Below are 288358 nucleotides of genomic sequence, written 5' to 3' on the forward strand. Positions count from 1 at the left end.
ACCATGTGGTGAAACACCAGTGATGGAAAATAAAAGAGAGATCCAGTCCCCACACCACAGACTTGGTTAATGACTCAATAATATGGCTTTCCTCTTCTCATTTCACACATCTGAGCACTCCGCCCACAGATACTGACTGAAATAGCTGCCATCTAATGGTCCCGAGAAAACAAACAACACGTTGCATGCTGTTGTCTTCTGAGAGTAATTTCTTCTCAAACTGCAAGCAGCCAATAAAACCTGAACTCCGCTCCTGCAACACAGGAGGGTCCATTGATACAAAATAAAGTAATGTATTTATCATTTCAAACGAATATTTGAGCATCAGCGCACAGTGGAGAGGAATAAAGATGTCAATTAATGCTTAATGTTCATGCATATAATCACAAAGTCTGTTCATGCTGCTGCTTTGAATAGTCTCTTTATAAGCCATATAAAGGAAGTATTTATTGCAAGCTTGTTGAGTATTGGAGTTTACCATAATACTGTGTCCATACATTCAAAACCTCATTTAGTTTTCTCCTACTAATGGCGATGCAGAGAAATCAATCAGCTCCAGCTCCAAATACCAAAACCTGATAACAGCTGTGAAGCAGCCACGACTGTCACGCTTGAAGCCAGTTATGTGTGAAATTGTGTTATGAAAAATAATCCATTATTTTAATCTGTTTGGAGTAGCAGATTGGCAGGATTCATCACAGCGTCAGATGTCAAAGATGTTTGTGGTAAACATCCGCCATACAATGACCTCAAAACAAGTAGAAGAAATGACTGAAGCCACTTTTATTTACATTGTGTCAGTTATTTCAGCATGACATGGCTGAGCCTGGACCAAAACATTACCTTTTTGTTGTGTAATGCATATTTCCAACCAAACAACCAATCATTTCTTGCATAAATAAAATATCTGCTGGTGCTGTTTTCCCAGATGATTCCCTGGGGATGTCAGTGGCGGTGTGTCAGTCGTTCCATCACTTTGGTCCAGACTAAAATAATCCAACAGCTGTACACGTTCATGATTCCCATGTGATGAATCCTAATGATTTTGTTGATCCCTTGACTTTCCTTCTCTGTCACGCTAAACTATCTAGGCTACGTGGCAGGCAGTACAACTACAGAGCTCCTACACTCTGATTTTCAGTGGATTTAAAGTGCAAACCTTCCTGTTGAGTCCCATTTCAGACAGAATGAACACCACGATGTGACCACCAACCGAATGTATCTGCAGCTGAAGTGTGAGCAGATGGAAACTTGAGGCCCTGCCTTACATTAAGCATCTGGCTCAATGCTTTTAGGCGGTTGTTGCCGACAAATGGTCCTTTTTGATTGATGCACACAGGATATTTTTGCATTGTCCTGCCATGGCAAAGAACTCCAATTCAAATAAAAAAAAAAATCCATTTATTTTTGATACAAATAGTGAAACTCAGAGTGATTTAAAGTTGAAGCTAAAAAAAAAAAAAAGACCTTTCACTTGCTGTATGCTCAGTGTGAATAATAACTGCCGACGAGCTGCTCCGTAAGAGGCTCAGAACTGTGTCTGCTCCACTATTTGCTCTCTTCTACAACTCAAGCTTCAAACAACCAAGTTTATAGTTGGCTGCTGTGGAGCAGGTGAAGCAGGAAATAACAATGTAAAAGACCAACCACTCTGTCATGTAATCACCTTTTCAAGAGTGTCATGGCTACCATGTGAGCAAACCATAGCTTATTTACAAATCCACCATACACAGAACAACATTAACATTTAGTTTATGGTGTGTTGATGTGCACCCAGGGGGAGGATGTGGTGGATGAATGGATTGGGGTTTGAGTCATGTGTGAAACCATGTCAACTTTGACCTTTGATATAATTATACTTCACTGACTTATTCTCTGGGTCTATGGACATATTAATATAAAAAAAAATTAGAAAAAAAAGAATTGTGTCTGACATCTAAGTATTAAAACCTTTTCTCTTCCAGGTCTCAGGAGGATGAACATCTCGATTTAAATAGCCACGCTCTCCATTTCCCCTTGGGTGCAAATAGCATCTGCCTTTTATTTTATGTGTTGCATTTGTGGCCACCTGATTACTGGGAGTCAAATGTGTGTTGCGCAATTCTGTTAATCTATTAAAGAACTACAATAAATGTACGGGATATACTAACAGCTTAGTTAAGTAATGCCAGTTTCAATCTATATGATAAAAGGAAATACACGTTGACGTACACATTCTTCCTTCAGGGGAAACAAATGAGTCACTGCAGCATCAGGAACACTTTTAAAGGCATTTATTGATGAAATACACACTTAGGTTTTGACAAAAGCTTCTGTAGTTTTGTACGTAAGAAATTTCAGCCCCATTCTAGACCCAAAACTCCTTGAATTAAATGTGGCAATGGAAACCAGTTCAATACATGTGCAATAAATAACAATCATACAAAAAGGAGGCAAGGAATAGGACACCTGAATAAGTGCCTTTGTTAACCTGAAAATAATAATAATAAAAAAAAAAAAACAAAGTCTGAGAAAATTGTCACAGAAAAAAAAGGGAGGAAAGAAAAGAGAGAGAGACAAGACTAAAATAGAATCCAGTCGTTTAGTTTTTCGGGTGCATTAGTGTATGGTCTGAGATTTCCTGGTCACCCTCAGGACCAGAAGGCATTTAGTGACCTGAGGAACTGACTGGAAAAAAAGAAAAACAGTAAAAAATTAAATATTGGAGTTCTACACTGAAACCTGGAGCCATCTGAGAACCGTATATTGCACATCTTCCTTGCAAATACAATAACCACATTGCCAGATTCACACAATTTCGTTTTTTTTTTGTTGTTGTTCTGCGCTTGACCAAAAAAAAAAAAAAAAAAAAAAAGACACCTATGTGTTTTTTATACACAAACAGAGCATTGCGTGGACATTAACACATTTAGAATAATGCAAAATAGGGAGTTCAATTCATAATTTAAGCCATTTTATGCACGAGTTCAGTATAGGTTTCACAAAAAAAAAAAAAGAGAAATACAAATCTGTGAGCAAAAAGGAGAGCAAATCTCTTTTCAAAAATTCATTAATCAAAAAAAACTACTGCAGAAGTCACTTCAGCATAAATAAATAATAATAAAAAAAACTGGACAGACTTATTGATGACATCTGCTATGGCTCATGGGGGCATACTGCTGGGTGTCTGGTAGCTTTTGACCGATTTCCCAATTTGTTTGGGAATTACTAAAACCAGCAGTCTCAATCTAGCACTCGCACACAGAAGTCAACAGGAGTCGTTTTCAACTACTGCACCTTTTTGGAATAAAGGCTTTGTGAACGATCTCTGAAAGCAACAGCCTCGATCCTGAAGTGGTAAAACAATCCATAATTTAACCAGTCATTTGCTCTTCAAACCGCACCGCCCATGGCGACGTGATTCAGTGCACCTTTTAGAGCTGATATCAGATGCAGCAGTGCAGTGTCACCCTGCTTAGACAATATCTATATATATTTTTGGAGTGTGTTTTAGCTCACGTAACCATCGGAGTGACCCTCGAGGTCTCCCTCTCCATCACACACACACAAAGCCTGCCTGTGAGATTGCTGAGCTTTCCAGAGGACTCAGAAATGAGGGAGAAAGAGTGAGCTGGGCCACAAAGAAAGCTATCACACTTATTGGACACTTATTACAGAGGAGTGGGCATAACGGAGCCATTTTAAGTTGCCAGGAATGATTCCACTGCCAACAAGTTTGAAATGAATGTTGTTGCCTTTTTTTAAAGAAGAAGCGCCTGCGCACAAAGTGTCCCACATAAATTGTTTACACCTCTTCACATCACGGTGGTGAGGTACACTACAATCTGCTGGTACTGACAGTGAATGTGAGGCTGCAAAACCAACTCGAATCGAAATTTCACGCAGCTAACCCGCAGATCCTTGCAGGAGATAACAACACGTGGGCTCACAGGTGTTCAAGGTCAAAGCGGAGAAGATGAAGCTCCGACAGGCCGCGGCCGCCCCTCCATGCCGGAGACCTTTCAGAGCCGATAGCGACCTTTATCTGCAGCAAGGCAGACTCAAGCCTCCTGTAAGCCTCTTAGCTTGGCTGTCAAGCATAGCGGCACTGATGTCTCAATGCTGGTGCCGATAAAAAGTGTGAACATCGATCCATTCTGGTGTACGGCAGGTGGATTATGCAGCTAGCAGTATTCATACACAGACACAGAGAGGGTCAAATTTCTCAAGAGTTCAAGAGAACTTTGGGAACGGTAAAACAAAAATCCACTTTTTTTTTTTTTTTTTTTTCCCAATGTTATGGATCTTCTGCACTTACAGAGCCAACTATCTGTCAGAGATTGAGGCAAGTCTCAATTTGACTCCAAGGAGGCGCAAAGATCTAGTCAGAGAAGCCAATAATAAGTGTGAGGTTCTCTTTGAGGCAGGAAATTGCAGCTGGCACACCCCATTTCTCACCAGATTTCTTTTATTTTTCACAGCGCCAGCTCGTCACAGTCTGACTTATTTAAATTCCCTCTTTGCTTTCCAGAGTAAGTCTAAGCAAGTGGGTAAACCAAACCCAACAAATCAATGAAAAAAAAAAACCTTCTTTATCTGCACAGCAAGACAGCTTTGACAAGAGAAGACACCCGAGGACTTGAGCACATATATGTACAGTGGTGAGATGTGTGAAAAGAGGCGACAGGAGAACTTCAGTTTTTTTTTTTTGTTTGTTTTTGTCTTTGAATCTTTCTTGAAGTCTGAATTTTGAACCAAGGACTAGTTAGCACCATAGAGAGCACCAGCGGCAAAGACAGAATTTCTGACCATCACTGTGGCAAAGATCCCAAAGGTTCTCTGTCCGTCACACAGATCACAAGGTTTGTGGAGCAACACAGGGAAAAATACACAAGGACGAGGTGAGAGGCTTTGTTCACACTGCAGCCTTTTGTGTTGAAATCCAATCTCAAACCAGATTCATATGCATTTGTGTCTACTGTATGATTTAACAAGGGAAAAAAAACAAACCTACAGGCTGTAGTGCAAGTAAAACACAAGCTGTAGTGATTAAAATGAGCATATTTGTTCCATCAGACGTGCGTTAGACAATGACTAAAAAAGCACAGCTTTAACACCTCCTTTGACACCGCACTAAAGATTATTGAGGTCGAGAACTGAAATAACAGATTCACAAAAAAAAAACAAAAAAACAATGTTTTCCTCTTCACAACAAGAGGGAAAAATCTCATGTGAGGAGAAAACAGTAGCACAAAATGGTGCAGCGTGAATGCAACCACAAAACATAAAATGGGGCTGGGTTGGGGGGTGTGTGTGTGGGGGGGGATAAACTCACAGATGTAACCCGTGTTTTAATGAGTCCTTTCAAACAGTTCAAAGCATGTATGAGTGATAAAAAAAACTGTTCTGTTTGTAGTCATCATTGTAGTAGCACCTTTTTTTTTTTCTTTTTTTTTTTTAGGGGGGTTAACAGCTTAATCACCTGAGGAAAAAGCTTATGCACATTTAAGATTTTATCATTAACAGACTGAATGCTTGCAGGAGAGCCATGAGGTGATTTTAAAACACTTTCAAACACGGCGAGCAAAGGTCAAAGACTGAAGTTACAGAGAGCTGTGTGGCAATATAGCATCATTCAGGAGAGCTGATACCAGGGTCGACCTCAGAGTGCCTTTAACAACTGGACCACATTTACTGAACACTGGACTTAATTCTATGAAATAATGTGTGTATAAACTTTTAAAACACCAAGTCTGCACTTACAAAGACATAATAGCGCACATGATTACATTATTTCGGTGGAGATTTCCAAAAAGTTCTAACACTGACAAGCTGGTAAGGATCATTGTTTTTGGTTTTTAATATTTTCAAGAGTGGTTCGGCTTATTTTTTTTTTACTTTTTAATTTTCTTACCTGGAAAAAAAGCACCAGTTTCTGATTTTGTTTTTTTTGTTCTACCCATCTGAAAGTTGTTAGCTGCTGCAAGAGTGCAATAACTGTTTTTACGAAATGCCACAAAAATAAAGAGACAAATGGAGAGGAAACAACATAATTGAAAAATAATTTGCAAAAACTGAGAGTTTATGCTGTAAATTGTGTTTTCATTATCAGGTTTTCACCTACACCTGCAAGCAGGTTTACCAGACACCTTAGACCCTGGTGCAAAAAACCAAAAACAATGAACACTTTACATAAGTGACTGGATTAAGGGCCTTGAAACATAAAGGTTACCGTAAGAAGTGAACTGAGATGACAATTAAGACTGCAGGAGGAGTTTTGGTTGAGCTGGTTAGTCCTACAGGCCTGTAGGCTAGAAAAATGTACATTAAATACACACGTCATAGGTCCTTGTGTGGCAGGGTTCCTATACATTTTTCCATTTTCAAATCTTATCCAATATTATCCAGATCTTAAGATTTTAAAGATTACAGCAGATGCACAACAGTGGATGAGCTAACTGAGTTTGCTTTCAGATTACTACACAAAACTTCAAATACCACAATTCTGGGAATGATCAGAGGATTTCCAAAGTTTGTATCTCAAACATTCAGACATATCAAAACAGTTTTCAAATTCATAGATTTTTCCAGACTTTTGCTGCCCAGCGATGAATAGGAACCCTGCATGCGAACGTACAGACAAACAGCTTGTTGTGGGCAGATGCAATGCAAAGGGTAAATCATTGTCATTTTAATTACTGACGAGACAGGTCAGTGAGGTAATACTACTTGAGGTCTGACATGGTGTTTAGGGATCCAGTTGTGGTAACGTTGAAGACAGCTTACCAGTTTGCTATGAATGTTGTGAATAAGACGTTTTTTGTTGCTTAACAGAACATTAGTTTCTTGTGTCACACAGTTAAGAACAGCATGTTCCTGAGGAACAGTCCTCCTCAAGATTAGAAACATACATTTATAAGCACCAAATGACCAAAACAGTGGTCATTTTATTCAGAATTTCATTATCAAAATGTTCAAAAAACCTCAGTCCCTGTGCGAAACCTGAATTTGCGAGTTCTTTCTCAGAGAGACTCGTAAATTTTTGTGTCTTGTGAAGTTAGCAATGTTGACCACTGGCTATCCTGCAAAGAAATCCAAGTTGTATACTGATTTTGTGAGAAAAGCATCATCTGCTTTTCTTACACACTGTGCAACTTTGCACATTTGTAACTCCAGCTGGCAGTGAGAAGTAACTGAAAAATACCCCATAAACACAACAATGTGACATCAGTGATCTGCACTCATGCTTATCAAACCAGCCCCTTTGCGGTGCTTCATACCAAGGACGTCCAGCTCTGAAGGGAAAGCTTGCAGTTTACCTGATGGTTTTGCTCTTAAATTACAAATGTCAATATTAAACTCCAGAATTTAAGTTGGACAAATGGCATAACACACTCTACTCTGTTGCAGCCCTGCTTTGTTATTGAGGCTGTTAAGACGAGCGAGACTGGTGTTCATTTTAAAGTTACAAATATCCTTCCTATTGCCACTTTTAGGGTGTTTTTGCAGTGAAATTTCAAAACGTAGCAGATGGAAATGCATGTTACCAACAACATCTGCTGCTAGCAGCTCAACCCAAAAGCTGTAAACATGTGGCTTAGGGGGTGGGTGTATCGGTATTTGTCCTGTCTGGTGCTGCAGAAAAACAGGGATGGATATTGTGGATTGCATGGTGTGAAACTAAAAATGAACAAGTTCTCTGCCCAAATATTGCATTTTTATGTCTTTTGTGTAGCATTATTAAGACAGAACTGGTTGATAAGGATATCTGGGGAATAAAAAGAGATATCGATAGCTGTATTCCATAGAAGGCAGGTGAGATGAGGAGCATGGGGATGGAGGGGGATAGTTTGAAGCTTTCTTATCTGCCCTAAAGTCTTGTAATGCTATGAGAGCAATGTAACATACTTAGACCCCACATACACACAAATGGCAGAGGATTTGATATATTTGTTTTGTGTCTTTCTCAGACAACATAAAGATGCATTTATATATTTTGATACTGATAATGAAACTGTCTTTAAAAATCCTAATTTATCACCTCCGGACACTTATCGCCCAAAATATAGATAGCACCTCTGGGAGCCACTCTTTTTTTTAACAGTCTAAAGTCTCTCTTACTCTCTTCAATCTCTCTGTAATGACATTTTATGTACAATATTGGTATATAGAACATAAATTACTACACAAAACATTTTAGCCTATTCACAATTGACAATCATCAAGAACCCAATAGCAAATTAGACGAAGCCAACAAAATGAAAATAAAAAAAGATTCAGAGACAATTTACTTGATAAACGGCTTAAAATTGATGTCTGTTGTATAACTTTTTCCATAAACTTTCTGTGCTCCCAAGATGTGTCGAGTGTATTGTGAAAAGAAAAAAAAAAACAAACCTTTTATTATATAAAAAAACTTCTTCCTCTTCTCTCAGTCATTGTCTCAGGAGGATGAAATCTGCATGAAGCTCAAAAGGACGATCACGTGATTCCCGACATCTTGTTTGCGTGTAAACAGAGCACCAGTAGTGTCTTGGTTCCATGTGTCTCTTCTGTACAAAAGTATAAATATATGCTTTCTCTCCATTTTTTTTTTCTTTTTGTTCACATATCTAGGATGTAGCGGACAAAAAAATGGTTGTTTTAGTTCCTAAAAACACACCAGTGTTGCAGTATCTGTGCTGGAGGTTGCCAGTTTCCTGTTGTATCCCCCCCCACCCTCCCCATAGATCCTTTTGCTGGCTTGTGTTGACTATTACCATCGGGTGTTTGCTTGGTGTTGGTTGATCGTCTTTGCATAAATAAAAAGGTTTCGGCACAGTCCGCGGCCACTGGGCCAAAAACAAAAAAGTAAGGAAGGAAAAAAAAACAACCTTTGAGTCCGTTTTAGCTACAGCAGATCCATCTTGGGTCTGTAATGGAGCAGGAGGGGGGATTTCTGCAGGGAGAAACAAAGCACAACCTCAGTATGAGTTTTTGTGAAACCCCTTGGTGACAAAACCACCAATCGCCAAACCCCTCCTCCACACGGCAATTAGCTTTATCAGCAAAACCTAAGCACACTGTGGCCTATTGAATTTTAGACCGCTGCAAGAAATACTGGACAGGGCGCTAGCAAGACACACTATTTCGTATCCAAAGAGTTTGGAGGTCTTGTCAGTTTTTCACCTCACCAAAATCCAAAATATGTGCCAAAAAATTGTAAGGACTGAAGGGAAGGTATGGGGGTGGGTGGGCTTGATGAATGGTTGGCTCATTAGGATGTCAACCAATAAATAATGCACTTTCATTGAATTCAATCTGGAGTGAAGTCTGAATCTCTGATTTTTTTTGAAGTCTGAACATATTTGAGATGCCTTTATGTGGCAATATAACTTAAGTTTCAGAGTTAATAGAAAACGATCACCGCATTAAGTCATAATATCATAATATCTGTCTTTTTGAATTGAGTTACCTTAAATCTCCATCTTGTCACAACAACAAATTTCAAAGTGTGGTCCTTTCCCAAGATTTCCTCGTTGCATAAAATGTCCAGCTGTAAAAAGACAACAAAAGGGCAAATCACTTAACAATTTCTGACCTTCGAGTGTTTGTACTTTTCCAACATGCAGGACATAAATCTCTCATTTCCATATGGAGAGGTCAATAACATGACTGAAGTGTGACCCATACTTCGTCGGAGGCCTCTGCAGTTGGACTTTCAGGCTGCGTCTGAGCAGTGTGATGCAGAAATAAAACTGCTGCCCCTCTGCTCTCATTTTTCAGTCTGTGATCACATTGCTTGGAGAGGAGGCTGGGGGGAGCGTATTTTGACATGGAGTGGCCCATGGCTCCTGTACAGCAGCAGGGCATTTTGGGAAAACACAAGTTCAATACTAAACACGAGGCTGGCTCTCCAAATCTACCGCTCCTCCTGTGAAGTCAGCATTGACATTCTGCTGAGCAGCGCCTCGCATCTGCATCTGCCAGTCAATACTGAGGGAGGGAGGGAGGGAGGGAAATGAGCACTGCCACAGCGTCACCCACTGGCTCTGATTGGAAGAACGCTCTGATGGATAAACACCAGCCAGCCTTTATCAGCACAGACAGCAGTGGAAACTGTCCAGGTCTGTGATAAGAAAGATACCAAAAATAACCCAGAGGAAAGGCTGGAGAGCCATGATTACATCTTGAAAGTCAATGAGGATTTCTGTGTCAAAATAAAGGAAATTTGAAGGGAAAAAAAAAAGAACATCCCCGATCCTCTCTGATTTCCTTTTACACATCAAAAAGCTTTACATCACAGCGTTGTGTTGGTTTAAATCCTAACAAAATACTAAAATACACCTGCTGCAGAAGGTGTTTTTTTTAAGCCAAAATACAAAAATGATGTCAATATTGGCTGGTTTTCTTTTGTCGGCTGTGATTTGACCTTTGGGTTTTTGACCGTTTGTAGCAAGAAACAAGCTTTTTTGTTTATGTCGACTTGGGCTCTGAAAAACTGGCATTTTCACTGTAGTTCCCAAACTCGGGTTCAGGATCAATCCAAAGCTCTTACAAGGTGAGGCGTCATGAGATGATTAATAAGAAAAGGAGGAAAAAAACAGTATAAAGAAAAATAATCATTCTAAGAAGAGAACATCAGTCTTTGTAGCTGTCCAGTGAAAACCATGCATCTACAAATAAGAGTAGGAAGAAAATTGTTCTGCGTGTTAAATTTAGGAATCTTTATGGGCTTTAAATAGTGTAGATTATAATTTCTGATAATATCTGAATTTGTTTTTTTAATCCAAACAGTCACTTTGGAAGATAAACTTAAGCTTTTTAAATTTGGGCGTCTCTTCTATTCTTTTCTTCGTGCGTTCAGTTCCAGCAGAGACATTTAGATGGGTGACAGGACCACAACGGTGGGTTTACAAACACGAGGAATGAGTAAATGGCGCACTGTTCTCTGACAAAGTGAAGTGTTGTAAAGCTCTGCGCTTGGCTCGCCACTGAAAACGGAATTGCCTCGAACAACAGCTTTTGATAGTCAATAGAAAGGACAACAATGGCGGGTGGGGAGAGAGGCTGCCTCACCAAAGTTGTGCTATGGAGGCCGACGATATGATGAAGCCTACCCACTCATCTCTGTGACAGCAAATATAAAAAAAGAGACGGGGAGTAAAAAAAAATATAAGACACAAAGGCGTCTGTGGTGATTATTCGCGGCGTTCTAAAAATCCATCTGTCAAATTAGCGCCCACCCGTCCCCCTGCTGTTCAGAATGAGGCGGAAAAGACAATAAATAGAAAAATTACAATTATTAATTAAATTAAATTAAGGGCTCGTTTCCTGCGGAACACAACACACACAAAGGCCTTGTGTGAGTCAGTGCAGAAAGGTAAAATAAACGGACCTTTATGTACTTTCTTGTCATTAACTAAACTTTCTGATGAACATTGCCCACACCGCCCAGCTGGTGCTCCAATAAAAAAAGATTTGCTTCCAAATTGCTACAAATCCTCTTTGGGAAAAAAAAACAAAAACATGCAGTTATTTTTGCAAGGCTTTAAAAAGCACAGATTATATCTAAATTGTTTGTTAAGCACAGGAGTTAATATGAGAGAGAACAGTAATGTATAGGCGCAAAATGCTGAAAAATTCATTTTTGGACCAAAACTCTTTGGATTAAAAAACCACTTTTTTCACTCACACGACTCTCATCTTGTCCCATCACTCAGTCAGGATCCTTTTGATAGAATAATTCATGAACTGAAGTGATTCTCTAAAATGTAAACGCTTTTATGTGTCTTGTATTTCTGGACCTTTTGTGAAGAGGACTAATGTAAAACTTCAAAATGCTCCGTGCAGCTTGACCTTTCAGGTGTGACCTGCAGGTAGAATCTAGCTTTGAACAATACAATTATTTGACTTGTGCCAAATGTTTGTTTAAAGGTCAATAAACCAGCATAAAGCTGGAAAAAATGTAAACATTGAGGTTGTTTGTGTGATATTTGTAGTTGTAAACCTTGTAAACAACTACATTTGAGTATGTGACCAATCTCAGGTGCTTTCTGGGCTGGTGGAGGGTGTTAATATCCGTACCTCATTAAATGATGTCAAGTTAAGCTTTTTGGCGATGAACTTCTTCAGATGGAGGACTGTGGCCTGCGCTGAACAGCGGATCCACTTGCGCTTCAGACCTCGAAGCTTGCTGCTGTTGCACTCCAAGCAGATGCTGACCTGGTAGAGGAAACGCAAAACATGAAAACATCGCTTGAACACTTTTCTGACTGCGATCCAACATTTTCAAAAAGTACACATGTAGCGATACGAACAGCATGGCAGTAGGAATGGTGATGAAAAGTGAAATGCCACAATAATGGGCAAAACGATACGTCTGTGGCCCCCGGGGGATGAATCTTTGTGACTCTGGGGATTAACTGACATTGGATTTAGTGCCAACAGTTCAAAATAGTACCCAGCACTTCAGTCTGCTAATGCTAATATAGTCTGCTAACATGCTGAACACCAGCATGTCAATATGCTATTGTGTACATGTCAAGTGAACCATGTTAGTTAGCATGTTAAAAGGCTAACAGACCGGTCATATCAAATATTGATTAATATGACGACTGAGGTTGATTAATTACAGCCTAGAGAAATCATTTCAGTCTATTATCAAAATTCAATGTTTTGAACATTTTTAGTATAACCTGGAACTTTGACAGTCAACTTTAACATTATAGCGCTGTGTGTGTGCTAAAATGGGCCACATGAGGATTAATTCTCTTGCTTTAGTTGACAAAAACAACATTTCCTCCAGAGCAACCATCAAGCCAAACTTTGAGCCTCCGTAGTATTTGATGATCTATGTATCGCAGTCGTCGCTCCGTTTTTCATCCATTCAACTATTTCATCTTCTGCTGTGTTATGAAAATTGCTGCCTCACACACACACACCACCGGCTCTCGGTCGACTTCTAGACTTGTTCGATATCAAAAAGAGGGGGGAAAAAGCAGGAGCAGTGCTGCTGTTTTTGAAATCATTTTCTGAGCTTGCAGCTAACCACGCGGGATGCCAAGTATATAGAGACAGATAGATAGATCTTTCAGGAAAACAGACTTTAGGATTGTAAAAAGGACAATGTTATGATAGCTGGTTAATTCAGCCCGGCACTGGGTGCTGATTTTTAAATTCTGCTTTAACTGCACGCCCCACTGAACCAGTGTTGCCTGTGTGTGTTTTTCTTATTGGCTTCATGCAGCGGAGAGAGTCGCTGCCATCGGCCTGTGCGATTGAGGTGTCCCCGGAGGTGACACGGTACGTGGATCTGGCAGTTGATGGTTGCAGGAGTCAGAATGCATTACTGCCACTGAGCTCCTGCCCCCACGTATCACAAGACAGAAGAGGAGGACAGAAGTCTTGTATTTCCTCATCTGTGGGCCTCCTGCCTCTTCTCTTCTATCTCTCTCTTTTGAGACAGGAAAAACTAACATCACCTGTTATCTGCTTAAACTTGAAAATCATCCCCGTTTCAAATAAACATTGGCGGCATCTCAGTGCACCCCCCGCCCTTCCATAAGCAAAGTGCAGCACCGTAATATTTCTGCTTTCCAGTGGCACTGGCAATGAGGGAGGCTCATAATGTGGAATAGAAGCCTTGGTGGACTCCACGTCGGCTCGACAGCCATCTGCGAGGCAGTTTCATTACATTGCAGTGCATTAGTGGCGTCGCTATGGAGCCAAAGAATCCTGCTACAGATATAAACACTCGGAGACGTCACTGATGCAATAGTGGGGCATATGAAGAAAAGATCATATGTGCCTTTTAGGTGTCACGCAGAGAAAAAGCTTTAACGCTATCTTACGGACTCATTACTGAGTCTTGAGAGCTTGCAGAGGTCTGAGGCAATATGTCTACTGCTATTGTTTTGTTTTGTTTTGTTTTTCACGTCTGTGTGTGGTTGTGTGTAAAAAGCTTAAATCTCTGTGTGAGTACCGAGTTTGAATTGCTGATAAATCTTTTGAGAACCCAAGGCTCGATTAATAATTCAGAGCAAAGCTGCATTCTCCAATTTCTCCAAAGTAGTCTCTTTAAGCCTGGAATGGCTGTAGTTTATTAAATTTACACAATCTTCTCTCACCCCACAAAGATCGTTTCAAAATTTGATAAGACCCTGAAGGTGACTCATACTTTAGCTGCAAAGCATGAAACAGTGGCGTTTCAGCGTTAATATTTTTAGATGTAGAGGTATTTCTCTGTTTAATTGTGGCTCCTTTTTTCTTTTATTGTTTTCTTTTTTGGTGTGTCACTGCTTTTATTAGCTTTTGCTGGCACTGCCTCACGCCCCAAGGTTACGCTCTGAAAGGTCGCCCAGCAGACAGCAGGGAAGTGTCCTGGAAGTCGGCCATGCGTGCCGGTTCGCCTGCCGGTTCTTACATCTAAGTGGCTTCTACATCTTCAGTGACATCATGGTGGGGGGCCAGGCAGCTTCCTGGGACAATTTTGTCCCTTATCTTCATCCTTCTTGATGGCAGTCCCTGCTACCATTCCTCTGGAGTTCTTTCTCTTCTCTTTGCTTTTGTTCAAATTTATCACACGTGCTTTTAAGCCACTTGAGATGTACCATCTTGTTTTGCATTTTCCAATCTTCTCTCTACTCACACCACTTTTCTAATGCAGTTCATCTTTCCTTATGGCATTCTGTGCTCTCTACAATCTTCACTGATTGCTACATTCTGGGAAATAAAAGACCTTTGAAGTACCTCTAAAACAGGTTTTGTTGTTGATGAAATCCTTTATAGGGATATATGTAATGATACGTTACGGTGAACGATAGAGCACTATCTCAAGGTACATGTATTGTTGTATCACCCCACCCCCAACCTGCATGAGTGTGGAGAGTACACAGTAAAATGTGTGCCCTCTGCGGTCATAAAATCTATGGATTTATGAATCTTCAGGTAATCTGCACACAGAATGAAATGTAAAAGACTCCCTGGAGAAGGTTTACATCTGAGGTTCTGTAAACCAATAGCACAAACATCTTATTCTTGCACAGAATGAGCTAATGAGAGAACTTTAAAACGTATCCTTTTTATCTTCCGTCTAGATGAGGATGAGGAGGAGCACCACTCTTGTATGTGTGTTTGAATGTATCTGGCTGGTAAGTGGCGTCCGGTGCCTGATGATGCTGCATTTCACTGTGACACTTGTGGATGTTAATAATTAATCGTTTGACCGTTAACCGACAATAAGAATTTTGACCAGTTAATACCCTTGTTAAAAAATAGTAATGTTGATTATATGAGTGCTGGTTAAAAAAATACGAACAATATATAGCAGCACAAATACAGTATTATTTAACATGAGTTAAATTAACACGAGATAGTGGCCACAATGTGGGATCTGTGCCCTTCTCTTGGGAAAAATCCTACCGACTATTTCACCGTGTACGATGCAGTGGTAGATAGGACCACTGACCTGCTGCGACCGCCATGGACACATAGGACTTGAGGTGGATAATAAGCTTGTAAAACAGGTGGAGAGCCACAACGCAAAAACTGTTGCCCCGGTAACATCACAGGTGAGGAGCTCCTACTTTTAATACATCAGCAAGTGTATCATACATGTAAAAACAGAAACACTTGTTGTGTTGGTCATTTTTAATGGGTCACTGAAATGTATCCATTCTAAATAGTACATTTTAATCTTGTCGGTTAAAGTCTCCCTTTGTATCACAAAGAGACCTACTTTACTTCATCATCCTTTCATTTCAGCCATCTCCTTTCTGTCTGCTCTGACGAGACTGACCCTCTGAATGCTCACCACTTACTCCTAACTCACACGACTCCACCCCACCCGCATTTATTCCAAAGACTTTAATTCTATTTTTTTTTTTTATTCCACCTCATCAACCCGCATTGTGGCTTTCTTTTTTTGTAAACCAGCAGGGCTTTTTTTCTCTCTCGATCCTGCAAATCTGTCATTTTCATCAGTCATCTTGTATTCCTCTGCTCTTTCCCTCCCTCCTCCTCTCGGTGACATTTGACACAACTGCATTCAGCTCACACAGACTACCGTATTAGCTATTCTAAACGCATTCTGCACCGCTGCTGAATATCCAAAGGGCAAGATCTTCACCCTCATCGGGGCGGCCTGCCTTGAGCTGGATTTGAGACGACCGGCTTGTTTTTAAAATCTGCCTGTTGGGTTTTTCTCCTCTTAAAAACAGCTAAAATGGCACCAAACCAATTTTCTCCAGCCTGAGCACCGTTGCAGGGAAGACGCTTTGTGTTTCTGATAGCGTCTGCCCGGCACAACAATGACTCCGCTCTCTCTACATTATTAATACAATTTGCAGGGCTTGAGCGTGTGCCAGAATACAAATGAAATCAAGGAAAGACAGTTTCCTTTTTAAATGCACTGAGTGGATGGCAGTGGTGTGGCAATGTGGTGTCTGTCACTAAGTGGATCTATACAAATCAAACAGCTGCAACACCAAATACAAAAGAACGCAGTAATTGTAAAACAGCCTGGTAACTCACATGGGAGCCACTTTTATAAAAAGGCAATAATTGATGTGCTTTTAAGGCAACTGTACCCACAATTATCACCAACAGAATTTTTTCCCCTTGGTGCTATTGTTCCTGAAAGACTGCTTTGTAACCCCTAATTATTTCATCCAATTTGCTTTTTGTAATCGCTCCTAAAAGACAAACCAATGAGTACTGCCTCTAAAATGTCCTTGTTTGTTATAAAACTAGTTTATTGTTAATGGTCCGTTCACCTAAATTACATAAAAAAAACAAAAAAAAAACATGATCTGTTACCTATACCATTAAAAAAAAATAACAATGGGATTTTGTGGTACTATCCACAGAAAATGGACATCTAAGAAATTCAGTTTCCAGACAAAATAAAACAGTCTGTCACTCTGAATAATCCTCATGCCATTTTTATTCTAATTTTGGCAAAATTTAAGCCAGGTTCAATTTATTTGACAGACAACCCTTTTCTGCTAAAGTCAAGTACATCAGGGCCACTGCTGTGTCACAAAAGGCAGCAGATTTTCAGACATCTTGAAACGTGAGCAAGCGAGAATCAAAACTATCCTTATGGACACTAAGAGCATGCGTTTCTTTTTCTAATTTAGGTGAACTAAACCTTCAAATGAGTGAAAGGAGCTGTTATTTCAAGAGCCCCCAGAGAGAGGCGATGACACGCATAAATTGCTTGGTCATTAGTAAGTGAGGGCTCACCTGCTCGTCGCTACGATGATAGTCGTTGTCCTCTTCTGGTTTCTCCTCTCCTGCCTCCTTGTTGGCCGTGTCCTCTGACTTTGCGTCGCCTGTGAAGAAAACCAAAGGGAAGAAGAGCATTGAGCTGCCATGTTGTGAATTCTGAATAAAAATGTATATTTGTTCCTCAGAGCAGATCACAGAAACACAAACAAACGTGGTAAAAGCAAAAAAAAAAAAAAACTGCTCACAAATATTTCTTTGGAGTATTATTCATGGACACTTCACTGTCTCAAACTGCATCTACTTGTTTTCTGTTTTTGCTGCGGTCAATCCAGCGGTTGTTTCTCTTATCAAGCTCACTGACTTAAGTGGCTTGAGCTTAATTGACGCCCATGGTAGCTCCGCTGAAAACAGAACTTGTCGGACGCGGGGGAAACAGACATGTTTGTCTCTGCAGAATTTAAACAGCCTGTGCTTGCTGGAGCATAAAAGCACCTCCTGCAGAGGTCCATTTATAAGGCAATTACATGTCAGGGGGTGTCAAAGCATCCTTTATACCACTTATCCTCTGCCTGGGCACGTCTCTAGTACAGGGCAACTTCTAACCAGACAAAAAAAAAAAAAAAAAAAATGCAGTCTTTCGCCGTTCTGATTGGACCACATGAGGGCTGGAATCAGCTCCACTTTAACGGAGTTCGCCTGGTTTTGCCATTTGTCCCTTTTTCAGGGAAATGGAAGCAGATATTGGGAGGATATACGAGAAATTAGACCAATCTCTGGTGAACACACGGTAAAATGGGAAGAAAGCGATTCTTCACACTCGGCGGCACTGAGGGTAATGTGTTCAGAGTGGTGTAAGAAAGGTAAGGTACCGTTTAATAATACATCACTAAGCTAGAATGATACAGTACAACTCAACTCCACTGCGCCACGTGACTTTATGTGAAAAGCTTAAGGGGGAAATGTGGAAAAAAATTGTTGGAGGGGCTATGATTGAAAAGAAAACAGGGTTATATTTTATAAAAGTCAATTTACGTTATGTGTTTTATGATTGGAAAACACCTTTTATATATTCCCTCCAAAGAGTTATACAGTAAGAGTGGAAGAACAGACTGTAGCAGGAAAAAAAAAATCTTAAAAAAATGGAAGGATACATATCTACAGAGCTGTCAATCAACTGACAGAATGTAAACAGCACCAGACAGAAAAAACCATAAACCCAGTCCACCAAACTGGTTGATGAAACTGACTGCAGGACCAAACTAAATATAAATCTGATTTGCTTACAGGGCTTAAAATATGAACATGTGCAGAATGTTTTGTCCACCAACACTGCAAAACCCAAATACATTCAATGAAAACAGAAATGTAGTACATCTTCATATTTGAAAAGCTGGAGGCTGAGAATATTTGGCATTTTTGCTTCAAAAATTTGTGATTTATTATATTATCAAAGTGGTTGTAGATTATTTCTCTGTTACTTAAACTAAAAAACAGACCATATTTTCCACATGATCTAAATGTCCTCATCATGCCAAGTACACGGAGCCGAAATGTATGACTGTACATGCCGACAAACAAGAGTGAACACAGACACCTAATGTAGCGCAGTTTCCTAACTGCATCTGCATCTCCATGCTGGACTCTTTCTGACCCGCAATCGATTTATAGTTTAAGCTCTAGATACATCGATGTGCTGAAAAAAACTCAAATTAAAACTCCACCAAAAAGTTTGTGACCTGCAGTGCTCCCTCACTACAGAAACTTCCTTCCTTAGCCCAGTTTCTTGTGCGCACATGAAAACATTGGAAGATCAACACCTTACCGACCTTTAGAACCTGTATGAAGCAGCTGCTACACGCTTGTCCAGGACAAGCATGGTTATGTATTCCTTTATTGCTGGCTGTGCCCTGTCGTACTATTGAATTCACAGATATGAAACTTTGTTATCCAAGTCAAAATTGTTGCAACGATAAGCATCGCTTTTCTGCAGCCTTTTAAAAACAAAGAAAATCAGTCTATTCTCCCTTGATAACGTGTGTGCATGTGGGCAGTTCACTTCAGCCGAGACTGGAGATGGGATTGCATTCACCCCTCTCTGACCATTTTCGGTTCAGGTTAACTGTCACCAATTCCACTGAGCATTACCGGGAAAGGTCTGAGCTTGCTCTCTCTTGTTTCGGTGGTGGTTGTCTCCAGAGTCGGCCTCACTGATTGCTTATCAAGAGGGGCTTGCTCTTATTGTTGTGTCTCACCTTCAAACAACCCTGCAGCATCTCGGTGGCTCTAAACCGACACGAAGACCCTGTTTGTTTGTGAGATAATGGGACAATGGCTTGGGTCTGGAGATTTTGAAAACCGAGCAGTCCCTCTCTTCCACAGTTTCTTTCTGTCTCGCTCGCTCACCCTTTTGGGATCTCTCGCATACAAGATCAAATCACAACGGCAAGTACAATGACAATATCAAGTGAGGCTACAGCAGGATGAGTGGGAGTAAACCAGCCAGGGGATTTATTTTGCCATGAAAGAGAAAAGTGCACTCAACAGACTCATCGTGGCACCGTGTCCCTCCATTTTCTTGTGTTATGTGCTCAGGAAATCAGGCAATTAATGGAGATGATTTTGTTGTGTGCCGGTGGAAAGCAAGTTTTTGTTCTGCCCCTGTCAAGTAGTGACTGCAAGCAAACTCACTGTCCATGTACTTAAAAGCGAAGTGAGTAGAGCATAGATTCATGTGTGATGTTACGACTCGCAGCTAAAATATATCAACAATGCCTTAAAAATTATTCAACCAGCTCCCAAAGCATCACACACTTCTTGGTTATTGATTCTTATATTTACAGTGTTGCTGCTAAGCTACAATGAAGGTCTTGGTATTTCTCTGCAAGCTGCATAGACGAACACCAGTAAATTTATTGGATTCAACGTTACCAACATTAACATTTCTGGTCCTGAATTCAGCTCTGAGGAAATAGGAAGCACTGCTGTGTCCTGTGTCATTAGCAGTGTGCCAGGAGTAGATTTATTTAACTCGGCTGGTTAGAGGGGGCCCAGGAGAAAGTTTCTATTTCTGAGGGATTCTGGATAAATGAGGCTTTAATTAAGTGTAATGTGGTTCAGCTCGACTGGCGGGGGTAACATTAACAGAGTGCCCACTGTCGTCCGCAGTTAGTGTGGTGTGATCTCTGCTTTATTGTGTTAGCTTTGGTTCGCCGGTGCTAAATAAGCGCTGGGGAGGAGGAGCGTCTGTTTTCTCAGACTGGAGAGTGAGAGTGGAAGTAAACAAGCAAGATTCTGGCTGTGTATTTCACTGCAAAAAGTTTCTTTAAACCCCTGCGGTGATGCTGGATAGACTCATTCTCACTATGGCCGGATGGTTCTGTACTTGTGAAGTGAAACTTTTCGGCTCTTAAGACAACAAGGTCAGTTGGTTTTGATCGATTGTAAGAGACAGCAGACCTCTACAGGTCACCTGCTGGGGATTTAGACTATATTTGTGTTCAATCACGTCTATTGGGGACGTGCATCTTTATCACTGAGGTAGATGTGATACACATCTCAATGTGGCAGCTACCAATCTGATACAATAAAAAGATCGATATCAAGATCTACCAATGTGATTCACCCCTACTGCAATGCAGTGATTCATGAAGGAATACGACGCTACTCGAATCAGTATAGTACAGAGTCTGATTCTATTTCTCTGGTTCTTCATAAGAAAACAGCAAACCATCAATTAAGTAACTGCAAGCATCACATTTATGTGGTTACTTTTTGGCATCTAAAAAAGACTTGGCCCTTTCACAAGCACTTTATTACAAGCACCTTTTCACAAGTGCCTTGTAGAGCAAAACATGCAAAAAGGAAGTAAATTCAAATGTGAAAACAATTAACTGCAACTACCAGTTTTCTGATGAGACTCAATGGCACAAACGTGTTTAAAGCTCCAACTAGCCCCAGTCTCCAGTCAACATAACAGAAACAGGGATGTATTCATGTTGTATTGTGCCTAACATGAGCGCATCATAACATATCAGGTATGGAATCAATTTGCAGATGCTCTGGGCTCAAAAAAGATTAAACTTTACTTATCGGTGTCAGTCTTTAAGCTATGGACATGCAGACAGATACAGGTATGGACACACACACACACCGAGCTTCAGACTTACACCTGACGGAGATAATAAATCATATTTTATCTATTCAAAGACGCTAGAAACAGTGCATTAAGACTTAATTCCAAATTGTATCCCATATACACATTTTTTTGTTTTTAATTCTGGTTGTTATATGTTATTATTAGTAGTAGTGGTATTATTTGTATCATTATTATTATTATTATTATCATTATCATTATTATTACTTTTGTGTTTGAAGTTTATTCTTATTCTTTTGGAGCTGTGTGTAACAAAAAGCAATTTCCCCCTGGGGATTATTAAAGTAATTCTGATTCTGATTCTGAAAATAACTTCATGAACTTGCGAAGCAAATCAGTGAATCTTACCATCCCCGAGCTCTGTGTTGGAAAACATGCAGTACAGCATCAACTGGATATCAAACATTCTTATTCCCTGAAATTACGAAGAGGAACTTTCTACTAAAACTACCTGACATTACACTTGAGAAAATCAGAACTTATCTACAGTGATAAGACCAACCAAATCCAGTGGTGTCGAAGTGAATGGGATGTCATGTTTCTGTGTTTTTATAGCATTATAACCCTAATAGTGTATTACTGTATTTATACTGTACGTAAAGGCAAACAACGGTAATGTGACATTCAGCCTAGCACGTCACTTAGCTTCTGGTGTGAGAAGCTGGAAGGAGGAATCCAACCCACAGGCCAGCTTTGAGGTGGACCAGACAATTGACTAATTAGCTCAACTGCTTTCGAGTGCGACGGCAGTTTTCACACTTCAAAAGACACACAGACCTCAACAGGTTTTCTTGTGTGTCAAAAGTCAAAACATATTTTTATCACTACCTAAGGCTAGAGGCCTCATCTTTGTTTGTGTTTTAACACACTGAACGGAAATGATGCTGAAACGGAATCGAGGAGTTTCTGGGTTTCTATTTCTGTTGGCATCTGTGCAAATGATCCTGAAAATGTGTTTGTGTATTAACATACATGTGTGTTTGTCTGTGTGCTGTAGCTAAACCTGTCTTCAAGCGACAAGGCACAGGAAGCCACAGAGCACTTCCACTTCTATTTGAGCCTTAATTACCAAAATCAGAGAGGGGGATTAAGGGAGCGATTAGGCCTGCCAGCATGACTGCCCTCTGGGCACACATTTACACCAGCGCTTGGAAGCAAGCTGGTATGGAAAAGCCGTCGTGCACAACAAGCAGGCCAGGGACCCCGATTGGATAAATTGCCTTCTTCCCTACTGCTTAATGGCTTCCACTGTTAGATGTGGTTGTGCTTCTAATGGCACTCATTACTAGTTGGGGGCTTCATTCCTTATTTAGTACAATGAGAAGAGCAAGACTACTTTTTCTTGAAATAAATTTTAGAAGTTTTCTGAGAGCACATTTACAGTGCTACAGTGTCCAAAATGTTTCCCCTGGCACAGTTTAGCCTGCTTTAATCGTGCTGAGCTCCACCACATCATGAATACAGGCATTTCATAGCCTACGGCCTCCCAGCAGTGGACCACCACGCTGACCAACACTATTGTGGCCCTGCTTGATGGAAGGGCTAGCTGGGGCATTCCTGCAAAAGTCTGTTCATCCTGTGGGTTTTTTGGCCTTTAGTTGCTACGTACTGTTGTTCAGTTACAGATGTACAAACTCCAACAAAGAAAAACAATAACTCGAACATTTTGGACATAAATAATCCTACTCTGCTGTTCCCGACCACAGACGTTCGAAAAACACCAGCAGAAATGATTTGTGGTCAATTTTGCTGTAGGTTCCCCTTATGAACTTTTGATGCTTGATAAAAGCTTACTTGAGGTCTCTCCATCTGACATGACACAACTTTCAGGCCAAAAACAAACATAAATGTATGGTGCGTATACATCAGCTTGTGTGCTACGATGTGCTACCATGTGGGTTTATCTCAGGCAGTTTTTTTTTTTAAATGTTCCCCCACTTGGACAGTGTACTCTGTTTTTTATTGGTCTATTTGATCACCTCAGCCAAGTTTGACCCCTGCTGCCATTGGGAGGACCTTCAACACATAACTCAAAGCCCATAATGAAGGTAAACAACACCTTTCGGCATGCTGTGCTCCCCCCATGTCATGTCTGTGCCACCTTGAGGTCATGTTGAACAGCTGATCAAGCTACTAAGGCCACCAGGGGTAGTTCTTGGATTCACATAGGGGCTGCTCTCTTTAGAATAAGACTGTGGATAATGTGCCTGGTTGGAATACATTTTAAAAAAAAAGGATGCAATGTACACCATTACAGTGACTAGTGAGCTCCTCTTTGGCCTGATGTGAGAATTCATCCATGATAGATTTGTGACAAAAAGACAAAATCTGCAGTGGAGGGGGAAACGTACCGTTTCGCTGATCTAGATGAGTCTTCATGTTGCAAAGCTCTCCTTTAATGTCTCCAGGCACCTCCATCCCCAGCTTCTGATAGAACTCCCTCTGCTTCTTTATCTCCGCTGCGTACAAAGGAGGAACAAGACAGAAAATTAAGAGAGGGCAGTGTCTTTTTCTCAAGGTCACTGCTGTAACTGGGCCTTTAAAATTCAAGTGTGCGTGTGTGTGTGTGTGTGTGTGTGTGTGTGTGCCTGCTTCATTAGCTCTTGCAATGACAGCAGGAATATTCTATCAAAAAGTATTTGCTTCCCAGCGATGCCAAGTCAACTTGTACACATACACAGTCAGTGACACCAGATATCAGCAGGGACATTACAGGGGAATGAAGATTGATTGGAGTTTTAAGGTTATTGGTTGGATCTCTTGTGGTTTGAATCATAAAGAAAGATGAAACATGACACTTACCCTCTTGAAGTCCCGGTACCAATTTGTAGACAATGTCTTGCATTGTTCTGTCATGGCTAAAAAAAGAAGAAGATATTGGTTAGCTGCCTTATTAATTGATGAGAATTAACATTATGGGCCATCAGCATATGAATTTAAGAGGCGCTATGATCTGGTGCTATATTCCTATGGATTTAAAACAGCTTTTATCATAATCCACAGCAGTGATTCCCATTTGGGGCTCACAGGATTAATCTTAAGGGCCCTCAGATCATTAACAGGATATGAAAGCAGGAAAAAAACATATCTGCAATGGAATATTGTGATTATTTTCCTTTATTTTTTTTGCAGATAAGGATCACATATTTAGGCCTCCAAATGCAGCACTTTGAGAGCGAATAATCACTCTTTGGCTGGAGTGGCCGCAAATAGGCAGAACTTTTGTTATGGGCAAAAGGCTACAAAGGCTGGGAAACACTGATCTGTAGTACAGCTAACAGTTAAACTCCAATTTGATGGAAAGCTGAAAATCTCAAACTGGCAAAAAAATAGAGAATTGTAATGTGTTATAGCAGGCTGGAAAATGCAAATGACACCTGCTTTCAGAGGCCGGAGTGCAGCATATGCTCTGTCAGTCAGAGTGTGAAATAGCCTTTCACTGTTGGGCAGAGCAGGTGACACAGGTGCGCAGTGTGGGCTCAGGTCTGCCATCGCCATGCTAGTGCATTTTGACAAGCAGCGATGGCAGCCAGCAAACGGACACAACATGTTAGTTTGTTGCAGTGTTATGAAGGGGGAAAAAAAAAAAAAAAACCTCGAAAAATGTGGCATGTTTGTCTCCCCAGCTGTCCACTGGGAGAGCCACTGTATCCGGGGCCGAAATTGGCTGCCCGATGCTGAGGCTCACTCCAAAGAGCAGCAACACACTGGCCCCTGCTGGACAGAGCTGGTAGTAGATTGAAATCTTGGGGTCTCTCTCTTAATTAAAGAATTTGGTCTAGACCTGCTCTTTATGAAAAGCGTCTTGAGATAATGTTTGTTAAGAATTGGCTCTATATATATATTAAAGTTGATTGATTGATAGATTCTCACAGGCAACTTTGGCTGACCTTTATTCTGTTAATCTAGACTAGGGAGATGAAGATATTCTTCCAAACATTTTTTTCCTTATTTGGGGTTTTGATGAGTTGGTGGGTGTGAGGGCCATTTAATTCACATCACTTTATGTTCATCAACTCATTTGCCCTCGTGTCTGTAAGGAAACAATCTGTTTCTCCACTCATTTTCCTCTAACATCTCACCTGTATGTATCACACAAGTATATAAAACACTGGAATGTATATTCTAATTGGATTATGTATTCACCCAGCTGTGGTGCATCACTGCAGCAGAAACCCATCCGACTGGAAGTAACGAATTATAGCTTGTTTATGTTAAAGTGTGGCCGTGACAGTTTACGTGTCTGAGTTTAAAGGATCCAGAAAATACCACTTTTAGTGAAGCATCAGAATTTGGAAAAAAAAATGAAACCATGTAAACCCAAAATAAAACTACATTATATCACAAAAACCATACAAAACCACGAGTCATTAGTTTCAGAGAGATTGTCTATTAAGATATTTTCGCTTGTACGATGCGATCACAATTTGTTTTAATCTAATTGATTAACCACTTATCTGTCTTTCATCAACTGTACACCAACTATTACACAGTCTTGTGCACGGGCTGTTCGTTGCAGGCGTTTCGGAGTATCAATAAGGACGATTTTACGATGGTTTTAGTATCACAACCAGACAGTAATTTCATGTAAGTGGAAAAAAATTGATTAAAACCGTCGAGGAAAGCCACACTCGACAGTACAAGAGGCAGAATTAGTTCTGCTGTGCTAATTCTCTTTGAGGAGACTTCTGAGTCAGATTTTTGAGTTCAATCTTAAACGTCAACTTTGATCAGTCTTCTTGATGAGCAGATGGGGGTTTATCTGTCATCTGTTGGGCGTTTTGCCTTCAAATCACTTGTGATGTTTTCCATCAACTCCAATTTCCTGCAAACAATGAAGCAAAAAAAAAAAAACAGCCGTGCGAAGAGCTAATGTGTTTGAAATTGAGCATTTCCTGTGAAACAATGAGTCTGCACAGCACAGTTTAGACGGTAATGACTAAATTGCTGGTACACATTAAGTTTGTGTGTCGCATTAATCAGACGTTAATGCATGAGTGCTCAGAGGGGGGAACGAACAACAAAATCCCTCAGCGAGGAGGATTTAGTCTGGCAGAGTGAACTTCCCAAAACAATACGAAGCAGACTTAACCTCTTCAAATTAACCTGACAAGAAAATACACTCATTCCTCTCAGCCTTTGATGTTTACTGTCAATGTAAGTGGTCAATTATTTCAAAGGGAATGAGCAATTCAGATGTCATTTTTAAAGAAAAACTCTTAAAAATATTTCCCGGTCATGCTTCCTGAGGTCCACTATGTTTTAGATATGCAAAGTAAAAAGAATCCAAGTATCTACTGTTTCCCTTTTAAAGACAAAGTATAATAAAACCTACATTTTCCAATTTCTATTCCAGCATCCCTGTGGAAATACTGCTGTTATCTTACGTAATACATGTAAGCAATACACTGAATTTCACATATTTTGTATGTACTTTTATACCAAATTCTCACTTTTTTCTCCATGTAAAACTTTAAGATATATCTAATATCTCATGTTGATTTCCAGGCTGCGTACGTACAGTTATCAGGGCAAACCTCAAACCAAACCAAACTTCACTGTCGTGGGTCATAGCAGCTCGTAAAGTCATGCCGTAATAGGAGGTGTGCGGCTGGACTTGGAAACATTGTTTTTCGTTTTTCTGCCTTGTCCTGCTCCTCCCGCTGTAATGACGAGGAGGAGGGAGGTGTGCAGGGAGGCAGACAGTCTTCTACAGCTCCATATCTCACTGCATCCGATACCTGGGAGACGTGTTTGCTTGCACTCAGAAGTACGGCCGCTATTGAAGCTAAAGATGCTCTGACTGCTGCCTCACTGGAACTCTTTGCTGTGTTCGGGGTGTAAAATGTAAGCAAGCTCATGTATGACTCTCTTCACCACATTTAAGGGGAACTCCACAATTCCACCTCTGTTTACAGGTCTCGGGTAATACTACTGCATATGTAGGGGGAAAAGCTGTTTGAAGCCTTGAGTGTCTACAGAGGGAGCTGCGTGGTATCACTTCAGCCTGGTGATGAATCTATTTCAAGATTACAAAGAAATTAATCAGTAAAATAACATTGTTTAAGCTAATATAAAAATCTTCAAACTCTCTGGCATCCATAAGACAATCCATTTAATAGTACTTTTATTGTATTCATCCATCTAATGAAGAACTGTATATATCATTCATTGCTCTGTATGTACATACAGGTTTTCTTAAAAGCTAATCTAGGAGACAGAATTGAAAATGAGTTTAGGTTCTAAAATTATGTTGCATTAATTTTTTCATTGAACCTTGGTGTGTTCATGCATCTATCCCTATGTGAATACACTGACATACAGACCACGATCAGCAGTGTTTGGGGGCTTTTCCCCTGCAGAAGAGCTGAAATAAAATTGAAAAAGGCCAGCAGCACTTTGCTGCGTGGTAGTTTATTCTTTACTGGGAGTGCAGTGCTGATGCCCCTGGAGGCAGCGAGCAGGTCCCTGCACACTGATGGAGCACTGCCAAAGCATCTGTGTTTGAGTGTGTGTGTGTGTGTGTGTGTGTGTGTGCGTGTGCGTGTGCGTGTGCGTGTGTAGGGTCTGCGGTGGTTCCCTCACTCACCCGATATACTGCAGTGGATGGCTCTGATGAATAACAATCCTACACGTGGGGCACGTGTTGTTTTCCTCCAGATATTTCACTAGGCAGCTTCTACAGACTGGAGACACACACAAACACACACACAGGGGAGATGAGATTACTCTCCAAGCTACAGGTTTACAAATGAAGCCATAGACCAACGATTATACAGCTTATTCAGTGTGTTCTGTAACACACTGTAAACAGAAGGGTCGCCATGCAACTACAAACAATTATCCTTTTACTCATCAATTAACAACCTATGTCAATTCTTTTTCCTATTGATGAATGAATTATTTCACCTTTGAATACACAGAAAAATAGTTAAAACTACCCATCAGGTGACATGTTCAATATGGCTGCTTTGTCTGACCAACAGTCCACACCCCGGGGTGCTTCACTTAAAATGATGTAAAATAGAGAGAAGCAGCAGATCCCCATATTTATATTTGTCAAACCACAAACTGAGCAGTTAAAGGGTGAACAAGGCAATTCTGCATTAAAACACTCCCACACTGATACAAAAACCCTTCCTGACTATTTGAAGCACTGCTTTATGACTTTTGATGACTCGTGTAACATTAAACTGATGTTTTAAAATAAATAACTTGACCTTGTCACCTGTGAAACCTCTCATGTGCATGATACAGGACGAATTTAAAGAATCGGCACACGAGCCGCCATCAAATGCATCTCCACCCTCCACCAGTTTTTATTACGGTCTCGGCTTTATTGCAGTGAGCTCAGGCTGTCAGAACAGCTGCAATGGTGATGTGATGTGAATCTCTTTGTCTCAGCTCTCCAGTGGTGGAGCCTCTTCTTTCAAAGTGAGAGGGAGAATCAAAGCGTTTGGACCAGACTCTGATGTGTACAGTGGGCAGAACAGCTCCTATCTGCGGTAGAAGGGCTCCCTCTAGGGGACACACAAGCTATTACACTGTCTGGGCTCATCTTCAGATCTACTGCAAGTTCATTGTTCATTCTTGGTGCTGCATGCTTTTGTTACCATTTAGGTATTGAGCTCAGTATCGTGTTCAGAGAAAATTAGAATTGTGTTATGCTGCAAACATCAGCAGGGAGGAAAAGTTAGGTTGTTTGGTTTTTGAGCATCTAAAAAGATGCAGTAAAGCTGCCAACTCAGAATCTGGAGTGAAGCCTGGTCTGGAAGGTTTCTCCTAAATAAATAAAAACCACTTTCACTTCGATCAGTTTCAGGCCACCCAGAGAGTGCCAAACTCCTGTTTGATTGGATTATCCTCGCCGACCCACATGCTCTATACGGGGAATGAGTTCGATTAAACAGCCTCGAACACAGTGGGGAAGGGGGGGTGTCTTCTAACTCAAAATCCACTGACCATTTTCATTATTTTGCAGCACTGGACGATCACGATTTCACACAATACTGTTAACTGAGCCCTCTAACAACTTGCCCAGGACTCATGACAGCATTCAAGGAAACTTAAGGTTGCAGTTGAGGTTATCAGGCCGAAGCCTAATTATAAGCACATTAGCAGGCTGTTAAACACAAGCTATTGTACATATGATGCAGAGAGCTTCACAATGAAGCTTCTTGCAGCTGCTCAACATCGTCCAGCACAACCAGACTGAGCATGTGATGACTACAGATCACAGGAAGTGTCTGTCTAGATGTGTGAGGGATCCAAGAGGAAGCTCAGCTCTTTGACTTGTTCCCCAACAGTAATGAAAAGTGGCAGAAGGCTACAGCAGTAAAAAAAAAAAAACCCATCAACTGTTTATCAAACTTTACTGTGTAAATGTCGCTATCTGACTTTTGAGCCATGTGAAATCATTGCTCAAGTACTTTGGCTTCAACTAGGAAACAATGTGAGAATTCAATCCAAAAGTTATCCTGACTGTACTTTATGTTAAGTTGCACATTTTGTAAATATATTTATATGTTAAGCAATAGCAGTTTATTTAGCAATAGTAGTTTATATTTATATGTTTTTATATTTTATTCTATCCTCTTCTTTTTTTACTCTTTGGCATTCAGTGTGGATGGCAAAGTAAGATTTTCATTGTACAGGGAAACCAGTTTCTGCACTGTACACTTGACAATAAACGCTTTGAATCTTTGAATCTTATCCATGCTTTTATCGCATCACACCTAATTTCGAAGTTTCTTCCTTCCTCCAAACAGCCTCGCTTTTTCTTTGCTTTTTCTTGCTGTTTATTTTACATTTTTGGTTCATTTCCTTGTGTTGTGTCCATCTTTAAAATGCTACAAAAATAGTAGCAACGTTTACTTTACTTTATTTAAAGACGATTGAACATCAGTAGACAGAAAATAATTAAAACGGGCCGCAATTACTTTCTCATTCTTCAAAATGCATTAACAAATTGGCAACCGATTCAATTTTCTAGACTCATTAAAACACCTTTGATTGTTAATATTCATATTCCACATAATGTTAATTATTTAACAATAGGCCCATGTGGTCTTTAAAAGGCATTGGCTTTTTATAACTGCCACAATAAGCGCAGACTAAAATTTCCTGCATCAAAACCTGTTCAAAATGTCATACAGCTACCACAACCATCTGTTGAAGTTAAACATGTCAGTTTTAAAGTTTGTTTACTTTCTAAAGTGTTGAGCAGAGTGGATAATAAATACCAGACATGCACTCTGTGTCCACTTTACTACCCAAAGTCAGCTGGGATTGGCTCCTTCTCCCCTGCGACCCTGACAGATAAGTGGTATAGATAACAGATGGATGGATTTCCATTCAGATTAAGATTATTAGCTAGCAGTACCAGTTAGTCATAGTATTACTAGGTAAAATCAGCTTTACCTTTACCAGCTACAACTTTAAATGTATCGACATATTAATACATCAATGACTACATTACACTGATGTGTTGTTCAAAAATGGGGAATTCTGCATAATGGGTACATTTACTTTTGGTATTTTGATGCAAATAGGACAGACACTTATGAGAAAATGCTGTCTACGCCAGTGTCAATACAAACTGAACATTACAGAAATCAGAGTAGACTTTTAGCAGAGCAGTTGTATCAGATTGTATTGGACTGAACGGGTGTGTTCAATAAAAGCACCCGCTGGGTACATTTCAGATTTATTGTCATTCTCCAGCACAGTGTCGCATAATGACGTGCAAGCTATACTCCCACTTGTTGCATAAGAAAATAACTCATTATGGTGGAGGTTAAGTTAAGGAGACTGAAAAGCTGCACTGCAGTGTGGTGGTACCACAGTGATTACATGTAACCTGCTGGTAGTGTAGCTACAGTCTTAGATGGAAAAAAAATATATATAAAAAACTTTCTTTGATTTAAATAATTTTAGGAAAGTAAAAATGAACGTTTTAAGAGCTTTAGGTATCAAAATACAAATCAAACTCAATTTCATCTCATCTTAACGCGGCTCATTGGAACTATTAAAGCGTGTATTGTCTTAGAATCAGATTAAAACCAACTAAAATTTGTCTATTTTCCATTAATCTTACTGAATCTTAATTCAAGAAATTTTATTCTCAAGATGAACTGTGTGTGTTTCTGAAACTACATGAAAATAACCGTTACAGGTAATTATTCTAGTTAACTTTGTTGAGACTAAGCTCATACATAAACATACAGAAAAGTGACTTGATTACACTGGATGAATCATAACTGAAAGTCAACAAAAAGGACCAAACTTCACTGAGAAAGAGAGTTTTTGCATGACAAAAACATCTCATAAATAAAATCTTTACCCTGTTGGGGATATTTGTGCAACATTTAACAGATTTTATTAAATTCATTTGGCTGAACACGAGCATAAAGACAAACTGAAAAGGTATTTGAGGATGTTACTGAGGGTGATCTCCAGGGACTAATTATGTGCATTTCAACTTTCTTCTGAAGTGTATTTTCTCTAATTAAAGAAATACTTCATAAAAATACCTAATCCAACCAGCATTTAAGCTTGGGAAGTTTTCTGTAGAGTTGTAGCCCAGGTTTTGACCAAACAGCATAATGATTGTAAAAGAAGATACAAGCAGACGGTATTATCCTACCTTATTGCATACACCCTGCGAATGATGTACCGCTGTGTGAATGAGAGATGACATTTTGTCACCTTCTCATGAGAGCTAATAAATGTGTAGATTACCTGGTGGAGACAAGAATCTCATTTTCTGTGATCCTCTGAGTCTTTGTGTGTGTGTGTGTGTGTGTGTGTGTGTGTATGTTCACTTGAGGTTTAAGGCACTGACATCCAATTTTTTTTAACCAACAGTTGTATAAATCAAATGAGTGGTTCGTTTACGGGTGCTGTATATAAATAAAAATGAAGGGAAACATCAGCCTGACCAAAAGATGGATCGGGCACTTCATAGTGTTAAGTGCGACAGACCACACAGACTGGAGGCAGTGCTGTGGGGCAGAGCTGCATGGATCACAGAGGCACCACTCTACCTCCAGGATTCTTCCCATCAGAGATAAATCCTGAAGGTAACACCTTTAGCGACAAGAAAAAACGCTTGGAGACAAACAGCCGGTGTGTCAAACAAACAAGAGAAACTGGTGAGACAACACGCACGCAGAGAGCTGGCAACGAGAATGAAAAACACGACTGAGAGATGAGCAGCAGGAAGAGAGTTTGTTTGTGAGGAGGGACCTACAGGTGTGTAAGCACTCTGTGACAGTGGTGGCGTCGATCAGGTAGCCCTCACACAGACGACATGTGATGTGGGCATTGATGTGACACAGCTTTATCTTCCTCGTCAGCATGTCGGGGTTCTGCAGAAGAAAAAGAAAAGAAAATATTAGTAAGGGTCGAAGCTTGAAGCTAAAGTTTAAATTAAACTCACACAACCTGATTTAACAATATCCAGCAGTGACTCTGTTTTTATGATTTTAGGTCACACTCAGTCATTATGGGAATCCTTTCTTTCATCAAAAAAATATTTACCATGGATGCCCATTTCAAGCAGAAATACTATTCCATAGTCCCTGAACTTTTGAAAGATTATTCAAATAAAATATTTTTAAAACAAAACAACAGTCGCTTAAACTATTCTTTTTTTTATTTCTATAAATTAACCACTATTGGAATATTCAAAAATCACATCCCATCCCAGGTGTTTACACATTAAAGCATGAATACAACAATGTGAGTAATGTGTGAGTAATTTCTTAATTTAACATTAACTAATCCTACGTTCAGTCTGTTGTACTTGAACTGGGAGATGAGTTGCTTCATCAACAGGTTTTAGCTAACCTGTCCTACTAGTCTGTGGGCAACACTATGTGCCACTTTCTGCCCACTCATTGAGAACTGCTCTACAATTACGGTAACATCATAAAAAAACGTGTTTGCAAAGCATCACAGCTGTACAAATAAAGGATGTTGTAAGTATTTTAAAAACACAGAGTGGCAAAGAAATCAGATCACAACATGTGGGCAGGAGGGGTATAAAAGAAGACGTGCCAGCGTGCATCATCTGCAGGAGAGAAAAGTAGCACATTCTGCCAGGCTGATATCTGTACCACCTCAATGCAACGCTACAATTCCAGGTTTCTCCTTCGTAGCCGCTGCTATTGTGTGCATTACGTCTGTTTGATGTGTTACATTAGAGTGAGTGAGTCACTGATTGATAAGTAAGTTCCATATTTTTTTTGACTAATCATACAATCGCATTTAGGTAAGGTGTGGGCTAAACAAAACACACAGATTCAGAATTGCTTTCCAAAAGAAGATACGAGATAAATCCTCAATTATACGGAGTTCAATCAAATCACACAGCAGTACTAATACAATTCCTCCAAGGATAAGCCGGTTTTATGGAGGTACTTCAGCACTAATACCACTGAAAAAAAGCCACTGCCAGTACAACACAGCCAGTGATATAGACATTATCTCAACAAGAAACACTATGCTGGATATTACTGAGGCATTTTATGTCAGCTAGTTGTGCTCTAATGTTTTCTATTCCTGTTCTTATTGTACCTAAATATCTAGTTAGCCATCATTCCTGCTTTCCTGGCATTCACAGCTACTCTATAGCTTTCATTTTCATCTTCTGGTTGTGCAGCATTTTTGAAGTGAAACATATCGGAGCCTATTGCAGCGCTACATGTCTGTTTGATGTTTCTATTCTACAGTAACACTGCTGGTCTTGTATAAAGAGGCGTTTTCAGGTGTGTGTTCAAGATAACATTTAGTCAATAAGACACAAAAGTGATTTCAATCGTCCTGCCTGAGCTTACTGCTGCAAAGTGAGGACAGTGAACTAAGATCGGCTGTGCTGCACATCAGTCAACACAAACCTGCACGATCACAGTCAGACAAGCAGAGCGAACAGGCAGCAACGGGGAGCTCAGCTGGTGATTCGTGCTTTAAAAGATGTACACGCGAACAATGCTGAAAGCGGTGACTTGCTATGAAGAAGTTAAGTGTGTTGAGTAACTGAATGACTAACTGCGGTTTCACTCACTAAGTAACATCATCAACAAGTCACTGGGACTCCTCGCTGTCGTCACACAGCAGAAATGGTTTCTTCGTGTCCTTATTTAAACGCTACCACTGTGCTTTTGTTTCACTAATGATATACTCCCATATTTACTACAGTTCCCACAAGCAGCTGCCAAAAAGTGACCCCCAGTTCTCTGCTGTTTTCAAACTCAACGCACCAACCAGAATATGTATGCTTATATTCCATATATTAGGCCTGTTATGGTATGGATTTTTTTTCTTACTGTGTGAAACAGCAACGTATCCTCACATAACCACTCCCAATTGGTCAGAAATTACTGGTGTGACATAAGGAGGAGTGCCTTTTTAATCCATAATTTCCCAAATCCAAATGTATTTTTGTATTATACAGTAGTGTAATAGTGCTCCGGACAGCCCCACTAAAACTGTAGCAGCATTCTGAAAAAAGATCTTATTTCTCTAAGCTGCTGCATCTGCCGCATACACTCTCTCCTCACTGGGAACAATTGCAAAAAAGACACTGGCAATCAGAAAAAAAAACACTGTAAGGGACACTTATGCTAATAAAAACATGTACAAATAACAGAGGACTGCAAACGAAGCTGATTATTAGCAAAAGTTCATGACGGCATGTGGGTTGCAAATGAACATGGGTAAGTAATAAAACAGGCTCAAATAAGTCATAATTATTCTTCAAACTGCAAATGCTTTAGGGAAAATCACTGCTATAATAATTAGTCTTAAGCCTGATTTAGTTTTTTAAAGTGCAACATAAAAAAGGGAACATATATATGAATTATATTATAGTTAAATCTGTATTAATATATTGCGGTGGTGAAGGTAATGAGCTCAACCCTGCAGCAGGCATCACATGACCGCAGTATTATGGTAATGCAGTTATCATCACAGCCCTGTATTTGATACCTTTAATTAGACTCAGATGCATCCAGACATTCGTCAAACACACGCACACACACACACCACCAACTGAAAAATGACAAGCTAAAACTACCTAAAAGCTTACAGTTTAGTTTTAGTGACTGGCTTTAAAATCTGCCAATGACCTCTGTTCAGCTGAGTCGATAAAAATACAAAAACACATGCACGTATCTAGTTCACATTTACAGTTCACACACACTGTGTGCTGTAGCTTCAAGGGCTAAAAGGAGAGTTTTCGCCCTGGGCTTTGCCTCTCAGGCAGCATACAAGGCGCCATCCCTGTCTGAGGATGCAGCATGATATGCAGACACTGCTCTGAGTTAATAAAAGACATGCTGTGTTTTTTTGGTTTACAGCTGACAACGTGTCATTTTAACAGAGCTGAAGATTAACCAGAGCTCAGGCAAAATAAGACAGCATAGGCAGATGGAAGAACTGTCTCTCTCTGTGTTATCTTTTTTGGGGCTTGTTGTTTAAGATGCTGAATCTTAATCAACATCTCCCAGAGACGGTGTAACAACGCACACCTTCCCAACACTTAACTGTCACAGAACCAATTAGCAACAATGAGAAAAACATAAAACCATATCTTCAATAAAAACTTTTGAACTTTCTAATTGCGCTAAAAAGTGAAAGATATAAAATAAGCGCAACCACTGCATGCATCTTTAAAAAAAACAAAAAAACATCCTAATGTAATATCACATCATGTGATTTTATCCAAACCGAAAAAAAAAAAAAAAAACATGACTGAAGATGTGCCCTAAGTTCTTATGTACGTAAATGTAATGTTAATAGATGTTTGGTAAAATGTATTATGGCTCTCATAATCACAACCAACTTGTTGTGGACGGGCTAACTGAGGTGGATCATATAGACAGTATCTGTTCATCACAAGCTGGGATAACTGATACCCTCCGGAGAGACACCCTGAGGAGAAAGCCCACCTGTCTGACTTGGGGAAAACCCAGAGGAGAGCTCATTTTTACATATTAATAGGATATGCACTGTCTTGTGCGGTCACTGACTCATCGGGCTGCTTAACCAACAGCAGACAGTTGCAGCCAAATGATCAGATGTGAAATTACGCCCAGCTGCCGCTCTGATAATAGCTGGTTGTGCCTGGTGAGTGAGACGCAGAGACGGATTACATCGATTTTTTTTTTTTTTTAGAGGCTCCAACCTGTTCTGAAATCCTCACTGAGTGATAGAATGGCAAATGTTTCCGGACAATGAGATCGATATGAAGATAAAGACACTGGACAAACAGAGAATTCGGAGATAATCATTGTCTTTGTATGTGGACAAGAGGCTCCGGTTTTTAATTGTCAGCCTTTCATACTGATGATGTTGCATTTTTGACTTTTTAAGAGGATTTCATAAACCCAACTGGCAGAGTTTGAGCTGAAACAATAAGTAAACTTATCAAGTAGTCGACCTATATATGAGCCAAATTAGTTTTTTCACTTATCAACTCTGTATATTGTATAATGCCTGGTGTCATATTTCCACTGCACGGTCAAGACTACGAACACAACAGTGAACAACAGTGTGGTTCTTACCCCTAATACCGCCATGCGTCGACTGTGGATGGTGCAGCGGCCACGTCTCTTCCTGCAGTTGTGCGGCCGACGGTGTTAACTCCTCATCATGGAGAGCCTCTCATTGGAGCCTATAACAGAGAGAGAAAGAACAAATCTGTCAGGACGATTCATTCTGCAACTGCACTGTTGTCACAATCACAAAATTGGCTCGGCAATATCCAAAAATACTATTCTTTGAAACTAAAGAACACTACCTATAACCAGCTCGACTTTAAAGGAATAGTTCAACAGTTTGGGAAATACGCTTATCCGCTTTCTTGCCCAGAGTTAGATGAGAAAAATCAATGCCTCTTTCATGTCTGTCTGTTATATAAGAAACCTCCACGGGTTAACTTAGCTTAGCATTAAGATTGAAAACAAGGTTGAAACAGTCATCCTGGCTCTGTACAAAACCTGCACCTCCAAATCTCACCAGTTAACATGGTAAATCTGATTTATTTTATTATTACAAGAACCAAAGTGTATAAAAGCTCAATTTGCTGTTTATTGCCTTTGGACAGTGCCAGTCCTACTACCCCCCCCCCCCCCCCTTCCCACTCCATTTTCCATGTCTACCACACAAACAGGAGGTGGCACCAGTCCTCTGATATGACACTCGGCAAGAAAGTGAACAAGCATATTTCCAAATCTGTCGCTCTATTCCATGAATCAAAAACTCTAAATTTGGTTTGGTTTCACTGAGCTACCATAGAAAACAAAACTACCTACAGAGAGTGAAACCGTAATGGAAACTCCGGGGATTAAATATTTCACCATACCACCCACGCTGATCGACAAGCCAAATACCACAGCTTGGCAACAAATAAAAAGAGGAGGATCTCATGTGTTTAATGCTGTACAGTGTTCCTAAAAGTTGTGGTCGTCCTCCACAGAGGGCAACAGATTTCCATCCTCCAGCCTGGCAGCAGTGACTAGTCCTGCCATCATTTTATGTGATTCATTGCTTAATTGTAGGAGTCCGACCACTCCAGTCACGATGGTCGAGGGAATGCCAGGCGAACACCTACCACTTGTTTCATCCTCCTCCAAACATACAGTTTAAAATGAAAAAAAAAAAGCAGCCTTTAAAGTCTCTGGTGACCACACCAGGTCTGCCAGCTCGCCTCTGTCTGCTCATCAGACCGTGAAATTAGCCCAGTTAGTCGACAGAGATGAAATGTGGCGGGGGCTGCTGAGGACACACACTGTACTGCTGCCTATTAGAGGGCCGTCACGCGCTGATGAGCTTCACACAGATGTTATCGTCACATGACGCCAGCGACTCCTCAGTGATGTAATGTTTTATTTGTGCGTTGTGGGGTTGAGCTGAGGTCATGTTCACACCAAGCAATATTTGAAGCAAACTCAGCGAGTGTTTCCGCCGTTCGTCTGTAAGTACTATCAACATGCAACATATTATGGGTTGTGGGCATAAGAAGACAGATGTTGGCATCTGCTTTCCTGCACTTACTCATGCTTGAAAAGCTCAACGTGTCAACAAGTACCAAGGGCAGATGGCAAATCAACATGAGGTAGAATACTTCATGAAATGAGCAAAGAAGCACATGTTGACGTAGAGGAATTAAACTAGCGAGACAGTATCAGAATTTTTCAAAACGAGTTTCCTTATAAAGTGAACACAAAGTATACGGACGACCAAACATGACACCCATAAGATTATTAAATGTGTCATGGGCATGTACATGCTGCTGGAACAGCCGCCACTCATGTGCTTTCAGGCTTTCACACCAGATTTTAAAACCTGGCTGCAGGGATGGGGTTGAGGCCAAAGACCAAACTGGGTAAAAACATTTCTTTATGGGCCAAAAACAAACTGTTGATGCAAAGTTGGAAGAACACTATTGTTGAATACTTCATATCATGTATGCTAAGTGGGCTGCAAATACTGATTATTTTATTAATTAAAATCATTTAATCATTGTTTTGTCAATAAAATGTCATAGTTTTAAATATTCTAATTATAAAATCGAACAACCAAGGGTGACTCCAAAACCTAAAGACACTCAGTTTACCATCATATATTCCAAAAGAAAGTCATCAAATATTCACATTTAAGAAGCTAAAACTAAAAAATATTTCGCATTTTTTCTTAGAAATATCAAAAATAATATACAATTATGAAAGTGGTTAGCAATTTTCTGTTGTTCGACCTCTCGATTAATAGACTAAATACTGCAGTTCAGAAACTTAAAAAGCACGGGGATGTCCACATACTTTTGGCCATGCAGAGTGCCTTGAGTCCACATGTGGATTTTGTTTGCAAGCTCTGAGTCACATTATGACTCTAAATAAACCAAATATAACAATCAACTTTCAAGGAATTTTGAGTGTGTCACATCTGTGTTCAATATTTCCCCATATTTTCTCCTAGTTACAGAACTACTAACAGTTGGTTATTTGGACTGTGTCAAAATAAAATAACGTCAGACATTCAAACTGCAGATCTTTGCCTTTGTACAGATATCTGTTCTGTAACCACAGCTGGATGATGAGAGGGTTGACACTGGAGGGTCATAAAGTATATATGAAAGATGAAGCAAACCAGCCTCTGTACTGAAGCTGCTGCATTCAGGGTCATCTGAGGACACAAGTTATATGAACGCAAGAAAAGTACATTAAACAGGCAGCCCATATTGACCGCAATGCATGGCCCGCTTTCCCCATCATGCAGACGCCGATCTTTCTTAACAGTCAGGTATAAAGGAAGGATAGTCAAGTGGTTAAGATGCATATCATTTAACTGTGACGTAGGAGGCTCAGCTCTGGCCAGGGATCTTCGCTGCATGTCACAATCCCAGTTCCTGTCTGCCTCAACGGTCAACAGTCCAAGGAAGGCAAAAGTGCTGTAATATAGCAGAGAGTAAAATCTTTAATGTTGTGTGACTGTGGGGAGTGGGAAAACTCCATCCTATAGCTCGCAGAGTATATAACCACACAAGTATTATTTGTTTCTTCATTTTGTGAGGGAGGAGGAGGCAATAACTTCTGTTGTCTTTCATATCCACATGTGAATAGGTTCCTCTGACTCTGTGACTGCTCAGCAATCAGAAGCTTATTTGCACTCTATATTTAAAGCCATGCATGATTCCCGCGAATCTATCGTCAAGAGTCATACAAAACACCAGCTGAGATTAAGAAGCAGGGTTACAGATGTGTATTGTTGCTGCCTGGCTCGTTTACCTACTGTCCACCTGATCATGGTCAAGTCTATAAACACTGTTAGCTCATAGTAAAATTTAACGAGGGTTGTGTGATTTGCCAGGTCGCAAACAAATGTGAAATTAAACCCCTGTACTGTGTTTATTGCCCTGTCGCACTTCTGCTTTCGGTTCCTTGTTAAATGACTGCACATAAATTTAAGCAGAATGCCAGACAGGCATCGTGGCGGCAGCAGCAGCAGCAGTGTGGAGACATTTTAGCACAAACAGCCAGCCAACGACACACTTTATTGTTTAAATCCTGATTGAGACCAGAGCTCATCTGATGCTGAAATCTGTTCTTCGATAGAGACGTGAGTACAATGTAAACAATTTGAACAGAGATCAGGAGATCAGTCAGCCTAATGTAGAACTGCAACTAACAATTGTCATTGTCCTACTGACAATCCTAACCCAGAGAATATTCAAGTTACAATCAATAGACTACGGGAGGGCAAAAGAAACCAGCAATTACTCACATTTGAGAGTCTGCAACCAGAAAATTTTGGCTTTTTTGCTTTAAAAATGACTCAAAATAAAACAATTGAATGTTAAAATAGTTAACGGACTAGTTGTTGCAGCTCTAAGAAAATAATATCCCAAATCAAAATCAGATCTATTTCTATTAAGAGCTCTATTTATTGAGGGTCTGATTAAGCTAATGGTGACTCATGGCCTTTTTGTGCTGCTGCAGTGATTCACAATGAGACTGTGGGTTCGTCATCACGCTTCCTCCCACTGAAACCTGTCAAGCAGCAACTGCTGGCCACAAACCCACTGAGAAACTCTCCATTCACACCAACGGCACATTCAGAAACCAGCCCTTCTAGTTTTCTCAATCATGCCCCACGACCTGCAGCAACAATAACCCCAAGTGTCACATCCTTGTGTGTTGGATCCTGTGTATGGTTCATATTTTGGCTGATTAAAGCAACAGATATTTTATGTGTTATGTCAGAAACCAAACCTTTAGAAAATTAAGCTTGAAAACTTAATACATTTCAATAACAAACTAGTAATAAACATATCTGGGGGTACTAGATGATTCAGTAACAGGAAAAAGTTTGTCTCATTTTCACTTTTATTCTTGTCAAACAGTGGATACTTTCATGTCTCTGGACCTCTAAAAACACTTATATATACACAATAGATAATAAGACAAGTATAGATAGCACTAAATCCCTATGCAGTTTAACTCAATTGCAGCAACAACATAATGAATTTCTGAGCACTAGCATTTAAATATATTGATGATACATTTGAACTTTTGTATGTTTTCAGCCATTGCAGGTTTCTACCACACCCTCATATGTACTTTTATATTTCTTTCATGTGGTTTTTATTTATCTATGTGAAATAAACTTAATAAACTAATTTTCCCACTAAGGTCGCAGCAAACCCACTTATGATCAGGGGGTCGCAAGTAGACATGGCTTCATTTTAAAGGTTCAGATGTGAAATAACTTAACAACTAAACCCAAAGCCAAACCAAACGAAAAGAAAATTAGACGTTGTGATACACACCTTTATTCTTGTTTTTCATTTTCTTTTTATACACTCAAATGAGTTTCATAGCATAAAAATATAAATCCTCAATGTGGTTGTCTGTTTCAGGTCTTTAGTTTTACGCTACAGCATTTTTAAATTGAACTGCCCGCTGTACCTCCTGAGCCAGAGCCTTTCAACAAGGCATTTTTTGATACTCTCTAGTATTGAAGCAATTCCTGTCAGTGCAATAACACAGCAAAGTCCCGTAATGAGCCCCATCAATTTAACATGACAATGCCAAGGTCAAAGAAAACTGTGCCTGGAATCCATTCCTTAATGTAGTTGTTTGTAATGCTGGTGGACGGAAAGTTGTTGCACTAGTCACTCTAGATAAAAGGATCAGCTAAATGCCCTCAATGTAAAACATTTTGAGGGTTTGGGTGTCCCTGCATGCCAATCTTAAAGAAGAGCAGCCTGTCTAACAGCTGCCTATTAGATGGGCTGATTTAACAGCACAGGTGATAGATGAGGATTTCAGTGGTCTAACTGTCTCAGGGTAAGAGGTCATTTGCCCTGTTTGATCCCTGAGAACTGCAAGCTGTGCATATCAAGTGACATTTCACAGTAGTAAGGTCTTCTTTACAGTCGGCAAAGCACAATTTCAGACCTCATCGTACATTTTGTGCTGTCATTTTACCTGCCAACGTTAATGTCAAAACTGCTTTATAGGTAAGCCTAAACAGGTACTATGAAACAAATTCTTTCAGGTTCTTTCATTCAAGCTTCATTCAGCGCAGAAAAAGCTCTCCATCTTTCAGCCAAAGCTGTGATGCAATGACCGCCCATGATAGCGAATTTTAACAGTTTTTTCTGCTATGTGTGAAGCCATTTTACTGTCAAGAACAAGAAGTCCCTATAGCAATGTTTAAAAAGCCTAATTAAGATAACTACAAACAGTGCACAGCACTTCAGTGCTGGATAGATATGATTGCAGCCACAGTTTAAAACAATCAGAGGCGCCCAAAAGCAACAGCCTAAGCCATCAAATACAAGTCCAGAATCCTTGAAATCAGGAACGGAAACTCATTTTTTGTCAGTGGGCCAGACACACTACTTAAGACGAAAACAGACAGCACATGTTCAGTATCAGAATCAATTTTTAGGATGGTGAAGCTGTTCCAAATGTTTGTGCCACAGAGGTTGATAGATACAGCAACAGATTAAGTAGAGGTGATTAAGTGATGGACAGTTAAAAATAAGTAGTTAACTTTCACAGCCGTGGCAGTAAACACAGCTTTGGAGACGTGATTTGGCTATTAAAAATAGTTACTGCCAGTAAAAACCTTTATAGCATTTATAAAAAATAACTATATCAAATTGTATTGAATTAGTTTTGAATTACAAACAACTGGATAACTTCAAATCTATCAATTTCATTTTTTCACTGGATTGTGGATGGTTGTAGAGCGATGGATATAAACCTCAAGAAACAGAAGAGTAGGCTAACCTGCAGAAGGTGATAAAAGGTTAAAAGAAAATCGTCATTAAGGTTACACAGCACTTATGCGGTTCTCTCGTGATCTGCGCTGATCTTCTCGGACCCACTCGGGTATTACACATAAAGATAAACAGACCTAGGACCAGCAGTAGGATGTAATCCAACCTGGATCGAATTGACCATAATCAAACATGGACATCAATACATGTTCCAGGTCCAGATCCAAAGTTTTGGGTAGACCCGTTAAGACCTCTACATGTTTAAACCAAAAACGTAATCAAATCATGACCTTAAAATCCATAAAGTTAAACCGAATCAACCAAATTGTGACGGCCCTACTTCTAACAAGTTTGTTGTAGTCTGAGGTTTACGTCTTTTAATGGTGATACCCAGACAATACAGTCTGGTATTGTGACAAGACAGTACTACTGCCACACAGCTTCCAGTGCATTAATTAACTTTGAGCCACTAATATAATGTAAGCCACGACTTAACCAGCGCAGACACACAGACACAAGTCCTCTGCATACATCAAAGTCCGGAGATTAACAGCATTTGCAGTCAATCATGTGCTGAACAACTGTCCCGGTAGCTGATAAGTATACACAGAGGCAGACACATTCACATACTCAGAGGGAAACACACACTCTCACACACACTCTGGCATCACAAAGAGCCCCTGTTGGCCTGCCTGTGGGTATTGGAGTGTTTGGCCTCAGTATAAATTGGCTGCCAGCTGGAGCGACGGACACTGAAGGCCTGCATCAGTGGACGGAGCCAGGAGGAGAGGCCTCGTCTTGTTGTGCAAGCTTTGGCTTCCCTTCAAAAACACACGCGCACAAACACACATTCACTCACTCCGAGACTACACACACACACACACTTCCACACCGACACAGAAAGTACACAAAAACTTAAACGTGGTCTTGCCCAACTGTAAGTATTCACACACCCGTCCACCGTCACACACACATTTATTGTCTCCTCTTAATTCTGTTTGATGGCCCTCAATCCTCCAGCCAGGATTTGGTGCCTGGGGAAATCAGGCAGACAATAGACGCAATCCAAAGAGAAGCAGACTGCAGCAGGCCAGGAGGCTGCACACTCTGCCAAGAAGCAGGAACACTTGAATAATTGAGCTTTGTGTTTAGGTTGTGAAGGCCAGGAGTAAAGTTTGTGAAGCTGAGGTGTAATACATCTCAGAGGTCAGACACAAACACACACATGACAGAACCTAAATCTGAATCCCATGTCAAAATTATCATTCATCTTAAATGGCTTAGGTTTGTAATTATACAGAATAAACTTAATAGTAGATTGGCAGTCTTAAAGGAGGACATATGGCAACCAATTTTTTTATGTACTGTATGATACCAAACTGGCAGCAAGGGTAAGATATTCTCTCTTTCTTCACTTCAAGCTAAGAGTGTTTCAGAGTGAGCAGTGAGGAGGACGACGTGGTACATCGAGTACTTCTTCATGTTTCCCAGAGGCAAGAGAAGCATAGACGCTGGTGAGATAAAAAAAAAAAAAAAAAAACTAAACCACCAGACAAAAACTTGTTCATGAAAAGTTAGTCTACCTTGCACGCTCACTCACTCAGCCGGCCGTCATCGATTGGAGTCAAACCTTTGAGGCAAAAATCTATTTCGTAGGGAAAACAAAAGAAAGCGGCTGGAGCCCACCATCCACGCACAGTTTTCTAAGTCACCTGCCAAAAGCGGAGCCATCCTGAAAATGTGGAAGGATCTTGAACCCTGCATCTCTTCCTGGAGTTACTATTTATCTAAAGTGACAAGAGATAAAACTATTCAAAAAGAAAATTAAGCTAATCGGATAATCAACTAACTTGATTGTACACTTTCAAAATCAATTGGATTTGAGACAAGACACGTAACCTGTTATGAACATCGGTAAAGGGTAAATAGCTATTCAAAGCAGTTCACATCAGGTCTTGAACTAGTGGAACTAATTTGGAATCTATACACTTTGTGGTTTGATAATAACTAAAAATACAGTTAATAAATCTACAGGTGTTGCACATGACTCAGATGCTCCTCCTGAGAGTGTGTGAGAAAGTAACGGCACCACAATCAGGACAACTGAACAATCATTCAACTTGACCTTTCTTCCTTTAAAGTTTAAACACCATAATTGAGAAATGAAGGAATTAGGCCCACAGGAGGTAATCAGCAGGGTCATGGTGAAAATGAAAGTTAGCAGTGGTCTGGTCCGCCCAGCTGATCTTTATTTTTAGCCTTGGAGGCTAATGGAGCAGTGCTACCGTTGGCATCTGTCATTAAAGTCCGGTCGGGTAACAACTGAGGATTTTACTGGATAAAATCTTATACGGAATTTCCCAGAAAATCTCCTAGTGACAAAAATTGCTTCATTCAGTCCAAATAAAACCAAACCGGGTTAAGCCTCTACATCTGACTGGTCCGGCAAAGCTGGGAACCGACCTGACCCTACCTTAAGAGAAGGTGCTGCAACCACTAGCACTCTACAAACAACTTTAGCACTGTTGTGCCCAGTGAATTTACGTCTGATAAGGCTAGAAGTCTGACATTTGTTCTTCCTAATCGGTCCCTCTTTACGACCAAAGGTTAAGTTACTCTGGAGTGATCAGAGGTGACTGCATTAAACTCAGACGAGGAGCCTTGAAACCACAGTTGATAACTTGCATTGACACCATTTTTTTATTTTTGTCAAATGCACTGGACAGGGAGACGCCACAAGGGTTTGATATGCTATCTTCATACTTTACAGAAATTCAAACAAACATTTGATGACTCTTCTTTATCATCATCACAAGCTATCTGTTCATGTTACACAACCAATGTCACACCAATGATGCATCTGCTTTCAACTATTCTGTTTGTAACTATCCATGAAGGCCAGACTGATCTTGTTATTGACTGTAGGACCTGATGCCCTCTGATGAGAGAGCAGGCAAAAACGATTGCCACGCAGAATGTGGAGCTCCTGTTTACTTACTTGCAGGACCTTAAATGTTTTCCACAAATTCAATAAAGCGTGAGATTAGGCGGTCGGAAAAAACCTGTTTAAGCAAAATCAGCATGCTTATCTCCGAGTTAAAACAAGTTATTGTGCTGCTTGAAGTAGGATAAAGCCATTTACAAAAGATTTACAAGGAGCTGTGTGTCCTGCCCATGTGTGGAGATAAAACAATACAACCAACTGTGTGGACCAGTGGCGGTATTTATTGTGAAAATCAGTTTTAGTCATGTGCTGCCCAAGATTGGATGAGCGAAAATTATCCTATAGGGGAAACTGGATAATTACAGCAGTAACACTGTCTGGGTTAGTGGTTTCTTTCTGTTACTAGCTCCATGGATAGAAGACAGCACTCATTCTAAAAGGGTTAGGGATTCCCATTGGAGCCACTGGTACAAAAACACATACTCTCATGACGCTGTAAGAAGCTTTGGATAAATGTTTCCATTAAAAGGCAAATGCTATTAGTATCACCAAATGGGCTTGTTATCCAGCTTCTTTTGAGTTATTAAACCCAGGCACCATTATGGAGCATGCAGGGGCCCTTGTGGGCAGATGGAGACAAAAACACAGCCTTGATATAAAGGGAAGATATCAAAGAGCAGTGTCTGAAATAAACTTTTTGATGGGAAAAAAAAAAAATCTAGCCAGGTATAATGAGGTATTATGTTAAATACAAACTTTAAGAAATAAACCAGGGCAAAATCTTAAGCAAAGTTATTTAACTATATTGATCAACAGTCTATGAATTCAAGGATAAAACAAGTCTATACGCCTTGACTTAAGAGTCTATTGTGTGTGTGTGTGTGTGTGGTAACCAGCAGAGGACTGAAGCAGAGTAGCCGTGAATGACACCAAAACGCAGCAGAGACTCTGCGTATTTTTTTTATTTTTTATTACATGACTATTTTGGTACAGACACGAGGAAGAATAGCCGTCCGAGATTTACTCACCAGACAGAAAATCTACCCGCATTTGGCGCTTGGCGGGTGTTAATGTCGGACCCTGTCAAAGAGTAAACAGTTTTAATGCCCAGAGGCTCAGGACACCCCAGAAGCAGGACGACAGAAGAGATAAGCTTCAAGTGAGGAACAGAGGCTAAGGAGAAATCTGTTGAAATATGCTGAGTCCTCTCAATTCCTCTCTATCCCCATCTGCTAAAATAATACTTTGAGTCCTGATAATTACACTTTCTAGTATCAGATCATTCAAATGAGCTCAATTACGCAATTCATTTTCAATTAATCATTTCAATTAAACCCTGTTAGGTTGGCGTTTCAGTAAGGTTTGTTTTAATTATGCAAGTTGGTTTTGTTCAAGTTCCACTAATCGCTGGTTTTAAATGAACAATGGGTCAAGTGTGTTATGTGTAAGGCGTCGCTTGTATTGAGGGACTGACAGGGAATTATCACTCGGCTCTGCTTAGCGAAACATTTTCAGTTAAGTCTCACTGCCTTCATCGATGTCTTTTCAGAACCACACAGCAAACAGACAAAGTTAGCAATTAACTGGTGTACACAGCAGACAATCTGGCAGCTAAAGAACCCAAAGGTTTCGGCTCCACTTGTAACTGTAACAAAAAAAAGTAACCTTTAGTTGTAATTTCAGTGACATTTCTTCCCGTTAAAGCTGCATTGTTTTCCCATGACTTTCCTATAGTTTGCCAACCTGCACATGACTCCTCTTCAGTCTACTCTAAACAAACAAGTATAATCAGAGGAAACATAATACGAATCACATCCTAAGGGACTGGGTTGGTTTACTCTTGGGAAAGATGTACAACAACGCTGCGTGTTTACACAGAAAATGCAACAGCTCCTGCAAACCTGCTACAGGCCAGAACGACATTGTTTTAGTGACAGAAGAGCGACTCATTTCTGATATGAATACACAAGAAGTGTTGGGCTGAAATCTCATGTTAGGTTTCATCTCTGGTACAATCTGGGTGACAGCAGGGCCCTTGATCAACCACACCTGTTAGCTGAAGTGATTCTTAACTGTAAATACCGACGACCTCTCCTGTAATATTGCTAAAGATAAATAGTGTGGCTCAGTTGGCATATTAGCAAACCACCAGACGGTACTGACACTAAAAGACACTTTTAATTCTGATAAGTCATTAAATACAAGTACTGAGCACGGCTGGCTGCTGCTCTCAGAGTGAAGGAAAACAAGATTACAAGCAAAGCAGCTGTAAAAGTTGAAATTAATCATAGAAATACTGTATTGGCGAGGGGGACTTAAAATCTTCTTTCTCAATTGTCAAATAATTGAATGAGGATGTCAAAAAAAGTTATTTTTCCTGAAATACAAGAGGATAACAAGTCAGTGTAGACCTCCAGAATATTTGGTATTACAGACATAAAGCCAGCCAGTGTACGTCAGATGCATCATGGTAAGATTATTAGGAGTTTCCTGTGTTACAGCTCAGTATTCATCTGGGCATGGCAGATGGCTGATAGCAGTAACTAAAAAGCAGTTTGAAAAACATCAATGAACCGTGTCAGCCACATCACTGACCTCCAGTCAGCCGTTTGTGATGAGTGGATCAAACGAAGACCGAACGCGCCTGTTGTTTCTTCATAGAAACGTCAAACACTTTATTTCTTCTTTTAAGTCACAGCAGTGATCCCGGCTTTTGGTGTAACAGTGTAATCTTGGCTACATGTTGTCGAGATGCAAAGCAGCTCTTCTCTATCCCAGATAATCATCCTCGGGACCACCAGCAGCCGGCCAAATGGTGCTTTATTTTGGCTGTGGCTGGTGCATTAGCCACGTGTAGTTCACCAGTCACATTGGAGGGTAACCAACTGGCCTCTTGTCTGTCCTAAAAACCCTCTTGACTGGTGAAATATTTTGGCAGGTGAATCCACCCGAATGCAGGTGAATGGACCAGCCACTTCAAAAAGGTAAGCAAACATTTCAAGCCCTGACAGCTGCATGGAAGTAGGCTATGTATACATTTCAAGTAATGTAGCCTACTTCTGTAAGCATTGCTATGAAGAAGAAATGCGCATACTGTGACTACAAATGTTTTGTGTCTTTCCGGCACGCATTTGCTAAAAAGAGACATATTCATAATTCTAAAATGGTAAAACAATCTCAAGTTACAAATAATGTGTGAAAACACATTTACACGTCTTATACATAATGAAATAAGGATTTTAAAAAGTTCTGGTTAAGAAAGAATTACAGACACATTAAGACACCAGTTCCATTATATAGTACATTGTATGGCTTTGACCTTTACACTAAGATTGCTTGTAATGTAGGAAGCTGAGCAAATGAAGCTTATTGCAGTAGCTCTACCTGACCTTTCCTGCTGTGCCTGTCCCAGGCAAGTTATTGTGAACTGAGAAGAAACCCCATAACGGCATCCACGCACACGCCCGTCAAGTTAGGGAGTTTTCACGGAGCCTTGGGGGCTCACAATGAGCGGTTTCAAAACGTACAACATTTTTGATTTCATCAAGAAAAAATAAGATGCTGTTGTAGTTGGAGCCCCAAGGAGACGAGTCTGAGGTGGAAGAGTTATCCAGTGAGAGAGCAATGGGGAAACTGAAGGGCATGGAAGGAGTGAGGCAGTGCACTAGTGGGCAGTACATCATGTCACAGTCTGGGACTAGAAATGTCTTGCAGGACTTCCTGCAGCATGTTTTAGTGGACCCGCCCTTCCTGGAGTGAAATAAAGAAGATAAAAGATAGAATTGTGATAGAAGTGTGTGATTTTTATGAAAAATAATACTATGCTCATTAAGGCTCAGGGAAAAGAGGCATTGGTGTTATATTACACAACAAAGGCTCCACATTAAATTGATGAAACTGATAATAAAGAGATGAGACGCTAAAGAGTCTGTCAGATCCAGCCGGTGACTGACGGATCAGTCAAAGCAGCACGTGAAACAAATAGCCAATATGCGAGGAAAAATCTTACCGCGGCACTGCTTATCAGACACCAGGCTGAAGTCTGATTATCACCAGCTGGATACGTTTTACCCAGTAGAGATCAGCCCACTGGGCCAGGTCAGGACTATACTGCAAGTGTACTGTCAAAGTGTATTTAAGTCAGGTAAGAACGTGCAAACTGCAGGAAGACTGACTCCTCACCCTGACTCGCAGATTGCAGTCAGACAATGGCACCACTTGAGACAACAAAAAACTGTTTTGTTGTTTTTGAAAATAGCTGCAAAGATTTGGATGCAAAATGTAGCTCATCACAGCAGTTGCATTAAGCCAGACAATATTAGCGGGGTGCCTCTAAACCATACATGTCAAACTCAAGGCCTGCGATACAATTATATACGGCCCGCGAGATAATTTCATGTGACTATTAAGAATGGCCCGTCGGTAAACAGCACTCCCACCTCTAATACTACAAATCCCACAATGCCCACTGAACAGCTGTTGCGCAAGTCAGGACCCGTGCAGCAGCCCCTCCTCCCGCAGGTATAATGACACACCGATCAGCGGATCAATGCATTGATCAGCGCTGTTATAGCAACACTTAAGCTAGCCCCCCCCAAAATAAATGACTAAACGAAAAGTGGACTTTGAAAACAGAGACTTTCAAAGCAGGTGGGGGGCAGAGTTCTACCTGTTTGTCTGTCGGAGGTGAACCTGTGTGTCTTGTTTGTGGAGCTGATGTGGCTATAATTAAAGAATATAGATATAAGACGACATTATGAGACAAAACATCAGGATAGTACAAAAAAAGAGAAAAATTATTTAAAATTCTATTTATTTTATTGAGGAAAAGTTGTTTGTTTTAAAGTTTGGCTGTTTAAATTTATATTTCTGGATAAAATATATATTATATTATTATATTATATACTATAATAAAAGAGTCACTTTTAGACTCTTCACTAAATGTTGAGCCCGTTTGGCCTGCGACTTAGACCGTGTTTTAAATGTTGGCCCTTTCTTTGATTGAGTTTGACACCCCTGCTTTAAACTGTCACTTGTTACAGCCTCACAAACACACTCCCTTAAATTGACTGTCAGCCACAAGTTTGATTTTTACAGTGTGTTCTCTCTCTGTGTCCTGAGGGTCTGAGCTGCCCTCCTCCCCACCATGCTCATAATAATCTGCATAAAAGCATGATTAGGACTGAAACAAGCATTTGTCGGGTGGAGGGAAATCAAAGGATGAGCTTTTATCAGAGAAGAGAGTCTGGATGTAGTTTCAACCAAAAGCAAAGGCCGTAACGTTGTGACGTAAAAAGCTGACTATCATGACGAAATGTCATGAGTTAAACTATTATACTGTAACACCAAGTGTGACTTTTCACGACTGCTTACAGTGAATTAAACAACACCCACATTAGTTTCAGGTTAATTTGTTGCCAAGTGATTAGCATTAAGTGTAGGAATGTAAAGACACTTGTTGTATGCGTAATTATATTTGCTTCTATCATAATTCCCAAGGCTGTGATTTTATTGTGAAAACTGTGGTACATATTTTGTCTAATTAGCCTACATGTTCGGCTCTGGTTAAAGTGACACAATTTCAATGTTGAAGGCTTATGTTCTGTAATTACCGACCAAACGTTACCTCCCAAAAGACTTAAGTGTCAGAATGCACTTAACTTAGCCTGCCTGTCCAAAGGTCCCTGTCAGAAATGTCACTTCTTTAATGAACTGCTCACAGTGTGCAGGCGTCCACTGTGTGTCGCGTATCCTGACAAAGCCTTAGTGATACACTGTACTTTAAACTCTTATTTACCCAAGGAGGGTTTGCTGAGCATGTATTTTCTTTCAACATCACTCTGCTTTATATTCTTTAGTGACACCCAGTAAAACCACACTCACCCACTACTTACATCTAAGCAGCTCCACTGGTGAGACTGGGAGTTTTGTAATTGGCTTAGGAGGCACATGAACAATAGCATATACTCAGAGGTACCTTTCCCTCAACTTCCAAAATCAGATGTAACTCGCCTACATAACTGTTTGGCCCAGCACACTAAACTGGTGTTACGCCACTAAACACCGACATTGTTGTGTTACACGTCATGTCTGTTTTGCTCCTGGGAAAGCCGTTAAGCTACCTAAAAATAAAAAATCACACACTAGGGCGGCAATTTGCCGACACTGATTCAGTGTAAAAAGGTAGCATTGGCTCAAAGGCTAGTCTTCTTCACGAGAATACTGCGTGATCTCTATGTCAACAGGGCTAATTACTTTGCTGTTGATCATTTCAGCTTTAAAATAAATTGCTTTCCATTTTGTACTGCAAAGTAATGCATTCGACTTCCCTCCAAAGTCCAACACAGTGGATCTAAAACTCAGCAAATACTGGCTAAACTACTGACCGACAAGTTTTTGGGCGAAATGTTTCTATAATTGGTAGTAAAACTGAAATAAAATCTGTATACAACAACTGGAATTGGTGTATGAAACGGGTTCTCACTTCAACACAACAGAACATGAAAGTGTGACTTTCTGGAGAAGGTGTTTAAAGACACAACACAGAGAAAGCCTCACTTCCTGTGCGCCGGAGAGAAAAATACACAAAGCATTCAAACATGAAATTGTACAAGCTCGAGATAATAACTAAAAGATTAAAAACAAATGTATTAAAACACTGCGGCTTATTACAAATCCTAACAGTGGAATATTGATGTTGCTATCTCTGGCCTTTTATCGTCCATTTCTGAAATCTAAAACTCTCGTCTGGCTTAACACATGCTGTGCAGAGAAAAATCCTCAAGTCAAAGTGGCCCTCTTCTGAAGCTCTTGGCCTACTGACCTCCATGATAATGATACCAGAGACCACGAGGGGGAAGAGAGGATTCTGGGGGAGGGGAAAGGCCCTGGACACCACCGCCCTACACAGTGAGATTAGCTCTGCCAGGAGAGGTCATTGGAGGTCACGTCACTTTAAATGGTAAGGAGGGAGAGGAGGACGTGGAGAAATGAGGACAAGATGGAGGGTAAACCTTGCTGGGTAATGTGCCAGCAAAATATTTCAACCCATCTAGATGTACAGATGTGAAATGTCTATGATTTACCAATTACTCATTTGGTCTATAAAATGTCAGAAAATTGTGACACAATTAAACTCAAATAATCTTCTTTTTGCTTAATTTGTCAGTGTAATATATTCCTGAACAAAACATATTTAATTTACAACAATACACAACAGGAAAAAAAAGCAATAAAACATGACAGAAACACTAATGATGATCAGCTGTCAGCTCATTTTCAGCTTGATCAAGTTATCTATTAATCAGCTTATCATTTCAACACTAAACCTCTCCACTGCGTAACTGCTGTAAGATAATAGATCCTCATTGGCAGACTATGTTAGACAGGAGAACATTTATACTTTCGCAAGCCGTCAACCAAACTATTAATTATTTTTTTTAGATTAAACAAATGGCCAATTTCCATTTCTCAGAGTAAACATATTCAAAACATTTAGCCTGTGGCGGAGAAGAGACTTGCTACAACAAGTAGGATGCAATGAGCCATTACGTGGGTATGCTGGTTAACAGGCTCGCAGCAGTGTGGTGCTGTCTCGCTTTTCCCCATTGTAACCACAAACTGTGGGCTCCAGGCCGCAGGCAACGACAGGGTGAGTCCCACACAGACCCAGAGATGACAGTTATTACCCATTTACTGTACGAGCTGGGCTGAAGTACAAGGCAAGCAAGTAATTAATTCCTCATTTGGCCCACCGATGTTCATTTACAAAAGCTTTCTGGGCTCATTAAACTGACAGAGATGCTAAATAGTGCTGTCACTTGTGCGTCGCTCTGTTACAGATTCTCAGGAGGAGTTAGTGCAGACCTTCGCTGACCCTTGACCACGTTTTATCAAACAGCTGACAGACCACTAAATAAAAGCTGACCTGTTATATTGTCGGTTTGGTTCTTTTAAGAGGGCTTCGACCCAAAACGTCACGGTAAAATAAGAGAGGACCGAGTGAAAATGTGTAAACGCTGCCATTCAGAGAGGAGGTAAAATAACCAGCTCCTAACAAATCTTCAGTCTCAAATTTAGTGTTATACATCTGCGTCTACCTCTTTCTCAAGTCTTTTTTCAAGACACTGAGAAGAAACAAAGCACTCTCTGAATAATTCAACTGAAAGTTGAGTGGGCAGCAGCCCTCTAGTAATTAGTGTTAAAATAATATCTAAAAAGCACAATATTTGACTGCTGTGTCTTACCATTATATCTACACTGAGAAGGCAGACAATGCTAAAAATGTAAAAACAAAAGGAAATTCAGTTTCAAGTTTTGTCTTTTTGTGTGTTAAACAACTTGTCACACCACTAACAAGACAAAAGCACATATTAAAGATTTAGGTAATTATCTTTTTTTCCTGGAGGCACAAAGATACGTTGAGGCATAAATGGCTGCAATAATATTCACAGCCTAGAAAGTCATATATTTCAATTTTGGTGACTTCCTGCTTTACAGGCTTGGCGGTTAAACTGCAGCACTGGAAGCTGGAGCTGGTGGAGGACGAGCTATGGGTGAAATAGTGGCTAAATATAAGAGAACTGGCCTAGAAACAAATGTAGGAGAAATATGACAGAGAATGTTTCAAAGGCATTAAGGGACATTCAGCAACACCCTGCTTGATTTTGACCATAGCGCTACCAACAACTCCAAAACGTGTGAGGGCTAACCTGAACACACAGCTTTTCAAAAGCTTTCAACAATAACAAACTACTAGCCGTGAATACAACTATGATATCAATGATATCGATATGGTGCAACAGGAATGAGTCCTAAACCCTGGAAATAGATTTTTGCACATCAGGCTCCCTCATCTCTAAGTCGATGTGTGTTTTGAATGAGTTTTTGGTTAGATGCCTGATAAAATACTTCAGTAAATACCCCACTCTTGAAGCTGTTACTTGAAAAAGTCAGTGGTAGCAAGTGGCTAAATGAGAACACAGAGGTTGTTGGGGACCTTCCCTCGAACATGGTAAATCAGCCACTTTTGTATTGACACTTTGCTCTTGTAAACTATTCTAACTGAAACTATCCAAATTGTAGATTTATCATTTTAGAATATTTTACATTTGCATTCTTTTCAAAACTGTAGTGTAGCGTAGTTGTAGTGAAGTTGGAGTCGTGTGCCTGGGGTGTAGGCAACTGCGATCATGCTTCAAAAGCCATAGCTCTGGTGTTCTTTTGTGAAGACTATCTTGCTGAACAAAACGTGTAAGTATTACAAACCTTTGCTTTCCACAGATGTTATTTTCTGCACTAATCCTAAATCCAATCCAGGCCAACTTCCAGGTTGACCCACAAAAATATGCAGCACTTTATATAAAAATCAAACACGTTTACAGGAGGATGAAGCTCATTACAATATTAGTTACCGGTCTAGACCAGTACACAAAGTCAACATGTGCAAGTTGCACTGTTGAGATAGAGAAGTCACAGTTTTAGAAAAACACTCAGCAGCAACTTCAGACCTGCAGCGTGGCTGCCAGGGTGAAGGTCACATCCACCAAAAGCCCAAAGACGAAACCCTGAAAAAGCAGCTATCAGCATCCATATGCTCAACATCCACCCTCTTCACCCTCAAGCTCAAAATGCACAATTGAGCACTATGAGTGACTTTACAAATTAGTTTAAACACCAACCTATGTGTTCATGTCATCAAGAAAAACCTTGTTCTCCTTGTATCTGTACATATTCTCCTCATGTCTGCTGTGACATTGTAAATTTCCCCGTCGTGGGACTAATAAAGGAATATCTTATCTTATCATATAAAGACACCTCAAGAGTAAAGCAGACAAGACATCAAGCATGAAAAGAGAAAGTAGCCTCTGGTGTATGTCAGCTGGTGTTTTTAATGTCAACACAAAGGCAAGTCGAACCATTTCAATTCACACAACCTGCTGACGACCCGCTCCTTAAGATGTTGACATAAAAAAAAAAGAAAAAGATACGATCGGTGAAAGCAGAAGCGAGGCCATGAATCTTATCTGGAGCGTCTGACCAGCCACCTGACAGATGGATATCCATCTTCTCTGATAAAATGCCTGTTGTTGTGTCCTCTGGTCCTAATGCTGCTTCAAATAATTCTCTGTGGAGATGTTTCATTCCAATGCCAAAAAAAGTCTGATTCAAACATTTATCTTCCCATTTTCTTCAGAGGTTTGGACGCCTGTGCTAAAATCAGGCTATATTTGGTAGGGATGGGTCATGATTTTTGAATATTTGTTCATCGTTTTGTTTTAATAAGTATATTTTCCTTCATTTTTAATCACCATCTAGTAGTATACCCGTCAGGAGCAGTAGTCTGATACGGGGATGCAGCCAGGTCTGTATAAAGATGTTGGCACAAACTGTCTCTGATTTTTCGTTGCTTAGGCTGCCCGAGTCCCACGCCATCCAGTCAATCTTCGCGACTGAACATTAGCTAGAAGCAGCCTTAGGTATTAGCTGGGTGAGCTTAGCTCGTGTCCTGGCTCTCCCTCCTCTCCCCCCCAGAGCGATCGCCCTCCCGCTGTGACGTTCGGTCCGGGTGGACGTAAGATGCTGCTGGCAGCTATCAAATAAGCATCTGCTATAATCCCCCACGCTTATGTCCATCATGTAATTCTACCACAATTCTGCCATTTGTTTCAGCAAATAAATTTAAAAAAAAAATTGGCTGATAATAAAAACAACAATGGAGCAAAGTTTGAAGTGCACATATCTGATATTTGGGAGAAAGGGGGAGAGATTTTTTTCCGACATCAAAGTTGCATGTCACAGTTGTTTGAACGGCATTTCGATGCCTATATTTACATGAGAAGCACGTCTCAACAACACATTGAAATGTACTCTCTCTTCATCTTATCAAGTCATTTCTGTCCAAGAAACCTTGTTTAAGTGCCGAAAGAATATTTTAACAGAAATAGAAATCGAATAGAATGCGAGTTAAGAATTTCAGAAATTAATATCCGAGTCTATAAAAGAAAGAATAAGGCAGGCTGCTGTACCAAACCAAGGAAAAGTTAGTGTTTTAAGAAAACCCTCCCCAACATCCCTAAGAAAGAGCCAAACATGCTCCAAACAACAGTTCAATGCCCTAATCACATAAAATCATCATCCAAAAAAAAAATAATGAATCTTTCGAATACGAAAATGTTTTTTATTTTAAAAGTTTAACCACTGGACATGATCATGTCCATTGTTCAGGTTTCACACATCACATCGCTCCTCTGTAAGCTGCATATCTGACCACAGCTGACTTCCAAACTGGTTGAGATGTCACAAAATCATCACACAGGTACACCACCAGCGATGCAGCTCTGTCTTTTACACCACACAAATATTCCTGGTTTGGTCAAGTACAGACAACCAAATGTTTTTACCTATCAGTGAGTTCTATCTAAATCTAAGAGGATATAGATTACACTGGACTGGTCTGTGCATCACCAATTTGGCTTCTTAAAGTTACTGAACACTAATATGATTTACCCATCAGAAGTGGACACTGTGTTGAGGGGGAGAAAGTGAAACCGGTGCTGAGGATTTGAACAGCATGATTTGGAGACAAGGGATTCTCCAGTTGCACAGTAGCTCATTTAGGAAGCTGGCTGAGATAATTTCCTGTCCAAGAAAAAGACAAATGCATCTTCAGGCACTTAAGCCACTATTGAATTTTTTCATTATCAAGCAGTCCTAGCCCTAAAGAGGCCATATCCTGCTTGCCTGTCCTGCAGGGCCGGCCGTTTTATCCGACTGCCCAGTGGGACTATTAACATTGTTTAAACAGCGCGTGGACGCATGTTTGGGGTAATGGGTCAAAATAAATGTCTTGTTGAAGAATTTGTAGTGATTATACACTGGGAATCTTGCCAAAGCATAAAAAAAAAAAAAAAAAAAAAGGCTCATTTTATGTTACGCAATTTCACGTCAGTGGCCGGCTGTCCAGAAAAGCTGTGGGTAATTTGGGGTTTTCCTTGCAAAGTTAGAAGTACCTGACGTGAAAGTCAATGCTTGGAGGGTATGTGTGGTTTAATGCAACACCCATATCATATGGTACAGGCCAAGCACATTCAGCTGGCCGAACAGCATCATTCAACTCAGTAAGGTCCATCAGCGGGCTTTGAAAGGAGCCCACTAGGAATCAGCTACGTAAGACTTTACATAAAAATACAACCGTTTTACCCGATTAGACCAGAAAGTGTGGCTGTGGTGGAGAAGAGCATCCTCTCACTTCTGATTAAAGTTCATAGTTCAATAGATTTAGGATTCTGATGTTGCTAGTACATTTTTCCCAAAAGGAAGCAAAAAAAAAGTTAAAACAGTGAGTGAAAACTCCATCCAGGAAAAGCTGGACTCGCCAGTGATGGATCTCCATCCTCTGATGGTATAAAGCATCTGATGGTATAAAGCATCAGAGGGTGTCTCGGCTGTTGATAAAACACAAGCCGGGTGCAGTTTAGTAGCAGCGTGTTACAGGATTTGAAGCCACTGAAGCTCACAACAGCAGAGAAAACGCTTGCACAGTGTGTGCACTTTGAAAATCACAAATTAATTTATCAGCAGGCAACATGCGAGCCAAGTAGTTTCAACAATCACCCTGTTGTTCAGGTTATGGAGGTTCATTTTTTTTTTTTTTTTAGTTAACTGATGAAGACGAAGCCTATGGCCGCTTTGACGTCAGTATAAAGTAAATGTCCTGGTTTGAACCAAGATGACTGGCAGTCTTGAGTTTCCCTGCACTAAAAGTTTGCAGTTTACAGTGCATGCATTGATTTGGTGATCTGGATGCCTGCACAACATTTGGGCTAAATATAGGTGAAAAGCCATAGACACTGATGCGGCATGTCACAGTGGTTTCACACTGACTGTATTTAGATGTGAAACAGGTCACAACTACACTTTGTAATGTACTCTGTTTACTCTCCGGCTTATAAAGTCATTTCTGTCGAACATAGTTAACCACAAAAAGTTCTTTCCAATAGAAATTATTGTGGTTTCAGAATTTTTAATAATAACTGTGTATAAAACAGAAATAAGGCAGGTCACTGCACCAGGACGAGAGAAAATAAGTGTGTGAATGTAGAAAGTAATGCTTTTAGGTTCCAAAACATGTTGAAAGATAAAGGAAAATGCTTGATTGATGATGTCTGTCTGAGATGTTTCTTCAATGACACAGTTCTATTGCCTCATTAAAATAATAATAAAATAAAAAAAATTTGAAACTCACATCCACCCCTCTCCCTCACAGAATCTCCTTTTCAAAGTTTAACCACTGGAGACGAGATGTTTCACTACACTATCAAGTCCATTATCAGAGTCTGTGCGCTTCCGGTTGAACACATCACATCATTCCCGTGAAGGCTGCGGATCAGACAACTACTGACTGCCACACTGGTTCAGATGTCACAAAGTCCCGCTCGTACCTACACGTGTCAAACTGGGGTTTAATGTGGCCACAGAGAAACCCTGCGGCTCGAAGATGGATGTGAGAAAAGCCTTTTAGTGTCCAAGTGAGGGGGGACCTGAAGGACGTAATGACAGATAGAAATGACTTGACGAGACGGATTTTTTACAGCCTATCCCATAAGATGTGGCGGAGACGGTGTTTAAGTATAGACAGCCGAAAAAAGAAAAAAAAAAAACTTTCAACCAAATGCTGCCCACACACCTACATCCTTTCACCTGCCAATCACCCAAACCATGCTTCCTGTGTTGCACAGTCCCCCTGAAAGAAAAAGTTGAGGAAACCTCACAATCTAAAGCCTGATCTCTCCCCATCCTGTCCATCACAGAGATGCATATTACCCACTGTGTGATGGGGATATTTTAAGCCTCATTTTGCCCCCCCCCACCTCTCCCCAAAAAACAAAAAACTGCACAGACTTGTTGGCTGCTCTCTGCATGCCTCCCCCCTCTCTACAATGTCACACAGGGCTTGCTGCAGCAGCAGTCTGGCGAGGGGCGACATCCACCCTGAAGAAAAAAAATGCACCAACTTTCTGTCTTGATTTAATCCAAACCTCATGCAGATATGCAGATCCTCCACACACTCACTCACTCACACACACACTCACACTCACACACACACAGAACTTTAGACAGCATGAGGAAGAGGTTAGCCTAATGGTGGACCATGAGATTTTTTTTTTTTCAAGAACATTCCAGCTCAATGGGAAAGAAGAATTGGTGTTTGGCTGAGAGGAACAACAGCATTTAAACATGACGAGACAGGCAGAGAGGCGGCTGCCAGAGCCTCCTCTCCGGCACGGCTAGCCGTGTGCATCCCGGCTAGCATGAAAGCCGCCTTCACAATGCACGTTTCCCCTTAAAAACCCCATCCCCGGTGTGCAACTGCAGGGCCCGGCGCCGCCATACACCACCACATAGACACATAAAACAACACGTATAGCATGCCCCGTAGCACCAAGCGGAAAGAGACATGCGAAAAATGAGGAGGAGGGGGCACAAACCGGGACCGTAAACCGGCCACGGAGCCGCCGAGGACGGAGCACAAAGGGAACAAGTCTAGTTAGACGAACTAACCTGTTTGGGAGCTGCACGGTCCGCTGGATATTGGGTTGAATCCGAGTTAAATCCACTATCAGTAAAACAAAGAGGCGAAAATGACCGAGCGGCCGCGGAACAGGCCGAAACAGCACTCTTGGAGCAGTGTTGCGCATGCGCAGAGCTCGGCCGGAGGTGGAGGAGGAGGAGGTGGTGGTGGTGGTGGTGGTGGGGGAGTTGGAGGTGGTGGGGGAGAGGGGGGGTGGTATGAGTGAGTGCAACTCAGTTTTAAAATTGATCCGGTGAGTGTGTCATTCATTATTAATTTCGAAGAAGTATCCGGACTCGATGGCTCATGTTTACACTGTGTGTGTAACACAAATAAAGCGCGTGCAACACAAATAAAATGTTAATGTAGCCCAATAAAGCTACTAAACATTTCAGTTCCCCTTTCGAAACAAATAAATAAATGAAGCATTATTAATTTTATAAACCCTAGGCTATATGACAATGAGAATAAGTTCACGAGAATGTTCGGGGAAGAAAATCCTACAGGTACATTATTGTGATTTTATTATGATGCAACACATTTAATCAGTGAACAAATAAAGAATTAGGAAAGTTGTGTCAACATGAGCATCAGTATCATATGTATTATGTATATTTCACTCTGGACCAAGATCAGATATTATGATATGTGTTGAATATTGAATGAGCTTTCAATCTCAACTGTTAAGAAAAGGTGTCCTCAGCCTGCTAAAGAAGACCATGTGATTCAATCAAAAGGTCCAGAAGTGCTATGAAATGCTAGTGGAGCTTATAGATTATTCAGCTAAGTAAAGATAAGAAAAAGTTCATCCATATTTTTTAATGTGCCAAATATGGTCTTCATACGTAGTAAAAAAAATAGAACCAACATACTGAAATACAATGAAAATAGAATAAATGTACCTGTTGAATTCAAAAAAGTTGATTTAAAATCATAAATCTTTAAACCTCCCCTGCGCCAACAGTGTGATTTCTGGATCTCTCCAGATTTATGGCCAGAAATGCTATATTTAGCACAAGAATTAAGCTTTAAGATGATTAAGTTTAAAGCTGAAAATAGTTTGGGTTAAGATTAGCAATGCTGGGTTGAGGTAAAGATTCTGTGTGTTCGTGATAAAGGCAACAGTGTGGGCAGGATCCCAATGCTGAGCAATTGTCTTAAAAAAAAATATGGCAAACTGCATGATGCTGAAACAGGAAAGAAAAAAAAAAGTTACCAAAATCTCTGTTTTTAGACGAACCACAGGCCAACATGTGCTGACCTTCAGAGCTTTTAAACGTTACCGTCTGTGATTCAACCATGTATTGCAGCCGCGGTTTCGTGCAGGATGTGCAGTAATTCAATTTAAATTAATTTAATAAAATCTGAGTCACTTCCAAGAGCCGGTGACCTTTGTGTAAAGAGGCTACAAGTCATTTTTAGTTAGGTGTGACTTTTTAGTGCAGTGATTTAAAATTAGGGTCTAAGTGCCTTTTTTTCGAGTACTGAATCATCCAGTAAAGGGCCTCCAAAGGGGGATGTGTCATAGCTGCTACACATTAGTCATCGCAGCTTCATTTAAAACCACCTCTCATTCAATGTATCAAATATTAATACCAAAGATAGATCTTTCTATACTTATCTTTCTATGCTATTTGGGATATTGTTCATAAAAATATTCAAAAAGTTCAGGAACGATATATTAACCCATTTGAGCGATAAATATTGGTGAAATGAATGAACTGTAGCCTATGTTTGTGCCAGTAATGGACTGTAACTGAGTACTGTATTGTTAGTATGAATTTGAGGTACTTGAGGTTTTTTTTTCTCTTTTTAACTTTACTGCATTTGTCTGAGATCTTTTAGTTACTTTACAAATAAAGATTTTTGCATGAAGATGTTATAAAATGATGCTTTACTGTAAATTAAACTACTCACCAAATAGTTGATTAGCAGAAAGTTAACTGGCAAATGATAATCTTCAAAGGTCATTTTTCATGTAAAAACATGTCATGGTTCCAGCTGATTTGCTGTTTTCTTTTCCTTTTAATCATTTTAATGTGCTTTTAAGCGTTTTGAGGTTTGAACTGTTTGAACTGAAGCATTGTGGAGGAGTCACTTTGGGCTCTGGGTCATTCTGATGGTATTTATGGCTATTTTCATTTTTTTTTTCCAAACCCAACAGTCAATTGATTCATGGAGAAAATAATCATTAGCTGCAGTCGAATACAAAACAGTTAAAAATGACCTCCACCTCAACCAGCCACAGCAGCAAAATCCTGCTCTTACACTGATGTATGCGGAATAATAATCTAATGAAATAACATATAACAGTCGCAGGTAACATCTTTCTGCATGGAGTACTTTTACATGCTTTACTTTCAGTGCAGACTCACAGCCAGAAGGTTCAGGGTTCAAATCCGCTGACCGACAGGTTTGAACCTTGAACGTCTCTGTGTGGAGTTTGCATGTTCTCCCTGTGTTTTCTCCAGGTACTCCTGCTTCCTCCCGCAGTCCAAAGACATGCAGGTTAGGCTAACTGGTGTCTCTAAATTGCCAGTAGGCATGAGTGGTTGTCTGTCATTATGTGTCGGCCCCGTGATTGGCTGGCGACCAGAGTCAGCTGGGATTGGCTCCAGTCCCCCCCCCCCCGCGACCCTTAAGGATAAGCACAATGGATGGATGGATGAATACTTTCAGTACATTTTCCTGATTATATTACATACTTTTATTAAGTAGAGGAATATTACTCGTAACAGAATAGTTTTACAGTGTAGTATTAGTACTTTTACTTTAGTAAAGGATATGAATACTGAAAACAGCGTTTATTAAGTGTTACTTCTTTTCTGAAACATAGAACTCACTTGTCTCTTTCAAACTAGTCAAAATACTTCTTGACCCAGACGATATAAATATCAGTGCACTTTTTAATCACTTGTACAGATAATGTATAGATTACAGTGCTCATGCTGAGGTGTGAACAGTTTGCTGTGTTCATGTTGAATCCGTCATGTTATGAATTGGATGATTTCATGCTGTGTTAAGTCTTTTTTATGAACTTATTAACATATTTCCTCATTATTATTGCTGCTGTTGTTGGACAGTGTGTAGCTTTTGCTCCTGTTGATCAGTCCGGAGACTTCTGGGGCTCTCTTAAAATTATCAGAGAGTTCATACCAACATTTATAGGAAGATTTCTGGCTGGTGCTTATTTCAATCATATGAATAAGAGCAAAGTCACTTTATTCTTAGCTGCCTTCAAGACCTAAACTGTAAGCTTACTAGCTCAGACAAAAAACAACAACAACTCTAATAGACTGATTAACGTTACCTACATGGTAAATTGTTTGCAATATACAGGAGACAAAATAAAAGAACGTAGACCCATTTTTAAACATTTTGGTAAACCAACATGGAGTCATGATTCATTTGTGGCTTTTGCACTCAGAATCACTTTCCTTTCAAATGATCTATCCTCAGAAATAAAAGCATGAAGACAAGGGAGTAGGAGACTGTCACAAAGGGTTAAAGAGAGGGAGGAGTGTGTTGTGCTGTTCTGCCCAGTGCAGTCAGAGAGGCTGAGGAAGTGAAGATCTCTCACTCTGTCCTCATTGCTAGTTACAAGAAAAGAAAAATCCCAGCAGGAGATCTCATATACACAGGAAGAGTTAGGAATTAGTTTTGATCATAATATATGAATTAACAAATATACAGGGTTGCAGATAACTTATGGGAGTCCACTCTCTGTGGCATATTCATAAATGTATATCAAACATTACTGTGTGTAATTTTAACTGACAGTGATTTATGATCCCACAGTCACCACATCTGGCTCTATTTGGAATATAATGCTGTTTTAAAAAGTGTTTTAATGTACTATTTTATCTTAATTAATTGTAGCACATGACACATGACCTTAACGTGAGATATACCAGAAACTGCTCACAGTCTTGTGGCATCATTGGTGGACTAAATCTGTCCGACAGGCTAGAACCAAAAACATAAGAGGACACCAGCTGCAGGCAGTGGGGCTCCAGCACGCTCAAAGTTGTAGCATGTAGGGAAGCTTTTGCATCACATTCCTCCACTGGAAAGGCACTGCATTCATTGTGTTTTCTCCATTTTAAGGTCACCCTAACCTAACCCTAACCCACCCTGGAAGCGCACTCCAGAGGGCACTTTAGTGTTTTTACTCCTCTGGAAGGGTATCCTAGAGGGCACTTTAATAACCTTTCTCTACTTGAAGGGCACACCAAGGAGCACTTTATTATGCTTTCTCCACTGGAAGGGTACTTTAGAGGGCACCTGATCATATTTTCTCCACTGGAAAAGCACTTTAAAGGGCACTTAATCATGTTTTCTCCATTGGAAGAGCGCTTTAAAGGGCACTTGATCATGTTTTCTTCGCTGCACGGGCACACTAGAGGACACTTTATTGAATGTTTGAAATCCAGAGTGGCACCCAGAATGGCACTTTATGGTGTTTTTGCCACTGGAAGGGCACCCCGGAGGTGCTTTGCAGCACGTTTCCCACCACTGTCTGGCACTGACGGAAAAGCCAGCGAGACATTGTTTATTTAAACACCGGAATTTCATTCTCCAATTAAATTTTTGCAGTTTGACTTTGACTGAAAACAGCTTATGTATGCTATTTATTGTGCTGTTTTGTTGGAGGTTGCCTTTGATATAGTGTTCATAAGGTTGCCGTGGTGAGTTGTAAAAGACTCACCCAGGGCCGTTGTTTTCAGGATCGAGTGGTTCATCTCGGTTGTAGAAGATCTTTGATGGCTGTACAGTAGACCTGAATCATGCGCTGCTGTTTGCTGACTTCCCCTCTTCTTCCAGCGGAGAACGAACCTACCAGCGTCCATTTATGACACAAAATTACTTTTTAACCAATCACAGGGCAACACAATGGACTTACAGCTCGTATTTTGACGGACTTACACCGGGTTTTTTTTGACTCCGTGACGGGGAATATAAACTTTGCAATGCGTCGTATGTTTGTAGAGTGCTAGCTAACGTTAGCTTAAGTAGCTGACCCGATAAACCTGTCAGATATTACTGAATTTAATGGAGGATGGAGGTGAAGACTCTGCGGAGGTCCAGACTGTGTCCTCTGCTGTCTCCAGAGGACCAAACCCAGAGCTGAAGAAGCTGCTGTTTTTTAAAGTTTACAAGAGGAGGTGGTTTGTCCTGCTGGTGCTGTGTCTGCTGAACTGCTCCAACGCTACGGTGAGTCAGAGCTAAGTGTGTGTGCTCAACTCACCTGACACTTTATAACAAAGTGAAACATAAAAATGAAACACTCAATTCTAGTATTACTAAAAGTTGTAATGCCACATAGGAAAAAATACTCTATTACATTCAAAATCCTCCTCAAGCAAAAGTACATTAGTATTAGCATTAAAATATAGTAGAGAAGTGTTCACTATGCATAATGGATCACTTTAGTATATTATACTGTCCATACTTATTGATGCTTTAATGTGTAAGCATGGCTAATGTTGCAGCAGGTAAAGTGGATGCACTGCGCTGCCAGGTAGGATTTAAAATATCCATTGTTCTTGCCTTTGATTTATGTAACTCATTATTTTAACCATCTAGAAGTTGCAGGAAATGTTTTGTAATATTACAGGATATCGTTAGTCTCAAATAATTGTCCATGAATGTGCTTAGAAGTCAGGAAAAAAAAGATGTTGCAGAATGGAATCATCACATTCTTGTCTGTACATGCAGTGATACACTCAAACAGGAACTGATTGTAGTTTTTTTCAATGGTGCCAATTTGCCTAAATGTGAAGCAGGTTTGATGAGCTTCTGTGGGATCTTGCTCTCCTGATGACTTTCATTTTATCTGTTGTCATATTGATTCCCAAATAGGTAGTAAGCCGGTACATTTGAAATTACCACTAAAATGAATTACTACAAAGAGAAACCATTGCAATGTTATAGACTGTTTGTTCATAATGTTGCGTTGGTGTCCACATGCACCCATTTCTGGACAGGGTATCAGAAAATGTTGTTTTTTTTAGTGCACGTTGTGTCATCAATATTCAAATAATGGAGTCATCATTATTTCTTAATGCACTAACCAGTGATGCCACATTTTACACAAAATCGTAGCTGCAACTTTTAATATTTCCTTCATTGGCGGCTTGTTGTTCTCATAGATATCCGAACTTCTCTGACCTTCACTAGCGTTAAATGGCACATGTGGTCATGAGCAGTAGATGTCATGTGGTGCTCCTTTATGTTAGCTGGAACTTGATATAAATCCCTGGGGATGTTATCTTTGTAAAGCAGAGTGTGCCTGGAGGCAAGTGTGCCCGTCTCATTCTTGCAACCTGAGCCCCTCCCTCGCCTATTTCCAGCTCCCATGAGACACGTCCTCTCTATGGGAGCCATTGTTTTCATGGGGCTGGTGTTCCCACTCACAAAAGGTGCTCAGCTGGCGTAGAGTCATTCATGATGTTGCAAATAGCGGCTGATGAGCCAGTCAGACATCAATCGGTCTGACATTAGCAGGGTGTGATTGTTGTCTTGTAAATTGATTTTGGATGAATTTGCTGTAGGATGAAACCATGCTAATATTGTAAAATGTTAATGTTCAACCACAGAAAGCATCAATGACAAATGGGAAGATTTCTGAAATGCTGAACATGAAAGAACAGATCTTTCATTTGAAAGAAATAAAAATGAAATTCCAATTAATCAACTTCTCAGCAGGGTTTGGCACTGAACATCAGTACTTTTTGTGTACCAACCAAACTGAGTTAAAGGGATAGTTTGATTATTTGAAGTGGGGTTGAATTAAGTACTTATCCATAGTTAGTGTATTACTTACAGTTGATGGTGGTCAATACATCCCCAGTTTGGAGGAGCAGACAGGAGTACCCACATGGACTCTAAGCGATGCACTGCTGTGTACAGGGTCAGAAGAAGAACGTATATAAGCCACCCAGAAAAGGCCCACCCAAAAAGATCAATATTGGTTTAAGTGTACACCATATCTTGAATATTTTCACTGCTTTACATACCCTTGTCTGATGCTGAACTGTAGCCGTTATATCGCTCTGCTCTCTTCAAAGCTGCCGGACTTCATTGACAAAAACACAGAACAAAGGAGCTGCTGGAGTGCCACTGACTCTTATCATTTTGTTTATTTGTGTGACTGGTGATTTTAGCAGTTAGTTTGGATCCAAACTAATGTCTTAGTGGTAGTCCAGTGACCACTGTGTTCTGCAAGGTAAAGTTACTGATTTTGTCAATGGGGTCTGGTGGCTTTGAAGAGAGCAGAGAGCAATGCAGCTGCTTCAGCTCCCAGATGAAAAGGCCTGTGTGACGGCAATGTAATGCTCTATTCTCAATATACTGTTTGCTTAAAATGAGGTTGATTTTTTTGTTTTTTAAAGGGCCTTTTTTAAGTGTCTTTAATACAGTTTTCTGTGCGGGCACTCCCATCTTCTTCTCCAAACTCAAGGTATGCTGACCGCAGTCTACTATAGGTAATACACTAACTATGGTTGAATACCTTGTATAAGCCCCACTTCAAAATATCTGAACAAAAGGGATATTTATACAATTTGATATTTGCAAGAAGGTTTCACTGTAGACAGTGATACAGTCTGAACTTTACAGGCTAAACAAACATCGCATGCTTTGTTAATCTGAATTGAAGTTATAGTTATAACAGTTATAGTTATTAGCAGCTAGCAGGTGTCAGCATCTGCATGAATCACTGTAGTTTCAATATAGTATGAAACAGCCATTGTGGAAACTAGGCATGCGGTGGTATTTGCATGAAACTGTATTGTGAAGTTGCAAGTCAGGTTTTGTCAGATGCAGACGAGACAGTCAACCCTATCCTCTGCAAACAGACCAGGTCTCTTAGACAAGAAAAGCGGGAATGTGTGAAAATGTTAAATTCCTGCCTCATGAGCATTTCACCCATAGGGGACAAGACTGGCGTTGTGTGTGCAAATCAGCTGACCAGCGTACTAGAAGTCAGCTCGACTGCATAAATTAGGTTTTCTCCGTTGTTCACAAAACAGAGAATTGTTCTGGTGCTGCCTTTGTGGTCTCAGTTCTCTGAACAAGTGAATGAGATTTCCCTTTTTAAATACTGGGTTAATTTAAGCACGGATTATTTATTTAAGCACCGGTTACATATTTCAGTGTTCCCGACCATTTTATAAGATTTATGGTCGTGGTGTTGTAACCTGGATGTTGGTTCACTATTTTTACATTCTCAAAACAAATCTGATTACATGGAAAAATCACATTATGGCAGCAATTTGGAGAATATGTGTCCATGTACTGCAGTAACCTGGTTACCATATACACATTCAGTGATGAGACTTTTTTATAGGCTATAGTCTTTTTCTTGGATGGATCTTCTCACTGTCTCTGCAACCACTGTTTGACCGGTAGCATGAAAATGTCCTATTCTACCGTCGTCAGCAGAACGGCATGAATGTTAAGGGGGGGTCATATGAGAGCAGAACAATAGAAACCATATCTTTCTCACGTGAGCCGAGCATGTTCCTCCTTCATAAAGCTATCCGTCATCACACCACATGACTACAAGATACTTGAGGAAATCTGGATCGGTTTAGTAGGACTGATCACTAATAAGATAAAATTAGACAAACTGGTGTTGAGATGTTTTGACAGTTGTGACTAAGAGTTCATCCAGAGATTGAACAGTGATATTTTACACTGCAAAATTACACTTAATATACATTTTCACACATTACACATATCGGTACTATATAAAGCACCAAAAGGAAATAGATTTTGAATTCCTGAAATTAGGATAACCTAGATTAAGCTTCCTGCAGGTGACAATGTAACATTTGCATATTTAGGGAGAATATAGAAATGCATCTGTGTGTTACATATCTAAAGCCACATTCCCAAACATTAAAGAATGTATTGTTTTTTAAACCCGGGCCCAATTTTTACATTAGGGCACAGGTTTAAAAATACCAGAGTTGTCCGTTATCCTAGATGTATTTATCATAGAAAATTGGTATGCTATATTCATGTTTCAGTCTGGAATGATCCATTCCTCAAGTTAAATGACCATTTTGAATATTCTTTTCTCACGACTGAAGATTAACTTTAGCTTTCTTCCACAAATTAGTATCAGTGATCATATTATAAGAGCAGGTAATACTTATTTTCAAGAGATACAGACCTCATTATTAAATAAATCTCTTCATGTGTCCTCCCAGATATGGCTGACCTTTGCACCAGTAGCGGATCAGTCTGCCAAGTACCTAATGGTCAGTCTGGAGGAAATCAACTGGTTGTCACTGGTCTTCATGGTGGTGGCCATACCGCTCAGCTTTGGGACCACATGGATGCTGGACACCCTCGGGCTACGGATCACGGTACAAGCCTCACTCTGAAAACTGGGGCGTCACAAGGGACTATTGTGTAATTTGTATTATGGGCTACAACTGTTTTGCTACAAGCATTTTGATACAGTATAATGGAAAGTACATTTACCAGGTGTCATTAGTTGGTACCCTACTGTTCCTTTTGTTTAGCTTTTTACTGTCTTTATTGACAGTTTCAGTATGAGCCAATTCAAACAGTGGGGTGTGGAGTTTGTTTGCTACGACATAAAACAGTAACAAAGCAGCAAATGATTTTAGATGTGTGGAGCTTGGAAACATGTCAGGGGGAGAAGACCAATAGTCGAAAGGATTACATGTGTTTGCCGTAAGACTTCAGATGGATGCAGAGAGATAAACAAACTGGAAATGGAAACAAAATCGAAGGACCAAAAGACATCTAAGTCTGGACGACTGAACAAGATATGATGAAGATGAAACAGATAGATACTTTATTCTCTGGGGAAATTCACATGTCACAGCAGCAGTACATGTCCAAACCACACGGTACAAAGTATAGTGCAAATGTCAAACGCTGGTACTAATTAAGTCCAGTTAGTGAGTCCATTAAGACCTCAGCACCCTCCCTGTCCACACTGTGGTAAAGCGAGGACTACTTGCCACCCACTAATGAGTCTTTGGCTGAAGATGCTTCTTTTCTCAACCAGCATGCAGTGGAGGGGGCACAGGATGCTGTTCAGGAAGCTAACTAACCTGGACAGCATCCTCCTCTCCGTCACTGCCTCCAGAGAGGCCAGCACAACTGAGCCGACCCTTTCTGATTAGCTTGTTGAGCTTGTTAGTGTCTCTTGCCCTCACGCTCTGGCCTCAGCACACAGCAGCACCCAGTGTAGATAGAGCAGTGTTTCTGCCAGTTGCATTTTGCTGCCATGGAAAAAAAAAAGAAAAAAGAAATGAAAATGTCCAATGAAGAAACATCCAATCCAACGCGTTTGGTAACTCGCCCAGGAAGCCAGATGAAGTTACCTACCTGTTTTTTTTGTTTGTTTTTTTTTCACATTTTTTGCTTTACTGGATTGTGACAGTAGAGTGGCAGGAAACAGGGGAGAGAGAAAGAGGGTGACATGTAGCAAAGGAAACACACTGATTGTTCGACAGGAAACGGGAGGAGTGAAGATTACCTCTTAAATCTGTTACAGTATTTTGATCATTCATCCTCCAATTTGCCTTTGCAGCTGATTGTGGGATCCTGGCTGAACATGTTAGGAGCCCTTCTGCGCTTCTGCGTGGTAACGCCATTCAGGGGTTTTACGATGCTGTACCCTATAGTGATAGTGGGTCAGACCCTTGGCGCCCTGGCTCAGCCCCTCATCATCTTCACCCCCACCAAGCTGGCAGCTCTCTGGTTCCCAGACCACCAGCGTGCCACAGCTAACATGATTGCCTCTATGTGTGAGTGATTTACTGTTTATTATTACTGAGGACTGGATGCTAATAAGCTATAAAGCTTTCACAGCTCCATTACAGCAGTTGCCAATGCAAGCAGGCGGTCTTAAGGACTTTCCTCTGGGTATTAATCATAAAAAAAGAAAGTTACACATCAGCCAAAACAAATATATATTAATTATGTATTTTAAAATCTAAATCTAAACCCTGTTGTCGCAGCTTTAATGAGTAATACTCATAAAAATGTCGCTTGAACAAAATGTATGAATATTTCAATTTAGAGGATTAGAGCAAGATATATATATTCTTTTTAAATAACATACAGCTTTAAACCAACAGGAACATATTTGATGATTCCATTTGTAGATGAGCAGACCAATTAACACCCATATCATTTTGGACCAGCTGTCGGCCAAATGCCAGAAAATTTTGATCTTCGCTGCTACTTTCTCAAATCTGTCAGCCATATTAGTGGGTAACAAACTACTTATAATATCTTGCTGATTTTTGATTTTTGTTAAGTGGCAACTGAAGATGGAGGAATAAGAACTTCTCGTACTTTTTGTGGCATTATCATCTCTAGAGGTCATTTCCTCTTATAAAACAACACATTTGTGAAATTATGACAGCAAATTGGTAAAAGTGATCAAAATTTCAGTAGAAATACACCCAGCAACATGTAGACATACGGACTTTGTCAAAAAGAAAAAAGGTAATGTGTTTAAAATATTTTATCATTACTATTATATATTATTCAGCCCTTGTAAAGAAACAGTTTGGTTAATGCTTTTCACCTTACATTTCCATTTTTCTATAAAATTGGCCAATAAAAATCATTTATTTACATATTTTTTTACTTTACTTTTATATTTAACATGTTTTTTTATGCTCTGTGTAACAATACTAAGTATTGGGTCAGCTTCAACACGTGCTGTAAAACACTTATATTCTTGCATGTCAGCGAAGTGTTACGCGTGCAAAGCGAAGCCAGAGGTAAATAAGCAGTGTAGAGCAAATTGTTTTAATTGTAATTTTTATGTGTAAGAACAAGAGGAACATGAGCTGTTTTTTTTTTTTTTTTGAAGATAGTTTTCATATATTTCATGTTGTCACCAATATTTGAAGGTAAAAACTGGGTCGACTTTATCGGGGAACAGAAAGTGTAGTAAGACTGCCCAGACTCTTAACATAGATCAGAAACCAGAACAACCCTCAATAACACTTCTCTTTTCTCTCTTCAGCCAATCCCCTGGGCATCCTCCTTGCTAACATCATCTCTCCCATGATGGCTCAAACATCTGCACAAATCCCAGCCCTGGTGAGCTGAACTGAGAAAACGTCTTCAGATCCACTGCTGAGGTTTCAGTTTTAGTGTTCTGGTACTGATCAGTAGCTGCATGAACATTTCCAACATTAAAGGGCCCAGTTGTGCCTCAGGATTGTGACCTCAAAAGGCTGAACGTTTGGACCATGGTCAAAAGCAATTCCCTGCCTCATGTAGGAGTCAAGCAGTTTACTGTGGCTAATTATAGGTCAGTGAGCAACAGAATGTCTATCAAATGTATATGAAAGGGGGAGGGGAGGCAGGCTCAGTACCATAGATCAAAAAAATCTGTTAAAGGACCAGTACGTAAGATTCAGTGACATCTATTCTAAATGAACACCCCTCAGCTCACCCCTATCTTTCTAAGTGTTTAGAAAGCCACAGTGGTTGAAGGATTCATGCTCCTTTGCAGTTGTCACAACTTGAAATGGTATCCCTCTTCTTTCTTCTTTTTTTGTCTTCCAACTGCTGCATCTTGTACCTCCATATTCAAGCTTCCACATCAGTGTAAAAATGTGAAAAGCCCCTTTTTGTCCGTGCTGGGCTACTGTAAGAATATGATGATACAACATGGTGGACTCACTTCCTGTATAGATATGAAGGTCTCATTTTAAGGTAAAGAAAACACGACTTTCACTCTCAGGTGATTATACACCACTGAAAACACAGATATGAATACAACACTCCATTTGTGCTAATAGATCCCTGTAAATCCCTCACACTGAAGCTTTAAAGATCCACCAATCATCATTGTTTGTATTATTTCTTTCAACTCATCATTTTGAATTTGTTGGACATTCACTGTGTGGTTCAGTCTCAGCCACAGCCGAGGCTTCCTGCTGTTTCACTGTGTCCAGCATCAAATGGTAGACTGGCAAGGTTACTAAAAACAGGAAGACTAGGACAACACTTCACTTAGACTTTTTATATTGCCACGTGGATAATTTAGGCAACACGTTGTCCAAAATGTTTTCCTTTTTTAGTCAGCATATTAAGGATCCAGCATGACCGTTATTTAAGTGCTTTAGTAACTAGCTGGTGAAGACTTACCTACACTTTATTTAGTCCACGGATTGAATCTTACCGTAGTGGCGCCGTAGTGGCATATAAAGCCCCTTTTCTCCCCCATGTTTCCTGTCATTGTCTGCTCTGAACTGTCCAGTGAGAGCAAAAATGTCACAAAATCTAAAACAAAAAAAAAAAAAACCCAAAAAACCCAGTTGACCTAGAATTAGAGGATTTCCACAGGGCATTGTGGGATGGCAGCTGCTAATACAGAAATCTGTAGCAGCTGAACTCTGTGTGCGCGTCTCTGCCCACCTCACCTGCTAACGATGACAAATGATCCCTGATTTAAGGTGTTAGCATCCATTTATCATCGTACTATGTGTGGTTGTTCCCCCCTCTAGCTGCTTGCCTATGCAGTCCCGTCATGCATCATCTGCTTCCTAGCAACAGTAGGGATACGAAGCAGTGCACCCCCCACGCCGCCGTCAGCCAGCGCCGAGGCCTCCGGCTCCGAGCCGTTCGTGCAAGGGCTCAAACTGGTAAGGACACAGGCAGGTGGAGAAGACAAGTATGCAGGAAGACGGCAGCAGTTAGATTATAATTTTAGAACACAGATTCTATGAATTTGGAGTCCTTCACGCAGGACTCAGGGGCAAACTTTTTAATCTAAACACTGAGGCAGAGAGAAGCATTACATCCCCCTCTGTAACCTAATTAACTTTGTTGTTAACATTATTGTGAGCTGAACACAGAACAGAACACACAGACAGGAACATCGATCTCCTTCGTCAATTGATTTGAAAAGTCAGTGGTTTCAGCTGGTTTAATTGTGAGCATCTGTTGGTCATAACTCTGTTGTGAAATCACTAGAGTTATTTAGGGACACTAACCCCATTTACTGGTCCAGGGAAAACACGTATGCTCCTTTCCAGCAACATTTCCAGCAGCAGAGGAGCGGCTTCGAGTTAATGAGGGAGGGGAGAGTGCTTCATGTACTTTTCCTGCTTTGATACTGTCACGCTCATATGCGACGGCTGCGAAGTCAATGTAATAACACCCTCATAGCCCATTAATTTAAAGAATAATTCTGTATTGCTCATTTTATGTTCCCTGTGCCCGACCTTATTCTCCCATGAGGTCTCTTTTACGAATCCTCTTGTCCGTTTCCTCTGTAGTTACTGAAGAACAAAGCTTACCTCGTTCTGCTGCTGTGCTTCGGTTCGGGCATGGCTGTTTTCACCTGCTTCTCCACGCTGCTGGAGCAGATCCTGTGTGTGCAGGGATACACCAATGTAAGTACGCCAGAGATTAAGTCACCATATTGATTTCCATGGGGAACGGTTAGGTATTAGTTGGACCAGTTAGTATCAAATGAGCAACAAAGATCTTACATTTGATAATAAATGTTAGAGATCTTACAGACTAAAAGCATTATGCAAATAACTGATTGAACAAAATGAAAAAAAAAAAAAAGAATCCCGGTCTTTTATGCACTGGATGCAGATGCTGAATAAACTTGTCATTGCTGCAGGACTTCGCCGGCATTTGTGGCGCTCTCTTCATCGTATTCGGCATTGTGGGCGCAGGTGCTCTGGGTCTCTACGTCGACAAGACCAAAAAGTTCATCGAAGCCACAAAGATCAACATCAGCTTCGCGGCTCTCGCCTGCATTGCCTTCTCAGTGGTGAGAGCAAAAGACAGGAATAGTTTTTAACCTCACCACCATTTTGTATTTTTATTTTAGCGGAGAGCGGACACTCTGCACCCACTACGGTGAGTGATTTGTTCAGCTTCCGAAGGCTGACGGAGAACAAGAGGTGAAAAGGCTCTGGCAGGATGTGACAGTTTGAGAAAGTTCATTAACTAATTTATTCTGTGCATGTGTTTCTAAAGTAAACTTCTAAAATATGAGCCGTCATTCAGGTAGATTTCAGCTGTAGATACTGTTGTAGATCTCTTTTCCTTGGCACAAGTTTATTTTGTTTAGCATTTGACAAAAGTTGATGGGTGACCAGACAAAACACTTGTAGGATGGCTCTTCTTCATCAGTGTAAAAAGTGAAGGAAAAAACAGTAGAAATAAAATCATTATCAGGGTAACCAGAGAAGGGATACTGTCTTTGTTTTTCCCTCCATCGTGCAAAACTGCATTTAATGTTCTCGTGTACAACAAGGAAACACATTTCTAAAAAATAATGATTTCCTTCTAATAAAATGTCTTACTGTGGTGGTGCTCCATTGGACTCAAGAGCAAACATGCAACGACTCAACCCTCGATCCAAATGTAATAATATAATCTCAGACATATATTTACATGTTTACTGGTATGTAGAAGTTATTGGTTAGGGAAGGTATACAGAGACTGTCAACACGCTAAGAGGTTTTTCCTGTCCTGTTGATATTCTTACATTTAGCTTTTGTGCTCTCTGCTCTCCTCCTCTCAGGTGTCTCTGATGCGGCAGCAGAAAGCGGCCATCGCCGCCGTCTGCTCTCTTTTTGGCTTTTTCGGCTTCTCCATCTACCCGGTAGCCATGGAGCTGTCTGTGGAGTGTACCTATCCGGTCGGAGAAGCCACATCGGCCGGACTCATCTTTGTATCGGGGTACTACTGAGCACCACATACACACAGCGCACAGTTTGGGAGTGAATAGACTCAAAGTGTGAGACTTGACAATCTGGAAGGATCAGATTAGTTCTACCCAGATGTTGCTGCTGAAACAAAAGAAAATTGTTAAATGATGTCCTTTGTCAGTCAGCACAGCTCATAATGATGATGATGATGATAATAATAATAATGATAATATATTTCATACATACGTGCCTTTTAAAACACTTGAGGACAGTAAAAACAAACAGCAGTTATAGTTTATACAGCAAACAAGTATAAAATCGTCATCAGTGCAAAAGAAGAAACAGAGTATGATTGAATATGTTTTATAGAACAAAGTAAAATGAAAAATGGATAGAAAATGCAAATGAGCTGCTGATTATGCACCACAAACTAAATAAAACCTGTGTTTGTGCTGCAGTAAGTATTTTTACAATTTTATAGAATTTATGTTTGTTTCACCTGTTTTTTTGTTTTGTGTTGAAGAAGTAAAAAAATCAATGGACCTTGTACTTTGTGTCAGTTCCTGGACTTCTCCATTTCTGTACGTGTCGGTCAAAACAACGTTCTTGTGATCTTTTCCAGGCAGGTTCAGTCTGCTCTCTACATAATCTTCCTCCAGGCTCTAACCAAACGGCTCGCGGACTCTTCTCTGTCAACCTGCGGGAGTGCAGTGCTGAGCTGGAGGGGTAAGTCACATGACGTCGCACCACCACGAGCCGCCAACAAAGTTAGTGGGAATCAAACGTGACTCACTGATCGAGGGCTGCGCGTGCAGTTTACCGACGTCAGCTCAAAGTCGTACGTTCATCTGTCCACGTCTCGTTTCCCCTCAGTGCCCATGCTGGTGATGGCAGGACTGTTCACCGTGTTCACGTGCTGCTTCGTGATCTTCTTCCACACACGGTACAGACGACTGGAGGCTGAGGTGGAGGCTACTTACGGGACCAAACAGAACAACGGCTCGACGGCCACTGAGCCCGCTCCGTGTGTGGAGACGTGAACCTGCTGAGAGAGAGACTTAAGGATGTGATCACACCTACAGCTTGTTTTCTTAACCTCAGTGTCAAAGGGTAAATGTGACATTCCTGTTCCCACTGAGTCTTTTCTACAATATTGGGGTCCTTTTTTTGTTACAAAGTTACAAAAGCAGTTTGTACATTAACTCTGTTGCTAACAAACAGCATCATTCCATAACTAAAATATATATGTAGTTGTAATGCACTGACAGATTGTGTACTGTAATGTAAAACAGTAGTTTGTAGGAGGGAAATATGGTTTCTAGTGACTCAGACAAAAGACCAGCCGGTTCTTCAAATCTCGGAATGGGAAAACGTTCTCTGAATGGATCGAAAAACTGTCTTCATTCCCGTACTCATCATGTGCGTTAGAATGTTCTTCTTTGATGAAAATGAAGATGAGCCAAATACAGACGCTGAAACAGGAGTTTGTGGGTCTACATTCCTCCATTACTTGTGCTTCAGTGTTTTCTTGCAGGATTTCTTTCAACAGTCACCAAAGAAAAAAAAAACCCAAATTACGGTGAAACACAGCAGTGGAACAACACAGCAGGTCTCGATGCTGCATTGCTTTAATGTCTGTTTCCTGCAGCTGTTCAGAGAGCTGTTCACTGTGGACTTGACTCTCAGGGACTAACAGCTAAACCTGATGCCGACTGTTGAGGTTTTAAACTCCCAGAAACATTTTCTCTTTCATCAGACTCCACTGGAGCTGGAAATGCAAAGGCAGAGAGCAGTTAACGACTTAATGTGAAGTTCAAAGTAGTTTGGTTTTATACATTTCTTTCTTCAATTTATATGTTAAAACAAATGTCAGCAAGTCAGACGTGGTCCTGACCAAATACACAGTAACATCTTTGTAGGGTGCAAAAACCACTAACAAAGTCTGAATATGAATTAACTGTAGTCACTGAGAACTACGTTAATTGCTTTCAGACCCCGACTACCTGGAACAACTATTCACTGTGTCACTAATATTATTGTACCACTGATCATGTTGAAGTGCCTGCTTGCTGTTACCCTTAATAACAGCATCTAACGTCTTCTTAATTACCTTAAATTTGAAAAAATGCTTCCGTTTTGACGACTGCAGACGTTGTAAAACAGGTTTGAAGGCTGTTGAAGCCTTATAGAAACAGATAGTTGTGAGTTTTGTGCAATAAATTCTACTTCTTTCACTAGTAAAGTAAAAAACAAAACAATAATTAGTTTGTTTTTTCCAAAGAGGTATTTTGCTTAAGATTTGGAGATCTTGAGTGAAGGTGGATGACGTGTCTAACCAGTGTTTTTAGATTTTATCATCTGAATGACGCACACATCTGTAAATAAAAGCACTATATCATCTGTGGGGCTCTGCAGTTGGAATATGAAAGATTTGATTCTCTCACTTGAGTGTGTTTCTGAAGGCCAACACTGCAGTAGTGATCGTTTCTTTAACGTTTTCTATTTGAATGCCTTAAAATGTCATTAAACTGTTAATAAGTATTCTGTTTGTGTTGTGTCTGATTCTGCTCAGGAAAAGTGTTAAAGGATAGTGGAATTGGACTGAAAAACCTTTCAAGGACGACCTTTTCTCAGCATATATGAACTAATGGGGAACTTAAAACGTGAATGATTGCTCTTTTTCAGCAGTTAGTGCAGCCGTTTAACCATTAAATTTAATGCCACGATCCCGGCAGTGTCTCCTGTCGTCATCAAGCAAATAGGGAAAAGAACTAAAACATGCAGGCGGTGGGCGACAGGGCACGGGAAAGCATTTTTAAAGGGCATTTTCAACGTTTTTCAGCAAATTCAAGCACTTTTCAACATGCATTTTTAAGGTTTTCCAGCACCTTTTAATCGTGGTAAATGAAATAAACTCAAATAATTTAGCCAGACTTATTTCTTTATCTATAAAAGCAAACTATTGAGTCAGATAGTGACAGTGAAGCACTTCCATCACTGTTTTTCCATCACTGGTACCAACTCTGCATCATGTCCATCTCACCTGCTCAGGATGAGTTACAAAGAGCACGAACAGGCGCTCAGGGAATGAAGGAGGCGCCACTGTTCTCGTTACAAGTCAGTTAATTGTGACGCTGTTATCTGAAAGCGGAATAGTTGCAAAATGTTGCTTTTAGTGAAGCATCTACATAACAACCACCTTTTCTTAATTATCTCGATTCCTCCATGTGTGCACTTTTAAGATGATCACAATAAGAAACTGGGGAGAAAACATTTGAGTGCCAGGTAGCGCCTGAGGTGGAGAAAATGACAAGACACAAACGAGCAGGCGGATAAAGAGAGTTTTAATTCTTTCCCAATTCCACATAAAACAAATATAAAAAAGTAGAGCGCTCTCTCGATTCAGAAACAATCAGAACCGACCTGAAATCCCCTCTCCGATCATCATTTCTCCAGCTCTGTCTGGACTCCGACAGTGCGTACAGTTTTAAAAAGACCCATTCATAAGAACACGAGCAGGAGGTAAAAATAAACAAAATTTAAAACAAAAGCAAAAGAAAGAAAAAAAAAAAAAAGGAAACACTACAGCAAATTAATGACAAGAGGATTTGTCAAACAGACTCGTGTTTGAATTCCTATTTTCAAAGACGTCCTCAAAACTAACACTTTGAATGGCACCAAACACACGACAGATAAATTAAAAAAAAAAAAAAATTATGCGGAGATTCTTGATGCAAGAGCTGGTAGTTTCTAATGTGTAGGTTTAGCACAGGTACTGTGTGAACACAAGTACACATTTCATTTCATCCAATTAGATTTGTGTGTGTGTGTGTGTGTCTGTGTGTGTTAGTGCGTCTCAGAGCTGGAGGGCACAGAACTGCTGGTAGACGGCCAGGATGTGGTGGTCGAGTTCTGCGGTGAACAGCAGGTTCTCCAGGGTTCCCATATACTGCTGGATGGTCACATGGTGCTGCACAGCGAGGAAACACTTTAGGTTAATCATTTTGGTTTTAAATCATTGTTGTGGTCACATTCCTGCATTGTGAGGACAGTGTGCCTGATCCCCACGACTTCAAAGGAGTCATTTGAGAGTTAAGACTTGGTTTTAAGGTTATGGGTTAAAATTGTGTGTGTGTGTGTGTGTGTGTGAATGTTTTACCATGAGGAAGACCTGCTGCAGCCGCTCGATGCAGTTTTTGTACCAGGGCGTGCTGATGTCGACGCTGCCCGTCTCACAGCGAACCAAATGCTCCGTCAGCAACATGATGAAACGCTGCGGGACAGAAGATGTAAAGTCAAAGCTGCACACACAGATGTGATGTTTTCATCTGCCGCCATTTTCCCTAAACGCCATTCACATTAAACTCAGAGTAACAGAGTTTGTACTGAGTAAAATGTAAGCACTTTGAAGACTGTCATGGTGCCTAAACTAAAGCCCGGAAGCCTTTATTATCACATCTAAATTGTTACTAATAATGCAATTGCAAAAAGTAAAGTTAACAGAATTCCTTACTACCCACAGAAATCAACGTGTATTATCACACAACCAAACATGTTGACGGGACCGTTTCATCTCAAACATGAAGATGTTTGGTTTACATGAGCGATTGTGTCGATGAAGCGTTCATATTATTCATAACCTTGAAAACTTTAAAGACTTCGTATGAACCCTGGAGTAAAGACCTACTTTACAAATGTTACTACTACGCTGCTGCATCTCTTCTGAAACTGCCTTGTTCGTTGACACTTTGGTGACAGCTGAGGGACTCAAAAATCACAGTGTACTTGTGAAAGGTTTAATCATTCCCCGCCGTGTGGGCCTTCGGTACCTGGAAGATGACGAGGAAGAGGTTCTTCTGTTCGCTCTGAGCCGACTCCACCTTCTCCTGTAGCCTCTCGATCTGCTCCTCTAGCTGGCCCTCCTCGTCCTCGCTGTTCTTGTCCATCTCTTCATCATCGCCGCTGTCCTTCTGCTGGTGGAAAAACGTGCACAAACATCGACGCCTCCTACTTTAGCCAATGGAATTCATTTCAAGGTTCTATGGGGCGATTTCGACAACTGACTGTTATGACCGCGATTGCCGACATTACCCTCTTATGCTGCTGTTTCTCCAGTTTGTCCTTGGCCTCCTCCAGCTCCTTCTGGATCTTCTGGACATGCTTGTTCATCTTTCGGATGGTCGAGTGCAGGATCTCCCAAATGAAAAGTCTAGATGAGGCAGAGAGAAAACATTGTAGTCCAGATGCGGCACAGAAAAACTAATAAAGAAACTAGACCATCAATTTCTAATGACAAAGCCGTCATTTTCCTCCTGTCCCATCACGTTAAAGGAGTTGACTTCTCACCTGGTGAACTCATGAGCCATGTCCTGAGAGAAGAGCCAGTTAGCGACGGCAGCGCAGTCCACGATCTGCGTCCGAATCATTTTATCCACCAACACTGCCAGCATCTACAACGCAGGAGAGAGAGAGAGAGAGCAGCAGCGTTAACCAGACTTTCAACCGGAACTCAGTTATTCCGCATGAATGACATGATGACGGTCAGTGAATGACAAACGTTTTACAAGTTTGAACCTCTTCCCGATTAAGTGCGTGAGGTTTTTTCGTGGTTTTGTGTTGTAATGTGTTGTTTGTACCTGTGGGTGATTCCTCCACACATCATAAACCACCTTGAGGATGTGCAGCTTCCCCTCGTCGGTGTCTGTCAGACACTTCAAGATTTCATGGAACCTGGAGGAATTGAATGCAGGTGAGGCGAGCTGGTCTCCGTCCACTCAATACAAAATGTGACTGTGGTTGTGTTCTTATTGTTTATGTATATAAGTGCTGCGTCCTGTTGGGGAACTTGGGTTTTTCATCAGTTTTTAAGATATTTCATTCATTCTAAAATGTTTAACGAGATTAGATTAAAATAATCTCATTGTATTATGATGATGATGATACCCAATTTTCGCTGCAATCCTCTGTCAGTTTGTACTTATCGAAACCTCTTCTTCCATTTTTAAACGTTTAAATGCAAATTACATTATCCTTCATAATTTCACCGTATTGCGATTTAAATCATAACTTCATCACACTGCTTTGTTGAATACTTGACTCTGATTGGCCTGTATAGCAGGTCTTTGCTATCTATAACAAGCTGTTGCTATGAATGCAGCCGAAGAAAATTTGTAAATCAACAAAATCGTTTTTTAATCTATATTTTAGATCAAATTATCGATTTCTTAAGTAAGAAGCTGTGTAATAAGCAGGATAATGTACAGCGAGTGCTGGTCGTTATTGCGAAATGAACCCCTTCAGCATGTTTCAAGACCTGCATCACCCTGTCAGGGTGGGTTTTGCAATCATGACTGGCTCACTGTGCGTTACGCCTTACATATTATATGTGCACATGCCACATGCCAATTTCAGTTTTAGTTTCTTTTATGTTAGAGAGGAAGTGGTGAGTTTTCATGGTGTGTAGACTTACTTGCCGAGGGCACTGAAGGAGTGGCTGAAGGACTTGGCTGCCAGGTGGAGCAAAGTCTGCAGGAACACGTCGATCTTCAGAGGGTTGAAGCTCTCTCCCTCGTCTGGAAGGAGAGGACGAGAAGGGAATGCAAAGGAGTGAAAGAGGAAGTAAAAAGAGTGCATGCTGTGCCATTCTAGCTGACATGATGTTTGGGTTAGATGAACTGTCAACTGTTGTGTAATCCCCTGGAACAGTGACAGTGATGCCTCCAACACCGTTTAATATTGAAAATGTTTTTGAAGAGAGATGACTACTAATGTCATCACTTCTCCTTCCCTCATCTTTTGCCTCCCTTCATACGTCGTGTAAACTTAAATGTTTTGTATTATGTCAGGGAATAAAAATGGCTCCTGTTATCAGAGTCAGTGAAGCGATTGTGTGCTTTTCCATGAACAAGCGATTTGTTTCCATCTCAGAAAGCACAGTTACAGAAAAAAAACAATAAAGAAAGAAAAATGAAGCCATATAAATGAGGAAACAAACCATCATCGTCTTCTTGGTTGGGGTTGGGCACTTCTTTGAGGATGGTCAGGATCTCCTCGTTGGATGCTCGATTCTTGATGGCGTTTCTGACGGTGACAGATACTGCGTAACCTGGTAACGAAGCTGTAAGGCAGGACAGACAGCTTGTTGTTAGGTACTGACATCTAAACAGGACTGCCAGTCTTCCATCGGCCTTTTTATGTAGAATACAACTAAAAATATACAGTAGTCCCTCGCTATAACGCGGTTCACCTTTCGCGGCCTTTTTAGTGCAACTTTGCATGCTTTTTTTTTTTTTTTACAGTGTATGAACGCTGTTAGAAGGTTTTTCTCATGTAACATGATTCTGTAGGAACTTGTGTGATACATGGTATATATGTTACTCTCAAGTCAGCATACTACTCTTCCAACTCCGCTTTGTCTGGACAACTGGTTGTTCTAAGGAAAGATCAAGTCCATCTTGGGACATGCTCTCATGTATCTGAAACCAGATATAGTTTGTAGAATCCTATATATGTGGTAGCTTTACTCTGTATTCCTTAGTCTCATCTATGCCACCTACATAAACTTCTTGAATGAATCTGGGACTCCTCTCTTCATTGCTACAACCACAGAAAAGCATCCCTACAAACGCGCATTGTGTTCTGCGTCCTGATTGGCTAAGGGACTGTAGACCAATGTCAATCAATCTCCTCCGTGCCGTGTCTCTGTACAGTACAGAATGTGTTCGGCTTGCCAAATTTACATAAATGTTCAATCGCTAGCAGTGTGACTTTTAAGTGCTGCCTGTTTGCAAGACAAACAAACAAGTCAAACAAGAGATAAATGTGAGAAAATGTTAATGCCTGTCTGAGAAAAGTGTATAAACTGTATGGTGAGGGGTTTTACAGCCTTAAAATATATATAATAATTGTAAAAAATAAAGCTGACTACTACGCGGATTTCGCCTATTGTGGGTTGTTTTTAGAACGTAACCCCCGCAATTAACGAGGGACCACTGTACTCAACTGTTCCCATGGGGAAATTAGTCTTGATAATGAAGACGTGATAGTCAAAAAAAAAAAAAAAACATCATATAAACAAAGAAGCATATTGTCACCACTCACAGATTACACATTTTGCACATACTACACAACACCATGAGGCTATTGCACAACCTCTGCAGCTTCAAGCCACATCATTTAAAATGTAGGCACAAACGGCTTAGCAGAGTTTACACTGGGGTGCTCTGTACTGTCTGCCAGAGGGCAACAGCTCATACTCAGCGTGGAGAATGTGAGGTGGGTCAGACAGTGTTCGCTGTGCCTGCCTGAGATGAGACTGCTAACTGACTAGAGGGCCTGGTGTTCATTCCTCCATACCGCCTTCATGACAGTCTGTACCAGACGAGCAGGCTTAGATTTTCACTGCACCGTGCTGACATCCCACACCTGACTGTGCTCTCTAACAGAATCCTCTGATCCATCCCATGTGTAAAAAGCATTATCTCTGCTGTAAATGAGAACACAAACTTTCAGCATGGGCCTTCCAGCTGAAGGAAAGTGACCACTAAGATACTGGGAGGAGCAGAACTGATGGACTGGCTTCATCGCGTATGGCCACTGGACAATGATTCGTTCACTTCATTGACTTTTTGCAGATGATCATTAGTGATGAAGTGCTTTCCACCCGTGTTCATACTGGTTTTAACTTTCGCAGAGTCCAACAGCTCCACTTAGAGTCCACTTAGATAAAGTTCTGCTCTCTAAGCTGCCTGTGTCGCTTCCTAGTATCCCTCAACATTTAGTTTAGTTCCTTTTTCAAACCAGCTCCATCTTGATCCCTGAAGGCATTTATTCCCGGCTGATGCAGTATTCTGATAATTCTGCTTATTCTCTAACAATAAAGATTCTAAATGGTCTGTGTGAAATGTGCTGCAGTTCACAGACTGACATTAAGAAATGCAAACTCTCTCCTGTCCGAGGTTCAGCAGATTATACTACAGCTGTGGAGGAGTGTGCGTTTTAAGTGTGCTTACAAGCGCTCTCGTCTTCGTATTTGTAAACAAAGATGGGTTCGACTGGGATGAGCGCCGAGAAGGTCGGAGGAACGAGGTCCACAATCCGCTGATGGTACGAAAGTCTGCAGGGAAACGAGCAAACAGACAACTTAAGTTCAAGGAGACACTTTGCAGATTAAAAGACATTCTTTTTATCTTTTCCCCTGATCCCCACTGCCACATTACTGTGGTTACATTGCTCCTGAACTCACTTGAACTTAGTAATACGAGCGAGAGGGAACCCTCAAATTTAAAGCATTTGAACTTATAGAAAAACTTGTTGATAAAGCTTTAGTACCTCATGCACTTTTCCAGAACCTCTTTCACAAACTTGGGCTTGGGCTTCTCTAGATCCACGGCCAAGCAGTCAGACCTTTACAGAGAACAAGTGAACATTATTGCAAACCGTGCACCTTTTTGCCAATTTAAAAACGATAAACGGCTGCCGTAAAAGCTCTCTGTCCACCACGGAATCACTCACCAGTCATCCCAGCTCCATCGAAATTGGAAGTTGCTCAAATGGTGAGAAAACCAGTTGATTAGTCTGGGATTGGAAAGAAATGGCATGGCTGTGTTAAATCGCAGACAAGAAGTCCTTCCGTGAAGTTCTTTGCGGATCCGGTGCGTGTAAATGTGCGGTTCACTTACCTGTCTATGCAGGTGGTGTTCATGGTGTCCAGTCTCATGTACAGCATCTCTGTGGCCTGGGCCAACTAACACACAGGTGTTAAAGGCAAAAGTCTATTTTGAAGTGGAGTCACCTTCCTCCTGAGAACTTTAAAACTCCTAATTATAACATTAATATGATTTTTTTGGTCATTTTAAGCCTGTATTAGATGATGGTACACATTGGGCAAAGTGAGAACATGTTTAACCCCCATGTGTTGAGCACTTCAGCAAACATAAATAAATAAATATAATCCTGCGCTAAATACCACTGTATGCATTTTGTATGCGTTGCCCACTCTTTCACCAATACTGTTTCAAGCTCTGCGGTGTGTAGTGTCTTTACGCGGCAGCTTGGGCCACTTAACTCAAACACATCAACATTATGCCATGAATCCTCGAAAACAGGTTCTGCAGGCAGTTCACATTCCCGGGGTGGTTGGAAAACTGTGTTGACCTGAAACTACCGTGACACAAACCAACAAGGATACAACTTGCGGCAATGATCCTGGCTGCAGTTTGCAGAGTTCAATGAGCAGCGTCGTGTACGTGACGTCGATGTGAGGCGGAATGGGCAGCTGGAAAAGTTCTCCAAAGATCACCTGAAAAAGAAAAATACCGCATATCAAATACTTTGAACAAACTTTTAATTTTTCTCTTATTTCTCAAAATTAAATTACTTATTTCTAAAACTCATACCTCAACGATGTGATAGTTGAGTGGGATCTTATTCTTCCCTGGATAGCTAAGTAACTGGGCAGCACTAGAAGGTAAAAAAAAAAAAAAAAGAATTTTTTTTTGAAGAAATGATATTTTTCCAATTCCAGTTATTTTCAACATGGACATTGAGACATGCCAACAACTGAAACATGCGTGTTACCCACCATGTTTTCCTCTCTTTCCAGTGAGTCCTGATGATGCAGTGAAGGTTTTCTTCTATGACAAATCTCTCCACAGAATGGCTGCCGGGCATAACAGGACCCTAAAGGGTAAAGAAGACGAGAGTTTGTGGACTTTAAAGGGCTTGAAATTTGGTTTAATTCTTTTTTATTGAGTACTTTAGCAAATCACTGATATACTGCTGTGTGTCTTTCAAAGCCAGGCTGTAAAGTACCTCTGGGGCATCGGTGTAGTCAAACATACGGAAGACGACGCGGGGCATGGGGTACTGGGCGTCGGGCATGTGGCCCGGTGGAGTGAAAGGGGGCAGGTTGTGTTGTAGGGCCTCGCACAGCACGCTGTCGAAGGCGATGTACGGACGAAGGATGTGGCGCTCCTGCCAGCGGTCTTTCTTCAGCTTCTGAATCTGGGCCCAAAGGCAGTCCAGGTACTGAGTAAACAACAGGGAGAGAGGGAGTGAAGTTTTAACAGTGCCTGCAGGAACTGACACACATGCTAGAAAGGTAGAGGTAGAGCTAGAGCTAGAACGATCACAGCTGCCTTAGTCTCGCTTTGCTTGTCGGCATCGAATTATACGTGAATACAAACGGCTGTATTTTTCAGTCATTGCCTTAATACCTCAAGGTAACGTCTATAAACGGCAAGGTCTGAGCAGGTGATGAAGAACATATTCATAAATTGTTGTACTGTCTTTCATTTTAATATGAAGGCACCACCAGGAAATTCAGGTTGGTTAGAAGACAGACTCACAGACAGGATGCTGACTTAACAACAAAATTATGACTTCAATTTAAACGTTAAATGAGCGTTTGCCTCATCTGGCGGACAATGAACTAGAAGACAAGCGGGGAGCTCTATATGCATGCGACACAGAGGAAAGTTAAACATTATTCAGTTGATTTTTTACTATCCACACTATAAAGATAAAAGCAAAGTGATCTTGGGACTTGACTTCACAACAATATCATGGTGATGTGATTCACAACAGTTATTTTTCAAACAATAATGGGAGGGATGTTCTCTCCATCTGTATCTCACCTCCTCTTGTGGGTGGGGCTTCTCTGCTGTCCACACCTGCAGCATGGGCACGTGTGTCTTTCCTCGCCCCCTAGAAATTACAGAAAAGAATCGGTATAAAAAAAGGGGTGATTCAGGCACCGAACAAATAACAATAAAGTTTGCAAAAAAAAAAAACATTAAATAATAAAGATAAACAGCGATAAGAGCTGAGATGTAAGAGCAAGAAAATAGGGTGGACATCTTACTTGAGGTAGCCTTCAATTTGGCTGAGAAGTCGGTCCATCTCGACATCCTTCTTTTCGTACAGCTCCTTGCCGACCCAGGGCAGACAGGCCAGCACCACGTACACGAACCAGTCCGACCGCACCTGAGGACAAAAACAAGACCACTTACAAAATCACAGTCGGCTCTTTTCAACCTCAACGTTAACCAGGATAGCAGCCAAAACCTAGAATAAATCACGGTGCTTCCCGTAATTATTTTCACCCAAATTTAAAAAAGGTGACTGGTGTTTCAGTTAAGAATTGTCATGCGTGTTTGCTTTTGACACTCAACTCAAAACTGAACTAAACTTTGTTAGCTATTTATTTTTTTCACTCCACCTCAACCTTCTGCCCACCTGTGGTACATCTTCCTCTTGAGTGACACTGACAAAGTTTTCGAACATGGCCACCATTGAAGGAGCAGCAATCACATGGCAGTTGACCAAGTCAGAGAGAAAGCGCACCTACAAAAAGAACGTGACGTTAAAAACAAATAAACAATGATGCTTCCATTGTTTTAGGTGTGTGTGAACATTTTGCTTACCAAATAAACAGCTTCGTGGTACAAGTTGTTTTTCAATGTCTCCTTGAGTTGTCTGATCATGGCCTCCACAAACTCGCCGCCAAAGTTGTAGTTCCTGGCGTTCAGGAGGCCAACTAAGGTCGTATACACGGTCAGCTTCTCAGGTAGGAGGCGGGCGCTGTCAACGGAAAACAACTCTGTCTTAAATCTACCTCCAACACAGCGATCATTTGACCAGTGAAAGGGTGACGACTGGTATGAACGTACACAGAACATAAAATGCGCAGGATTTTGTTTTTGTAGTTTGGAAGGTCAGCCTCCAGCACGCCTGCGAGGCCCTCCAAGTTGCTCTCCAGGGAGGATGTGCTCTGTAAAGAAAAATGAAGCACTTTAGCTTGAGCATTTGTCAGCAAACTAATTCAGCTGCCATGTTGCAAGCAGTTTCTATAAAGCAGTGAAGCTACAGGTGGTTTCCAGTTTCAAATACTTTGGTATTGTCTTAGACTCCAATCTCTGCATAACATTTTTTTTTAACATTCAAAGATACCTTGACCTACCTGAAGTTGCTAAGATTGATTTCCATGCTATGATTATCTCATTAAACACACTGTTTCACTTGGTCTCTTACCACTGATACAGTAATAAAGCCTGTATAATCTGCATATTATCAAGCTCTTCCTAGATATGGTCTCCTTTGCTGGAGTAGTGCCTCCCTTATTTACCAGATTCATGTTTTTATCCTAGTATAAATTGAATTGTCTGTATATATGCTAAGCATAAGGGACAACAACTTGCTTTATATTGTGCAACCCTGAAATGTAAGACACATGAATGACCTTGATTACAGTAAGAGCTTCCCAGATTTGGACTGTCCTTCCATTAGATATACGATACAGCAACTTGTATTGTCCCTTTAATATTAAAACCTGGTTAAAAAGCAACTAGACTTGCCATTACACCCAGTCACTGCATGCTGTCCTTGTCTGCCCTTATTTGCTTAGCAGATTGGATTTGTCAAATGTCGTCCCTCCTGGTTTGTACCTCTGTCTTCTCTAATGTAATGTGTTTTTAACTTGTCTGATTGTCTTACTGAGCATGATTCGGCCTTACTCTAAGTGCTTTATAGCGTTCAGCTGCCTCATGTTTTATTGTTTCTTAATGGCTAATTTATCATCTAGCAAAAGGAACTACTACTACTAGGCCTATAGAGGTAAAGCAGTATGTTTTGTGGCAGATGAGACAGAGCAGAACACCGTTGATGTAAATACATTGCCAGAGTTGACTCTTTACCTTCTCTCCCACACGACATATCAGTGACTCCAGGCGGTCTTCAATTTCAATGGGCTCTGATGTTCTTCTCCTTTTGTGGGCCTGACCTCCTGAGGGGTAAATGGGGTGAGAAAATAATCAAAGTGAGGGGGATGAGAAACATTTCCTGAGAGAATAACTCAAGGGCTGCCACGATGGGAAAATCCACCTTAGGACAGAATTAAATGTGAATTATTTATGACAGAATGAATACAGCCCATTTCGAATCTGTGATTTTGAACAGGGGAGCTTCACCTAATTTACATATGAAGAGCATACTGATGACTAAAAAGTATGTCATTAAGGTTATCTATCAACTCTGTATAGCTAACAAGCAGATGCTGCTAAGATCTCATCTCAAGGATGTCTTGGCCTGTAATACACTGATTTTGGGGCATTATTATCTCTTGTGAATCAAATTCTTTTTGAAGTGCAACACTAAATTGCTGGATCCCTTAAAATTGAACAGCAGAGTCAGTTATTTGTTATGTTACTGATTTGTGTAAATAGACCATATATGCTGACAATTTTTTTTTTACATCATTCTATATTGTTTTAGGAACATTTCACTTTTCAACATTGTTATTTATTTCGTGTAGCATTCTATAATTTTTTTATTGTTCTTTTTTGTTGCTTGTATTATCTCAACTCATATTCCCTTATTTGTCTTATTTTAGACATAGAAACAGGACATTGTGATAGCAGTCACAATGATAGCCATACTATATGAACTGACACACAGTTTGAATGTAATGTATGATAGCATATTTACAATCCATGAAATCAGTCATTATAAGGACTCCAATAGTAGGTAACGTTACTGAGGCTGATTATTTTAAAGTAGCACAACGTAGCTAAACAATGTTTTAGGGCGGATTATCCCTTTAACTGCTAATCAATATGTAGACGTTTAATCAATCATCAGTGCGTGTTCCAAAAGCTACTCTCACTGAAATATTTGCATTATTTACATCACTTAGTTAACGCCCACATTATCGACTAGCTAGCGGTTAGTTGTCGTTAGCTAAGCTGGTTAACGGTAGCTAACAGAGTAGCTAACGTTACCGGTTAATTCTTCCACTACTATCAGAGTTTGCTCAATCATCGTGCTTTGAAGCCACGAGCGCATATTAGAGGTTTTGCACTTTTTAAGATAATGATGCCAAGACTAAAACCTGGCTTCGTAACACAACGTATCGGCCAGCATGCGTGAACGCACCAAAGATTAACGTTAACCAGAAAACACGCTAACGTTAGCTAGCCACTACTCGTTAGCCCAACGTCTGAAAATCACGTTATGTACACTTACCGTCGTTCTCGTCGCTGTGTCGTCGCCTTGACATTTTTCACACACTAAGGATGTAAGATAAGTCGACGAAGAAATGAATATGAAACAAAAACAAGTGGGCTAAACAAGCTTCTAGATCTTTCAGCCTGGCCGCTGCTGCCTGGTGCAGAAAAATAATAGCGGTCTGATTCAAGTGAGGCACATCCGGGGCAGGCAGGGATCAACCGGAAGGTGCACCGTCCTTTTTTGTCCGATCGTCACCGCTGGTTTCTCTGCCACACGTTTGGTGATTGTTGGATATATTAAATGTATAAATTGGTATGTTTAAGGCGTTATATTTAATGTTTGGCAAGGCTGGGTCAACATTGAATGCTCTCACGATGCATTATTCCTATATATTGACACCAAAAAGCAAAGTAGCTCCTTCTTAAGTCTTGTAACTTAGCTAAAATTGTTTTCGAGCTAACTAATTTGAGAATAGTTTTTTAAAAAAAGCTCTTGAAAATCATGGCAGCCGATGACACACCGTGCTCGGAGTTCATGGACTGGGAACTTGACACTTCGACATCTAACGAACTGAAACAGGAGAAACAACTTTCTGCCTCACAAAGAAGGTATTACAGCTTCTGCAGGAGGAAGGTGAGTGATAACACAAACACTGAACACCTTGCTGTGTCCGTCTGTGTGTGCACGTACATAACACAAAGTCTTGAGGAATAAATCTAAACTTCATGTACACGAGTCAATAAAAGCTCAAGTCAAACGCACTGTAATTCTGCTGTCATCTAAAAATGATCCGTTTCTGTCCAAATCACTTTTGAGTCTATAAATTATATAATATTATATTCTTTGTAAACATATTGATCAATAAATTGCACACATAGCAATCAGCATATATAGCAGCTATATTAGCTTATTCTTATACTGTATGCCATCTAGCAAATGTATCAGTAGTCTGCTGAAGATATGTTTGAAGTAATCTATAAACAGTGTTTACTTTATTTTTCAACTTTAAAATGTCCTTCTTAGTATGTGCCTTATCTTTTAAAAGGAAAATCTAAGGGATCTTACCAAACATGTAAATGGATTATATGTGCTAATATCTTGTCATTTTCAAAAAAAAACTCAGATATCAATATTCTACTGTCAAAAAATCAATAGAAGTCTTGCTATTTTACAAACTGTACGGACTTGTATTGTACCCTATAGTTTAAATCTAAGATCAGTGGTTCCCAACATGAGTCAGGACCCATCAAGGGGTCACAAGATAAATCTAAGGGGTTCTAAGATGATACTGGAGTAATAAACAAGAAAAATAAATTGAGTTTCTCCAAATTCTGTTCATTTTTCAGATGTTTCCCAAATTTTTGCTTCCCCTCCTTTGAATTATTATATTGTTTTATCTCTGCCGTCCTGATAAAATAAGGTAAAGTAAGCAATCTGAGATGTTCAGTCCCTCCTCTTCCTCTCCACAGTCATTTGCTGCCTTTGTGGCGTCCAAGAGGGACGGCAGTCAGGAGGAAGGAGGCACGTCTTGGTGCTGCTGTGGCCAGACCTTCAAGGAACACTCTGCCATTCACAAACATGTAGCCAGGACTCATGAGGCTGAAATACAGAGGCACACACAGGCCACATATGAGCGTTTGTTAAACCAGCTGGTAGAAGAACCCGAAATGCAGCAGCCGAACATGCGTGAGGCCGAGGCGATCGACATTTCTGCATGGATACCTGAAACTTGTCACATCTCTGAGGAGAAACTTCAAAAGTACTGGTCAAATTTTGATTCTAAGTATCTTTTGTACAGTTTTTAAGTCCAGCTTAAAATTGTATTAACATTTGTGAAAATAGTGATTTTCATTTTTGAATTCTTAAATAGATAATCATGTCTCAATGTGATTCTTCTTTTTAGGGGTCCAGGCGAGGTTCTCCTCTACTACCACTACTGTCAGGTGGAGAATCCACATGCCATCTGTGCTTGGCAGAAAGCTTTGTGTGAAAAGCTCCACTTAACTGGCAAGGTGAATACATTCTGTTATCCCGCCTCCAACTGGGAGACTGCTGAATGTTTTTTATTTTATTTCAGATTATGACTTTTCTTTTTACAATAATAGAATCATGTTTCAAAGAACATTTAATTCAATTTCACAGTCCCCTTAGAATATATCCTGGTCTTTTTCTTCAGGTGAGGGTGGCGACTGAAGGGATAAATGGAACAGTTGGCGGCACCAAAATGTCCACTGACATTTACATTGACGCAATGTGTTCGCACCCTCTCTTCAGGATGGACAAGGAGGATTTTAAGGTCAGACACACATGTTCGTTTTGTTCATTTTATGTTTGTTATGTTTCTACATGGAGTCCTGCTTGAATATGCACTGTGGGATGCTTTTTGAGAAATAATTGGCATTAGATAATCGTATTAAAATAAATAAGACTTATTTTTATTAGTGGCAAGTGTATGCAATTGAAGTGTGTGTGTGTGTGTGTGTGTGTGCTCAGACAAGTGATGGCGGCGCTGAATGCTTTTCAGACCTGAGGGTCGGCGTTTATAAGGAAATCGTCCCAATGGGAGTGGATCCTGATGTTATTTCTTACCAACTGGCAGGTATAGTTTGTATATACTACAACAATACTATTGTATTACTACAAAAAGTACTACCACCAATAATATTGCATATAACTCACAACATTAATTAATATATAACATAACATTCATTTTTCATATACTGAGCGTACATTGGTAGAATGGTGTTTTTATGTTGTTACTGCTTGGAATATGTTTTGCTTTTAATATCACAATTAAAGTTCTTCTTATCCTGCCTCAGGAGTTCATTTGGAGCCGGAGGAGTTTCATAAAGAGGTGGAGGCTCTTTTGGCTAAAGGGGATTTGTGCAATGACACCATTCTCCTGGACTGCCGCAATTTTTATGAGAGTAAAATTGTAAGTAACATATTTAAATGTCCTCGAGCAAGATGTCGAATTAATTTTGTTTTTGCTAACTTTGAAGAAATGCAGGAAAAAGGACAATGTCCACACAATTATCATAATTAAACAGGACAAAAGCCAGTTGTTCAATGTTTGAGTGTAATTCTTAACCGTGATTATTTCCCCCCCCCCAGGGGCAGTTTACTTGTTGCCTGGCCCCAAATATCCGTAAGTTCAGTTACTTCCCGGACTACGTTGACCAAAACCTTGAACTGTTCAGGGATAAGAGGGTGTTGATGTACTGCACAGGAGGGATCCGCTGTGAGCGTGGCTCTGCCTACCTCCGCTCAAAAGTAAGTTGACTTGGATGTGAGCTAAAGAATCTGACTTGGATTATTTTTAAATGTGAAACAGCTCATGGAACTGGCTTGTCATGCAGTAACTCACATTTTGCAGGCAGCTGATTCTCCACAAGTTTACTTTTGGAGAAAGTGTGAAAGTGAAAACAAGAAACTGTTTACTGACATTGTCTGCTCATTACCTCTGGACAACTGTTGTTTAAAGCAAATAGTTAAAATCCAACAGTATTCTTGAAAACTTCTTAAAATAGTCAGCACCAAAGACAGATAGTTTGCAACCCACATTAGAAATTCTTGTTCACCGCCCTGTTTTTAGGATGTGTGTAAAGAGGTTTACCAGCTGAAAGGTGGAATCCACAAGTATCTGGAGCTTTTCCCAGAGGGCTTCTATCGAGGGAAACTTTTTGTATTTGATGAACGCTACGCCATCTCCTCCAATAGTGACGTCATCTCAGGTGAGTGTGTGCAGAGAGGCCTGTATCAGCATGTGAAATAATCTCAAGATGTTAACACTATCAGGAAACATTAATAAACACTAACATTTGGTCATTGTCTAATATTAGTTATGTCATGCTTGAATAGTTGTGTGTCTCTGTTCAGACTGCAGGTACTGCAGCTGTCCGTGGGACCGGTACGAGCTCTGTTCCACCCCGTTCTGCTATCAGCTGGTTTTGTCCTGTTCCAGCTGCAGACAGGACGGCCACACCGCATGCTGCCCCGCCTGCCAAACCAAAGGACAGGCTCAGAGCGAGGCATCCGCCGCTGTTACACATTACAAAGAGGAGTGCGAGTGCACTGGTGCACGTCCCAGAATCCCTCAGGATGTATAGTGATAGAGAGGGTACGATTGGACATTGGTGTTTGCAGCCATATGAAAAAATTATTTTTTTTACATGAATGTTTGGAATGGAGTCAGATTTACTGTATCTAAGAGGTGCTCTGAAGACAGAGTTGTCAATGAATCTGACATGAGATGATAAAACTGTTTATTAATCTTTTATTGAGAAAATGCAAAATCCACTTTTATTACATGATTTTTGTGAAATGTTTTGAAACGGTAATAATGAAAGCTCAATCTTTTTGGGTCTATGTATGTGTGAAGATTGGATTTTGTCTCTTTTGTGTGTTGGCAGTTATTTTGACTGAAAAACAACAAAGTGTTGCTACAAATACACCAAAAACATGTAGAATTTACATCAGTTCTCTAAAACATGCAATCTATTGCCAAAGCAGGTTACTGAAACTGCATGCGTTGCAGAAAATGTTTAAAACCACAAGCAGGAAGACATCTGTGTCCCTTAAACGGGATGACACGTTTCAGATATATCTGAATATAGACAAGTATCAAGTAAGATCAGTTACAGAGTTACATCTTCATTTCAGCATGAGAGATTTTAATCCCTGAGCATTTATGAAATACAGGTACGGTTGCATCATATTAATTCTGTTTTACATTATTTTTCAGTTTTCCATATAAAATAGTTATAATTGTGGTAGTGCTATTTAAAATAAAGCATTGATGTTTCATCTGAAAAAAAGAATTAGGTTAAATTTACATATAACAAGCACAGAAATGGGCTACATAAATAGGAAAGATATAAAGAACTGTTTACAAGGAAATAAAATAAGACAAGGAAATTCAAGAGATATATGCGTTACTGTGCCGCAGGCCATGTACATTATTTGTGCATTTTACAAATGTCTTTGCAAATCCACGTGTGCAGAAGTAATGAGGTCTGTGTGGTATTATGACATGTTGAGAGAGAGATTTTCTTTGCTATGAAATAGCACAATTGGTAAATATAATGAAATTCTAAACACTGGCATAGAAAGTCCACAAGAGGGAGTGATGGCACTGCAGCCAGGAGTCAGTTAAGATCCTCAGCATCCCAACTGGAAGCTTCAGCTTTCAGCCGAGCGGACCTGGCCAGGCTGCCCGGGTCTTCACCGACCAGCAGCAGCAGCAGCCTCCCCGCCGTATTTCTGGGCTTAAACCAGGCTTTGGGACAGTGCAGCTCATGTGTGTTTACCCACCCGTGTATCTGTGGGCATAAGGACGGGAGGACCGAGCGATGTCTACGCCGGGTTTCACAAACCTGAACAGCTCCGCCAGCTACAGCCAGAGCTCGACGCCGAACGGCGGAGCTGCGCCCCCCTATCAGAACGGTAAAGCAGGCCGGATGATGCCATTAGCCGACTGGCTAGCGTTAGCATGCTAATGTATTTCACATAGATGCATATAGCCGTTTGACGCTTTTTTATTTTATTTTTTTGGTAAAACTGTTTTCCTGTATATTGTAACAACCACGTTAAGAGTAAATTGGGGTGACGTTTGAATTTGTCAAAAACGGTGAGGGTTTCAGCTAAAGCTAATCAGCTGCTAACACCAGCTAACTAAACAGCTAAGCTAGGTAGGTATTGAAACTCTATGGAGATAGCGGCTAACATATTGCTATTAAGCTACAGTGAAACGCCAGCTAAGTGCTAGCAAGATAATAGCTGTGACAGATTGCGCATCATCATTTCATAATGTCCGCTTTAGACTGAAGCTCTGATAAACAACCAATCGATTACATTTAAAGAGGAAATAATTTTATTCATGGCTGTTGCTGTGCTGTCAGGGTTGTATATTCGATTGAGAGCTCACTGGGTATTAACCTTCATTGCTAAGGTAACAGCTGCTGATGAAGCCTGTTGACAGTTAATTAGAACCTTTTGATCATTGTGAGCTGTAGAATAACATTGAACATGTACTTTACCACCCCCTTTCTCTTTTCAGGTCCAGCACAGACATACCAATCTATCTATCAACCTACAGGCTGCTATGGAGCCCCACCTCACCAACAGAGCCATCCCACCATCCCTGCCCACTCCAGTCCTGCCCCCAACAAAGCACCCATTACGAACAGTGCCCATAGTGCTAGCTACTACCAGAGCAACCATCAGCAACAACAACAACAGCAGCAGCAGCAGCACATCCACCTCCCTCAGCATCATGTAGCACCCTCCTCATACACTGCTCACTCCGGCTCTGCCCCTCTTTCTCAGCCATATGCCACCCTCCCCTCTTCAGGACCACCTCCATCAAATGCCCAGTACAACCAGCAGCAGCATCCACCGTATGCCACTCCAGGATCCTACTATGGACAGCAGACGTACCACACTCCCCCAGCACAGCACTCACGGCGGCAGCAGCAGCCCAGTTTGGTGCCTGCCCCAGCGGGAGCTCCACTCTACCCGATTGTTTCGTATCCGTCTGCGCCAGGAAGTAGCCAGTACGGCACCCTGAGTTCTTCCCAGAGCACCCCCACGCCGCTAGTCATGCCCACCCAGATGAGTGCACCCCTACATCAGTACAACACCTCTCAGCCTGCCCCCACAACAGCAGTGCAGCCGGGGTACAGTGGGGCTCCTCCTAGTCAGCAAGCGCCAACAGTAAATGGTCAAGGAAGCACAGGTATGTGTGAATGGTTGACTTATGCTGAGCAGTTGCTTGCTAGAAAATGAAGTGAAAGTTCTTTATATTTCATGAAAGTTTCTGCCAGAATATAATTTAGATTTGGTGTAGTAGACGCGTGCACGTGTACTAGCTGCACTGGTCCATATCAGCTTTTTGTGGGTGTGTTGTTCAGATGTGGGTGAAGTTATGCAGCTTTCAAAGTAACTTTAGAACGAAAGTGTCACAGTCTTACTTATCATTAGTAGGCATGACTAAAAGGTGTAAACTGTTTTGTACCTGCATTAGTACAAAGACAAAATACATATTTGTGAAATTCACTAAAACATGCTGCTACACAAATAAACCCAAAAATAATCATTCAGCATTCCAAAAAAGTTAGTAATAGAGTTTATAGCACTGCCAGCAGCTAAAAGTCTGCCTCTACTGTTATGGTGTTTTTAGTTTTTGTGCATCTTGAGTGTCAGTCTGTTGGAAATACCACACATCACCAATTCTACCTTTTTTATTCTTTGTGTTTTGTTCTTTGCTGGCACCCAAACCTCAGTGCACCAACACTATGACCAAAGCCATCAGGCTTCTCTGAGCTATGACTCCTACGGTGGGGTTGCTTACAGCAGTAGTGACGCAGACCGGCCGCCCTCAGGAACCCCCTCCACCTCAGTCCATTCCTCTCCGGGCCGCCACCAAGGTAACAATGAGATTGTAATATGTACATAACATATAAGATTTTTTGTTGCACGCTAAAAAAAAGATTCGGTATTGTTATTGCTCTTTAATGCTGCTGGTAGTAATGAACTGCATCAGGTTAGATTAGAGTGAACGTTTAACAGAGGAATGTTAGCGCTGGGCCTCATGTATGTTTGCTCCTCGATGTGTAAAGTTAGCAGTTGACAAAATGCCATTGTGCAGTCAACCCTCTAGATGAATGTACATTGCAGTTGTTTAAAAACAATTATTTAAATGTAGTTGAAGTTCACCGTGGCGAATTTTGTCACAAAGTTTAGACCAAAAGCCTTTGTTACAATTGAAAGGTCAACATGACATCGGTTTCTTGTTTTTTTGTTTTCACTGCAATGGTGCATTAGTTTAAAAGTTTTTTTTGGTTGGAATTTGTGTTGAAGTGAAAACGTTTTTCTTTGGGTTTTGAACTTGAAAAATGACAGCTCTTGGTTTTGCTGTGCTCTGGTACCTGGTTTTTGTCTTTTCTGGTGCTATGAGGTTATGCTCAGATGTACAGTTTGAATACTTGAAATCTGCACATACACTGCAAGTGCATGTGAATGGTGCTCATATTCACAGCTGCACTTTAGAAAGGCACCACATGTAATGTGTTGCATACGCAAATACACACTTTCAAATGTGCAGGTGTGAGCACTTAAACAAATTTGAGGGTTTCAGTTTTGAACTTAGACTTATGTTCCAGGTGCTTGTATATTTTGGCTGTGATCTGCAAATTTTTCCATTGTCAGCTTAGTAGGCTAAGACCAAAGGACTTCTGCACCTGCTGCACCTGCATTCAATCATAATTTGGGTTGCAAAACCCAGTTGACTTTGAGGCATTGCATATTTTCTCACTATGACAAAAGAAAATAGATCTTAAAATGTTATGCTTATTGGGCCTTTATTTTTCACAAAATGTGTGTCTAAATCAGTTTACTCAGTCTCAGTGATGCTTCTCTTTTTGTTGTTGTATTTCAAGTGGTTAAATTAAGTGGTCAGGTTGTTTTAATCGGGGTAAAAACTATATTGTAACACTGAACACAGTGATTACATTAACGTGAGCTGTTACTTAGTTGTGAAATAGAGATAGATTTCCGTAGTGTTTGTAACTTTGCAAGGTTGTGGGGTAAAAACGTTTGAAGCCTGTTGGGCGATCCGCAGGCTGGAGGCAACTGAGGGAAATAAAGTCCTAAAGCCATTAACATATCTGCAGCTTCTCTGTATCAGTGTGACGCACCAACAGATATTTGATGACTTCTTAACACCTAATTGTGTGTGCATGTAAAATTGTAAGTTTTTAGTTGTCTCTCTTGGGCCTTTTTTCTTGTTGGCCTCTGAAATGTTACTTGTTTCAATGTAGACTTGGGTTCATGTAAAACAGCACATTATGCAATACACATGGTTGCAAAATTCAAAATATATTGGCCTATTGAAATTTGCTGGAGGGTCTTTAACTCTTATGCATGATAACAAAGATTATTAAATAAAGCAAAGATCTTCAGTATCGGTCTTTACAGATAGTTTGCCTAATAGAATGGGGAAACCACCAGCTACTTTTATCAATGAATGGAAGAAGGTAGTTCATTGCTTCACCACACACACTTGCACACACTACGAAGAATGAAGTTTACAGCCTGACCGCCGCTGCCCCGTCTGCCGACCACCCAGTCTTACAGTTTTCTTATGTACCTTTCCCACCCCCCCTTCCAACAGGCATGCAGTATGGATATGTTGCTAATAGTGGAGCTAGCTCTGCCTCTGCCGCCACCTCAGGCCCAGCCGCAGCCCCCTCGTCATCCAGCTCTGATGATGATGAGGAGGAGGAGGAGGAGGAGGAGGAGGAGGATGAGGAAGCAGGTCTGCTTTAGCTTTTACCTCCTCACAACCCCTTTTGTATCAACACTCTCTCCATCCCCATAAACTCTCCCCTTGTCCGCGTAAACTCATTCAGCTCTGTCCCAAACCTTCCCATGCCCTTAAACCTTAAACCTTAAACCATCATGTTTACCATCGGTGCGTTTCTTTCCCCTATCCATGCAACGTCCTCTTCTCTGTCTGTGCTCCACCTACCAAGACGCTTAATCAGTTTGCATCATTCGTACCTTCCCCTTTCTAATGGGCTAATCGGCTATTTCTCTCTCTTTCCTGCTGCCTCCTCGACAGCCTTCCAAAGTTCACTTAATGGTCACCATCTTCCCCCCCCTCACAGTCATCAGTACTGGCACTGAATCATCTTTTAAATCTGTGTGTACTTTGCTCTGTTGCTCCATAACTGACATGAAATTTTGTCTCTCAGAAGGGCGACAGGTAAGTGCGTTAGCATTTCGGTTCATCTGTGAAAATCTTTTGCCAGGTTGTGCTTGTTTTCATTGTCATGCAGTGGAGGGAGTTGCCTTTCATGCTTGAATGCGGTCCACCTCTCTCTCACTCAGTAGTCTTTTGGATATGATTATCCGTCTGTAGTGCACCTCCAATTATCAGCAGTCGTCCAACTGTGGTTGCTGCCGGGGGGAAAAGTCAATAAGTTGTGGTCTCACTTCTGATCGACTTGCAGCTCAAACATCAAAGGTAGTAATGGTTGTCATGGTCTTGGATATGTGGTGAAACTTAATTGTTATAAGGTGTCTAGTGCTGAAATAAATTAACAATTATGAAAAATGATTGATAGTCTGAGACATTTTATCAATGCTTGATCATAGCTTTTAAAAAGTGAGGATTTTGCTGCTCTTCTAGGTTTTCAAATGATTGGAAATGTAATATTTTGTGGTTTTTGACTGCTGATTTTGTCTGGCTGACAAATGGAAGGTTCTGGAAAATTCTGTTGAAAGTTATTCTCTATTATATTTAATAGACTAAAAAGAATTACTTGTTTCATTAAGAAAGTAATGAAGAGAATGACCCTCAGAGGAGTGGTGACTGCTCAGTGGCCATCAGATCAGACTGTGGTTGTACTGGGCAGCCCTCAGGTGTGAATGAGTGTAATCAGGGTGCTGAAGAACAGCTTTTGCTCAGTGACATTTCCCTGAATGAAATAAATGGTAAAATCACTAATGAAAATAATCATTAGGTGCAACCCTAAAAGTGAAAAATATGTTGAGTTTACTTCATTATGTACAAGTTACATTATACTTTGCATACGATCAATAAAACGTAATTATTTGATCGGATTAAGAGAGAGATTTGAGTAGTCTGTGTGAGGGAAAAGTATGTGGACCTTTATAATGGTGTAATTTTCTGTGCTGGAACGGTCTCATGCGTGTTTTGGACCACTCAGGTGTTCTGCGGATGACTGTCCCTCAGGAGCTATGTCATCAGCCAGAGGTTAACAAGTTTTTAAATATAGCCACTCCCCTGTCAGCAGGCCCAGGCTCTCTGGATGTGTTTGCTGACTTGCCTGCTCCCCATGAGAGAGAGAACTGGAGGTCTACACAGTTAGCACTCACTTACACATCTCCTTATAAAAAGAGAGGCTTGTTTTAGCTTTCAGCTTTTACCCTCGTGATCTCTCCAGTTCTCCTTGCTCCATCTCACAGGTTGTCTGCTACAACAAAGTACCAGTTGTTGATTTCTGGATGTCACGCTAACAACAGAATCTGAACATATCACTTTATGGCAAATGTATTCAAAATGACATCTTGTGTTACACCACTACGTATTACCTCAGACAGACCTCTTCAAACGTGGAAAACAAAACTTTTAATCATTATTGTTTTTTTTTTTTTATCACATTTTGGCTTGAGTAATTTATATGGACTCCAGAATTTTGTAAAATAAGAATTCAATGTGATCAAATTATTTGTAAATTGTCGGCCAGTCCTAATGGGCAAAATTTCCCACTCTGGATCAATTTGTTAACACAATAAAAGTTCACTAAAAATGAAGAAGAAATCCTAATGGTAACAAAATATACAGTTGCACCTAAAATCTATTATTTATTGCAAATTAGTTATATCTGCAAAATTTACAAACTTTCAGCTGTGTTCAATGAACAACTTGGACAAGAACAATTGAAACCGCTCAACAAACAACAAAATGCCACTTTTAATGTTTACTGCAGTCTCCGAATGATTCAACCCCTCAATAGAATCACTCATTTTCAAATCAGATGTTGTCTCAAGCACAGCTGATGCAACTAACCAAGGGCCTCATTAGTTTCATCATGTGTGCTTGAGATAGAACACATCAAATACCCAGACTGTATAAGGCAAGAGAACCGTGCAAAAAGTAAGTTGACTCCAATATGCTCAAAACCATATAAATAAGTTACAGTTATACATTTGGCATTCTGTTCTGTGGAGCAATTAAACAAAATTGGAACTTTTCGGGTCTATGAATCAGCGGTACGTCTGGAGGAGGAAGAGTGAGGCATACGCTGAAAAGTACACCCTGCCTTCAGTGAAGCATGACGGTGGCTCGGTGTTCCTCTGGGGCTGCTTTGCTTCTTCTCGCGCTGGAAACCTGCAGCGTTTGGAGGGCAAGATGGATTCAATCAAGTATCAGGAAATCCAGGAGAAAACATCATGCCGTCTATGAGGAAGCTGAGGCTTGGGCATCATTGGACCTTCCAACGGGACAATTTCAAGTGTTCTTGTTTAAGTTGGTTAATGAACACAGCTGAAAGTTTGTACATTTTGCCAAAACACCTAATTTGCAATGGGGGTGGAATCATTTTAGGTGCAACTGTACATAGGTTACATAAATCACCACTTAATCTTTATTACAAATATGTATTTTAGGGCTGCTGATCTTTTCGTGTATAAAATGTCCAAGGCAATGTCTTTCTAACCCTAAAGAGATTCAGGTTACATTGATGGCATTATTTCTGGTAACAAAGAGTCCTAATAAATAATTATCTCTTTCTTCTCATTGAAGTGACATACAGTATTTTGCTTGCTTTGTCTTGTGTCTTATTCTTCAAATGAACTTGTTGCCTTGGCAGTGCTGCTCAGCGAGTCTGAGCTGATTGTTCGAGCACATGTTGCATCTTTTAACACATACTGTAGATGTGTGGTCCTGTGGAATATATCCCTCCTTGCTGCTTTTGTCCATGTTCACACTGATTGTAAATAATCACCTCTCACCCATGAGTAGGAGATACAGGGGGGAAGCTGTCGGCCACAGTAGGAGTGGAGCATTAATTATCAGTAACTGGGTGGGAACACCCTGGGGGTAAGCAAAGTGGTTTTGTCACTACAGACCAACACTTGAGGGTTTGAAGAAAAGGGAAATGATGGGAAGACTATGCTGAATAAGTGTGCTGCCAGGCAACACTTACTAAGAGCAGTTTTGTTTTACTCTTCAATCCCCTGGCTATCATCTGCTAGAAGCTGACAGAGCAGGGGACAAGAGGAAGAAGAGGAGGAGTTGTTAGAAAATCTTGGAGGAGGAAGAAGGCGGCTAAGCTGTTCCTGGTGTCCTCTTCCTCCACAGCAGATAATCCAGTAGTCTGCTGGTCCGATTTAGTCGGAGATAATTGGATCCCGTCCCGTCCAATGAGCTCTCTGCCAGAGGCCTGTTGTGTTGTGGTTTTCCGCTGTTGATCCCTCCTTTTGGCCCACATGGATTAGTGGGTTCAAATATTCTACATGAGAGGGAAAAACTATAATGTAATGGACAATAATGAAATACATCTGCAAGATTATTTATTTAATTTTTTTATTTGATGGCATTCAGTAGAGAAACGAGACAGGAAGTTAGACTACAAAGTGAGAGTAGGAGGACATTTTAAGCAAGGATGTTGCTGTCACACGGTGTGCATCTTGCAACAAATTGGTCACCATGATGCCCCATCTTCACCCACTGATACAGCTTGTCCATTACTTAGATCTCATGTCTCTGTGGGTTGTTAATCAATCTGGGAAATCAACAGCTAAAGGTTAAAAAAAAAAAAAAAAAAAAAAATACTGGAGCAGTTTTAGGGAAAGGAGTAAAAAAAGTGACTTCACTGTCTCACAGTAATGGTACCATGTGTTTTGCCTACATGTAGTGACACTCATCAGCATGTATTGTGTGCATCTTTAATCTTTAACATCTTTAACAAACATGTTGAAGGCATTTCCTTCTTCATAAGATAAAGCTGGTTTTTGAAAATTGTGTTAAGGCCTGCATTGTTTACATTAGCTAGATGCCGTCTTCTCCTTGTTTTGCTGGCTAATTATTACACTTGTATTTGGCATTTTTAGAGCCCCGATTCGAGAAAATGTAATGAAGTGCATTAGAGAGCATAGAAGGGGGAGAAAGACAGAGGAAATTGAATTGATAGAGATGCTGATAACGACTGTCCCTCTGTGCCGACTAATTGTAATCTTTTTTCGTACTTGTCCTGTTTCCTCCATTTTTTTTTTTTTTGTCCATTCTCACTGGAGCATGCTCTCCACTAAACATACATATGCCAGCTTGTTCAACACTCAAGTGCGTCCTTTCATCATGCTCTCTTTTATGGATTCACTCTACTTCATCTCTCTCTCTTTGTCCGAAGCCTGAGGGAGTCCAAACTCAGCACTCTTCATGGCCAAACCAAAAAAAAAAGCTACTTTTCGTTCCCTTGTAATGTTTCGTCTTTTGTTCTTTCACGCTTTTCCTCCTCTTCTTTCATTTGATCTTTTTTACCTTCCTCCCTCATGCTCACTGACTTTCATTTACAGTTGTTGTCCTTCATTCCTTGCCCTCGCTCTTTTTTATATTCTAAATTTATCTTGCTAGGCGATATTATCTGTTTTGCTCTTGTGTTTTGCTTTTTTAGTTGCACTGCATTTGTTTTGGTTTCTATCCCAATGCGTCCTTTTTTAACTATTTTATTCCTTACTCTGAGTCGCCTCAACCGGCCTTTTTATTTCAGTTTTTAATTTCTCCCGTGTTCTCTTTCTCTCTGCCTCTCTCAGGTGGTGACACTTCCTCTTCCTCTACCGGCAGTGCCTCTCCAGTGCCCAACAGCTATGAATCTCTTGAAGGGGGCAACTATCCAAGTATGTTTTGATCACAAAAATACTGTTTGTCAAAATGATAGGCATCCACAGAAATCTATCACATTACTGCTGCTCTTGTTGAGACGGCACAGTCATCACATTTGGTAAAATTACATGCAGTATCTAGAGGGTAAATGATGAGCAATATTTCTGAAAATCGGTATCATGTTACATTTTTGGGCAGCCACAATCAATACATCCCAACATCACGCCATTTCTCAAGTGTTTGTTAAACATCTCTTTGGGAGATACAAAGCAGAGGTAGAAGATGAGAGGGCGATGGAAAGTTGAGACAGCAAAACAATGAAAAAATAAACAATTAATAAAATAATCATATATTTTTCAGCAGAAAAATGAAAACCTGTTCAACAAGTACAAAAGATTTGGGAGATGTAATATTTTTCTGAATATGATGAGATGCACTTTTTAAATTATGTAAAAGCCTGTGATGAAATTGGGCCAAGCACACCACTCCCAAATAAGTATCATATTTCTAAAATGCACTATGCTGCTCCACGGATTTGCACTTTTGTAATCATGTTAAAACATTGGAAACTGCTTGTCCTCCAAACATCCATCACATTTCTTTAATGCTGAACTCTCCCTTTCCCAGATTCCATGCCGCCCTCCAACGATATGACCAACCAGGCCGTGCCCTATGGTAACTACGGTTACCCCAGCATGCAGCCAGCCTATCGGCAGGGGCCGCCCTCCCACAATGACTCTTCCCCCTCTCATGACCCGTATGGCCAGTCAAGCTACCAGCAGTACTCCCAGGTGAGGCTACGGCTTGAATAGAGTAGATACTTAGAAGTGTTTTAGTTGCTTTTTGTCATTGTCTCAACACTGATTTTGTCATTGCAGCGTGGCTATAAGTTCAGCTCCGGTAATTTCTCCACCTGTAGCAGCTGTAGTGTTCTTGCTACTCTTTAGCCCTGATTTATCACTAGCATAAAAACTTTGTTGTGTGTCCCTATGTCTTCTGCAGCCATTCCCAAACCTGTCCCAGCTGTCGGCAGCCCTGGGGGGGCTGAGTGGTGTACCAGAGCTGGAGGTTGAGGCCCTGAGGCCAGTCAACCTGCTGCAGGAGAGGAACCTACTGCCCCCCAGGCCCCTTGAAGCCCCCGAACCCAACCTCAGCCCCGACCTCAAGAAGGTCAACTGTAGTCCACAGTAAGTAAAGTCGGGGGAATTAAGTATTGGGATGTATTCCACTGTTTTACCACCAGCTTATGTACCAAAGTAACTAATGGGTATGTAGATAAAATTACAGAATTTATTTGTATTAGAATTACTAAGTTGTTATACACATTGTTTAAAATTGTATTTGCTATTCGAAAGAAATCTTTTGAGTGATCTCTGCATACTCTGAAACTCGCACTCTGTCATTGTTTAACCTGTGGATGTGTGATCTAATGGACTGTCTCTCTCCACTTGTTACTCTGCTGATCAGGACATTCAGGTGTACCCTGTCCAGCATCCCTCAGACCCAGGCTTTACTCAACAAGGCCAGGCTCCCCCTGGGCCTCCTGCTCCACCCATTCAGAGACTTACAGGTATGATCTGATGTCTAAATCCCCCCAAAAGTCAGTAAACAGTGGAATATCCAGACACAAACTTTCTTTGTGTCCTGTCCCATGGAAGGGTTTTCTGCACATACAAGTTCACAACAGAGGATCACGTGATTAACTTAAAATACTATTAATTCACCATCTGAAGACTGGAGGAAGAGTAAATTTTGTATACATTATGTTAAACCTAGTCCACTCATAACATATTGAACCAGTTATGAGTGTGTTGTGGACAGTTCTCTGCAGCTGCAGTGAAAGCAGGACAGGCAGGAGGAGGAGAGCCATGATGAGGTGCAAGAAGATAGGTAAGTGTATTTATAGAGGTGCTAGCTGAGGTGATGTCAGAAGGAATGAACTGACAGAGAACAGGGATGTGCTGATACCACGTGAGAAACAAGTAGGAAGTTAACAGCAGCCAAATGGTTGTAAAAGTTTGTAAGTGGCTGGAAACCTTGTGCACCCAAGCTGGTAGGTGCAGTTTGGATTTTCTTTTCTGCTATAACAGTGTTGTAGGCTGGAAAACATTGTGAGAAGGTTGAGTATATTTTAAGTCCATTTACAAGAGACTCACTGAATGAAATATGATTTTGCCTTGATTTATATTCACACAGTAAAACAGATTCACAGCCTTGAAACTGCCAAGTGCATCCGCAGCCTCCCATGGACAGTTGACTCTTTCAACAGTTCCATAGTAGATGACTGTAACGCCATGGATGCAGGCTTTACACTCACCATGTGCTTCACACCACACCGCTCGCCAGTGTCGCACCACACGACTCTGTGCTTTTGATAATCTGTATCTGAGTCATAAAACAGACATTCGCTTTCCTCCACAGTTCCACCAGTCGCTTCCAAATCCTGGCAACTCTGATGGCTTGTTTTCAATAATGATTTGGTTCCAAAACGAATATGGTTTGTGTACTACTTTTTTATTTGTGTACTGAGTAAATGGTTTTTTAATTTTTTTTATTCCACGACTGCTGGTGGCTGGAAATGTGCAGCAAAAATAAGTATAAGTATAAAATGTATTGCAATGTTTGGCAAACTGGTAAAGTAAAGGGATAAAATAACTCAGTATGCAACAGTATGCGGCATAGCTATCGGGTGTACTGAAGAAAAAGAGACGGAGGAGTGGGTCAAACAAAGACTATAGTTCCAAATATTCGTTCAAGCACATTCCCTCACAAACTGAAACAAAGCTTCTCTTCAGTCGTCCGCTGAAGCTTGAATAGAAGAATGTCCTGAAAAGGTCACGACTGAGACTAAACTTGAAAAGAGGCATGAAATGTAAAATGTTCGGCTCACGACAAACATACTTTCTCTCCATTTTTCTCTCCCCTTTTTACCTTCCTGTCTCTGCAGCAGCTACCAGTGATCACATCGAACACGATTGTGCGCTGTCGCTCCTGTCGCACCTACATTAATCCATTTGTCACCTTCCTGGACCAGCGCAGGTGGAAGTGCAACCTCTGTTATCGCGTCAATGACGGTACGAGTCCAGTCATGAGTTATTCTAGGTCAGAAAGTAATGTTATTGATTTCCTTTGTCTTCTCCTGTCCTGTTTTTTGTGTCCAGTCTTAAGATTATTGTATATTTTATCAGTTTGTGTTCCACATGTGACATCGGCTCTTTTTTCTTTCTTGTCCAGTTCCAGATGAGTTCATGTACAACCCAGTCACCAGGTCGTATGGTGAGCCTCACAAGAGACCAGAGGTCCAAAACGCCACTGTGGAGTTCATTGCTTCCTCAGACTACATGGTAAGCTGACTCTGCTGTCCCTAAAACCTTTGGCTGTGACTGTGGAGTTGTGAATGCTCGTGTAATGTGATTGTTTGTTCACTAGAGGGCAGTCCCACCGTGGTGCTTCAACATTTGGAGAGACAAGTGTTCCTATGAAGTTTAGTTTAATAGACAAAATTACATACATACAAGGTGACCCTTGGCTGGAAAAAAATTAAAATGGTCTCAAATTAGCACTTTCTGTCAGTTGTTTCAAGACCATAGCAACATGTGTTTGTTCTATTTCTTGTGTGTTCAGTTGCGACCCCCCCAGCCGGCGGCCTACCTGTTTGTTCTCGATGTGTCCCACAATGCTGTGGAAGCAGGCTACCTTAAGTACTTCTGTGACTCGCTACTGGAGAACCTGGATAAGTAAGTGACAATTGACAATCAATACTGTAAATTGACTGTTATCCATCTCAAATGAGCTTTTTTAGTTTTTATTTAGTTTTCATTAGTAGAATTTCTTTGTAAAACAGATCAAGGAGAAGATGAGAAGATCTTCAGTTTCCTGAAGATTTCCCACCTAAACCAATTCTGACAGAAGATTGTTATGTGCTTTCAGGTTGCCCGGAGATACTCGCACCAGGGTGGGCTTCCTCACCTTCGACAACACCATCCACTTCTACAACCTCCAGGAGGGCCTGTCTCAGCCGCAGATGCTGGTGGTGTCGGACATCGATGGTACGTCTGCTCACTGATCCCATACTCAGGATAGGAACCCTTGTTTTTAACCAGAAACAGTAGATGGCAGCAGTGTCCTAAGTTAACTTTTAAACCTGCCAACTGCTAATCAAAGAAAAGAAGAGGTTTTTTTTTTTTTTTTTTAAATGTATCAAGGAATAAACAAAATGTATAGGACCAGAAAAGTAGTCAAGGCGTTTGAAAGCTCCTCAGTTTTTCCTCTATTCACAGAAATAGAAAAATTAAAATGTGAAAAGCAATGAAGGGTCTAAACATTTCAGTACTGGAAAAAAAGGGGAAAATATTTAGGATTTTTCACTGAAATATGAACCCCTACATTTCCAATTACATTTTATGTACATATTGGGATGCAGCATGTTAATGTAAAGCGTGCTCAGTCGTTATGTTTATGTCTGGACAGAGAGGCCAATTTGGATTGATTGGATTATTTTTTTCTTATAATTATTGCTGACCGACTCTCAGAAAGGATGTTTTATAAATCATCTACTGATTTCTTCAAGTTTTAAACCATGGCTCTAATTTAATGCAAGTCACTAAATCCGTTTTTCCTTTTTGTTTTTCCAGATGTCTTTATACCGTCACATGACAGTCTAATGGTGAACCTAAAGGAAAGCAAGGAGGTACACCTTGTTTTGTGAACATAAATATCTGCAGCAACACTTTTGTGCACTACCCCTGTAAAGAAACCCATTTAGCCAGCTTTGCTTACTTTTTTACACTGAACCAAACAACGCCCAGTGTCTGATTTAAGATGCCGTGCTTTCTTTCTGGAAGCTAAAGAGAAGTATAACACAACAGCATCGGCGTCCACTGGCGTCCATTCCTGCTGGTTCACCCTTTTTACACAGGGGCTGGTTAGACTCTGTTACTACTGCTGCTGCTGGCTCAGAGCTGGAACAACAATGACCCATTACGTCGTCGTGCATTTATTGGAGACAGCTTGGGAGAATAACGATACACCATCCCGGCCTTGAAAAGGCTGTGTAGAAGGGGCTAGTAGTTCATCAGTCCTGTCTCGCTCTTGAAATTTCATCACTCCCTCCTTGCGCTCCCCCTCCAGCTGGTGAAGGACCTGCTGACGTCGCTGCCGGCCATGTTCAGCCAGAGCAGGGAGACCCACAGCGCCCTCGGCCCGGCATTACAAGCCGCCTTCAAGCTCATGTCGCCCACCGGGGGACGTGTCACAGTGTTTCAGACACAGCTGCCGACTTTGGGTGCCGGTGCGCTGCAGTCGAGGGAAGACCCCAACCAGCGCTCGAGCACTAAGGTATGAATGAGCGGGTGGACATTTTACAGTTTTGTGACTTTCTCGACAAATATGTGTTTCATTTTTGACATAAGGACGTTTAAGTCAAACGTCATACAAGTAAGTTGGAGTTTCTGTGCTTCGTTCTATTTGTCTTTGTTAACGAAGTTTTTAAATTTCTATCTTTTAGTATTTTAACAGCGGAATTTTTCGATTCGAACGTGGCAGATGGTGGTGCTGCGTTCTCTGTGATTCATGCAGGCTAAACTAAACCATATGATAGATGAGATTCAGTTTTGACGTTGTGGCTGGTGATAAAAATGAGTTGTGGGCAGAAAATAAATATAGCGCAGCAATGAGAATGCCAGAACAATAATCATAAATCCACACGACAGGAGGTGTGGAAATGTCCAATATATTTCATGTTTTAGTTTAGAGAGATCATCCACAGACGATGCTGTGCTAAAATCTGTGTTGTTGTCGTCCCAGAGCTGTGATTTATTGATCTTCATCATCTATATTCTGTTTTGGATCTGAATAAACCGCCAAGTTACAGGAATGGTGTCCAAAAATCTTGAGCAAAATCAATTAAGAACAAATGTGGTTTCTCGCTCACTGATTTTCTGTTCTTGGACTTCTGTCCTTTCATGAGGACTTTTGGCTGAAAAAAAACATGGAAATTAAGACCGATATACTCTTGACAGATCCAGCAATGAACAAATCACACTTCTCTTCAGCTGACTTACATACACTCAGTCTGAATACTTTCCATAATACACGTAATTTACTGGACATTTAAATCATCGATACAAAAATGGCATGACAGTAGCTAACAGCACTGGAGGTTTTGAGGAAAGTAAAACTTCCTCAACCTCTACAGAGCAGAACAGACAACATAGAGGATTTCTTTTTGTAATAAGTCTGTGTCTTTCCAGGGAGTTCAGCACCTCGGCCCAGCTACAGACTTCTATAAGAAACTCGCACTGGACTGCTCAGGACAACAAGTTGGGGTGGATCTTTTCCTGCTCAGCTCCCAGTATGCTGATCTTGCATCACTATGTAAGAACAAACAACATTTCGACCTCATTTTCCATCTCTTTAGCCACAAAGGGCCAATTATTTTGGGGGAAATATCTCAACAGCTTCTGGATGTTTAATGGGTCAAACTTATATTTGTGCTAAAAGCTAATGATGGCTGATTCAGCCTCAGGTGTACTATAAACGAACACTTGACTCAAAATCTTATGTTTACCACACTGTGGGCTTGAAAGATGGATCTAGAAAGTTGGCAGCTTGCTCCTTCACACTGCACGGCAGCTGCAGTCAGATTCATGTCACCGCAGTAACAATAGACGCCCAGAATTATGGCACAAAAAGCGTTAAACATCTTTTCAAACTGCTCCTGCAGCATTATCGTCTTATCCCTTGTTGATCCCCTTCGTCAGTAGTTATGAGTCTTAATTGCAATGCATTGTAACTGCTGTTAATCCAGGCTTACTGCAGCAGCTGTCCTCAGGGGGGAGCAAGTTAGAAACTTTTAAGAGCCACCTTTGAAACCTACAGGAAGATACTCAGACAACAGATTTGCATTCAGAATTTCTTTGACCCTAATGATAACATTAAAATGCTAACATTTATTTGGAATTTTATTTTTCTGGGAGCATGAAAGAAAAGGGAAGTTCTCATCACTCTATTAATAATAAGTTGAATTGTGAATGAATACTGTTCCTCTTCCTCCCGTTCTTCAGCATGTATATCCAAGTATTCAGCAGGCAGCATCTTTTACTACCCCTCCTTCCATCACATCCACAACTCGGCTCAGCTGGAGAAGTTCCAGAAAGACCTGGAGCGCTACCTCACCAGGAAGATCGGCTTTGAAGCGGTCATGAGAATACGATGCACCAAAGGTAACTGGGCCACTGGAGCCTGACACACACAGAGTCTCTGTTTTCAGTAGAGAAAAGCACTGTTGTAGTGGACACAAGGCCAAAGCGTCTGTTTCATTTGCTAACATTATCTTCATCCCTGTACTCATTCTCTATATGCCCTCAGGTTTATCCATCCATACGTTCCACGGTAACTTCTTTGTGCGCTCCACCGACCTGCTGTCCCTGGCCAATGTGAACCCAGACTCTGCCTTTGCTGTTCAGATGTCAATTGAAGACTCTCTGGCAGACTCTTCTCTGGCCTGCTTCCAGGCCGCTCTGCTCTACACCTCCAGTAAAGGTACACAAACTCTCACACACCTTAATCATAGTGAGGAAGTCTGTGTGGGTCAGTGAGCACAAGTACACCGTTCACCACTAAATACCGGCACAGTACTTTTTTATTTCTAGGCTGAGTCCTGGTTTGAACATGTGCAGGTGAGCTGTTGCTGTGAAGCAGTATCGCTGAAAAAGTGTGCACTCCTTTTATTTTATTTTTGAGATAAGATGGATCACTTTACCATCTCTCCTCAAACCTAGAACATGAGGTGTGCTGGCATTTCAGATAAAGAGAAAAATAAATTACATAAACAATTTTAAAGAAAAGAAGGCTGTTTCTGGCAAATATACATTTTCAGCATCTCCTATATTTCCTGAAATGTATGTTGCTGAAGCCTCATGGAGAAGGTGATTCTTTCCATTACAAAGATTTCATAAATAATATCATGCCAGGCTTCTATAGATGGGGCGGCTAAATAAAGCTTATAGAGATATTTGTATATTTACACATGCCCTACAACTAAGCAGATATTACTGATACTATTTAATTATTTTTGTCTTTGACTATTCATCCATATATTCCTGTAGGGAAAAGGCGGATCCGGGTCCATACTCTGTGTCTGCCTGTGGTAAACCAGCTGAGTGATGTGTATGCCGGAGCTGATGTTCAGGCCATCACGTGTTTGCTAGCTAACATGGGTGAGTCTGTACCATAAACCCTCAGCTGTCACAACCTTTTTAAACACATTTTATGTACTTTTTGTGCAACACTACAGTTTTTACTGTGAAACACTTCCATGTCTCAAATTTTTCCATTGTCATATTTCAGCCATCGACCGGTCGATAACGTCCAGCCTGTCGGATGCTCGTGATGCCCTGGTGAATTCAGTGGTGGATTTGGCGAGCGCCTACAAGAGCAACGTGTCGAGCCTGCAGCAGTCCGGCCTCGTCCTCCCTGCTGCCGTGCGCCTCTTCCCCGTTTACATCCACGCTCTGCTCAAACAGGTGTGGCCGCTCGACTAAAACACCCACAGAGCCTCACAGACCAGATTGTCTCATACCTGGATAGGCATGAGGTCTCACAGGCAAACACACACATCATTCCATAGTAACATCCAATAATCCACCCCTGCACTGATGTTACACATCTTAAAATATGAACTTCTTACATCACCACTACTCCTCCCTCTACTCACACACACTATTAAAAGCCTACTTGTTCAATGACTGTATTCATCCACCCAGGACTTGTTCATTCATACATCCAGGGTGTATCCACTTTCAGCCACACTCTTACGCCATCTGAGACAAATACCCCTATAGATCTGGTGCGTTAGTTTAGTTTACACTCTAAACATTTAAAACACAGTTTCCACTTCTAAAATGCTGTGTTAGGATTCACGTGAAATTACAGATGTGTAAACTGTTGAGTCATCACCACCTGTTACTGTTTGTCTCTGATGTATGTTTGAATCATCCAAAGGCCTAGAAGACCAGATCAGAGGCGGTAAATTAGTTATAACCTGCTGTGTGCAGCTACGCAACTGACAGAAAACTGTGTTGTAGCAGCTTGAAGCATGAAGTGACTGTGACAGGAAATAGCAAAATGAAAATAAAATTAGTATAAATTGACTCACACATTAATAAAAATGTTTATTTCTTTCCAGAAAGCCTTGCGGACAGGCACGAGCACGCGGCTGGACGAGCGGGTCTTTGCCATGTGCGAGTTTAAGACGCAGCCGCTGCAGCAGCTGATGCGACTGGTTCATCCTGACCTGTACAGGCTGGACAACATGTCTGACCAGGTAGGACACGGAAAAGACAAAGCCAACTCGTCACCCAGATATGATTTAGCTCAGAATGAAGTCAACTAGTGTGGGAGTGAAAAACTTGCTGAGCGGACAATGGGCTGTTTGGTGACGTCACTTTTTAAGCTACTTAGATAATTAGTCAGGATTTATTACTGAAATGAATTGGAAAACTATTTTTAAATAATACATTGGATAAATTTGCTATATCTTAGACCTCAGTGGCTGTGAGATTATACATTGACTAAAGAGCTCACTGTGCACTGACTGCATTTGTGTACAAAGTGACTTTAGTCCTTTTTTATATGTTAATAAAGCCAAAATAAATGGAACAAACTTGACTGTCTAATCCTAAACTAATCCATTGCACTATTTGTCACTCCTGCAGGGAGCGCTCCATCTAAACGACACAGTGGTTCCTCAACCTCATCTGCTCCACCTGTCTGCTGAGAGGCTGAGCAGAGATGGAGCTTTCCTCATGGACTGTGGCTACGTGAGCTTTCACTATCATTTATTCATAACACAGTCGACACGGACGTGGTTCCTCAAGGGTTTTCCTCTTCAGACATGATCTTTATATGATATGAAGCTGTCTTGTTTGCTTTAACAAGTGTAGATAGTTGTAAATCTCTAACTCAACTGAAATTCCTCCAACATTCCATATAACTTGTAATCCGTGCAAAATATTAGGTTATGAACAGCGTTTAACTCGTAATTTTCTGAGATTGACTTTTATTGCTGCTTATTTAATCATGGATATATTGCAGAGAAATTCTTAAGATTTAAAACAAAGCTTTCGGGGGCTTTAATCTGTGTCAGGGAGAAAAGCTTAGATGCTCTCTGCTGACGCTGCTCTTTGTTTCTATCTGCCCAGGTTTTTTATCTGTGGATCGGCAAGTGCTGCAACGAGATGTTCATCCGAGATGTTCTGGGCTGCCCCAACAACGCTTCAATACCCCCCAACATGGTCAGTAGCTGTCATTTCAAAATGAGATGTCCATCATTTGAAAAGTAAGATGAAAGTCAATTCAGGAGGAGATCTCACCCACATCCAACGTATTAAGAAATGAAATGAAAAGAAAATAACCATGAGCAGGGGAATGATGGTATTGTTTTACATCTTGAGCTGATACACACCACCACCCAGTTGCCAAGGGAATGATTCACTGCAGCATTGTACATACTTCACAATAAAAAGCACCACGTTTCTCTCAGTGCTGTTTAAAAAGAACGATGCATGCAGCAAAACAAATTTGCTGGTGTAGCTTTTTAACAAACCGTGCAGCTACCCAGAAAGCTCTGTCATTACCACACAGTGGGCGTGATGGTAACACCCAGAACAAACCACTGTCAGCACTTGTTTACGCTGCTTATTGTATCTTTCTAGAAAGGGGTCATTGCATCCCAGAGCCACCTACAAACTGCATGTCGCAAACCACAGGCGTATTTTCTGTTTACTGCAATTGTGAATCCCAGATGACTGTGAATCTGTGTGCATTATCTGTCCCCTGTTGTCTGAAACGAGCATCAGTGAAAACAATGTTGTTGATGTTTTGGTTCTCCACTTTTTCGATCCATGAATCCCAGAGTCACATTCCTGAGCTGGAGACGACTCTGTCTGAGAGAGTGCGAGCATTCCTCGACTGGCTGCAGGACAACAGAGCATTCAGCTCCCTGATACACATCGTCAAGTAAGCACTGCCTCACAACTGGATTAACAGCTGACTTTTCCCCAACACTCAGGGCGTCCAATAGCAGTCCTCTTAAAATGATACAGATACCAAGAGTACTTCACTCGCTACTTTTTCTTCATGTTTGGTGGGGTGTTTTATCGCGTTACTCATATTCCCAATTTTGACCCAGATAATCCTTCCACAGTGCATGCATTTATTTTCATTTGACTCCACACGTGTGTAATATAGTCACGTTTTGAACATTTTGGGATGCTGAGCTGCCAAATCTGTCACCTACAATCTCACATACACCGCGCTCAACTTCAGCATCACAGAATGCATGCGTTGTAACCTCTGCAGTATTGGGCCAATCACATGTCCCATTCAGTCGAAGAGCATCTGCCGTGATGGATGCGAGCAAAACAAAACATACAGATAGAGATTTTTATTTTATTTTTCCTAGATCTGAGTACAGAATAGATCTGGACAAGTTTCAATACGGTTTGGTACTGGGTTGTTTACATCCTAGTGACTTGTCACATCTTCTAGCATCTAGATGCTGGATTTTTGAAAGACTGAGAGGGGCATAAAAAGGCTGTTTCTTCCTCTTTTTTTTTCTTTAACGTTTTGACAGTTGTCAATAAGTTTCACTTCCTCTACCACCAATGTTACCAGATGCCAAAAATTAGGAGGGTCCAACGTTAGGAGACACAGTAGTGCGAAACTCTGAGACTGAAGTTCAGTAGAAAGGAGCACAAGTTGGTATTCATTGCCTTTTTATTTCCTCTGCTGCTGTAAACGCTGTGTGGTGATCACTGAAATGTTTCCTCTGAGTAAAAGGCTGAGATATGGATGAGGAAATATGAGATACCTTCAGGTTTTTATGTATTTTTGTTTCTTTTTAGAGCACTGAAGTAGCCACACAATGCCCACTTTGTTCTGTGCTCCACCCAAAAGGAATGTAAAACCAAAATGTTTTTTGAGGTTACAATGCCAAGCTACCAGCCTATTGAGGTCACAGGTCATGTCAGCCTGTATTGCTTTCTGGGGCAGGAAGGCTTTAGGCTTCAGGTTTTAGGCTACGACTGAAATGATCAGCCAATTGTAATCTTTCCTGAGAAATAAACATTGTTTGGGTCCAGCTTCTCAAATTTGAGTGAATTTGAAGACGGTGGTATGTTTTTCTATTTTAAAATATCTGTTTCATAAGTGTAAACCATTAATCAAAAACAGATTAATCTCTTCTTTGTGGGGGTGGTGACAGGAAATGAGAGAGAGGGATGACATGCAACGAAGTTTATAGTTTGTGTCTTAATCAGCAGACCACCAAGAATCCCCCAGCAGCTTAATCTGAGACTAATGATTAGTTGCAGTCGTACTTCACTGCCCAATTCACGTCAGTGGTAACTCACAAGGGTCTTTCGAAGAAGGATGATTTGGATTATTTGAAGAAAGAGTGCATGAGGTACTTGTCCATAGTCCCTCTATTACTTACAGTAGATGGTAGTTGGCAGGCCTCCAGTTTGGGAGAAGGTGTCCCTGTACAGACACTAAGCAATGTCTGACTTAACAGAATCAACATCAGTGTAAATGTATGGTAAATTTAGAATATTTAAACCACTATACATTGATTGCCCTCTAGATGGGGAACCAAAGCTATTCTCTCTTTCTCCTCGTTTGCTTCAAAGCCACCAGACTCCAATTTTAAAATCTGTAATTTTACCTTTGCTGCGCCACCACTGCCTCGATCGATGGACCAACACATTAGTTTGGATCCGAACTAGCCATTGGAAACACCAAAGTCACACAGTAGCACAAGAAAACACAAGAAATCGATCAGACTCATCCCCGTGTTCTGTGAGGTGAAGTTACTGTTTTTGTGAATGGAGTCTGGTGGCTTTGAAGCAGCTGAAGCGAAAGAGAGAACAGTTCCTCAGCTCTTTGACGGGATGACAGTATTCTAAACACACGCTTAAACTGGATAAGTACCTCATCCAACCACACTTCAAATAATCAGAACTATCCCGTAGATTATCTATTTGGCTTCCTCAAAAACGTTCTCACATTTCCAGTGAGGGAGCAGCTCTCGATGGGCACGGCACAGAAACAGGGTGTAGCCAGTTTCATCCTTCTGCCAGCAGAAAGATATTTCCAGTGTAAACACATAGTAAGTAGTGAGGTCACTGATTGACAGCAATGGTAAAGGCTTCCACAGAGAACGCATTGTTTCTGTTTCCTCTCTCTCTTCCTCTGTGGCACCGCATTGTTGCTCAACCACATGTTTACACCACAGTGTTATTGTGGAGGATGGCTGATGTCAGGGCAAATGGACTGAGTGGCTGCTGAACGGATGCTTTCATCACTGCCAGATGACAAATACAAGACGGTCTTACCAAAAGTAGATGCAGTTACAGTGAACAGTAAACTATACTTTTGTGTTCATAATTCAATAACATGTAAAAACTCCATGTGCCTCATTGTTGGTTGATTGTAGTACGTACATTTGTTTTAGGAATATACCCCATATTGGGTTCTATGAATGAAAGTAGAGCCACACTTAACAATTATCTTAATGTCAATTAATCAACGGATTACTTTTTAATTGATCATGTTGCCAGTATAATGTCAGAAAAAAAGTAAAAAGAAGCCCTTTATGATCTCCAAATTAAATGTCTTGTTTTGTTGGATGAACCAAAAGATATTCAGATTACAGTCATATACAAAAAGCATCAAATCCTCACAACCAGCTAATGTTTGTCATTTTTGCTTGATAAATAAACGATTAAGATCTTATTAAGATGGTGTCCCATTAATTTTCTTTTGATCAACTGTGTACAGGTGAATAAAATGGAGTTAAAAGACTTTAAAAAAAACAGCACACTTAAAAATGTTGGAAATTCAGGCAACTTGTTAACAGAAGTTTGTTTTCTTTTAAAACAACAATCAAACAATACCCAGCTGTAACAACCTAACCTTCTTTGTCGTCTCTTTTTTTTCCCCTGCAGGGACGATGCTTCGGCTAAAGCTACTTTCTTCCAGCACCTGGTGGAGGACCGGTCTGAGTCTGCTTCTTCCTACTACGAATTCCTGCAGCACGTCCAGCAGCAAATGTCCAAGTAGGCTCGCGTCAAACAGAGAGAAACTTTGGCCACTACAATCCTTCAGAGCGAGAAAAGGATTTCGGCCTTGTAGAGTGAAAACTAGCGTTAGCCAATGATGGACACCCATCGCTCCTTCAGACCAGTTTTAGTGAGGTGGGTTATCTCCCGTTCCTCCAAAGCAGTCTTATTAAACAAATCCACCCTGGAAGCTCGTTGGTCAGCTGGGATTTGACCATCAGAAGAAGGAGGATAGGGAAAGTTCTAGAAAATGATAAAGAATTACAGAAGTGAATAAATGAAGAAGGGGGGTTTGCTCTATGAAATATTGAAAGTGCTCCTCCAGCGTCTCCTCGCTGCCTCTTAACCACTGTCAGACCCCCGTTTTAGCCTCTCGTCAAAACCCGTCGCTCCTGAGGAAAGAAGGGGAAGGTCGAGCCAAGAAGATGCCACTTCAACACGTTTTAGTTCGATTTGTCTTTCGTGAGCCTCACATGTAGCTAGTGCTGTCTTTTTTTTTTCTTTTTTTTTTTTACATAATTTATTCCTCTCCTCACTCCCTCGGTTTTCTTTTAAGACCATTTTGAATACACTGGAGAACACAAACAAGCATTCCTTCTGATGTTTTTCGGCATGCGCTTTGAAATACAAAACGCATGTCACGGTTTTGTTTGCTGCTAGTCTGAGGACAGACAACAACTGTCTGTGTAACAGGAATATAATTCGACAGTGGTTGGATGTTGAAACACCCCCCCCCCCCCTCCTCCCCCCATGTTGGCTCCCTCTTCTCCCCTCCGCCGTGTTAACTCACTCATTTGTTAAAGTCAAACATCATGCACCCCTCCCCCGGCCCCCGTCCCACCACCACACTGTCAACAATCTTCTTCTCCCATGTTTTATCTTCTTTTCCAGGCACTAACTGAGGTTGCTATCCACTTTGTAACTATTGAAAAGAATCTTTTATGTGCGATAATTTATGAACCAGCTTATTAAATAAAAAACAAAAACAACTGTTTCATGTGATGGTGACATCTTTGAAAACAACCAGAATTCAATATAATTCTCTTTAAACATACCAGCATGTGCTTTAAAGCAGTCAGCCCCCACAACCAAACATTTACTGACATCTTGCTCCTTTTCTCTGAAACGGGGGCCGATGTAATGTCGCTCACTGTTCTCAGACGTCATGCCACTTCTCAGAACCTTGAGTAATTGATCTCATGTTTCGACACGTTGTCTCCAGTGCCCGTCTCAGTGGATCTTTTAAGATATATCGCTGATGTCAACAAACTCTAATTGTATCCATCCATAGCAACTTAAATCAGTGTAGGATTACCCTTCTCACACGTAATAATCACAGAATATCTCTTAAAAAATATCGGTGATCTTTTGAATTTCCTCGTCCACCCAACACATAGTGACTGCAGGAGGAACAGAATCTCGTATTTTGAAGAAAACGCTATAATTGGTGCAAAAACCAATTTTTTTGTTCTCGGGATTTTCCAGTAGTCTATTCGCTGAACATTGGCAAATGATTGATGGCTGAATTGTTTATAATGTTTGAAAGGAATATATTTAGTATTTCTGAGAACATTTTTTATTTTACAGTACAATACTAATATTTAAGATACTGTTAGAAATAGTGAAGAGTCTCAAATAGTTTCCCTTTAGTTTACATGCCATAATGTCTTGTATTCTTAAATTATTTCCAGGTTTACGTAAAAATAATGGGGTCCAATCAATGTGGTCTCAGACTTTTGGTCCCCACTGCAGATGTTTGATATTCAATATCTTTATATTTGACTCTTTTCATGCCATTAAGTTCATTCTTTTTAATTTACTCCCAACTTTTTATTCTTGGATGGGCACAAACACTAAAATACCCATGAGATACTGAAGGTGTGTTTCCGACCAAACGCAAAGAAAATGTTTCCTTTTACCTGTCTTTTTTTTCTTTGAAGACCTACTTTGTCAATGCAAAGATGCAAGAAGACGTGAAATTGCAGCGCGAATGACACGAATCGGGTGAATTGGCATCGCTCAAGTTGAAAATGTTCAATTTGAGTGAAAAATTCACTTGTCAGAGAGCTCCAGTACAGCTTCAGTGAATGTATCCGTAACGTTGAATCACACACAGTAGCTCAGCCAGAGTGTGTTGACACTCGGAGCTCTATGATACCACCTGACGCGCTACAGAGAGCAGACAGAGGAGGAGAGAAGTCAGTGGGAAAGTTGGACTACCTGATAATTCTGAAAAAGTGTCTGTTCCTTGATTCTAGCTTTCAGTGTTTTTGTGAAGCAAGTTAGCGTAAGCACTAGCTCTGGTTCTCCCGTCATTGTGTTTACTCACATCAGTAACGCGAATAAACAAAAGTGATCTGGTGATCAAACTCGAGTGACTAATGAGGGGGAGAATATTCGCTTCACGTTTGGTGGGATCACACTTTTAAAGTTTTATATTGACATTTAACCATTGTGCTAAAGCCCCCTAGTGGTGGCTGACGGTTAAACAGGAAGCAGTTAGATAAAAAGTTAGTTGATGAATTCCTAATCGCAAACACTGTTGTGTGATTAATGAAACAGGACTTGTAAATCTTTCTCATGCTCTTCCAGACATGTTTGCTGTGTTTCTCCCCTCTTGCCCTCCAGTAGTTTCCAGACTTCACAGACCTTCAGAGGAACCCTGTCTGAGAATTGTTTTCTTTAACTGAGTTGAGCTGCTTTAGAAAGAGCTGTAAAATACTCTGAAACTAATTGTCTGTAGTAAACACACAAACAGCGAGTGAACTGTTCTCTGCTCCATTTGCAAACATATCTGGCTCCCATATGGTCTGACTGCTGCTGTTCTCATGGAAAACTGCAGCCTGGACCTCAAATGTTTTATCTGGTCATGCTCTCGGTGCCAGACAGACAGCAGGCATGAGGTTGTACGTTCTCTGTTTTCATTTTTTAATGAAATATAGTTGAAAAATATGAGTAAACATGTTGGAGGGAAAAAATGGCCGCATCCAGCTGGAAAAGGGCGTTGGAAAAGTAATTTTAAGCTCTTCAAAGCAGCAGTGCTTTACATACTTTTTACAAATCTAGAAGTCATTTGACTTGCGATGCCAGATGTTTGTCTTTTTGTGTCTGCTCCTCTAACACGCTCTCATGCATGTGCACACGCCATCACAAAATCAAGCTCGGCGGTTTTCTATGCATTTCAGATCCGTCACCGTCAACCAGCGCTCCTTTATGAGTCTCTGTCCCCTTCTTCTTTTCTCCCAACAAACAACAAGTGAGGGCCATTCTGCCAGCTATATTTAAACTCAGTTTTGACTGGTCCAACCCTTCACACACCCACTTCCAATGGTCCAATGCCCCCCACCACCACCACCACCACCACCACAACTCTGATCCAACTTTCCCTCTCACTACAGACCCTCTTTGACATACTCATGATCATGAAGTCACAGTTTCCCCATCTGGCCGTAGAGTACGTTTTACCTCATGCATTTTACTCTGCTGCTAAGATTCCTGCTCTAATGATCAAAATTACAAGCAACTAAAAAGCCTCAATGAGAGCGGTAGTAGATTTAAAAAGTCTTACTCCTCAGGGAATGGTGCTTTCTCAGTTGCCGTACGCAGTAAGGAATAGGCTGAACAGACTGATAAACTAGAAAAACTCCAGATTAAAACCAAAAACAAGGGACATTATGGATTTTGACCGGGGGTTTAATGACGTGCCTTCATTTGTGTCCTGTTAAGATATTTTTATTCTGTGTAACCGTTTTGTTAAATGGGATTTTTTCCTCTCTTTATTTTTTGAATATATCACCACTATTAGATAAGTGATCAACTAGAAGAGAGTGAAAACACGTATTCTTGTGAGTATATTACACGATATCATTATACATATTATCTTGAATAAAAGTTATAAACGTCTGGCAAGCACTGGTCGCAAATCTCAAAGCGTTCATATCACGAATCACTAAATCACAGTGTTGTATCGACCAAGAATGAAGAGGAGCAATGCAGTAGCACTTGCTCAGTGTCTGCAATACAATACACATAAATCATCTATAAAACAAAAACAATGTTCATTTTCCAGCCGTGAGAACATGTAACCATGTTGAAAGCAGCAGTGGGGTGGACTTCTCCATACAATATGTTCAGTTTTTTATCTTCAGCCAGCCGTTAGAAGATAAGCCCCCTGCCTCTCCTCCACGTCTTCCTTTTTTTTTTTTTTTACCCTCGCTGAAAGGAGATTGTTAGACACATACGCGGCTCCGGTCTTGTGCACTCTGAGGTTATCTGCCAGTGATACGCTGCTCTGCAGGCTGTGGGAGTTTCTATGGGAGTCTACTTTTGGCTTCACTCAAAAGGAGTTTCTGTGTTCGTCCTGTAAGCAAACAATGAGGTATTGTTGCACCGGATATACTTCAGATAATCACGGGCAGCCGTCGAAATAGAGCAAGCGTTTCTTTTTGTAGTTGGTGAGGGAAAATACTTGAGTCTGGGGCCAGATAAGGACCTCATGTGCCTTGTTTTCATCCCTGTGGTTCAGCAAACCAGCGTTCTTGCAGTGGAGGACTCAGAGATGTGGTTTGCTCAAATGTGGTTGCACGTTTTGTCTTCATGAAGGAGACCCAGACATTTGTTCTGTGGAGTTCATTACTTGCCATTCAAACACGAACTCTAGAGCGCAAACAAAAGCCCGGTTTTATAACGCCTGCGTGTAAAAGCATCATTTATGGTTGCAGCTCTCATCGAGTCTCTCTAACCCGCGCCGCTTTGTGACGAACAAACACCGTTGTTTGTTCAGCTTTCCGGCAGCTTGACACAGCAGCATGCCAGCCCTCTGCAGGCTAACCCCTGCGCCTCCTGATGGAGCTTTTCAGCTGTCAGAAGGAGGAAATAAAGAAGCCCAGCTGAGCTTATTTTGATGAGCATTCCTCCTTAAACGGGCCAGAGTCCTCAACTTGAACCACATGCAGAACGGCTTCGGAGAGAGGGAACGCTGCCGAGGCCTAGAACCACACTGCAGACACCAGCAGTGCGTTAAAACCTCTCATCCAGTGGCGCTCAAATACACTTGACTTTACTTCCACTTCCTCCAGGTTACATTAATGAGCTCACTGGAACTAATATACTTGTTCTAGTCTCAAAACTCATACAATTTCCACTTTCCAAGTGGATTTAAGGTCCGTGTTCAATGGGCGATGAGGACGGTGACGTTGCTGAAGGTTCTATTATGAATAATTGTGACATTAATTGGTAATGAAACTAATTGTTAGTTGCAGCCCCACAGCTCTTTCAGTATGAAATGTACGTTTGTGATTGTTTTGTTTCTCACAACTTGTGAGGAAAACCTGAGACCACGTCTACCTAAGCTGTCCATTTTTAAAAACCTGTTTTTATTGTGAAAGTGAAGTTCCCCCACAGACATTTTCCAGGTTGATTTTTCTTTTTCTTTCTTTTTTTTCCTTCTTCACCCTGAAATGCCTGAACAACATGAATATGGCTGAAGTGGGCAAACGGCAAAGCTGCACATAACGGCCGACATCTGGCAAAGATTGGGACAGACTGTGGTTACTGTCTTTTGTTCCAGCTTAATCTGGATGTCCTTTAAAATAGTAAATGTGTAACGTTGACTCCATCAAAAACCTTGTAACTTCCCATTCTTGTGAGGCCTTTTTGAAAATTCACAAAAACAAGAAGACGGCAACAAGTCCTGCACCTCTTTTGTACACTGAGGTGGAATTACATGAACAGCATTTACTGCTTTTGAATGCTGCCTAAATGGACAAACACTGGCTTAACTGTTTTGTTTTTAGAGTTCAGTTTAATACTCCTCCATTAAAAAAAAAAGTGGCAGCTCTTCAATCTGTTGCTCTGGACTGTTGTGTTTGGCCAGCAGCACCAGCGGGGCTTCACACTGAACCCCCTCCCCAGAGAAGTCAGTTACCTACTGAGGGCCCCCAGTGTTTGACGTGCAACGTATAAATCCGCCCAGTTACGTAAGAGATCCTGCGTTTATGCTGCTCAAAGTACAGCTCCTTTACAGCTTTGTGCCTCCTCTGTATTGGTTGGATCCCCAAACCGACTCAGGAAGTCGTTTCCTGCTGTCAAGTCTTGGCTTCCCCTTCTGGCCGTTAGAAACGACTTTAGCACTTCCTCTATGAAGGCCTGCCCAAGTGTCTGAGAAGAACAAACGGAAAATATGCCGATAGAAATCTCTCTGTTGCCTTCGATGTTCCTATATGGGTTCACCACGTCTCCTATACCACCATGGTTAAGACTTCCCATCCCAGTGGGGAAAACCATGCTAAAAATATATCCAGACATGGTATTGTAACCCCTATGTATATGAAAACAGACAGGATTTGTTGCACAAACATTTGAAGCAGAGCTGAGCAAAAGAAGGAGTAGAAAACCTTTGTAGAAAATCCCAGAGGATCCCTCTGTTACTCCCAGATTTAGCAAATGGCCGTTTTGATATGCCTGCACGCTAGAACATCTAAAGGGAGAAGAGCCGCTCCTTTTCCATGTTGGAAGGAGTCAGTTCAGGTCAGATTTCTGATCAAAAGTGTGATCTTCTGGAAGCATCCCTGTGAAAGTATTCTCCCAATATGTGGGACTCGACCGTGGCCAGCCTTTCATGCCAACTTGATGCGGGTCCATTCACTACAGCTGGTCCGACCACATGTTGTACGGTCTAAAGCGTTTAAAGCATTCTAAAAGCTTCAGGCTGCGTTTATGTGGATGCGTGAAATCTCCAAGTTAGCTGCAGTCAAGGTGAGCAGAGCTCTTTGGGCACCAGTTGAAGGGCTGGCGGTCTGCTCGCTGGTTCCTTCTCCTCCTCCTACTGTTGAATTATCCTTGAGCAAAACGCCGCATCCAAAATTGCTCCTGATGAGTCCATGTGGTGAAAAAATGCATGTCGCTTTGGGCGACATTTGGTTCATTGGAGATTGTAATCGAATTATATTTTCACCAGCGCCTGCAGCCTCTTGTTTTTTAACTGAGAGCTGATTTTGTACCGAAAACATGACTTTTTAGAAGTTCTTGTTGCTCGTTAATCTTTCCGATGACCCTCAAAGATTGGTCATGTGCGCAAGCTTAAAAATTTGAATGTGGAAAAACTAGTGTGGTCCTATCAGCGTATGCATTTGCAGCCAACACCCCACAAACCACACGTGTCCATCCCTCTCAGCAGTCTATTGTCAGCCCTCAGTAAGGCAGCGGCTTTGTTTCAGCCTCTTCCAGGTCAGTGTGAATTAGATTCTTCATTCCCAGATGTTTTTGTTTGATGAGGGAGTGGGTGGGCAGCTGGGAGCTGAGACTTATGTAAGGGCCATGTGCTGACCACGAACCCCGGCCAATAAAGAACTCTCTCTTCCAGGCATCGGTCCTGACTCGCAGCCTCTCTTTAATGAAAACAAGTCTCTGTGAATTATGAGGGTGAAACGATGAGGACGAAGGACGCGACTGGTGAGACTAGCAAAGATCTGTTTTCCCTGTTTCCCACAGGACTCGGAGATTTATTAATAGTAACCTACTGCACATATCAGATTCTCCATGGATTTAGGACGAGGTTCCTTTTCTGAACACAAAACCCAGTGTTTGTCTTGGATTTTCCTTTTCTACAGAGTGGTTAGCTCGCTAGTTAAACATCCTCTTGGCTTCCGTGGGAGCTATCTGTGTATGAAATTTGTGACCCTGTACATTCCCATTTAGGAATGATTAACTGTGTGGGTCTTTTTGCCAAGTTTAAAATAAATGAATTTCTACCAATTCAATAATCTCCTTAAAACAAAAACAAAAAAACCCTTTAAACCCGCCCAGAAGAATGTCCACAGCTGTTCTTATTGTGCTTCAATTTGACTGTCTTGAATAATTATCACTGGGGCCTACCTCGTTTTCACTGAATATTCTCAGAACTGATCAAAAAATGTCCCTAAAATCATACTGATGCACTGATATACAGTGGAATGGATTGAATGTACAATGGAATAATGTTATATGTATGATATCTACAGCTGATATATTTTTTAATGTGACATTTTGATCCTTTTACATTTCTTGTCATGTTATCAGCGTTGCTCTTGCGATGGCAATGTCAGTCCATGGATCTGTCCACCGCTTTGGTTGAAACTGAAATATCTCAACTACAGTATATGGTAGACAGATGATTAAATCCTTTTCCCCTTGCGTTCTAGGATTATTATTACTTGAAAGATAATGAAAGTCTTGTTTTATGCCTTTAGGGGCTGTATTGCATTTATATTTCTCAGCTTTGAAAAAAGTCTTAGGCAAGTTTTTTTTTTTTTTGTTCTTGCACAGGTAGATTGTATTGACTTCTGCCAATAATGACGTCAAAATCAGTCTGCTGATGTCGTGACATCAGCTTCTGACTCAGAGGTCAACAGCTGTGAATGCGAGTCGCCCTCGCTGGAGTTCGTGACGGGACCTTGACACTTGTACCTATAATTATGTGTAAAAACAACACTTTGCTACATGCCTGTACGGTGCAATAATCCGTCTCACCTACAGACTCGCGAGGAGATGATCCCATGTCTCGCTAGAGGAACACCGCACGGGATCATCATGATTCAGACTTTGTCACAAGTGCAGTTGCCTCAGGGGTGTTTTATTTTCCGAACAGAGATCCCGTCTTGGGGGAACAGAAGGCTGCTTTTGCCCAAGATAGCACTGACACTAATACTTTTATATTTTCACACAAGGTTGCTTACGCTGAGCCAATATTGTTCAGATGAATACACCAGGAATTTGTGTGATACATTTCCAGTGTACACAATTTGACTACATTGAGTCTGCATTCTGTCAAGTTGGAGTATACTTACTGTGTTTCCAGTATGGCAGATTAAACATGATTAAGTATTCTCTACTGTGGTGTGATAAACAGGCTCTCCTATATACTATAAAAATTAGTGAGTGCTTGTAAATGGTTAAAAAGTGAATAGTTCCCTGTTTGTTGTTATTACTTTAAATCTGAGTCACGTAATAAGATCATTTTAATCGTAACCAGGGTTTTGAACTGTTTTTGTCTTTTCATAACAAGCGAATCATAAATGACAGTTGAATAGTGACGCAGTCAGCTCAGTGTGACGCAGCTGGGAGATAGATACAGATAATGAGAACAAAGCAGACTGGATATATGGTTGGTTTCTTATCTGCAAGCGAGTGGGTGAAGACTGGACTGTAAATACAGCAGAGTGTTTCAGATTTATCTGGACAGTTTGGGAACGAGAAGTTTGGGAACGCCGTCACCGGGAAATAGATTGTGTTAGAAAGATACAAGATGAAAGATGAGCAGTTTTTTCTACACCAGTGCACCGTGTTGGAGCAGAGTTGCACTTTTTTCCCCACTTGAAACATTGTTCAGAAGGACATAACATCTGAGGCTTTTACAAGTTATTGAATGATGAAATTTGTATTGTAAATTCATTTTGAAGTATTTTCCCAGCTGACGTAAAATCTAGTTTTAATCAACATTGACTTTTGGAGCACCCTCCTCCTGTAGTCCGTCACTTCTCTGATGAGGGCTCAGTTGTTTTGTTAAGACTATATTAAAGACAGGATCTGTAACATTGAAAAAACTAGTAAGAGTAGTATCCAACTGAAAAAAAAAAGAGGTTTGCCATTAAATGGGAGTTCTTCCTGCCTCTGCCGCTCAATACCTGATGCTTACTCATGTGGAGATTTTTGAATTCTTAATTTTGAATTCTTGAATCGTTGGGTCTCCACTTGGCGCCATATAAGTAAAGATTGATTGATTGATTGATTGATTGGGGGATGCCACAATCATATGAAGACAAGCGTAACAGCCGTCACAAAAAGTAATGTTACTGTTCACTCGGCTCAGAGTCTGTGCTTTATGCTAACTGATTAGCTCCATGGATGTATAGTTAGCTCACTAAATGACAGTTTGACTCGGTACACAAATTTGAGAGTCACACTCTCTCATTTTTGGGTTCAGTGGGTGCGTGTTTCAAACTGTGGCTGCAATTTCTCTGCTCATAGAGTGCACGCACGCAGGCAGGCAGACGGGTCGGCTGTCCAGTCATCTCATTCGTGCTTAATGAAATATATTACAGGCCTGTGACAGCCACAGAACCTAGATTTTTTTTTTTTTTTTGACAAACTGATATATCGATTGCTGTCGTCCGATTTGAGAAATTCCACAAGTATGCCAAAAACGGTCTCTAAAATAAGTTGTATATGTTGCCTTGAAGTATCTTGAAGAGGAATTTAGTTTCATATCCTCTGCTACAAGATCACTTTGCAGGAATGCCGTGATAAAACGTACGCACTAACCCTGAAATAAAAAAATGAAAAACCTTCCAGACAGGACGTTAGATTAACCAATCAACTTGCTTGACACGCAGGTCATGATACACTCTGCAACCAATCACGGAAGTGTTTCCCTGACATACAGGCTATCATGAGGTTGCTGACCGTCAGAGCAGAGAAACATTGGCTCATAAATGATTATTTCCAGTCGGTGCAGGATGCAGTATAAAGGGTCACGACCTGTGATATTTTTTACTCTCATATCCACTGTGGACTCGTTATCAGAGTTTCTCTATTTCTGGCTCTTTCTTAGTCCTGTTATTCCCACACCTACAGGAGGCATGTTCACTGTGTCAGCTAGTTTCTTATTCCTAACACAGATATTCCTGTATAAATCATTAATTTTAAAACTGCTGGTTGTTTAATAAAATCACTGACATTCTTTTCTATAGTTAATGATTTCGTTTTTGAAACGCTTTATTGTTACTGGCATATCAGTCATTTAAATAGCTGTAACTTTGTCCAGCTAATAAAAGACCTGACCACTGATTAGACTAGATTAGACTGCCGACAAAGCAGCACAGTACAAAACAACAACATAGAAACACAAAATTAAAGATTTTCTACAAACTGAGGTTGGATCACAAAAAGTAACCATCATTTTTCCTTCAATATCTTGCCTAAATATATATTTTTCATATTAGTTATTAGTTATTTTTTTATATTAGTAGTTATATATTAGTTTTACACATGTTCCTCTCAAGTCATATTCTCTTATTTTAAACAACTTTTGGACACTTTGAGGTAGTTGTGCGACAGGTGGGAGTGATCAGAGCTCGAATTTAATGGCGTGAAAGAAAGTGCTGTTAATGCTTTTACACCAGTGCTAAAATCACGAGAGCCAGACGACCACATGTACGATCAGGCCCTCAGAGTGAACTTTGGATCACCCTGATAGGATTTACCTTCCTTATCATTAAAGTACAACCTGGACTATCGACAGCAGCCAATCAGCTCTGCCAGTAGCCATGTTTTTACCACAGAAAATGTTCCACAGAATTGTATATTGTGTTTGTCCGTCATAAACGGACAGCTTGTTATCAGCAGAATCCCCGCGTGCTGTGTCATTAGACAGGGATCTGTGTGTGAAAGCCAGTCTCCATGTTGACAATACTTTGAAAACTGGGACACTGATGGTTTGCCAAGCATCAGCTGATTTCATTTTGGTGATCATCTGATCAGCCTGAAATATTTCTTGTCTTTATTTATCTCTGTGCTTACGTGTTGGTCACCTTTTTGCTGCTCAACAGTGTTGTCTTTCTGTTGTCTTATTGGAAATCTAACATGGAAAACAAATAAATATACATAAATGGCTGTGGGAGCTGCAGCTTTATGTTTTGCGTTGAGTGAGCACATTTTCCTGTGGTTTGGAATGGTATAATGGGATGATTACAGCTTATTTCGTCTACCTACTCACAAACAAAACACATCTATATTGTAGTCCATCTCCAGGCCTTATACACCATCTTCTTCTTTGGTGTCCAGTTGGTTGGAAATACACTTTATTCTGTCCTTCTCAGCTTTTCATGCCCGAGGACATCAGATGTCAACATTTATTTCCTTACACCCATAAAACTTTGCTCTTGGGGAGGGGGGGTTAATTTCCTCCAGTTGGTTGAGATTACATTTGCATTACAGATAAACGACATCTAAATCCACTTGAAAAGTAGAGTTGTGCATTTGCTGAAGGTTCATTTTCCCAGTTAAACTAAAGGAGAAGGAAAAACCTCTGGCGTGTAGATAAACAGCTCCAGGCATGTTAAACGTGCCTCAGTACACCCCAAAAAGACTGAGCTTACATGTTAAATACAGTAGATCCTACAGAATTGTGTAAATCTGACTGCATTACAGGATGTATTAACAGAAAGATCAGAAAGCTGTTTGGACTAGCCCTAGAGTTCTGTCTGTGTCACTGGTGAGATTTCTGCACGATTTTCTATTTGCCACCAAAATCCAGGCAGGAGGAAATCACCCAGCGTGCTTTGCAGACGATTAAGTCAAGCTTTCAGTGGGAATACCACATAATTATGGGTCTAATCAAACTCCAAAGATAGCATCAAAAGGAACCCTGTGTATGTGTATGTTTTGGCAGCATTATCAGGCCCGTATTTACTGTTTGTACCACATGCAATTCAACAGGCTTGGTCAGGATGTTTCCTTTGCAGCCGACTCGCCACAACAGTCGCTATCTGTCTGATCAATGTGAGCCCAGTGATCCTTGTAAATATTCCACTTGTTGCAGTCCAGCACAGTGAAAGTTGCATAATAATATTCGCTAGGGAGAAAAGCATGTCAAGGGGAGTGTGTGTTAGAGAGAGAGAGGGAGAGGGAGAGGAGGTTTATGATTTAAAAGGAGTATCTCATCTTAGTAGTCATTACTGAGGATGCTGGTGGAGAACAAACAGGAGAGAACAAAACTATGGGAGGCACCTGCTCAAGCATGAGTGGATAAGACTTATGAACATAAACAGAGAGAGATTAAGCTGAAAGTAAGAGATTTTTTTTTTCTTGGCAGCCCAAAAGAAATCACCTTAATATTCCTGTTGGGGCATAAACAATGTCAATGTGAGTTATTACATGGTTTATGTTTTTAGGCAACTTTCAGCCTGCGTGGTGGTACATTTATCCTAATGTATCCTAAGAGTATATTTAAGATTAAGATCGTTATTTTTGTTAAAGAATGAAAATGGTTAGTTAATAGTAAACGGCTGCAATCTTATGTTGTGTAATATTCCTATGTGTTTTTATTCAGTTGTAGGTTCCTACTGATTTATTTGAGCTTATTAAGTGTTGTCGGCTTTCCTACAACTTTCTTATGATGGTTATAAAGGGACTTAAAAGAATAGTTCAGCATTTTTGGAAATAAACGCGCTTGATTTCCCGCTGAGCCTCAGAAGAGGAGACCGATTAACACATCTTAATCACACAAAACATAAATCAGAGACTTTGTGTACACTAAAAGGCAAAGGTTTAAAAAAAAAATTTGATTTTAGAGAGACTTGCATGTTTTAATTTGACCGTTACCTAAACATGAAAGCTTCACTGAAAGCTGTTCATTTGGTTTTGAATTAGCTTGCCTCCAGTCGTTATGCTAAGCTAAGCTAATCACCCCCAGCTCTAGTTGGAGGCACCAGACTGAATGGTGCCTCCAAATGGGATCGTGTTTACCGCGTTCATGATAAGACTTCTTATGAACGCCCCACTGTTGAAAGTGAAATATTTGGTGGATGATAAGTAAATATATCCTAATTTTACTCATAGTGCTTTTCTTTTCTTTGGAATTATATGTTCACGGAAAATGTTGATGTTCCCAAACGGCCTCACATTTCCAACGCTGACCTTACGTCACCCACTCGCTTGCTAAATTGGGAGTTGAACTTGCACGTCGTGTACATGACCTCGGATGTAACCATGAGCGCCAATTGAAGGCAGCGGAACACTTAGACGTGAAAGTGGTCTCAATCTTCCTCTAACCGGACCAGAAAGCGAACAGCTGCATTTTCCCCAAAAGATGTGGAACTGCTCCTTTAAACATTGGTTTATGACTTCAGTAACTCAGCAGCCCTTTAAAAATGTTTTACACATGAATTTACTTTTCATTTCATCTAAACAACATTAAAATAGATTCTGTAACTCTACACTAGAACTAAATTTTTTTTTAAAAAAGCAGCCAATTCTGTCTCCCCCCAGTGGAGGCATCAACAATAAAACTGTGGCAAAGATCATGATGATTATAATATGACAGATTCCCTTTTATGGAAGGTTTCTTTAGGTCCATTTATTTTCTCCTGTGACACCATTATGACAATGTAATCAGTAGCTTGTTTCCAGTAAGAAAAATTCACACATCACCACATTTCCTAATTTCATTTTCTGGCTTATTATTGATGTGATCATCCTCTAACATTCCCATAGTATCCCTTTAAACTGAGATGTGTTGTGTTGTGTTTTTTTTGGGGGGGAGGGCTCTGCTGGTGGGAATGGCCTCATGACGTGCCCTCTCTGTTGACAGTAGTAAAACCTCCACGCATACACACCCACACACACTCCCACCGAGCTGCCAGTGAGCCGCTGTCGCTCCACGCGTCTCCATCTGCGCGTTCCAGCTGTGCGCACATCGACCCACCGCGCCAGGAGCTCCAACCAGGGCTGAGCCTGACCTGCACCCACCCCGGACGGACTGAGGGAATAATAGCAAGTACAACCATGGCGTCTAAGACGATGGATGGTCTGACGCTGTCGGATTACCAGATGAAACTGCTGGAGAACAGTTTCAAAACAGTCAGCAGGCATCCGGACGGGACGACGCTCATGCTGATCGCTGCGGAGTGCGGACTGACAGAGGAGGAAACGCAAGTGAGTACCAACCAAACAGGTCAATAATCTCTCTTTTCCCTCTGTGTGTGAGCTGCAACTTGTAGAAAATGTGTGCAAGTGAGCCTTTCTGATGTTTTGTAGGCTGAAATGCATTGATTATAGTGTGAAGCATTAACAGAGATATGGAATATCCACAACTCCTTAGATCGTTATAATGTTCCCATGGCGATTAATATCATGTCTGACTAAGACTATTGTGTGATGAATTGGGATTCCCTTTCATTTTTAGGGCAATTTAAGCATTTTAGTGGTAATTTTACAATTCATGAATTTCTTTATTTCTGCATTCTATAGTATTTTCTTTAGTCCTTCAGGGACTTGTAGTTTTCCTCTGATACTGATTTAAACATAAATGTCTGCCACTAGCGCACTTAATTGATTTACCCACTTAAAATGAAAAATTCCTCATGAACCATGAAGGATAAAAGTAGCCTATTCCTTAAGAACATGGTCTGTATTTTCATTTTCAGTGAATATTCTTTGTCATTTTAATCTGAAGTGACCAATATAGGATTAAAAGGTGTTTCACCATGAAATGTTGCGGCACACAAGTATAGTGTTGCCAAAAAAATACCTGAGTAAAGCACTTAACAAGATAACTTTATGTACTTTGTTAGTTTCCATTTCAGATTTCACCTCCACTGAGACACAATAGCTTTTCTGCCAGGGAGCCCAAACCATGTAGAGATCAGAACAAATTACTCTGTAAAAACTGATTTTAATGTATTTTTAAACATGTCAAGAGAGGGTGAAGGTCCCAAGTAAAATATGCAGTTCATTCCAAGCTTGTGGGGCGTGAAAGGAAATGGCAGGCTTACTCAGATCTGTTTGACTGGTTGGACCACCAGGAGAATTTTCTCTGATGATTGAGTGTAACATTTCAGTAAACTGGATTAGTACTGTAGTAGTTTACCCAGTTGGGCTTTTGCATTATAAAAAAAACATATATGAAATGATTCAATGGACTTCACAGTGTTCAAGGAGAAAAAAAAACGCATTAGTGACAATGATGTGTACGTACACTTCCGCATGATAGACCACATCCAGTTTCTTCAAAAGTGATGAGGATGCATGCAAGTGAATGACATCTCCATGGTCAAATACTGGCAAAAAACTGGTGTTTTACAGGACTGATTTAAAAAAAATTTAACCTACACTCAGGAATATTTGACTTTATGGTTATGGAGTGTCGTCAGTGTCAGTATCTGTGAGAAAATAAACTGCTAAGGAGAGAAAAACAATATGTACATGTGTATAAGCAGGATCTTGTGATGTCACACCTGGAGGCGCTCTGCAGACAGTGAAGAGATCAGATTTGTGGACAGTGTTTCTGTTGAGACGTCACAGGCTGATGAAATAATCCTCATTTTTAAGAGGAAACCATGACTGCAAAGGCTGCGCCCCATTGATCGCCACTGGAGCGGCTCCAAGTCGTTTATCCTGATGAAGTCATGTCAGAGTCGAGTTTCCTGCTGCTTTTTCAGCTCTGGGATTTATCTGTTCAGGGGTGACTTAAAGACTTAAAAGAGGTGACTTTAAGGAAAGATCATCTGTCAGTCAATCAGTGAGGCTGGGACGGTGACGACACTTTTGTTGGCAAAGTGTGACTTTCTGTGGCTGCTCCTGTTTGTGCTGCTTTCATATTTGGTCAGATGTGAGGAACGAGTTTTTGTTAACCAGCAACTATTCTGATAATCAATTAGTATATAAATACATAAGTATGTAAAATTTCAAGCAAAAATGCCAAACATTCCCTTGTTTCAGCTTCTCAAATTTGAAGATTCATTGAGTTTCCTTGCCTTATGTGATAGTAAACTGAATATCTTTGAGTTTTGAACTGTTGGATGGACGAAACAAGTAATTTGAAGACACCCTCAGTTTGGGACAATGTGTTGGATCACAAACCAAAGGAATGGATTAATTGTCAAAATAATTGCTAGACTAATAGTTAATGGCTATAATGACATTCTTGACCTTGGGAACAGTAGAAAAAATGGCGCAGACCAGAAGCCAAGTGTTTTTTCTAAAGCACAAAGAGCAGCAGCGATGCTCATTCAGCAACACACAGAATCCCAAGTTAGAACCGCAACTAGCACGATAAAAACTATTGTCTTAGTCCGACAAAAGTTCAAGATCCAATATTCAATGTAGCGTACTGCTATGACAACAAAGAGCAGCAATGTTTCCCAACTGAGATGCTTAAACAAGAGTGTTTGGATTTTTCCCACAGATCATCAAAGAATTCTTTCCATCTAATCAATTAATAGACAGATAACAGCAGCTCTTGACCTTATAGCTAAACACCATGTTATTCAAATCAAACTAGAATCAACAAACGCAGGACTTCCACCTCCAACAGGAAAGAGATGAAGCACAAAAGCCCCGTTTAAGCCAACTGTCACAGTCATGAATTTAAGCGGAAAAAACTGCCAATTACATGAAACATCACATTATTACTCAGGTATTTAATCTCTACCCTCCTGTCTCACATGTAAACACTCCCACCACCCCTCTATCTGTGGAATGTCTTTGGCCTACTGTAAAGTCTGTGCAACTGTCACATCAGGAGCCAGATGTTAAGCTTCAGAGCGCCGATAACAACCAACATGTGGAGAAGTGCACTGACGTTCTGCAGGCACCTCCAGTGGCGTTCCTCCCACAGACAGATCACTGTAAAAGCACATGGCCGTCATCCATGTGTTTAGTTTTCACCGGGTAAATGGTGATTTTTATACATTTTGGAATAAAAATCATCACCTGGGATCCCTTTTCAGGATTTGGCAGGCAAACAACGTGACCATTTGCTTAGCTGTACCCACCAGGAGGTAAAACCCTACATGTAAATTCTGTCATTTGAGTTGACGTAACATGTGGTTCATTTCACAGGCAAATTTCTGCTCGTGTTTGTGCTCCAGAGGTTGACAGGCAGGTTGGCAGAGAAACGGAGCTGTCACATGGCACGAAGCGTGCGTCCGTTTCATTATTACCTCTCACATGCCCGTCACTCGTTCTTCCACTTCGACTTCACCAACCAGTTTGTCTAGATTTCTCAAGGCAGAAAAAACAAAATCTCTTTTACACCTTGCCTACCTCGGCTGGCAAAACACATTCCCACAACACAGTCATGTTGGAAATTAAAGCCTGAAAATATGCTTTGGGTCGCAGGTGTGTGCATAAAGGCTGAGTGAAGCACAGTATAGTCGGCTGGATGTGGCGCCATATTCAGCCTCTCATTCCTAGAGGAGCAGCGGTGATTTGGCTCCATCCACTGAGGTTCACAATTCGGCTTTTTCTGCCCCCATGCAGACTATACTGCTTCCCACTTCCGCTTCCAGTGTTAGTGACTGTTTCCATTCATCGTATACAAAGGTGGGAGAGGCCAGGCCAACCTGACAGGGGAGGCCCAGGCCGGGGTGAGGTAAAGTCCTGGCCCCTCATCAAAAGATCTGCCTTAATTTCCAGCTGATGTGAGAAGGTTTTTTTTTTTTCTGGCTTTGTTTTTCTTCCTGCCGTCCCTCCTGTCGGGTGTTTTGAATTTGTTCACAAAGCTCTCATTGGAGGAGGTGTAGCTGAAGAAACACAGCCCGGCTACCACTCCCCGTTTCACATTAACAGCATTTACAACGTGCTTCGGGCTTTGTGCGGCGTGTTTGAGCTCCTTTCATAAGCCATTTGTTTTCAGTGCTGCAGAGCCTACGCTGAGGTAGAGTCAAGTTTGAAAGACCTCATTATGTAAGCTAGTCAAAGGGAAAAAATGACACAAGCACCATTGTATAGGTCAGCAGGATTATGACTCTCGCCGTTATTGTTCTGAAGTGGTATGTGTCTAATGCTTTTACGTGACATTCAAAGATCTTTTTCACTTTGAAAAAGGACCAGAATCAAAACAAAGTACAAAACTACCGACTTCCATTCAAAACCTGGAAGAGAAAATGGTTATTTTAAAGACCTTTATAGACTGAATCCTCTTTGAGAAATATCTAATGATGAACTCCAGTAACTTTCTCCCCCCAATTTTGTGTCCTGCCTCATAGAAAACGAGCTACGCGAATATGAAATCCCAGAACACAAGAGTGTAACATGAGCGGCCAATTCTTGAATTGATTTAGTCTTTGCATTTTTAAGTGTAGACCCAGGCGACTCCAAATGGGAATCTCATGTGTTTTCAGTACGAAATGTGGAAACCTTCCCTCCTGCTAGGCACATGTCTCACGCAGCCAGCCAGGGTCTCGTGTCTGAGGGCTGCCGTCCCGAATTGCTCCCTCTCCCCCTCAGCGTTATCGAGATGATGTCAGCATTGTTGTGAATCCCTTGACAACACGAACCGCAAAACAGCAATGCGACGGGTCACGGGTGTGTGTCGAAGCACTCAGCGCAGCCGTCATCTGGTCAGAGTTTCTCTGTAAAAGTTCGAGGTGGAGCGGTCAGAGTGCAGACAGCTTTTTTTCAGGGAACTGGATCCAGAGAAACGGGCCCAGTCACTGCTTGCATTCTCTGTTGAAATTGGATGGAAACATTCATTTTCTGTGGTTTTCCTGATACAACTTAGCCTCAGGGTCAATGCAGTGTCTGTGTGAGTCAGTGACCGCATTTTCATGCACCAAGAAATGTGACTGTGAATGTGTTTATGAACATAGATAAGAGTCAGAAAGGAACAGCTACAAAGGAATAGCTCTAATTAATGACTCTCTTAAGTCACAGATTTTATATTTGGGGTTTTTGGTATGGATGATTGTGTTCTGGTCACAGAAATTACACCACAAAACAAAAACGGCTAAAAACAGCCCAAAGATATGTCCATGATTCTTATAACTCTGTTATAGTAAACCCTATTATAGCCCCATTTTTTTATTTTTTTTTTAACATATTTTGACTTGGAATGACTGCTAATGACAAAACATTTTGGAATTGTTCCAATAAACCACCTCCACTGGCAACCACAGTAAACATGCTACAATGGCTGCAATGTACTCCTATGGAGCATTGTGCCAGATCAAAGTGCATCAACTAAACTTGTTTTTGCCACTGACAGGCTGAGATGTGTAATTTAAGTGTCTGACAACATTACAGAAAGCATCCCTACAGAGACAGACCTGTGAGATCCTTTCTGCTATACAGAAATAGCCGTCATATCGCTCCGCTTCAAAACCACCATTGACAAAAATAGTAATTTTACATGGTAGTTGCTGATCTACCGCTGTCTCAATCATTTAGTTAGCTCGTGTTATTGTGTGACTTTGGTATTTTAAAGGGATAGTTTGGATTCCACAAAATATTTGTGTAACAACACAATAACACAAACAAACTAGCTGATTGAAGCAGCAGTAGACCAGCCACTCACAAAAAACATATTTTTTTCAATGGAGTCCCCTAAAAAAAATTAATGTTTTAACACTTCTGTTTGTTTACAGATTAAATAAAGAAAATACAGCATGTTAATTAGTGAGTTTTAAAGGTGTGGCAGCTGTAGCTGTTTCCTCATGGTTGTGGCATTAATCTTTATGCTAAGCTAAGTAAACGGCATCTTATTGCACCGACAGAAGATAAGATAAGGATGTGTGTAGATCTTCTCGTCTCACTTTCAGAAAAAAAGGCATAGTAATTGCACTTCCCAAATGCTGAACCACTCCTCTATGAAAGCAGGTGTTATGGCCGCTCCATACTCTTCAGATGAAAGTACACAGCTGTAGTAATATTCTGAACACGCTATAAGTCTGTAGGCTGACTAGCAACTCAAATGACCTCAAAACAAACTGTTGGAAACAATTCCCAGGTCTTTAAGTTGCACATGCACAGTAGCACTACAGTTACCGTAGTGGCTCATGTGTCTTGCCTGAATACTCACAATAACGTTGCAGATGTAAACAGGACTATTAGGTTGCCTACTTCAGAGTCTGAGTGATCATTAAATGATTGTTGTGTGTGTAAACGTAACCAGCCTCCACAGGAGAAGAGAAGTCTTAACAATGAATATGGAGAACCTGGTATTTTGACAATACAAGAGCCCCACCTGCGTTACTTCACAGGAATATTCATGTCAGCCGGACCAGTTACGTCATTGCTTTTGTGTTTCAGGCTCTGCAGCAGTTTGTGCCAAATGCAGCTGTGCACCTTCTCCCTGAGCTAAAGCTCCTGTAACCTGTTTTTGACGCCTCCCTCCTTTCCTTTTCTTTGTGTTTGTCTGCTCCAGAAATGGTTCAAGAGACGTAACGCAGAGTGGAGGCAGGCCGAGGGTCTTCCGGCTGAGCACAGATCGGTGTTGGACTGAGACAGAAGAATCCGCTGGATGCCCGAAGCTCTATGCTGACCTTGTTTCTCCTGGACAAACCGACCCCGCCACCCCATCTTCATCCACCCCCCCCTCTCCCCGTGTGTCCCCCTCTCTCTCTCTTTTGTATCCATGAAGCTATTTTAATTTACTGTATGGAATGTGAAGGTGTTTGTATGTTGCCAATATAACCGCCATGTTTACAGAAATAAACATATTAAGTTAAAATGACTTGAGTGTGCTACTGTACGTCTGGGCTATACAATGAAACCGAGGAAACCGAGCTATACAATGGTAGGATGAAGCTTCGAAATGGTGGGGAGGGGGTTTGGGGACCGTGTGCTTTTGTTTTCAGGCTTTGTTTACATGCATGTCTGTCAGCAGGGAGCGGAGCTGGACGCCGAGCTGTTCGCGGGACTATAAAGATGTAAGGAAGCGCTGGGATCACAATAGATGTTCAGCCGCCTCTATCCAGGAACTTCCAGGGACAGATCTGGAACATGTCCAGCAGTGGGGGTGGGGTGCGTACATGTGAGCCGGCTGGGCTGCATGGCATCATGGGCTAAACAACTGACAGGTGATGTCATTTCATTATCCCTGATGTCCTGTGAGCGCTCTCTGTAAAAAGAACAGGATCCCACCACCCGGCGAGAGCTTTACGCCTCAAGAGTATTCTGTATTATTCTTATTCTCCAGAATTTCCACCAATTTTCTCTTATATTTTTCACTCTAAACTAATTTCCTGACAGATTCATCAATTGGCCGAGCAACTGAGAAATCATCCAGCTTTTATTTTGTTTATGAATCGATCGTTGCAGTCTCTCAAGAGTAGGGATCTATTACTTTTGGTTTGATCGATTTTGATGCTCATCGTTTTGTAGAATTAAAACGAAATGCTTTTTTCAGCCTTAGTGGAAGTATGGAGAATGTGGACGTCTCTGTGTTTTCTTAGCCCTGTAGGTAGCTGGCTAAATTTAGAGGACATGGTGTGATTTAGGGTAATTTCAAGCATCTTACTGAACTTATTCAGGCCGATACAACCACACTGATGTTTGCTGAAGTAGTGGTAGTAGTAGTGATATCTGTACCGTAGAGGAATTGAAATGTCCTGTGTCCTGAAATAAGACAACCCAGGCTGAAAGAGCGGAGCGAGAGAGCTAGAAGGGCTGCAGTTTCTCATTTTACAGCACAGAAAAGAAACCCTAGTGTGTGTGTGTGTGTGTGTGTGTGTGTGTGTGTGTGTGTGTGTGTGTAGAGACTAAAAAAGGTGGGAGACAGAGAGCGAGGATGAGGTTTCCTGCCAAAGAGCCTGGAGTGAAAACACTCTGATTGTGGGAACTGTCTGCACAACAAGGTCGACAGAAACCAACAGCGACCCAACAGGTAGTTCATCTGCTCATAAAACACACTGCTGCCTTTTACAGGCTGTTGTGACAGTGTTTACTCTGGTATCTGACACACACACACACACACACACACACACATTCATAAGTATGAGCACTGATGTTCACTCTTAGTGACAGTAACTCCTGAAGCTATAACTGTAATTACAACAGTCAAAACTCTACAAACTCTGCAAAATGCCCTCACTGGAGGATTTAAGTTTGTTCTATTCGCACACACACACACACACACACACACACACACACACACACTGGTGTCTGTTTCCTGTGCCTCGGGCTGTTTTCCTCTGAAAAAACAAGCATATTTGTTTACAGTGTGCGCTTACACACCACACACAATTGCTCAAGCTGAAAACACACATTATATCCCAGAGTCTCCCACTCACTCATAACTCACCACTGAGTCTCACAGTACGGATTGCTTAACACCCAACACGGGCTAACTGTTATTTCATGGGTGACATGACAGATATTGTACATCTGCTGCAGCTGACAGGATCCTGTTAAGGATTAAAACCCACAACTCAACAATTTCTAGAGCAGGTGACGGTTGTGCAGTGGCCCTGAGAGCTCTACTCACAGCCTCACATTCAAATAAACAAAACACCCTCAACAATCTAACAAGACAAGCTCAGCATTTAGAAATAATGTGCAATACGTCCCTTGTTTTTGCACTATTTCTGCTACTGACACTTTGTTTCTGCACCTTTTCCGTCTCCTCTGTTGCTGTAGCAAGTGAATTTCCCTGAGGTGGGATAAATCTAGTCTGGGATGAGTCTTCTTCTTCTCTTCTTCTAATGCTGCCAAATACCACTCAAATACATAAACACTGTGGTACAGGTGACAACAGAAACGGTTTCCACTACACAACACTACAAACACAGCTGAGCAATGGTGTCCCACCAAAAAAAAACAAGCACCACTTACAGAAAGCTGGCTTTGATAACTTCATGAGTCACAGACCGTAGCAACAACAAGTGTGTCTCCTCCGTCTTCATCACTATTCATCACTATTCATCACTATTCATTGTCCTCTTCCGCTATCGTTTGTGCTACTTGCAGCTTTTCTGTCTTTGGTCGTTTCTTTGCTTTCCAACTATTTCTCTAAATGCTGCCCATGTGTTGTCAATCTGGTGAAGATGTTTCATTCATTTGCCTGTGTGAACGGCTCTCCAATAAAATTTCCAGGAAATATAATAGATAGAATTCATAAATATATCTATCCACATCAAACAACCTTACATGAAGACGTGGCATCTAACTCGCACCTGAGTAAGTCCTGAGACCTGAGATCTTGAAAAGCAGAACTTTTGCACACCTTTGAATCGACGGGTGCATCGGAGAAGACCATAAGCTGACTATAGTAGAAACAAGAACTCCCACACACTGTTCTATACCTGGTGAAGGTTGCTGTGAGGAAGCTTTTGTTTCTTTCTTAGCTTAGATTTGGGATCTTGAAATGTGAGTACTTGAAGGCAAAATCAATCAAAAGTCTTGGGTTTTGACCTGATAAATTCCTGTACCCATGAAATAGGACAGAGTCAGACAGCATAACCAGAGAATGGACTAAACGTCAAAGGAACTTGGTCTCAGTAAAACCACTAACACCACGAAACAAAATGTTCAAATGTCTTAATCACTCTTATGGTCACATGTTAAAAAATTTACTTTTTTTTTTTTTAACTGTATTTTTATTAGGTTTTTTTTAAGAAAAACAAGGAATACAAAAGCAAAAACAGAACTGGACGTACAAAGGGCAGCAAAATACAATGTTAGATCACTACAGCATCACAATCCAACAAGGTTTCAAGGTCGAGGTGAGTGGGCCACTGTGGGCATGTTAGAGTGTCCACCTGGTTGGGCAAGACGATCTAAGAATGGTTGCCAAATGGTGTAAAATGTATTTAAATTGTCCATCACGCCGTATCGGATTTTCTCCATGTGCAATAAACGAGTTAGTTCCATTAACCACGCCTTGAACTGAGGGACAGTGTCCGATTTCCAGAGTCTTAAAATCAGTCTCTTAGCGATTACCATTCCATACATGATAAAAAAATGTACATTTTGACTTGGAATTCTGCCTGTAAAATTTTCAGTTTCAAACATTCACCTGGTTTTCACATTTCACATTTATGTCATGCAGTAAACAGGAGGTATTTTTGAATATTTTGCCAAAGATATATTCAAGGAATTCAGCTGACAACGTATCCAAAGTGGCTTTACAGTGGAACTAACTTGATTACTAATATAAAGAACAATCACAAGTCACGAGGTCATGAACTTTCCCGCTCTCCAGACACTGATCATGTGTGGCAGAGAAAATGAGCCTCAGCTCTGCGTCCCTGCAGTGAAAGGATGATCCGAGTGTGTGATGGTGTGCCATAAGAGCAGCCGAGAGTGTGTGCAGAATTTGAATGGAGTCTGGTTTTGTCTGTTGCTAAGAGGACTCTGCAGAGCTGAGAGGAATCTGCCATTTGGAGGCTTCCAGGCTCAGTTTGTGTCACTTTCTGCAACCTGACTTTTAGTTCCACTTAACGTGACACTGATCTGATCAGTTCATCGCCACATTTTACCCAGCAGGCCATAATGTAGTCTATTCTAGTATCCTTTACGAGGTTTAGTTCCTGTGCCTTCAACTGTTTATTTTTTCTTTGCAATGTTTGTATCTCTGACTCTAACTCTGATTTTCAGTTTTAGCTACAACCATGTACCTCTACAGGCTGGTCCTCAAAAGCCTGCCGGGCACATTACACCTTAGTTGATCAACAAAGAAACTCTTGATAATTCATTTTTTACATCGTAAAGCAAAAATGCCAAAGAATTCACGGGTTCCCGCTTTCAAATGTGAACATTTGCTAGTATTCTTAGTAGTAAATAGAATATTTTGGGGCTTTGGACTGTTGCCTGGACAAAACAAGTGATTTTGAAAGGATCGAACTGGGCCTTGAGACATTCAGATGGATTCTTTTTTTAATTTTCCAACATAGTGAGAGTGTGCCATCGTATCTCTGAGAATCAAATGATTTATAAATTTACTCAAGATAATAAATGACTGATTAATGAGCGGTGAAAAAAGAGGAAAGGAGCTGTTGAATACAGAAAAAAAAGAAAATGTGCAAAAGATGCACAGATACAGGCAGTTAATTTACATGAACAAGTCTTAGCTCGACACTCTTCCTCGGGCAGCACACTCATCCTCATTGCATCGAGAACCAATTTGTGTTTGGCTGTAACTTCATTTAACAGGATGTCAAGCTTGACATATTTGAATCTTAAACCTACCAAGCATGCTAAGTTTACATGTGCTATTGATAACAAAACAAAAAAAAAGTTTTTCCTCTCAAAAATGTTTTTGTTGTAGCATCCAGCACTACTCCCATATCCAGAAATGTCACTGATGATGTTTTGAAAGTCACCACAGTTCAAAGCTGATTTCAACATCAACATCTGGGAGGAAACTGCAGGATGTGGGTCACTGCAGAGCCATAGAAAAACCAGGGAGTGGATCTTTAAAATATGACTTTTTAACCCTTTAAAGAGGCAGGAGTGGAAAATGAGTTGTAAAATATACCGATCAACTTTGTTCCCCAAATCTGCCAGTGTATCTCAGCAGCTACATCCATTTCATAAGTTGCTGAATAACACAGTTAAGACTGTTAGATATTTTTTTCTTTCAGCATATTAAGATAATAACTTACAATAATTAGTTGTATGAATTTATAGCGTTGTTTTATTGAAAGTAACTACGATTAATAAAAGATAAGATAAGATGGGAAGGGTGTCAAAAAAAACCAAAAGAAACGGGGGAATTTAAAAAGTACTACTTACCACCTGGTGAGCGTTTCCTGCACCACTCGTGGTCATGATGGTTTCTGAACCGCTAATGCCAGATAAGACTTTTGAGAAATGATACTTGATTGGATGAAAACCTTCAATATATCCCTCTACAGGATGTTTAAGGGGTTAAATTAACATCCGCCCGAAAAGATCCATCACTAACTTTAGATTGTTAACTCCCGTTTCAAACTGCAATTTGACCTTCACTGGACTCATGGAGGCCTTTCTGACACCTTCAGATGAACTCTGGCCGTCCCTTCAGCTGCTATCCTCCCCTCCTCAAAAGTCGACACCTCGAAGATACTCGTTTTTTTTCGCCCCTTCTGTTTCTCCTGTTTCGGGCCGTTAACTCAAACGAATAAACCTAAGTAAAACCATGTGGATGTTCTGGTTTTACCTCATCTCCGGCAGCATAAATGGTGGTTAATTAAGTCAACACCGTGCAAGTCCAGCAGATGTATCGGCCCAGCTGCTCCCAGTTCAAAACCACAGCAGCAGCAGACTCTGTGCTTCTGCTGCCAGTTTCTCACTGCTCAGGGAATATTTCCCAAGGGGTTTTTGTTTGGAGAGAGTTCCTGTGACTCCACCCTGACACGGTTATTTGCAGAGTTAAACCATGCAAATAAAAAATTAAACCAGAGATGAAATTTACTCTCAAATCAAAATATTTGTGAGGAAACTTTGAGACGGATCATAAGTGGGCTTATTTTCTTATCTGTACTAATTTCATGAGAGCAGGTTTTAGTTTATTTGGATCTTAATTTCCATTGCACCGTCGTAGGTGTAAAGCAGTAAGGTTTAAAAAAAAACAGCGCCCTTAAATATAAACCCCTAAATTGTGCTAAATATAAATGAAAGCCAAGCGATAGTGCTGTTGTCTGACAGGACAGAGCAGGATGATGACCTGAGAATGTCTTGTTTTAACCACTTCCTGTGTTTGCCGGAGGGTGTGACTGCACACATCCTGTGTGAGGCTGTTGGCACAGAACTTACTTACAGTTTGCAACTGAGCCTTACAGATGAACTATTAATAATCTGCACTTGCATTCACACGGTTATGGATGCAATAAAAAAATGTAATACAGCAGCCTTGCAGAAAAACCAATTTGGCTGCGATTGCCAATTATTTTCATGATCTGTTATACTATTATTCATCACTTACTGCTCAGAATGCTAAAGCATCCTTTTCTAGACCTCCAAACCAAAGTCACAGTGACATAAGAGAGATAAAAGCAAACATCTTCACACTCAAGACGATGAAACTAGAGAATATTTGATATTTTTGACAACATGTTGATGTACTTTACATGCACTTTTTGATCTATTTATTGACTGTTAATTAATAGACTAATTGTTTGAGCATCACACAATAAAAGCAAAGTCTATAACACTGATGTGCAATACAGCAGCTCTGCAGTTTATTCGATGCTTACGATGCCACTAATGTCAGACTGACTCTTCTCTGGTGAATTCTGAGTGAACTCAGTGGTGTGAAGAATGACGATATGTAGAGTGGCGTTTTATATTTATATATACTATTGTATTATGTTACAGTTCTGCGTATAAAGAGGTGGACAAAATAAAAAGGACACCTTGTTTGAGTCCTTCCTGCTACAGTAGTGAATCTGTTATGGTTTGGTTAGAAAACAGAAGAGCAGAACCTGTGGAGTTTTTGACCAACAGTGGTGCTATAGAGCAATGATTTGAGAAGTGGTCCTCGTTTTGTTTGAATCCAGCACACACGATGGGTTTTGTGAGAAACACTGACTGTAAACACAACTGTTTGTTGACCAGAAAACAGTGTATGTACAAGATAACAAAGATCCTTTGGCTGTTTAGAGTAATTTAGACCAAATTTCCGCCTCTGAGAAATGTTTGTTTGACTTTTTTTTTTGGTAATGTTTGTCCCAATATTCCCACCGGCCTACTCCCCACTACCTTGTGGTCCCAGGTCACGATCGCAGCAGGATAATCCCAGATTAGCCTCCCAGCAGGACGTGGGTTCAATCTCCTTTGATGTCTAGCTGAGCCGGGCCACAAACCTGCGCTGATCGAAAGCCCATGCTGGCTGCCACTGCCTGCAGCGCTCCAAATCAAATTATAGCACAGGGCCCCGCACCCCTGAACACATCAACTGAGACTATTTCTTATGCGATGCTCACTTACAGGCACCAGCAGTGTAAGTGGGATTACGGTGGATTTCCAAACTGGAGCCCCAGCACCCTTTGTAAACTAAACTGTGGCCACATTGTGGTATTTTCAACAAGTCGTGACCTCAAAAAGGGGAAAAGGGAACTTGCTGAAAGGCTTTGGTACATTTTCTCACGCTCAGACTGCACATGCGCGCACACAGTCCTGAAGTGACGATGTTCAACATATCGTAGACTGAAAAATATTCATGTCACACACACTCATACGCATCTGTCCCAAATCAAAAATTAATTGGACCACTTCAAAGGGAGATGGAGAGGAAGTGGTGAAAGGGACAAAGATGGTACAATGTTGGTGGAAAAATGAATGACTCTGAAGAACGGCTCTTTAAAGGCTAAAATATTTACTGAATATAAATCAGTGAATTGACGCTGTCTGTGTGCAAGGGTTCAAACACGTGGTTTTGATCCTGGAGGAAAAACCCTGTGGATCACCACATCGTACTGAGGCTCAGACAAAGGCTGCACGTCTGAGACAGAGAGCTGTTAGGGAGATTTTTTTTCCCTAACATTATTCACCTTTTCTGCACTGATGTTTTTTTTTTCTTCCAAAAGGTTAAACCAGCAATCTTTCATAAATTCTAACATCTAAGTCCAACTTTTTTATTTAAGGTTCTAGACACATGGTGATGTTATCAACAGACGGCCCAACAGAACTGCAACAGAACAGACGCCTCAATTTGGATTGTTTCTCGCTCACGTTCCCCCTCCAGATGTCTGGAATTTAACTTTAACATTTAACTTTAAATTTATTTTATAATTTTTTTACAGCTTACATTTATTTGTTTCAGTTCATTCTGATTTTTTTGGTCAGCAAACAAAAGCTTTATCATGCTTACTAAGAAGAATCAAAGGAATGAAGGCCAGTGTAAACAAAGCACCAAATGAAGTTAGATGTGCAAAAAGATCATAATTACTGTCTTTTTTAAAAAAAAAATCTGGATCTAAATGTGTTTGATCACATTTTCAGCATTTTGCTGATAAACTCTCTGAGCTGAATAAGCTTCACAAAAGGGCACAAACTAGATAAGCACTGACTTGGTTTTGATGTTGAAGGAAGCTCAGGCGTACACGACGTTTTTCCGACTCCACACTGCTTCTCGTGGAGGTATGTAGTCTGCTGAAAGCGGTTTTGGTGTCGCCAGCATTTCAACACGAGCGCTTGTTGTGGCTCTGCTTGCTCCCCTTGAAACCTGATTTTAGAGATTTAGAGGAAAAAAAATAGTGTCAAAGGAGCTTCCAGGAGAAAACTCAGAAACTACTGGCCTCAAACTTGTGTTTTAAACGATATTAATCATGTTGCAGCCGTTCAAGGAAAGGATATTTAGTCATTTTAAAGTTTTCTGCCCATCATTAAGTCTTTCATCTATCACAATAAGAGCCAGACTGCAAAACCACAGATCATGAAGACAGACGGCCAATAAAAATATGGCATGAATAGTGATTTGGCTGATGACAATGACTGGAAAATTCCACAATTAATTGAAAGAATTAGTTGTCATGTGAAAACAACTGAACAGTTTATGAGAGAGAGCTGCTTCAAAAACAGCTGGAAAATATTAGAATGGACTGTGTGATGTTAAGCACACAGCCAAGTGAGAACTGAAGACATTTGTTTAATCTAAGACTCATTTGAAAGAATGTTCTCCACAAGTACAAGAATGACTGAGTTTTGAGTCCTCCACTGTTATTTCATTGGCATCGCTAAAATCGTCCAGTGAGAGTTTACACCATGAAATAAGTAAAGGATCCATCAGTGCTGTGCTCTTACAGTCCACACGGATTCCTCCGGGCATCCGAGCTCGCAGCAGACGTTGCTCTCCTTCAGTCTGGGCAGAGACAGCTGGACCAGCCTCGGAGAGATCTGGGCTTTCTTGGAAGCAAAGGAAACGGTGGACGCAACACTCTGTGGCACACAAACAGAAAAGAGGAAACTCAGACTTCATACACCTCTGTGGTTATGATCTAGCAAGGTGACTTCGTCATTTGAAGAACATCGGGCTGAGGAAGCTCTAGGTTTCTTTCAGTGGCTCTGCTGTCCAACACAGATAATAATTACAAGAAAAATCCAATTTGAAATGGTCATCATTCCCAACATGCCCAACCAAAAGCAAATTACACTCTAGGTGTGAATGAAAGGGTTCAAATCTCCGACAAAGTATATGCAATTTTGTATCATAACATCAATGTGATCAATCTGTGAAATAATACATTTTGTGGAAATTCAATCATGTAACTTTATATGATTAAAGTGTAAAGAGTGTCTATTTGCACCCAGGTGAAAATAGCCTGATGACAGAGCTATTCAGCTGTTTACACACAGCCCAGTGATGTTGTCTAATGAGTCACAAAGTCGGAATTGGGAGGAGGATGTGGTGGATTACTGGGCTTTGTGAAACCAAATGTCACCGTTGATCTTCTAATCGTACACTTAGTTGACAAATTACTTTCATTTTTAAATTATTTTCAGTTTTCAGTCGCAGTTTGGTTAGGTTTAGGCAACAAAATGACTTGGTTAGGGTTAAGAAAAGATCATGGATCGAGTTAAAATTAGTCAACATTCACTTTCGGTTTCACTTGAGACACAAACAGCAGCTCTCTGGCAGACATCTGGCAAATACAAGTTAGGGTACAATAAACACAAAATGTAACATTTGGGTGTAAATAGCCACATTGGCTACTTCGACTGGTGAGATAAACAGAGGCGACTGCCTGTTTTCAGCCAAGCCTCATAATAAAAGGTAGCTTGTTACATCCAGTATTGAGACAAAACAGTTTGTGTTTGCAATGGTCTAATATAATCCAATATATCAAAAGGAATCTCTGACAGCTGACATATTTCTATTGTCTTACAGTATACCGATTATTGGCCACCCTTTTTAAAGGTGCTTCAACATCAGCAGACTGTGAGGATTTTAATAACACAATAAAATTGGAGATAAGCTTCTTTTAACAATAACACAGATCGACAATGACTCCATCTATTTAAAATCCTGTCTAATCACTGCAAGCATGCTGATGTAACTTGTCAGCTGACATCACCAATTAGCCTGTTGGATTTCTTTGTGTGTATGCGCTTTAGGATCTCACCTCTCTGTTGCTCTGGAAGTCTGGATGGTTCTGTTTAGGGTTGGAGAGCTGCAGCAGTCGCAGTGTGATCACAGCAGTTTTCATTTTGGGTTCAACGTGCCAGATAGGACAGTTTTTCTCACAGTGCGATGTGTGAGGAGGCCTGGGGGACCAGCAGAGAGACATTTATATATATTTCTTGTTGCGGATTTGTCTTAAAGATACATGAATGACCTTTTTCATGATGTTATGACTGTTTTCTTGTAAAATGATTTCTCTATTCTCAAAATCTCCAGTTTTCCCCTCTCTCTCTATTTATAAATCTAATTCTGAATAAATTATGAATAAATAATTGGTAAATGACAAAAAAGACCCCAATACGACACCCGATACCTTCATAGACTTCAAAACTTGATACAAGATGACAAGCAAGCTAATTGCCTTTTCATGAATTTTCATGAAATAAATAATTTTCATGAAATAAATAATTATGAGGCAAATATGTAGCAAACAATTTCTTAAATATCAGTTCAAACTCTCTAAAGTCTGCCACGACTATAACACTATAAACCTAACAGAGGGCTAGTACTTCAGTATTTGATTATGTTAGATTAGACATTATTACTAATAAGACAAGCGGCTAATACGTAGGATATTTTTTATAAATACTAATGACGTAAGACACTTTGTCATTGTAAACATACAACAAAATTATGGTAAATCCAAGAACAGCAGCAAAAGAAAACAAATATTAGATTTTTCTGTCTGGTTTATCTATCTATTTAGCTTTTTGTGTTGTTTTTCTGGAGCAACAAGATGAGAGGATTAAGTTTCGCCTGATTGTTTTGTTGTGTGGGGTATTAAACAGCAATCAATGTAATGTCTACGATTTAAATCACAAAAGCAGATATCCAGTCTGTGTACTGGATTCAGTAAACCCTGTATGAATCCCTTTCCGTGCCTTACAACATGTTCTGCCTCTGCGCTCAGGATTTATAAAAAGACTTCCGCGGCTGTCTGCGAGCGTCCCAGGGGTCCTGAACTTTGGACAATAAGCTCTATTGTCTCCACTCCCTGCTCTCCCACAGTCTGACACTGAAATAACAGATGTCCAAACGTTAGCTTCCTCACACGGTGTGGAAACGTTAGTGTTGGACCGGAGCCTCCGCTTGGCCTTCTCATATTTAACTATATGATATGTTATATTCTGGTGCGATTAAATTCCAGACTTTAGTTTGTACGTGGACACCCTGAGGGAGAAGAAAAGCTGCCAAAATGACATGGAGGTCGACAAGAAAGCTGGATGTGGAAATCTTTAAAACAGATACCAGAGAGTTTGTCATGGAGCTGGTGTACGTATAACACACGTTTCTTTTGATATGCTGAATATGTTTCCAAATAGTTTCTATGAGTGGAGAAAAATACAATAATACAAACTATTAAGATACATCTGGAGCAGTTTATGATTATTAATTTCTTTTTTTTTTTTTGGATTAAATTATCAATTGTTTAGTTTAAAAATCACAAACTCCTGGAACCATTGGTGACACATTCAGATTTCTCATTTTGTTCGATTAATGGTCCAAAACCCTAAAATATTCAATATTTACAATAATATAAAAGCCTTACATTTGGGAAGATGGAACCAATAAATGTGCTGATAAATAACTTCCCCAACCTTTTTGGCTTAACACCCCTGAAAATAAGAAAGGTTATAGATTTGATTGATTGTGGTGGTAAAAGTAGTGTTCCTCAAGATTAAAGCAAAAAAATGGAGAAAAGTCAGTAAAATATGGACATTGTTTCGTGTAACCTCGAAATTAGCAACCACTGTCTTGAAAAATCAGTTCTCAAGATTTGTAAGTAATTTCCTGACAAATAATCAACTAATTATTTCAGTGACAGTTACAATAGCTGGTGAGAAAACTGAAAAAAAGTGGTTTAAAACGATACCAATGAGTCCAATCATTAACCATATCTACTGAATTACAGTACGTGGGCGGCGGCCAAGTTTGTAAATTCAATCAGCTGTTCACAGACTGTGCTGCACAAGCGCTTAAAGGGATACTTTGTCGATTTTCAACAGGCTTTGTATCATTAAAACGTGGCTAAATGTGTCCAAATCAAAACTACAAAAGAGAATTAGAGGAACTATACTCTGTAATACATTACAGTATTCTCAGTGAAACGAAGCTAACGTAATAGTGATGGGGGGCCCGGGGCGTCAGTGGTTATTGTTATAACCATTATTTGAACAGGGAGGGCTTTTGATCGCATGCTCTCTTTTACAAAACGCCCTCATAACAGTACATATAAAACAATAAAAACATACAAAAGTTGAGGTATAGATCAATCACCTACAACAAACAGGTCAAGGACATTAACATAAGGGAAAAGACAGTTATGTGGTGACCATGAATCACTGCGTCACCAGGTTGAGTCCGGCTGGGGACCTTTGCTACATCACTCTTTATTATGTTTCCTGTCATGTCTCTGCTGTCTGTTTGAGGCAGTTTTCCCATTACTAATTACGTATTATGTGTACTGATAGTGAGTGTGTGAGCACCAACACCACAACAAGACCTTTGGCATCAGTTTCAGTGCTGATTTCCAGAGAATGCCAATGCTTCCTGGGTACGTAAGAAATGGGCTTCCAAATAGCTTCATCAGAACACTCAATCGACCTGAGTTTGTTCCTCTTGTCCTCACTTTACTGCATGCGTTTGATGTCTAATGAGGCTTTTACCCTGCTTCCTGGGAGCTGAAGGTCCTGGTTTTGGGTGTTGACAAGCGGACAATGCGCTCATACTGGGACGCCTTGGAGGAAGGACGCTGGGTCTTTCCGAAGAAGCTCGCCTCCTCCGCCTCTTTCCTGCGGGAAAATGGTAGCCATTACAACCATTATATGCTGTGTTGTGTTTCTGGGACAAAACAATGTCCCGAGTCAGAGGGAAAGGGGAGGAGGGGGGGAGACCCAGAACAATGGATAAGTGTCAGCGCACGGCTGATGATGGAGGTATGAACGGAAAGTCATCTGCACCCACAAAAACAATTAAATTTGTCATCACTTTGTCGAGACAGTATGATGACACATAACCAAGGTCAAATGCTCCCTGCTGACAATTTCATTTTGACTCTTAAATACAGTCAAACAGATCATGTTAGAGGAATGTATCATCTCTGCAAAATCATTCCTGTGTGATTTGAATTGTACTGATAAGACTGGTGATATTTGACTAAATTCCTTCAAAAAATAGTCCCCAACAAATGCACTATTTACTCTTGCTTGAGTAATATTATAGGAGCCTGAGCCTTTTTAAAAGTGAAAGTTTATATTTGAGAGTCTATTTGTATTTTTTTAAAGATTTATATCTTCAGTAGGAGCCAGTAGGTTTGGGACCATGCAAAGACATTGACTCTCAGATGGTACCAGTAAACTTTTACCACTCAGTGAATGACTTCAAAGCAGTGAATCTTTTGTAGGGTCCATGAACGTGACACGAAATGCATGCATACTGTCACTTTCAGCAGCCTGCGTTGCTTTACATTACTCGGCTACTGCGTCAAACTGCTCCCTCCTAACAAGCATCTGTCAGGAATGACGACTTGTCGAAAGCTACTGGTTGCATGGCAACTAGCAGCACCTCGTGAGTGTTACAGACATTACATTATGTCACCAATGCTAGTGCTGTTAGCTAAAGTCAGCAACGGAGATGGAGCCAAGACATACACTACTCACAAAAAGTTAGGGATATTCGACTTTCAGGTGAAATATATGGAAAATGTAAAAAGTGAATGCTACAGTGATATTATATCATGAAAGTAGGGCATTTAAGTAGAAGCATGCAATGGTGATTTCTTCATCTTAAACTATTTATTGAAAGAAAATCTAACAACAGTGGTAGGTATACCACAACAAAAAATTTTCGGTGTCTCAATAAATTGGGATGTGGCCAAAGGACGTCCACTCCTCTCCTTTCTGTGACTCTTCCAGTCTCTGTATCACTGTTACAACCTCCTGATGACACTCTGTGACCCTCTAAGCTCAGTGAACACCTCCGTCTGAGGACTTCCTGTTTGAAGCCTCGCAATGGCGAGGTGCTGCTGATCAATTGTTAGGTGTCGTCTTGGTCTCATGATGTCAGAATGTGAACAGCATGATGAGGAGGACTGTTTAAATATCAATTCTAACTGAAGCAGGAAATGTATTGGTGGATTCATGGATCAAACCTGTTGTGAATGTTGCTGTTAAGCTTCTTGTTAGAGAACAGCAACTTGTGCAAAAAGTGCTGAAACACTGAACAGTTGGACATGTGCATTCAAAAGTTCAGAGAAGGTCACATTAAGTTCACCCGGAAAGGTTAGAATGCATTTTAGGTTCATCCTGAAATTTCACCTGAAAGCCGAATATCCCTAACTTTTTGTGAGTAGTGTATGTGGCAACAGGAAATCAGCACCGAGAATCACACAAATCGAAGAAGCAACGTTAATGTAACAAATTCACAGTCATTGGTTTGTGTTGTGATTGTGAATATTACTATTACTATTACTACTACTAATAATAAAACTGAAAATCTCTCTTTTTCCCTGAGCTGCTAGGGAAGCTTTCTGGCATCTTAATGTTTAATAAATAAGTGATTGGCTTTGGATATTGATTAGTGGTGTAACTGTTTCAGCACTACAAGTGGATTGATTGACAGAAAATGAAGCAGCAAATATTTTAATGATCGAAAGAATATTTAATAATTAATCGTCATTGTTCGAGCTAAAGTGTTGAATAGTCACCAGTTCCGGCTTCTCGGTTGTCCGGATTTTCTTCTTTTCTTTATTTTATGTCTTTGCAAATTGCATATCTTTTGGTTTCAAACCGTTGGTTGGACTAGAACAATTTGAAGACGTCAACTTGAGCTTTTAGAGACTGCAATGGACCAAAAGAAGATGATACATGTGTGATACATGTTGCCTCGCTGCTGTATTACACCAGTAATATTTGATTTTGTTAAAAAAAACAGGACAGGACCAGACAGTCTGCCATATAATCAAATTAGAAATTAACTTGACTGCGATGATGTGATTAGTTGTGGAACAGCAGTGTAATTATGAGGCCTCAGAATACATAATCAGAATCTAAATGTAATATTCAATCAATCACTAATCCATTCAAAACAAGCCAGTATTCTCATACTGTATATATTCAGCAGCCTGTAAATCTACATGAGCAACCTGCTTCGAACTAAACCCGCAGGTGATAGCTGTCATCTTTAATTCCAGTTAATTATCATTATTTGTTCTGGGAGCTGCTCTTCCTGTGTGGGCTTCTGATTGAATTACGCTGCATGTTGCTGTGCTTTTAATCTGACAGCTGAGTTGGGGAAACAACTAACAATGTCAAAATAAAAGCCTCCGGAGCTGTGACTACCATTGCACGCTGATTGAGCCTGACAGGGGTGATCATCGCCTCTGATCGGGATGCAGCTGGCGTCGGTCCTGAACATCACTTTGCCGTTTGCATTTCCTGCTTCAACTCTGTGCCAAAGCACACTTGAGGGACTTCGAAGCCATTACCCTTAAGCTTTGCAAACATGTTTTCAAATCTGTCGATGCAGCACAATATAAAAAGCTTGTGTACAGTCCCCCTGAAGAATGAACACAAACAGCCCTCCCTCTCATGCCTTTTTGATAGAGTCATCAATAATGTTGGGGGTGCAAACAGGCTACAGTTACCTGCGGTGGTACTCCCTTGCTGAGAAGTCTCTTTTGTGCCTGGCTAGGTATTGGATTCTTGCACTTGGAACGGCTCCGAGGGCTGAAGCCGAGACAGGCCATATTGGCTCCTGGTTGCCCCAGCTCAGCTTCTCACTGATCAATGAAAAGATGAAAAGTTTCCAATATAGAGCTGAGATGATGAAAATGTTGGTGTAGAAGCAGAATAAATATTTTCCAAGCGGGCAATTATCAAATGAAAGAACAATACTTCCAATCAAATGTGACCTCTGTTCATTTTCCCCATTGTTTGGTGCTTTTAACCACGTGTTCAAAGTGTGCCAGACATCTGTCTTTAATTACGTAGTTTATGGAAATCGCACTCAGAAGGAAACACTGACCGCAGAGGCTCCTGAATTCTTGGGAGTCAATTTCACACGTGATCAATGACCATGCAATTTCATATGATGTAACAGCTGGAACAGAGCCTGTAATTACACTTTAATACTTCTTGTGGTATCACAAACGCTGTGCTTGTTTATACACATGTAAGACAGAATCCCATTTTAATCAAGAGGAAAACTTTTGTGTATCTCAGCTACTCACCAAGGAGTCGTGGCCCAAACAGTTTTGGAGGTTTTGTGCTGCGCCAGGTCCAAGATTCTGCCAATAAAACACAACATTCCCAAAAAACACAAATCAGCTCGAAATACGAGTGTATTCAGAGACTTTGGGCCCCTGGAGGAACATGTAATCATTTAGTGCGTTTCCCGCCTGTCGTCTGTTTTTTCTTCTTCTTGGCAGAGCAGCGACATCCGAAAACTGGTCTTGCTTTTAAGTTAAAATGTTGGCTTCAAACCCTAAACGTCATTGTGGCCACTAAGCTCAAACTCAAAGACACAACCATCAAAGTTTATCTGCGACTCATATTTTTACCACAGAGAAAAGTGTTTTGGCTCAGGCTTTTACACTTTATTCCACGGTGACCCCTTAAGGGGAAATAGTAACATAAAAATATAGGCAACACTTCACTTTAACACCCTCTATATATCATTGATAGCCAAAATAAATATATATACAGTAAATACACACACATATTAAATTGTTTATGATGCATATAATGTAGCTATAAGCCCACGTAAAGGACATTTTAGGTGTCTAATAACACACAATATTTTATATTCTTATATAAAGACCAATAATGTATAATTACGACTGTGTTACACTTAAGTGTCTTTCATCATGTTCATATTCCAGCATCCAGTTTTGGATGCTTCACAGGAGGAGTTAAAACTTGTTGAGAACTACATCTAATACTCAAAAAGATCACATATCTGTTTAAAACCACATTATAGTGTGTTATGAATCATTCATCATCATGTTTAGAAACTACTCATAAATGCTAAACAAGGGGTTTCAAATGAAATGTACCCCAAAAAAAGTTGAATGAGCAGACAGCTGCACATTTTGACCATTAATTGCCCAAATATGGATGTTATTTAAAGCACTGATTATATAAAAGCTTAAAGTGTTAATGTTTATTCATTACTCTCAGCTAATCATTTCAAATGCTTTTTTTCCCCTTGTAGCCATTTCAACAGTTTATCTATCACTTTTACCCATTTAAACTCTTTATTCATTTCTTTTGATCCGAGTATTTAAACTGTAAGTCCATTACATTTAGCTAACATTATACATGGAATACAGTAAATACACTATGAAATATATTAAAATATCAAACAAGCACACTAAATAATAAATAGTATTAAATAATAAATAGTAACTTAAACGTAACCATTCTTATCTTATGACAAACTTAGTGAGACTAATAAACTTTTTGATGTAAGCATCTGAAAAAGTAAGATATGTATAAAAACTAAACATTACTTCACCTGTCTGATGGACCAAATCTGGACTGAATCCCTGAAAGAATCAAAAACCAAAGAAATTAGACTGAAAATACCAGACTGCAAACATTTGTATCGCACATAAAAACTGTTAAGTTTACCTTTTTTTCCAGACACCATCTCAGCTTACAGCAGGAGCAGCAGCAGCAGCAGGCTGATGTGTCGGCTTGCTGCCTGTTGATGGTGTCCCACTAATCTCCTGCTGTTGCCATGGAGCCAGGAGTCCTTAGCAACCAACTCCACACCTGAGGACTCCTTGAAACTGGAGTCTGCACACTCAACCCATCCATCCTGCTGTCTCAAGACTTCCGAGACAGGATGTTAAAAAGAAACCGATCCGTCGAGGTCAGCGGGGAAGGCGGCTGCAGTGTGTGTGGATCAGATTGCAGATATAAAAGTACTGTGACGGCCTGACGACAGAGTAAATGTCAGGAGCGGTGTTAGGACGAGGCCTTTTTCTTGTTATTATTATTAGTTTTATTCCAATAAATGTGGCGCCGCAGGGCACCCTGATGGGCAGAGTTCTGTATGTGGAGGGTCATGAATTACATTCTCACAATTACACTGATGGCACACCAATCAATCGAGTGGTAACAAGTTTTATTTCTGGGAAGAATCTGTTCACACATACTATCTGTTGGACATGTTTTGGTATGAAAGTTAAACAGAAATGTGCTCTTTGAAACCTTTACATTCCTCAAATTGGTACACATGAAGGCTTTGCAAACATCAACAATGCAGTTTGTGTTAACAGACTGTGAATTTTCTCCATGCAAAACACCATTAACACAAAAACAAGGAGCAGTCAGCAGTGAGTAAACATCTCTGAGCAGCGAAAACACAGCAAATCCAAAAGACATCTAGAAAAAATAATCTGGTTTTATTCCCTTTAAAGAGTTTTTAAGATAAGGTGATGTCCCTTTTTAAGATACAGACACAACCCTCATCAAAGCACATAACAATTAACTTTTGTCATACAAAAGTAACATTTTTAAAGCTGAAATCCAAAAATTTGACTCTTGCAGTAAGACATTACTGAGTAGTGTTAGGGTTCGGCCACTAGGTGTCTGATCTGAAATGACAATAAAACGGCTAATTATTACAGCAAACAGCCCTTGATATCCACACTTCCTGCTTCAATAAACAACTGTTTTATTTAGGCATTAAATAGTTGTGGTGTCTCTGCTTTCTTTTCAGAGGTTTAAATATTGTCAGCACATCACAAAGCTTGCAAACATGTTTCACAAGATTAATGTCTTCTTAAAGCTGTAACAGTCAAGTTTGCTTGTTGGCGGCCCCCTAAATGGGAGAAAGAGGTCACTTTGAAAAATAAAAATTTGAATATTGAGAAATGATTTCAAGTACCATCGCTGACTGTACCACAGAGTCTCCTACCGTTTTCTGTTTTGCTTTGAAATTTCCGCTCCCTGGACAAAGTGGACGAGCGTCTTTATCGGAAGGGATGGGAGCCTCACTTTGTACTCTAAGCTGATATGATGGCTTTATTCTCTCAGGTTTAGGTCTTTGTGCACATGAACTGCTTCTAGAGTTACTCGTGTGTCATCATCTACAGAGCTAAATGACATTAGGAAAGTCATCAGTAACAGTGAAATATTTATGGCTAGGATGAAAATAAATCTTTGGTGAAGATTAATGAACTCATTCATAAAGATATGGTCATCTGGTAACGCTGAAACAAAGAAACATTTTTCAAAGTTTCTAGGAGTTTTACAATCCAAGCTATACCTTCCCCAAACAGTCAACCTGGTGTAGAGAAAGCAGCTAAGTGAAAAGGTGCAAAGAACGTATCACAGGATTTAGTGACATCCACCGACGGTGTTTTATCTGCCGTCAGAAACCATCTGGATGATCAGGTCCCGGGCGTCCTGAACGCCCGAGCTGAGCTCCGCCTCGCCCTTCTTCACATGGGTGCCGATGAGGAACAACCTGCGATCTCCGACCTCGGACAGACTCAGAGCGTCATGGAGGTCTGTGATGCTGCAGACTCCTGGAAGGTCCTGGGAATGTGACAAATGAAAAAATTTAATTATCCCATTGCTTCGGTACAAAGAGACACCAGATGATGCTTGACTGTAGAGTTTCAGATTGTGAAAAGGACGAACTCTAGTGAAAGCGCCTCTGGAAAAAAAAAAAAAAAAGAGGAAAAGACAGCAGGGGAAGTATCTTTTAGGTAATTTCAGATTATGTAAGTAAAGGATCCTATTTTAGGGTGCGGCTGTGGCTCAGAGGTAGATTAGACTAGATAAAATTTGATTGGACAAACCAAGACCTCTGAAGATGTCACCTATGAACCTGGAAAACTCACTGTTCTTTTATCCAAACAACCAATTTATCAAGAAAAACATCTGAGCACAAACTGAAGCTGCATTAGAAGTCTCTACTTATAAGCGGAGCATGGTTCTTGGGGCTTTAAGTGAAAATGCTGTGGAGTGTTTTTCTGTCACGCTCACCTGTTTGTTGGCCAGTACCATTAAAGGCAGACGGGGGTCGGAGGCCAGCAGCTCGTGTAGATGCCTCTTAGCAACGGGGAAGAGCTCCGGTTTGGAGGAGTCGACCATGAACACCAGCAAAAGAGCCTTGGACATGTACTTCTGCCAGTATGGCCGCAGCTCCTCTTTACCTCCAACTGACACACAGACAGACAGAGAGTCAGACAGACAGAGAGTCAGACAGACAGACAGACAGATGGCTGTGACACGGCTCAAACTTCCAACTGACCAGAAGCAGAAGCCAACGGTGGGTTCAGAGTTCAGACTTACTCTCTAGAAACTCGACGTGCATGTCTTCTCTGTTGATGGAGACGGCGTTGAAGCCCTCAGTCGGCTGCATGTCCTGCTCCAGGGTGCCGGTGGCCAAACAGTGCAGAAGGCTGGTCTTACCGGCTCCATCCAGACCCAGAACCAGCACCTGTGTCCTCGCCGACTGCACTGGCCTGGACTGCAGCACACGTTAGATTAAGGCTGGATACTCGCCGAGAGACTTCAATTCATGAGCTTCTGTACTGATACCATGAAGATACGTATTTGATATCCTACATTGAGGAATGTAGATGAGTTTCTTAAAACCGAAATTCTCAAATGAAAATGTTTAATTTGGCTAATTAATTTAGGTTTATAAAACGGGTCATCACAGCTTTCCTGTTCTTAAACAGCTTGAAGTCCAATGAAAATATTCCTTTTACTTCACAGAAAACTGAGAAAAACAGCAAATATTCACAGATGAGAGGTGGAAACTGGTGTAATTTTGGTATTTTCACATCCAGAAAACGACTCCCAGTCATGTATTGATTGTAGAACAATGGTGCACATGAATGTTATGTTGCTGACCAATTAATTACTTCACTTCAAACCTATTTTGGCCAGAGAGGCCCTAACTACATTTCCCAGGATTCCCCACAGCAGAGAACTCGGTCTTGCAACTAGTAAATAAAGATATCTAGCTGGTTGTTTACTAGTTTAGAAACACTAGAGAATCACCATTAATGCATCCACATTTAAAACACAAAATATTTTACAGCTGCTCTTTATTTTTTTATGTCTATTTCGGGTTAAACGTCGGAAACGTCTCCTCTCGTCCTTGTTAGGTTTTAACGTTGAACAGCTGCTACAAGTGCTCAGCTTTGACATATTCTTCTTGCTTTTGTCCTCGTGACAACATTTGGAAGTTAATTAATGTATTTTAGATGTAAAGTTAGTTAACAGGTGTGTCCGGTAAAGTTACGGGTTTTTTTTGTTGTTTTTACCTCTGATGCTTTCTGAGCTTCGGCAGCAACAACAGGCACAGTTAGTCCAGCTTCCTCTCCCCTGTCCTCTCCCTCTTCCCCTCCCTCTGCCTCCTCTCTGACTCTCACGCCGTCCTGCCCCCGCCGTGTTTCAGGCTCCCTCTCCCCGGAGGAGGACGCGTAGGTCCAGACTAGATAGCCGACTGTCCCCGCCAAAGCGACGGAGGCGCCGAGGACACCGGCTTCTCTCAAACCAAACATGGCGCTCAACCGCCCGACTTTCGTTTCGCTAACTCCCGCTGTTTTTACCCGTCGGTTTCCGCCATTGTCCGACTTTTGTGTTGAGCTTTAAGTTTGCGTCCGACCTCTTCGCTCTCCTCTTCTCCTCAACAAGTGGGATTAACAGACAGGAAGCGCTGCGGGAACTTATTTCCGGGCCGCTTTTTGTTGATGCAGTGTTACAACCTCACCGCTCGGGGGCGCCGTTGCTCCTGAAATCTTAACTGCCTTAACCGTTGTACGGTGTTCGAGTTTTCATGTTCTTCATCAAAAGAAAAATTATTTTAAGATTTATCATTTTTTCAAACTCGATTCATCAATATGAGCCAAGGCCAATGAGTCTGAGTTTGAAAAAATAATTAATCTTATTTTGCTCTTGGAAATTTTTTTTAATAATTCCCAAATTATCTTAAATTTAGCATAAACCAAAGAATATGCTAATTCATCTTCATGCAGAGTGGTGGTGAAAAAAGTACTCAGTGTACAAATACTCAGTTGCAAGTAAAAGTCTTGTATTCAAAGTATACTTAGAGTAAAAGTACAAATTATGCAGAGTGTGATATTTTAGGGTAATGTCTATTATATAACTGGATAATAATTAGTGATGTATTAATATGCAAACATCACTAATGCTGCAGCTGGTATGTAATGATGTCAAATACACACTGTGGAGTGAAAACTACAATATTGGCTTCCAAAATGTAGTAGAGTAGAGGTTTACCAGTAAATAACCAGTTGAGTCACCTGACAAAAGGCAAAGAAATTAGGAGTGAAGATAATACATTTATTAGCAAAAGTATTACATTTAAATATTGTTTTTACAGTAACTGAACAGGAGCATAATTAGAGACAATGCAATGAAGTCAAAGCCATCTTTTTTTTTTTTGATGAACTGACTGGTTGGTTCAGAGAACACAAACCCTTCCCTGCGGAGCTGACGGTCATCGTGGTCTGACGGACGCCGCCTGGTTGGCCCTCTTCAGCGGCAGCCTCTCCCGCTGCTCGGGGGCGCTCAGGAGCCAGGCCTGGAGCTTCCTCTCCGCCGGCGTCACCCCCAGACTCTGCCAGGTCCGAGCGCGCAGGGAGGGGAGCCTCTTGCGCTGCAGAGCCGCCTCCCGCACCTGCTCTGCCCCCGAGCTGGAGGAGTCCACCGTCTCGGCCTGACGGTGCCTCCTGGCCTTGGGCGCCTCCTGGAAGCTGGTGTAGCTCCTCTGCTTTATGGAGGACAGGAGCCTGGCCCTGCTGCTGCTGCTGCTCGACTCGACCGGCCTCTCCTCCTCCTCCTCTTCCTCATCCTTCTGGTCTTTGCCACCCTGTGAGAAAGTCTTCTGCTGCCAAGTGATGAACTCGGACATGCAGTCCTTCAGGCTGACGGCTAAGTCCCTGTGGGTCATGGTGACGTTGCCTCTGACCTCCACCGTGGCCTCCTTCAGCCTCTCGTAGTGGTCCTGGATGTTGGCCAGCTCCTCCAGGATGTTTGCGGAGACGAGCTCCTGCACGGCCGTGGTCCTCCCCAGAAACTCGGCGCACACGGACTCCTTCTTTGGTTTCCTCTGCTTTTGGAAGGTGAGAAAATGTGGCATGGCGGTGAAGTGTATGGCTTTGATCGCGACAAGCTTTCGGTATATGTAAACAACATCATGATGCCCGGAATCCACAGAGTCTCTGAGAAACTTCTGGATCTGAGCCCAGTCCCTCAGGGGGAGTCTGATCTGCACAGGCGGAACGGCGAGCTGCGTGTGGTAGAAGCTAAACAGCAAATACAAGCCTCCCACTCGGATCTGGTAGCTGTAAGGAGGCAGGAAGTACTTCACGGCTGTGGCCAACGTTACTCTGCAGAATCTCTTCATTTCGCCCACACGAGGAATGCCCAGAAAGACATCCGAGAAGCACATGTCCCTCCAGGTGGCTGCAAACGCCTCAAATCTGACCGAGTCAGTCTGCTGGAAACGAGCCAGCAGCTCCTCCACGTCCTCTGTCAGAGGAGCGTGGAAGAAATCAGAGTAATGAGGCGGCAAACGAGGCATCCTTTCCAGAAAATAACCACCTCAGACGACACTGAAACTCTCAAACTGTTTGTCAAAAGAACCGCGAGCAGGTGAGGCTCATCATTGGTGAATCACCTGAGAGCCATGCCCACAAGTGAGCAGTCAGTCAGTCAGTCAGTCACAGCGATTATCAATGAAGCCTCATCAACTCTGCTGCTCTGTGGATCTCCATGGACATCATGTGGTAAAAAAAAAAAAAAAAAAAAAAGAAAGAGAATACTGATGTGGAATCAAGATGCGTTCAGGAGAAATATAATGCAGAATTAAGAGTTTTTGTTGGTAGTTTAAAGACAATATGCTTTTTTTTTTTTTAATTCCACATGAAAGCAATAACTGAATTGATGAGAACACTGCAGCATGTGTCTTGCATGCTGCACACAGTAACGTGTAACATGAGTGTGTGATTATGGCATTTGGTTTTAAATACATGATCCTGAGTTTAATTTGTTTAAGGGGAGGAAAAAAAAAAGCTAAATCTTTTGTGAAAGGTCAGAAGAAATAAATGCCTCACAGGGACAATTAAGAAAAAGAAGAGGAGCGACACTTCTGGTTTGATGGTGAACTGATCTCGATGTTGGAATATGGATATTTATCATGAGAACTTTAATTACACTCCATTCACCTCCTTTTATCTGCCCCACCAGATCGGGTGGTTCAGATAACGTCATGATAAAAACACACTTTTGTAAGATTTTATGCAAAATCTTGTTTAAAAAAAAAGAAAGAGCACTTATCTCCCAGAAAGTGGTGGCTTTCTTATCTATATCAGTTAAAGTGTTTTAGGAAACACAGAAGTCACATGTTGCTGCTAAGAGTTTTATTAAGACTTAACAAAATGGGACACCAGTTTGGTGTCTTTCCTCATTTCCTAAAACATGCATCTGACAAAATTAAACTCAAGAATTAAAACTCTTTTTTGAATTTAGACCAACACAGGGATTCAAAAATAAATACTTCTTTGTCGTTGCATCTTTGCAGCTGAGGGGGACAATTCAAGGAAACCGTGAAGCAAACAGCCAGAGCATCATGTCCGGTTGTTTGCCCGATTATCAAACCATGTGATGCTCAAACCCAAGAAATATTAAGGACAATTCTCCCTGAATGAACAATGAACTTCTAGTTACCTTGCAAAAGTGGTTTGCTTTCTTAATTGTCTGAACTGTTGGAACTCGTCTTCTGTCTAAATGAGGGACATGACTTTATGTGAAACTTCATTAAACTGAAGTTGGCTGAATAAAGCCACAGATCTATTATCCTATTTTATCAAGGCATTTCACAGATGTACATATAAAGATACTACACCCAGGACACTGTGACCATGCATAGAAATATTTTTTCTATTTGTTTAATGACAAACTATTGAGTGGCAATATGTGTAGTTTTTTTGTTTTTTGTTCGTTTTACTTTGACATTGAAATGTCACAAGCAACAGTGAGGAAAAACTTCGAGACTGTCTGCTTTTGCAGAGCAACAGCAAGTGAACTTCAGTGGAACTGTCCTTTAAATATTCTTTCGTCTGTACTTAAAAAAAAAAAAAAAAAAAACGAAAATAAAAACATCACAATTAATGACAGAGAAGCAAACTTTTGGTTTCACGTATCTAAATGAATGGCCAGAACAAAAAAAGTAAATATAACCTTGAACATAAAAAAAGAGAAGCTTGTGATTTCTCGATGATCTCTGAGGCACACGGACTTCGGCGTGTCCCACGTTCCCTCTGCCTCACGTGTTGCTTCCCTCCGACTACCAGCCTCCTTTGCCTCCCTTCTTCTTCTTCTGTGGTGCCTTCTTTCGTGTGGCCCCCGAGGCTGCAGGCTTCTGCTGTCGTGGGGGGACTACGTTGCTGGTGGGGGCTGCAGATGAGCCGGATGCAGACCCTGGTCTGGGGGAGGTAGGGGGGCTACTGGCTGTCTTACTGGCATCCCTGGAACAGAGAAGAGCCAAAATCCTATCAGCTTATAGCACATTTAGCACCTAGAATTCAGCGTTAAACCCACCAAGCTGAAATGGGATGTGTACATCTATCTGCGCCCTGCATGCACGTTAAGAAGAAATCACAGAATTTTGCTCATTTGGTTCTTGCCTAGAGTGAGATGACGGGAACTTACGGCCCTCTGGCTCCAGCTCCATACTTGTAATAAACTTATGTGGAGTGGTATCGCTCTTCTCATGCAATTTCTCAGCACAAAGGCCAATAAGTGCAAATAACAAAATGTCAAACCATTCTTTTAACCTGTTAACTGAGGCTGCACCCCATTACGTTCAATACTGCTTAATGTTTAACTCATAATTGGTCTGAAGATAGTGAATAAGATTAGCAGTTTATTTTGCCTAAAACCTAAAAAAGGTATTTAAACCACAATGACAAACAGTGAAAAGCAAATCATCCCCACATTTGGGAAGCTGGAACCTAGAAATGTTTGCTAAATTAGTTCAATTAATCAACAAATGAATCAATTGAAAATTTTCTTTTTAAAAAAAAACTGTCAATATCTTCATAGACACATTATGAAGAAACTCAAAAAACATCAATTTGTGGATAAAAATACTGTATAATTCATCTTGAGATTTTCCTACATTTCTAAAATGAAGGGTCATTTTCAACGCTGAGATTCTCTATATCATGACGTATTATAAAATTAGTTGATGCTGCCTCACTTTCCCAAGTGTGGAGGCCTTTCTTAAAAGTCCTTCCATATGGATTTCTACGTAGGCTGAGAAACATTTTTATTTTGGCCTAAATAACACACAAGCTGCTCCTTCTGCACAGCAGCTGGACATCTCCACTGAGGATTCATTGGCAGGGAAACAAAAGGACAATCTCAGGTGCTTTTCCTCCACTTAGTGGAACTGATTACTGGGCTTCAATTACGGGAAATTGCACCCATACGACTCCACTCACAGGTGACGTGCACATGCATGAGGTTTACTCACAGCTCGGCTGAGGCTCCTGCCGTCGCTCCCTGTGTGCCCTTTCCTATTTGCTCCTTCTTCTTCCCCTTCTTCTTGCCTCTGTAGTAGGATCGCTCCCTCATAGGCAGCCACCTCTCGGGGTCAGGGGTCGCTTTGGGGTCACAGTTCTTGGGCAGTTTGCCTAAAAAGGAGATCAGGAGGAACCACTGAAGGGCAGCACTCAGTTCAGCACAGACCGAGTAAACAAATGACACAGAGCTCTAGTCGCTGACTAGGTTTATAATATGTTATCTTAAACACGTCAATAAGAGAGACTTCATTGCTGAACACATTGTCATACACCTCAAGGTAAGAAGGATAAGAGGAAATAATCATGGTTGCAGTTCCTACTGGCGCTCCACAGAGGTCAATAGTGTCCTAATAACATTTCACGTGAGAGAGTGCCCGTTTTCTCCCAAGCTCTGGCAATATAAGGTCATTTTGTGGTGGCAGGGTGCTGGGGAGCACCAGGAAGAAGCACCACTGCTGTTGTACGACAGACTAGCAACTCCCCTTCTCTTTATTTCTATTTCTTAGTGTCCATCCAGCACCCAACATTGTATTTTCACTATGAGCATCAATCTCAAACTTTGTACAGTTGAGTTCAGCGTCCCCTCTCTCAGCGCTCTGACAGCCGTGGAACAATGTGGATGTAGAACACGATCAGTCGCCGACAACAACAAGGTGGACAAATCATCGTCTTGTCAGTTTAGTGTTCGGCCGATCTGCTCAGATCTCCCACGAATAGGCCTTTCTGTCTCTGTTGTGACTGTTGCTGTCTGACATATCGAAATTAAAGCTCCAGGAAGACAGACACGGCCAAAACAAGCTTCTCATCCACTACCTTGGTTACCATGGTGACAAGTCCCCCCCCATCCAATATAGGATTAGTGATGACACCAGCACCATTTCAGCCAACCTTTCTGAAAAGTTCAGAGATTTTCAACCAGAAATGCTCAGAGCAGCAGTACAAAAAAAAAAATCAGAACACTAACGGAAAAAAAAAAAAAACGTTGGGTGAAGCAGTTTTTTTTTCCCTAGGCAGCCACATACAATCTCTCCTTGCAGGGAACAACTGAAAAAAGAAACTGGCGCTCAGAGAAAATGCTATGAGGACATGGGCCCTTATATTGGAAATTCCAAACAATATTTGATTAACACCATACCTTTCTTTTTCTTCCTCTTCTTTTTGATCTCGACTTGGCTGTAAAGAATTGCAGATGTATTAGCATGAACTAGGTGAAAGTGAAGCACTTCACACTCTGCTTAATATGTTTGACAAAAACATGCATTTAACAGAACATCTGATCATCATAAAGAACATAAAGCCAATTTGTAGGAAGAATAATGGTGGTTTACCCTTGTTCTTTGGGAAGGTTTTCTCCTGCTGTGACCTTAGCAGCTTTCTTCCTGACGTAGGTGGCTCCGTGGGAGTTCTCCAGCTCGTCTACGTCCACATTGAAGGCCATCGTGTCTGCGGATGGAAGGTGCTTGCTGAGGCTGGAGAGGAGCGCTAAGGACAGACTGTTCTGTATTGGCATTTCTAATGTGCACCTGCATTTGCACCATCATATGTCCTCTATGCATTTGCTATAAGATTTTGTATTATTATTGTTAGTTGTGCAACAGCTGTGCAACAGTTTGTGGTTTTATTGTCACAATTTCTTGTTTTGTCTAGAAAACAGTAATAGTAATAGATCAAAAATGTGAAATTCCAGATGCCAAAAGTTTTGTCTTCAAATTCTTTGTTTATCTGATCAGTCCAAATCACTGAACATATTTATTCATGGTAAAAAGCAAGAAACCCACACATTTGAGGTTTGCTTGCTTGATGTTTTGTCTTTGAAAAATGCCTGAAATGATTAATCGAGTACCAAAAACTACTCATTTCATCTCAAGTGTCTTCCAATTCAATCATTTCAGTCAGTCAAAGGATACGATTTGGCTTTATCCGTGTCCACCAGAGAATATGCCGAGATGAGTTGTGCCAGCGTGTGGATGTCATTGGTGTTCTGCCTGTTTCCAGAAAAATAAGCTTTATTGTTGTAAAAGAAGGAATTCCAAAACTGTTGCTGGCAAAAATAAAAAAAAAGATCATTGGACATCATCTGACAGACATAGACTAACACAAAATGGAAAGGTTAAAAGCATCACACGCACTCACGGATTAACTTCATTCTTCATCATTCATCTAAATAAAGAAATGTTTTGCCTACAAAGTTAGTTTGATTTCTTATTCTGCTCTCCAAGCCCTTGTAATGTTGTTTATCAAGACGTTGAACTTAATGAGCATGGGAGTTGCTTGGCAGCAAGATGACTTGAACAGAAAGCAGAATCAACAGCTGTGAGATAACCTTTAAAAAAAAAAAAAAAGAGCCCCTAAGACTCCCCACATGCTAGACACTTGAGACTGTTTAGCAGGGCTGTAACTCACTTCCACAGCTGCTCCAGATCACTAATGGCTTCCTTTTTCCGTCCGTACTTCAGCTTGAAATTGGCAGCTTCACGTACAAGTGCCAAGTGAGCAGCAGATCCGGGCTGTGGAGGAGGAATAACAGGCTGATTACACAGTGGAGACAGATATCACGCACAGATTCACATGTCAGCTTGTCTTGTCAGGTGAAAGTATTACCTACAGCTTTAACTATAGGAGGGGGGGGGCTTGCAAGATTGGCTTTTAAAAATCTGACATTTGTGTTTTGACTTTATAAAGCACTCAGTGCTGTAATGTTTCTGCACTACACTTCCTGCAGATTACCCATCAATCAAATAGAGTGGGCTGCAGTAATGCTCAATATTGTTCCCTGAATGTCCTGCTGATAAATGTTAGGTTTCTGTGAGTATATTCTTTTTCTGTTTATTATTCCAAACCCAATGGAAAAACATAAAATGTGTCACCAGCAGGGATGTTAATAATTTACCATTTAACTGTTAGCTGACAATAAGAATGCTGACCAATAAATAGCATCAATTAAACAGTTAGGTCACGGTGTTTCCTTGAAGTTTACAAACAACATAAAGAACAGTTTTAATTAACATACGTTAATTATATCTAAATTAGCATTCCTAATCAATCGGAATTTTCCCCAAGATGTTACATCGACCTGCAACAATTTTTTGGGAGATCAAAACGAACCTGTTCAGACTGGTAGTGCTCAATTGCTTGTTTGAAAACGTCAATGGCGCTGTCGATGTCTTCTTCATGGGAGTACATCGTCACCAGAGCTGAAACCTGAAGAGTGAAGGACATAGTTTAGAGGAGTGATTGCTGGACTGAAGCTAAATCAAAAGAGTTCGCACAGTTATCAGGGTGCTAACAGTTATCAGGGTGCTAACAGTTATCCGTCTATAATTGAAAGAGACAACGTAACACAAAAGAGTCCCAAACCCAGACTCCAGTCTAATTTTCATTCCACACTCACCATTCCTGATTTGTGCTTGAACTCCTCAATGGACCTTAGGACATCACAAGCTTTTGTTACGTGACCTGAGGACGCAAAAAAGGCTCTTTAACATGCAAGTTTCCCAAAACATATAAACAGAAGAGAACATATAAATGCAGCCACTGTAACCATGAAAAAAAAACTTGTGGGAAAAATACATTTTAAGAAATCAAAACAGTTTGAAAATTAAAATCAAGGACTCCACTCATAATATGATAAGAATAAGGCTAACAACCAAATAAACTACTCAGTTATACAATAAAATATGCATTCATTGAACAAAGATATTTGTGTTTATTATAACGGATAGTCTGCCCTAAAAAGAGTAGTGGTTAGCGGGCACGGTTTGTCTGAACACATCGAACCATAGTCGATGTAAAAACATAACAGTACCTTGTACTAAATAGAGTTGTGCCATTGTCAGTTTGATGCCAGAAGCACTCTCTGGGTGTTGATCAGAGAATTGCTGGAAAACAAAAGAACAGACGGTTAGCAAGGTCTAAGAAAATACTAATTACAAAATGCATTCAAAACCACCATCGTTACTAGCATCACTTACAAATAGAAGTAAACAATTCAAAGCCAAAGCAAAGATGCGTGAAATGAGTCTGTGTGCCTAGAACTGTAAAGCACCCTGGGTGTTTTAAAGTGTCTGTCAATACTATAAGTGCGTGGTACAGATAGCTTTAAGAGGCAATGAAACATCACCATTTCACATAATTCACAGAGAAGTAGGAGGATTTTGTTGTTTTTTAGGATGTGAATCAGACGGAGAAGAACCAGCCGTGTTGGTCGTCTCTACCTGGAGCAGCTCTATGGCCCTGCTGTGCTGCTTCTCCCTGCAGAGCTGCGCAACCTGGATGAGGACCGGCCGCGGGTGACCCGGATTCTGAGACTGAAGACTAGATGACAGTTTCCTGCACTGGTCAGCCTGTTGATGGCAAATAGCAACACACCAACAAATCTCAGTATCGGTAATGAAAACTAGAATTCTGGAAAAATCAGCCACGACTGTAACAGCTTTTTTTTTTTAACTGTAGCCTTACCTGGTTCGTGTACATGGCCAGAAGGGCTTTGTTGAGGTCAATGGCCTGCAGCTGCTTCTTCGCCAGCTTGTATTCAACACCTTCAGCGTTCGTCAGTTTCACCTTTTTCTTTGAGTCAAAAACGTTTTGGTCCTATAAAAAAAACACACAGAGCTTTAATGAAAACAGACTTTTTGCAGTGTGGTTGGCAATGTTCACCCTTTTGTGACATGGCAGTACTCTGTTGAAAGTGAGTTAGTCTGAGGTTTACTGTCAGGTCACATTGCTGCTTTAATAATGAAATACTGAACTTAGTAAGACTGTCAGGCACATACCTTGTTTATTGTAATGATATTGTTGGCAGTCACAGCAAGCAGCCCCACATCTGATGGCCTGTAATTAAGAAAAAAAAAAAAGCTCATTTCAGTGCCCCTAAACGAGGTATTACTAAACAAATTCAGCCACTGTAACCATGAAAAAGCCCATTCTTTTCATCTGCTTTTGCAAAATATGAACGGGATGACCCGTGGACTCACTTGAGCTTAATGACCTGGTTGTAGAGCTGCAGTGCCTCATCTGTCCGACCTTGTAACTGCATGACATATGCCATCTGAGAATGGATGACAGCCAGCTCTGATTCGATGTCTTCCTCAGTTACATCCTGAAAGGAACAAACCAGGAACGACAATGATTATTCTGGGAACAGTAGAAAGCCAACAGTCAGGTCTTGTGTATTTACCATTGGTAGCATCTCAACTCAAACAGACATCAATTTCAAAATCCTGATCTTTGTACTGAGTATTTCTGGGAATTGAAAGTTTTGATTGCTTTTCATCTCTGAATGGATGAAAATGTTGCAAATCAAAAGTCAACATACATCCAAAAAAAAAAGATGGATGAGATTTGATGAATGAAGCAGAAATGTTGGAGAAAAACAAAGCGACACTCACAGAATCATCTGCCAATGAGACTCTGCAAAGCTCTGTGGAAGAAAACAACCAGTTAACGTCAACTTATGAATGAAAAAGTGGCAACTTGAAAACAGAACAGAGTGGGACTGACCCTCTGCTTGTCGTAGCTTATTGAGGGCCTCTGTAAGCTGTCCTTGGCCAATCAGAGTGCAGGCAGCATTATAGCACAGCTCATATGTTGTTTCTGGAAGACCTAGATCTTCCTGCGGAAGGAAATGTAACATGTCACCTTAAAAGCAATAGAGAGTCTGGTGACACTCACTGACATTTTTCAACAACACAGAAAAACATATAAATGAAGCACGGTACACAAGTGTGGCACCAAAGAGCCAAACATTTGAATTTTCTAGAGGAGTGCTTACCAACGGAGCTCTCTCCCACTGACTCATGGAGGCCACTACAGCAGCGAGGTTGGTCTTCCTCTCCTCCTCATACTCATCCTGGGAGTTTCTGATCAGATCTGTGTAGACGGACTTGCAGTCATCGTAGCGCTCCAGTCTGTACAACTGGACAATGAGAAGAGACGCTGTTCCAATCAGCGGTGGTCTATAAATTCTCACAAGAATAAATGCCAAACACCACAAGCTTAAGTGATTAAACAGTTCCTTGAATATTTGATTCAGACAGTGTTGTACACCAATTGTATCACTACCTAATAATAAATGAGACCCTCAACGTAACCATTTTCCCTGAACGCTGCACAAGATCACTGACAGCAGTAGTGATATGTTGGGTTTTAAAGGATTGCGTCAGCACCCCATCATTGACCTTATCTTATACTACAGGAACTCTGTCACATGGTTAGATATTAAGATTCAGCAGCTTTGAGCCAACAATACACAGCAGTTTAAGATCTCGTGTTAGTCATATACCAGATCTTATTCACAAATGGTGTGTTTTTACATGCAGCAGTAACACTATTTTCTTCTTGTCCAAACAGCCTTACCACTTGACCGTAGAGCTCCTTCAGCTTGTCCGTCTGTTCAGGAGCACTTTCAATCGTCTTCAGGGCACTTTCCACTCTGTTCAGCCGGTACTCGCAGTAAGCCTTTTCGAACACAACCTCACTGACGAAGAGAAACAAATATTATTTCAATGGGTAGACAACGCCAACCTCAGACAGTCAAAATGTCAAAAGTCCAAATTCCCAAGATATTCGACTTACGATTACCTATAACAGTGAGTAGACCCTAACATTTTAGAGGGTGGAACAGAGAATGATTCGCATCTTTCCTTGATTAAAAAAATTACACAAATTAATAGATTATGAAACTCTTTGGCAGTTCTTTTTCTACCAATAACCGGTTAAACTGATAATTGTTTCAGTGGTTACTGTAAGAAACAAAACATGGAAGAGTTTCAAACAAGGAAATAACCACACAACTAAGTTGATTACCTGCCGAGCACTTTTGAATGGGTGTTCATGACATTCAGCGCCTCTTTGAAGCTGCCATTCTGAATAAGGCAAACTATTTTACAGTGAAGGGCCGTCACATCATCCCTGTTTTCATGCAAAACTGCAACAGAGGAGGACACAAACACACATCAGAAAATTCATTAGTGAAGCAGATTAAAGACAATTTATCTATTGTATGAAAACAGGATTAACACTAGAAGAACCATCAGTCAGTAAACGTTTCTGATGATTTGGTGACAGTTTACTAAAAGCTGGTTAGCTGCCCACCATGATGAGTTAGCTGTGAAGCTAGGGACACGTCACTAATCATATAAGTACGGCGCATTACTTGGGCACTTATAATTGTATCACTTCACATACAGCCAACATACACCGCCTCGGTTTGTAGCTACATCGCTTAAGTATATGGCTGTGAGCATATGTTTGGTGTTTAAAGCCAAGTCGGCGTTTGTGAGACCTGACATGCAGCTGTCTGACTGCCGTTAGCCTAGCCACATGCTAACAGCTGGTCATGCAGCTGGCCCTAGCTTAGCCAGCGGGCTCTGCTAAATGGAGCCATCTTCTGGCCGCAGCGACAGCTCCCTTTGAGAATAACAATGACAGGAGCGAATCCCTACTTTTAGTCAGAGCTTTCAGGGCTCTTGTGAAGTCTCCATTCTGACCGCAGCGGTTCACTTCGGTCCACAGCGAAGCCACCGAGACCCCTCCGCTCGCCATCTTTGCTGAATGGACTCTCAGAGCGGCGGAAATAGAACGTATAGCACATCCGGGTTAAAAAACTTAATCTTTATTTTTTTAAAACATAAAAAACAGATACAAAGACAAAAATAGTAATAAACTACGACACTGATTCTGTATTAATGCAAGGTTGTTGATTTGGAGATATACGTTAGTGACATTATTTCTCATTTAGCAGTGACGCAGGCAAATGTTGCCTTCAAAGCAATCCTATAAAATTGGCCTCTCGTCTGCAGCCGTGTGATGTTTGAATTAACATATAGAAATAGACATTTTTTAGATTTATTTTGAGCATCCTTGCCTTTATTTTGCGATTGATAGTGATATGATATAGTGCACATATTTTAAAGGGAAATGCTGTACTTCTCTCCTTCATTGCATTTTTAAGTTAAGATTCTACAAACAAAAATATAAATCACTTCTGAAATGTTTTTTAAATATAAATGACACTACCAAACCCGAAATAAAGTGGTTTAAAAGTTACTAAGGAAAGATTTTACTTAAGTAGGAGTTTTCTGAGCGAGTGGTAATAATTCCGATGTTGCTGGTGGCTCTGGAAGGCAGCAGAGCAGACAGGGTTGGAGGCTCGGTCGGACTCGCCAGCCGAGGAGGGGGGCACTGTTGTCATTCGTCAGGGCTGTGTGTCGAGCTTTTGTCCAGGAAAAATGGCTGGGATTAAAGGTAAGACATGTCCACTTTTCATTTCTCTTAAAAAGCCTCTGAATTCCGCATCAGTTGATCTAACTGTATCAAAATACCCTGAAGGCAGAAGGATGCGTTTGCCATGTCCAGCTAGCTAGCTAACGGTAACGTGAAGAAGTAGTTAGCCGCAGGGCCAATTCAGTCATTAGCATTAGCTTAATAGTCTTCATTGCTTGGGTTAGAAGCCGCTACCTAGTCAGTACAATTAGATATACATTAACTCCAGTCAGCTGAAACGATGCAGCCCTGTAATGTCGCATTATGTCACCGCAATTAACGTATTTCCTTTTTAGAAGTATATACAACGTAGTAGTTACCGTTATAATGCTAATGCTAGCAGCACCTTGTCTTGAGTAATTACACTGTGTCTGACTGAGGTGCTGTGCTTGTTGCAAGTGAGTTAATTGCAGTTAACAAGCAACCACACTGATTACATTGCCTCCAGAGTTTAACATGGGCCCCTAATGGCATGGCTTAGATGGCTAATGTAGCTGTTTGCACGTGAAACCAGCTGATTCATCACATGATAGCTACAGTAGCCGGGGGCCCTGTTGCTACGATGTGATTGTTGAGAGTCTCGGGATGCACAGACTCGGAAACACTCTACGTGCCACTGTCCATGCTGATATCCTCCCCTCTGTCTCTTTTGTAGCTCTCATCAGCCTGTCCTTTGGAGGGGCCATTGGCCTCATGTTCCTCATGCTAGGATGTGCCCTTCCTGTGTACGAGTAAGTATCACCATCCCACTCCACGTGAGCCTGTCGGTGCCTGTGTCAGGTGCATCTTGGTTGATCCCATCACAGGTTTACAGCTTTAAATACAGGTGTGAATGCATGGCTTTAGTCACCTCTTTTGGGGGCTCCGGGGCATAAATGAGATGCTGTGTCCCCCAGTACTAAACCTGGTTTACTGTAAGGTAATTTGAGGCATGGTAATTTGGAATACATACCTACCACACCGGTGTAATTTTGAGAAACACAGAGGCTAGGGGTTGTTAGGAAAACTTTTTTTCACTTTCCATTTGATTGAAGAAATATGACAATTTAAAGGTTGCTATGTCTATACATCAACAACATCTACAGCTGTGTCGGTCATATCTATTTCTCATGGATGTGGCGAGGAAGCTTTGCAAGAAGATGACGTCAGCATTCTTAATCCTGCAGACTGCTGGGACAGTCTCCAGTGGGCAAAACACCAGACCCATTGGGGTAATTTCAGATGTGTGTGGTCATTCAAAAGTGTGGAACAGTTTCAGCTGAAATAATAAAGGTCTTAAAACCTCGCTTACAGGACCACAAGTTTAGACAATTAAAGACAAAGGATGGTAATCCAGCCGTGCGTGAATGCACAAAACACATCAAGGATGGACCAAACTTCAGTTTAGTGGTGGAAATATGTCCCTAAAGTTGTGTCTAAAGAGAGCATACCACACCTTCCCAGTGTAGTGGATACATTTGAGCTTATCCGGGAACAACTCTTGACAGGGTTTTTTTTTTTTTTTTGTCACTCCATGAGATATCTCGAGCTACAAGCTAAAGATCTGGCCCTTGAAATTTAATCTCATTTCCAATTCAGCCATTTTCATTATACTAAATGACAGCCGCAGTCCAGCAGAGTGGAGGGTAGTGAAGTAGACTGTTGGAAAATCGTTTAGTGATGGTGATTATTAAACCCCTCCGGTATTATCAGCTAAGCAGCTTCATCGCGCTCTCCATCTCTGAGACGCTTCGTCGATATTGATTTGTGTTTTATGGCTTTTATTGTCAGCCTCTCTTTCAGACTCTGTTTCATAAGTCCATCTTCCCTTGTTTGGGCTGCTTTGCAGTGTAGACGGTTTTTGCCAATGCTTGAATTACAACTTTTTCTGCAGGGTTTTCAGCCACGGAATCAGGCTTTCACAGACATCTGAAGGGACCATAGACGGAAGAGACGTGCATATGTGTCTGTAGAACAGCTAATGGGAACACTCCCTCTCTCTGAGAGGACCTGTGATTGGTTAAAGTCTCCCGTCACAGGGTAGATTTTCTAAAGCCTGAAAACAGAGCCAAGAGGAGGTGCAGAAGTTAAGTTTTCTTTCAGACCAATCATATTGAATTACAATATGCTGAAAGTTAATTATGGAGTTCTTGCCCAATTATGCCAAAAATGAACTGCTTTCCTAAGCCTTTCACCTAACGCAAGGTTGTAAACAAATACTGTAAATTATACAGTGTAACAGCTTTGATACACTTCTACACTTTACACACGTTAAATTACTCATTAAGCAGCTCAGAATAATGAAGCGCACTAACTAACTATAAGTGTTGATATGTTACCATGCAGTATGAAAGTACAGTATTATGCTAACTGACATGCATCGCGGAGGCCAGTGAGATTTTGCCCTTCATTGCCCTTCAACTGTTTCTAATTGAGGTTAATGGAAACAGAAAAGGGCAGGAAAGAACATGGGTTGTTGTGAGCCACACATTAATACAGAGCAAGTTTTTCTTTCAGCTGTTCAGACAGCAGGTTATACCCCTCAGTGTAAGCAGTGCTTTTCTCCAGTGTTACATATTGTCCAAATTGTAGTCTCAAAGAAACGGTCAGTCTCTCCCTCCAGTGTATTTTGGTGACAGTTGCAATCCAGTCATCCTTTGAAGGCAGGTTTCCTGCAGCCACTTCCATGTGATGGCTCTCTTGCTCGTCTCCAAGAGTACTTTATAAAGGAATTCATCCTGGGCCACAATTTTGTCCAGGATTTTGCGCAGGTATAATGTGACAAAAGAGCCTCTATTCCAAAAATAGTTCGTATTTCTTTAAAAATACCCCCTCCCCCCCAAAAACAAAATGTGATTATAGGGCAGCCCCAAAAATATGGAAATGGTCAGCCATTGAGGCACCACACTGCTTCAAACATTTATAGTGTTTGGTCCTTTTATCCTTCAATCCACGCGACTGCTTCCTTTGTCATCGCAGCATGTGGCTATTTATTTCTCTCTTTCTTTTTTCCCCTCACTCGCTCTCTCTGCAGCAAATACTGGCCTTTGTTCCTCCTCTTCTTCTACATCCTCTCTCCCATCCCTTACTGCATCTCACGGAGGGTGGTCGACGACACAGACTCGGCCAGTAACGCCTGCAAAGAGCTGGCCATCTTCCTCACGACGGGCATCGTCATTTCAGCCTTCGGCCTGCCCATCGTCTTCGCAAGAGCTGAAGTAGTAAGTGCCAGAAGCTTCCTAGTGACTTTACAGTGATGTGAAAAAGAATGCCGCAACTGTGTGCATTAAGTTTTTACTCCACCGAAACCTGAAGTCAAAATGAAAGAGAACAAGTCATTTTTTAAACTTTGTGCTACATATTTATCCACAGTTATTCATATTTGTAGATTCCTAACATATATCCGCACAGCAAACAATGCATATTTGTCATTTAATACTTTTTACTTAATACTTACTACCCTTACTCTCAAACTGTCTTTTCTCATAAGACACTGCGTGTATCACTTTTGGCTAATTTCCCACAACTCCTGTAACTCAAGATAAGTGATCGAACATGCCCACTATTTAACTGTGGCTCCTGATCTTGATCTCAAACATGCTGTTTTTACAGAAGCTTAATCTACATACAGATCCAAGATGAGTTCTTAAATGACATACTGGAGAGTAAAAAAGTATAAAGCGTACAAAGTAAACAAATGTAAAGGCTATATTCTATATTGCCACACGTGTTGTTGCTCCCATAAACACTATTCCGCTGCCCCAAATACTCTCTGGAGCACTAAATGTGTGTCAGTCCGCAATTGAAAATAGTCCCCAGCAAATGTACTATTTTTTTCCTGTTTGAGTAATTACACAGACTGGCTGTCAGGAACTTATTTGCAGTTTGAAAGAATTAACTATATATTTTAGAATATATCTCAGGCTTGGGCCTGCAGACAGGGTAGTCAGGGAAGTCGGACGGTTTCGTGGGATTTGATGACAATAACATGAATTTGGAATATTATCAGCCTCCAGATTTTCAATATGTCTGTTTTCAAAACTTTTTGCTGCCTCCCCAAAAGGTTTAGTTTAGGCTGCAGCAGTAATGAGTGAAAATTACTTTAGAAAAGGATGTTTGGCTACATAGCAGAGGAGCTGACAGATGCACCAGCTGCAGCCCACGACATGATAAGCATTTCACTGCCGGCTGCCGTTAATGTCCCATCCTGCTGTGTGTCCTGAATATGCAACTGTAGAGCAGCGTGTGGAAATGACTGTAAACTGTTGACACCCACTAGATTTTGGCCTAAATATGAGCTGCAGCCTGGCAGCACATTTGTTAACCTGAATTATTAATGCCTCGGTGTACAGATCGCCTGGGGGGCGTGTGCGCTCGTGCTAACGGGCAACGTAGTCATCTTCGGAACCATCCTGGGCTTCTTCCTCGTCTTTGGATCCAACGACGACTTCAGTTGGCAGCAGTGGTAAAACAGCAGAGGGAGGGGGACCTTAGTCTGAACTGTTTTTATTAGCGTTACGATTATTATTATGGTATTACTGTTTGGTTGTTGTTGTTGTTATTTATATGATGACCGCCCATCCATAGACTCACACTAAACCAGTGCAATACTTTATTTTATTTGATTATTTTTTTTACCGCCTGCATCAACTGACACAAGTGGGATGGAAATTGCTGACTTTCAGTTGGATTTTTATTCTTTTTAGTCATGCTGTCTGACTTCTGTGTTTGTGAGTTTTCTCCATTTGTCTGTGCGATTCCATTCTAAGCTGGTGAACAATTGCTTGTGTGATCTGTGACAATATGCGAAAAAAAGAATCAAATTGAATGTGGTATAACACTTAATCTGACCAAAAGAACAAAGTCATAACTGTCTGGGCTCCTTTTTTCTTTGGAGGAAGCTTTTCTCTATGCTAAGAGCACAGATGGGTGTGCATTACCAGTCTAAGTGCTGAGTTTAGCGTGAATCAACAGAAAATGGATAGAAAATATGCACAAAACAAGCTCAGATTTCACCAGTCATGATGAGATCCGGCAGAGGTCGTATTGACTGAAGCTGTCTCTTTTACATTTGTCACAGTAAATGGTCAAAATTCAGATGAAACAATGGAGATTTTTCATTAGCTGTCTGCTAATGTAATGCTTCCAACGCTAAGCGGTGAAAGAACTGGGTTGTGGTGTTTTCACTTTAGCAATCATCCCTTGGATTTTATTTTTTTTTTTTACATGTGGGAAAACCATAATAATCAAATTTCTTGTCACACAAAATAAGGAGATGATGTTCAGGAGCAGCAGAAAGCGAGTGTTTGTTCCCTCTCTGAACTTAGAGGATTCGTTCAAACGCCCTCACCATCACTGCAGAGATCAAATTAAGCTGACGTGGTGATTTTCCCAGGTGCCAACTGGATGCAGGGCTGCTTATTCACCATGTTATTTTGCACATGATAGCTCTTACCTCACTCTCAGTATGGGTAAACCTCACCTTGCCGGGTCAAGAAAGCATCAACAGCCCTTAGTAGCCACCAGCTAGCATAGGATTAGTTAGAGGACAGCAACCTTGTTGAAAACTCAGCCAAGCTGAGATCTGGGCTATTTATTATCAAGGCCTGTTCAGTCACTAACTGCCCTTAAGCTTTTAAATGTGACTCCTTCAAAATAAAAGACCCCAGCGTCTTTGCTCAGTGTTATATTGTATTTCTCTCCAGAAGCACATTGGGTCCAGATTTGGCACACATGCTGTCACATTTCCTCACACCAGCATTTCCATGATAAAAAAAGAAACTCCATTGTGTTTTATGATTTGTTTTGGTTTTGATGTGTTTCTCTGCTCTCCAGCCTGTGTGAAGGAAACGTGTACAGTGGCTCATGTAATCTGTTGGCAGCTTTGGGATCAGCACAGCCGACAGTCAGTCAGGTGCAGCTCTCCTGTTTGCTGTTTTAACTGCATTAGTGGTAGCTGAACAGTGAATTTAGCATCTGCTGCCTTGTTGAAGCACTAGTTTGTTGAATGGGGGGTTGAGTGTTGAACATTTGATGAACATGGTAGGGTTTTTTTTTTTTTAATGGCTGCCTCAGTTTAAATATGTGCTCTCTGGAAGATAAAAAATTTGATTTTTAATGAGACTAAAGTATTATTATTACTATTACTATTGTTAGACTGTATATCATTACAATTTGTTTAAATTGTCCCCCAATTGCCATTTGTTGTTGTCGGCCATGGAGTTCCGTGCACAGCAGATTTCCAATCAAAGTTTTGCATTGAGTTAAAAACAAGCTTTTGAGTAAATCAATGCTCATAGAATCAACACCTTTTTGTTCCACAGTATAATTTCGACCCTCAGAAGCCTGCCTTTTTCCTGATTTTTAAAACCACACACAGAGCAAATAAAACAAATTAAAAACTCTTTCAAGAGTTACATGAGAAGATTGATACCACTCTTATCTGTGTTACTGAAGCCAGAGCCAAGACGCGATTAGCCTAGTTTAGATCTTGTTTGTTTAATCTGCTCACAAACAAACAAATAAATAAAAATGACAATTTGTGGATTTAGAAGGATTTATGTGCATTTACTATAAATTGTTGCATAAACTGTCGTTTGCCAAGAAATGGTTAGAGCACAAACTCTCTAAAACCACAACTTGTCATCTCACACATGAATTAAAAACTCTATTGGGAGAGAGAAGTGTTGGAAATCTGCCTCAGGAACCCGAGGCTAAAAATACTAACCGACATCTGAGTGTTAGTGCTACAAACTAGCATTAACACTTCACACTCAGCTATGATATTTTTGAACTTTCTCGTCTGTTAGCTCTTCCAGAGATCACAACCTCACTGATTGTATTAAAAGCACCGTAATGATGGCAGCTTTTTAGTTTAGGTTAGAAAAATGTATTTAACCAAGTTACTGAATATTGAAAACTACTGACATGATTTGTGCATATTATTACGTAACACCACTTTGAATCTCTTTGCTCTTAACAGTAGATTTACCCACAGGTGGTGGTCTGTAAGCCAGTCTCCAGATGGACAAGCAGGGTTACTCCATATTGTGTTGAGACGTGAACGTCTGTAGGACACTGTGTGCATTTTAAGCTCAAATTGTCAAAGGTTCTCTGACTTTCTGCTTTGTAGTCCGACATTACCTCCCCGATGTGACAGAATCTGGTGTGTAGCTGCTGGACGGGTGTCTCTGTGTTCCTGTTTTAGGAGAGATGTTACATTTTGTTTCTCACAGATTTGGGAGGATGTTGTATTTATTTAATTTTTTTGGGACGCTTTGTGTTCATGTCCAGCGCCATTTTTTATCTACAACTTTTGTGTTGAAGAGGCAGGAGTCAGCATGGTGGTTTTCTTTTTTTTTTAATAAACGCCATTTTTGAACATCCTCTCCTTTGAATGACTACAGATGCATTTGCTTTGCAGGCAAGACTGGGCTGTGTCAGACATAAGCTCACTCTTTTTAAAAGACTTCACAAGAAATAAGCTTAACTGATATCATCTACATGGCCTAGTTAGTTTGTCTTGTTGGTGAGCAGCACTCGGTGCCCTCAGGAGAAACAGCCCATTACTAGACAGAAAAAACAGAGCCAAAACATCTCATCTTGCCAATTAGAAGGAGGGCATTCAGTGATGATTTTTAGTCATCTTAAATCTTTCATATTGAAGGGAAATCAGCTTGAATTTCCTGCACCAACACCAGCAATTTAAGTGGATCATTTCAACAACTTGGCTACACTTCAGTTTAAGTCCCTATATTTAGCATGTACAGTCAGGAAGTGATGATTTGTTGAATGATTTATGACACGCTATAATGCGTTTTGAACGAGACAACGTGTTTATTGATGTGTCTGTGAACAACTAAAAGTCCTCCTGTAGGAGGAGACTGCTGTATGAGTAGATAATGGATGACATTATAGAAAAAAAAACAGTAGTTCTATCCTTATATCCACACACAACTACATAACAGTGTGTTATAAACCTGTTGGAACTGGCCCCTGGATGCCCAGAAATGTACTCTTGTAAGGGCGGCAAAGAACGTACAACAGTAAAAACCAAAGACTGATAACAAGAACTTGATGGCTGCAGGATACATTACTGCCTTTGCACAGAATTAGTTGAAGAAGCAAAACTAACAGGTTGAAAACAACCTTTACATGAACAACCAATAAATTCATTGATTTATACCCACACACAAAAAATAAATACAGGTTTAGGAGACTGGGAGGAGTTGCTGTGCTTTGTCTCCCTCTGCTGGTATCAAACGTGATAGTAAGCACATCAGCAGCAATTAGACTGTTATCATATTTTTCAGACAAAGGGTTCATACCAGTGTCTCATTTATAGACGTAATTACCACAGATGAGCCACAACTAAGCAGTGAGAATATTTGAACAGTTCTTCTATCCTTCATGTGGCCTCTTCTGCCTGGTGAATAACACCAAAAGCTTTTATTGGTTAAAGGTTATATTATCACTTTACAATTTGTAATTTGTAACAATAATTTTGTTATGAAGCTAGAAAGTGAAAAGTAGTGATGAATGAGTCCCTGTAATGCTGTTCACCATCACGGGACACTAAACTAGTGAAACTCAAGCAGCAGAATAAAGAAAAGTCTGGGATGCATAATGATCCTTGAAGGAAAAATGTATCCACAAGCTCAGTGCTGACTAATAATTATTTTCATTATGGATTAATCTGCTGATTATTTTCTCCATTAATTAATTGATTGATTGATTGTTTGGTTCCTAAAAATTAAGAGTGGTGAGTGAATATTGAGAAATGCTGTCCCGGTGACCCAACGAATAGTTCAAACCTCAGAACTGTTAAAAAGAAATTAAAACAATTGAAAGAAAAAGCAGCAAATTCTCACATTTGCAACCAATAATGTGCTAATTTATAACAAAACATCATATTTTATAAACTCTTCATATGTTTGGCATTAAATAATGAATTTGAATGAATGAATTACTTTTTAAAGTAACCAGTAACTAAAGCTTTCAGATAAATGTATTTCAGTACCTTAAATTTGTACCCAAGTACAGCACATGAGTAAATGTACTTAGTTACATTCCACGACTGATGACAGACAATCATATATCAAAAATGAATTAGGTGCAGCATCTCGAGACATTTTCTACATACAATATCCTGCACATAAACTACAAAAACATTATACTAGCACATCTGATTTATACAAAATACTAGATGTTATTAAATGCCAGTGGTATTTCCCTCCATGAAATTGCTTATGCAATCCTATATTATAATAAAAGTACTAACCTGGGGCGGCTGCTACAAAGACGTCTCCCTGCTAGACACAACATGCCCGACTTGCTGCGGCTCTCTCCTGCAGCACTCGTTGCCTTTGGGGGAGTTTTAAAATTAAATTTGCATATAATGCCAGATCAAGGCCTCAAGTTGTGCATGATACAATTCATAGTTAAGCTATTTATTCAAGCAGTGAGCTTAATGACAACAAAGGCCTGCGCACGCACACACACACACACACACAGAAGCACACACACAGTAGAAGCACACCTCGCCTCTGTGTTGTGAAAACAGCACTTTGGATTAATGCTTAAACTTGCCCTCTGTGAAAGGGTGTGTGCTCCAGACACTTCTGTAAGACAGGCTGTGCACACTGGGTCCTACCTGACCATATGCGACACACCCGTCGTGCGCTAAGGGCCATGGGAAGGTGGAAGATGGTTTAGATTGGATAGAGCACTTCAGACACAGGCGAGCATGAGGAGGTTTTTTCAAGCACACAGGAACGAAGACTACAGTCAGATCCAGTATCTGACGGCCAAGTGCACCCGTCTGGCTCATGACAAAGGTAAGTCGAGACTTTGAACTCTCAGAATAAAGTTACACATTTACATTTCCGAGCTTACTGGAGTATACAGGTCCAGTCTGGTGTAACTGCCATTATTCCTTTTTTGTCTTATTTATGTCTCCTTGAACTCACAACTGTATTAATTGTGCTTGAGGCAGCAGCAACTCGCTTAGCTCAAAGTTGAATTTGGAAAAGACCCAGATTAAGTTACAGTGTTATAATAACCAAAAATTATCCACCCAATATCTTATAATACACAGTTCCAGAAAAATGCAATCTAATGAGTAATTTAACAAACATGATACGGTGTTATCTAAAAGTTCAAACTTCCCTTATGGGCTTTTGAATGCATTTTGTTCACATTTAAATCCAAACATGCATGCTACATGCTCAGGCTTAACATTTTCTTGGTACATGCGTAGTTTCTTTGCACGTTGTTCATTGCAGATAATAAAACTTGGCTCAAAGGTCATAACTTGAAAGTGAAAGTGTCTTTAAGAATGTAAACGTGCGTGCATCTGGTCGCATTTACAATTTCAATGTTGTCGTGATTAATGGGGGGGAAAAAAAAGACGAAACATTTGACAATTATTCTATGAACTGTTGCAACACACCACGGTCACAATAACTCTTAATAACAAGTAATCAGATGAGGTTTGAGCAGCTACCAGTGAAACATGTCTGAAGTGGAAACCAGTGTGTAGTGCAGATAAATAACTTACTGGACACTTCATCGTGTTTTCTTGCACACTGGGCCCCTGAAGAGGGCACTCTATCATGTTTCTCTACCATGGGGGTTTCCCAGTGTAAACTGTCTTAGCTGCAGATGAATTCATTTAATGTCTGCAAAAAAGGATTGTAATCCTACTTTGTAATGGCTTAAACAACCACAGCAGCAGCCACACCTCACCATTTCCAGATAGTTTCATAATCATGGCGCAACGCTATAATACATCAAGGATTGATTTGCCAGCTGTGAACTATCAGAGTCAAATACGATTAATATTTTTGATTAAAAATCTCTCTTCTGTTTGTCAAGAGTTTCTTTGTTTAGGGACATTTCTGAAGTATAACAGCAGCACATGTAGCTAAAACTGAACAGCGCCCCACAATATGCAATAAAATACAAAGTAATAGACTGAACAGAACCTCTGCTGATGGGGAGTAGGAGTCACAATAATGATTTCAGACCCTTTCTACATGATGTGGACAATAAAGTGACATTTTCTCATGAGAGCTGAGGATGGCTGAAGAGCAGAGATCCAACAGAAATGTGTGGGAAAAGTATCAGGGACACTTAACTTCCACATGAGTGCAATGATGAGGTGAGGGTGGTGGGAATTCCTTAAAACTCCAATGAGAGGAATGTTTTTGCCAGATATGTCAGCGGCTGATATACAACCCTACATTTAAAGTGTCATGGTTTAAAACATTATGGTTATTTTATGCTGCAGGCAGTACAAAACGTACTTTTTCATTGGCTTTCATTAAAACACGTCCAAGTGGCACACATTCAGCAGATCTTCTGTTTTAATGAAAATCATCTACAGCTATGGTGTGGTGTGGCCAGCCTAAGTTTGGTCTGTTCTCTGTGGCTGCAGCAGTGCTCGACAGGGAGTTTCTGGTGTCCAGAGACAGGGAGAGGAAGCTGCAAAATGATCTGGAAGCTGCGATCGCTCAACTCCACCACCAGGAGCAGCTGAACATGGAGCTGAGGATGAAACAGGACCAACTCATCGGGAGGATCCACCATCAACAGGTGAATTACTTATTGTTTGAGTCAAACCACAGTCAATCAATATTTTCACATTAACAATGCATGTGTATATAAAAAAGAGTCACTTGTAGACCCACAGAGAATTATCCCCCAGCTTTGCAGTTGATCTATAGAGAATGTCCAACTTACTGTTTTGGTTTTATGGCAACTAAACTGTTTTGGTTCATTCTCACCGCTCTCATTGTTGGTGGAGACCAAAACATAGTAAATAGTAAATATTGGGCTTACAGTCATGGTGACACACAACACAACTTTGAATGAATGGCAATGTTACTTACTGTCGACAACCGTAGACAAATGTCTACTTAAAAGGTGATAATATGCTATTGTGTTCACAGCTTTTTAACAGAGCATTTTAAAGTAGTAGAGTAGTAATTTTTTATAATTACTGTCAATCATGGATGGCAAAGAAGGAACTCAATTCGAAATCTGAATAAATTGAATATGAATAAACTATGAATGTCATTTCTCTTGTCAATCAAATAGCCTGAGGAAGGAAAGCTAGCAAGCTAGTGTGTTAGCCTTAACTAATACAGACTTATATTAGTAATTTGGACTCAAATGTTAGGAAGACTAACACTTTTTTTAACTTTAAGCTGCATTGTGTGATTCTTTTTCACTTCTTATTGGCATTCAGCACAAACAGAGCAACATTAGCATTCATCTGCAGTCTTTTTTTTTGTCCATTTGTTGCACTGATGTCCAATATTCAAGGTTCTTTTTTTGCTCTGTTTTGGTCTCCACCAACTCTCTTTAGCAGCTATTTGTAGAAGCCAACTTTTTCACCAGCTTCTCTCTAACGCTATGTGCTTTTTGGTGCTGGAGAGGTTGTGTACAGTGGGTTCATCTCAGCTGTTTTTCACCTGAAAAACCTGCAGCTTCTGTTGGGAATGAGATTGCTGAGATGAAACCAGACAGCAAATACGCAGTGAAATCAAAACTCTTGGTTAAAAAAGGCTAAAAAGCACACAGAGCTGCAAAGTTAGCTCATAATTCTCAAGGTGTTCGTCACTATAAGCAACTCCTTTCATCTAATCATGATTCCCAAACAACATTCAGCTCTATTTTAACCTTAATTGGAGCCTTGTTAGGAAATACTTACCTGAAGTCCAAGAAGTTATTTTTTTTAAAAATGTGTCATTTCACCTTGTAGTGTTTAACCTCATTACAGTACATAATTTAAATGCACATGGGCATGACCATACCAACGGCCACCTATGCTGCAATTACTGAAATTACACTGGAATTAGGCTACCAGTAAGTGCCAGTGTTAACATGCTGTAAATGAAGAGGCTTTGGCAGTAGTTACCAACCTTCTGGGGTTTTTGGCTCTTCGACACAGGTTGCTTAGATTTGAGCAATGTGCTGTGAGCAGATTAACTAAAGAGAAGTTTTATTCCTTTTTCCGACTGTTCTGTTCTGTTATTTCAATGCTTTTAGAGGCCTGGATCCAGTAACTCACAGGAAAAAAGTAGAAACGAGAGAAAACTGGTGTTGCTTTGTATCTTTTGATCTCTAAGATTTATTTTGTGACCCAAACCTTAGTTGGAAATAGTTTGGTTACGTTCCTAATAGCTCCCAATAGTTTCTATTAATGTTTCTCCTACACAGATTGGCACTGCTCACTGAATCTCATTGTACATGTACAATGACAATAAAGACATTTGTATTTGTAGTGAGAAATCATATTGAGATGTTTCAGAAGAGATTTGGAGAGTGTGAGTCATTCTCTTTCCCTACATAGATTTGATATAACATCACGTCTGGGCTTGTCACAAACTCTTTGACCTATAGGTGTGTTTGATATCACTTGTGCAGCCTGTGAAAGATCATAATGTCTCCAGGCAGGTCTTAAAAAGTCTGTGAAGTGCTGTGTAATAACATATTAATATGCATGTTAATGTGTGTAAATTATGTATGTTCTGCCTGTGTTTGGGGGCAGGTGCCTTCATGTAAGCATCTGCACTACATGAGATGAAGCTATTATCTCTGTAAGTCAGAGAATTCAGCAGATACATAAAAGAAAACTTGAATACATTCTATAAAATAGTGGATGAAAGCATGAAATAGTTTTGAAAATTGCCCAAAAGCCATGGAATACTATTTGACTGTGTAAAAACATTCTACAGAAGGTATGTGACTCTGTACATGCGTGTAGCTGAGGATGCGCGTGAGTGAATCTCAGTGCGTCTCCCCTGCAGGACCTGGTGGTCTTGCTGCGGCAACGTGTGGTCCTGCTGGTGGAGGAGAGCAGCCGGGATGGGGAGCTGCTGCAGCAGGTCGGCTTACAGCTGCAGTATCTGCAGAGCTCTGAGGAGAAGCTGGAGGGCCTGGTGGAGGAGCTGCATGCTGAGGCCCAACACAGAGCCGTGGTGGCAGAGAGCCTCCAGGCAGAGCTGCACGTTGAGGCCCAGCGGAGAGCTGTACTGACCAAGAGCCTGGAGGCAGAGCTGCGCAGGTGGGTCTATAAAACGTCTATGTGAATGAGTTATGGGGCAAATTAAGACCGATACGATATTTATGAGATATAAAGTATGAAACTGAAGCAAATCACATCTTTTTCAGAAAGTTGAACAGTTTTTATTAATAATGGTAGCGATCCCTTTCAAGTCTTAAGTTCATTGTGCTCTATATCCACTTATGAGTGTACATCAGTAGTGATGTTACTAAAATGAGGGTTCACAACTTTTTAATTAACAGCGTAGCAGAAACCTTTACAGATGAGGACTTGCTGTCAAAGCTTTGAGGTGTGGAGGAAATACCTGAGAGATGGCTGTGGTAACCTTGTTGACGGTTTGATTTAAACACATTCCTCCGTGTCCCATCCAGCTGTTAAAACTGAACAAAATACAAAGACCAACATAAGACCGCAGAATAAGAAAAGAAACATCCAAATGAATAAAAAAACACCGTTTGATTACCATCTCCTGCAAAGTGAAGCCAAGTGAAGCTGTCACCAGATGCTCTGCAAACCCACAGAGACAAACTTCATCTCAAACTGTTGTCTCAAGACTGAATAAAAACATGAAGTACGGACTTGCGATTTTAAGTCAGCAGAAATGCAGCGCCATTCCTCAATCTGCTGACTCTGAATCCCTGTGGAGAGTCGGCTTAGTGTCGGAATACGTTATCGTTATCATGACATTCACAAGTCAGAAGATAAATAAAGTCCTAACATTAGCACAGAGTTTGACATTTACATTTTCACATTCGCCTTCATTGACTATAACGTCGGATGCATTGATATGAAACATGAAAATCACTATCATTTGCTTGTGTGTAAGTAGCAATGGTCATAGATGGCTGAAAATAGAAATCCTGATGAATAGAAACATCTGTGGAAGAAAAACCTATAAAGACCTTATTTTAGTTAAGAGCAATCGAAGCACCAAAGAATCATATATTGCTCTTAAAGCCTTTTAAATAGAAAGTGTCGATATTAGTGTGCGGCAGAATACCAAAATGTAAGAATCATTATATAAAGTCAGTTAAAGGTCAGCTTAAAGTAATGGCAACTTTCAGACATGATGCTGGCAACTACATTGATATGGCTCTATGTCCTACTCAAACTAAACTGGCTCCGAGTAAAGAGTCCACACAGACAAGAGAGATGAAACCTTTTTGTATTTATCACCAACAGTAAGACAGAGGAGTTGGAGGAGCTACAAGAAATCAACAAAACGTTGACGGAGGAGCTGAAAAATGTACGCACCGCTCATCAAAAGGAGGTAAGGGAACAAAGTTTAGAATAGAAACGTGTAAAAAATTTATGTAGCGTTTGTGCTGACAAAGCAAAAAATTAAAGTGTCAAAATGAATCACAACCTCTGTAGAAACGTCTTAAACCACTCAGGCAGGATGATTTTCATCATCAATTCTTTTCTGGAGTAATTAATTACTCAGTTGAGCATTGCGTGATTAATGCCCGTCAGACGTTCCTGAAACCCAAGCTGACACATTCAAACTTTTACAAAACTTAATCCATTATGAAAATAGCGTACCATAGACTACCTGTCAATCAGCTAATCTATTAGTTGATGTGTTGTTTCAGCTCTATTCAAGGTGCACATTTTGCTTGAACTGTTCCTTTAAAAACTAAATAAATCATGTGCCCACTTATTGACACCTTTAAGGTCTTTTAGTATGCAAAGGTAGACAAAAGCTCTCTGGAGCTGGTATTTAGAAAATCAAATTCATATCAGGTCATTTATAAACTAACAACATTGAGTTTAGTCATTTCCATTTTCCAGTGACATGAAGGAAATAATTAGTATGAACTGCTTGAGTGCTAAAAGCAATTACATGTTAAAATTACAGTCATACAGGTGTATCAAGGATCCTGTGAGATTTAAATGTCCATCTTTGGCGTAATGTGAACTAAATACTATAATATATATTATATTACTTTTTATAATTAGTGATGTATTCATTTGTAAGCATCACTTATGTGGCAACTGGCAATGGTGGGGCTACTTTTAAGTACTTAATATACTGCCATATATCATAATTGATAATATAACACGATAATTTATTAGTTGCTTTATCTTTTGTAGCAATAATCTGACTAGATCCCAGCAAATATACAAAAAAATGCACCAAAGTAATCTGCCGCTCAGCAGCTGTAGCACCACTTCTGTCCAGCAGATGTCAGGATTTGACACTTTGTTCAACATTTCTTTGTTAGTGTCTAGCTGAGCATAAACAGATAAATAATGGACTTTTAATGGTTTTGTAATGATGTGAAGTATTTCTCTGTGTCAAGCTTGCAGCCAACTCCCCCACAAGTAATGCAGCGCAACATCATCCTGCTGCCAGCTCTTCCAATCAGAAGTAATGGATTAACAGTGTTCGTGCTTCCCTCAGGCTAGTCCAGGTCAATGTGCCAGTTAAACACAGTGAATAACAAGTCTGCTGTGATGTTTCCAGTAATTAATTTCCTGAAACGTTGAACCTCAGGGTTAAAACGTATGCGCTGTGGCCAAATCTTAAAATCTACAGCCACCCCAGAGAAGATTATAACTCAGATTTTGCTGGCAATAAGCTTGTATTAATGTGTGTTGAGTCTGGGCATTAGTTAAACATTCCTACACACTGTCAGGATTTCTTTAATTTACACTTGGCCTCAAAGACTCGCTCCCTAACTGGCCTTTGCTTCAACCAGTCCATCACAGAGCGAACAATCCTCATTTATAATCATCTCTGCTATGAGACAGCTGCACAAATCCAACAGAACAAAACATCAGACTGCCGTGTTGGTGAAAAACTTAATGAGCACATTTGTCCATGGTGGATCGAGTTAGTTATTTATTGTGACACTGAATACAAGGGCCCGTGCCATCTGTCAGACTCATTATTTCCTGCTTTTCTGTTGTCTTGAGCACCTCCACGGTTGAACAAAGTGGCGTTGTCTTGTCTTTGAGGTGAGGGAGCTGCAGCAGGAGAATGAGGGGAGCCTGAGGAAACTACAGGAGACGGCGGAGCAGTTTGAGTGGCTCTGTCAGCAGCAGCGCTACTGGATGTGCTGTGTGAAGAGGTGGGTGTTTCCCTCCTGAATCTGATCAAACTGACTTTTACACACAGCATCTGATACACTGGAGCTGATGTACAAAAAAAAAAACCCAAAAAACCAATAAATTAAAAAAGGTGACAACCCCAGCCAAGAGAAACTTCAAGCATGTGTCGTAATGTGTCCAGTCCTTATGCTAAGCTAGGCTAAGCTAACCAGCTTCAGACACATTTACTGTACAGATGTGAGAGTGGAGTCAATCTTCTCATTAGACTCTTGGCAAAAAAAAACTATTCTATTCTATTCTATTCTATTTCTTTTTTTGATGGATGAGGATTGGTTGTTATTTATCACTATAAATTGTGTAAATTGTACATACTGTATGTGTCTATTTTCCATTTAGGACACAAATGTGAAGGCTTGGAGAATAAATATCTCTAGAAAGAACGAGCTCTTCTGCTAAGACGCATTAACCTCCCCACCAAATACTCCTCCTTGTAGGTGCTGAAGCTGCACATTATACATATTTTGAGTATTGCCTCTTGCTAGTAAAGGCTGTTAATCTGATCTCAGGGAAGTGACCCACCCTACAGGTCTCCACATGTAGCCGGGCCTTTTATTGCGGCTTCCTTTTCAGTTTTATTAGACTCTCACTCACTGTATTTTGTACACTGTAGTGTTGAAGAACAGCTGACTTACATGAAATGACGCAGAATCCGTGGGCGTGAATCTATTTCATCGCTCAGCTGGTCACTGTGCATAAACAAATCTATTCCTACAGATTCAAAGTTTGCCTGATGGAGGAGAGAGATGCTCTGCTGGGACAGGTCAGGATGCTGGAAAAGAAGGCTGAGAAACTGAAGGAGAGTTCACGCGATGACAGTCCCACACAGGGCGTCCTCTGTCCCCTACAGGATCCCGAATGTTGTGACGGGTAAGGAAGAACGAACAGCGAGGAATAAAGTAGGTCAGATAGACAGGTAGATCGATGTAACAAGCAGAATATGTAGAACTATGATAAAGCTATACGATTTGTGCCAGAATTCAGCTCTGGAGTGTTTTAAAAACACTCCCACCGGGCATGAAATAAAGAAAACAAAATTCCTCTTCACCTCCCATCCTTTTTGTACAGTTTCCACTTTGGCACACCCTTACATGCTTTCCAGTATGACATGAATCTACGCGGTATTTACAACACGTCTAACCCGCCTTTCTTTTGAAGCAGTATAACATCGTGGGATGCAGACGCAGTGGTTGACCTCGAGTCTCAGGTGAAGAAGTCAAACACGCTGTATGAGGAGCTCTTTAACCAGGTTCCAGTTTCATTTTTATACTCAATAGGTTTGAGTGGCAGACAAAAAAAAAACTAACTGTAAAGGTCTCATCATGTTCACAAACTCTTGCCACTGTGTTCGTTCAGCCTAAACGTGCTGCGTTATCTGTCTACATGTTATAGTGCACCAGGTCAGTGGTTTGAAATCTGTAGGTGGGAGACGTGCAGACCTCAGGGGTGAAATATTAGAGATTTATTGGGGAGTGCTAATATTCATCTTAGTATGGCTGCCAATCCCCGGAGGAGTTTCTGTGCTGTCTATTCTCCCAGAAATTACAGTTACATCTTGAACAGGGGTGGCTAAGTGTGTTTATCTGTAGACTGTAAAAAGCGATAGAGGCTTTGAGGCACCTTGAGGGGTTACTGAAAGCTCTCTAGACACCAAACATGGAGCCGTAAAGCTCCAGCACTTCTGACTTCAACAAAACTCTCATGTATGAAGCAGGAATGCAACAAATGATTGCTTTCATTGTTGAATAACCTTCTTGTTTTTTCTCCATTGTTTGATTGACTGCTTTGTACTTGAGAGTAAAGTACTGAAAAAATACCCACAGGCGCAGAAGATGGATTCAAATGACTTGTTTCATTGGAACAAAAACCCCCCAAAGATATTCAGTTCAGTATCTTACATACATTCATCAAATGCTCATATTTGAGATGTTTGGAAAAAGTGGTTGCCTTTTTTGCTGGATGAATCACTAAATCTATTGATCAATTATCAGAGTAGTTACGGAGAGAGTCGTCTGGTGGTTCTCTTATTTTACTCAAACTGTCAGATGAACCTTTATTTTATTTATTTATTTCAAGAGCGACCACTTTTGTATTTAAACATTTCTGGATCAAAGACAAGGACTGATCTGAAAACTGAAACAGAAGACATCCAAAAAAAGGCTAATATTCATCAGGGCGCGACTGCCAGTCCCTACAGGGGCTGTCACACAGCCAGAGCTCTGAAACTTCATGGGTACTGCAGTCTCATCTTTGTTTTTCGTCTTTTAAAGGCTGCCTTTATGCAGTCACTGGGTAACCGCAGAATGTTCCTTAAGGACCCTGATATTTGTCCGTAAGCTTTTGGAGTAGGAATTGGTCACAAGTTTTATACTCCGATACATCCACCCCATCCTCCTTCGTTAGAGTTTTTATGTAAGCATATGAACGTTAAAGCAGCTATAATTATTATTTTAATACTAGCAATATTTCAAATAACAAAGTGAAAGGGGTCGCTTATAGTGATGAACCTACAGAGAATTATCTCTTTAATGAGGTTTACAGCGAATTTCGGTTCATTTGGCCCACAACTTGACTATTTAAGCTCACTCTCACTGCTCCCAAAGCAGTGATCTCAGCCACAGAAGGCAGCTGGTTTCAGGCAAGAAGCTCTAAAAACCCTCTGTACACTACCTGCTCAGCACCAAACAGCAGACAGACACAATTAGCAACTAACTGGTAAACATAGTAGAGCATTTAGCAGTTAAAGAGCCAGATAGTTCCCTCAAGAGTTGGTAGAGACCAAAAATAGAGCTAAAAGAGAGCGAATATTCATCTTACGTTCGTTGGGTGGCCATAAACATGACTTATAATCTGAATGATAAAGTGTCTGCTGGATGTTTGAATAAGCAACTGTTTGCTAGCAGTTTTGACACATCAGCTTAAAAGGTCATGATATGTCAGCGTTGTGCTATAACGTCTTTCTGCCGGCCCCATTTGGCAAATAAAGGCATTATTTCAGATTTAAAAACAACAGCAAACTGTTCCAACCATCAACCAATGCTGTCCTTTTACTGGAGAGGAGCCACCTCCTTCAGGTTTTTCTGCTCGTACTGTACTTATTGATTTAGGTTGTAGAAGGGTTCATTATCTTTGGAGAGATCAGTTCAGCATTTTAAAATGACTGGATCGGAGGCATGTTCAGATCTCCAGGACAAAATATTAGAAATCCAAAACACTGGGCTAATATTCATCTGGGCACAGCTGCCAGTCCGCAGTGGGCTCGTTGTGGCGCCAGGATTTTCAAATAACTCTGAATCTTTAAGGAGTCTCATCAGTGCTTTTATTTTGTCTGTCTGTTGTGTATTTTAACAAGCACATACAACTCCGCACAGTTTCAGCAGTATAGTATGTTACTTAACAGCCACCAGGTGGCAGAACTATGAATAAAGCTCATCATTTTCTTGTGTATTTATTTTAATATTGAGAATTAACAGTGATAATTAGCGAAAATGCAATAAAAACAGTGTAGCATTGTTGGGTTTAAATGAAATTTTAGAAAAACACTTTTTCAAACGTCTGCTGTTTAACTTATGTGGAGGGAGGGGGTATAATCAGCAGCTTATTTGTGTTTCACTCCATCACTCTTTTTTTTTAATTTGAATTACTGAAATAATTTATAACCTGTTCTTGTTGCATTGGGTCTTTACTTATGACAATTAGTGTCTTTTTTCAGCTGGAAAAACACCAATTTGTGTGTACATTGGGGTAAAAAACTGGGTAAAAACTGATCCATCACTTTTTAAAATTCTATAATTTTTCAATAAAAATGATGAGTCTTTAAAAGAATTCTAGTCAGTTACAACTTGGGTTTTATTTTGTACCTATTGGCAACTCTTTCCATCAGTAATAATTATATTAGACTCACAAAGGTCATTGTGGGGATCAGGAACACGAATGGTCAGATGAGATTTCCTGAGCAGTGAGGGACTATTAACATCACACTGGTGTGCTCACTGTAGTTTAGCCCAGAAAACAGACAATTAAACAATCCGGCTAAACTGTTTGCATGTTTAAAAACTGTCTGATTGCCTGAGGTCTTGTAGTGATAGTGATCAACATGTTGCCAGATCTCAGCAGTAAAATTCCTAACTAAAATTATGGTCAAAACTGTAAAAAACAGACTCAAGTGACTCAAATGAAAATGCCTGAGAATTTTGATCCGAATTCATGAAATGCTTCTAATCTAAAATTTTAACAAGCCTTAAGAGGGATATTTGAAGTCTTTATACAACGAAAGAAGAGCTCATCAGAGAGGGATCATACTGTAGCTCTGATATGAGGGCTTATTCGTTAATCTTTTAGGGCTAAGATGCATAAGTAGCCTTTGGATTTTAGAAAAGATCCTCTACCTTTAGAGCGACCAGTTCAGTCTTTTAAAACCTCTGGCTCACAGACAAGTGCAAATCTCAGGGGTCAGAAAGAAATTCAAAACACAAGGATATTCATCTGAGGACGGCTGCCAGTCCCCTGTGGACTTGTAGGGCTGCCAGAATATTCATAAAACTGATACTTCACGGGCACTGGAGTCTAATCAGTGTTTTATTTTTTCGGTCTGCTTTTTTCTGCTTTAAAAAGTTAGATGGCTTTGAGGAACTTTTGATTGCAAAGCCATTTTGCAACCCCGCAATGTCCCACAAAGGACTCCACCGGGAAGCGTTCACAAATCCTGACAGGACCTCAAATGCATCATCCTCCTAAAGGATTTTTATTTATACTGAAGAACCCAAAAGGTGCTCACTGGCCGCTTTGGGATTTTTAAAAGCTCCCAGATCTTCAGAGTGACAAGCTCAGTGTTTTAAAATATGTGGATAAGAGGAAGCCTGACAGACAGAACATAAGGCTGATACTCGTGTGCTGCCAGTCCCCAGAGGAGATGTTGTGCTGCCAAAGCCTTGAGAGATTGCTGATACTTTCTGGGCACCGGAGTCACATCAGGCCTTTTCTCTGTCTGTCTGACTGTCTTTCGGCTGCACATGGCTTCCTCCCAAGCCGTCTGGGTCCTCTTCCAAAGCAGCAGAGAGATGACTAATAATGACTGGAGGGAGGTGATTGCCAATAGCCTCTGTGCTTCATTCCCCTCACCTCTCAGAGGCTCCGCACTGCATTTTAGGGATAATTATTGTGATTGAGAGCAGATGATGCAGGGTGCTCTTTTTTTTTTTTTTTTAGGCCCCTGCAGAGCTGAGGGAGAGAGGAAATGTAACTGGAGGAGCGGGGACTGCCGGAGATAAAGTGGAAACAACCATGATAAAACACATTACGAGCTTTGACATGATTTATATCAACTGTAGATTCACGCTCTGTCGAGTATTGGGCTTAGCTGCTAAATAGATAAAACTGGAACATGGGAGTGATATCCCAGTGTGCGTGATTTGGTGGTTTGAAGGTCAAAAGATTCCAGTGTGTCTGAGTTAATGCTGGGCAAATTTGGTTAAAAAGTGAACATTTGTTTCATGGGCAGGTTATATATAACTTGTTCAAAGTGCATTTTCAGTGGCTCTTTTGATATGAGTTAGGACCCACACACTAAAAACATATTCATTTAAGTAACTGCGCCATTCTCTGAGCACCATGAGTGACGTCTCTCACTGTGGGATAAGCCGCCTCTTGTATTCATTCAAGCCCTAGGCTTCTCGGTTCTGATGTGTTAAGATCGTGAGCCTTTATATATTTCTGAAGCAGCATCACATAAAAACCATGTCATGCTTCAAAAGCCAAACCAACTTTTTCTTTATCTCAAGAAAAGATGGTTTGGCTGGACTGGATCAGACACCTCCATCATCAGACACTTTACAGGGGATTTCAGTATGACTGCTTTCACCACTGGTACACTTCGGTATACTTCGGTCACTCTGGCCTGTCCTCGAACATTTGAGTGCTGGGGTTTCTCTTACTGGTTTGCATATATTTTGCTAAACAAGCTAATGGTTCTGTGGTCCCCTTCAGCTAACGACAAGTGAAGAGCTTGATCATGTGCACTCTGGGTGTTTCTCAGTGTATTGGACACATGGCGCTCCCAAACCTTAGGTGAACAGTTGACACCATATCCAGTATTCCTACAGACTGCACCTGTTGGTGCCGTCGCCTGCTCAGCCAACTTAATGTATGTTCTCATGAAGAGAAGCGGATAAGCACAGCTTCTGTAAAATATTGTAGCCTATTTAAATGTTTTCTATCATCTATCCATCCATTACTTGTACCCACTCATCCTTTAGAGGGTTGTTTGGGTCCAACCCCAAATGACATTGGGAGAGAAGCATGATATTTCCTGCACGGGTTACCAGACGACCACAGGGCTACCACATATAGACAGAAAACCACTCATGCTCAAGTTGTTAATCAGGCTAACCTGCATGTGTCTGGGCTGTGGGAGGAAGTCGGAGAACCAAGAACCTACCACTGCACCTCCCTGTTATTTTATCATTCTGAGCAAAAAGTAGACAAATGTGAGATCACAAACTACCTTTTGAGATGCAAGCTGCTGGTGCGCTGCTAGTAAAAGAACAACATACTGACATTCCCCCTACTCTTTGCATGGTTAACGCCATGCGATCGAGTCACGCTGTAGTAACTCGTGCTGAGGTTGCAAATGGGGCTCTAACAGAGTTAGCTACAGCTGCCAAAGTGCCTTCCACCATGAATTACAGTGATTTCACTGAATGCATGCACACCAGTTCTGCTCTGTGGGCAGGATAACCCTGGCCTAGTGTGTGTGTTGAGAGAGCATATACTTGTGTCAATGGCCTTTTAAGTAACTCTGTGAACATGTAGTTAGAACCTACTTCATAACTACATTTTCATAAAAAACATTAACATGGTCATTGCTGTGGTGTTAGAGCAGCAGTTACATGCAACCTAGTCATTTAAAAACATGAACGATTCAGTCAAATTAGGCCCAACATTATCCTTGATGTCTTTTGGCTGGCCATTAGTTACTGGAACATTTTTCCTGAAGTCATTTCCACTCTGATTTCCCTTCTTGCACACACTTAATGTTTATTGTCTTTGGTCATCTTCACTTACAGTTTATTTTTCTGTCCTCAGGCAGGGAGCCCTATCAACGGATACCAAAAACCTCCTTGAGGACAGAAGCCTGGAGCCTGGACTCGTATTCTTTTTCTCTTCCCACCTCCTGCAAACCAGAAGATAACTGCTAGATGTTTGTGTGTGTGGTTAGCTTTGTGGAATACTTCCCAGTCATTGTCGAACCCCCCCCAAAAAAACCTTGGAAAAACATACCTGTGAAACCCAACATTTGCGGTTTTCCTTCTTCTATTGTTCACCTGTCTTGAAAATAATGTGCTTCATGATATATGGCTGAATTAAACACATTGTACAGTGCTCCTGCCCTCCATTTGCTGTGACACATGCACATCACATGTGCCTAAAGTTCCTAAAGTCACATTTCCCTGTAATTGCCCATTATTCAGACCTTGTAATCTTCAGCACTAACAAGAGCAAAAGCACCTGAGAATGTTCTCTTTTGTTGTTTTGCCAATGAATCCCCACAAGGGAAGCAGCAGCTGGCATGCAGAGAAAACAAAAGCCCTACTGATGGTTCCCCCATTGAGAATCAAGTAGATCTTGACTATGATGATCAGATCTCATCACTTCTCAGTCAGCTATCCCTTGTCAGGAAAACTGTAAAGTATATGAGGTGTTGCATTGCCTCGGATTAATGATGATCACTCAGAGGCTTCATCATATGTGAACCATATGATGCACATGTGTTGTTAAAGCAGAAAAGCATAGATTGTGTGACACTACATAGTAACTGTTTGTTCAATATATTGCGACTATGGATATCAACATTAGATGTAAACTGCCAAGTGGCACCACAGACCTTCATCAAGCATTAAACGATAAAATAATACAATGAGCAGCATCTTTATATTAGTCTCAGACTGTAGGTGTTTCCTACTATTTTATTGCGTCTTATTCATATTTAAACTATTGAATTATATTTACCACAAGATGCATTGATTGATTGATTTATGGAAGGTCTGTATTTTAAGGTTTGAATGTAATGCTGCCAGGAAATATAGGGAGCAACAAAGTTCTTGGACACAAGATTTATTGACTGATCTGGTAGATAAAATAACCTACAAATCCCACACTGCCGATCCCTTGTACTCAGTTTCCAATGTACTCGCCACGCCATTAAGTACAAGTGACACGTAACAGCGTGTGGGGTTTTTTGCTTTTGCATGTTTATATTCATACTGAAACGACCGTCAACACATTTCATTTGTTTTCCTGCAGTATTATCCAGAGCTGTACACTTGGTACAAAACAGGTCTGCTGAAAAGATTGTGGTTTTCATTAACTATTGGAAAAAGTCAGCATAGTCTAGATGCACAAAACAGTATGCGTCGACTTTTTAAAATATTCAACAAAAACCACCGCATTTTTCCTAACCTCAATCAAAGGCTTTATAAACCAGAGCACATGGGATGCAGGATGCAAATTCTGGTCTCAGGTGTCTAAGGCCTGTTTTTTGTACCTATCTTAAAGGAATGTCCAGCGGATTACACACAGTTTTAAAGTGCCAATCAATCAGAAATGTGGAATAAATTAAGTTTTGTGGTAAAACTACATCATGGTTTAGCATAACTTTAACTGGACGGTTATGCTTAGTATTTTCTTTAAAAGCGAATACTTTCCACTCAGTCTTGTAAACAGTTCTCAGTCTGGGTTTAGTTCAGCATCTTAGTCATCCACCAAAACGCTGAATTTCATTACCTCTCCCTGTGTGATAATGAGGGTGAACACCTAAATTAATCCTACATATTAAGGTGTACTTACACTGAAGCTGACTCTGCATGAAATGCTGCACTGAATACCAATTGGGTCACATACCTTTTAAACAAAAAGCTGTTGGGGAATATGAGGATTTCGAGATGGTTTTCTGGAACATAAAGGTGCAAATATCTTTTAACAAGCTCGACAAAACACAGTTACTGTTAAACTCTGTCAAAAGCTCCAATGAAAGATATGGATAAACAAAGGCAATGAGGGAGAAATTGGAAACTGAGATGCTTCTCTATAAGGAAACAACCACTCCACTGAGATTTTAGGCAAGATTTAGAATAACATTTAATGGTGTGTGAGAAAAATGTAGTGGGTTTAGTGGGTTCACACACTATAATCAATGACTTTTCAGTCATTCTAAAAGTCTTATTTGGTGGTGAGAGACGCTTTATGCACAGCAATACAGCATTCTACATCATGTGGTTTTGGCTTAGCCTGCATCAGAACAAACCCTTTTTTAAATCCAGTATTTATATAGTCCTTTGAAAAACTGTAATTTAAATTTGACAAAACATTTTTACCTTTGTATTTGGGACTGTATTCAGGTCGTTTTACTACAAACAGGTAGACAGGAAAAGAGTGATGGTAGCGCTGGGGAAAAGACTGTGTAGAGAAAATGTCTGACAGGTAGGGTGTCTTTTTTTTAAAAAATTATTTACTTCTATGCTTAATTTTCTATTTTCTCACTTTCATTTCTAAATGTTGGAGTGACACCAAAATTAAGTCTGAAGCTTGAGTTCTGCTACCGGCTGAGTTCCAACAAAGCGTTTGCGATTTTGTGATATTCTGATGTAGTTCAGGGTTCCAGGGTGCGTAATTGATTTTTCCCCGCTGGGGTGTCTAGAGGACATAATTAAATAAGAATCTTCTGTTGTGATGTGAAGATTCCAGTCTGAAATCTGGCATTTTCACTTGAGATCAGCCGAAACAGGCCGGGTTCAGGTCTGAGTTCTGGTATCCAACTCAATCAAGTGCCCTTCCAGGTGGTCCATGTGCCCTTGCCCCTACAGGAGCATGAACGCCACCAGGAAGAAATGTGTGCGGATTTTGCATTATGCCTTCAAGTGTGAGATGGAGATTGAAAGGGGCGCGAGGTGACGCTGTTCTCAGTTTGACGTGTCAGGCTGCAGGACCCTGCGTTATGTCTGGTCAGAAAGGTGTGGCCCCAGATTTGCGGCGGCGCCCTCGACCACGAGGGACACCAGTGGCAGCGGCAGCAGCCTGCCCTCTGACTGCCAAGCGCTAAAAGAGTCTGACCTAAATGGGCTGTGAATGGCAGAGGTGTAGCCAGAGATTAACAACGTGTGGCGGCTGGAAACAGGTCGCGTTTGCACACAATAAATGCTGTTGCACTCTTCCATGCAGAACGAGACTCAGACATTATAGGTGTTATTAATAGAACAATTATAGGTACTGCAAGAATAGCATGTTTATGTCCAATCGTCGTCACAGCCAGGGAAAACACATTAAAGATATTTAACACCAGGATATACCCATTAAAAAAGTGAGACTTGTTAAAATGGAGACCGGGAGACTTATATTTCCACGTGTGACTTTTGTCTGTGCACTTGCTTGTACAAACAGATTATGTGGTACAAGTTGGCCTATGTACTGTATGTAGCTTATATGGATTATGAATAGCACCACATGGATTTGGAAAAGGTTCTCTTATTGTGAATTGAAAGCGTTTATAAAACATTTACGAGCTCTGGGGTCCATTTAGAGAAATATCCCTCAGTCTGTGCTCACAAAACAAAGTCTGGGATGTTCAGCACGCAGTTGTTTGCGGTCCTGAGCTTAAACTAAAGGACGACATGTTAGTGAAACACAGAGTCACGTCTTATACGCTCCTTGCGGAGACGAGACTTCAATCCAGCTGAGTTAAAAGTTGTTTACTCCCGTGTCCTCGGTGTGTACTGCTGTTTGGTTTCATCAGATTGATTACTATGGATGTTTTGGGACTTTTCCCCCCTCTCGGAGGAAGAGGCAAACTGCTCGGCCGCATGCTAATGTAAAACAGAGTGGGATGGTGCGGTTTTTCCCTCTGACACTGTTTGGATGGGTATGTAAATGTTTAACAGTGGTGTGAGCAAACACACACGAGGGTTAGGTGTCAGGATTTTGAGAGGGCCGTGTTTGGCGGCACAGGATCTTAGCTGTTAACGCCCATGCCGCGTGAGGCGACGCAGAGCTGTATGTAAACACGAAGATATTCTTCAATTAAAGAAACATTGACATCCCATGTGGAGGAATGCTCCCCATAAACAAAATGAATAGCTAAGTCAAGTCAAAATGCAGACCTGGCGATGTGCTGAAGAGGGAGTGGAGGTTCTCCTCTTTGTCCTTTGGCAGCAACAATAAAGCAAACACAGCACATATTAGGCATTTGTGATGTGCCTGCTTCCTTTCACAACACACATCAGGGTTGGAACTTTTAATCTGCACTCTTTAAAAGTTGCCTAAGTCCAAATGCCACAAACTATGATCACAGCGCGGTCACACTAATACAAAGATATTGAAAAAGTCAAATGGTACAAAATGAGTAAGAGGAACTTGTTTTCTTTGTCATGCAATGTGTTTTGGATTATGGATGGAAACTATTGACGAGTCAGTTACTTAGCCATGAAAGTGCGTGCGGGTAGTCACCATGTTTGTTGTCCTTGTGTGCCGGTGAGTGTGTGTTTTTAAAAGACGATGCGAGGAGACTTTACACGAAAGCATTAAAGCTGCGCGTGATGTCTTGTTGTTTAAACTGTCACTGCAAACATGGTAAAACATGCGTGTTGGTGTTTGCATCCACTTGCTTCATCCCTCTTCTTGTCATCTGATTGCTAGCGTGTTTGTGAAGGCGGTGGAAGAGGCAGTGATTGGAGGAGCCGGGCCAAAAGTGGGTGTGGCTGCAGGCCGAAAATCTCCAGAGGTCAGTCAGAGAAGACTAATGTAAGAAATGTAGTGGGCTTTATGATCTCTGCTGTTCGAAATGGGATTTGTTTGGAGGGATAGAATAGGTACATACTTTTAATGAGGAGGGCAGAAAGCTCATCAGAACATTAGTGTCTGCATCTTTTCAACTACTCCCACTATGTCACTATGAATTTGCTACCAATTCACTGCTTCCTGGCTCCTCGCCTTCCTTTTGTATAGATTCCACAGGCTCTCTGCAGACAAAAAATGATTGATGTAAGCACCATCTGAGTGGGCGGGTTCTAGTTTTGCTATCCAAACGAGAGTCAGTGTGAGTTTTCATTCTTAGGTGAGGTCAATTTGGCCCGTCTTCACTTCTTTAAGGAGCGTTTATGAGTTCTGACTGGGGTTTAGTTTAACGTATAAGTTGTGGTTTAGCATGTAGAGCTGGAAGGAAAACTGTCTGAGGTTAGGGGATGATTGTAGACAATAACGGCCCTCCCAGCTGTAGTAATGCAAACCTGTGTGCAGCTGTACATGTACGCATGTGCATGTGTGTTTTCTTGCTTGACAGTGGCGAGATGTTGACACACCATTGACCCCTAGTTGGCATGTGGCGGCAGCTTATTTTTCAGCCCACGGGGTAACTGAAGGGTGACTGTGTGTGCGTGTGTGTGGCGGCAGCGATGGGCCCCCAGACGGCAGCCTCAGCCGTCCGGACCATCGAGTGCACAGGTGAAGCACGGCGACAAGGTCGTTCCAGCATCGTCCGTCTGGGAAGAAAAGCCTCCCTGTACTGTCGTATGAAGCCTAATATCAATGGTCTGGAAGACAGATGTGTTTTATGTTGAGAAATATACTTTCCACTCTATGGAGTGTTTACACTGGCAAGGCGTTTTGACTGATATTATGGTGGCCGTTTCTCATTGTTATTAGATTGTCCATGTTGCCAGTGTTCCTGCTAAATTTTTGATAAATTGCTCTGAAGGAGATTTTCCAGGATGACCTGCAGACCAGATGGAAGGAGGTGAAAGCTGTAACCTTAATTTGATTTTTAGCTATTAAATCCACTTTTCATGATCTCATTCATGAGGGGGTGAACGTTTGTCTCTAAACCCAGAGACACATAAACTGTTTAAAAGAGGGTGAAAGTTCAACTATTTAGTACACATCATGGACTGTATGATTCACATATATGTATTTACATTTTTTTATACATCAATGTACAAATCCAGAGCAATTATTTACTTTTTAAAAGAGTATTTATAGGATATTCTTATTTCCTTTTTTGTCAGGACTTAGATGAGAATTTTCTTTTTCTTTTCTCTCTGTTTCTGTCTAAAAACTTTTATAACACTTCCTCCTCTCTGCCCAGTTGTTATAACCTGACCTGTGTAGGTCTAGGGCTTATGGGAAATGGTGTTTGCTAAAGTCAGCTAAAAAAACATGAATATTAAATAAAGTGTGATATTAAGATAAATTAAAAATAAATAAATAAATTGTCTTTATCTAGACAGATGATGCAAGAAACATGACATATTGTTGTGAAAGGCTCTGATCCAAGGCTGGATTTTTAGTTATTAGCATAGTCACAAACATCAATTTTATTTTAAATGAGGTTTTCTTACTCCTGGTACAGAACCTGGAAGTTCTGGTTTCACCTTGTCTATCTACACTGTAAATATGACAAGAATGAAGATTGGGAACAGGTAGAAACAGGTAGAAGCAAGTCTGGCTTTGTCCAAAAGGTAAATATTTTATCTCCATCAAAAAATCACAACTTGTCATTTTTACATTTTGTGTTTTGTACAGACTAAACAAGAGAGCTTTAGAGGTGATAGTACGTTGATTTTGTAACCTTTACACAGGATCCAGGTTAGCGCTTTCCCCGTCTTTGTGCTAAGCTAAGCTACGCTCAACGGCCTCTAGCTTCAGCTTTGCATTTACTGAGAGAGTGGTATCGATCTTCTCTTTGAACTTGGCAGGAATGTGAATAAGCATATTTTGGAATACGCTGAATTATCCCTTTAATCCTTGGTGTCTGACTGACTCACTGCTCAATACCTCTTTTGGATACCTTGTTATCTAATGTTGATTTTCTCCTTCGATGTAATAATACCAGTAAGATATCAGGCTGTGAGGCTGGCATCAATTTGGTGTACAAGGTGCACCAGGTTGTAAACATTTCCTCCTCAGGTTTTGGCAGCAACATCTGCAATCTATTTTCTCTCAGACCTCAAATGCCTTTTGTGTGCCAGGGCAGCATTGTTTTAGAGTTCTTTTTTTTTTCCTTTCACTACATCTCTGTTTCTTCTCTTTTTCATCTTCTCTTCGCCTCCTCTTTTCAGACATCCAGCTATTCTTTTGGCACCTTCAGAAACAAAAAAGGAGAGGCCTGTGAAGGATCCTGGGAAAGATGTCAGAGCTTTTTGTCAGACATCAGCACTGAAGGAGGGATGTCTTTGTTTGCCTTCTTCTCTTTTTGGCCTTTTAAGCATCAGTTGAGCTACTGCTGCCTGGCTCCTGGTGAGTGTATATCAAGTTGTGTAAAGAAGAAGTGTTGTCAATACTCTTTAAATCAGGACACTTTTCCACAGCATGTAAAGCCACGATGAAAGCTCTGGTAAAGCTAGGCTTTAAAAAGCTCAGTCAGCTCACTCCCAGCCTCACATTTCCAAACATGTCATGAAAGAAAGAATTTGTGCAGCAACAGACGAGTCAGCAGTCAGAGTCGGTTTTTTACTCGTGTGCTGTGGATGCTTTGAGTAACTTCTTCACAGTCATTCTCATAATACTGGGCAGACTGGCCATCTTCACCTTTTTCAATAAAGCAAAACATGACATGAAAGTATTCCCTAAGAAATGTTGGTGTACAAAATGAAATGCTATGAAAGTACGCATCATCAAGAGCTCTCTATCTTTTGAGATATCTTGCATTATGAGTTGTTTACAGCCTTAATGTTGCGAGGCAGGGAATGGTCTTCACGTCCCTGTACAGTGTTTCTGTTAGAAGTCACTCAGCCCCAAAAGTGTTTCATTAGCCCAGTTTCACCTGCAGGGGTTTCTGAATATTTTATGGAACTGCCCTCAGAAAGAAAAGACATTTTTGGGTGTCACCTGGTGTTTTTACTGCAGAAACTAACATCTGGGTCAAGCAGGAAAGATTTATTATCTTCATCAAAGATGACGAGGAGCTCAAAAAGACTGTCATGAGTCTGACAGGTGTGTGTGTGTGTGATTCTTTAACAGATCCTTAACAGATTCTGCTTTAACAGTATCAATTCATGATCCATTTTTACATCTTACATTCATGGTTGTCTAATATTTGGGTCAGTACAGTAAATTTTGTCTTACTATTACTCGATTACTGGAATCAAGTGTATTATGTTGTTTCTTGACCTCTACTGTCACACGTTTCATTTCTGTCACCCGCTTTTATGCTGTTGTATATGTGCAAAAAAATTCTTATCTGACTGAATGTTTTTATTCTATAGCATTTGTGCAATCAACTGAAGCCCATTACTGAAGCAATACTCTATCCATTGATCCATTCATTAAAACACTACAAGAAGTAGCACATGCTAAACTTTATAGTCCAGATGTTAAATTCTAATAAACTGTCAGTGAACTTAAACCATCCTGACATACTCTAAATTTACACCACTGTAATGAAAGTCAAGGAAGAAGAGGCAGCTACATGTCTGCATTTGATTCCTACAAAGCTCCACTCATCATAAGTGTATGCTCTACATTATATTTGACGTGTACTTTATAAGGTAAGCAGTGTAATTCTTCATGGCTGAACTGGCCACTGGAGGTCCCTCTTACACCAAGATTGCCGGATCAGTGAAAGCCCATTTGCCGCAAGGCGAGACATCTCTCAAATGTGTCTTCAATTAGCGGGCTGCAGTCAACACCATCCTCTGACTTGGAATGTCAGCTGAGCTGTAGATAACCTTTTAGGTTTTCTTTTATCTCACCATAAAAACCCCAGTGAGGGACTGCTCTATTATGGATGTCCTGCACAGATTTATAAAGCAGAATCAGAGTCACAGATAGCAAAAAAAACTTTTCACTTCACTTTTGATATGAGTCGTGTTGCTGTGATTGAGTTATGGGCTGCTCCTGCATGTGGAGCTTTCTTTTCAGTGTGAATCGGCCCAGTTGGAGCTGCAATACTTGTGTTCAAGCGACTGGGCTGGTGACCCTGTAATGAAAGGGTAAGATGAAGAAGATGGACTCTTTCAGTGCACAGGTGAAGATTCTTCAGCAGCAGGGTGCGTGGATGAAACACATGCATACGTTACGGTTTCACCAGCAGCGGCTTTGAAAGTTGTTACGGATATAACGTCCAGATATTCAATAGCCATGCGTTTGACAAATTGAATGCTCAAAAAATTACAAAAATTCCACAAGGAATTTTATTCACATCACCGTGGGAAAATCTCACAACTTTAAGTCTGTCATGAGACTGTTCATTTGACTAGTTTGGACTAGTTAATTTGAAGTTGAACTGAAATTCTCCTCACTTTTTTTTGTAAAGAAATGTAAAATGTAATGTCTCTTGTTTTACTGTGCAGCTAAGATGAAAATGTGTGTTTATTGCAGTTTTTGAGATTTCCAGGATCTCAAAGTATACTGTATGTTGCCAGCTGAGTTGTGAGGCCTGTCAGTCACTCCAGCATGGGCTGTTATTTGTGTGGGACAACATACCTATGATCAGTGGTGGAAAGCAAAAACACATGCAAAATAGCTGTAAGGAATGCACCTTTTTCTTATAGTTACTTCTTTGGTTCAGTGGGTGTACTTTGGGCTCCTGGGATAGATCACTGAACAAGAGTCTGTCGCTGAGCAGCGGCTCTAACTCATTCTTTGGTTGTCTGCAGAGTTAACTTCTGACTCAGTCAGACTCTTTAAGTCAGAAGTTAACCTGCCTCTTATGAACAACTGCACATGCACCATACATAGGGAGAATTTTGGATTCACTTCCACTTGTGACTCAAAATGAATGATTTGTTCATGAATCTAGTATAGTAATGCTACACTTTGAGTCATGGCGTGGAGTAACGTATGGAGTGAAGGGTTGTCATAAAAATACAGTAGTATTGTTCAGATTGTAATTGTAATTATGAACAGCCAAGATGGAAAACACGTTCACTTAATAATCTACTTGTAATTCTAAGCCTGAGATATTAGAAATTCCTGAGACGTTTCAGTCGCTGTCACTAAAACACAATATTAGTGCTAAGAGAATCAATTCTGAGTGTCTTGATTGTCTTCTTGTCTGTAAAAATATTTTATTGTTTAACAAGAGGAACCAGTGTTGTCACTAGTACTAAGAATGGCTGTCAATACCGAAAACTAAACAAAACTTAAATGTCTTCCTTTTAGTATTTAGAAAATTTGAATAGAACACAATTCAAAACATGATCACAAGTGGGAAGAGCACATTTCACAGTTTTTATGTGTCTGTTGTCATGGTATCACATGGTATCAGCCAAGTGTGTATCATTTTACACATCAGCTGACATAAGAATACATGCCTTCAGTCTGACACACATACTCATGCATATAGGTCATGTACATGTATGCACTCACTCAGTCACACATGCACCCACTCCCTTAACTCCAGTGTAATATTATTGTAAGGTTTCCCACCTGTCTACAGCTGTCAGCAGGGTCTTCTTGCCACGGATACCTCCCACCTACTGTGTCTGCAGTGTTAACACACAGACACACACACACACACACACACAGCCGCGCACACACACACACACAGTAGTCTCCTCCCCAGCGGGAGAGAGGTCTAGGCGAGCACGATGACCGAGTCGTCCACCGCAGGAATGCAACCGGCTCTTCTGCCAAAATTAGGTATGACAACAAACCTTAAAACATTCAGCAAACAATTATTGAAGCTGAGCTACCCTCCAATTGTAACGTGGCCCATTTTGTGAAAACAAGCTAAGAAAAAGAACAGTAGGAGACCCAAAACTCCTTTTCCCCTCCAAACTAATTCTGGGGTTTTTCCAAAGTCTTCCTCCTATGCTGTCAGATCACTTCCAAAAGTATGTTTTGAATAAAGTGCAAATGTGGTGTGAGGCACGATCACTGTTGATATAATGTGAAAAATATTCTTGTAATTATGTAAATATTAATATGTTCAGGGGTTCATAATGTGGACTTTTCTACAACAATGTGTGGACCCACTGTCAAGTTGTTGTGTGGGAGAGTGGATGGTATTGCTTTGTGGAGCTTTGAAAGAGTGATAAGACAAATAGTTAATTACACATATGGTTGACTGACTGAAAATAGGGTCAGGGTTAGGGTTAGAATCATTTAAGTCATTTATCATGTAAGTTCCAGCTTCTCCTATTGGCGGATCTGTTGCTTTTCTCTGGTCTAAACAATTATAAAGTGAGTAAATTTGGGGGTTTGAGCTGTTGGACAAAACAAGCAATTTGAAGATGTACTCTTCTTTTTTTTCTTTTACTAAAATTGGACTTTTTTTCAGGCTATTTTTAATATTGAATATCTAGAAATGTAGTTTACTGCTAGTTTAATACCTAGTCACTAAATGTTAGTGAAATTTGTATTTTTTTTTCAGGTTGGCTTATACAAGAACTGCATTATTTCATCAGATTCTCATCACAGGTGAGGTTGTAATCAGTAGTACATATTTCCAAAGACCACCAATTCTTGCTACCACATGATGGTAGAAATGTTTGTGTGCCTTTTCAACTTTGACAAAAGCAGACTTGTGTATGAAAACACTTGTGTACACTCTGCATACTATTTGTATTTATACCTTTGTATTTTTATCTAAATGATCCCTCCAAGATCCCCCGTGTATGGTGTTGCATTTGTGATTGGGGCTCTGAAGCCGAGATGTCTTGTATTCCTTATTTTGGTGGCTTGAACTGAAGCTTATTCTACTGCTGCACTGTGTTTAAGTGTCTCAGGATGAGAGTGTCGAGTAAAAGCCTACAATGTAAATGGAAAAAATGTGTGTGAAAGCTCTCCACACATACATGCGTGACTGTGTATGCACTGGATCCTATTTGTGTGTGCATCTGTATGTGTATGTATATATATGTTCTGTGTGTGTGAGTAAATCCTTCTCCACTTGCTCCCCGATGTCTCTGCCAAGCAGACAGGGTGACATGAGAATTGAACCATCTGCGTCTCCCCCGCTGGCCCGATCGCCAAACAGCCAGTAACTCGCTCCAGCTGTCTGGGAATGGAAAAGACGATCCCAAGACGTTCCAAATGAATGGCAACCATGATACAAAAGAATGAAGGGTGCAGAAAAAAACAGAGCGGCGTGAGACGAGGCAGATGTAAGATGGTACTTTCTTTAAGCTACTTGTCTTAACTCGTTTTCAGTGACTGACTTGGCTGCACTGGCCAAAGAAAACCACACTTTTTAACTCCAGAGGCCTCTTCAGAGCACAGACAAGACAGGAAAGCAGGTTTAACCCGTGTTCTTGTGACGCCTCCAAGTCAGGACTGACAGAAACACAGCAGGCTCACAAAAGCTGAGGGAACATAAAAAAATGAGATAAAGGCTGTAAAATTGAGGATACACATATCACTGTCACAGCAGCTGTATTTCTTATCGCTCGGCTTTGTAGCTCTGCGCTAAACAACAACGATTTGAAAATTAAAAACATTCATATCCAACTGCAAAAATATGTTTTATCGGTCCAAGTCACTGTCATAAAAGCCTCACATCTCTTGTAATTGAGACCCCACATGTTAATTTGTTGTTTTTTCCCCCATTCTTTATTATTTAGGGACCAGGTATGGGCACTTCTCCATCTAGAAAGAGTGAACATTTGGAAATTAAAAGGAGCATACTGCGAACTTTTTTAATCCATTTACACCTCATATATCACTTCACTGCAAAAAAACTATTTCGAATACAATACTAGATTCATTTTCATTAACTTTAATTTTATGATTAACTTTTACGCTGATTTCACCATCTACAGACTCTATACTCTTGTCCCTTCTTGTTATGAACTATCACAGGCTGAGTTGTGGTGTGTGAGCATGCCATTTATCATTTGGAGCCGCCAAACATGTGCAAAGTTGATCAATGCCGTGCCCAGCATAAAACAACAGTAACAATATTGGCGCCTCTGCAGTTTGATGAGCCGATGATCCTCACGCAGACATTAGAAGATGGAAAAAGAGCCGAATGGTTGAAAAGTTTAGTTCAGCTGAGCCACTGTCAAAACAGTTGACGCAACGCTGTCAAAACAAGCAGCTGTGAGTAAATCTTTGATTACAGAGAGAGATGTGTATCTGCAGTATTGTTATGGAAACAAAGACATGCACGCTGCTGTATGTTTTCTGTTACAAACCGCTCATGTTTAACCCCTTTGGTGATCTTTAGTAGCGATGCTATCTGGACACAAGCTCAGTAGCCTTCAGCAAACATGGTAGCGATGCTATCGCTACAGAGCTACAGAGCACTGTTAATGTTTTATGATACATTGACAGCAGAAAAAAGGGAAATGCTATATAACATTATGTCAGGCTCAAAGAAATATGGAGCACAAGTTTAGATTTTGTTTACCCATCATCCAAAAACAAGTGGTTTGGATGAGGATCTGCCACCAGTGAATTAATGCGTGTTTTGCTGTCTTTCTGTGTACGTCTCAAATTTGTATTTGGTTTGTTAATTCAGTCCATAAGGCGAATCTTAGGAGCGGTAATGCACAAGATGAAACCTTTGTCAGTGCAAAAGAACAACATTTTCAGCATCAGGCAAGAAACTGAGCCAAAGGGTCATAAATCAGCTCCAGTGTTTCCTGGCTACAAAATGTTCCTCAGCGATTGTAAGAGTGCTGCTGAGGCAAGTGCTTGGACTCCGTTTCTCATCCCCGTAGCCAAAAAAGCTGCCCTGCGTGTCACTGCGGCAGGCACGTTTTACGCCACTGATGCACACTCTGCGCTAGCCTGAAGCCTGAATTTGGTGTCAAAACACAAGGAACATATTTTAATACTATTTTCTGCACAGCGTGGCTTCTGTACATCCATTAAATTGCCTCAGAGCTGAGGTCCAAAGCACTTCAGGACCGCAAGCTCCCCAAAGAAAAATAACACATTCGAGAAGAAGAAAGAATATCTATTCATATGTAGGCCAAGGTATTTTCTTTGCGGCGTGCTCGTGACTTTTTTTTCAATAATTCTATATGGCCAGGTTTAAATCGTGTATTTATAAACGACCATTTTCCCTCCAGGTATTTTCATTGTCAATTAACCCATACGGATTGATGTCAAGGGGTGGTGGTTGACTTCTGGACCCCTAGACAGGTTTGGAGAATGTCTGGCTGTAAAAGAGAGGAAGAGGCGTGTGTGGAGGGTGTGGAGCTGGGAGCTGGGAGTTGTGGGTTTTGGAGACTGGGGGTATACGTATACTATCCATAGTGCTGCTTTTCACAGCATCTGCAAAAGTCCGTTTTTTCAGAAGCACAATGCTTGCTTTGGTTGTTATGTGTTTTTCTGGGGGCCTAAATGCTTATGTAAACTTGTTTAAATAAAAAAAAAAAAAAATTGTAGATACATTGTTTTCCTAGGGTAGCCATGATAGGTTCCACTTTGAGTGTCTCTGGATGTAAGTAATGAGGAAATTTAAAGCTGGAGCTGTGTTTCTTCCTGAGTTCCTTGGAGAACTGTACACTTTCACTGCTATATTTCAGTAATGAACTCTAATTGTACTGTACTTGGGCTCGTTCCAAAACTCTTCAAGGAACATTTTTTGCTGAAATTACACACTAAGCTGGACTCAAATCTGATTAAAAATCCATGAGAATAGAGTGTAATTTCCACAATCTCATCTACAATCTGTAGTCTACAGTTGTTCATCTATCAGGGAGTTCTGTGTTGTTTATTGTAGCACACCATACATGGTTTGCACAGTTACCAAAGAAACAAGTGTTTTCGAACAACAGACCATCTCCACTAAGCTTTGGAGGTAATTAGTGGGGGTTTGAATACAGGCCAGTGCATACTGTAGCATATTGTACACTGGCGAGGGGTAGAGGACACGCCGCTTTGATGTAACATGGATCGGAGAGGATTGAAGGGTGGCTGCATTCCCAAAATACGATATGACCTCTATAAAGAGACCGGTCAGAACCTGTCTTCAATCTGCTCTGAGATCAGTGCATGGGTCACAAGCCTACAACATGCTGATTATGGCTAGAGAGGCCAAAAATGATCTTAGATCACAATTCCTAGCATGTTTTTCTTTAGAACTGGAGTAAAAGCCCAGAGAGCTGACTTCAAAGTCCAAGTTCACTACACTTCAAGCTCAAATAATGGAAACGTGAAGGCTAGAGAAGTGGGCATGTAGCTGGAAGGTCACAGGATCAAAACTAAAGGCCAGCTGGAGAACTCAGTTATCTACTCTATCTACTCTGCAGTGGGGCAAGTCAGTGGCCAACAGCAAGACTCGTCATGGCAGATGATGCTTGGGACGTTCATTGGCGATTCAGTTAGTAAGTAAGATTTGAATTCTTGTCATTTTACAAATTACACACAGAGTATGTAGCAGTGGAACGGTCTGCACTAGAGACTAATGTAGGAGCAGATACATTAGGAAATATGACCACATATCATACATTAGGAAAGATGAGTAGGGAAGATGACAGGGACAACAACTACAGTCCAACACAAGACCACAGACTACATCCTGAAATAGGATAAAACATCAGTTATCATCTTTCTGATACAGTTTGAACAACAACGATGCACTTGGAGGGCAATTTAAAGAAGCTTGACATTCTATCTATGGCGACTTAATGTTTACCTTAAGGTCAGCAAATCCTTTAAGATGAAATCAACAACAGATACAACAAATTTCATGGAAATTCATCCAATTGCTGTTGAGATGTTTCACTCAAGACCAGAAAACCTGATACTGAGGAAAAGTCAGTAGTCATTAGGAGCACTGTGAATGTACCAAATTTGACTGCAATCCATCGAATTGTTGAGACACTGCCATAGAGCCATGCTGCTTGGTTAAAAATAAGACAGACTTGACAATGAATCAGGCTAGCAGACTTGTCCTGTCACTGTCCAGTTTATTGTCACACATTTTCTTGCAGCTAAAAGCGCAAGATCAATATGTAACATAATTTTTTGGAACATAATCCTTTAGTCTGGCTTACTTGAGTCAAACAGACAGAAACCAGGTGATAATGAGTAAGTGCATGACTGAGGCCAAATGAAATATTGGTTATATTGTCACAAAATGGTTGCATTGCTCGACCTGAACGTGTAGAATAAATGCCTTTGTCTTTCTTTGCAAAAAGGCAATATTCACAGAAGAGATCGACAATAAAAACTCAGAGACAGAACCAAAGATGCATGTGTGTGTATGAGAGCATGGCAACACAAGGTCAAGTTACAGGAGAAATAAATGAATGATTGCAGCTGAACATTATATAAACTGACATTTTGAAACAAACAGATCTGTATTTTACTGCTCTCTATCACTGATTGCTCTGACACAATTGGGATTCAAAATACAGTCAGTTCATGGACAGCCGCTGTTCCAAACACACAATATTTGATTGGCCTCTCTCAGGAAAAGTGTATTGGCTGACCGACAGTGATGTGATTTACTGTTCCAGTCTGTTTGTGCTTAGAAGAGAAACGAGCTGTAATGGTTACGGCGTTGGAGCGGAGAAAGAAAAGAGTGCTACCTGCAGAATCTCTTCATCAACACAGTCCTAATAAGAAGACCTTTCAGTATCCCTTTTGTTGGACTGACAGGTGATCTCTGGGAAATGCAGTGCAGAAACATCAGAGCAATGAGTGCAGAGCATGATGGACAACAGCACAACTTGCAGATAATATGATGAATATCATGTGAGGCAGGTTGGCTGCTCAAACTCTCACGTCATGTTCTTTCTTCCTGACCAAGGCAGTAACATTTTTCCAACTGTTTCTGTTTGAATGCCAAAGATCAGTTAATGTGAAAGAAGTGAAGGTGAGAAGTGCACAGTGTTTTGTGTTACTGTATTGTAGCAATTACAGCATGGCTCGTGCTTTTGTCTGTGTAAAATCCAAACTGGTTTTAATGGCTTTTATTAGCTAATGGTGGTATTGTTTTTTCTGGTTAATATATGTCTTTGTTGTCGTTTTTTCCTTTCTTTGCTTTCGTATTTCATTCAGTGTTTTTGTTAAATGAGGGTCCCACCTCAGTGATCTTTTCAGTATAAATAAAGCCTCAATGAATGAATGTATATCGACTTTTTTTTACCGCATTTGAACAGTACTTCAAATTTTAATAAAATGCCTGCTCCTGAGATTATAACCAGACCTTTGAATAACTTCGAATAACTCTTTACAAAGACAAACAGTAGCTATATGAGTCCCGCAAAGGTGAGATTATTTTAACTTTTAACGCCAAATGACCGACAAATATAATTTTTAAACACCACTATAATACTCTCTGAAGCCTCTCGTCTCGCTCCCTGTCTCTTTGACTTCATCGCACTCACTTCAGTTACCAAAAGAAGGGTGATAAACAAAACCTTGTACATATTTCTGACTAAGTGCGTAATTCAAAAAAATCCTCCGTAGGTGATGTAATTGCAAAACCAGTTGTATAGAAGCCTCCCTGGACAAAGGCAGGAGTGCGGAAACAATGAAATGAACAGAGCCAACGGACCATAATGAGAAAAGCAGTGCTATGCCTAATGCAAAAGCTAATTCAGATGAGTTGTAAACCCGGTGGTGAGAATAATTGCTGTGATGGTGAACATACCTCCTCTGATTTCTGGGCAGAAACTGACTGTTGACTCGTGTGCCGGATAGAGCAAGTGTGCATTTAAGAAAAAGAGAGAGAGAATGGGAGAACGAAAGAGTGAGAATTCATCCAGGGTGGCCTTTTCCTTCCCTCTTAAACTTTTTCCATCAGAGACAATGTGTGAAACCAGTAGAAAACACTCCAAATCTTTTATAACCTTTAGAGCAGAGCTGGAGAACAGATGAATTTCACCGTTATTGTAGGATAAATTGCAGTCTGGAAGGCAAAGATTTCATGTGGAGCACTTTCTAATGAAAAATCCGGCATCTTTCAGCAGGTTTGATATCAAAATAGAAACTGAAACGTTTGAAGCTGGACCAGATGACAGCTTAAGGATTTCTCATCTCTTTTTCCCCTTGAATGCGAATAACGTTACTTCACTCTAGCACTTGATGGATGTTGCAAATCATATTTTGCTTTTTGAGGCTTCTGGCACACCGAAACATATGAGATGTCTTAGTAACACCCTGAAAGGTCAATGTGGAGTGACCCTCGAAGTGAGAACAAAAACTATTGGCTACGGCTAAGGTACAGATGTTGACATTTTTCACTTTAGTTTTTCTCTGTTTTTGCTACAGATGCACTTGGGCTCCCTCTCCAGGAGGACAATTTAAAGAAGCTTGACAATCTATCTATGGTGACTTGATGTTTACCTTTAGGTCAGCAAATGAGATGAAATCAACAACACATCAGTTGGTCTCTCATATATCAATATGATATGATTCATCCACAATTTATTGATTTATGCACATCCTCTGCAGAGATAAAGCAAAACACACGGCAGCGACTGTGGTGTGATGAAGTTGATCCAGCCTTGTAAAGTGAAGCCTTGACAAAAAAAACCCACATTAAACCACACAAAAACCCATTAACTTTTTCTTGCAAATTTATGACTTTATAATATTAGTGTTTCTTTCCTTAAATCTGGGATTATTAGCTGGTAATAATTTAATCTCAGGGAATATCTAAATTTCTTCTTAAATACCTGTCATGTGTTTTAATTTTTTACTGTTTGAATAAGATGTAAACTGGTCCATCTGGTAGTGCTAAAAGCCAGAGGTGTGTTTTGGTAGAGATAGGTGCTAAAGTAATTCTAATCAGAAATCACATTAGATAAGCATTTCTTTTGGATTCTTTTAAAAAAAATTTTTTTCGTCTTGCAAATTCCACACATCAGCACACTTCCTACTTCACTTTCTATATGTCTTTAATTCATCATCAAGCCATGTTGGTCAATAGTTCATAACAAGACAGTAAATGCATCACGGAAGGAGAAGAAAGTCTTAATGAAGGAAAATATGAGCTCTTACTGGGATTACTGCTTTTGAACACCGAAATCTACTTCGGTGTCCAAAAAGTCACTTCAAATGAGGCAGAACATTCATAAAAGCAGCCATTAGTTTAAAAATGCTACAATTCTCATGTTCTGAGGTTTTATTAATGCGTGCCAGTGTATACCAATTTATCCTGAAATGTCCAAGATCTGGTGGACTATTTTTACTCTCCTTCTCTGGGAGTGGAGACCTCCAGACCATTGTAATTGAGCAATTTTTTCTGTTGAGGAAATTATTCACCAGCAGTCTTTTCTCTCTCTCTCTTAAGAATTTGCCTTTTTTTTTTGCATTTATTTAGTTAAACTGACCCCTGTGGTTGTGAATCAAGGGTCTGTGATCCCTCCATTTCTATCTGAACTTCCTGCACAAATACACAGCACGAATCTCTTCCTGTATTTCTCCTTCACTTTGCTGAGGAAAAGTTAAACACAAAGAATCTGGAGTCACCGCAGCGCTGACCTGAATGCATTCACAGGATTTTCTCAAATTGCACAGTGAGACAGGTTTGACGGCTGTGTGGTCTAGCCGAGTGTTGCCTCGCGCCTCTCACTGGCCCTCTGACCAGTGACGTTTGTGTATTCTGGGCTGCAGCGCAGTCCTCAGTCCAGCCGGTGTCAAGGCTTGGCCAGACAAAGCAGACAAAACCAGCTCAGCCTCCAAAGGAGAACCACGACCAAGATCAACAAACAGACCTAAACACGCAGGAGGAAGGCAAAATAAGCACGACACGGACAGCGTTTGCAGCCTGTTGTAGGACGGCTGGATCAGCCTCGGAGGTAATCCCGGGCTGCCGCTTAGGAAATTGATTGGCTAAGAAAAACAGGTCCACAGTGGGTGAAGCATTTGGGTGATAGTTTATCTAGGAATTGGCTATAAGCCGACGTTTTGATAATTAGATCAGCATGTTTTTGATTATTGCTATGAAACTAGACACCTCATAGTTAGGCCCCACAGGCAAGGGACAACATCAGATTCTTGTCTTTTTCAAACAGGAGACGTACAAACGGGTCACTCGTTTCCTGTCTTTTAGTCTTGTGACCCTTTATAGCCAAGAAGCGCCTACTTGCAACGCCTTGTCTCGCACATGTCTGTTAGCTGTGAGCATTTCAACCAAAAATGTCCTGATGAGGTAAAACTATAAGGATTTGAGAAAAGTGTGAGTATGCGTCATTTTGTGTGGTTGAGGTGTTTTTAGCTATGTTAGCAAAGTAGCTTGTTGAGTTATTTCTGGACCCAAGTGGTGCGCCAACAGACCAACTATTGAATGGACTGCCTTGAAATTTACGGACATTTATGGCCCAGAGAGGATGAAGACTAATGACTTTGCTGATCTCCTTACTTTTCTATTAGTGTCACCAACAGGTCAAAGTTTGAATTTATCTCCTTGATGGATTACAATAAAATTTAATACAAACATTCATGGTTCACAGATGATGTATTGTGATATCTTGCTTTTTCTTCTCTCTTGTGTTCAGAGGTGGGAAATAATGTAGTTTTCAGGTATCTGTACTTTACTTGAGAATTCATTTTCTGACCACTTGTTACTGTTACTCCCTACTTTTTAACACAAACATCTGTTCTTCCTACTCCTTACAATTTCAAAGCAGACTTATTGGTTATAGGTTATATAGGTTTTATTGCATTTGAGGGCAGTCAACTTTTTAAAAAAATTTTGCATCATTGTGCACCTTCCCAACATCAAAACTCATTTCAACCTAAATAGGAGGCACAAGCACACATAACAAACCCTTGGTGTATCCAATGATGTATATCCCGCACATTGGAGGAAACTCAGAGCAACAAGACGTTCCCCATCTATTCCCTCATTTAAGAGAAATGTAAGAATATGTCATTTAAGAAATGGATTTTTCAGTGTCTGCACTTTTTCACTTGTGACCCCTTGAGGAGTCGTAACCTACAGGATGAAAACCATTTCTAGACTTTCATCAAATGCATTTTAAAGGGAATTATCAGTTCATTGAAACAGTACAAAATCATATACCTACTTACTTTAAATGGCACTTTTGAGTCAGTGGTAAAAATAGAGGCACTCAGACTGCATCCATCCCCACTGTGTAATTTTGAAGGAATATCACTCAGAGAGAAAAAGATGGCTTGAGGATTTAAACTTGGAAAGCCTTTTCGGATGTGCTTTTCGGTTCTGTAAATAGTTTATAGTGTATGTGGTTTCAGGATTTTCATGGTACAGCAGGCCACCAAGAGTAACCTATATCAAAAGACAGCAAACATGAGTGAGGGAAGGTCTTATCTGGGTTGTAAAGAAAAGATCCTCTGTGGTTTTGTAAGGCATACAGTAGAGCAGAAGATCATTACTTCAAATGCCCCCAAGACATTTATCAAAACCAGCCAAAAAATGAGGTCATAATGCGATTACATTTGTGGTGTTTTGTACCACAGACGATTCATCTAATTTTCTTTCTCTTTTTAATCCTTTCTGGTCCTTTCTCTTACTCTCCTTATGCCTTGGCTAAAAGCTTTTGTAGCCCTCCAGCCTCCACTTTCCCGCTCTACTGTTGTGCGGTCTCTACAGCAACAGTGACCTCTGACCCCTCCAGGAAGAGGGGCATGGTTGAGCTATGGCTCTAGTAACTTAGTAGGTCCATTTCAGTGCAGTTCAACCCTAAACAAATAACTCAGGGCCTGTAGTCTTTGAACCTCACAGCTCCCCAGATTTCTAAGGTTAACACCACTCCTGCTTTGGAGAGTGATCTATAGTTTCATGCTTTGTCGTTTTTATTGAGCCCTCTGCCCCCGCGGTCACATGGGGTCATTCCAGTCCACCACATGAAACCCTCAATGGTAACAACAGTATAATTTCCCTTGCTGAAAACCTAATGGTTACACACACTTAATAAAAAGGACATTCAAATAGCTCCTTGGCCAGAGAGTAGACCTGGTGTAAGAATCAAGTCACACTGGAGGTCATGATCCGGATTTATTTCGAAACTGAGCTGCAGAAATTTAGCCATCACAAATGTTAAATGAATGGGAGTCACCAGGGCAGCTGTGATATGTCTCATAACCCTTGGAAACGTCACCGTCAATCAACATCAATCAGCAGGACCTTGTTTTATGGTAAATGATGATTTTCAAGTAAAGTTAGTGCTGCCAATCTAAAGAGCCTCCATATGTTGCATATGCTTGACTGTGATTTGGAGTTCGTCGAGTTCTGGCAGGAAATATCCTCACAAGAGCCATGAATGTGTAGACGACGTGCGAAGACAGCGTACCTGCACACTGTGCTCCGTGGCCTCCCTCTCCCAAGGTCATTTATAATTTTTATTGGCTTCTTCAATACTTCAGTTTACAAATGAAGGGTTTCGTTCCAAAATATAACTCATTCACATTGGAAAATATTTCCGCTAGTGTGTTATTAAATATCCTGTGAGTGAAAAGTTAGAATATTTGAATCAAGAACTTGAGTAACAAACTGTCTTTTCTCAGGCTACAATCCAGCTAATTGGTTTTAATATTACGCCAACAATGACTCTAATGGAAAAGGTGTCAGTTATTTGAAACAATGGATGTTTTATTTTAAAACAAAATACTTAGTCTTCTTTGGTATTTCAAGCCAATGGTCAGTCAGCGCATTCATACCTTTGAGCTGGCAGTTCCAGCTGTTACAGGATTTCCAGTGTTTTCCATGACCATTTCACATAATCTCACATGTAGTAGATCGTTCTTTTTTGTACAACTTTTGCTTGTCATCACTTACAGTTGTTGCCTGGATTCAGACCTCTGGGCTTGGTGTGATGCCCGTTGACGGCTGTTTTCTCCCATTTGGAGAGTTTTCAGAATGGATCATAGAGCCACAAACACAGTCATTGTAGATTGCTTTTAATCATGAAGGTCCCTGACCATAAGAATGCAGTAATTTTAACCCAAACCATAATCTTCTCCTAATCGTAACCAAGTTAAACAAGCTTAGTGGTCAGGTTCAAATGGGGATATTATCCACGTGTAGCTAACTTTCCCTATTCATACAGGATTGTGACAGAAAATTGGCAACAAGCATGGATGAGATAGAAACAACTATAAAAGGTATTTTAAATTGACTTACAGAAACAACTCTTATACTGAAATATGTCTTTGAAAAATGTGACAAACGTAAAGTTAACTGCCAGCTAACATTATCTATAAGTTACTTATGTTTCAACTTAAATGTTAGTCAGCATCTTGGAGCAAATGAGGATGTTTTTATTGATTTTTAATGGATGCTGCTGTAGCTGTTAAGTGAGGTTTTCCACATCATTTATTCCATTTTGGCTTTGAAAAACTGAAAAATACAACGCCCCTTCTAAACTTTGAGAATATTATCTGTCGAACTGTCGGCATTTTCCCCTTGTTCTGAAAACTTTCAGCAATAAAGCAATTAGTGGTTAAAACATGACAACATATAATCACATTAACTTAGAGAAGACGAAGGAGTGAACAGAGGTGACATAAACTGACAAACAGACAGAAACTCAGATCTCTGGCACATTTGAATAAAAACAGTGTAAAATACTGCTTGTCATTTCATTTTTAGCCACAGGGGAATTTAACTAGAGATCTGAGCACCTTGCCAAGTGACCACTACTGATAGCCCTGGCAGGTATCTTACAGTCATTAGGTGCTATGCAACAGTAAAAATATTTCTTGTTAACATTCAGGGAGGGATGATAACATTCACATTATATCAAGTTAATCAGGACTTTATCTATATCAGCACATCTCTGTGTTGTACAGCAACATCCTTGATATGTGTGGGAGAGCAGTAGCCTAGTTTATGGAAATTTGTGAGCCTTCAATTCATAATAAATATTTCCAAACCACAGTGATACCTAAGTGTCGGCTAATAAATATAAATGAGAAGACCCTATTAGAAATTGGTGGAGTCCCTGCTTTACTGCTTCCTATCAGCACTAATGTGCAACACTTGGATTGGATTACAATGACTCTAATGTCTTTTGGCTCTTCACGTAGGATATGATATAAGAATGGGAGTGATTTTGGTGGGAAGCAAAGTCTACGATGTAATAAATAGTCCCAAAACTTCTAAGCTTATCAAAAATTTGAGCAGCTGTGGTCAGAGGACAAGGAAGTTGCGCTTTGGGCCTGTTGATGGTCACTCAATCTTGCCAACGGTGGTTAGGAGGATGAAACGCAGCTGCTTCCTTTACAGTTTGAGCCGGTGAAGACTTACTGGATGGACATGAACTGGCTTGTGTGAGGTCCTGAGGGGGAAAAGAGACCCAAACCACAGCTGCAGGGCAACAAGCCATACAAGACCCACGTCTCTTCACTTCCTAGCTGCATCCACGCCTATTTCCTGTCTAATCGGGGATATTATGCAGCTGATAATGACACGTAAAATAATAGGCGCACAGATGATGAAAACACTTGACCTCTGACCTCAGGGGGATTTATGTCCGACCTCAGTAGTGCGGAGAGAGAATCTGCTGCCGAATCAGTGCCTTCCCGTCTTGTTGTGTGGCCTCAGGAAAGCGTGAAAGGAGGCTGATTTCTGCTACATTGATTCAGGATGAGAGAGACGAGCTGTGGTCACAACTCAATCTGTCCCATATGGGGAAGATATGATGCTCGGAGGGATGAGTAGAGTGTGGGTGTGTCTCGCTAGACAGGGACAGGACTGTGGCAGCTCATGCTACGGTTGAAAGGACTCTAGTGTAATAGATGAGCATAGCTGAATCAGGTTTGGATTATCTTTTAATTGTTTATAGAGATTTAATTTATTGTCCAACAACCCAGATTAGTAGGAGTCTGTGTGGTACATTGAGGGTCCTCAACTCTTGGTCAACAGAGGTTTCGAACTGCTCATTACGTATCTAAATGTAGACTACCATAACAGACAAGGTCATGGTTTATAGGCTGTTTTTGTGTCAGACTGTAAAAACTCATGTTACCACTAATATTATATACCTGACTGATTAGTGTTTAGATTGTTAGTTTGTTTTGTAGCCAACAAATTAGAGCAAAATAATAATTTTGTTGTAACCTAATTATGTAAAATTTGTGTCTAGCAAAGTAGGCACCACTAATGCTACTACATTACATATATTACATAACATTAAACATTACATCTTAAAGGGACATTTAAGTATAACTTCTACAGCGTGTTCATCTCACATTCTCAGTGTTTCAAATACAAGATGTGAGAATAAAACAGCATCAATATCACAGAAAGTAAAATGAATACAAACGACGATGTGTTGTCACGTAAAAGAATAATTTAACACTTGTTTGCTTTCTTTTTATAAGTTAGATGTGAAGACCATTTGTTGGTAAGTCAAGTGTGGGGCTCATTGGCCTAGCTTAGCATAAAGACTGGAAGCAGAGGGAATCAGCCTGTTAAAAAATAGCCAAGTTGAAAAAAATAAAAATAAATCAACTATCACCTTATGGTCCCACGTTAACATGTTGTGTCTTTGCTGTGTTTTTGTTTCTGTGGATTATCATTTCTTGACAAAAAAACCACACGTTGTTGTTTTATATTACTGTCTCTGGGGAGGAACCATGAGAAACAATAAGCAAAAAGGTAGCTTCAACAAATGAGCCTCCATGTCCAGAAGGTGATTTGTTCATTTTTAACATTGGAGATGGTACAATGCTAGCACCACCTGTCCCTACCCCCACCCTTCCTATAATATTATAGGAATAATTTGAGGGATATATTACTGTCTCTGTCTTCAGATTAAACAAACAAGATATTATTTGCTAAAAAATTAGCTTTGGCTAGATATCTAAACTTTGGTTGAAGGCCAGCTGTTACCCCCTCCTTTCAGTCTTTTTGCTAAGCTAATGGCCTCCTGACTCCTGCTCCATAAATACTGCACAGACATGAGAGCGCTGAATGCTTAACCATTTCTTTACCAGAAGTGATGAACTGGCCCGCACCATATCATCTGTTTGGTTGTTTCAGGCTTTAATTATAGATATCAACAATGGGTTTCACTAGATTATATTTGGGTTTGCATCCGAATGTTAGAATGGTTGCTGTAGCCAGAGGACAATGTTCAACACAGTAAACAGGGTCCTCTCATGACAAGGACAGCTTGAAATATGCTTCCACTATCAGAGAGTAGAGAGGAAAAGTGACAATGTGAGAATATTTTTTTAAACTGTAACCAAAAATAATTAGCTCGAAGTTAGAAAGACAGGCAGAGCACTTCATTAATTCTTGTGCGAAATTGGGAACTTCCACTGTGGTACTATTGGCCTCGCCAGTAGCCTGTAGGTTCAATCCCAATAACAGCCAATCCATCAGCTAGCATGTTGAAGTGCAAGGCTTTTAGTGAGACAATGAAGTCCTCCCTGCTGACGTCTACACAGCAACACAAGCCAAACGCCTAAAATGTGTTTATAAAATGTAAACTAAGAAGGCTGACAAATGTGTGTACAGTAAACTTTAGAGGATGACGTTTCCTTCTGGAACGATACTGACCTTTCAGATTACAGGAAGCCTACAGGATGTCCCCCTGCCTGTATTGCTCTTTGATTGAGGCCGTGCTACAACTCCCTGCAGGCACATCAACTAACTCCTCAGCGGCAATAAAAAGAATAAGGGACTGCCACAAGGAGTGGGGTTGATATGTTGCAGCTGGGATTATCCTCTTGCTTTTTTCTTATTTTGCCAATCTCTGCACAGCATGGAAAAATATCTATTCCTACCCTGTGGTGGGGTGGTGTTTGTGTTAAAGTAGGTGTAGGAGGGGTCCACTCCAGCAGCAGAAGTTGACTGGAAACGGTTTGTAATGAGAGTCAAATGAGCCGTATAGCATTATCATCGTGAATGACACTGTGTAATTACCTCATTCACACATGGACACCATAACATTTTGAAAAAGGCCAGTGATGGTCTGTGGATGTGTATGAGTGTGTGTGGTTGTGTGCATGTGTATGGAGTGCAAATATGACTCACTGCCTTTGAACCCAAACACTCACTAATGAATACTCAGCAATACATACCGTATGTGTGTGTGTTTGTGTGTCTGCCTCTGTATCTGTGCCTGTGTTTGCAGCTGTGTTTGAAGCACTCCAGATATTTAATAGGAAAAAGAAATCTGGCACTCCTTCAAGTCAAGTTGGTCTAACACCATGCCCAGGGACCAGGAGAGATAATTAAGGGATGCATATGATCATCCACCAGGTGGAAGTTGACTTTCCAGGCTCTGAGAATGCTGTTCATCACATTGCTGGATATATAATTTATATTTTGGAGATATATTTGGATGTTGTTGGGTGTCTGGATGGACAGCAAGTGGTGGAAACTATGAGATGAGAGCAGCAACTCCAATAATAGATATTTAGTGAGTCAAAAGGGCTGTCTTTTATCAAGGTATGGCTGTAAGGAAGTCCTTGGACAACTCTAGACCTGACTGCTCATTGTTCATTTGATTTGCGTTTGGTAGTTTGGGCCATGACTTGGTTCCAGATTGAACTATTTCAACAACTATTAAAAGACTGATGATACTGCCACAAGAAGATGAATTTGGTGAGCCCCTGACTTTTCCTTCAGTGACCTCATGAGATTCATAACTGCAGTGGAAATGTCTCAACAACTACTAGATTAATCACTGTGAAATTTGGTTTAGACATGACAGAACATTTTAATAACTTTGGTGATCCTTTCACTTTTCCTCTCGCACCACCATCATCAGGTCAAAAGTTTTATTCGTCCAGGACTTTGGTTTACAATGAACCACCTGCAAAACGAATGTCTCAATCTCAGCTACGCTTTGTGTTTAGTGGTAAATAGCTTGCTAACACACTTTTAGGGTACAGCTTTAAGGGTACAATGACAACATAAAATGGAAGAGCAAAAGTCATTTGTTTATTGTTTTGATTGCAGGCTGAAGCTAGCTTGTTTGCTACCTAATAAAGAACGCTGATGTACACACCATCTACTCGATAAAATGGTATCATTGACTGAAATATCCAAACACTACTGCTTGATGATTTATTGATGTTTTATTGAATTAAACTTTAATTCTAATACTAACTTTAATTTATTTTGTTGCTGTCAACAAATAGTCTGATTGTAATAGATTGCAGTGTTTGGACCCAAGCAGGCAAAGGCTATAGATTAATCTTTTGAAAAAAAGTATTATGATTGTCCATTCGCTTTTAATGAAAAAAATATATCTATATATATTTTGTAAGTGGGGCAGCATGGTGGTGCGGTGGTTTGCACTGTTGCCTCACAGCAAGAAGGTTCCAGGTTCTAATTCAAGTTTGAACCTTTTGAGTTTGCGTGGGTTTTCTCCGGCTACTCCGTTTTTTTCCCACAACCCAAAGACATGCAGGTTAGGTTAATTGGTGACTCTAAAATTACCCGTAGGTGTGAGTGTGAGCGTGAGTGGTTGTTTGTCTCTGTGTGTTGGCCCTGTGATTGGCTGGCGACCAGTCCAGGGTGTACCCCGCCTCTCGCCCAAAGTCAGCTGGGATTGGCTCCAGCTCCCCCGCGACCCTGACCCTGTATAGATAATGGATGGATGGATTTTGTAAGTGAGTACATTAAACCAAGCTCAAATTGAAGAAAAAACACTTAACAGCCATTATAAGATATTTCATATTCCCTCAGAACCACCAAGAATGTCCAATTTCAGAGGATGGTTCAAGATTCATTTAATGATGTCTTGTTTTTAGTGAAAAAGCTAAAACCTAGCTTGAGGCAGAAATCCCCTTTCCCAGGAACGGCCGGGTGATCTTTGAGAATGAAAGACAAACATGATCCAACTCAGCCTGTACTTATGTATTCACTGAATCTCTTTTTAATAGGCAACCCTCGCTGCAATTTCATTTTCTCACCTTGCACCTATGGAACGGAACGCTGAAAACATGTTTGTAATAATGTCTCTGTCCAATGATGGATGGTTCGCTGAAGTTGGAGGACTAGCAAAGTGTCTGTTTGATTTGGAAAGCCACTCTAAGCATCTCTCCAGGTTTAGTTTTCAGCGACGTCCCGTCTGCTCAATTTACCTCTTTGTGCGTTAGTTCAGCTCTCGCTCTCTTTCTGTCTCTCTCTGCCTTTCGATATTTTAATCCATAGTCACAGTCCTAACAAGAACAATGAAGCCTTGTGGGCTTTTAGTGTTAAAGTCTAACAAATCGAGCTGGAAGGAGTTAAACCACCAAGTTAATTAAGAAATGGAGTGGAAGATATTTTTTGTAATTCAAAGCTCATGTTTTCAAAAGCCATAAAAATTGGGGTGCAAAATGTAAAGACTCATGGTTGAAATTCACCAAATCTATCCAGTTTGAATTCATCATGGTTTCACACACTAATGATTCTGGATGGAATGTAAACTGTAAACTGCTGAGGAAAATCCCACAAGTAAGCCTAAATACTGTTTATTTTCAGTCATCTTTGTTTTACCTACAGGGGAACCTTAGTTTACCGGAAACATGGACATGCACAAAGAAAAGAATGTTTTATGGTATCGACATTGAGAGTAGACTGTTAACATCAATAAAAAACTTTTGGAAAGAGACATATCTCTAAGGCAGACTGAATCCTGCACACAGATTGCTGTAAGCCCTTTGTGGCCGTAATCACGAGGAGCCCCAAAGCAACAACTCAAGCCATCAAATACATCTCCAGAATCCTTGAGATCAAGAACGGAAACATTTCTTTTTTGTCAATAGGCCAGAGACGCTTATAAATCGCAAAATTGACAGGTAGATAGTGTGGGGCCTCCAAATGACTGTAGTTTAACTGCCAAAGTACTTACATCGGAAAGATATTTGTTTTAGCTTGTTGTTGAGTGAACTTTTCTTAGATCTATAGAAGCTGCATGCAAAAATCTGCAATTAATGTTTAAAAGTACACGTGAAGGAGTGAGTTCAAGCCAGGATTTTCTGGATGGGGGTCAAAGGGATCCCTTGCTACTTTTGTAGAGGGTCACTGCTCCCTCTAAGGGGCTGTACATCAGTTCAGTGCCCCAAAGTAATGTTAAAATGATATAAATTTTCATGTTCGACATAACTAATGTAGTAATCACCTAAAGATATTCCACTATTCTAAACATTTAGCAATTCATCGAATGCTTTTCACCAGGGCTCAACTGTGCCACTGACAAATATGTTATTAGAAATCAACTCCAAAGAACTAGAGAGTGTATCTTTATGTAGAAAATGACTCATTTAATGCATTTAGTAATACAATGACAGGCAGTGACAGAAAGGGTACCAGAATATTTTACTGAAGTAAAAGTGAATCTATTTCTTTACTTATGTGTGTCTTACTATACGTGTACTTACGACTATTGCTTACTATCGGTTAGCATTAACTGGAAGTACTTGATTTCTCTCCAGCCAGAACATACAGGGCTGAAAAATGTCAGCCAACAGTTTGATTTTTTTCTAGTTTGGCCAACGAGTTTAGCATTGATGCAGCTGCCTTTGATTTTATAGGAGCAGTCGGGCACAGATAGATTCTAGTGGCAGGACATTACATTTTCTGTGTGAGATAATCCAGACCCTGGAGATAAATTGTTCCAAGTAGTCCATCGTTAGATCATGAGGAAATTTAGGAATTTAAACACCTGCACAGATTAATCCTTTTGCCAGAAACATTAGTGTCCACATACATTTTCATAATGCAGCACATCAGTAGACATTTCACCACATGAAGCCCCCTCAGGGTTCTCCCATTTCTCGAGTACTACAGCTCTTGGTTTTCTTCTGCAAACTCAGAGACAGGAGACGGATCATCACTCATCCAAAACGCTGTGAGCAAAAGAAACAGTAGTACAAATCAGCTCATGAGTATTAGACGTCTCGGATCCACATGTGAGGCATGGGGATACGCTGTCCTTGGAAAAAGCAGCTTTACGGCACTTCTGCAAGCCAATGTGCCCTTTATTTAGCCGCCAGAGCTAATCACACTTTCAGCCAGATTCAGCAGGGTGTGCTCTGGCATTTATTTACAGTCGAGTCCACAGCCAGGACATATCATCCATGATTCAGTAATTCAAAGAGCCTGGTCTCCAGCACAGGCTCAGTCCCTCCCCTGCCACATTCATAGCTGCAATTATCCTGTTACTTGGGATGGAGCTAAAACATGAGATCACTGCGAATCGAACCACCTACAGTATCTTGTGATTGTGTAGACTGGCTGGGAGTGCCACTGTGAAATGACCTTGTAGAGGCCACATGCAGGCGCTAATTTTATTGGCACACAGGGGATTTGCTGTTTTCTCCACCCGATGACCACTTTCAACTTATTAATTCGATACTCTGGCTAATAAAAGAATTTGGTCTTCTCGTATATGGAGAAAATTTGAAAATCCCCAATTGCCAATTTTCAGAACATATCAGATCTGGATCAAATTATACATTTCAAAATAATGTTCTTTGTCTTTTTCTAAATCTTATTAAAGCAGCAGATGTGTGAAGGTTACTGAATCAAGACCATGCAGGCAGAGCTGACAAAGATGTCAGTCAAAGAAAAGCTTTTGATTTGAGTTTGGAAGTAAGTGAACTGAAAAAGAAAATAACAAACACTAGAGAACATTATTGGGCGAGCTCAGCACAGAGTGTAGACGTCAAAATGTGCTAAAATATATACAGACTTCCATGGTCTACTACTGTATATTCACATTTATGTCTTGGACTTTGTTAATCGCAGGTGTAAGGCAAGTCACAGTGGATGAAAATGCAACTGGATATGCTCAGAGAAGTGGAAAAACGAATTGTGAGATTCACACTGACATGGCTTCCCACTTGCAGGTAGAATGGGTTCAGCTTACAGGGGACCAAAGGCCTCCAAGTACATAAACATAAGGCCTGGAGCAGCACCAAACTTCATGGCCTCAGAGCTCCATGTTTTGCAGCATTGGCAAGTTTTGATTCCAAAAAGGAAACCTTGCCATTACAAGGCAAGTGGGCAATGAAAATTCAATTAGGGTCCCACACCTATGGTGCAACACAGCAGTGGAGTGAAACAGTCCAGCTCTCCATTGTCGGGTCTTCTTTTCCAGAGACCTGGCTACAATTACCGTTTGGATGGAAAGCACAGTATTCCATATCCAATTATCTGAACACATCAACACATAGCTGAAATTATAGATTTCATCTTGTGGTTCACTAGAATGTGGTTCTATGTGGTCTAATTTGAAATACGTCATGTTCATGGTTTGTTACTGAGAGATGATAATAAATAAACAAAACCACTGTTGAGCTAGTTGGCTTGTCACAGTTGACAAATAGGCTATTGTTGAAGGATGTATTATTTTTTTTTTTTAACATTTGGTTTAAGGAATGCTTCGTTTTTCCCTTTTAAAAAAAAGTGAAATAAAAAAATATAGTGTTTCTGTATTGAATAATCACTGCCTCTGTCACTGTGTTGAAATTCTCTCCTCTGGCAGAATTACAATCCAATTGTTCAATTTTAGTGTTCCTCTAAATTTTCTGTACTAGCTGGCCTGGAAAGGAGCGCACAGTGTTTTTACTGAACAATTTCGTTCCAAGCCAAACATTTTTTTTCTCGTATTTAAAGTGCATTTTCAGATCTATACTTATATGGTATTTATTCCTTTGTTTTCTTTAGTATTTGTACCATATTTCTACCATATCCCTTTAGCAGTGGAAACAGTAATGAACTGAACTGTGCTTTGGCTCAAGTTACAACATAGCAGTTTGAAGCTTTAGACGTGGAGTCATTTCTCTGGCAAAATAAAAGAAGTTTGCTCAAAAGCACTTATAAAGTTGAGGGGTAGGGCTGGGCATGATCTCAAGAAATCCATATCAAGAGTAATTGATTAATTAATAATTAAATCACATGATAAATCAAACAATAGTTTTTTTTCTCAACAATTTGTTATTGATTGTACTGAACAATACACGGGAAATGGAAGATGATAAGTCTTTGCATGTGACTTGTTATTGTACTTTCAGATGCATTAAAGGGATAATTCAGATTATATGAAGTGGGGTTGCATGAGCTACTTATCCACTGTTAGACTGTGGTCAGAACACTTGAGGTTGGTGGAGCAGGCAGGAGTTTCGGCACAGACGCTAAGTTGTGGACGGGAGCAGTAGAAAAACATATTTTAGCCCCCTGAAAAAAAAGCCCGCCTAAAAAACAACCAATGCCAGTTAATGCTGTAGCTTATTTAGAATATTGTCATATCAAAGCCACCAGACTCCACTGACAAAAACAATAATTTTACCTTGGAGAACACAGGTGTTTGCTGTCCTACTGCTGACTCAATCGTTGAACTAACATGTAGTAAATTAAACTAAAACACCAAAGTCACACAACAATACAAGCAAACTAACCAATCAAGGTAGTGGTAGACAAGCAACTCCCGTTTTCTGTCAGGTAAAATCATTGAATTTGTGAATGAAGTCTGGTGGCTGACAAGCTATGGTAGGCTGCAAAGGGAAGCCTGTCTGACAGACTTGATTTACTGAACAGGTTTGAGTTAATGTCCCAGCTGTACATAAACCTGCAGACTTACTAAATTATCATAGTTACATCTGTCAGTCACAGGACTAGAGACATAGAAAAGTATTAAAATATCCATTAGTAGATTTTGAAAAGTACTAGTTTATTCATTGTACTATGTTATTGGCAGCAGAAAGATGAATTGTAATAGCTTTACCTTCCACTTTTACGTAATACATGACCTGCTATACACTGTTAGAGTCACCATTGGTTTGCTGCCCCCCCTGATTCCCCACAATACCCCCCAAGCATTACTGCTCTCTGTAAGCAATTAAGAATAATTTATTCTCTGACTTGATGCAAGCCATATTGATATTTCCTCTCTCTCTCCTCTGGATGAATGCAATGAGGAAAAACATGGGTTTAAAGGTTGTAAACGTGAAGAGGATCTGGTTGAAAGATAATTACAGCAATTTCCATGATTCATTCACAGCAAAGAGTGCCGATAACGTCCGTGAACTCTGCAACACAATGACGACACTGTGGGAATCAAAGGAATGCTGAGGTTTTAATGAATCAAATGCAGTACAGTCACTTTAACAAGTAAATAAGACTGAACCAATACATGGGTCCAATACAGTCCACCATGACCTCACTTTCTCATCCTCACAGCCCTTTGAGCTTCTAATCTCCAGAGTCCCATCTGGTCACAAGCTACCGCTGCAGGTCAGGTGAATACAAACAGTCTCTGTGTTGCTGTCTGAGCTCTGAGCTACAAACACATCTAATGAAGTGTCAGTGCTGATATGGGTCATGCTCAGAGCAGTCTGTTGTTTATCATCCTCTATCGCCTCTCGTACTGATCTTTACCATCACTGTTGCTACTAAACACAGCTATTTGTTCAATTACAATGGCTTCTACTGTTACTGTTACTATTACTGTCACTTATACTGTGTGGCTGCTGCTACTAATATAACTACAATTGCTATAACTGCACCATTACTACTACTAGCAGTGCAATTACAATCACTGCCACTGGCACTGCTACTGCTGCCATTAACACTACTACAATTACTACTATTACTACTGTTTATAAAGCAGTTTGTGCTAACTTTGTGTCACTATTTGTAGTACTACGATACTTCAACAACTACTGCTGCTCATACAGTTGTTACTATCACAGCCTTTACTACTACTGCCTTTAGCGCCACAACTACTACACCCTTTACTGCTACTACAACAACCTGTATTACTTTTACTACAGAGCTCCAGTACTAAAACTAAATTCTCAGTTTTACACAATAAGTGCTGCTGATAAAAAACCAAAGAATATAATAATAAAACAGACAGAGGAGATAGCAATATTTATGTGATGCTTAAAGGCGTTACACAGCGATTTCCAGAAGGACAATAACATAATACATAAAACTGAGGTTTAATTAAATCGTGGTCAAAGATGAACAAAACAGACACAGACAATTGCAATAAAGAGATGAAAAAAACCAAACCAAAAGCCATTGAACACTTGAAATGTGTGTTGAGAAGTCATTTACAAGTTGACACTAGCGCCTTTTCTCATTATGTAGCTCTGTATTTTGCTGTCCAGACCCCGGGGCTCCTCCTCCTCTGAGCTGGGTCTGCTTCCAGCTATGACGGCTTTGTTCTTCCAAGGCCTCTTTGGGGCCTGCTAATGCAATCAGTGCGAAAAAGCTCGGACATAAAATATAATAGGGGGGAAAGGAGCAGGAAGAGTTATGGGGCTGGGATGAATAGTTTCCCCTTTGAGTTGGTTCCGTTTTCGTTCAATTTATTGCTCTCAGCTAGCTCCTGACCAGAGAGCTCTCTCTGTTTCAGCTCCACGCCGGAGGGGTCCAGTCAGTCTGCAGCACACTGACCTCATCTGTGTGAGCCAAACACATGTTCTGTTCTGCAGGTTCTCCTGTCAATGCCCCCCCCCCCTACGCTGCAGCAGGACTTAGTTTAATCCATTTCAATGCTAACACTACTGTATGTTGTCATAGAACTGGAGATGAATGTGACTTTAAAAGAAGCAGCCATCTAAAATGACTGAGGTGGAGCACAGCTCAGTTTAAATTGAGAATGGAGGTGAATTGTGGCAGGGCGTGCACACACAAGTGGACCCACTTGTAAAATAGCGAAAGTTTATGTTAAATTCTGCTCATTTCAATGGAATTGCAATAATCACATTTGTTTGCAGGTGTGAAGTAAATATACAAACATTTTCATGCAGAGTTTGGGGAACTTAGTTTTGTTGCACCACCAAAGTGCAACGGTTTTCACATAAACTGCACCTACACTTCCTGTCCTGTTATAACAAACTTAGCATTTGATAGTTAGCAAGCTCACTAACTTGGAGAGTCTTTTTCCCACCTCTTCAGTAAGGTGTTTTCAAATGAAAAATTATGCAATTCTGAGAAATGCCAGACAGGCAGAAGCATCCATGTATGGAGAAAATAAAAAGAAGCCTGGGGAGCTTCCAGGGTTGTTTGCATATCAGCTGTTAGCTCGCCAGCTTTCTTTTCTTTTTTTCAAATTCATAAATGAGGATATAACGTACAGTTAGCAATGAATGTAAAATATTTTTTTACAAAAGTTGAAAAAAATTTTGCTGTGCACTTTCTTGAGTGACACGATCTTTATGGAAAAGACAATTTCCTGTTTCAGTACATTCCCATATTGTTTCTTTGAACCATTTATAAAAGCTGTTTTATCTGTAAAGACAAGCTAGCACTCCCTTTTATTTCCAGGGCAACATATTGATTTTATTTGAATGATTTTTAGAGAGTTAAATCTTTCAGTCAGCTTTTAGTATCACAATTAGCCCATTTACAGTTAATTAGGTATGTCTAAGTGCTGGAAAACCAATGATTCCCATGATCGCCATGTTTCCCACTCAGGAAAAAAGACATGAAGCCCAGCTGGAAGTATGTTGATTAAAAGCAAAAATAACTACAAGTGCTGAGTTTTTGACACGTGTTTGGCTGTGAAAAAATGAGTCACCTTTAAATGTTCCAGAAGTTGAAAAGCATCACCACTAGACTTCTCAGTCCACTGTTGCTCCTATATCCTCGTCAGTGATGGGGTTGGATGGAGTTGGCGTCGATGCTGAATGACATCAACATGGCCTTTTGGAAACGAGACTCTCTGGTTCCAATCTCAGCAAGGACGTTTGCCTTTTTTTTCTCTATACAGTCATGAAGGCTGTTGGGAGATCTGAAATGGAACCACACGCATGGATGACTTTACTGATGATTTACCTTTACTGCTAACAGTTCTGGGGGCTCTACTTTCATTGATTTCTCTCCAGCAGGCAGCGTGCTGTGAGGTGATGTATTGATCACAACAGTGTGTGCCACATCGCTGACAACACCGCTTCAATGTAATGATGCCAAAGGCTCAGGGGGCACCTTTTTCATGACATTAAAGTAGTACCTTAGCCATTATGATGTCTCTTTTGTTTCCATCAAGGGACCCGCATTGAGTTGATTTAGTCTCAGTCTGGATATTTAGAGCTCATCATGACAAAAAGGCCTTGGCCCCTTTTGGTCCTGGCTCAGACATTATTTTAAACTTCGCAGAATTGGAAGCTGCACCAAAGAATGACATCCTAAACAGACTGACTGTATTTGTCCAACTTAAATTCCAGAGATGGAGAATCTTTCTTTACAAAGATGACAAAACTGATGTACTGATGTGTGGTTGCATACATCTGCAATATTGATATCAGACAAACAGCCTTATCAATAGTAACGATGATTTGAGCCATATTGCTGTTTTCCCAGCCTGTAAATTTAGCCCTCTTTAACATATTTTTAATGCACAGGTGAATTAACCACTAAAATCAAGCAAGATACTACATACACGATACTTACATTAGTTAAGATTTTGAACCACATACAGTAACCAGGGCTCATTTTTAAATTTTCTTTATATCATTTTGAATTTTAAGTATGATTTTTTTCCCTACTAGGTTACCACCACACCTTCTACTGCAGGAGCTATTTGTATATTATAAATGTCAGTTTTCAGTGCGTTTATGCAACATAGAAACTTGGGTGTGTGGACACCTTCATCTGTTTAAACCAAAATCATTTTACTGATTAGCTTCTTGTTTTTTTTCTATTTGCTGGAAAACAATCAATCTTGCAGTTGAAACATCAGACAATCATCAGATCGGTGTCATATAAGGGAAAAGGTGCAGTGAGATCGCCAAGTGTAGCTTTAGAAAACGCTATTAAATAATTCCTCTAGTGACCTCAGCTTTTCATCACACAGTTATGGCATGTGCTACATACCCCTCTGTGAAACGACATCAGTGTATTTGGGACAACGGCATAAATCAGCATGAATCCAGGCCGCTCTTTACTGTCTGGTCTGATCACTGTGGTGCTACGGCGCTAAGTGATTTACTGGACAAAACTTTTCACACTAAAACTTATAGCATGCTCTGTTGACACAAAGAAAGTTCTAAAAATGTTATTCTCTCTCCATCAGTAACACTGAAAAGGAAAAAAAGGGTATATTCAAACTTGGACAACGGATTAAATTCCTGATTGAGTCTGTAACATTTTGGTTTCAGGCATCGTTGCATGTGAAAAGTGAAGTCAGTTCAGTTTGAGCTGTAAAACTTCCCCTTGCTCTTTCTTCACCTCAGTGTAATCATGTAATATGTTTTAGTCACTGGGTCTGCTTCACCTCACAAAATCATTCAGGAACCGTTTCACTGTCTGGCTTTCATCACTGAGGGTTCTGTCACTCCTCCTCGACTGCTGCACTTTGTTTAATCATCCTCACACCGAGTCGCGCATCGCTGCTCTTGGATCGCATTGCCTCGCCTGCAGACTTGTTAGATTCGAGGATTTCACCGTGAGGGTTTTAAAGTTCTGACATTTCCCCCGGACACGCAGAGCTGCTTGAATGGGGACGGTGCCACATGCTAATTCTGACACACACTCACTTATTCTGTTGATTGATCTATTGCTGCCAAAGTACAGATAGTTAAAACTAAACTTTGATATTTCAAAGTAAAGGTTTTTGACATTTTCATTTAATTACGTTTTAATTTAGCCAAATTCTTGTCCTGATTGCTATAACACAACAGTGATTCAACCCTCACATCTGCAATCCAACTTATAAAAGCTTTTAAACTTAGTGTTTTGAACACTTTCATGAGAAAATTCCTCTGGCTCACAGGAAGTACAGAACTTTATGATTCCAGCTTTTTTGTAATAAACACAGGAAGAACTAGCTAATACAGGGATGCTCAGTACACGAATGAAAGAATATTTAAGACCAAACCCTCAAAATGAACAAGTGCACTGAATCATCAGCATCACTGATGAATCGGTAGCTTTGTGCACAGTGTTACACAGACTGGTAACTGAGACAATATTGGTTTACATTCATATCACTGTACGTACTGTATACACACATATCCTGTCATATCCATCTTCTTCACATATATAAAGTAACCTGTATATATAAGTAACATAAGCATAATCATCAAATATTTATTAATAGTTGTTTTTTTGCATAATTTTATGTAGCATACATTTACATCTGTACATAGCAGTTAAACTGGTTATGTTTACTTTATTCAGTGTCGTTTTACTGCATCTCTATTTCTGCGTAAGTTCACGAGAACAGTGGAAAAACTGGGGTCCTTGTATGTATGTACATATGCATGTAAACATACTTAGCAAATAAAGCTGATTCTGACTTTTGTTCTGATATGATGTAAGGGCAGCAAACATCTGTGTTTCACGTAAGACCACAAATCCCCAGCAGTGTCCTCATCATTTCAGGTTTATGTGCATCAGCTTGTCAAAATATGCCACTGCCCTGTTTCCTGCAGCTTCAGTGTGTGTCAACAGTTTGACCACATGTACCGTACCTTGACTTCTACTTCTGCCTCAATGACATGTCCGATGTGGGCTATAGCTATAAAATGCTGCTCACGCTTTGTTGCCCCTGTATCATATATAATATGTTGGTCTGGGCCTTTTTTCTGCAAAATGACTTCTTTTACTTTTATAGCATTTGGAACGTAGGACCTTTACCTGTAATTTCATATTTCTACATTGTTGTACTTGTACATTTACTTAAGTAAAGGATTTAAATACTTTAATGTCGACAGCAGTAAATCTCCAGCCTTGAAAATGGCACCTTACAAAATGATTAATAGCACCAAATCAAAACATTTTGGTACTTTTGAAAGGATAATCAGTAACTTAAGCCCTTGCTTGACAAAACAAGAACATGAAATTCCACATCTTGGAAGACGAATTACAAGTGACTCCAAGTGTTTCCAAAATAGATGGACAGTATTTTGGAAATGGACTTTTTAATTAAAATTCCCTAATGTAATGTCTGACATTTGACTTCTTAATTAGGAGAGCCGCTGTGGGGGGCTAAACCCCCACCAACCCCCAATGCCTCTCTGCCTTCATCAAAATCTCGGCTTGGGGATGCTGAGTCATGATGCAACACTGTCTCAACTCACTCAGAGGGGTAACCATCTGTTTTCACCCCAAGCCGGACGCTGAAAAATGTGCATGAATGATCTCTCACTGTAGACGTCCTCCAGACAAACACAAGGGAAGGATGATGGGGGTTCATATAATATGTGTGTGTGTGTGTGTGTGTGTGTGCGCGTGTATGTATAACCCACAATGCACAAGCCACAGATGTGCTGCACTGAAACCAATTTAAGCAGCAGATAAATAAGGCTGACAAAAGGTTGAGAAGTGAGAGGGTGTGAGAGGTGGAGTTTGAGGTTTTGGAAGGAGGAGGTGAGGGGGCCTGGTTGAGGCTGCGTTCACATTGCTGGGACATTATGCTCAATTCTGAATCAGATGTTTAATCTCCAATTGGATGTTACTCATATCGTGCACCAATATTAACTGACAGTGTTGCTGAAAAACAAAACACATGAGTAATATAACAGCATCAAGATGTCAAGAGCGTAGCAATGACATATGTGGCTTATGCAAACACATCTATTGGCCAATTTATGCCCCCAAAGGACTCCCCTAATGCCGGGTTCAGACTGTTAAGATGGCCCTGAGGTGTCCCAGATGTGGTGGTTGCTGCCCACTATGATACACTACACGGGACAAAACAATTGATTGTTACGCCCAAAGGCCATTTTCGTTCCTGACTCCCTACGTCTATCACGGGGTGTGAACCCGGCATTAGTCCTCAGCCATGAGATCTAAGTCACCTTGCTCTAATGTGCTCTGGCTGTATTTACATTTGGACTTAGAGCTATTCAACGCACATCAAATCATTTTAAGAAAAATGAATTGGTTATGTTCAAACTGATCTTGTAGTTTTGACCGAACTGGGTAAATTCAGGTATTTATATTTCTCTCCATTGTACAGGAACACTTTGTCAAGACAGTCTGCAACATCAGTTTATTTAATGTATGGTTTTACAGGGATTTATGTGCAGAAACAGTTTCTTGGTGAACAGTGGTCTAAAATCTGTGCTCACCAACCAAAAACACTAAACAGCAGTACTGATGGATACACTGCTGTTCAACAAGAAATAGTCACAGGTGTACAGGTAACAAACAAGACAGGACATGTTATTTAGTGAGAGCCAGGCTACCTGTTTCTAGTTGTTATGCTAAGATAAGCAGATTTTTTTAATGCACACATGTGAGAGTGACATAAATCTTTCCATCTACGCTTAGTGCATTTCTCACAAGGTTGAACAATTCTTCTTTTTGAAATACATTATCAGGGTGATTATTTCATTTTATTCCGATTATACAGTAAAAACAATAAAAGATGAGGGCCATTATTTAGAACATGTGTGAAAACTGATTTGAAAGTAAATACATTAAAAATATGTTAATCAAAGTGAAAAGCGATGATGTTAAAATCCAATTTGCGTCTTTAACTTGCTGTATGTACTGTTATCTATTTATTTACTTGAAGGGTCATAATAATGCGTATGTATCATAACACAGCAGGTCATTTGTGTTTTTACATTTTTGTATTCAATTACTGAAATTACTTCAATTACTTTCTTCTTTTATAAGAGGGCTTTCTTTTACTTTCTTTTTAAAATTTTTCGTAAAAAGCCTTCCACACAACAAGGTTACTGTTGTTCAAACTGGACCAAAACACCAGATCTAGTTGATATATGTGGAAATATTTTTCTGTTTTCAGCTGCAGTGTGAACAGAGCCATTGGTAATTGAGTTCCCATCTTCTGGCGAGGGGGAAGCCAAGCGTGGAGGGCGTGTTCATGTCTGAGAGCGAAGGAGTGAGGGAGTTTAAGACAGAAAAAAAACAGCGACTGTGCATGACGGCGAGAGCGAGAGAGTGAGAGAGAGCGGTAGAGGTTGTGTGTTTGTGGATGCATTCCAACGAGGCCACAACCTCCGGAGCAGATTTGGAGTTTGAGCCACGATGCAGCCGAGCCTTTGCAGAGACAGACGGCTGATCTGGTGCCAAATCACTGAAAGACAAGGGGCTGAGTGGTAGCAGGCAACGGACCCATCTAATGTTTGAAAACAACTCTTTATTTCAACTAAAATAATCTCCTTTTGTTTAAAGCGTAATGTAAAATATGAATTATAGATGCTAAAGTTTGGGTCTTGCTCCAAAAAAAGTTTTTTTTGTTTGTGCTTGGGATTTGACTTTGCTCTTAAAAACAGAATATGGTAAAGATGATGTCAAAACACCACATGGCGCCATAGATCCATAAAACATCAGATATGTTTGCCATTATTACTCAAAGACTTGTACTGCAATCGCTCTTTCAGACAATGACTGCAGTCTTTAGAGGAGAGTAAGTGATTATTCTGGTGGTCATGGCCCTGCAAGCCTCAAATGTCAAAAGCCAGAGGCGGCCTCAGCGGTTACCAAATTATATGAGGTACGAGCTAAACCAGAGGCTGAGGACGCACAGCTGTGGACAGGATCTGACACCGGTTCGCCTGGCCAGGCCGGAAAACGAAAAAAAAAATATGAGGCTAAACGGAAGTGAAAATCCCTTAAAGTCTGTCCTGTGTGGAAGAAATCGAGGATCTGACTCAGTCTTTGGCAGCAGGAGTCTGATTGACTGCAGATTTCAGTTCCTGACGGTCTATATAAGTGTTTACGATTCCAGCACATCACATGTCCTCGGAGTCGACTGTAAAGATCTGAGCGAGGACGTTTCCTCACGGCAGCGTTACAACTTTCTCGCAGGCCAGATGCTGTCGTCTGAAATGACATTCCCGCTCTGATTCTGCTTGAGTTGCTGAGGCGTCGTGTTGACCAAATAATCCCTCTGAAACTGATGGGAAACAGATCAAGAGGAGGCCCGGCACTGTGAACACTCGCATACACTCGGCTTGTATTACACTGACCTTGAGACTGTTTAATGAGCCTTGCATGGATATATTGATACGTCCACTGCTGTTCTGCTATTGTCTTCAACCAACTGCACCCTAATTGTCTTTATAGCTAATTGAGTTATCCAACAATTGTCATATTAGCATTTTTGCGGCTAGCAGACCACTTTGGCTTGTGCAAGGAATCCTTCGCCATTTTTCGGTTGACTTGCACACTTTCCCTGCTGTGTGACAACAATTTTGTGTAGGAGAAAAACAGACTAGAATTATAAAATGTTTTCAGATCCTTTTTTCAGATCCTGATTTCCTTTTCTCCACTGGGCTCACAAATCACTCTACCTTGCCACTGCAGACCACCCGTTTTCTCCACACTTTCAAGGCAAGCATTCTTTATCAGATGCGCACCATGTGACAACCAATAGATAAGACTTTGATCTAAATCAGCTGCTAATGATGTGAAGAAAACATTTTTTGTCGTGTCTTGAACTCAACTGTAATGCCTCAAACGTGACTGAACAACAAAGCCCGTGTGAGGCAGATAAATGGATAAATTGTTGCGCCCGTGGTTGATCTCGTAGGTGCAGAGTTTTGTTGTGAAGCGGACCCTCACCCTGAACTGCCGTGAGCGTCGGCACATATGCAACAGAGGGATGCTGATTATAGCCAAGCTATGTCACGGTGGCAGCAAATCAGTGATGGGAAAAAAAGATAATGTGTTGTAAAAGTTGCATTTCACCCACACAAACTAAGAAAAGGCAAACGAGTCACTGTAAAGAACAAATCAAAAAGGCTATATTTAGTCTGGGTTGGGATCAGTCTCCAGGGTCTGGATACACATCATTTTCTAACACAACAGAGGAATAGAAATATTTACTCTAGCCAAGCCAAAGACAACAACCGTGCTCCGAAGAAACTAACAATGGCATCAAGGCAGTAAACTCCCTAAACTCTCTTTGAAATATTTACTTTTCCCATCATGACCAGAGTCGTGGTTGGCACATGCCAGATGGTGGTAATTCAAGTACCCAGGAGCCGGTGGGTATTGAGCATCATTTTTCAGTCTTGGTGGGAGATCTAATTCTCTAACTGATCACTTTTAAAACACAACAAGCAGTACGCGAACAGTTACGTAAGCACATCAGGGGTCTGTCTTAAGAGGCAGGCTCAGTGAGTTAGACCTGGATAACTTTTCTGTTGGTTCACATTTGACGGTTTTCCAGGTTTCACTTCACGTGTTTATACGATAATTCCCCCAAATTGTCTGTAATCATGAAAATTAATCTTGATCACTGAAAATAAACTAGTAAATTGTCAAGCTAATCTTAATCCTTTATAACTTCATCCAATATCAATATATTATAATGTCAATATTTTATAATATATCATCAAGTAACAATCAGGTAGCATAAAATGCTCATAAAAGGAGATAATTGTATAAAAATCATCCACATAGTGGTTATGCTCTTTTAAGTGTTATGTGTTGCTAGATTATCAAACAGTGGGAAATTGAAGTATTGAATATAAGACATGTGGTGGTGCAAAAAAATTAGGACAGATGTCTTTGACTTTTTTCACTATGATATCTTATGTATCACGTCTGAAAAAAATATCTGGGTCTTGAATTCATCGACACTGTAAATATGATTGTTTGCAATCCACCTCGCGCTGTAAATAAACGCTTGTTGCCTTGACATCTTGACTCTATAAAATAAAAGTAGGTTGTTCCAAATTCCTGGCAGAGGATAATATGTTTTTGTGTGTCATTACATAAATTGGCATACATTGACTTTGGTCAGAAGCTGACGTCAGTTATTGGTTCTTGTGAGATGTTGATAGGCTTCGATATGACATAGTGACAATTATGAAGTCATTTTGGCGTCCAGAAATGTTCTGCATGTGAAAACGTCCCCAAAACCGCTATAATGAGAGGGGCGTAGTATCAAGTGGTTCCTCACTTTCCATCAGTCACTGGTAGTTTGTAAACAACGCTCAAATCTGAAATAAATGTTTGCGCTGAGTGCTCGTGTCATGGGTGTGGATTCAGGAATGGAAACGCCAATTTCACATGGAGAGAATCAAAAGATCTACTGTACTTCAATCTCAGCAATTAGACTTAGACATGTAGGGTTACACACAACCCACACTGGCTGGAAAACGGAGTTCCTTTTCTCTGTTTCGACAATGAAGACTTTGAAAGATATTTTGTGAATCAGCATTTTATCCCTGCCGACAAAGCTGAAAGAGTAGTCTGAAATTACCCAGACAAACCACTTGGGCGTCACGTCTTTGGAGAGAAAAATGAGAGAAAAGTGTGTTCACCATTTGGCGAGAAAGGTGTTCAACCATCACAGTCACATCTATTCACTTGAGATACATTTCCTCTCATCTCAACCACTTGGCAACCGCACGGACAGGTACACAAACGCAGACACGCTGACGGTAAATCATATACGTAGGTCCTCTGAAAATGCATCCCAAGCCACAGAAACGTTGGGATGTAGTCCACGCTTCTGTCTGCAGCTTTGTTCCTCCACTCTATAATTAAGCTTCATTAAAGACGCTGTGAGAGACGAGCTGCAATAAAAGTCTTGTAAGAGTGTTTGTGCTTCAGTGGGTCTCGTTGTCAGAGCTGTCAGCAGCTTGTCTGCTTGTTCATTTCCTTTTACCGCAACACGCATTAAACGCCACAGTTTAATTTCCTCTCAATACAGGTAAATAGGCTACTCTCCCCCCATTATGTATGTATTTAAATGCCGATCAAGTTTGACTTGACATTTTTCATGTTTTCCCATCAGATAAAGTGAGTTTTTAGTTCTATGTCATTACTATTACCACTGTATGTTTTTGATTGACATGACAGAGACCAAAGTGAGGGCTGTACCTCTGATAGGGACCCGACCCGACATGCCCTGGTCATAGAGAAATGTTTGCATTTTCTACTGAACATTTTAAATGGTTAGTTTTTTAAGGTGAATAATAGCAATAACTGTTTTCTTTGCTTAGTTGGGGGCAGCAGGAACAAGCTGTGAACGCAACATCCCCCAATCATCACCTTTTAGGTTGATGTAGTGAACTTGTTAGAAAACAGTTGCTTACAGTATTTACGCATCCAGCAGTCTGCGGGCAACATTATCATTCATTTGGGTTTGTGTATCTGGTCAGCTGGCGAATCCAAGTTCTGTATTCACTCTTTTTTTAGTCTCCACCAACTCCTGAAGGAAACATCAGTCTTTTCAACTGCTAAATGCTTCACTGTGTCCACCAGCTAGTTGCTAACTTTGTCTGTCTGCTGTTTGGTGCTGAGCAGGGGGTGTACAGTGTAATTTTAGAAGTTTTTCACTGAAAACAGCTGCTCTTGTGGCTGAAAACAACACTGGGAGAGTGACCTGAAAGAGTAAAGCTACAGGCTGGACAGCTAAACAATTAGCCGAAACTTGCTATAAAGCCCATATTAGCTGCCACTGGCTGGATTTTATTTCATTGGCCCCATTTTCTCCTCAAAGTATCATCATTTTTCTCCACAAATTTCTAACTTCAGCATAACTTGTGCATTTTAGAATAAAAAAAGTTGCACGAGATAACGTATTGCATATCTGGCTTTCACAAGTTGACACACTCGGGCACCAGAGCACACTTAACTTGCTATAGTGAAGCTCCAGGCAAGCCGACTGACCGGGTCAAAGTATTTTATTCACTAATTGGAAGGTTGGTGGTTTGACCCCTGGCTCATGTTGTTGAGCAAGACACTGAACCCCAGTTGGTCCTGGTGGTTGGGCCAGCGGCTTACATTCTTGTCCAGCAGTGTTTTGAATAGAGACAAGGGTAAAACACAGTTCACTGTAACCAACATCAAGAAGAAAAAAGGAAGTGGAAGTGACATTAAGTATCACCACAACAATCTTTTTTTCTATACTTCATATTCATACAACATAGCCTTTTTAGCCATCTCTATTGCTGTTCTACTTGTTAAGAAATCAAAATTTGTCATATATATTTATATATTTCATATAACTTAGGTTAGGATAAGGAAACTTTGCTTTATTTACACTCAAACACTGTTTCTTATGGCATGTGGCTTCCTAAATGTGCTGGCTGGTGCGACAGGGTTTATATTACAGTTGCAAACATAATAATAGTCCACCACATGCCACTTCAAAATATGGTGTATTTCTGCTTTCTGGCCCAAAGGAGAGGAAGAAAATAATGACATTACTCCTTTTGAATATCAGTCAGCCACAGCAAGAAATATAAAGTGTATGTCACTATTTTAATGCATGATCGTGGTTTATTGAATTGCTCTCAATAGGTTCATTTCATGGTCCAGCTGGCCACTCCAGATTGGTTTTGGTGACCACAACTTTGCACTAACTTCCTTTGAAACCTAATCAGGTCTTCCTGTTGCACTTGGAATTCAAAGATAGGGCTTATCCCGCTGCACTGATTAGCAGCAAAAATAAAAACAAAGCCTTCTCCATTTTGCTATTTAGTCCAGTGGTCTCTGATTCTGTGAGTAATATATTTGTGGTTCTCCACAACTGTCATGAAAATAGAGTTCTCACTTCCTCTGTTATTGCATACAACTGATTGCAATGACAGACACTTTAACACATAAAGACATTTTAGCTCAAATGCTTGTTATTCTCTCTAAAAGCCTGGGAGTGCCAAATGGCTCCAAATGGTTACATTTGTTGTGTTAAAGTACCTTTGAGATAACCGGTCATGATTAAACAATATCAGCTGTAGACACACTGGTATGAAGAGTTTATTGTTGGTCTTGGACGCTTCCTCAGAGACTCTGCTTTTATGGAATTTAGATAAGACATCTTGCTGAAAGAGCAGCAATGTACAGTCATCATCATGGGTTTTAGATGGGCTTATGGTTTAGTGGAATTTGCACAAAGAGAGTTCACACATTTTATTTTTGCCACTGTAAATACAATCATTGTATTTCATGCTGATGATGTTGCCGTCTGCAGTCACATAGACATAAGGCACTTAACCCAAAACATTCTTATGGTGTAATTACCAGCTGTGACAGCGTGTGGCTGTTGTTTTCACACACATGCAGAGCTTGTGTGTGTGTGTGTGTGTGTGTCACAACCTGGCTCAGGGGATGTGACAAGTAGGGAGTCAACGCAGGAGGGTTTACATAAAAGAAGAGTAGAAGAGTAATTTATTAAAACAAGTCAAACGAAACCTAAAGACAGTGATGCACCTGCAGGAAGGGAGAGAGCAAGTGATCACACAGACCAGCTTTTATAGTTTGAAGACCACGTGAGATAAATCAGCTGACGGCTCATGCACAGTGTGTGTGTGTGTGTGTGTGTTTTATATGTATGTAGACAGATTTTGTCACGTTCCCTTCTTTTCAGTGCAATCAAACATGATAAACACCACTATTTAGAATTGCAAGTTTCTTTTCTTCTTTCTTTATCCCCTTCCCTTGACAACAGCAATACATCACTCACTAATCTCTATAAATTCTGACAAATATTTTCCAGCTTCAATCCGCAGTCTGACTTTGTGATCTCACGGTTCAGGCAGGTGGCTCGCAGCTGATGGAAACCTTATTCTCACTGTCTACATGAACATGGCTCTCGACCTCCCGCTCGCCTACTGCGTCAAGGTAAGGGCTCGTTGAGTTATGTTGAGGTGAATTCCCGGCGGTGGCAATGGGATATGGTAGCAGGGGCACCAAATGGACCACTTTGGAGGAACGGTGAGTTCATGAGGCATAGAGTTTCATATCTTGTTGACAGCTCACGGGGAGCATTACCATGTGAGCCATTTGATTCCCTGTACATCTGTGGGATTTTTTTCTGTCCTCAACCCTCCATGGAGAGGCACTGGCAGAATTATGCGAAACGAATCACCGGCAGTCATGGGTTTTGCTGTCAGGCGCTGTTCATGTCATGTAGCTGTTATGACAATGGGATACACTCGATAGGAATGCATTTTGTGCTGCAACACAGTGTTCATATCCGGTTGCTGTCTGTCTCTGGCATGCATGTGGATCCTTCAGAAGAGCATCCTGTGGTTAGCGTTAATGCAACGCGTTTGGTGACAATCAAGAGGGATAGCGTTTCAAATTTTTGCCCCCTTCTACTCACAAAGAAAATATCTTCAACACAAATGCTCATGTCTGCACACCAGTTAATGTGAAAATAAGAATTTGTGACCAATCTGCTAAGCAAAAAGAGATGTAAATCCATCTGACTCAATCAGACACACAGAAACTCATACAACCTCTTAAGAGAGTCAGTGTGATTCACGTGGCACACATATTTAGAGTTGTTTTGACAGAAGGTTGATGTTAGGGAGAAGATTTAAGGGTACCTGCGTGCAGCCTGCAGGTATGCAGCAGTTGAGCTCTGCAGGCCACACACATACACATGAGACCCTAATCACACTTTTATCCACTCTGAAAGAGAAAGAGATTGAAGTCAAAGGCAGCAAGGCAGAAATAAAAAGGCCACTGTTTTCTTTCTTTTTTTTTTTTCCATCTTAACAGTCTTCTCATTTCAACTGGTTTGTTGTTTCTGGTGCAGTTATGGAAGGTTATTTAACAATATTCACCTCTTATGCAGCTTTTCTGAGTTTGGATGACAAACTTAAAAGATAAGAAGGAAAGCTGGTTAAAAAAGAAAATAGACATTAATTATCTTTGCATGCATTTTTGAAGACAGTTTAATGGAGAAGATTAAAAAAAAGTGTTATAGCTTTATACATAAACAGTAATCATCAGCAATCAGTAGGATTGGTATCATGTGAACATTTGAGTTTTATTGATGATACCAATACAACACATTTTCAGAGACCTAGTATATTATGATGTTTAAACCCCTTTTTTCCCCATTTATCTTTTATGGCTCAGTGCATTATCGTCTAAATAATTACTTCACCACATTTTTGTTTTAATCTGTTTTTTCAGTTTGGATTAGCTGTAGCAGACTTTGAAATGATCACTGCCAGCAGCATTCAACGGGAACAAACACTGCAGAGGGTGGTGTGTCAGAAAATGCACTCAATTGTGGGGTTTGGATTAAGAGCACTGGACCTGACAATCGCTGCTCATGGAACCTTACAACCACCAGTGAGACCAAATGAGGGCAGGGAGTTTATGATACACCAGGATAGGAGCTATGACTAACCCTGCCTGAACCTGGCTGCTCATTGTGAGAAGGTGCAGTCGACGAAATGGGACTGACAGGCAAAGGGAAAGCAGAGACTGATTACAGAGACCTGGCTCCACATCACCAGAGACTTGGCTTCATCTCAGCACCCTGGATCAGGCTATTGCTCTCGACAGGCAGACGGTGCTCTGAGCCGACACGGCAGAAGACTCCGGTAAGGATGGGAAGCAGACAGAGGTGGACTTTGATTGCGTTTGAGCACCAAGCATTACTGATGTAAACACAAAGTTGATTGACAATATTTCCCAGGAGTCAAACTTCTGAAAATAAGACTATTATGTCATTAATATCCTGTTGCTGTTGTACTACATTTCTGCAGATGCAAATTAGAAAAAAATGCACTACATAATTATATCCTGGGTGTATGTGGCTGTGTGTTAATGTATAAATGCATATGCATTTCTGTATATGTTGTTTTTATCTTATTTTATAGTTCATTCTGTTCTATTCTAAATGTAATCATCTGCATATACAATATGTTGAGTGTGTTTAGCATGAAGGAGCTACAACCCTCATTTTGCTGTGCAACTTTGTGTTGTAAAATGACCAATAAACGGACCTTGAATGAGATGAGGCAATGACTATATATTATTGAGAACATTTCAGAGTTTATTAGGGGAGAACGGGGAGTGGGAAAAGGAAGTGAAATGCTGCCTAATTCTTTTTGGAGCAGGTGGCCAAACATTACAGATTGCACCTTGAAATCTTAATTACTTAAATATTCATTCGTGTAATGTGATATTGAGGAATCTTTTTGTCAAAACTAGTTTTAGATTCAGATTAAGATTTAGACTCTATTGTCCCAGAGGTAGATTTGGTAGATTTAGTATGACAAAGTCAAGGGCAGGGTAGTTTTCTCCACTTTTATGGCGAAAGCCTGTTTTAGTATGTTTTTAAACCAGATGAACTGTAGCCCTCATTCCTCCTCTACAGCAGATCCATGGAATATTACAAAAAAAATGATGTGCATAAAAGTAAATGGCAGTAAAGAAAAATGGACGGAGTAAAACACAGAAATGAAGAGAAATAGAAAAAAGCACTTCAAGAGCTATAACTGGGCATGTTAGCAAGTGAAAGCACTCAAACAGTGAGCTCACTGCAAACACCATTTCCACTCTGTTTTCCAGGGTTGACACAGATTGATGCATTCAGCAGAGGCAGATTAGCAGGCCTGCAGCTCACATTTAAGGTCAACCCTGATTGAGTCCTGGATAAGAACATGCAAGAACAATTTGTAGATGCCTTGAAAATCTTGGAGCAGTAGTTCGGTCTCACTCAAACCCAACAACAGGACTCTGAAGATGTTTTAATTGCACAACTCAAACACAAGCAGCGGATGCTAAAAACCTGCATTAATTATATAAAGAGCAAAGAGCCAACACTGCAACAATGCTTCTATAACATACATATAAAACAATAAAATTCCTTTTGAAAGTTGGGAAAGTAAACTCATTACAGTGTCCATTTAGTAGATGTTCTTGAGCGTTTGACCATATCACATTGTCCTCATCAGCAGTTCCAACAACAGTCTTGGCACAATGTCTGTTCAGTAACTGTTCTGGAGGTTTCAGTCATATCACATGACTGTCATTAGCAGAAATAATTTATAGTACATTTTACACAATATTGCAAATAAAATTAAGAAAGCAACATTGTTTGATGTTAATCCACAAAAAACCTGATTGGGATCCTAATTGTTTCTTTAAAACAGTAAAAAAAAAAAAATTCACACAGGACGGCAACTTCATTTTCCCTCCATATCCAGCAAACAGGCAAGGTTGCTTTTTGTGTAATGCTGAACAAATTTATTAAAAAATTCCACTTGGATACTGCTTTCTGGGTGGCTTGTGCCGTAATCTCAAACATGAGGTGATGTGGAGTGAGTCCAACACAAACCTCACTCCCAGACAATAGCTCGCCTTGGTAGGTAATGTCCTGACTCTCTGAATTCCACACAGTTTGCAAACACAAAAGGCAGCTTTCCTCCCTGAACATAATTGTTTTATGAAGAATGTGAGAAAATACCACCAATAATCTGGCAGTAAACAACATTATAAGGGAGCTGCTGGTTGGTTTCATGAGGTTACAACCCTGGACTGTGGGTTAAATAGAGTTCTGCTTTGCAAAACACAATTTGATGACTGAAAAATGGTTCACTATTGCGGTCATCCTGTTGAATGTATAGTATCCCATTATGTAGGTGAAATTACACTTAATTAATTTCAAGGGGAGGGCAGCTGGGGTTGAGGGCAGACAGCGTTCCCATGGTTCATATCTGGGTGGAAGGGTCTTTCTAATTTCTCTCCCTCAGGCTGACTGAGTGAATTGAGGCGCCTGTTTTTGAGGTGGATGTGTGGGCGAGTGTGTGGGCCTGATCTTTTGGCCACTCTGGGACGTGATGTTGGCCTGGGCGGCCTCCCCGGGAACCTGCCTGTGCGTCGAGTACAGAGCGCTCAGCCTTAATGCTGCCTGACAGCTCATGGCTGCGACTCAGCTGCTGGCGTTTATGGAGAGAGGTCTCGGCTTACGGTGGAGGCTGGCAGGGCAGCCGGGGTGGAGCGCCGAGGTTCACCGTATCCTCCAACGGTAGCAGAGGCACAGAGCGACCATGCTGTGAGCTCACCGTGTCTTTCCACAGGCTTCAGCTCTGTCTCAACACCCGAGGACCCCGGCCGGTGTAACATTTCACCACGTAATTAGATTACTAATGTAGTGTGAAATGAAATTGAGGGGGTGTTTCGACTGAAAACCAGGCATTCTCCGAGGTCATCCATGTTTTTTTTCTAAGGTGCCAGTAAAGGCCATGGTTTCCTTCACGTGGCGTATTACAATGGTGTCATATGTGCTGCCTCCAAGGTCTCCTGCACTTGCCAGTAAAAACAAGTGCCTTATAAATGCTCTCTCTGCCCCCCTCCCGTCCATCTCAAAGGTGCTCTCACACTCACTCCAAGGTTGTTTCAGAATAAAACAATTATACACAGAGCACACACAGGTTGTCGTTCCCTCATGACCTCCCAAGCACTTACAATAGCTTCCAGCTGTCTCTTTGGGACTCTTAGGGAATATTTTTTAAACCCAAGTCACTTTGGTAATAGCCTTACAGTTGATTAGCGAGGCCTCATTCCAGAGGTGAAAGATAATTGTCCCCACCTTGAGGCTCCAATGAATTTCACCGTTTTATGTTAGCTATGTAGAGTTGTCCAAACATTGAAAAATAAAACTTCATTAGAGCAAGTAACAGTTAATTAGTGCAATAAATTAGATCATCTGCACTTTAATCAACCCTCCGCTGGATTAAATGTATTAGAGTATGTGATGAAACTATTCAGCAACAATAAGTTTGATCATTTATCAAGCAAAAACTACAGAATATCGTCTGGGTGTGAATGAATATTTAATTATTTGGGTTTTGGACAAAAAAAATGTTGCCTTGGAGTAGAAAAAAGTTTTGAAAAATAAAATCATAAATTATAAACCTTTGAATATAAAAACAGCTCATTGAAATCAGTTGAGAAGTACATACATTATAGTGATTTTTATGCAGACAAAACGCAGCCCCCCCATTTACTTGTATGTAAAAAAAGCTGCATGTAAAAACACCCAGAATTTACTGGTGTCAGCATCACAAATGTGATTATTTGTGTTTTCCCTCTTTTCTCTTTCTTTCTACAAAAGTAAACTGCATCTTTGGGTCGGTCAAATAAATGAAAACGGCAAATTGCACATTTCTCTCATGTCAGGCTAAATAGTGATTTGCTGAAATAATCAGCACATGAGTTGAATATTGAAAATGATCATTATTTGCAGACCCCATTAAATCAAATCTAAGTGGGCTATATAACTTGGTGAGTAATGATTACGAGGATAACACACTTGAATAGAAGCTAAAAAAAGAAGAAAGAAGCTTTAGTCATTCAAAAAGTCATAAAACATTGATAGAAATATGGCTTGTCTATGTCTAACCGTCCTATGAAAACTATGAGGAGAAACTTAAGAAAGAAAATGTAGATAAACACAAATAAATTGAATGTGGTCATTGACCTGGGAAATGACTAATCCAGAGCCTCAGCTGTAGGTGCATCTGTACACATTTTCAGGGGTGGGAAGCAGTGGCGAGGGGGGTTTGAATGGCACATAATGTATTTTTCTTCAGGAAAGAGAGTTTGCTGAGGCTTGTAACCCATTTCCACATCATATGTCAGGTCCAGAGAGCCCACAAAAACGACACGTCGCTATTTGTAAAATCACACTCCATTCGCTTCCTTTATGCGTTTCCCGATCGTTCTTTTTCTTTCAGCACAGGGGTAGTATTGAACAGAGGGTATTCAGCCCTTGTACACAGACAGGAAGTGTCCTAATTTCCGCCAACCATTACCAAAATCTGTATTTGGCTATAATCGCTGCATTTCATGTGTGCACCATCACACGATATGTATTATGCAGAGGCGAACATCTGGTGACAATCAGGGGTATCAGTCTTGACAGCGTAACTGTCAGCACGCATCTCCTGCAACAAACCATCTACTGCCTGCTCTGTTATGCTACCCAGAGGCCTTTTCTTTATTTTCCCCCCTGTGCGGTTTGCAAGGAGCTTGTTTGTACAGATGACTCCCTGATCAGACAAGGGATAATGAGGCTTTGACCCGCCGAGTGCTCTGTGTTAGGCAGTTGTATCGAGCTCTGTTTGTGTGTGTTGCTCATTTACTATTAAGAGTGCTGCTGCAAAGAACTCCAAAAACATCGAGGGTTCATTGCTTTACACTTCACTTGCCTTAAACTTGACTTAAAAGGCTCATTCACAACTTCAAAGTCTTACACAGGTGTGTAGGGGGAAATGCTCATAAGCAAGAGAAGAGAAAGCTCCTGCACTCTGCCCCTTTACTTGCAGTAAGCTTCATTAAAGATACGATGTTCCAGTTGCTGGACCATCATCAGGTAGAGCTGCGGAACAAAGAACATCCAGGCAGATATAACCAGCACCTCCTCGGGTAAAGCCAGTCAGGGGCCATGAGCTGTCAGGCAATCAGTCCCACAGTCTGTATGCATTTAGCCAGTCAGAGGATACCTCCCACCATCAAAACATACAGTATGTGCTTGTCTTAAAATGATCTTCACAGCGTTGTTTTGACATCAACCCTAAGGACTGCATATAGAAAGTACAATTCTGAAGTACCTTGTATGTTACTTCATGCAACTTACTTCTAGTATACTTCTAGTTAACTACATTTCATAGGAAATATTGCTCTATGCACCACATTTTGACGGCTATAATTTGATGCACAGTTGGATTATACTTTTGGGTTGTTTATAAGGTTCCCTGTAGAGTTCTTGACTCGTAGCACTTTTCTGCCATTGCATGCACATTATCCCTGATAAATACAAAGACAATGCCAAAAAAGATTTTATACCATGATGATCTTTGCCCATGGAGATATACAGGCACAGATACAGACGAAAACTAAATGGGCAGCGACATGTGATGCTTGGTAGTTCAGTGACCCGAACACTGAACAAAAACAGTACAATGTAAAGTGAAAAGTGAAAGTCTGGCAGGTAGTTATGACTATTTCTTCTCTTGTGCATCATTTTAAAATGCATTTCTCCCCAATTTGTCTGACATGAGAAATTAAAACAAAGTTTTGAGGGTTTGGCTACACGGCACGGATTTGTAACAACTGACCCACAGTTAATTGAGGTTTAAGGGTTAAACATGCTGAGCAATATTAAATCTAAAGCAAAGTATGACACTATGATGATATGATGATGGTTCTGCTAAAAAAAAGAAGAAAAAAAGATGTAGAATTCTTTCACGTTTCCTTTTTACCTTAATGAGCATCTTTCTGAACCAAGTCAGCCTTCTTCTTCTGTGGTAGACCCTCTAATGCTGCAGTAATCCCACATTTCCATGTTAGGGGAAGAGAAAACATAGCTTTTGTTGTGATCACACTGAGAGCTAACCAAACTGATCATTTTTCAATAAGTGATGGTTACATGACTGCTAACAGAAAGTTAGGATTTCTCCAGCTGAGGTGAATTTATCCAGTTTTTGTTTGACATATACAGTTTCTTGAGGTGGTTTAAATATGTCGATGGCTGCTCTGTAGGTGTTACAGTTGGTCTGCAATTTATTAGCATGTAGAAGCACGACTGTAGAGAACGAGGGCTCTGTCTAACTTTGAAACAACATTACAAATATCACTATAGTGCGGCCATGCTCTGTGCTTCAGAATTACCCTCTGCAAAAACATTTTCCACTCAGATACTTGAGCCTAACCAAATACCACTGCAACTTTAAAACTGGGAATTATGGATGGACAGGAAATATTAAGTGACAGTTTGTAAGATTCCTGAGTTAGCACAAAACTCAAACCCAGCTTAAGAGTATTAATTGGTTATTCTAGAAAAAAAAACAACCTTAAAGACCACGCTACAAGCGTACAGCTGGGCTACATAATGAAAACAATGAAAGCGCTGCACCTGATTTTTAACAGCACTCCCAAACCCAGAATATAAAGTGAACCTCGGGAAAACAGCGCTCTAAGGATATATGGTCAGTGTTGCGTTCAGTAACAGGCAGGTTTGTGGCCAAAAGATGTGGGTTTGAGTTTCTAGACACGCTGTCAAAATCTGGGTCAAGAAACCATGTGCGAGTATAGGAACGTATGTGAGACTGTGTGAGCGTGATGGAGGATGAGTTGGACTCAGACGACCTTCCCTGCAGTTTTGAAATGAATACCTGTTAGTCATTTCCTCACTGAGAGGGTTTTTATCATCACAACCTTAAGAGAGTTGAAAATATTTGGTCAATTTCTGCTATTCAGTGACATAACTGACTGTTTGTTAATGTAGTGACGTCTGGCTGAGTAGGTTGATACTTGATAGATGGTGTATAGTGATTTTAAACTGCTTTTAACTGCGTTTAAAAGTGTTTATATTTGAATTAATTTCAAACCAGAGACAAATTGATAGATTTAAAGTGCTTTTAGCTGGTTTTAACTGGGATTAAAACTACGCTGGGCAGGTCACTCCTGACCCAGGAAACAGCAGTTTACGAAACAATTTTCGACTCAGGGTCCTCAGCGGCTCATTGAGTTTTCTCATTTGTCATGAAAACACAGCTGTTCAAACATGTCATGACTGCGAGTACTTTTAGGACTGTTTATATGAATTTGACTGAAAAGTTTCACTACACATTTAAGATACTAAGTTTAAAACCGTTTAAACTATTTTCAAATGGACTTAAACTGATTTTGAACAATCTACAATTGTCTATTGAGGAGCGACGTACTGTATCTCTTTAGACCATCTTCTCTTTGGTCTTGTTGATGCAAACATCAGTACCCAAGGGTAAAGCTCACACGCACACAGAATTTATTCTGGCCATGTCAACAAAATATGCTAAGAGTCTTTGGTTTGGTGAAACTCAGATTGTTAGCATGTTTTGTTGACATGGCCAGAATAAATTTGTGAAAGTGAGATTCAGGTCAGGTTCGTCCTGAAGATCTGTGTGTGTGCTACCATTAACTTTGGATACTCAATATTGTTGTTGTATGATTTTGGTTTAGCTCCTTTAAAAGATTTAACTATTCTTGTTGATGTCACAGGGGTCATGACATGGTATTCATGAAGAACAACAAGGACTCACCAAAAAACAATGCGAAGGAATCCATATGCATCCCACAATCCTTCACAGCCTAAAACCACTTTCCTCTTGCAGTGATGGGCGTAGCTGTGGGTTCAGATTCCATATGTCCGACACAGAGCAGAGCGCTCCAAGTATTTGGCTTTACCTCCAGACTCTTTGCTATTTCTGTGATTTCTTTATGACTCGCCAATACAGAGGGGCATTAAATCTGTTTGCATTGGCAGTGCTCGAAATATGTACACATGTTTCATCTCAGCTAAGATAAATCCACAAACTGTCACTCCCTTCAGCACAGGGCATTTAAAAGTGTCTCGCTCCGTTTTTGAATTTATATGTTTTTAAAAAGGTTTAATGTCTAAATGTGCTTCACATATGAAGATGGAGATGGTATGAATGGATCCCCCAGGGGCCCAGTGGGTCAGGGGACCCATGTGCCAGAGTCTCTGTTTGAAGTGACTGTTGACATATCTTAGTATATAACATATCAACATACATAGCATATCAAAGTCAATGAAATGACTACACATAAACTCAATATGACCACAAACAGACGCAAAACGATCACAAAGAGGCACAAAACATCTATACAACCAGAGAGAGATTCAGTCAGGGTGTCTTGTTCCTATTTAGAGACCCACTGTCTTACAGTCCATAAATGGGAGGAGACACTTTTAGTCTTTTTGGCTTTGTGACTATTGAGCTCACAGTCAAGTGCCTAGAAAAAAGTTTTTTGAGTGCTCTCAAAGCACATTGTAAAACCTTCATTATTCATTAGCAGATTGCCAGAAAAATGCTGTTTGTATACTACATTTAGGTAATGAATGACAAAATTAGTTAAGGAAACAACTTCTAGTTGAATGATTAAGTGATAAGCAGAAGAAATAAATTTGTGAGATAAATACTTTTTTAACAGTCAAAAAAAAAGAGTTTTTATGAGAAATGATGACTTCATTTTATATAAAGCCTGGAGCTGTTGTATAATTTGCAATTTGAGCCATGTGCTCCACTTAAGGACTGAAAATTATGCCTGAATATTCCTCTGAAAGAACACATTCAAAGCCACTTGGCCTTTCCTGACTAAGTCATTGCATCTCCCTCAAGCTAATAGGGTCAAATTGCCTTTGGATGCTGATCCAGGGTCTGCTTTTCAATTTCCTCAGCAATATTTTAGGTGAGGGGTTACAGCAGGAATGCTGATTCCCAGTCAGGACTCCCAGAAAGTAAGGGACAGCGTCCAGCGAGTTTAATTCGCTTAACCTTTCATTCAATGCAGCTGAGAATTCCTGTAATTAATCAAACTGTCGCTTCACATCCAAAGTAATAAGACCACAGAGCCAAAATATCAAACTACAGTACAGTCCAAATATTTATCGAGCCATGTGTAATAGTGTAAGTCCTCACTTTTGCTTTGGGCCTGCTTACACTGTTTTTGAAATAGTGAAAATAACAATGTCTTGAGATTATTTATCATTGTGCTGAAGGAAGAAAAACAAGCAAAACTCAGTTGTAGAAATGTTTATCCGTCTCTTAGTAATGGAGTTACTGTATGAAGAAAAAACAAAGGCTTTTCAGAAGAAGGCTTTTGTGTTTACATTGTATTAAAACAAGTTCTAGATAGTGGTAGTATTTGGTGTAGTGTAAAAGAACCCTTCTGTCATTGTGTGTATAACTTCATGCAATAATGATATTATAGCAGATTTAATGGAAATTGGATTTATTTATGAAATGCTGTTCACAACTTCTCAAAGCCTATGGTGACATCATTGATATTCTTCTTTTGTCTTTGTCTATGACTAAGAAAATAATAAATCCTCACATTTGAAAAGCTAGAAATTGAGAATTTTGGCATGTTTGATTGAAAATTACTTAAATGATGAATCAATTTATTTCCTGAGGATTGACTGAATCGTTAAATTGATTAATCTTTGCAGCTCTACAACAATGCTCACAATGGGGAAGAAATAGCTCCTCTTGAATTATCTCTAAGTGTATGGTCATAAAAACCCTAAGTATGATTACTTACCATGTCAAATGTTTTTGTCTTTACTAAACGGCACCACAACACTGATAGACACACATCAGCCTGCAGCAAGAAATTGCCCTGATGATCAATCCCAGTTATCTGGATTTTCAAAAATGAGAAAAGCTCGTTTGCAGACCCACAATCTGGGAAACATTATGTCCTAAATATTTGAGTTGCAGTGAAAAGCTGAGATGCTGTCGTCTGCTTGCTGACAGCGGTGCGCTCTGAGACTGACCATGGCTCGTCTCTACATTTTCCACTTTTTTAGAAACCAATTCCAGAGCTTCCAAGAAGAGTTTTGGCCATAATATCAGAATCATAATCGCTCCTAATTGGCGAGCGCGACCTGGAGCGTGAGGAATTTCGCTTAAGTTAGTCACAGCTGACACGTTACAAGACAGTTACACAGTGCAGGACTGACAGAGCACCGCAGGTACAGGACAAAAGGTAATTGGACCTCACATATAGTGTAGACAAGATGATATATTTGACTTACAGGGAAACGTCATGCTTTGCTCTCTTTCTAAACTTTTTCCACAGCTTCCACAGTCCCTAGTATGTTTCAGTTAACGGAGATCGCCCTTGGGACTCAGAAATCTGTCAAACGCACGGAAAAAACCCCAGAAACATTTCTGCCAATAAATAAATAAACACCTTTTTAAAAAAAATGTATACCTCGTTTTTGGCACATTACCTCACAATGACTGTCTAAGTCATTGTTAAGTGAAGGAAAATAACAATCAATATTCCTGTCAACACTTTCCAGACATCCGTAAATAGTCACAAGTGGGAGGAAGACGCTTCTTGTTCGAATTATGAAAAAAATGTGAATAAAAACATTGCAAAAAGCAATGTGCGTGATTGGCTTCAATAGGCCTTAAATGACAAATGATGGTCTTGGTCGCATTGAAAGAAAAACAATAAAAGTCCCATGACTGTGGCTTCAAACTCTTGGATGCATTCAGACCGCCATCCTCGTGATGACACAGCTGAGCTTCGCTGCTCTTAGAGGAACAAGACCTGAGTGAACCGGCTGAACTGAGGCTCTGCTGAAGACTGGCTTTTTTTAACCACACTGCATGACTGAAAAGTGTTTTTCACCACGACATGTCATGAGGCAGATGAATTTAATAACACCTAGAAGTGATGTTTGGGAAGATAAACAATTCTAAATTGCTATAATGGTGGAGGGATAATAAACATAATGTCAATAATGGACTTCATCTGTTCATCTGAGCCAAACTGTGATGGTAAATCCTTCTTATGGTTTGTTCTGGTCTGCTTGTGTGTGTCTGGTGGGTGAGGATTCGCCACAGAGGGCAATGCAATGACATCTGGAAAGTTAGGCAACCACAGGAAAGTATTTTAAAGGGCAATCCACACAAAACCCTACCTTTGAGTATGATACAGTCACTTTTCACACATTTGAAAGATGATTGTTAAAGAGATGTTCTTTGCTTTACAGTGGATTTTGAAAATGAGCGGCCTTTATAGGGGAAGAAAAGCATTCAATGACCTGTTCAGCACTGTTATTAGCTCTGCCCACACTATTTTCCGTCTGATCTGCTTTTTTTTTTGCCTCAATCTTGCGGGTAGATTTTGCCAGGTGACGTACAGTCTGACCACACCCTCAGACTTCCTGCTACTCCATTGATCTCAGTTATTAGACAGTCTGATAAACCCCTGGCTTGCTCATTTGTCTAAATTCCTCTTTTAGCATGTAGTTTGGATCCTGAGCACATTCACTCATCGCTAATTAAAACACCAGACTAAAAGCAGCCAGTCCATGCAGGCAGTTAACACATGCACCTGTTTAAGATTTGGACTGGGTGCTATGTATGAAAGGAGACCTAAATTGGACATTAAGCTGCATTTTGGTGAAAATATTCATACGTGTTTGTACCATGGTGAGAATATGTTTGCACAGCAGAGGAGAACTTTATGTGGCAGCAGTTTAAGGAGCATCAGTGGACATTTTGCTACTTTCCACAGTCAAACACAACAGCAGATGGCACCACAGAAAAAAACAAAACAAAGAATAATCACATCCAAAGGCCAAAGGGTACCCACAATCCACTTAAATTCACTTTGGGGCATAAATCTTCGCAATATTTTTAAGTTTATGTATAGCTCCTTTTTTTTTTTTCCAGATTGGGTATAAAAGGTGTAAGATAACATTTGTGACACAGTGATAATGTTTAGAGTTGACTTTTCTGGATGGCATTTCCTGCTGACACGTCCAAATAAATGAGGTGTTGAGTTGTGGTGCTCCTCTCTGTTTTAACAGTGGCTCTTTCCAAACACTCCACAGCACTCTCACCCGGCATGCCTACACATTAATCCATACCATATCTGATTTATTTTGTCTGGTTGGATTCTTGCCTCATTGCTGAGATTAACACGTCTCTAAATGGCATTAATTCAAGATGAATTAGGTGAGCAGAGTGACAGTTTCAGTGCTGCTGGAGGGAGACGACGTAATTTTTACATGAGAAAGTAAACAGTGAAATTAAGAATTCTTTTTAATTGTTCTTGGTGACAAATTAGATAAATACATGGTTATCACTGCTCATCCAAATCATTGCTTTCAGATATTTTCATAGAATGAAACATACAAATTATGCTAATATTAGGGATCTAATCTTAAAACTGAACAAATGTTAAAAATAGACCACACCAGTGGTTTTGAATGTTCTCACACATGAACTAAAAATCAGATCGCACCGGGCATTCTTATTAGATGCCATCCTTAAAAACAGATGCAAGCATCACCATTTCCTCCAATTTCCCATCCTTCAAAAAATATATAATAAACAATAATGAACCTTCAAGCTCAAGATGAACTCCTTGTTAGGTCAATTTCAGTGACACCTCTTGTCTGGTATCTCAGCATCATGCCGAAGAATTGTTGCTATGGTTACCTGAAGTTTGACCTAACTTTCACACTCATTTTAAACATCTTATACTGTTAACCAGATGCTTTTTTATCATTTTGTTTTTAGCTCACTTGCCAGCCATTCAGAAACAAGTATTTTTTTATGAGCAGCCACTTGGCAATAATCTTGAATTTTTATGAAATGAAATAAAGCTCTCCTCAATGGCAGATCCAAGAGTGTTGTGACATCCATGGAATGAGTCAGCTGGCCAAAACCTTTGCTCTCATGCAGGATTCATGCTGCTGGAACATCTAATCCGGACAGAAGACAAATGAGCCAACGTAGATTTTGCAAAAATGGTCATTTCTTTTCACAATAAAAATGTTTGATGTTCAGCAACCAAGTAAATTCTCAGGGAACGATTACACATGGACATCACTATGTTACAGGATGACTTGGACAAACAAAAACATTGATCAATTTGCTGAAGCATGAAAAGACAATCCTGTAAACAGTGAAGGGTGCTTTTCTATAACAGCTACCTGTCCAATGACCTGTGCAAGAAAGCTGTTTATACTATCATACCTCTGTTTTTGTTACCAGACGATGACCACAGTGCCCACATATACAGTCAGAGCTCATAAATGTTTCACTGTGATTAGCCAAAATGGCTCTGAGTGAAAATCACAAGTTATCATAAGACACTGAGCATTTACACTCATATTACTCCTCAGAAACATACAGGAACCTTCAGTTTCCAATAAAAATGGACTTAAAATACCGAGCATGTATGGATCAAGTCCAATTTCCTGAAAATAGTTTTTCAAGTAGCTGACACATCATAATCCATCGCTGCCAGGTGAGTCATGTATAGTTTGTCCCTCAGGAGCCTCCTCGTCAGCGTCAACTTGCACTCAGGAAAGGAACAAATGAATGTTCTCATTCTCTATGAACCGTAATCCTCAGATACACGAGAAGCAAAGTGGTTTCCTCCCCTTATTAGCGTCCACGTAAATCAAGCCAATGGGGTGTCCCGTCGCGAGCAAGGCCCCCTCATCTGCAGAGCTGATGCCAGTGAAGTATTATGGGAGATAATGGGATCTGAGCCCATACTGAGGCACTGTGGACAAGTGGACAAGTCCTGCAAAACATATTATTTTAATCGGTTCATCAGCTCATTTTTTAATCCGTTTGTCCTGTGAAATGTCTTTAAAGAATGCACCAGTCATAAGTTCCAAAGCCAAAGGTATGTCCTCAAATTGCATATTTTGCCCTGTCAGCAGTCCAAACCTTAAAAATTTCCACAATGATATACTACATCTTCAGATTTAAGAAACAGGACTGGTTGGCATTTTGCTTTATACAAGACTTCAGTTGTCTGACTTGAAACAAGTCCAATCGTCGGCTAAAAGTTGGCTACTCGGATTTGAAGGAATCAACTGGTTAAACGACAGATGTTTATTCATCCACTTAGCACAAATTTCAATCAAATTTTCAACAAAATCAGAAAAAAATACGAATGACTGGGTGTTTTCATCCTGTACCAGTGTGCGAACACAATTATTATCATTACTATCAGATTTGAGTAGTGGGTGCTATATCAGCTGCTGATGGGTTGATGAAAATGGGCACTGATCCCTAGTGGTATGTTCCTCGGTAGATGGTTAATAATCCCTGATTTTTCTGCCCTGGGTGACAGAACATGATATATACACAAGAAACTGTATTTTTCCAAATAATATTAAAATGCTGATGTAGCTGGAAAAATCAAGACTCATGCTCCCCATGAGACAAAACCGTCTCTGCTAATCAGAACTGGGCAGACAAAAATACTTAGACTTTTGAGCAGCAATCAAACCAGCAAATAACTCACTAACTGCGCATATCACAACATCCATTCAGAGCTTTTGAAGACTCAAAAGCAGGATCGATCATCCAGCCCCCCTGATGTTTGTGAATAACCACACTGCCAGTCAAGAATCTCAACTCTGTTTGTTCCTCAAAGACAGACACTTAGCATCCTACTGTGCCCATGTGGTGTTTTTCAAGTCAACTGGGATTCCCTCTGGCCGGCGGTAAACCGAAACCATTCCTCTTGGCCTCATCAGTCAAGTGTCTTGTTGTGACCTAGACATCCTATTCTTTCACCGAGGGAGTTAAGCTACGGTTCAGTGAGAAGGGAAATGGTGTGAAGGGGTAAACTCAGCTGCAGCACTTCGGCTACAACGACTTTTATAGCTGTGTCTGACACCTTCACTGTTGATCAGGATGGATCGCCCAGGCAACTGCGACTACTAATGATGATGTGAGCACAAAGGGCAGCGAGGAGGCATCCATCACATCAAATGTGTTGTGAATTATATTGATTATCTGCTATTGCTGTAATCCTTCACACATGTTGGGCTTGTTGTACAGTGGCAGAGGATAACAGCGAGGACCCAGGCCAGGAACACCAGTGCTAGCAGCTACTGTGACCTAATGCCTTTAACTCTTGGAGGACCTCTCCATTTCTTCTCCTGGCCAGATCATACATCACCTTCCAAAGAAATGCAGAGAGGTAGGAAACAGCTGCCCTCTTAGACAGTGGGTGCTTTATCCTCTGATGTTAAAACCAAGAAAAAGAGGAGCTGGTGAAAGCTCAGCAGCTCGCTATAACAGGCCGTTTATCTTCTATTCGCTATGACAACATGGATATTGAGCTTCTCACTGTGTGTTACTCTAGCCTTGAGCCATAGCGCTCAGTGGAAGAAACAACAAAATGTCTCGGCCTAGCAAAATGTCAGACACAAACATATGAGCCAAGACCTGCACCAGTGTAATCAATACACAGCAAAGTGTTATAGCAGCCAGGACCGATGACAAAGAAAAGAAGAGCAAGAGTCTACGGCATTGTGCAGCTCTGTAAGCATGTACTTAGGAGCTGCGATGCTTTGAGCTAAATGGTGACGACAACAATAATGTTGCAAACATGACTTGATACATGGTTGTGTGTTAAGGGGTTCAACGTAGGGTATGCTGTAGCTGATGTGTGCCTCCTCAAAAGTCTAACTACATGTTGGGGCTGCAGCAACTATAGAACTGTGTCTGATGACGTGGGCTGCTTGTCTTTTTTCCTACAGCCTTCCAATGCTGGCAGATCATCACAAGACATCAGAGAAGTTGAGGCAAGACTCAGCAGACTAGACACACATCTAGAAAAGATATATTCAGCACAAATTGCTAACTATTGTCTAACACAAAGTATTGCTGAGACTGATCTTCAGAGTTGTTACAGTCCATCCTGTGCAGGACATGAATGTCTCTACAAAATTTCATAGCGATCCTTTAAATAGCTGCTGGGATATCAGTTTGCATCTGCACGGTGAGCCACTTTTACAGTGCTTCGTTGTCATCCATAAAGCCACGCTGCTAGCATGGCTAAAAATACATAATTCACAAAGCATATGAAATATTTGATACCTGTTATCCTAACGTATGAAAAGGAGTCTTGAAAAGCTATGCAGTCTGCAGCTTTCATTTTCTTGCCTTTTTTGATGCATTTTACTGGGTGGAAAGTAAGTAAGATTGAGACATTGCTTTTAAGTACAAATGAAACCAGTGAAGGTGTAGATGTTAGTGATAATGTTACACTGCTTAAATTACTTAAGCTTTGTGGCACAAGTTCTGTTTTCTTTTCTTTGCTTGGGGATAGTTATGGAGAATTTATCAGTTTGAATGTGAAAAATTGACATTATATTATAAAATTTTTTTGCATTTAATTTCACTGAGATAATGATGGACAATGTCTTCAGAGAAACATTGATAGTTTTACTATTTAGTATTACTTCCAGGACGCAGCAAGACATTAAAGCATCTGTACACAGCCAGTCATAATCAGATACTGTCTAACGTCTGCCTTAAATGCAGGAACCCAAGCAGATCTGGCAGGACGAATACATCTGGTATGTAAACTGAAAAAAGAAGATCAGAAAAGTGTCACTTCAGCTAGATGAGATAAATATTGGCTGTACAGTGCTGACAATAAATAGATAAAAAAAATAAAGATTCAGTAGCCAACTCCTGTCACCATCAAAGTGCTGCAGTAATTACTGTAATTATTTCTGTTTGGACACAACACATAGTCAGTTTGGCACAAATGAAAAATTGCTCCATAAATGTGTCTATAATAATAATAATTATAACAATAATGAGAAGTATGTGTCTGTTAAGTTGTATTTCTTATTTTCTAACTTAAAACATTACAACTCTTAGTAACATTAACATTGCAATGCACAGTAAGATTAAACATCACTAAACAGAGAGCATCAGTCAGACATACAGATGCAATAAACATACAAAAACAATAAAAACTTGAATGAAACAAAGTTTTCAGGTCCCTCTGCATGTGGAGCTTTTTATTATGCTCTTGACTGTCAATGAGAGACTTGTTAATTTAGTTCTAAGTGACATTTCTTAAGCTAAAAATGGTTTGAAAAATGATGATGTGAACATCTTAGACCTGTTTTTGGGAAACCGGGCCCAGGATTGGTGCCAATGCAATCTCTGCATGGGGAAGTGTTGAGCAGTCAAGACTGATTACAAAGAGAGAAAAAAAAATCTATTCTTAAAATATGCAAACCTGCATGCAATAGTCAAACTTACTTTTCAGGAGCACGAGACACTCTGACCTGAGTTTCCAAGGAGAAATCCGGCTAAACAAATACAAAGAGCATTCTGTGGCACCGCCGTTAGACAGGGTGACTACTCATGAACATTTACACTCAATGAGAGAACATTAAACACAGCTCTGCGGCAATTTGATTGGGCACCAAGACCCAACTTCATGGTGGTTTGTCGTCACCTACATCCAACGCCTCCCAACATCCCGTCTGTGAGAAAAAAAATTACAACTTTACACCACATCGTAAAAGTCGGATCATATCGAGAGGGCATCTCTTCATTAGGCTTTGCCCTGACACCAGCTATTAGACTATCCTTGTTTTATAGTTTTCTGAGTGAAAACAATGGTGGAGTGCACGCTGACTTGATGTACAGGCCCTGTTGTGAAATAATTTGATGGGAAAACTGAGGAAGGAAACCTCAGGACCTCGTGGCACCAAGAGTCCCAACAGGCTGGCAGCCCTCATGATTCAAGATGACACTGCTTCAGCTTTCCAGCACTCCCATCTCATTTTGCCATACATTTTAATGAGCAATGGTCACTTGATCCATTGTAGTTATATTCATGATTTGGCTGCATCCAGTGAAGTAAATAAAAGATTTCGCCAGACAAAATAACCCTTAAAGTATTCAAATCTATAGGGGACGTAAGGTTCATTAGTGAGTGATGGATTATGTGCACTGCAGCGGGTGTGACTAATCAACAAGAATGTGCACACTCACCATTGCCCTCAGTCATAAACACGCTTTAATTAGATTGAAAATTGTCAGGCTATAGAGTCCTGCGTCCTGACTCTGTACAGTGAAGGAAGATAAATTGAGTCCATGTGTATGCAAAAATTACTGTTTTATATTGGGCTGAATAGATTGCCGTCTTGTTAAATGCAATTGTAAACAATAATCATTCAAATTAAACCATTGAAAAAGACACAACAGTGATTGTAGGCAAATAATCAGAGAGACACATGCAGTTTGAAGTTACTGTAGCTGAAACAATGTTTGAGGTGAACAGTGTTTGTGGCAGTCGCTTCAATAATCTTCAGTGTTGGTCAGGTTGTGGCAAATTATTGTTAAATGCACCTTTATGTACACTGTATATAAAGTAGTAGTAATTGTCTCCATGTTGAAAAGCTGTACCATCAAAATGTGCTTACACATGAATACATCAGTAATAGTATTCAAACATGTGTATAAGGCTGCATTGCCACTTTTGCAGTACTGAAATAAAGGATCTAAATATTGTTTTTCCCACAACTGCTCTTTACATACTGAAATACATTTCAAAAATGTTTCGAACAATGCAAATCCTGGAGGTGGTATGAGCAAAAGATCATCATATTATTGGCCAGCGTGCATGAACTGCAGGTAATTAAATACATTTAAAAGATATATTTAAAAGGATATCAACACTGAAGCTTGTGTCAACATTTAGCAAAAATTATCATGATACTTTAACGCAGAGTGAAAGACTGTCACTTTCTTGTTTGTGTTATTTCAGTATGTAGTCAGAAAGTCCAGGAAACCATGACCGGACAGTTTTCTTTGCATCCCATGTCTGTAAATGGCTCCCAGGCGGCTTTTCCTCCCCTGCTACCTAGAGTAGGATTTACAACGGGATTATGGGGCTCCCCTTTGACCCCAGGGGCTGCTTTCAGCAATAGTCAACTTTTTTTCTTTTTTTTTTTTTTTTACAAAATAGACTCAGTTAGAGCTCCCTCCCTCTCCCTCAATCCATCCATCCATCCATCCATCCAACGACTGCACCAAGAACAATGGCTTATTCTCCTGCGCCAGTGCTCCATTACGGGGCCTGTGGCTTGGCAGTACAGCAGGCCTCAGATTTCAACCACATGTACTGCACTCAAATCAAAAGAGTCAGCTCTGGCAGTATGGCCGCATAGCTGAGGGAGACATAGAGAAAAAGTACAGGCAGAGAAGGAGAGGGAAAGGGAGAAATCAGGGAGGAGGAGTGAGAAACAGAGGAAGAGAAAAACAAAACTAAGTGATGTAAAGAGTAAACAGTTGAGTGGTTGGGGAGAGAAGAAAATTAAGAGAGGGCAAGTATGGAGACTGTAGGAGTTAAAAAGAATGCTTGATGAGCAAACAGAGATTATGGTTTTAACGTTGTAAAGTCAGGACACAGAGAGGTCAACTCTCAAGGGAGCCATTTTAGAAGGCAGTGAGGGATAACCTTCTCTTAACCCCCAAGCTGGCTGTTCTCATTGAATTCTTTCTGTAATTTCCAAATCCTACGGACAGTAGTGCTTCAATGGTGTCTAAACACGTCAACACCACTCACGGAGGCAGATTAGTTTTTCTGGGGGGGGGGCTGCAACGTGTGCACAGTCACGTGGGACCCTCTGCAAAAAGCTGAAAGACTTGCTGAAAGTTTACGAAGAGGTTAAAAAGCGAGGCTGAAAATGAAAACACCGGGTGTTGCCAGGGTTTTCCAAATGATTGCTCAGTCGTCTGGCACTGAGGCCGACGCCTGCTTGGGCCTGGGCCGATACATCTGTGCCTCGGAAGTTCACTGTCAAATGCAATTTGACCGTCAGAGGCGATCGTGTCATTAATGTGACAACCAAACTTGGATGCTTTTTACCTTTCCTCCTACGGTGTGAAAAAAGAGGAGGAAAGAAACATCACACAACACATCATGATATGTTAGGAAATGTGTTTTTTCGATGAGGTCTCCACTGCAAACAGGTTGACTCAGCCAATACTTGCATGCTGTTTGGACATTTGATGTGATCGATCGTCTTTAATATTTGCTAGTATGTCATAGCTCTCATTGTCCATATTTCATGGGAGAAATACAAAGAGTTTACCACAGCATGAATTTGGTTAAAGAGCAGCAGCTTTCCCGTGGGAAAGGGCAGAGATTATCTTAGAACTTAATCTAACCAAATTGAACGTACAAATTGCAGCGCCACAGAAGTCCCTTTGCCATCAGTCCCCTAAAGTGAGACCACTGAGTTCTGTGAGAAGAAAAGTGCATTTGGGGACAGCAAAGGTTGAGTGTAAGGTGAGTGTGAGCACATTAAGTCTTGGCCTCAGCTCTGACGCTGTTTGTAAAACAGTGGACAGCGCCTGGAGGGAGCAGAGGGGCATTTGGCAACCGCTTTATGAGGTAAACTGCAGACCTAACGAGAGCTAAAGCAACGTGACACCCCAACAGATGTTCCAAAATCTCAGGAGACCCTGTTTCCAATTTGACATTATTCACTCTCACTCCTCTGCACTGCAGCTTAATCTTAATTTCTTATTCCAAGTAGTTCGTGGATTCCCAAACACTGCTGTTTCTTTGTTGCTCAATCAGACTTGACTAGCTTGAATTGAGGTGGAAGGTGAAGTGCAACGTTGGGGGGCCAGACCATGAATCCATAATCAGTGGAGAGGGAGGAAGAGGATAAAGATGTGCTCCCACAGACAGTGTCCTCTATTGTGACAATTTCCTGTAAAAAGCGAGCATCTGCAGTTATGATGTTCTATGCAACTCATCATTTGTTTGATGTCAAGCTGTTTGAAGTCAAGTCGGATTTATTAGGATAAAATGTGTCAGAAAAACAGATTGTGCTCTAAGTTCACGTCCTCCAAGTTGTAGGTCTTGCTTCATAAATCTGGTCGAAGCTCAGTGCAGATAAAGCCTGAGACACATCTGTTTTGGTTGAATCTAAATCAAATGTAATTTGCAGGCAAGATAATATAAAGAGCAGTGGTCCTTGAACATGGAGTCCAAACGTTCCACAGAAGCCTTCACCCTTATATCTGAAATGAAATAACGATGACGTCCAGAGCGTGTATGAGAAATAAATAAAAAGGTTACAAGACAGTTTGTCAGTCAGTGGCAGCGGTCCTGCTCTCACAATGCTTACGATGCCAACAAGTTAGAGACATCTGGAGCTCAAGTTCAAACCTGAGGCAAATGTTTACGACTGGAAGTAAAGATTCACACATCACTTAATTAAAACAGGTCGGGTTAAAACAAATCACCTCTAGCATAAAAATTGTCCTTACTGAATATTCACTAACCCTAACCCAGTCACCAGCAGGTGTGACTGAAATAAGTGACAAAACTAACGTTAGCGTGTTAATACATGTAAAACTGATCAGACTGAATGTCGACATATCTGACCTCATAGTCAAACCTTCGTGTCAAATGACATAAACTTGACATACATTTTAACATGTACAGTATATATACTGTATTTATATATATATGGAGAAGTCCATGTGTGACGTGTGTGAATAGTCACACTTACTGAGCATTTACAAACAGTCAGGACTGCCATTCCTGATGCCCAGAGGATGAATCCTAATGTGACTACCTGATTTTCTCCCTGCACCATCATGAATTTGACATCTGTGGTTTTGAGTGAAATGTCCCAATCCCCATGTCCCATCAGGATAAATGTTTTCAAACGTTGACGAGATTAAGAATTTGTGCCATCATCAGGTCGAAATGTAAATTTGCCTGCCGTGACACTCCCATCGGCCTCAGTTGTACTTTGTGTTTAGAGCTAATTAACTCAAGACACAAACTAAGACTAAATGTTGTTCAGGCAAAACTTTCACTCGGTTTTTGCAACTCAACTTCGTAAACCACTTGTTTGAAACTAACTAGTACAAATAGCTGGGGCAACCCAATCCCGACCTATAAACTCACAAAAAAATGAATACATTTCCTTATGTTACATCATTGGAAGATTCAACACACAGTCCAGTGTGGCAGCAAGCATAAAAATCTATTACATAAATATTAGCTGGATTTCAAATTAATCTCTAGAATATCCTGAAGGATAAACTGAATCCCATTGATCTCCGATACTCACTTTCAATGAAACACAATCCACCCGACTTTTCAGCAGCTAAACCTGAACCCTCTTCAGCGTCTCATTGTCCCAACAGTTGGCCTCGCGAGTCTGTGTCTCTGGGCAGATGCTGTTTATCCTCAACAGTAATATGTTATGTCTTCAGCAAATAGCTGGGGACAGTCGGCACTACACTTCTGTAGGGGGATTTGACTGGCAAATCTCCCCCTTACCCCATGACTTTTCCTTCTTTTTCCAAGCCGTATAATTTAGGACTGTAAAATTGGCTACAGTTTAACATGCTTGGTAAATCTCCAAGTCCGACTACCGAGCGCTGACTCCTGACAGGCGTCGACCACACCTGTGCTGTTCAAACAACTCTGAGTTATTTAGTATTCTGCAGATGTTTCACACCAATGCAAAAGAAGTATAAAACGCTCAGTTTTTCAGTACTGTACAATGTAAAACAGTATGGCTTTGTGTCAGTGTGTGAAAAAGCAAACATTTACATAAAATGGTTACCGGCTTAAGTTCATGTCAGGAGTCAATACAGTATTTTACCCTGAACAAAGAGTTAAATGTGTGTGTAACAGCCAGATGAGGGCACATTGACAGATTCAATTAGGAAGCCATTTTAGCGTCATGTAATATTTGCAGTGTTTCTGACAATCCTGCACCCCCTCATGACTGATTTAATAATCTGAATGATGTCTTTTCTTTTGCCAGGACCTAATGGCGAGCTAGCACAGCTTGAGTTCCTGTTAAAGGCCTGGTCTGGGCAAAAACTAACAAGAGAGGTATTTACATTTTGATCTCTGGTAGAGTACTTCTCCATGTGGCACAAAGGCCTGACGGTAAGAGAAGTGACCCTGTGGTCAGAGGGTGGCCTGTTTGAATACATGAAGCAGCTGGTGTAAGAAGTGGAGCAGAGATCTCCCCTGTTCCTTTACTCCCTTATATGCTCTTGAGCAAGGCACCCCCCAGCACTGCTCCTGTTCAATGGCATGAGGCTGAAGTAAAGCAGCATGTAAAACTTCTACGCCAGGTCAGTGATGAATGCTAAACAGGAATAAAATCAGAATCATGCATTTGCAAGCATGGCAGTCATTATTCTGGGAGGTCAGTGGTAGGCTAAACCGAGTAACTAGATAGTTACATGCATGTGTGCCTAATCTGAACATTAACCATACCAATGAGCCGGAAAGAGTGGTTACTGGTCTTGATGATATCAGCTATTTCCCCTCTTTTTCAGGTAAGTTCTTTCTTTCATGTTTTTGCACAATTTGACCCCTGAAATGGGTTTCAGCCTATTGACTGTAAAGCTCCAGCATTCTGACAATACAAACATGTTTTCTCGCTTACAACGCTGATCAACGCTGTGTACGAAGTGTCCTTCTGTTTTCTGTGACAGCTCAGATCCAATTTAAAAGTTTCTCTCTTATTTTTTTGTTGTGGCCCTTCCGTCTCGTTCGTTGCTTCATGTACAGCACCATTTGGATTCCTTGTTGGATTGATTATCGAAAATATTGTGATACGAAGATACTTTAGCAAACATATTTTCATTACTTTCCGTCAGACTTCTCCTTTTTATTTCATGAAGTATGCAGTATGCAGTTTGTGTGAATCTTCTAGATTAAGTTTAAATGTTCAACTCGTGAACAACTCAGAGTTTTTATTCTCAGTTTTTCTGTGTTTAGTCTGAACACACTTCTGTAGCCTGGTCGGAAAGTTAGGGGTTAGTTTTTTTGACTGGCTGGCAGATGTCAGTTAAAATAGTTCAAATGAACACTGTAATCACTGTTTTAAATGACAGAGCAGCAGATTAGTGTATTATACAGTAGGTAACCCTGCTGTGTGTCCCTCTGCTTCATGCCACATTGCCATTGAACTGTCAGAGGTGAAACAGCTCAACCAAAATGGATGCCAGTTTGAACAAAATCTATTTTTATCTGTGGCAGTAGCCATGTTTTAAGGCTATAATAACAACGCTGGTGTCATTGTCTGAGACAACAACAGATCCAGCTGAAAAGCTCCCGGCCTGGTTCCTGCCCAGTTATGGTCCTTTCTGTGTTGTATTTGCAGGCTTGTCATTTTTTCCTCAGTGGTCTATTTTAAAACGCAGGTAACAGGTGAGGATTCAGTTGAATGGCTTTGGGTGGTTGGATGTCTGTGCTACATAAACAGCAGCCAAACCCCTGAGCAGCAGTGAAACATCCAGCAGACTCAAATATGTTCTGGATTTCTGCTTTACGATAACTGAATTTATTATTTGGAGCTTCACTCTTTCCCCTCCTGGTGTCATTAATGAGACCTTCAGACAGGATGGTATTTGCTTGGAGGCACACACATGCAATAACATCCCTCTTTTTTTGCAGAGATATGAACACCTGAACACAGCAAAGCCCCCCCCCCCCCCCCACCCACCCCCCCCCCACTGCATGCTATTTTCCCCACATGTAGGCCCTGTTTCATTAGGGGAGCTTAGACAAACTCAACGCACATGGCAACGTGTCGACTGAGGAGGAACAACGCTGGCGACTCCAGTTTCAAATTCCTGAACACTTGTCCTGAACTCCACAGCAGAAGTCCCTCATGAAGGGTGTGATGACAAAATAAATACAGCAGGAGGCTAATGAGTCTATTTAGGTTATATGGCCTGAAGAAACACACAGGGATACACAAACACTGCTTTAAGCTAATTACTCCCCAGGTGACTTGATAGAAATAATAATGATGATAGACTTTATTTGTACAGCAGGTTTTCAAAAGCAGAACAGAACGAGACGTCACGTAAAAATGAGTGACATTCAGAAAGAAAATGTTTTATTTACTACAGAAAATAAATAAAATCATTTTTATCTCGAAATCGTGAAAAAGTTTTCTATGTGTGGTCATGTAATGAATTTGTTTATTGACTGTACGCCCTACTCTAAATTATTTCGCTACGCTCATGACTTGGACTGATGAATAATTGCCATTCATTTCCATCACATTCGATCAAAAGCAGCAAAGTTAATAATTAGCCAGTGAATGGAGCTTAAGAAAAGTTACAGCGTTTATTAATGCAGACCTCAAATCAGGGGCCACCAACGCTCCAGCTTAAATGCACCAACAAGGCTTTTTAATGGTGTTATTTTCAAATTAAGTGTGTGTAGAATAAGTACAGGTTATTAAAATGTTGGACAGCCGGTTGCAGCTTGGCAGGCTGCGGGCAGTGTATAAACAATGCACAGGGCAATTATTTTAGCCCTGCTTATTAAAAGGCTACAGATGTGATTCACTGTTGTTACGTTACCCTTCATTTTCTCCCCATTCCTTCCTCTCAACCTTTATTTGTCAGATTAATGAAGGCTGAGTGCTGTTGTCTAGTGTTTGCTGTAAGGACAAGTCTGCCTCTCATTCCTACTGTGTTTTATTCTCAATGAAGTGGCATAAAACTACTAAAGCGTGCTTAATTGAAATGCTTGTTTCACAGGAACTGTACTCTGGTCATGTTTTCCAGGATGACATGAGTAAGCTTTGCCAGGCTATGCTAACCTCAGTTTGTTTTATCTTCTTCTACAGTATTTTGTTGTATTGCTCTGTTACAGGATACCTTGTTTAATACATACTGAACATCTGTAGCTTTATGTCTATGTATGATTTAATGATTTTCAGTACATTCCTGCAAAGGCCCACTTTTGGGACAAATAAAGTTGGACCTTGAACTGTGACATACAATCTGAGCTCACAGTGGGGTGCTTTCTGATAAATAACAGTAAATCAGCTTTGGATTTTTTTCCAGACTTAGTGATGTTGTGTAGCTTCATGGCCAAAGTGTTAAGTTTTTTTTAATGCTATGACTTTCTTTAATAGAGCTCAGTATATAAATATATGGTGTTGTCTAGGAGTGATTGTTTGCAAAGCAATTCCTCATGTTTACATCACTTTTCACTTTTACTATATTAACCTTTATTTATTTAGGTACAGTAATATGCTTACAGACGTTTGCAGTGGAAATCCCCAAATTCTATATTCTGATGATTAAATCAGGTTGATTCTATACGGCTCACTTGTTAGAAAAACAGTGTCAGTTCTACGTGAATTGCTCCCGATGAAAGACGCACGGTCCTAAAGTCATTTATTGGCTGTTAAAACTCTGAATGTGTAGTTTTGTTTTTCTTGGGGTTAAGCGTTTCTCAGGTGTAAAGTTACATATTAGAACATTTTTAGAGCAGTTATATACTGTATGCGCTCAGTAAAGCATCAGTCTGAACACTGAACCAAATGAGTTCCCTGTTTATGTTCTAATTCAGTGATCAGTCATCATAATGCTCGCTAAACGAAACTGGCATAAATTGTGAGCTCAAGTCCAACTGGAGCTGCACATGATAAAAATTAATGTACACAATGTTGCAGCCTGTTGAAAATGAAGAAACAAACTATAAAAACAGTGAAAACAAAGTGTGACAGGAAAAGTGGTTTATTTTTCATCTCCCATATGCAGTAAGGAGTTGAAGGAGTAAGATGACAATAAGCCTGATTTTGATTGTTCTTAATCATTTTTGAATGCTTGCAGGCACTTCATGTTGTTTAAAATGACCCAAATAAATTTGATAAATTGCCAGTGGACTGACATCTTTCTACAATATTAGTGTTTGTACAGAACTCCACTGAAACTCAATCCAGGACACTGATGTTATCTGATAAGACTTAATGGCTTTAACATTAACATTTATTCAGTACGTAGTTCATTTTCAAAATATTTCAGTCCCAAAAATGTTTTTACTGTCCGTCCAGCCGTATCTGTCTCTTTATCCGCTTTCTGTGTATGCCTGTCACTTGAGAGTGTGCTGCATGGGAGTTATGTGACCTCAGTACTCTGGCCAGCTTCGTGGGTACCAGTGGATGTACGCTACATGCAGAGAACATGGACTACATGTGAGGAACGAGGATGTGCGTCAGGTGTTCAGGGTTGGGTAGGTGAGGTGCCAGAACATGCATGCAGCACGTCGTCATGCGCCGCAATGACGCCACAAATGACAGGCGGGTAAAGAGACAGACAGGGCCGGACGGCTGGACGGAGGTGGAACTTTAACCAACTTTAGCTACTGCTAATTGTCGAAGAGTTTCTCTTTGTAGAAAACAGTGTGCAAGGCTATAGAGTTGTGATTGGCATCACGGCCAACAAAGGTTTAAGGGTTAAAACATCGGAAAACGTCTGTTTCAAACTTGAGCTCGTACTGTTAGAGAGTCATCACGACCTGCTGCAGCACAGAGTGTGAGGGATAAGTAAAGACAGTCTGTTTCTAACTCCTGTGTGCTAATTATTTTCACCTAAGGTGCAGTAATTTCTTTTCAGGTCTGAGCAGTAAAAGCAAAAGAAAGCATTTAAAGTGTGGAAGCATTGAGACTTTGCTGTAAAAGTGCGCGCCAGCTGGATTCAGCTGATTTTACAAGCCTACACTGTACCACTAAATTAAGTGCTGTGCTGTACACTTGAAAATATTTTGTTTTAAGGTAATTGACTCGGTCGGGAAAAAGCATGAATCACTGTCAGATTTGTTGAACTCTTGAGGTGAAATACAAAATATACAAGGAAAATAGCACCTAATCTGCATTAGTTCAGCTTGAAATGTCATAGGTTGCCACTGTTACATTAGATTCAATTTGATTACACATGTAATCATCAGAAGAAAAGTGACACAACAAAGTGACAGATGCACTAAAGGAACTCTTATGATCCAAATCATGATATAGATTACAAAATGGTTGCATGACTTAAAAAAGTGAGATGAACAGCAGGTATCCATCTTTGAAGAGAGACATTACTTCATACAAAACGGAACGTGAAATACGTTCCAATATTCCATATTTACTGCTGTTTGGGTCAAAACATTCAGGAGTTAAATTGGCTACGGCCGATATGGTTGCTGGGTTTAATTTCCATGTGTATGATGTCACACATTGGTAAAAGTTGAGATGTGCCAGCGGTGACAACTCTGGATGACTAATCTTAAGACGCTGCTGCCAGAAGCCAAGAGAAATAGGTAGCAGAGTGCCTACCAACTTAAAACAGTCCTCAGATTTCCTTGGAAGAAACATGGTTTTCCTGAGGATTCCCATTGGATGCTTTAAATCAGTGAACTTGTCAGCAAATGTGTTTATGAGGCAAAATGTTTCTGGAGGTATTCCAGATATCGGGGCGGATGCTTCATAATCCAAAGGTCACATCTCATGCGTTTCTTCTCATGTGAAAAGAAAATAGTTTTAAACTAAATAAAACTTAAGCCTTTTAAAAGCCACTACTTTTGCAGTATCACCTTTTTAATTACTCTGATCTTGTTTGTAATAAAATGAGAGTCCATGCAGTCTGTGTTTTACGTTAAGCCCGTTCATGTCAGCATCCCCGGGCTGCGTTTGTGGGGAAGTGTCTTATTTACTGCCTTCACTAGGGGGCAAATCCAACACAACACGCTTTAAAATATAAAGGATAAAAAGGTCAATAAGAGAAACAACACCATAGTGAAAATGGAGGAAAACAAAAATTAATACTTTATTAGCTACAAAGAGGTCGCTGTAAATTATTGTATGTGAATATTTCACTCATGCCAAAATTATTTTCAGATGCAGCTCCTTCCATTAGACAAACCCCCTCCCTCAGTGCTACGTTTTTGATTTTGTTGACCAAAATCAAAAGAAATGCAGGTCAGGTTAATTGGAGACTGCCTCTCACCCAATGTCATCTGGGATTGGCTCCAGCTCCCCCAGCGACCCATCAGGATACACAGTATAGATATATAGATAGATAGATAGATAGATAGATAGATAGATAGATAGATAGATAGATAGATAGATAGATAGATAGATAGATAGATAGATAGATAGATAGATAGATAGATAGATAGATAGATAGATAGATAGATAGATAGATAGATAGATAGATAGATAGATAGATAGATAGATAGATAGATAGATAGATAGATAGATAGATAGATAGATAGATAGATAGATAGATAGATAGATAGAGCAAATTTGTAAATTCTTGATGACATGATTCTGACAGTATGAGTCAGTCATACTTTTGGTACAGACTAAAATGCATCTATAGCACCAAGTACCAAGAGCCTCAACTGCCTGCTAAATTTCGTACTTTTTCCTTACTTGTACTACTGCAGTAATATTTCAGGACAAAACACATTCCGACTCCTCATATCAAAGTGTAGAGTATGTATTGGTACCAAAAGAAATTCAGGCCTATACTGACAATTTTCATATTTTCAAATATTACAGGGTATGTCACATTCTTAATTACTTCATAACAGGCTAGTCCACACAGTCAATGACACACTTACTGACACTTCATGCTTCAGTGAGGTGATCCCTGTACAGTACTCCAGACTCGGGTACGTCACACAACCATCCGTGCACAGCTTTCTGCTGTTCTTCACACATTTCACTTATATTCTGAAGGTGGGATTTTCCCACCACAAGCTGTACATCAGGATGAAAATTATATGCAGCTGAGGTTACAGAGTGCAAAAACTCAGTTTACTTCTGGAGGGATTTTTAAAAATATATATATTAGCAAAGATTAAAAATATGAGCTCTTCACACTCTAATGCACTCTCTATTTTCACTTACATTCAGCCAAGCACTGAGCCCTGACGTTTTAAGTGTTCACTGATGAGCAGCGGAGAGCTACAGTAGAGGTGGGAACATCACAGATATCTGAGGAGCTGTGATAAATTCACTGTGATGGTGAGAGTCTGAGACTCGATGTGTGTGGCCTCTGGATTTCACCTCTACAGTTTCAACTATGCAGTTAACCTCTGCTTGAATAAACCATCAAGTATTTACAAATAATTCAGAATTGTAAGGAGCACATTAGTGAGCTTGAATATTAGCAGTATCGTCAGGGATTATAAACAGTGTCATATTGTTTGCTTGATCTCCTCAGTCCACAAATTCAGCTCACACAAAAATCTATCTCAAGAACTTTGGATGGATTGTGTTTGAATGGACCTCAGTACTAGGCAGACATTATTAATGCCAATCAATAGGTAATGTCGCCACTGATCATTTTATGTTGTGTTCATACTGTATTAGAAAAACTTTCAGTACTGTGCAAGATATTGTGCCTCTAATACAATTTGGAATCCTTCATATCAGTACTGTGTGTAATTCATCCTACTGATTCTTATTATTGTCTGTGGCAAAACATGTAGGATGTTGTAAATGCATGAGAGCGTACTTTTAAACAGTAACTGGTGTGGGATTTGTTTTTATTCAAATCAACTAGTTTGTGGTCCTGTGATATGGTTTCTTGGTAGCAATCCATCACTGTCATTTGTAATGATTTCAGGGTCATAAAAAGGTATTTATCAGTGTGATTCTGATTTGAATTTGGCATGTTTGTGGGAAGGGGAGTTCCCCTGTCGGCCTTTGTGCTCACCCCCTCTCTCCCTGCAAGCCAGGAAGTATAAAAACCAATCTGTTGTAAAACCATTGGTTATGACATTGCATGAGAGTAGCAGTGGGTTGGCAGAGGGAAAAGGTCTCATCTTACCATAATGAGCCGAAATATTCCTGCTACAGTAAACATGAATATAAACAACATGTCGAATTTGTCAGCAGACATTTCACAATTCTTTACTTGAAACTACAAAGACTGGGGCGCTTTACATAATCTGAACTATTTTCCACCTCTTTCTGTTCACTAGACGGCTTCAGTAGCTGTGTTGAAGCGTTGAGTGATTTTCACACACACACACACACACACACACACACACACACACACACACACACACACACACACACACACACACACACACACACACACACACACACACACACACACACACACACACACACACACACACACACACACACACACACACACACACACACACACGATCACAACACCTTGGATTCCAGTTACTCTCCAGATGAGCTGTGTGAAGGAGATTCCTCGGCTGTGTTTGATTTGGACAGACTTGACTTTTCTCAGGTTTTTGACATCTTTGATTGATGAACTTCTTGGGATATTCAATGTCTGGTTAATTAGAAGGTTGAGTTGAGCCACTGGAAAATAGTCTGTGTTGCCTTTGGTTGCTCTCCTCTGTTAGGATACAAGCAGCATTCACACGTCATTCTTTTCCCCTCTATCATCCAACTCCTGCAGCTCACCCAGCATCCTACTTGAAGGACGCCATATGTCAAATAAAGTAAAGTAAAAACAAAACATAAAAAAAAAAACCCAAACACAACTACTCTATCCTACAAACACACATAGCGTAGGACTAACAGAAGTATGTTTTTAAGTTTTAGGCCAACTCAGCAAAGAAAGTTATTATAATGAATACATTTGTAATGCTTAGTTTTATTCTTTTTTGAGCTGGTTATTCATTATCCATTTCCTTCATCCTTCTCCCAGGCAAAGTTTTCCAGGCACTCTTGGGGCATCCTGAGGCACTCCTAGGCCAGATGAGATATATAATCCCTCCAGCAAGTTTTGGGACTGCCCCTAGGTCTCCTCCCATTTCATCCTAACTGGATGCCAAAACCACCCAGAATATGTTTACATGCTGTAATGTTAAAAAAACACATTATATGCTGTGTATTCTGCATGCTGCTCTTTTCCCCCTTTCTGAATGCTCCGTTTTAGCTCCTGTCTCTTTAAGTTCCCCCTTCTGAAAAGCCCATTCTGCTCCGATTGGTCAGCTCCCACAAGTCTGAGCGGGTACCACAGAAATGATGACATAATATTTCATAATAATGAGCAGGAGTTTTAATTTAAAATTTGATATTTTATTGGTTTATGTGATTTTTTATTTCAAAATGACCTTTATTCAATATTGAACTCTTTAGGGATCCACACAGTACTACATTGGCTATATATGTATAAAATTTACTGTTGTTTCCCCACATCTGTTTTCGAGAAAATAACAAAGGGCAATATTCCTTGCATATTTTACTGTCACCCATCACCATCTGGTGTATGAAATCACTGACGACAGACAGCCGTAAACCACTTGGCACTGTTCTCTTTCAACATATTATTGTATTCGCAAAGCTGCACCACAAAACTGAAGGATTTATGAAGTGAGACAGACTGAGAAAGATGAGTTTGGTTTTGACCTGTGCTCACATATAGAGTTTACCACAGGAGAGTTACACAGTACTGGATTCACCAAGACGGGGCAAATAAAAAGGCAATTTGTCAATTTGGTTCAGGTCTCTTTTTTTGGAAACCCGCAGAGGTTTCAAAGGTTCTGCATTTCGATATGAGCAGCAGCAGCAGCAGCAGCAGCAGCAGCACCAGCTAGATGTCATTAACTAAACTACTTCCTCTGTCAGATGCAGGTACATTACACTCTATTTATTGGTGTCTCATAAACGTCCAACGTGTTAACAGCCTGGTGTGTTTGGTGACACCCCAACAGACACACTTTCCCAAAGAAAATGGACTTTGTCAATTAGAAGGTGTAAATACTGACTTATACACCGAGCCCCAGAGAAGTCCTGCTGCCGTGTTTTTCTCAAACTAGTGGAAAAAGAGCAAATACCTCGACCATGTGTTACAAATCAAACAGAAATGATGGAATTAAAATGAAACGGGGCACTGAGATAACCATTTAATTAGCGCTTGTGGTAGCGATCAGGATGAAATCCAAGAATAAAATCATGTGGTATATTTCCTTCACCATCAAGGCTATTGCATGACTGTCACTTTTTTTCCTTCTTCCCACAAACTGCCCCTTTCAAAAAGCTGCAGCAAAGGGGCTCATTTCACGCCTGTTATAATGCTACAGTACCTGGTGCCTTACAGTTCATCAGTGTGTGGGAGCGAGGATCTGGATTTCTTATAAGAAAATTCAGATTAAATTAGATTTTAGTAGAATTTCCTATCCAGTCAGCTGAAGACGCCGACGCCCAAGTAAAGTATGTTAACGTATCGCGAAAGATCTGCTTCCTCTGACTGCACACTTCATTGACAGATGTTCAATTTTTACACCCGTCGGAATTAAAGAGCCATGAAGGTATTCAGGACTACTGTGGCAAGGCCTGAAGGAAAATAAAGAAATCTTTCACCTTAGCCTAAACACGGGCCCATACATAGTAGCACAAGCGCATAAACAATGTGAATTTGGAACGAACGCACAGTTTCAATCAGGCCCTGTAGTCAAAACACCAATGTAAAGTCTTCCGGGAGTCGGGGCAGGGCCTCCTGAAGCCCGCTGAAGTGCCACTCACATTCACAGTGTGTGGGTGTAATCATCTCTTCCCCAATGTGATGAAAGGATAATTAACAAGATGGTGAACATCCCGCGCGTAATGCAACCGACACTTATGCACTCTCATCAATTTCTCATTTGCAGCTTCCTCCCTGCCGGTGTGATTGTGAAGTTAGAAAACAGAGGGCAACTATCTGTCCGTTTGTCAGAAGTGAGCAGCCTCCCTAATCTGAGAGCTGCCAGATCGAAATGCTTCCAAAATCCACAAGGAAAACAAAACCAGGACATTCCCTGAACTGCAAAAGATAGGGTAACCTCTAACTGGATTATATAATTATAGCTCCTTAAAAAGTTTTATTGTAGCGTCAAGAGGCGATGTATCATCAGACAAGGAGCCAATATGACAAAACGCAGGGTATGTATGGGCACCAAACTGTTTAGACTACATCACTGTGGCATCAGTTCATGATAGGACTCCCCTTATATTCTATCTTATGTGTGGTACTGTCTCATTTTTTAAATTTAACCTTCATTTAACAAGATAATGTCTCATTAAGATAAAAATCCCCTTCACAAGGGAGCCCTGGCCATGACACACAGCAGCACATATACGTAGAGCATTGGTGTTCATGCAGCCCATCTTCTGCATTTGACTCCTGCTCGAGTCCTCTGTTCAGATGCACATCTATGTCATGTGATAACAGCGAAAGCGCCGTTGCCTTTGGCTAGTGGTGTGTGAACCAGAGCATCTTTGTCATTGCACGGTGCATCGAGTGACCGTTAATGTTTATCTAATAAGTTCTTGAAGGTTTATGTTAATCTTGGCTTTGTGATAAAGGAGAGCTTTTATCTGGCTGACGTGACTCGACAAATATTGAGCTGAAATCAAACTCGCCTTTATATGTTTAATATGATATCCCTTCCGCTGTTGAGAAGCTGTGTGTGCTGCTGGACCGGCGAGGCCTTTGTTTCCTGCTATTGACTGCTGGCCTGTTGTTTTTACCTGCTCAAACAATAACTTGGCACAAAGGCTTTGACCGAGAGACGTCAACATGTGCAAGCCTGTGTGTGATAAAGGGCCATTTATGCAGTTTTACTTTACATACAAGGTTATGGTCAACTCATGATTGATTTCTGAAAGGGGCAGGTGAGTTCAAGTGTCAGGTGCAATCTGGATGAGAGAGATAAGCAGGTGATGTTTTAACCTTTCTCAGCAACAACTACTGGAGGTTTACATGAGCAGGATGCTTTTCACCGCACTGCTCCAGTGTCTAGTAGTAGAAAACTGTGGTTTTACTGTGCAGTACCCAGGTGTAAATGCGTGTAATGTCCGTATGAATGTGACGCAGGTCTTGCTGGAAAAGAGTGGCGCTCAGCAATCCTTTCCTGGAAAACACAGGGATGAAGCTGGAAGGCGATCAGCAGAGGACAAACCTCCATCAGCACTGAATGCTTCTCCAGCGCGGCAGCTTCCATAAAAGTTTGTTCGGCGTTTGTCCTCTGGGTTTGATTTTCTGACAAAAACAGCATGTGAATGCAGTTCTGTTCAGCCAATGACTTGAAAGGCCTGGATGTCTGACTTTCTCATCAGCACATAAATGTAGCACCATAGTTATGGCCAAAAACACACAAACAAACAAACAAACAAAAGAGATAATAGTTGAGATCACACATCCGGAGCCGCACCAAAAGCTAATCAACATCCATTTACAATTAGCAGACTAGAAGCAACAGTTCCATACTCCATACGCTCTTTTTGTAACACATCCTGTCCATGGAAACTCAGTGACTCAGTCATTTGGAGTATGGAGAGTCAAAATCAAGACAAACTCTTCCAACAAGTTGCAAAGGCCCACAAAGGCCTTTTCCTGGTCACCTGTTTACAGCACTCATAAAAATGCAGAATGAGCCAGGAAGCTGGTTTCCTAAAGACTGTTGATATGAGACATTTCAACTTGAATAACTGACAGGAAAAGGTGGAATTGTTTGTATTACAAGTGGGATATTACTGGACAGAAATGCATTTACTCAAGCAAACAAGACAAAGCGCTGCACACCAGTCTGTCCTACAAAGTCAATATTTACTCATTCATTCATCACTTACATGTTTGAAATGTTCAACTCGCTGCAATGGAGAACAATCAGGATGTCTAAAAAGTAAACATCATAAAGTAAACTGTAAACTAAAACAACACTGACCTTTGCAACCAAAATTTGGCATTCGACACTAGAGTGACGGTAGAGTTAGTTTATTTGAGGCCATTTTGCAACATTGAACGGAAACATGAAAAGGAAGTTCCAGGTAATTTGCCAATACAGATTATAGTTGCTAATCATGTTTATTATTATTTTCTTGTTGTCGCTTTCCTCTGTGAGCCATCTGCAGTTTGTGTCACATGTGTATCCACAGCAACAGCACTCTGGCACAGTGAGCAGGCAGTGGAGTTACTGTATGAGCTGTTGGCTTTAAAAATATATCGCCTCCGTATAAATCAAACCACCACTCTGTTTATTTTGGCCCGGGATCACATTCGTCTGTAGTGCTGCCATGTAATGTGGTAACACCTATGTAAAGTCGTGTGAAGAGTTCTGGGAGCCATATGTGCAATCTGCACAACATCACGGCATGATTTAATAAAAGGTTTGACTTTTGCAAAATTAATTTTCAACAAATGTGATGAATGGCTTCATCGCCAAGTATCATTTCAGATAATAAACCATCGCATCTGTGTACTTGATTAGGCTGCTTTTGAATGCGGTCCATGCTTTTGCACGCAACCTCGTCTCCAACAGGTGCTCCAGTGATGCATGCATAAAGGCTGTTTTATGTATCATGTTTTTGTTATTGCATTACAACCCTATGAGGTCAGATGAGCAGGCTCCAGTGATTGGAAGGTTAAGGTTTACAGCCCAAGACCACAAAGAAAATCTAATATGTTTTCTTAATTCTTTTTTTTCCCTTTTAAATCAAGGATGTGGTGGAACATAAAACGGTTGAAAGTGTGTTCAAAGATGGAGACATGAGTGCTTTTTTATGCTCTTTTCCATTAAAAACCCTTTTGATAATGTAAATATTCAACAGTAAATAGCAAAGAAAAGAATCCGTCTAATCCAGGGGTGTCAAAGTCATTTTAGTTCAGGGGCCACATACAGCCCAATTTGATCTCAAGTGGGCCCGACCAGCAAAATCATAGCATAATAACCTACCGACAACTCCAAAATGATGGTTATGATGATTATGATTATGAATGACCTGAAATTTGTCATTACATTAGTCATTACATGACATGTTCTTCTCTTCTTCTGTTTGAGGGAAGTGGTTGGGTCGGATGGTTTGTCCATAGCGATGGACCAGTGTTCAAGTCCTGCGTTTTGTTTATTTTTAGGCTTAGGCTACTGAAACACTTGGTTATGGTTAGGGAACAATTGTGGTTTTGGTTAAATATTCTATTTTTTGATGATTCTTTTCCCCAGTATTTAACCAGGATGACAATCTTTCCCAAACCATGACAAACTGTTTCCTACTCAAAACAATAAAAATGTTCTAAACATGCTTTTGCTGCCAGGGGAGTCATAAACAAAATGAAATGCGTTCACAGTTTTGAAAGTATGTTTGGTGTGACCATTTTGCAATTGCAGTGAACAGCTGGCAGATATAAACACTTCGTTTTTATACTGATAAATACTGTGATCCTTGCGGTATTTTCCCTCCTTCAAAAGGCATTTGCTAATGCGGATCATTTGTATATGAAAGTCAGTTTAAGAAGACAGGGTTGTCAGCCCATTAAGCTGAGTAAGACAAATCAAACTCTGGTAAACTGGGATTAAGTAGGTTCAGTTTTCAATGCATCTCTATTCCTCATTGGTCCCCACAACTTTGTATGCGATTATGTTGCATTCCCTGTTTGTACAAAGAGTCTATTGAACAGTCACAACTGCCTGTCCCTGGACTGTGCTGTGCTGTGCTGTGCTGCAGTTAAACCAGGCTCAAGAGTGAAGCCAGCTGCTGCTGGTAAGTGATAAATGTGCAGGTACCGTTAGTGGAGGCAGCAAGAGGAAGGGAGGTAGTTATTACCTGAATTCAACAATATACACTGGCACTGGTTTAAATATCGTAATATTTACTCCATTATTCCCATCGTTTCTTTTGGAAATTATGACCCTCGTCTCTCTGTCTGAAACTGTTGACCTCCCATGAGAGGCCATGTTATTCCTGCAGCGGCTGCATCTCCACCTTTGATTCCAAATATCACCCCTGTGCGACCCTGACCTTTGGCCTCGGGTTGTAAATTCTCTACTTGCTCAGGTACCTCGGCGCCATGCTCCCGCGGGACCTGAGCAGTGCCTTTAATTGCTTATCCTCATCTCAGTACAGACGTTTGTGGCATTGCAATTGGTGCGTCATATAAATTTGTGGGCCTGACGTTGGGCTTGGAGGAGGACCAGTGCCAAGGAATATATGTGAGTCTCTGTGGCCTCCTTGTATGTCTTGGACAAGAATACAGTCGTGAAGAATAGAAGTAGTTGGATTCAGGGCTCTGTGAACTATGGCAGTCTGAATGTGAATATTTTTGGGTTAACTATGCTATAAAACAACTACTTTACTGCACAAAAGGGTCTGTGACGTTTTTTTTTTTTTGATGAATCATTGTCTTTTCTTTTGAAAAGTACAAAAGGACAACTGCCATTAAAAAAGGGCAACAGCTCAAACTTCATTAGAAATCAATACATACCATGGCTCCATGGAATCCTCCAGATTTTAATATAGTTTTAAAC

At 40.5% G+C, this 288358-nt stretch overlaps 11 protein-coding genes across 18 annotated transcripts; 6 read left to right on the forward strand and 5 right to left on the reverse strand.

Annotated features, from left to right (window-relative positions):
- Positions 1-8779: 8779 nt before the first annotated feature.
- Positions 8780-60690, reverse strand: LOC139207462 (polycomb group RING finger protein 3). The gene is made up of 10 exons (XM_070837187.1): positions 60640-60690; positions 36910-37019; positions 32595-32712; positions 27933-28029; positions 24146-24201; positions 23695-23802; positions 17206-17294; positions 12046-12183; positions 9434-9514; positions 8780-8917 (listed from the first exon to the last, which is right to left on the reverse strand). Exons 2-10 carry the CDS (start codon positions 36922-36924, stop codon positions 8870-8872), a joined length of 750 nt encoding a protein of 249 aa, XP_070693288.1. The 5' UTR covers positions 36925-37019; positions 60640-60690; the 3' UTR covers positions 8780-8869.
- Positions 60691-65467: 4777 nt separating this feature from the next.
- Positions 65468-78882, forward strand: slc49a3 (solute carrier family 49 member 3). Its single transcript, XM_070836807.1, has 10 exons — positions 65468-65863; positions 69868-70026; positions 71229-71445; positions 72681-72757; positions 74173-74310; positions 74947-75063; positions 75303-75455; positions 76215-76372; positions 76964-77067; positions 77215-78882. The coding sequence occupies exons 1-10, from the start codon at positions 65702-65704 to the stop codon at positions 77379-77381; spliced, it is 1452 nt and encodes a 483-aa protein (XP_070692908.1). The 5' UTR covers positions 65468-65701; the 3' UTR covers positions 77382-78882.
- A 786-nt stretch (positions 78883-79668) lies between these two features.
- Positions 79669-91510, reverse strand: LOC139206981 (nuclear cap-binding protein subunit 1). 2 transcript variants are annotated; one of them, XM_070836605.1, is made up of 23 exons: positions 91363-91510; positions 90036-90124; positions 89013-89113; positions 88767-88923; positions 88579-88686; positions 88205-88326; positions 87978-88047; positions 87154-87369; positions 86924-87021; positions 86739-86802; positions 86531-86641; positions 86022-86086; positions 85855-85917; positions 85672-85746; positions 85353-85456; positions 83336-83458; positions 82811-82913; positions 81978-82071; positions 81688-81791; positions 81433-81550; positions 81171-81311; positions 80501-80614; positions 79669-80311 (listed from the first exon to the last, which is right to left on the reverse strand). In XM_070836605.1, the coding sequence occupies exons 1-23, from the start codon at positions 91394-91396 to the stop codon at positions 80198-80200; spliced, it is 2388 nt and encodes a 795-aa protein (XP_070692706.1). In that variant the 5' UTR covers positions 91397-91510; the 3' UTR covers positions 79669-80197. The 2 variants fall into 2 exon arrangements, with proteins under 2 accessions (XP_070692706.1, XP_070692705.1); XM_070836604.1 differs by having other exon boundaries at positions 81171-81314.
- Positions 91511-91714: 204 nt separating this feature from the next.
- Positions 91715-95675, forward strand: LOC139207328 (thiosulfate sulfurtransferase/rhodanese-like domain-containing protein 2). The gene is made up of 9 exons (XM_070837015.1): positions 91715-91980; positions 92817-93106; positions 93251-93359; positions 93524-93643; positions 93841-93946; positions 94167-94282; positions 94462-94620; positions 94943-95081; positions 95227-95675. Exons 1-9 carry the CDS (start codon positions 91849-91851, stop codon positions 95454-95456), a joined length of 1401 nt encoding a protein of 466 aa, XP_070693116.1. The 5' UTR covers positions 91715-91848; the 3' UTR covers positions 95457-95675.
- An 846-nt stretch (positions 95676-96521) lies between these two features.
- On the forward strand, positions 96522-120858 carry sec24b (SEC24 homolog B, COPII coat complex component). Of its 2 annotated transcripts, XM_070836789.1 has the most exons (24): positions 96522-96792; positions 97406-98083; positions 98631-98774; positions 100520-100663; positions 105688-105771; positions 106385-106548; positions 106760-106944; positions 107225-107327; positions 108705-108831; positions 108992-109101; positions 109382-109494; positions 109688-109806; positions 110392-110447; positions 110888-111094; positions 112009-112132; positions 112822-112980; positions 113126-113299; positions 113866-113976; positions 114107-114282; positions 114945-115082; positions 115474-115578; positions 115960-116052; positions 116673-116776; positions 119764-120858. In XM_070836789.1, the coding sequence occupies exons 1-24, from the start codon at positions 96699-96701 to the stop codon at positions 119876-119878; spliced, it is 3627 nt and encodes a 1208-aa protein (XP_070692890.1). In that variant the 5' UTR covers positions 96522-96698; the 3' UTR covers positions 119879-120858. The 2 variants fall into 2 exon arrangements, with proteins under 2 accessions (XP_070692890.1, XP_070692891.1); XM_070836790.1 differs by lacking the exon at positions 100520-100663.
- Positions 120859-132630: 11772 nt separating this feature from the next.
- On the forward strand, positions 132631-141085 carry hopx (HOP homeobox). Its single transcript, XM_070836845.1, has 3 exons — positions 132631-132701; positions 134225-134568; positions 140780-141085. Exons 2-3 carry the CDS (start codon positions 134419-134421, stop codon positions 140855-140857), a joined length of 228 nt encoding a protein of 75 aa, XP_070692946.1. The 5' UTR covers positions 132631-132701; positions 134225-134418; the 3' UTR covers positions 140858-141085.
- An 18484-nt stretch (positions 141086-159569) lies between these two features.
- Positions 159570-163154, reverse strand: arl9 (ADP-ribosylation factor-like 9). Its single transcript, XM_070837436.1, has 4 exons — positions 162750-163154; positions 161767-161944; positions 161458-161633; positions 159570-161004 (listed from the first exon to the last, which is right to left on the reverse strand). Exons 1-4 carry the CDS (start codon positions 162987-162989, stop codon positions 160828-160830), a joined length of 771 nt encoding a protein of 256 aa, XP_070693537.1. The 5' UTR covers positions 162990-163154; the 3' UTR covers positions 159570-160827.
- Positions 163155-163948: 794 nt separating this feature from the next.
- LOC139206826 (snRNA-activating protein complex subunit 1-like) lies at positions 163949-165034 on the reverse strand. Its single transcript, XM_070836423.1, has one exon. It carries the CDS (start codon positions 165032-165034, stop codon positions 163949-163951), a length of 1086 nt encoding a protein of 361 aa, XP_070692524.1.
- A 1555-nt stretch (positions 165035-166589) lies between these two features.
- Positions 166590-175584, reverse strand: srp72 (signal recognition particle 72). The gene is made up of 19 exons (XM_070837031.1): positions 175481-175584; positions 174843-174963; positions 174393-174513; positions 173809-173952; positions 173538-173649; positions 173426-173457; positions 173012-173136; positions 172811-172868; positions 172497-172628; positions 172253-172381; positions 171844-171916; positions 171430-171494; positions 171144-171239; positions 170442-170545; positions 169946-170023; positions 169367-169507; positions 169174-169211; positions 167990-168149; positions 166590-166979 (listed from the first exon to the last, which is right to left on the reverse strand). The coding sequence occupies exons 1-19, from the start codon at positions 175578-175580 to the stop codon at positions 166799-166801; spliced, it is 2010 nt and encodes a 669-aa protein (XP_070693132.1). The 5' UTR covers positions 175581-175584; the 3' UTR covers positions 166590-166798.
- A 634-nt stretch (positions 175585-176218) lies between these two features.
- Positions 176219-181064, forward strand: leprotl1 (leptin receptor overlapping transcript like 1). Its single transcript, XM_070836978.1, has 4 exons — positions 176219-176282; positions 176956-177031; positions 179314-179500; positions 180632-181064. The coding sequence occupies exons 1-4, from the start codon at positions 176267-176269 to the stop codon at positions 180746-180748; spliced, it is 396 nt and encodes a 131-aa protein (XP_070693079.1). The 5' UTR covers positions 176219-176266; the 3' UTR covers positions 180749-181064.
- A 4829-nt stretch (positions 181065-185893) lies between these two features.
- On the forward strand, positions 185894-201038 carry LOC139207338 (hyaluronan mediated motility receptor-like). 6 transcript variants are annotated; one of them, XM_070837028.1, is made up of 8 exons: positions 185894-186115; positions 187717-187874; positions 190094-190350; positions 191533-191620; positions 193312-193424; positions 194179-194331; positions 194620-194710; positions 200545-201038. In XM_070837028.1, exons 1-8 carry the CDS (start codon positions 186025-186027, stop codon positions 200581-200583), a joined length of 990 nt encoding a protein of 329 aa, XP_070693129.1. In that variant the 5' UTR covers positions 185894-186024; the 3' UTR covers positions 200584-201038. The 6 variants fall into 6 exon arrangements, with proteins under 6 accessions (XP_070693129.1, XP_070693125.1, XP_070693130.1 ...); XM_070837024.1 differs by having other exon boundaries at positions 200549-201038; XM_070837029.1 differs by having other exon boundaries at positions 194620-194668.
- The last annotated feature ends 87320 nt before the right edge of the window (positions 201039-288358 follow it).

This window comes from Pempheris klunzingeri, chromosome 9 (genome assembly GCF_042242105.1).
Source record: "Pempheris klunzingeri isolate RE-2024b chromosome 9, fPemKlu1.hap1, whole genome shotgun sequence".
Lineage (NCBI taxonomy): Eukaryota > Metazoa > Chordata > Actinopteri > Acropomatiformes > Pempheridae > Pempheris > Pempheris klunzingeri.

Bases quoted from the DNA above. Each gene is read 5' to 3' on its own strand.
- LOC139207462 (XM_070837187.1), bottom strand. The intron at 28,030-32,594 runs GTAGGTCCCTCC...GTGTGTCTCCAG, and splicing joins CACAGAGTGCTTACACACCT to TCTGTAGAAGCTGCCTAGTG. The intron at 12,184-17,205 runs GTGAGCCCTCAC...TTCCTCTACCAG, and splicing joins ATCATCGTAGCGACGAGCAG to GTCAGCATCTGCTTGGAGTG.
- slc49a3 (XM_070836807.1), top strand. From the start codon at position 65,702: ATGGAGGATGGAGGTGAAGACTCTGCGGAGGTCCAGACTGTGTCCTCT. The intron at 72,758-74,172 runs GTGAGCTGAACT...TCCCCCCTCTAG, and splicing joins CTGCACAAATCCCAGCCCTG to CTGCTTGCCTATGCAGTCCC. The intron at 75,064-75,302 runs GTAAGTACGCCA...TCATTGCTGCAG, and splicing joins GTGTGCAGGGATACACCAAT to GACTTCGCCGGCATTTGTGG.
- LOC139206981 (XM_070836604.1), bottom strand. From the start codon at position 91,396: ATGTCAAGGCGACGACACAGCGACGAGAACGACG. The intron at 86,087-86,530 runs GTATCCTTGTTG...CCTGTGTGTTAG, and splicing joins CAGGATCATTGCCGCAAGTT to TTGGCCCAGGCCACAGAGAT. The intron at 82,072-82,810 runs GTAAGTCTACAC...CAATTCCTCCAG, and splicing joins TCCTTCAGTGCCCTCGGCAA to GTTCCATGAAATCTTGAAGT.
- LOC139207328 (XM_070837015.1), top strand. From the start codon at position 91,849: ATGGCAGCCGATGACACACCGTGCTCGGAGTTCATGGACTGGGAACTT. The intron at 93,107-93,250 runs GTACTGGTCAAA...TCTTCTTTTTAG, and splicing joins TCTGAGGAGAAACTTCAAAA to GGGTCCAGGCGAGGTTCTCC. The intron at 95,082-95,226 runs GTGAGTGTGTGC...GTCTCTGTTCAG, and splicing joins CAATAGTGACGTCATCTCAG to ACTGCAGGTACTGCAGCTGT.
- sec24b (XM_070836789.1), top strand. From the start codon at position 96,699: ATGTCTACGCCGGGTTTCACAAACCTGAACAGCTCCGCCAGCTACAGC. The intron at 105,772-106,384 runs GTATGTTTTGAT...TCCCTTTCCCAG, and splicing joins TGAAGGGGGCAACTATCCAA to ATTCCATGCCGCCCTCCAAC. The intron at 109,495-109,687 runs GTAAGTGACAAT...ATGTGCTTTCAG, and splicing joins CTACTGGAGAACCTGGATAA to GTTGCCCGGAGATACTCGCA.
- hopx (XM_070836845.1), top strand. From the start codon at position 134,419: ATGGCGTCTAAGACGATGGATGGTCTGACGCTGTCGGATTACCAGATG. The intron at 134,569-140,779 runs GTGAGTACCAAC...TGTCTGCTCCAG, and splicing joins TGACAGAGGAGGAAACGCAA to AAATGGTTCAAGAGACGTAA.
- arl9 (XM_070837436.1), bottom strand. From the start codon at position 162,989: ATGTTTGGTTTGAGAGAAGCCGGTGTCCTCGGCGCCTCCGTCGCTTTG. The intron at 161,945-162,749 runs GTAAAAACAACA...CGTGTGCTGCAG, and splicing joins AAGCTCAGAAAGCATCAGAG to TCCAGGCCAGTGCAGTCGGC. The intron at 161,005-161,457 runs GTGAGCGTGACA...TCACATTCCCAG, and splicing joins TGGTACTGGCCAACAAACAG to GACCTTCCAGGAGTCTGCAG.
- LOC139206826 (XM_070836423.1), bottom strand. From the start codon at position 165,034: ATGCCTCGTTTGCCGCCTCATTACTCTGATTTCTTCCACGCTCCTCTG.
- srp72 (XM_070837031.1), bottom strand. From the start codon at position 175,580: ATGGCGAGCGGAGGGGTCTCGGTGGCTTCGCTGTGGACCGAAGTGAAC. The intron at 174,964-175,480 runs GTAGGGATTCGC...CCTCTGTTGCAG, and splicing joins CCTGAAAGCTCTGACTAAAA to TTTTGCATGAAAACAGGGAT. The intron at 173,953-174,392 runs GTAAGGCTGTTT...CTCATTGTCCAG, and splicing joins AGGAGCTCTACGGTCAAGTG to TTGTACAGACTGGAGCGCTA.
- leprotl1 (XM_070836978.1), top strand. The intron at 177,032-179,313 runs GTAAGTATCACC...CTCTCTCTGCAG, and splicing joins TGTGCCCTTCCTGTGTACGA to CAAATACTGGCCTTTGTTCC. The intron at 179,501-180,631 runs GTAAGTGCCAGA...CTCGGTGTACAG, and splicing joins TCTTCGCAAGAGCTGAAGTA to ATCGCCTGGGGGGCGTGTGC.
- LOC139207338 (XM_070837024.1), top strand. From the start codon at position 186,025: ATGAGGAGGTTTTTTCAAGCACACAGGAACGAAGACTACAGTCAGATC. The intron at 187,875-190,093 runs GTGAATTACTTA...TCTCCCCTGCAG, and splicing joins GGAGGATCCACCATCAACAG to GACCTGGTGGTCTTGCTGCG. The intron at 193,425-194,178 runs GTGGGTGTTTCC...CTATTCCTACAG, and splicing joins TGGATGTGCTGTGTGAAGAG to ATTCAAAGTTTGCCTGATGG.